This window comes from Lagopus leucura, unplaced genomic scaffold, assembly GCF_019238085.1.
Source record: "Lagopus leucura isolate 7727_CA_CO unplaced genomic scaffold, USGS_WTPT01 Super-Scaffold_1, whole genome shotgun sequence".
In the NCBI taxonomy this organism is placed as follows: domain Eukaryota; kingdom Metazoa; phylum Chordata; class Aves; order Galliformes; family Phasianidae; genus Lagopus; species Lagopus leucura.
Window position 1 is genome coordinate 5,785,021 of NW_024962250.1, and position 286,967 is coordinate 6,071,987.

Sequence of the window (286,967 nt, forward strand, 5' to 3'; positions counted from 1 at the left end):
TGTGCTGCTGGAATGGGTGGAGCCTGGCTCCACCCCTCCTACACCTATTTAAGAGCTGGCTACCAGAGGGGAAGGATCTCTTCTGGAGATCCCCTCTTTTGGTGTCTTTTGGTGAGCTCAACTGAAGGGTAAGCTCTTCCACTTATTCTCTTTTTGTGATCGTTGTCTGCTTTGCCTTACTCTCTTGACTATATTGCAATTATAACATCTTGATATCTATTGATTATACACAATTATATTGTGATTATAACATCTTGGTTATACACAACCATTGACGTAAAAATATGTGCAGGATCAGTTCCATTTTTACTCTCATTCATACTATTTTAAAACGTAACTGATGCACTCAGTAGATTCGGATCCTTTTCTAAAATACAACACGTGCTATCAAATATAAACTATTGCACCAGGACCTACCATATTCCATTGTTACCACTAAAAGTATGCAGAAGTGAAAGAATTCTGATTTTTCTCTTAATGGGTGCCTAGATATGTGAATGTTTCAGACAGAAGCGAAGCCAGTGTGAGGAAATTGTTTGTATTTAAGTATGACACCATGTGGGGAAAGGAGCTGTGCCTAAGAGTAGGATGATGATGATGACTAGTATGGCTGTGCAGATATTTCTACTAAAATGGAGAACGGTGAGGGCATGTGAATAATTTAGCAGCATGCAAGAGTCAGTATCAGTACCATTCAGTACTGCCTCAGCAGTTAAACGGGGCCATATGATTTACAAAAGCACCAGTTTCTTTACCATATCCACAGGTAATCATTCAGCCCCAATGTTTTTATTTATTAGTACAGTAAGTAAAACAAAACTGCCACTGGGCATTCACAGAACTATTGAATGTTGAGCTAAAGGAGCCTCTGTCTTCTGCATATGCCTTTCAGATGTGTACACGTTACGCTCTGAAGTACAGCATCATCAATTTATGCGATGTAGTTGCTGTCAGTTCAGATCATCTTTTCAAATTGCTTACTGTAAACTTAATGGGACAAATGAGTGAATGCAGTCTGAGGAGATGGGGATTATGTATCATCAAAGCAACACATGAACTGTTTTGATGTTATTCTTTCTGGGCTTTGTGGTTTTTTTGTGGTTTTGTTTTTTTTTGCTTTCTGTTTGCTTGTTTTGGAGTGAACAGAAGTTTTAGTTGTATGTTGCTGTGAGATTCCACTGAATTTTCTGGACAAATCCTGCAATAAGTTCTATTTAATGCTTTCAGAAAATATCATTCAGATAACAGGAGTATAGGTGCTCCTTTCTTTTACCTTATCCTTTAATCATATTCAGCTGTCTTCTCAAATGCTCTTCCTTGCGTAGCTCTCCACAGGAACAAAGCAAATACAAATCTGTGTGCCACCACAGCAGAATTAGAAGTGTGCTCTTGTTTTTGCTTTCTCAGGTCATCTGTGTTCATTTGTATCTAGACAGCGTAATATTAATAGCTCTGTGCTAGATGGATGTCTGATACTTACTTAAAACCTTATTGCTTGCGTCAAGTGTTGGAAACCCTTAGGTTGCTCTGGTTGTTGGAGTCTGAAATATTTGAAACTAGAATTCCTGTATGATTACCATTAGGTGATAATTAATCTCCGAGTTCTGCAGTTTATGTTCATCAGTGCTTTTGAAACTATGTAACGGCTCCCTAGCTGGTGGCGTCTGCTCTGAGCTTTGTTATAACCAGAGAGAGCCACTGCCGTGTGGCAACACAGTCTGTGTGCTGCAAATTGCAAGACAAGCAGAGTGACTACTTGTGGCACCATTATAAACTACTCGTTCTTGGCTGTAATAAAATGCAAGTAGCAGCTCAAATACTTGATTAAAAATAAACCCTACAGTGCTAGGGACTTGCAGTTAAAGCTTGCTTTGTCCAGTGGGAGCAGTCAAATAGAGAACTAAATGTATTGTTTCCTATTTTTTTACTGCTATAGGATGCCTGTTTAAGAGGAATCTAGTATGGAAAACTGTAGTAGAACCCATTTTTGGCAACTTATGGTGTAAGTGCGCCTCTGTAATGCTACCTCAGGGGCAATAGCATATCTTGGGCTTGCACGCTTTTTTCTTGGCTTTTATGTAGATACCACTGAAAACTGGTTTCTGTTTAACCCTTAGCCTATTTTGAGTTCTACCCAAATACTTTTGTGGCTCTCCAGCATAGCTAACTCCTTTACTGGTGCCATTCCTTCATGAGTAATTTCTCTCTACTTGGTCATTCTTTCACTTTGTGTTTTTCTCCCCTGCTTCCCCCTTCTGTTTGCAAGGCTTTGTGAAGTCCTACCGAAACGGATGCTGAGATGCCTTACTTGCTTATCAGAAAAATCTGTAGTCCCAGCTCTTCTTCTCTGTGTGTCATTGATATGCACACAGTTGTTTTGCTTTGCATCTGGTTTCTGAGGCAGACGTTTAATCTCTCTTAAGTAAACAGCATCTACAAAAATGGAGAAGCTCAGCCTTAGCACTTTTAGGAATTGCTCTTTCAAATCCCTCTACGGAGAAGGGGGAGAAATCAGTAAGTTTACTCAAATGGAAAACACTGTACATAATCTTGCAGAATCCTATAAACCACTGATGCCAAGATGATTCTCTGGATATCACCTGTGCTCTGCAGTAAAGACAGGCCACAAGAGTGGCCAGATTAATTTCCAAGTAAATAATCCCAGAGTCAAGAAGTGGATGAATTTCTATCTTTTTTCACCTGAAGTTAATAATTTGCAGGCAGAAACAGTGAACTTGCTGAGTTGTAACAACATGCTGTATCACAAATACACAGCAACAGTCTGGTCAAAGACTGCTGTTGAGGTCATGTGGCCCAAACCTTGACAGGTATTTCCATAATGAAGAAGGGCTCTACAACCTTATTTGACCTGTAAGAGTGTATTCTTCTCAGTGTAATCCTTAACTGTATTTGCTGTAGCATTGTTCCCCTTAGAGTATTGCATTAGCCTATGCACACAGATATCTAATACAGGGATGGATTGGGAGTGTAATAAATGCTGGTTGCTATAGCAAACAAGCAGAGTATATATAGTAATAAGTTTGTTCAGAAACTGTTCTGGGCAACTACCAGGGCATTCAGCTGCAATCTCTGTGTCATACAAAGCCTTTCAGTTAGACCACGCTTTTCAGAGGTAATTCTGAGTGCATTTCAGGCATCAAGAAAATCACGAACCCGAGGGTCTGACTTGCAAAAGTACCAACTATGTAGAGATGTATCTAGAGTCTAAGAGAACGATATGCAGATAAATAATTATAGAGTTGGGGGAAGGCGAGATAAAATCTTTTCTGTATTATGCCATGTGGTAGCACTGACTGTGCCTTTATCAGCCATGGAGATGTTTGTCTAATTTGTTCCCCAGATCCTCCAAGCACCATAAGCAATCTATTGCAGTGTTTATTTGTTTGTTTTGGTTTTTGTTTGTTTGTCTGTTTGAAGAAGTCAAGTTTTGTACCTGGTTCACTCTTCTTGCAGTAATGGATAGGACAAGACAAACAGGATTAAGCTAATATTGGGAACATATTTTTGATAACAACAAAAAAGGCTATCTTATACGTATTTAGAGAATTTTCACTTCCCTTCCCAGTCTCTTAGGGCTGTATGGTTCTAATCTGTCCAATCTGCTTTTTTGCAAGTGATGTGTTTTAACTCTCATTTTCATTTCTCTCTACTGGCTATTCTTTGACTAGATTTTATCATGCCTAAAGTGCCTTCCCCAGACTGCTGGTGATATTGCGGGTGAGGCTTTATCAGTAGTGCTCAGTGCAACAAAAATACAGCTTCATGTGTCTTGCTGGCTGTTTCCAGTGTGATAGAGAAAAGCAGGAATTTGCACTTCTATCTCACCTTGGATTTTAACAAGCACAGAACAGCTTTTTTCAGTGGTCTTTTTTTCAGAAATGGGTGAAATAATCTGGTTGTAACTTTCCAAAATAATTCGGTTTGAGAGGGGGAAAAAGTGTTTCAAGCCAAGAAACTGGAATCTGGTGATTAGAGGCAACAGGAAAAAATTAGCTAGACTCAACCTTACCTATAATAAAGTTGTATGTAGTGCAAGTGTTTTTGCAAAGGTTGAGGCAGGTTTTTCAGTCAGGATAAAATCATTATTATTCCAGGTAAAGCCTAAATGTCTTTTCTGAATAAAAAAGGTCAGAAACTGGGCACAATGACATGAATTTTAGCAGCCAGTAACTTCCATGGGAATCCACTTTTAGTGTTCAAGGAAAATAGCTTGCTTGGTGAACTGCCATCCCCATGTCTTGCACTATAGGGGTCTGTGCGTATGTGGGCTTTATTCTTTTGAGATCTTTCATGTAAGTTGACTACATCCTTATCAGCATTGAAATCAATATGAGGAGAATTTTGACTTACTCTATTTCAGTTCTTTTCAAAATGCTTAAGATTTTTTGATAGAGTTCATTGAGTAGAAAATAAATTTTGTGTACTAGATGGTCAGTATAAACACATAAAATATATCCAATATCTGCTTCCGGTATTTTGAAACGCATTTTACTATGATAGAAATCAATCTTTGCCTAGGACGCTCGGTAATTTTAATGAATATTTTATGTACAACTGGCTGCCCAGGGAGGTGGTGGAGTCTCCTTCTCTGGAGATGTTCAAGACCTGCCTGGATGCCTACCTGTGCGACCTGCTGTAGGGAACCTGCTTTGGCAGGGGGGTTGGATTTGGACTCCATTCATCTCTGGAAGTCCCTTCCAACCCCTACAATTCTGTGGTTCTGTGATAAGTTTTGGGTATGTATTGACAGGCCATGCATGAGGTGCACTATGGTTCTCAACTCCTCATCAAGAATTTACAAGAATTCTTGTAATACTTTGCTCTGTGGTAAAACCTTCTGGTGTCTACTTCTAAGTGATTACATACTGAAAGGTGGCAGAGGAAATGGACTTCTACAAAATGTTTTCTGAAAGTTGTGATGTTCAATTTGTATTGCACCTCATTAAGTGAAACAGACCATTATTAATTCGAGGTTCTGGACAGTTCTCAAATGTGGTCAGGCACTCAGACAAGAAGCCTTGCTGCTGTCAGACTCATTAGTGAGAGAGCAATAAGCTGCTAGAGAAAGACATTGCTTTATTATTATGTCATGATCAGTGTCAAGAGGAATAAGATTTAAGTTTTGAAAATGTTGGTAGGGAAATATGAAGGATAGTTTAAAAGTTGTCTTACAGCCTCATTCATGGTTTTTCTCAGATTTCAAGCCTGACTGGATTCAGATAACATAAAGATTAACATTTTCTCTGATAAATGTGTAAGACTTCTCAGCGATGCTTCTGCCATCCAGAAACACAAATGTTATAGTGAGGGGCTGAGAATAACACTCAAGTGTTTCATCCAGAAGATCAGATCTGTGCTCAGTAGTGCTGAATTCTTGCCAGTAGAAGACTTAGAATCATAGAATCACTAAGGTTGGAAAAGACCACTAAGACCATGTATTACAACCATCAGCCCATCCTCACTGACCACGTCCCTCAGAGCCACATCACGTTAGTTGAACACCTCCAGGGACACCTCCAGACTTCATCACCTCCCCGGGCAGCCTGTTCTGATGCATTACCACTTCTTCTAGGAGTTTTTTTGCTAATATCTAACCTGAATTTCCCCTGGCACAATTAAGGCCATTACCACATTTGCAGGCCATTACCTTCATCTTGCTAGGTAAATGGAACATTTTTCTTCTTCATTAATTATCTTCCATCCCTCTTTGGCTATTGTCATTGATGTGACTGAACAGAAACAATTTATCATAATTCTTAATGATTCTTCGTTAACTAATTAAGTCAGTGAAGTTCAGAAAGAGCTTCAAGATATCCCCTGTACTGAAGGAAGGCATGCTGGATCTCTTGTAAGATAAAGAATAATTTTACTTTGTGACAAGTACTGGTATTCTCTTTGCTGCTGGGAAACTACTGCTTCAGACCATATTTGGTTGCCTACATCTGCTAGACCTGATCCTACCTGAAAATTCCTATGAAGATTTGCTTAGCTCTGGATGCCTTTGTTGTTTTCATAATTGATCCAATTAGGAAACAGTGGAGTGAGGAGCATCAGCATTTCTACCATGTCTGGATTACTTTGATAAAAACATGTAATGCTTTCAAGTTATCTGCTTTATGAAAGCATGAGTGAACTGGACTGTTCTGATATTCTCTTAACCTGTTGAACGAAGAGATACTTTGTAATAGATGATCTTTCTTTAGTAAAACTTCTTGTTATAAGCCTTCGTGTATTCATGTCTGCTCAACCTGCTTTTGGTAGGGCTGGTCTTAGCCTTGGCCTGTGGTGCACTGAGGGAAATGTGTTCAGCCTTAGCAGAAGTATTCAAATCTGAGTTTTGTGAAAACAGCTAACAGCAGATCTACAGGATTTTTTTGGCTGCTTTAAGTGTCCTCCAAACACTTTCATCTTGTATTTTATATTCAAAAGACAAAGCCGTATTTTAGGGCTTGCCCCTACCTAGTTCTTCAGTTGTGTCATTGTTGCAGTTGCAGGCTCAAAATTGCAACCAGCCTGATAGCCTCTTCTCTGCTAATTAATAATAAATACCTCTGCATATCTGAGGAAAAAACAAACAACCCCCTCCTCCCCCCAAAAAACAAACAAACAAACAAGAAAAACCCCCAACAATCTCCGCCTCCCCTCCCTCCCCCCCAAAAAAAACAAACACAAAAAACCAACAACAAAAAGAAATGACTAAAGAAACTTTAAAAGACAGAACTCTGCTAAACTCTCCATAGAAATAACATTAATTCCTGTCTTCTTTCCTTTTGCCCTCTGCAGCAGCAACAGCAGCTCAGTCCTGGTACGAGTGAGAAGTCTGATCTGTGAGGGTTACACAGGTATGTAGTTTGGACTCTAAACAGAGGACTCAAGCACACGAAGCCAGGATATATTATGTTTTTTGGAAACTGTAGTCTTAAGCTAACAGGCTGGAGAAGTCCAAAGGGAATAATATCAACATAAAGAGGTTAAAGAGGTTACATTTGGAAAATAAAGAACAAAAAACTTTCTAATCAGATTGAAAGAATCTTTGGAGCCTGTGCTGCACATTTAGTGAGATAATGCTATGCTTTGCTGCATTGCCTACATTTGTTGTACAGTGCAGGGGTTGCTATTGTTAAGAGCAGAGTGAGAAGAAACAAAAAAAACCCCTCTGATCTTTGGCAATAAGTCACAGAGGTCACCCTCAGAAAGGAGAACAGACCAGGCATGACAGCTTCTCCACTGTCTCTCAAAATTGTAGATCAAAGCAGTTCTGTTGCTGAGGTAAAGACAACAAAACAACTTTCTTGTGCGCTCATGCTCTCTAGAGGTATAACGGTGCCTACCTTCATGCTGACACCAGCAATGAAGACTTTTATTCAGATTAAAGGATTATTGAGTGGTGTGCAGTTTGGTTCAGAATCTTGAGAATGAAACATGTCTTGAAGTTCCTTAGTAAGTTGTGAACAAATGAGCTTCTTCCTGTTATTGATCGTGCTGACTGATCTCCTTTTCAAGGATAATCTGGTCCTGTTTACATAGATGGCAACTAGATTTCAGTGAAGAAAGACTTTACAAGTTGAGAGGCTGTGATGTATTAATGGCATAAGTGACAATAATGTTTTGTGGTGAGTGAGATCCTGTAGCTTTGTTGTTATTAAATGAAACTAGTTTAAAATTGACTTGCTTTCCTGGGAGGCAGTAAAATTAAAAAATCTGTAAATACAATTTATGACTTTTTAAAAAAATATAACTCTTTTTTAAACTTGGTATTTTAAGTCCACAATTCAAGAGTTTGGTATTCAGTAGATAGAGCTCAGCTCTTAAGAAAGTGCCTCATGACAGTGGAATCCCCCTTCTGTCTTGCCCTTGCTCAGAAGGGAAGGGGAATAGCAGCTACTGTGCACAGTGTCTGTGCAGCAAAGGAGAAACAGGACTCTGATGGCCAAGGTCATTTGTCACTGAGGCAATGTGTTCAAACAAGTTTAGATTAATGTTGAACTTGTTTAAAACTTAATAGCTGAATCTACTTAAAAAAAAAAATTAAAGTGCTTTCATTTTGCATCATCTTGGCTCAGATCATGGTATTTTGTTTAGGCTTTACAGAAGAAAAGTTGTAGATCTGTGTACCTTTCAAAGTGTTTCCCCAGAAGATTTCCCTGAAGTAATAGGATTTTCTACTGAAAAATGTTTCTGTCACTCAAGGCTGGCATCTTTCAGGGCCCTGTAAAAAATATACCAGTTGCACAAATCCCTGGCCAAAGAGCTACACTGTCTGAACATTTTTAGTCCTAAGCTCTAAACATACAAATAGAATATGTAGAAAATATTAATTAGGGCTAGAGACTACAAGTACCACTTACACTGAAATGAATCTGGTAGTTGTCTGGCATATCTTTGTCAGATAAATTACATTTCTTTGAAGTTTCAGGTTGCGTTGGCAAGCTTCTACATTGGATACCAAAACTTCTGGGGCTTGAACCAAAACCTGAACTCTCTAAGAGTTGCCTATGAGTATCAGAGATGACAATCACAGAGGCTGAGCTAGTCCGAGTGGCTCTAATATGAGATTCTAGAGTGACAAACAATATAAAAAGGTCTGTGCCTGAAGCTATGGGTTGGGATGTCTTATCCAAGGGCTAGTTCCTAGCTTTGTCATAGGCAAACATGTCCATAAAGTAGAATTAAGGCTGAAGGGCATCATACAGAAACAAGCTGAGTTGCTCTTCTGGTGTTGGAATGAACTGGTCTTACGGGGACCTGTAAACGGTAATGCTGCCTAGAAGGTTGAAACTGTAACTATTTTATTGTAATGTGGCTGAGTAAACAGATCATAGAAGGCATCTGCTGTGGAAGTGCATTTGGCACAATAAATAATATGTACACAATTCTTCAGTAAATATCGTGGTGACATTTGCTGGGGTTTGTTTGTTTGTTGGCTTTTTAAAACCTGTATCCTTACCTAACCTTGAGAGTGGAAGATCACCTGGTTTAAAGAGAGAGCTTGTATTCTCCTCCTCTGAGCACCGATTTTCTTATTATTCCAACAGTGCTACAGAGGTGTATGGCATTTTGCAGATGTTTCCAGATCTTTACTCAGAGGGTTTTATAACTCAAACCCTGATTGTACTTCAGACTTTCCAAGAACCGTTCTTTGGGTCTTGAAGATCCATGACAAAGTGGGGAAAGTGCCCAAAGGATTTGGGGTTTAAGTACAATATGAGAGTATAGCAAATGTAGTACAGCATGAAAAAGGAGAGAAGATGAAACCCTCCCACCCTTCTTTCTGATTTGTTCCCTGCCTTGCAAAAACAGACCAGGGCAAAGAAGGCAGCAGTGAATGAGTATGAAATGCTTGATGTTACCTTTGCATCTTGTTGTTCCTTCATATAAAAAGAACACATACACAACACAAATGAATTAATCTGGAGGGTAGAAACTAGAACTAGTGGAATAAAAAGCTAGGTGAAGAGGAATGATAGAAAGCAAATCCAAAGAAGAAAATAGAGGAATGAGAACCCAAAGTTTATATTGTTTATTATATGGAGATACAATCCAAAAATCTAAATTCTCATAAATTTTAGTTTTGTTTTTCATAATAATATTTTGATAATGACCCTAAATTTTTGAATTACATAAATATTTACTAGTCTTAAATGCTTTTTCTCTTTAATGCAGCAAGTATTTTACTAATTGTGACCTCTCCATGAAAGGATGTAGAGATGAAATTAACTTACCAATAATAAATATGGAAATCATGGAAAAGAGCATTGCAATGGAAGAAACCAGTGGGAAAAAACGCTCGTGGGTGTGGATGGAGACTTCCTGATAGGTGCATGAGAGGGTGGGTGTATGATCAATGGATATTAAGATGTTATAATCACAAAAAGAACAAGAGAGTTAGGCAAAGTAGACTAAGATAATATGAGAGAATAAATGGAAGGCTTACCCGTATGCTAGGCTCACCTACAAAAAAACACCAGTGTGGCTCAGTAGAGTTTGAGGTGGGTGCGGGGCCTGGGTGGGGGAGGAAAGCTAGATGAGGACAGGACGTACAGAGGTAGGAGGTTCCAGCAGTCTGTTAGTGTTTAGCAAAGTTATTCATAAATCAAGATATTTAATAATAATAGCTAGTCTTGGATGGTGATGAAGAGGAGTTGTGCAGATTTGGAGAAGGTATGTGAAGTTCATGGGGCCTCTCTCCTCCTACCCACTTTATCCCCCACTGCTCTCTCCAAAAAGGAGTGATTATGTGAAGCAACGGAGCAGTGAGGAAGTTCTGCAGTAGGGTCCCAGAGAATTGAACTTTCTTCTATTTGTGCTCTGGATGGGGCTGCAATTGGAGATGGAAGCAGCTATGGCTGTTGTGGGACTACCTTAAAACATCCCTTGGCAGACTGCAGGCGAGATGCCACTGGAGTGGTCAGAGAAGCCTCAACAGCCATATGGGAGGCAAAATAGTGTGATTTGCCGCCCTACTCTGCTTTGTACCTTTGTCGTCTCTGAATGAGACATTAAAAGTTTGCCTGTGTTCTGAAAATAAAATAGAAAGACTTTGAAGTTTCCATGTCTGTTGTTTCTCAAATAAATGTGCTCAGTTTAGAAGTAAAATAAGGCTGCTATTCTTGCTGGGTTTTTTGAATGTTCAAGCTGAAGTTTTTCTTTGGCTTTCACCTGTTACTAAGGCATACTGCCCTAGATTCCAGACCCTTTAAAGCTAATTCTACCTGGCTGAACAGGAATTGTGGGATTTTTTTTTTCTTTTTCTATATTTCTTTATTTATTTTCTTTTATTTATCTCCCAGCTTCACCCAACATTTGTTTGCTAAAACCTTAAAGCAGGCGTGGGGATTTTGCAAGGTTGATAAAAGATTATAGTTTTCTAATTTCCTGATGCTGAAACTGAGGCATAGACATTACAAGATACTGTGTAAACTAAGACTTCTGGAATTCCTGTTTTTACTTTCTCTTAACTTCGTGTTCCAGAAGGCCTGAAATGAGCACTGTATGTGCTGCCTGCATGTGCTTTGTGTGTATGTCTCTATGCACTCCCAGTAAAATCTGTACTGAGAGTAGATGGGGAAAAATTTTCAGCAAAGCTACTTTTTGGAAATCCTATGTGACCTATGACATATTTTTTTACTAATTCATTCACTGATTTTAATTCTACCACCCATTTAAGGCAGGAATTTTATGCAGCCAAATGGCACAACTGGAAGTCCCAGTGTGAGTCACCAGAATGAATTGGTGGATGGAGCCTGTGTGCCTGCTCTGTGCAGGAATCAATCACCTAAAATACCTGCGAGGTGAATGGCCCACTGTAGAAAATTAAGTACTTCTGTCATGCTGGGTATTGTGAATCAGGTGAATGTCAGTTGCTAAGTGGGTCTGGGACCAACTGTTCTTCCCTGGGACTAAGGACCTGGGTATATTTAGGCCCGATGTTGGGTCTTAGCCATAGCTGTCTTCATGCTCATAAACCAGTTTCACCATATTCCTATCCCTTCAAATCCATTCACTCCCATATCAGATTTTTCACTGTCAGCGTTGAGTGTTTCTCTTAGGCTCTCCTGAAAAGCACATGAATTCATTAACTTTAATAATGAATGAATCTGCCCTAATGGACCTGTTGTGACCGATGTATTCATGTTTGCTTCAAGCAATCTCGGTTCTGTTTAAATTATTACTCTTTTGGTAATTACTGTCTTTGTCTCCTTACTTTGTTCTCTCCTCATTTTGCTGATCTAAGATTTTGAAGAGAGGTTTGCAATTTCATCAGATAAAGTTCTTCAACTCCTTGATGACTTGCATTTTCTCTTCTATGCTATGAAGGAAAACAAGAAAACTTCATACTTTGTATTACAGCAGAATTGTCCGGTAGTTCACAGCAAGGAGAATTCATTGCTTCTATTTACAGAAGTTAGGCCTCTATCGCTTTGATAGGGGGCAATAAGAAGGGACAGAGAACAGTAAGATCTCAGAAGTCTATCCTCAAAATCAAAGTCTAACTGACATGAAAGAATGTCTCTTACATTTTGTAGATACTTATACTTTAATCCTTAAAAAACCCGCTAACAAACAGCAAAAAAAACCCTGTGCAGACATCTTGCCATCTGCCAAAACATTATATACTGGTTGTATGAGGAAATTTTGATTAAAATTTATTCTAACAAGACTGGGTAAATGTTTGAAATTGTTGTATAACCTGTCAAAAACGGGGGAGAAAATAATCTAGATTCCATAAATAATCTTACCCAATCTTCTGTTAGTGTGTGAATTATATATTTAAAAAATATTTTTATATACTGTGCTTCTAAGAGCTAATGGTGTAGCCAGAGCATTTTCTAGTCCTGCATGCTACTTGGGGCATTTTCATGGGCAAGGAGAGAGAAATTATTTATTGTTGTATGAAGGTTGTAGTCAAAATGGATGAACACCTGCAGGTACTGCCTTTATGTGATTTGTGTGGAGGATGCTGACGATATTTTCAGAGCCATGCAGATGTGGAGCATGGACAATTGTGATAATAGAGGGAAATGTCTTTTTTGATCTGTATGTGTTTGATGACAGTATGATCTGCAACCTTCATTTACTGTTTGTTGTAGGAACAAATAAAAAAGGATTCAGTTCAAGAAAGTTTTAAGGTTTAACTGAAAATAAAAGCGTAGTTGGGAGTAGGGTGAAGGCAAAATACTTTGATTCCTACTGAAGTCTCTACTGCTGTCATTAGTAGTTGGCAACCAGTGAGATGCTGCAGTGAGTCAAAAAATAATCATATCTTAGGAAGTAGGCTGAGATTTGTATCAGAGATGGGTAACGTTACGGCTGCCTACTAAGACCAGAATTATCTTATCTTCCTTTAAGTATTTGGCATTTCTGTGTCTCGGGTACATTCTACTGGGCTAGATAAACTAAAATTCGATCAGGTATAGCAGATAATAACTAGTCAGTCATGTTATTTCTTGATCAGTATTGGTCTCCACTTCATATTACTTTATGTAATAGCATTCATTTCACGTTCTTTAGCCTCTACACAGAGTCTGTCTTCATCTTATTCTGTAAGAGTTTGCTCTTTATTTTTTTTATTCAGCCTTAAATTTCTGTTTAAATATGTTTAATGGTAGTGCTGCAAGGACTTTTTTTCAATTTGTGCAGGTTTTTGCTCTGATTAATAATTTTATATCTTTATCTAGTGTCATGCACGTAGTAGATGCCAGCAGCCACTATGATTGCATTAAGAGTATTTCCACTCCTTTCTGTGCTATGTCCCATTTAAAGACTAGCCTTTTCTGTGAGTTATACCATTTCAGATTTTAGTGCTGAAGTATTTGTGCTGTTTCTTTTATTTATTTATTTATTTTTTTCCTAAAGCCTTGTTGTAGTCTTGCTCACTCCTGCATAAAGGCTGTTATTTGCCAATTTTTTCAAAAGCTAATCATTTCTCTAGCATGGAATGCACAGGTTATTTGCTCTTTCTTTGATTCTTCAATACTGCATCTGTTTACAGGCATACTATCTCTAGAGGGCTAGCAGCTGAGCCAGACTTTCTGAAGGAGCAGGTTAGATGGTTTTGCCCATTTAACTTCCAGCTTTTTGGAAATCAAGAAATGTTACAGTGAGTGATATTTTCCCTGGTGTGGGTTTGTTTGGAAATGTTTCTAGATTTTTCCATGTTTTTTGTTGATGTTGTCAATAATTGCATATCATGATCATTCTCTTTAATAGTTCCTTTTTCTGATTCTTTCAGTAATGGAAGTTCACCTGTAATTGCTCTGCCACAAGCAATCGCTCAAGTGCCTGGATACAGTTTCTATTGAAACACCTATGGCACACAGTATAAAGCCAGTCCTGTTTATAAGCTCAGATGCCTGCTAAATGAGAATGTAAATAACCACTGTTTATAATACACACTGAAATCCATTTAGCTGCTCCTTATTAGCAGCTCCAACTGAAAGAATGTGGAGTTCTGTTAATCTTGCCTAAGTAACATCTCATTGATTTGATCTAACAGTATTATTGGAATGACTATTTTGATGTGCTTCACAAGTAGTAGCTTAAATCTACTGGGTTTGTTGGTTTGTCCTTTTTTTTTTTTTTTTAATATTCCGTTCTACTGGTGGTCATTTTGTACGTTGCCACCTACGGCTTTTGACCTCTATAGGGAAATAGTTGTGTGCACTTAAAAAGAGCCACACTGTGCATCTGCTTCCCTTTGAGTTGTCTACTTTATGTATGCAGCATGCAGGTTCTCATTCATTGCTGCTGAAAATACACAGCTAATGGTTGTGGCGGCTATGTTGAAAAATAGCATCTTGTAGCTGAGCATTTGCTCTATCACTGTTTTTTTGCTCTTTGTACCTGTTGTAGTTTCCATGGAAATAAATAGGAGGCATTATTTTTGGAGTGACCTGCCTAAAAATAACTGCAGTGTCTTGATCTGCTCCTGTGCTTTTCACAGCATGCTAGATGTCTGTCCTAAAAACAAGGTTCTTGTGTTTAGTTGGACGTGTCTGGGTTGTTGAGATGTTCTTGTTTGTTTTGTTTTTAATGCAGAATGAGTTTTGTAACATTTAGTAGGCATAGCTCCATAGGTCTTGTGTCGCAAATTTGTTATGTCTATGAATAGTTCAAAATGTACAAATGTTTCCTAGTATTCATTAATTTTTCCTGGCTACTGCTCCATTGAGAATAATTTAATCCTTTTTATTGTTTCCTTCATCTGCAGTTACAGAATTAATCAAATATTACAGTAGTCTCATCTGCACTTGTCTGTTATGCTGCTTTCCCACATTATGAATACTTGAATGCACAGTGATCTTGGTTTTAACCAGAGAACAAAAAAATTAATGCTTTTCTTTGTGTTTTCTGACTTATTTCATTCAATGTAGAAATAGTTGTCTTATTTTGTATGACAGAAAACTCTATTGCTACTGTACAGCAGTCATGATGAAGTGTATGGGCTTTTTCTTGATTTAAAATTTCCAGTTTTTGAGAAAAACATCCATCTGCTCCCTTCTGATATCAGAGGACAGCCAGTGTCACAGAACAAAGAAGGCTGAGTCCTGGTGAGGCAAAGTGCTTTGAACAGACGTCAGCAGGCTTCCCACCTCTGCAGAATTTAGAAAGCAAAAATCATTTCCAGTGCTGCAACCATGGACCCAAGAGCTGCATTTGTTGAATTAGCAGCTAGGGCCAGTTATAAAAGGATTCATTTTCTCAGTAAATTAAATGCTTTTGTGCACGAACATGTATATTTAAAGCTTGGTTAAGAAGCTTCCATATAGTAGTTTGAGTAATTTCCCCTTGTCCTGCCCCTGTTGTCATTAATATCTATAAATCTTAACTGAAGTTACAGAGCTGATGAACTGTGCTGGTCTGTAGTCTGTGGGGATGAGCAGTAACTCTGGTACTGGCCCAGAGAATGAACTGACATTATTTAGGCAGCCCCAAGTGCACAGGGTCAGCACTTTCAGATTTGATACAAGATGGTCACACCTCAGCATTAGTTATCCACACAAGGAAGGGAGAGGGAAGGGTGGTGGAGTCCAATGCTCAGAACGATTTACACTGTGTGTGTCCATATATGTGCCCGTCATAACATGCTTTTCATTTAAATACTCATTTCTTCTGGCTGCATGTTAATACTCGGAGTTAACTTTTGGAGATAGGAGGATCTGGGAATTTAACCACTGAATGAACAATGTCAAAGTAGATGCCAGGGAGCTGAAGAAAATACTTGCTATCTATTGAAACACAGTAGTTTTCTGATGTAGGGTTAATGCTACATTTAATTTTTTGTTCACAAACTGTGTGACTGAGGTGCTTGACTGAGGACAAGATAAGGAGTAAAACATGGGACCAAGACTTTGTGCAGGAACTCAACTTCTACTTAAGTTCTGAAGGAAAACCACTGGATGAACTTTCTGGAATTCTGACTTGATAATAGTTCCAACTGTGCCTGTGTGGCTCCCTCTCTCTTGTCCCTACTGTGCCATTACAGTGAGGACAGCCATCTGTCTCAGCTGGAGTGTAGGACCTTCTAACCATTCTAACCATTCTTCTACCCTTCCAACTCTCCCTTTCCTAGTTCTGAAATACTCCTCTAACTTTTCTTTGGAGTGTGGCTGTCCTGTGAAGAATATCCCACCTTGACTTGTTGTTTTAGCTAACATTTTCATCTGTCCTCTGAAGCTCAATTCAACTTTTATAGCAAATGCTACCTCTGCTGTACCTCCTGCTCTGAGATGTTTACAGTTGATAATACAGCCAGAAATCTCAGCAGATCTGAAAAAATGTGAAGTATTGCTTCTTGTTTTTCCCATTTGAACTCTTATTTGAACACTTTGCAGGCTCTACTGACAGCAAATGCCCTCTCCTGCCCCTGGTTTTGTCACGCACAGGGTATTTTTAATCTCCCATCTCCCTGATGTGGTTTGAGGGCTTTTGCAAGCTGCTGCCATCTTCCTGGGGAGAAAGAGCTCTAGGGAGAGATATGCCAGACTGACGGGAAGAGAAAAAGGAGGCTTTAAGATATGTTGTATACTCTGTCAAAGAAGAAAAACAAGGAGATAGAATAAGCAGGAAAAGTCTCCACGGACATGACAGCTGAACTTTTGAATGAGCTGTGAAATGCTTTTCAGCTCTTCTGTGTATTGGTGTTTAAGATGGCAGCTCCTTGTGAAGATGAGTACTCTCTCTGCCTTCCTGTGTCTACTAGTGTTCACCCAGAATGCTGGAAGGTATAAGGAGAATAAGCAGTACTCTTAACTTCAATAAATTAAGGCACTCAAGCTTAATCAGCTCAGGCCTACTACTTCACATAGAGAATGCTATTCGTATGCAAACACACAAAAAAAAACTGTCAGTCATCTACTTAGGATCAGACAGACTTGAACCAAATTCTGGAATTCAAACGCTACGTTTCAAGGGCTCTTAGAAAAAAAATCACCACATTTAGGATGTCTCAGTGAATGGAGAAGTCTGTAAGTTCAATGAACTTTTTGTTTTTTTTCCTCTGCCTTCTGATTAACAATAAAATAATTCCCATCTATTTTGCAAATATACTTTTGCGGCCATGCGGCATGCCTTCTCTGTCATTTTAGTCAAGATATATATTTTTAGTACTTTGTTTTGCAGTATGTTCTATGCTTTATCTGAACAGGCTTTCCTTTTTTACTAGGAAAGGGACTTTTACCAAATACAGACCTGAATTCCGCTCTGTTAAGAATTTGTCTGATGCTTTCAGGAGATAATCTTCCACACATCAGTTCTGCAGAAGTGAGTACAGCTATTATGAAGCGTACAGATTATTCTGTTTAGCCACAAGGGAAAGGAGAAGGTTTGGGAGGGGGTGGGATTTGTTTACTTCTTTGTTTTCCATCAGCATTAACTGTAATCTTTCTCCCCACCTGCTTCTATCATTCAGCTCTGTTTCAGAAAAGTATAGTCCCTTGCATAGCAAAGTTTCTTCCAGTAGCAATATAAATCCCACTAAAAACATGGACTGTAGTAGTGTAAAGATACTAATGTTTTTAACTGGATTGGTTTTCCCACTTGTTTGTTTCATTTCAGTGCTTTGTTTACTAGCACAATAGTATTCACTTTTAGTATTGCTTTACCCATCCTAACCAAAACAAAATTAGTTCATTGTGAAACACTCTCTGTGATCAGATCAAAGCATACCACTGAAATGTGGGGGTATGGAATATGATTTGTGCTTAAAATTTCAGTGGGGTTTGATATATATATTTTTTTTCATTGAACTGTCCTAGATGAAATTTAGTGAGATGTATTATTTCATAATTTTTGCATCCTAAGTGAGGAGTTACTCATGCTGAGATTTGAAACTTTTAATCTCATGGTAAATGTGATAGTACATAGATTCAGCCAGTGATATTGCAAATGTTTCAAGTCTTCCTGGAATAAGAACTTTGAAGCTGAGAGTGGCAGTTGAATTACACAGATTCAATGAGAAAAAACTGACTCCTTTCTTGTAAGTGATTTTGTAAAGAGAACTCTTTCCTTTGCTGTTGCAAGATAGATAGATCTGTTGTAAGAGTTTTATCAAAACTGCCGCAGCTCCTATGACCTGTAGAAGGAGGACCGTTGGACTTTAACTGCAATAGCTGTGTAATTTCAGAACTTCTCTTCCCTTGTTCACCTACTCTCTAACCTTTGTGTCAGCTTCTAATTTCCTTTCGTAATTGACTCTTTCTCATAGTGCAGTGGCTGCATCTTCCTAATGCGGTAAAAGAGCCGAATAGCGTGGTGTTGCATGTTTAGCAGATTTGCTTGTATCTATTCAACAATCAGGTGCCTGAAGGGAAAAAATATAGATATAAAATATTACTTGTTGTAGCAAATTTCAACTGAAAAAAATGGAATGAGTTTCCCTACATCTTCAGATTTTGGTTGTACTTTTGTTGTTGGTTTGTTTTTAATTAGAAACCTCAATAAAGACTTTAGCCTAAATTTGATGATAATTAGAATTTTAAGACAGCTGTTAGGCTCAAGAATTGCTCATTTCAGCCATGAGAAAAAGCTAATAAATTGAGACAGGGCCTGAAGACAGGTGCTGGAATAGACTGAGTGCATTGTGTTAGAAAATTGAGATGTATTGTGTATTATTATCCAAAGTTCGTATCCAGTATGTCTCAGGGATTTTTACGTTCAGGCACTTAAACATCCTCTACATGAGCCCTCTCTCAGTTTTGCTGTAGAACTATTGGCAAATCTGTACATTTTTTAAAATTGATTTTTATATTCTAAAAATAGGTGGAAAAACAATTCGCTTTTTCTTCAGGTTCCATTTAGTTTACTTGTTAAATGTATGCATGCAAGGACCAGAAGTCACACTTCATAATACTTGTTTGTTCTTTGTACTTTTTCTATCTGACTGATAAAATCAAGAATGTTGTACTTAGAGTTAAACCATGTCTCTTCCAAACTATAGATTATTTAACAGTGGTATCTTTTTCAAGCAGGTGTATCTTATTTTCTAAGATTTCTATGTCAGATCAAAATTTACTAGGCTGTGATGCTGGAGAGGATCAGCAGTCCTGAGAAACATCCCACTAGTTAGATATGAAAGGACTGAAAATCTGAGCATGAGGATGAATTTTAAAGCAAAAACTGCTTAGATTTTTTTTTTTTTTAAAAAAAAAAAAAAAAAAAGAGGATTCTGTTCCAGCAGTGCTTTTCCCAGCTTTTCCTACATACTGCTGTACTTATTTGACTGATAGAAAGAGGGAAAAAAAAGTAGTATTGATTTTTTGGGTATGCCCTGATTGCACATTACAGCAGTGGTAACCAACATCACAGAGTCAGTAACTGTAAACATGTATTTTAAAAAAAAAAAATTAGTTCTAGAGTATTCCAGTTGTGATATTAACATAAGTCACAGTATCAGACAATGCTGCTGGCAACCGGAAAAACTGGGTTCCTGGAAGTGACTTTTAATTTTTGTACATATGTAGCAGCTACAAAATTAGAAAATAAGGACAGGTTTGTTCTTGCTGAACTTCACCCAACCAGGTCCACTTCCAGTTTAGAGACGGGAGAAAAGCATGCTATCAGGTTAAAAAAAAAATTGTAAACTTGTGTCCTATTTATGCCTGGCTTTAGGGAAATAACACTAATATTTGCTTTAGACATTGTACTGCTTTGTAGTCCACAAAATTTCTCTGCTGGCCCTGCCTCCTACACTTGTTATTAAGACATTTAGGACTCTGGGAAGAAGAGGGGCAAGACTAGATCATTCCTTGGGTGTTTGAATCATGAAACTGATGTGATTGTATAGCCCATCCATAACTCAAGAATAAAATTAATACTATAACTTTTGTTATTATGTACAGATATCAATAGTGGCTAAGTAGTCTGCACAGCAAAAATGAATAAATCCCACTAATCTCAGATCATGTGTTTAATGCTGTCTGCCCAACACCACTCCAAAAAGTTAGACTTGTTCCTCTGTAGCCACAGAAAACCTATATGGTGTTCTGCATGTTTAGTGAAAAGCAGGAACCTTCATGTAGTATGTAGTTTTATAGCACCTACTGCATACAACTTTTTTTCTTGATTCTCCTTATTTTTGTTTTGAAATATAACCTTATGGATTTAGCTGAGGACTACCAATATAGTCATGGGACTCTACTTTCTATCTTACATTATTATATTATCCAAACAGGATAGTGGTATACATCCATTTAAGAAACACACGTACCAACCTTCCTTTCTCTATCTTGATTTCCTTTCAGGGGGTTAGAGGTCAGCTAATACCATCCTTTATCAAAACAGCTATAACTTGAACAACAGCAACGGCTGGAGGTCAAGCAGCTATCATCTCTGAAATAGTTGCCTTCTCACTAGTCATCAGCTAGATCACTTCAGAACATTCCCTGAACTGTGAAGGATATGTACCCAGAATTTCCTAAAACGTGAGTAGTCAGGGAACAAAGCATTCTAATAATTCAAAACGAATGTGCTAGTTGGACTGTATTCAAACTTTTCTAGAAATCGGCAACACTATCCACCCCACCAAGGTTGGAAAAGACCTTCAAGATCACCTGGTCCAACCAGTCACCTATCACCAATGCTACTCACTAAACCACGTCCCTCAACACAGAATCCAAATGTTCCTTGAACACCTCCAGGGTCGGTGACTCCACCACCTCCCTGGGCATCCATTGCAGTGCCTGACCACTCTTTCAGAAAAGCAGTATTTCCTAACGTCCAGCCTAAATCTCCCCTGGCACAGCTTGAAGCCATTCCCACTAGCTCTATCACCAGTTACACAAGAGGAGAGGCCAACCCCCAGCTCACTACAACTTTCCTTCAGGTAGTTATAGAGAGCAACCAGGTCTCCTCTGAGCCTCCTCTTCTCCACACTGAACAACCCCAGCTCCTTCAGCCACTCCTCATCAGGCCTGTGCTCCAGACCCCTCACCAGCTTTGTCTCCCTTCTTTGAACCTGATCCAGGGCCTCAGTGTCTTTCTTGCAGCGAGAGGCCCAAAACTGAACACAATACTCAAGGTATATTATATTTTGTGGGTGGGTGGCATACTTCTATATCTAGAATTGCTCATTCTTTGATATCATCTTAAAAACATGTAAGCATTTAGGACTACAGTCCATAGCTATGCCACTTAGCATATGTGCAGAGTGGTCTGAGTCTGTACAGATTGAGATGGCAACCTCTCCTGCAACAAGCGTTTCATTGCCTAGCGGTGTTTACCTCTCTTCAGGGATTCAGAGCTTAGCATGGACAGACATTCAGCTTAAGGAACTGAAACTGCACAAGGTAACTTTGGAGGTAGGAGCATTAATTAAGGCTGATTTTGCCTAGCATCAAAACGTCTCTTGGTACTTATGGCATTAAGTGCTATTGTTGAAATAATTATTTGGAAGCATAATGAAGACTTTACAAAAATTCATCTGAAAAGAGCGGAATCTAAAATCATAAACTAGATATAAAGATGCAGCTTCATACTGCATTTTTGATCCTTGCTTCCAATCCTTTGTGTACCTAAGGCAAGATAGAGCTCTCTCTCCCTCCTTTTTTTTTTTTTTTTTAAATGCATTATAGATCAGCCTTCCAGTAGTAAGTCAGAGCAGAATTCTTACAGTGCCAGTGGCTCTTTTGAATCATACAATGGTTTTCAGTTCCTGTTTCCTCTTGGTCCTCATTGGCTTTTCTACAGCTATAACTATTAAAAGACAATATGGAGAGCACTTCAAGAATTCTAAAGGAAAAGAGTAATTAATAGGCATTCCTTTTCAAATGCAATGACAGAGCTTTATACGCCTGTCTTTTATGTGAGATGTCTCAGATCTGTCCACTTCAAATCCAGGGTGCTGAACCAGGCAGCACAGAGAGTTATTCAAAGCAGTCAACATGCATAGGTTGTCCTCTCTGATCTATATATTCCACTCATAATGTCATATTGTCATAATGTCATTCATCATAATGAAATAACAGTAAGTCAGTAAGGAGCCCTACACTGTGTTGTTTTTTGTACACTTTCCCAAACACAAAAGCTATCCCGGTCTTGCATATTTGAAAGCTAAGGTTTTGCAAAGAGAAATAGTTTTAACAGAGATATACTTGGAGAAATACTTTCCATTATGCTTCAGAGTGCAAAATATGCATTTCCCATTTTGTAAATCTATTGTCTACATCTACTCAAGTCACACTTGAATAGCATGGTTCTGAGAGAAATGGATAAGACCAAGTTTTGATGCCTAAGGTGTTTCCATCCCGGAGATAGGTGGAAATAAAAACGCATAGGAAAGGTAGCAAGAAAATAATAGAACCATAAATAATAAATGTATTCTGCAAGTGTCATAAGAAAACATCAGAAGCCTCTTTAGTGAGCTAGAAATGTGCATGCAGATGCAAAGCTGTGAATGAAGCGAGACGTAGCTGAAGAAATAGGCCTGGTAAGAGCTCAGGCAGAAGGGGAAAAGTAATATCCTATCAATAATGCAGAAATAGGATAGATGTTTTGTCTGATATAATTGTGCCTCTTTGGTACAACTGAAAGGTAGAAATGGTAATCAGACATGGCTTGAGACATGCTGGGTAAGCTGAGCAATGGGAAGTAGCACGAGAAATCATTTTCTCCAGAGAACACACGATGTACATTGGTCTAGGTATACAGCCTTGCTTTTGCACTTTCCTTGCTTGTAATGCTGCTGTTCCCAGCTATCAAAGAAACTCTGCATGATAATCTCTAGGTATATCACTATTGTTGCTTTGTATTTTAGTGAGGCAAAAATGAACTGACAATTAGGGAGTAGATCAAAGTTTCTTAATCAGACAAGAAAACATTTCATATTCAGCCTAAAAAAGTGTTTTTGCTATAGCAACTAGTGTCCAGTCCAGAAATAGAATACTGATAGAGACTAAACTGCATTATCTCTGCCTGTAAAAAACAAACAAACAAACATTTGCTGCATTATATTATCTGAAGATAAGCAGTGATCCAGGTTGCTGCAGAGAAGAAATAAGCATTATAGGCTATAGCTGCATTTACAGGCTGAACTTTGAATCTATCTCTTTTGTAACAATGGAAAGTCACTGATATCTAAGGATGGAAAAAATATTAATCCAATATCTTATGGCAGTTACAGTGATTTTGTGTTTGTTACCATTTTACACTGCAGATTTTAGAAAAGATTATGGAAAAAAGACAAGCTCTTAATTTAGTTTGCTACATGTAGGTTTTCATTGTTTTGGCTAAGTATTTCATTCCCCTTAGGGTTTCTTGAGATTGTTTTATTCCTAACAATCACTATTATAATTGTCAAGGGCTGACCACTGTGATAGACTGTGATAGTTAAATCTACATAATCTAGTGAGCTCCTGCAGAAAACTGAAAGTTTGGGACACAAAACTGCAAGAGAAGCCTTGTTTCAAGGGAGAACAGGTAGAGAACTTTCAATTCAGAGATTACAACTTATTTTTTTCTTCTGGGTGCTAACTTTGAATAGAAAATTTCTTTAAACTCTCAACCTCTTGTTCTTCTTCCCTTCATTATTTCCTTAAAAATGTTTTAAGAACTCTATTGGGATTATAATATTTGAACCCTTTTTAGATTAATAGCTTTTGTTTAAACAAACTTTCACCTTTTCATTAAAATCACTTTGCTCTTGTTAATTAAAACCAACCTTTGGAGTATAATAGTGATTACAACCTGATTGTCTTCTCTGCATACTGAACTGGGACACCAACAGTAGTTCAAAGTATTATAAAGAATGTTAAAATTTAACTACAGTTGAAATGTGGGGAGAACAATTTAAGCTCAATTTGCCACCATTTTGCAGCAACTTCTGTGAAACAGGCAGTAACTAAGATGGTAGAAACTCATTTTCTCAACTCTTGAGATATCATGCTCCAAAGAACTTGTCTTACTTTCGAATTTCACATTTCATTCAGGTAGCCCTGAAGGAAAGTTTCTGTTAATACATGTGGCTGCCGTATAAATACATTAATTTTTCCTGTTAAGAAATACACTTTCTAGGCAATATTATTCTGTGCAAAACCAAGCTGTACAATCCTTACTCCTGGTTAGAAAAAAAAAAAAAAGCCAATTCTTGTTTTATGTAACACACAGCACTTAAAACATTTCCCTGTCTAGGAAGCCTAGGACAGCTGCTTTCTGGAACACAGAAGCAAGATGACTCATGATTGTAACTCATGCTTTAACACAAAACTTTGTTGCTAACTGTTATTGAGTGAGTAAGTGCATGGCTTACAAGCTATGGAGGGGAGTGGGGGGTGTGAAAGAACAAACCAAACTAGGAAAGCTTACCATCAAGTTCTTATGCTGAACCAGATTACAGAAACGCCTCTGGATTTAGCTGTATTTTGGGACTCACCCTACATATAGTCAGACTCAACCTGAGTTGAAGTCTAAGCATCCCAAGCAGCAGGAGTAAAATGTTAAAAATGGAAACTTGATTTTTATACACTTAAGACACTTTCTTGTCTTAGAGGTGTGGCTGGAAATCAGCATATTTCTGGTTAGGACGGACCATTAGCAGACAGTACAAGTCTAGCCAGTGGAGCAGCTGCAGATAAGTTAAAGATTCCATCTGTCCTGTACAGATTTCTTTAGGGAGGTTTACCATCTGGAAAACAAAAAGGGAGACTAAAGGGGATTTTCTGATTCCTCCTCCTTTCTCCCTCCTAGATATAGTTAACTGTGTATCCACTTCCACTCTGATAGGCAGTATGGCCTAGAGCCAGATATACGGAGGACTTTGGATAGATAGTACTTCTCGTTCCTTGTTGATGTATTTCTGCATTTTCTCCTTCCCTTGTCTTTCTGGAGTGTCTGGAGCAATTGTTTGTTCTGGCACTTAGAACTGTGAGGTTTATGTACTGTATCTCACTGACAAACTGCATAGCCATGGGTAAATGCCCTGGGGTACTTTCTACGATGGCATCCTATTGTGCTTTTAATAAGCGATAAGCAGGTGGGATAGGCACAAAGCACTTCATAGCATCAAAGTTCGGAAAAAAACATTGCCAAATGAGCTGAGCAGTTGTCTGCAAGTGTCTTTAATCCACTATATTTTAAGGTGAATGACAGATTTGTGTTCTTTTCTATTTTCTTTGCAAGGAGTTTTAGTCAAATATTAAAGATTTAATTAAAGATTGTCAGAAGGAAAACAAGTGATGGATATAAAGAGGGTAGAAGCAATCTAAGCTGAAGAGCCCAAACACCAAACTAAAAACTACCTCTCCACCCCAAACCCACACACCTTACTCATGTAGCACTTGGCAGCTGCATTGCTCTGATTTAGGAGATGCTTACCAGATGCTACTGGGTGCAAATTGGATCAACCTTTGTGCTGTACTCATGTTTATAATAGACACCAAATACTGCACGAGTATCAGAATTGTTTTCCAGGTGTCACAGCACCTGAAAGAGTAGGAAACATTACTTACTATTCTTCAATACTGATTTAGTGACTGATTTAGGAATCATGGATTCTGAATGATGGGAACTGGCCCTTGGCTGCCGTTGTTACCCTGCTGGGGCTGAAGCAGGCTTCTTACAGAAATTCTTCAAACATCAGGCTAGTACTATATGACTCATTTTAAAAGCCTAAATAGCGTTGTTATTTTTTTTTTAATTCAACTTACTTTCTACCTCATTTTAATTAGCTACATTTTTGAAGATACCTGTGAGTAAGACTCAAATTCATCATTTTTTAATGTAAGAATGAACAGATACAGTGAAATGGTAGATTGCAAAATAATCAGATTCTTCCCCAAGACTTGCTAGAAAGTGCAAATATAGACTCATTTATCACAATCATAAATTCCAGTTGTTTCTTTAAATGCTGATTTTTGCAGAGGCTTTAATTCTCCATATGGCGGCACTAAGCACCAGCTCATTTTGTTCCTGGCAAAAATGGGGGAAAGCTTATTTCAAATTTCTAATTAAAATTTTTTCTTGCCGCATAAGGAGCCGTGATGGGATTCCTCAGGGTAGTTGGATGGGTTTTTGATTGAATTACAACTGGCCTGATTGTGTGAATATTTCATTAAAATGTTCTGAACTGAAAACAGCAATTAATGACAAGCTGAATAATAAAAAGCACTACTTTACCTTCAATCCTCTCTTCTCCCACAGTTGATTCAAATTAGATGCTTAGTCACTGGAGAAAATAAACAAACGAACAAACCTAGAAACAAATGAAAAAAAGATGAAGCAGGAGTCAGTGCAGGGGAAGAGGAGATTAGAGCCATCACCCTTGAAGTCAGAAGTGCTGTGGTTGGAGGTAATGATTGTATATGCGACTCTGTGACAGAGCTGCCATCGTGAAGGGTAACTGTGCTCCTGATGTGTCATTTCTTCCACTGTTCTATGCTAACTTTGGTTTTGGTCCAATCTCACCTAGGGTAATTTCAGTCTACGTTCTCTTGTATTTATCACTATCACTGTTGAGTTTTTTCCACTACAGAACCACACTGTCCAGTAGGACAAATTTGGTTTAAAAATTCCAAAATAAATAAATTGGCCAAACCAAGTTTTATGGTGAATTGCCTACACTTAAAAATGGATATTTTGGCTGGGGCAATTAGATAGATGTGAACCAGCTGCATATTTTGGCCTGGTTGGATTATAGATGTCTCTTAAAGCTTACAATCACCTGTTGACAACTTTGACAGGTGCTGTATGCACCTTGCCTTCTGAGAGAATTAGCTGAGCTTAAGTCCAGGTTTAGATTATCTCAAATATGTTCGTTCTTAGTAGCTGATGATTGATATGGGCCTTTACAAATGGAAGAAAACAATACTGCTAATGATAACCTTTACCATAAGATATTGGTGATCCAGTCTTAATCACAAGTTTAAATTGCCTATTTAATCATCATAATTTTAGCAGCACAGTGACTGAATTTGGTTCTTAGAGGAAACATGTTCCTATTACAGAATTTTCAATGATTTTTTCAATACCCTCAGAATAAAATCTTTCCTTGTTCTCATACATCAGAAACACCTCAAATTAAGCTAGTAGAGTTATATTGGCACACACACACACAAAAGAAAAAAGCTTGAGAAAGACAGCCAGTGAACCCACAAATTATTTAGACTTCTGCAACATGAGGAATGGAGTCAGCACAAGGTATCACACAAGGATCAATGCTCTGGTGCAAATATATGGTGTATTATGGCATTGTAAACCATTCTTGCCCTGTCTGGCCCATGTTAGCCTGAGATTATCTTTTACTTGTGTTTATTGTATGCTACTCCCTCACAGACAGATTTTTGAACATCAAAGTGAGCTGTTTTCTTATTTCAAGAGTGTTAGTATTGATTTTAAGATAGAAATGCACCAACATTGTAGTATTTAAACATACCATTCTTTTAGGGCTTTTGTCTCAGTTTCAAAATTCTACAGATCATACCAACAATTTATTAAATACAATTTGAAATATATTCTACATATCTTATTAAATTTGTAAATGCGTTCATTGTTCTTCTTCTGCAGAATAAGCTTCACACTTAAGGTGTGTTTATGAAAGTACCTGTACAGCTTTTTGAGACCCTATCCTCACAGACGGAACAGTTTCCTTTAACATATTCTGCCTCAATTTCTCATTCTAGCTTAGTTTCCCAACAAATTCAAGTCTGTAAGTAAAACACACCTGTTGCAGAAAGAGGCTGAGAAAGCTGGTACTAGTTATGCTGAAAGATGAAGCATCACACTGCAGCATGTCCCAGCCCCACAGAAACCACTCTGTGCCAGAAACACTGCATATGTTGCTGCATAACATCTTTGCAACCACTGCAGAGACGTGTTTTACCTCTCCCAGAACTTCCAAGCAAGCTTTCCTGAACTTCCCAAAAAGAAATATGTGACTCCCTATACATCTGAATGATGTATTTTCTCACATTTACATTTTGTGATGCTCACTGCTCCCATACAAAATAGACGTGAAGTTTTTGAGAGACCTGTGCACAGTGTTCTTTGACAATGACTCAGTGCAGCTCCACAGGGATGCACATCTTTTCCCGCATGCTTCACATACAATTTAAAAGTGAAAGATCTAGAGAGTAAACAGGGACAGCAGAAGGAGATTCTCATTCTTGAAGGATTTGTTGATTTAATCTTACGTTCTCCAATTCTAGATGCTTAGCTTTGCAACTCCGAAATTATTTTCCATGGAAAGCTGACGTAAAAATAAAGATTGCATGTGCACAGATCTCACTGTGAAGCTGTAACAAAGCATGATGGGAGGGGACAGAGATAAATTAAAGGGACCAAAACCAAACTGTGATGTTAAAATAGACGACCAAAATCTTGAGGCAAAGGAACCTCACAAAAAAACAAAACTGATTATAGGTCTGCAGAAGTCAAACCCATAACCTCCCCTCTAGCACAAACTGGAGGATTTCTCAGTGCCCTTCAAGATGACTGCCGTCTCAGCTTCTGGCAAACTTCTCATTGTCAGCTCAGACACAATGCAGCTATTTCACTGGTTTCTCAGCCTCCTCAGCCAACTTCTGGTTTCTTTTTTTTCCATCATTTTTTAAGATACTTAAACAAATGAAAAAGCAATAACTTTTTCAAGTCATAAAGGTCATATATAGGTCAAATAGCAAGAATAATTCAATTTGAAGTGTAACCAAACCGAAAAAAATCAATGAGAGGGAGTCCTAGTCACTAGTAATCTCCCTCAGTTTTTGCATTGCTTTTAGCACTGAGTGAAAGCATTCAGGTAGAATTTTATACCCAAATGTCCTTTCAGTAGGAAACCCCAGATCACTTTGCTTCCGCACAGCACTGAAAAAGGCTAATGAGTTCTCAGCAGTTCCTCCACTTTTATACCTGAGGTGCACACAGAAAACTCTGATGCACTACAGAGGAGCTCCTGGTATCTCCCTGCTGTATCTCCCAGCAGCAGCAGCAGCACATCGCTGGCAAAGCACTGCACAGACGCTTGCACTCAAGTTCCTTATTCCATAAATTCCTCCTGGAGCACTTGCCAGCATGTTCTCTGCACTACCAAAATGTTACATACAGCTTTGAAACATCTGTTAAGGACTCTCCCTGACAGGTACCTACACATCTTTGTTTTTAGCTGCAGGCAACTGCTTGTTGTCCTTCCCAGTTTAGGAACTGAGTGCAACTCCCTTGCATCTGTTATTGTGCCTTACCATACACGTCACCATAAGAATACATGATAGCTTACAGAAAATAAATGCTACCCTTTTTCCAGAGATACAGAGTACACGTGACATTCTCTTTCTGAGGAACAAAGGCAGCAGCATGGCCTTGGCCTTCAGGAAAAGCTTTAAGGAACAAGAGAAAAGGACATCCCATCAGATTTATCTGAGATTGCTATATGGATATGGGTAGATAAAGACGTGCACACGCATCCAGCTTACAGAACAGGGAGCTCTGGGGCAGGGAGAACTGCAGCACAAAGGCTGTGTGGAAGAGACATGGGTGCAGCTGGGGCAAGGCTGGCACAAGCAGCACGTGGGCCTGTGGGCAGAGCTCTGCTGCCTTGAGGAAATTCAATGTGGATTTGCACATGAATTTGATGTGGATTTGCACAAGGATAGATTGAGATTTATTTATTTGTACAGTTGTACAGTTCCTTGGCTAATGCACTGGTTTATTCCACACTCTGACGCCTCCAGAGCTCAGGGTCAGCACCGGCCAGCACAGCGCGGGCACAGAGATGCAAGACCGCCAGGAGCAGCCACGACTGCTGCTGTTAACAGACAACGCCGTGGGCAGACACTTTCCTTGGGACGTCAGTCAGTCCTGATGACCTCAGATCTGCGCACCGCGTTGTTTCTGTCGGAAGAGTGAAAGACGCTCGGAAATGAGAACGAGCCGGCCGTTTGCCGCGCTTACCTTAAAGAAAGCACCCGCTGCGAGATGACTCCCTCCGGCCGCGCTGGGGCGGGCAGCCGGCAGCAACCTTCCAGCACCGCCTCCCCGCCGCCCGGCCCGCGCGCGGCGCCCCGCTGCCCCTGCCGCCATACGGCCCGCCCTCGGGCTGTGGGCTGCGCTGAGGCACCACAGTAGGTCCGAAAACACAAAAGCACAAATACAGGTTAGACAGTGAATTGAGCTTGTGTTGAAACTTGGAGGGGATGGAAACATGGGCGGCTTTGGAACTGCAGGCAGAGCTGCAGCTTGCTCCTGAGAGGACTGTGGTAGCGGCTGCCAAAATGCTTTCTGTATAAAGAGTCTTCACGCAGCGAATGTCTGGGCAGCAATATCATGACCAGCTCCTTAAGCCTGGCCTGGGAGGCAGAATGGGGCAGTCCGAGAGAAGATTGCATTGTACAGTGCTTCCAGCTCCCGCAGGGCCACAGGAGGGGTAGCACAGCATTTACTTGTATCTAAACACAGCAGAAGGCCACCTCTGCCCACACCACCATCAGCAGCACAGGAATATGGGAATTGCGATTGCGGCCTTCTAGGCACAGGAGGAGCTGCAGGGGCCTACATTTTGCTCCACAGCTGCCATGTGGCAGAACTTCCTTTAGAGACAAGAAATCAATTCGCTTTCCACAGTGCCTTGCAGACTTTGCACTTTTTGAGATACTTTTAAAACTGGACTAAACTGTTACATCTGTGAGATGTGAGCATCCATCAACTAAGACTCACATGCTGTTATGACCTACTTGTGTTTGTTCTTCAGAGATGCTTTATGTTCACAAGTGCTGAAACACACGAGTTCTAAAGTTTTTTAACAGAAGAGAACATTTCAGCTACCAGCTTGTTTGATTATCTTCAATTCTTCCATTTATTCACCAAAATAATTAAATAGCTGCCGTCAGCCAGGTTGATAGGAGGGCTTAACCCAAGGGCAAATGTACAGGAAACACCTCCTCATGCCATAATGTGGGACACGTGTCCTTACCCAAGGGGTTCTCAGGAAGAAAACGTGAGCATGAGGTGGCAAGCCAAGTAAATTGTGCTCAGGAGGCTGAGTCTGGATTGTAAGTCATTAATTGCATATCCTTTGCCAATACAGCGCTGAACATGTTTTTCTTTGCCTATGCCAATCAGCTGCACAAAGCTTGCTATCAACCGCTCAACTAGATCTAGAAATGTTTTTTTGCTTTGTACCATAACACTGCCATGTTTTCCTCTCTGTAGGAAAGCAGCAGCAAACAGATGACAATTACTTTTTTTGTAGAAACTCATTTACTAAGAAGCAGCAGCTACTTCTAATCTCATTTTATTTGGAACTACTCTCTTGCTGTGCCTGGTTTGATCAGCAGATTTGCAATAGCCTAACCAAGTCCATTTCAAAATACCTACCCACTCTTGAATCTTCAAAGAGTTTCTTTCTTAGCTTGAATTATTAAAGTACACCTGTGTAGTGTCTCTCAAAATATCCTTCTATTTTCCTCATAGATGGGAAAGTAGCCCTCAACACCGAACCAGCCGAGCTCATTTAATTCTGGCCCAGCACGCTCAATAGGCAGGAGAGCAGAGCTGCTTCAATCCAACGTCACTCACCAGCTACAAGGGCAGCAAGAACAGCGGCGTTATTTCAGTCGCTTTGTTGCAGGGTAGGCAATGAAAAGACACTTCCTTGCTATCTGCGGAGTGAAAATCCTGTGCGCAGAAGTAATCTTCAAGCCACTCAGTAGGGCAGGGGGCAGCCAGTCGCATCTCATTTGAGGCGTTTTTCAAAGAGACCTACTTCAACACCAGCACAAAGAGGGAAAAAACAACAATGAAACTTCATCTGCAGCTGCAATGAAGTCTGCCCCTACTTTCTCTGCACATTTTTTCTGGAAGACACTGAGAATTTTGTGAAGCAAAGGAGTGGTTTCAGAAGAGGTGAGTGCAGGAGGCTCAATGAGGCAGTGGTCTGACCCTTCCCACAGGGAGCTTGCCCTGCTGCAATTCTGTCTTTAGGACCCCACTCCCCAGCACAAGTCAGGTGGAGGAAATGCATTCCAACCAGAGCTGTGAGGGCAGGTGAGTGGAACTGGTTGTGTTGTTCGGAGGTTGATGCAGTGGCAGTGCAGCATAACCTAAATGAAATTGGAGAGCTGACAGGACTGTGAAGGGTCCACCATGAGGCGCTGCCATTTGGAGTTTGACATTACTTGGTCTCAGGTGGGTTCTTATCCGGGGTTGACATTATGAAGTTACTATGCTCTTCTGAGAATGGCACCCTGCCACCCTGATCCCATCACGTGGGACACCCTGAGTGTCCAAGAGCTTCCACAGGTGCCCTGCCTCACATTATTTTTCCCTATGGGTTGGCTTTCCTGATTTATCTGTATGTGGATTTTGTGCTGAACTGGTCACTGGAATACAAAGGTGACACTGCTTTGCAGGAGAGGATGCCTGCTCTTTATTTCACCAAAGAAGCATGGGTTAAACTTTCAAAATCAGATCCCAGACATATTTCAGTGTCAGGCTCAGCTACAACAGAATGCTTCAGTGTTCATGCATGGAGAGTTTTCAGCACAAAAACACGTGATAGTAATACTTGATCTCTATTTGCAATTTATGTTGGTTTTGCTTTTTAAGCTGTGTAGATATTTTCCCTGGGTGAGGAATTGCAGTTTCAGACTCTGAGAGGAATGGTGTCTTTCATTTCTCATTTCTGTCCCATTTTCTATCATCCAGACACCCATAGCTATGTCACTTCACCTTTCTTCCTCCTGTCCAAACTTAGGGAGCTTCAAATTGATTTTATATTTCATTCTGCAGTGTATGTGGGTACATTACTCTATTTTCTGATATTATACAGTTTGAAATCTCATTTTTTCTACTCTCTTTTTTTTTTTTTCTTCCTTCTTTTTTTTTTTTCAGGGACTTACAATTCCTTTTTAAAAGAAGAGAATGAGAAATATCCCCTGCACCACTTAACTGATTTTCAGTGCAGTTTGCATTCATTGTGTATAATGTAAGGTCAACTGTTTCCTATTCCATGATGGCTGTCATCTTTACTTCTCTCTGAAGAGAGAGAATGATTTACTAACACCTGTACAATTGCAATGTCAAATTCCAGCTCTTGAAATAAAAGGCTTAGCTCTGTGATGTACAGCAAAACATCTAGAAGTGCATACATCATCTCTACAAAATCTACCTGGAGTCCCAGGTACTCATCAAATCAGGATTCAGAGATCTTTATAAATACGAACTACCAGTGGCTGAAACAGATTGCTCTCCATTGTATAATATTAACCAGTCATGAACTTCCTTTATTCTAGTGGGGGACTCATCTGGTAAGTCTTGGATCTTTTTATTTTTTGGGTAATTCAGGAATAACAGAAGAGCCTTCTGCAGTTAAGCATTCTTAAAGAAACTGTGTCAACTGTCAGAAAGAAAAAAAAAAAAAACAAGAGAGAGAGAATAATGGCTTGTGGGCACTAGAATGGTAATTTATTAACGTGGTATTTGGTGTCCTGAAAGTTCCTGTAAGTTGCAACAGTCCTTAGTGTAGCTGGAAGATAAGCAGCATAAAGTCTTATTGGAACAAGTTCTTGGTCAGTCAAGAATGTTATGAAAGGGTGATAGGATGATGTATGCATCCCACTACAAAATTCCTTAAATTTCTGTAGGAGTAACAGTCGGGGCATCAACAGCTTGTATTAAACTCTTTCTTTCCTACTCTGCCTGTTCCTCTAAACAGTAGCTGTAGAGACTTAACATTCACAGTCAGCCTTTTTCAAGTAATGTCCTTGGAGTGAAAAATGATCTTTGGCAAGAATGTGAAAAGCCAAACACAAACTGTTGGCACTTATTATGGCTTTCCATATACTTATGCAGTTATATAGTAAGCATTTTCACTGCTGTTCCTACAGTCTGTTCCAAGAATCCAGGAATTTGCAAAATAGGCTATTGTTTCTCTTTCTTCAGTCAGGAATCTGCAGAATCAATTCCTATTCCCCATGTTCCTAATAATCTTTTGCATTCTTAATTAACAGGAGGAATGCAGGCTGATATTAAAATATTTAGGACGAACCAATGTTGTTTTCATCCCCTTCCTTAAGCTGTTTGTTTGTGTATTAATTCATCTCCCATCAATTATTGTCTAAGCAGGAAGCAGATCTGGTATCATTGGTATTAAAAGTATGGTGGATGTCTCAAATATAATTATATATCTATATGTCATGTGCTTGGCAGGAGAAACCCAAGGGAAAGACAGGAGAAATTGAACCACTGCATATTCTGTTTGTCAGCAAGTATCTTGGAGCCAGCTGGTTTCTGGACCAAACACAGAGCTCAGGAACAATTAGGGCTATTGCTGAGGGGCATGCAGGAGTACAAAATAAATGAACCCACTGTAAAACAGACTTTATTCTGCAGTGCTTGGAAAAGCTTATCTCAATAGTGTGATGTACGAAGAGGTTTGGTGTGTCTGCCAGGAGGAGATTTCCGTCTTCTTTTTCCTGCATTTTTGCGTGTACATCTAGTATTTGGAGGTCTCTTGCAAAGTAAAACTCATATTCATCTTTCAGGTCTACACGGTAGTAAATCTGAATTTTGGATTGTTTTATTTCAATGATGTTACTCTCTTCATCTTTCTCACTTCTCTGATACCTTGACAAGGAAATGCTATGCTTGAATCAGAAGATCTCACTGCATATCTGCAGCTCTGCCTGAATATCGGTGATCCCCATCCATCCCCAGAACTCTCTGGCTTTCCTGCCTTGCAGGCTGTGATTTAATGTCAGAAATCAGCATTCTTAGAATGTTTTGGCAGCCTTGTGACTTTAGAATATAATTCAGTTACCCATAAATACATTTATCTGTCATATTCAGAGAAAGCTCCCCTCTCCAGATTTTGCTATGATTTGTGCAGGGATTCATTGCTATGTATCAGATCTTTGTTTATTCTTTTTGGAAGCAGATATGTGTATCATATTGAACTGCCCTGTATCTTATCTGAATGATTCTTCCAAGTGGTATAAAATACCACTTCTCACTTGATTACATCTTTCTTTTACTGGATGGCTAGCTTACGTGTCAGCAGTTCCTCCCTTTCTCTGTGCTGCTGAGATAACTACTCTTTCTTCTTTTAGTAAAATGCCCACCTTAATTTCTTCCTCAAAGTGCTGACATGGTACCAGCTTCCACTGTATATCTCTGTCTTCTTCTGACCATCATTGTGAAATTTCAGTGCAGGCTAAATAAAATCTCTGTATGTAAGTTCCAGTGTGAAATTGTCTTAATTTTGAAATTATAAAAGGAGTATGCTTCACTACATAAATTTCATACCCATCGATATCTCTTTCATGTTGTATTGATCTGTTTATCACTCTACTGAAGAAATCCATATTTCCTCCCTTATTTATATTCCACAGAGAAGTCATGTCCCTGTAGCTTTGGGGACAGCCGCACATGTATAACTTTAGCTAATGATAAACTAAAAAGTTTCTTCAGCTTGAGAACAACTGGAATTCTCACAGGCTTAGTAGGTATACTCCAGATTTTCTATCTTGAACCAGTTCTTACTAATTCCTTTTCAAAGTGGAGATCGTTTCACAGCAGAAGGGATCTCAGGAAATGTACAACTGATTATTCTTAGTCTCACAACACTCAGTCCTGAATTTCTGGAAGATCCTACTGGTATGAGTATACCTGACATGGGCAAATCTTTGTATATGCTGTTTGCCAGTATGATAAACCACTCTTTCATCTATCTTCCCAATGTCAGTAACACTCCTAATACACTTTATGAAGCCTTCATTCTATGTACAGATGTGAAATTAATTTATTAAACATGCTTATGAATATATAGTTCAGAAGACGGATCAGATAAGCGAAGCTTAATCTTTTGGTAGACTCACATGGAAGTGAACATACATGTTCTCACCAGAAAAAAACAGTGTTTCAGCACTTCTGTCACTGGTGCACATTCCATGTGAGATTGTCACTCTTACTAAAATTAAAGACTGCCAATTCACAGACAAATCCATTTCTAGATTATTTTTCACGAGTGTATTGTTATTTTTATTTTCACAAACAAAACCATTAGAGTGCCAGGGTGCTTGCTTTCTGCTCAATCACACATAAACTTCAAAAGTTACTTTGTCTCCTTAGATTCCATTATCAGAACAACACTCAGAGCAGTTTCTGTGGTCTGTGGTGCTGTCCTTGTGGTGGGAACCAACTCAGTTGCAAAGACATCAAGGCCAGCTGCAGGGCAGACAAAGAAGAAAGTGAAAAGCTGTGCTAAACCAATTAAACAGGAGGAAAAGATTTCAAATGTAATCACCTCCTCTTACCTTCAACTCTCTATTACTTTTCCTTCACAGCATGCAGAGAGCAGCCAGCAGACCTGAGAGAACAGTCTCTCAGGCTATCTCAGACATAGTTAATTTTAGATCAAACCTGTGTCTGCATCACCAGCCGATGCTTGTCTTTTTCTCAAGATCAGATCTGTATTTCAACACAAACAGAGATTTGATGAGCTGTTTGTCAAATCCCAAAAGTCACAGATATTGCTGTCATTTTGGTTTACTTGGCTGGATGCGTCCATCCTACACAGCCATATTACTATCTCAAGTTTAGCATTTGCAATCCGGACTGAAACAACCTCAATAGCAACCTGAATAGATGCATATATTATTCTGAATGAAGTACAAAGCTGAGAAGTGAAATTTCTCATGTAGACACTTAATCTCACAACCTAGATACTTATAAGAAGTCAGAGAGAATTTTAAAATACATTTTACAACGTTATTTTCTTTCATCTAGTACAACAAAATAGTGAGGAGCATCTGGCAGGAACTTTTGGGCAATAATTTAAAACTGTGTGCTCTGGTAGAATGTCAAGTCTTCGATCTTGTAAAGTCCATAATACACAGACCAGCCTTTGGGTACTAGCTCTTACTCTATAATTTCATTGAGAAGTTAATGTGAGTATAATTTTCAGTATTTTTCAGCTGTGTTTGAGTCCTATTCAAAGTGTCTTTGCTCAATACAGAAGAATAAAAAACTGAAGTCTTAAGGAGAAGTGAACTTACTGGTCTATTTTCAGAAGGCATACCCCAAGATGAGTGAAAAACCAAATGCTGCTAATGATGAAAAGCAAATCATTTCATTTTTCCCGCGCTAGCTGATTTTTATGATGATGGCATCCCCTTAAAATAAAATAATAGCTTAATTAAGAGAGGAAATGTGTCCATAAATATGTGCATTAAAAAATTAAATGACCCCATATTTCTGTGTGAGTAGGAGGTAGGAAGTGGAAAAATGTATATCAAGAAGTTGGTCTATACTATTTCAATAAGTTGCTACAAGGTGGAGGAAGAGGAAGGGGAACAGCGTCTATTATGTGTGCAGTTATATTGAGACCATTGGAGAAATAGCTGAGTGAAACAGTTTGTTAAACCAGATGCTCACAGAGCTGAGGTTTGTGTCTTTAGTGAAAATAAATGCATTCATCTGTCATGAGAGGAACGTTTGATGAGGGTGGAAAGAATGCAATGGCTTTCTGAGTAATTAGGGTTTAAGCTTACAGGAAATAAATATTGGCTTGATAGAGGTCACTTCATATGATAGGCATTCATCAGCCTAAGTTGTGGAAAGTGAATGTTGTAAAGGAACAGAGGGTTCCTTGCTCTAACCGGAACCCCAAAAGTGATCCAGGTGCTAATGCACAGCTTCATATCAGCGTGCAAACAGAGGCTGCTGGCGTACAACTGTGCACCTAAAAGTTTTGCGTGAAATCACTTAAGGCGTGGAACTGGAAATAAAACACAAGCGAAAGTAAACCTGCACCATCAACTTGCATGAGCAGTCTGATGGGGAGAATAGAGAGCAGTGTGCAGGAGAAGAAATCCTGGGAAACAAATGGGACAGTTCTAGAGGTGGAGAGAAAACAATCTGCCCACACAGCACGCAAAGCTTTTAAGCACTGACTGCTTGATCTTCCCTACACTGACATAAATAAATTTAATAGGAAAACACACATTTAGAATACATTGAGAGGCTGTGGACCCAGACTAGACAACAGCTGAGTCGCAGGCCCAGATATAGTACTTAGCATCCCTGTTAGATTTCTAAACATAAATCCCAATGATTTCAAGACTGTCCCATTTAGACTGAAGCTGGCTGCAGCTTGAAAGCTCTCAAATTTGTTTTTGTGTTGGGTTTTTTCTTCCAGGTATCTACAGTGTAAGTACAAGGCAAGAAGTGTCACAGCATGCTTCCCTCTATCAGAGATGTGAAGCTGCTCATGAGCTATATTTAGTCTGAATAGCCTTGAATACACAACATGCACAGACACAAAAGCCCCCTTTACTGACCTGAGATCTCTCAGATGCCCCACGACACTCTCTTGCCCTGATATACACATCAGCTCTTCGGCGCACTTTGCTGCCCTTGTGTAGCTATGAAGGCAATTTGCAGAAAAGTATCTTCTGCAGACCATGTTCATGTTCTGCTGCTCTCCTCTGGCTACCCACCACAGACAATGACGAAAGTGTCTCAGGAGTTTTAAAAGGACAGAAAAGGTATCTCCAATATGCCCCACAGGTGAGAAAGAGGCTGTCTCTGAAGTAGAGAGTAAAATTTTTGAGCTGCTGCCCCTCTGCATACTCCCTGCAAGGTAGGGAGGACTTGCTCTCTGCTAAAGGTAGAGAAACAACCATGTGGTTTGTGTCTCACAGCATCAAAACAGCACGTAAGACTCTTAAGAAAGGGAACTAATGTTTTCTGGATCCTCAGTGCTGCCTGGGGTTTGAGAAGGATGTCTAATGTCTTCTGAGTTCAGAGCAAGACACAGCATAGAGAACATTTAAGCAAATACCTCCCGCATCCCTATAATTATTCTTGGCCATTCCTTCAGCTGCTCTCAAGGAATCCAGATTGGGTCTCAACTTGGTGTGCATGGCTTCACCTGCCTACCCTGCTCTCCCCCTCTGTCCATCAGAATGGCAAGGGCTCTCCACGTGTCCAGTCTTCTTTAGCCTTTGCTGAATGCAACTTCATGCAACCTTGATCTGCAGAGACCTCCTTCAACAGTATGAAAAAATTTGGTCTCCAAGACCTGTTTAACTTTTGGCCTCTGCCAGGAGCTGATACACAACTAATTAATACCAATTTTGATGATAGATTTCAATTCAGAAATTGGGCGGTCACTTGTCAGAGCACTGAGGTGTGAAAATGTAACAAAAAATTCTCAGTCCTTTTTCTCTGAACATTTGACTGTAAATACGGCCTTTGCAGTCTCCTTGAGGAAGGTGGGCTGATTTGCCACAGTCTGTAATTATTGCTAAAGGAAGAGCAGACAGCTTTGTGAAACCTCTAAAAGTTAAGGGAATAATTTAAATCACGAACAGATTCAGTTACACTCTGGCATATGAACTTGAAAACAAAAAACTTTCTGTAATACACAGTCATTATCTTCCTCTGATGGCAATGTTAAATTGTGCACAATGGCAAGGAAAGCAAGGATCCCAAACCTATCAACAGCTGTGATAAGAGGGAAAATCCTGAAGTGAACAGGACTGCAGCAGGGCTGTGACATTTTAATGATAGTTTAGAAATACAAAAATGTCTGAAGTGGAGATAGTCAGTCTTCTATCCGTTCTCTTTCTGTGTGAATAGCAGTCCTGATGGAAGCATAAGGCAAAATACCACTTTTGAGATCTGCCATCAGTTCTACTCCACTGTATCATGTTGTTCTTGACTGTCTCTCAGGCCATTCTCTCCTCTTCCATGAGCTTATATATTTTCTTTCTAAAGCTATTAATGCTAATAGTCCATTGAGGCTCTAATAATTTATTATGCGAGATTTAAACAAAATGCCCAATTCCCTCCCTTCCCCTGAAAAGTTTGGAAGAGTGACCATGGTTCTAAACATTGACCTTTTGCTCCTCTTTGCCTAGATGTTACAGCTTCTTTATTGCATATGAATGAGAACAGGTACCTTCCTACACCACAGAAATGGAAATGAAACACATTCCTGTCTTCAGCAGTTGAACAACTAAATAAGCAAACAAGTAGTGGGATCCTCTTAGAAAACAACGTGTTCCAGGATTCTTCATCTTGTCATGGGGGTCTAGCAGACTTAGAAACATAGAATCACAGAATGATTTGGGTTGCAAGGGACCTTTAAGATCATCTAGTTCTAACCCCCTCCTATAGGCAGGGAAATCTCCCTCTAGACCAAGTTGCTCAAAGTCCCATCCAGCCTGCCTTTGAATGCTTCCAGGGAGGGGGCATTTACAGCCTCACAGGACAACCAGTTCCAGTGTCTCACCACCTTCACAGTAAAGAATTTCTTCCTAAGATGTAGTCTAAACCTACCCTCTTCCAGTTTAAAACCACTTCTCCTTGTCCTCTTGCTACCTGCCCTTATAAAAAGTCCCTCTCCAGCCTTCCTGTAGATCTCCTTCAGCTGCTGCAAGGCCGGTCTGCTCAGAGCCTTCTCTTCTCCAGGCTGAAGAGCCCCAGCTGAGCACTGCTCTGGTGTATACATAGTCAGAAGGTATGATTGAGAGGGATTGCTTATCTACAAGGATGTGTACATGTTGTCAAGGAATCTGTTTTAGAATTTTGTACTTAAAGGTACAAATTATTTCTTTTGAACTCCTCATTCATGTTAAACCAGATTTGTCAGTTAGGCTTGCATTGGCAAATTTACAGTAACAGGTAAATCAATCCCCTCCCTGTGATAGTGTTCACACTAAATAGGGGTGGTGATAGCTCTTCCTTTCAGCCAGAAGTTGATGTGAGTCACACCTGAGATAATTGATAACCCTGGTGGTGATAATAGCCAGGTAGCCAGAAATAATGGCTTTACAGGAGTCCCATATTCAGTTAAGGTAACATTCACATTAATCCTTGCTTGATTCCACATTTAATCATCTGTTCTCTGATATCTTAAATCAGCACAGTCCTGTTCCTTCAGCCTCTAAGGACAGATGGCAGGTTCAGATACCGATGGGGCCTGTAAGTGCTGGGCCATGTTCCTGCATCAAAGGATCTCTCCTACCATGGAAATTCAGTCCATGGAAGCCCCTGACTTCTGCAAATACAAGTTGAGATTTTGGCCTTTGGACAAACAGTGCACACAGTCAAACACTCACTTGTCTTCTCTTAGGTAGTAGAGATGGGCTGAGCGTAGTGCACAGTCCCTGGACTGCCAGCTGGACTGTACTATATTCACAGAATAAATCTCTACTAGATCCCTTTAGGTTGGAAGACTAATTCTGAAAATAGATCATTATGTTCCTCATAGTTATAAGTTTGCTTATCACTTTTTAAAACTTGCACACACTTCATCTTATCTCCCCTATAGAAATCAATGAAATCTTGAGAACACTCTATAATGTTTCAGTTGATGTTCAAAAGCTTGAAAAATAACATTAAATATTTTATTAGGAATCTGGACTGATGGTCAGAAAGTAAAATATTTTATTTTTTATTAAGCTTTAAAGTGGGGATTCACTTAGTGTTTTTCAGGCTTTGAAACTGAATATTTGGAACTGTGCTTGCCAAACTATAATCAGTTCTGATATGTTTTTTACTTCTCTTTTTTATGCTTTATGTGTCTCTCTTCTGCTGTTTCTAGTATGACTAATGGAATCAAATGCAAGTAGCATGGAAGTAGATATTTCATATGTTATCGCACCAAAACTTTAAGTGTAGTTTAAGTTAAGTAATTTATTACACTTATCCTGTAAATCTCAGCACTCATCAAAAAATCTGTAATATCAACACAATTTTGAAAGATTAATCTTTTAATAATCCAAGTTATTAGAAAGAAATAAACCTTGCAACAAGAGAAATATTATGAACATTAAGAATGTCCAAAAACATTAAAAGGTTGCTGTAAAATTATTTTAAATTAAACATGAGAATCTCAACAAAGATAAATGTGATCAACTTTCCTTTTGCAAAAACGGCAGTGACATTTTTTTATTGGCTTCTGCCATCTACTGTGTGGTATCAGAAATGCAGCACAGAGATGTGAAAACCACGCGAAATCTACTTGATAGCAGTTCAACATAGAAATAGTTCCTATTTCATAACACTTCCAAGCTTAAATACCTTGCACTAAATGTGTAATCCATCTCTGTAATTTCAGGGGACAGTTTTGCTGTGTCTCATCCATCCCGTGTGTCAGTTACTCTGAAATCATGATGTGAAGCCGTGTGAAAGCTGAGAAAAGGTAGGAAACTGTGCAGTATAAGGCTGCACAAGTCTGGGGGAGAACAGTAATCTCAGTATGTGCTTGAAGCAAAGAACTTTTCAAACTGCCTGCATCCAATCTGTTTGCCACTGTGAGTTAGCAGTGTAGTCTGGACTGATTTGTCTGGAGGGCAGAACTTGGAGAACCTTTGATGTAGCCAGGCTGGTTCGAGCTATGTTTGTTCTTTCAGATTTGGAGTCAGAGCACGTAGTAGAAAAAAAGCCCACTTTTTTTTTTTGCTCACCAAGTTAATAGTTTGATTTCAGAGATCTTGTTCTAAGCAATCTCTCATGCTGCATGCTGTCTGCCTCAGAAATGCATCAACTGTTCAGAGAAGCATCTTTAACATCAGTTAACTTTATATTATTATTATTCAGAAAACCATTGTCCCTGTTAATTCTGTTTTTAGGGAAAAAGGAAACATCTGTGTGCTGTTTGGAACAACACTATCAAAAGAAATGGTGTTCTCCCTGAGCATCAAGGGAGATGACTTTAATTTTTTTTTTCAATCTAACTGATAATTATCCAGTCAAATTCCCTGCCCCTCAGCACTTTTTCATATTCCTGTAAGCAGCCTTTCTAGAACTGTCCTTACATGACAGCAGTGACAGCCACTCACCCCCAAATGCCCTTAACTGATAATCATTGTGAAAGACAGAGGTTTCCAAGGCTAATTAACTGATTACCACCACTCAGACGAACAAGCAGAAGGATGCAACAGGACCTCTGTTGCCTGTATGCAATGTGCTGATGAAAGGACATCTGCTTCCAGAGAAATATCCAGTATGAACGAGGTGTCTCCTGTGCTAATCAGGTGACTTGTTGTCTGCCATGGCAGATTTGTTAATGGGCTTAATGATATCACCTAGTAGCATTAGCCATTTAGCTGTAGTTGCCTTCTCTGAGAAAGTGCTGCAAGTCTTTGGATGAAAATTCCAAATATTTATAGTGACTATGTCCCTTTGCTTACTGATTCAGTTAGAAAGAGCTACAATCTGGACACAACTATAGCTTCAGTTTCTTAAGACTGAGATTAGACTGTTGAAGGCTTCCGGCTTAAGGCTTCTGGCCAAATTACACTTCTACAGAGAATAAAAAAGGATTTAATTGGTCATCAAGTCTTTGCTATTATGTAAAGCTTGGTCAGAAAATCCTATGAATAAACTCCTGAAACTCTCTCAAGAAATCAGAATTTCTTAATGCCTCCTGATTTCCTCTTTTTTTTTTTTTTTTAATTCCCTTTGCCATGAAATGGTACTTCAGACTAAATTTTAAATAATTTTTAATAGCTCACTTTTTATAGCTAAAGAAGTTTCTAAATGAGAAATCCAATTGTGAATTATTTCTAACATCCAAATTTGCAAGGCCATCTCCAAATTAAAATTCGTTAGATGAAATTTTGCTAATTATATGACCCCTTTAAGTACTATTCCTAAAATGTCAGCATTTCAAGTTTTTAATCAGACTGTAAGCATTGCAAATTCTGTAAGTGCATGAAATTAATAGCAATTCAAGGGCCATTGGTGGAGTTATTAACTAGGGTTTATGTGACTGGAAACTGGTCACTACTTTGAAAATCAATTTAAAACCCACTACCATGATAAAAATGGAATATAACTCAGAACTTAGATACTGCTTGCTTGGATTCACTGTATGAAATTCGAACAAGAACAACTTGAAAATGGTATGCATGTATTAGCATTGCAATGGTGTGCCATTGCATACATCTGCCAGTATGAGTGCACAGCTGACCTCTAATGACAGGAACATGTTAGATCAGGTCAAGTCTCATAAATTTGCAACTCCTTTACCCAAGAAACTTGAGAACTGAAAAGAAGAAAAAAACAGTTGTTTGGTTTTTTTGTTGAGATAGTAAAGCAAGTTCTCATTACCTGTCCTGATGTTCAACTGGTGATCTTTGGGTTTGTTTTGTGAATTCTAGTTTTTGAATGTCACTAAAGGCCCTCCATTAAGCATGAAACAGCTTTGCATTTTTATTCTTTCTTCTGCAACAAAGGACTCTAAAATGTAAGAGAAGACCGAAGAAAAGCCCTTGGCTTGCTGCCATTTTAGCAAAGTTGTTCTGCTAGCAGCAAAAATAATGGACCCCTGTGACCTACAGAATTGTGTCCCCAGATTTTTTTTTTCCTTTCTTTCACTCCCTGAGTACACCTAGATTGGTCCCTAGTTTTCTGATTGCTTCACAGTTTGAGAGACAGCCTGACTTATTGAGTTAGTAGTTAGTGCTTGTGCTGCCTCTGCTCAGTAGCTTCAGCCTGACTCCCTTGCATGCCAACGCCTCTGAGATGGACAAGGAGCTGCCTTTTTCCTCACCGCAAAATTACGTTTCTTGCGTTAGAAAACCAGATCAAAGAGTCCAGAACATTCACTAATTTGGAGGCTTCTACCTGAACTTCACCATGGTGGAATTTGCTGCCTTGGTGCCAAATAGAGAAACCTAACTACGTACTCTGTTGCCTCCCTATCTGGTTACTTCCAGGGAAGCTCACCATGCTGCTTCAAATCGAGGATGTGTTGCTGAGGAAAATTCTTTTTTTCTGGCTTTTATAGGATGCAGCTTTGGAAATGTTATTACATGAACTAGTATTTGCACAAAGCAGGATCTCTCCCTCAACGTCAGCCCAATTATAAAATAAAACGGAAGAAAGCAGATCCATCAGTTCAATAATTCTGTCGAGAAACTTCCTTTTCTTGTACAGCACAGTGTGTGTCATCTGGCCACATACTTTGACAAGGAATGTTAATTGAAGAGACATTTTAATATGTGGGAGTGACTGCAACAATTTTGTGTCTGCACAGGGTAGAAAGAAGGCACAGATTATGAGCATTTGTGAGAATCTTAGCCTTTTAATTACAGTACTATGACATATTAACATCTGACATGTTTCTCCAATTTCCTTATGTTTTATTATGACTGAAAGTTTAACCCCAGGATCTCTGCCAGGTAGTGCTGAACAGGTCATGCAGCATCTACTGTAGGTGTGGGAGGAATTTGGAGTTTATAATTTCAGCCTGCAACTCTTCATCCACAGCTTTTCATCCTGCAACATTAATGGATGATTCTCATTTACAACTTTGGAAAGATGAATTTAAACGTAAGACTTTCCCTCACTTTTTAGGAACCTGAATCCAGTGCTCATTTTAGACTTCTGTGTTAAAGAGATGTTACTCAGACTTTATTGCAAGGAAGCAGCATACGTGTAGGTGCTGGAACAATAAGCTTTTGTATATCGGCTGCTCAAGGGTAACTGAACTTTCTTTGAGAGTAGCTGTGAGGATACTTGAGATCATTTACCCTAAACTGACTTGTGTAAATATGGACAGAGAGAGACTTGCAAATATTGAAGATATGAAATATTTTTTCCTAAACCAATACTGCAAATGAATTTAGTGATTCAGAGCTGACCTACTTATGAGTATATACCATAATTTTCCTTTGATAGAGCTCATATTTGCATAAACCTCTTGCTCAGAACTTTTGATATCTTTCCCTTTTAAACCTTTCCAGTGTTTTATGAATTTTTGTAACTTATCACAGATATCAGTCAGTCTCTGATGAGGCTCCTATTCTCCATAGACTTATAAAGATCCATCAGACTTATAAAGCTACAACTGTACACCTCTGTGGTGATACTAAATTCCTTCACTGAAAGAAGCACTCACATAGAGAATCTTTCAGGGGGTATTGTCCATATATTTTGTAAGCTTCCTGTTTTATTGCACAAGATTTGACTCCTGCCATGTTTTCCCTCATTATACTCATTTCTGGTACATATTTATATGCTTATTTATTAAAGAGAAAATATCTGTTCACATGCAGAGAACTTACTGATTTCCTCTTCACTAACCAGAGTGAGGGAGCAGGGGCAAAAGTAAAGGAGAATTGGTATTACAGACCCATTTTGCAGATGAAACATGACAGCCTATGATTTAAGCAGAAGGCCTTTGAAAGCCTGACATAGCAATGAGAATCAAGTTTTTGTTGCCCAGAATAAGTTTATGTGGAGGACTGAGTCATATTTTAAGAGGTTAATAGCTTTGACTTCAAAGGCCCTTTGTACCAGAAGCTCTGCCTTCAGCTCCATTTTCAACATTTTTTCTTCTCAAAGCAAAAGAAATTACATACCCATTATACATCCCTTTTGCATTTCAGCATATGCCAGGGGCAAGCATGAGAGTTTCTTTCTGCATCTGATGACTCATAAGGTCGCTTCTTTGACCAGTCAGCCTTTGGCTTAACACACTCAAGAATCAAGCCAAGCAGTAACTTCCTGGTTCTACACCTAGTTTTTTCCTCTAACAAGGAGGTTTTTCAGTTGCCACAGAAGTTCTCCCATAAACAGTTTAAACTTTCCACAAGTATGTGAATAGTGCCTCTAGATGTCCACAATCACCCCCATTACTCTTCTTTAAAGAAAAGAATGAAAGGCATTTGGTTTTTATGTTCTAAAGAACTATGTCACACAGACAAAGTGATCATCAGTCTATTGCCAAAATCTAAAAGATGGGCTGGTTCTGACCATCATGGTTTTGTGACTCATTGGCCAGAGAATGTTATTTGGCTCATCAGTGTGCACTTTTGCCAGAAGGATGCCAATCTGTTGAAGCTGATTCCACTTTTGGACAGAAGAGGCCAACACTATTGCTCTGCAAGCATAGCGTTGCCTGTGTTTCATTGTGTGTCATCAACAAGGTATCAAATGCTATAGTGAGCTTAACTAACAAATTTTTACAAGATCTTATAGTCAGATAATCACTGTGGCACCACACATTACATATGTTAGTTTCCTGAAATTTCCACGAGGTAAAAGAGGAAAAGTTACCTTTATCAGAATCTGAAGTTCTGTTCCTTGAAGCACACATCCATGAAGTGAATGCAGCTCTGCAATATGAGAAAGAAGCAGATGAATCCATTCACTAAGTCTCTTTTTAGTTTCTACTAAACTAGTCTTAGTTTGGGGATTGCTATCAGGATTGAAAGCTGTTAGTTTTGGAAAACAGTGAAGGGCAAAGATGTGGAGTGCTTTTTCTTGCTCCCTCTCATGCTTTTTTTCACTTTCTTTATTCATGAAATGCAATGCTGTACCACTGATGAGCTGGACTTTTCTATGAAATTGAATGAGAAAAACAACCCAAAAAGCAGCTGTAAGTAATACCTCTTTTTCCAACTGAGGATTGCACTTCACTGAATTGGGTATTGAGTCAGAATCCTAACAGATTGTGCAAAACCCACCAGAAGTCCATTTGCACCTTTGACAAAAGATGCCTCTGAAAACTCTTTCTTAAAGGACATTTCTCTTAGAAAGAAGAATAAAAGGGCTGGGAGAGAATTTGCAAAGAAGAAATAGAAGGATGCAGTGTGGGTTCTCAGTGTTATTCTTTATTTTTTATTAAACTTCATTTTGAAACCAAACTGAAAATTGGCAAAGCTTCCAGGAAAATTTAGCAAAGAAACAGCTTGCAGTAATCTAGCAACGAGGGTTACTATGGCAATAGCAGTACACTGTGAGATTTAGTAGATACAATTTTCCATGATTCACAGTATATTTTTAGCTATTTTTCTTTTTGTTCTGTGATGCAAATTGCCTTTCTAAAGAAAGGGAAGGACAGAATATCTGGATCTTGCCCTCAGAAAAGATAGAGAGGTGTCAGTTTGTGCTTAAGGGAAGTCTTTGTGCACCTAGCTTCAATTGATCAAGTCTCCTAAAGAAATCTTGAGTCTCTGTTCCCCTTTCATCTTGTCTTGAGCCTTTAACACCACTGCTTGTTCCTTGCTTCTAGGAATCCTTCCATCCTTTGTTCCCCTTAATTTTTTTCTCTAATTCGTGCCCGTTTCACAATCCAAACCCTAGGAGTTTCCTTCTTTTCCAGCTATTGTCCAGCATAATTCTTTTCCATACCACTCTTTTCTTTGTGGCATTGTTTGAGCCCAGACATCCAAAAATCTAACCCGTGTCTCCTGACCTCCCTCCCTCTGTGCAGTCCTCTCTTTGGTCTCTCTGTGGCTTGCTCATAGCCTGAGCTGATAAAGACTTTAATGTTCTACTACTCTCAATCACACTAATTCTATCACTCTCCTAGCCATTTTATAGGGCTCTGACATGCAAGCTGTTATTCTCTGTTTTCCCTCATATATCTCAAAGAACTGCCCTTCTATTCTTTGACCACATGCCATACCTTGTCGTTTGGGTCCTCTTCTTCCATCACAACTAGAGTCTCTGCTCCTGGGATACGCACAGAGTCATTCAAAATGTGGATTGCTTCATTTTTTTAAATTTTATTATTATTATTATATTTTATTGATTTTTATTTGCTTTCTCGACTGCTAATCTCTTCCTCCTCTGCTATGCCAGGTTCTACTTTGGTTCCTCAACTGCATGAACTAAAAAGTTAACTAAGTGCCTTTACTCTGTGTTGGTGCTCTTGATCATCCCCTTCACTTTACCACTGTCTCCAATTTCTGTTATTGTATTCCAGAAGTGTACAAGCACTGTGTTACATTGGCTTTAATATATGATAGATGGCTCATGAAAGAAGTAAAAATAGCTCCTTTTATCTCCCATTTGTAATTCACCTCTGCCTCTTTATGTGTAACAGTGGCATCTTAGTACTGGTTAAGCAACCAGGAAACAGCACAGAATCACAAGCAATCATCAGAACACGCTCATGCTATTATTCTTTGACCATCCTTACTCTTCTTCTTTGTTGTTGAATTCACTGCAGTATTGTCACTAATTAGGCTCAAAATGTCTGCCTCTTACACTCTTATGTACACAGTTCAAAAGAAATGAGGCTCTGTGAAGCCTCTCTAAACTTTGGAAGGAGTGGAAAAAATGCTGAAAAGAAGCAGTTCTTTAAGTCAGTCAGGGCTGAAGAATCTAATGAGGTTCTCTGGAAGGCTTAATAAAAGACCTGAACTTGGATACCCACCGTTCACAACTCCTACTGGTTTTAGTACTAGCTGCAAATATCAGCATACATAAATGCAAATAAGCAATACAAAATAAGAACTAAATCCTAAAAAAAAAAAAAATTAAAGATAAAAAAATACAGAAAGGTCATTTTATCAAAGCATAATATAATTTCATAGTCAATCTTCCTGCTACAAGATACAAGAAAAAGCTGACTGTTTATGTGTATTCATAAGCATTTAGACACAGCTGATCAGTAGCTGGGGCTGTGGTGCAGTGTTACATAATGCAAGTTTATGACTTTGTGTTTTCCTTTCCAGCATTTCTGGATTTGTTTGTTGAATTTTTTTTTCCCTATGATAAGAAAGTAAAGTATTTCAAATAAGTACTCTGTACATTTTTTACACCACATGGGGCATGTTAAATGCACTAATGGTATAAATACAACAATACGATGATTCTTCTGTCACAGAGGACATTAGACAAAGATGTCCTAATCTTTTCTGTGATAACATTCCTATATTGCTCAGATTAAGCTTTTCTCCTCTGAATCATCATAAAGCATGGAGGTATTTCTCAGGATAGGTGATGGATGCAAAACCCAAGGAATGAGATTTCCTCTCACAAGATTCAGCAGTACTGGGGCTCCATCATCTCCTCTGTAGTGCCATCAGTCTCTCTTGTTGCAGCCGACTTAGCTGGGCAGAGGCTCTGCTGTGCTCTGGAGTGGCAGGTGGCACTGCAGGACAGGAGCTCTCATCAAGTTCCCAGCTTGACTGTGAGCAACCATTACAGCTAAGAGTCTCAAGACTTCTAGTTCCCACTGGGCCGTGTGTTTTTCTGACACTACCTGATCTCCTTTGTCCTTTTTGGTGGCTGGCAGTGCTGTTTTCTGACTGTAAATTGTTTTCCTCAGGTTTTCTTCTTAAAGGTACTCAAAGACCTTTGGTTATTATTGCAGGAGTTTACAAATAATCATTAATTATATTGCTATTGTTCCACATCTAAAGTAATTAAATACCTGTAAGTAAACGTTGTATTTCCAATTAAATGCCCATATTATATTTTCAGAAATGTCTCCTGTGCCCACAACTATCACATAGCATTTTCCACTACTAGAAACTAGGATTTCTTAGGTTGAAATCTCTTTTACAGTCTTTACTACACTTTTTACCACAGATGCATCAACATTCACAAAAAGCAAACTAATATAATATGGTTTTGGTGGGGTTTTTTTTAAGTGTTTGAAATCTTCAGTGTGTTCTGGGTGTTTGCTAAATAAATACAATATTGCTATATGTTGTATTTAGTATTCCAGTTTCCAAAATGTATTCCCTGCACTGTCCAGTAGATGATGCTAATGCATTACAAACTATTCTTTAAGTTTAGTCCAAGGAAAGCTGTGTGTCTCAAATGCGTATTATCGGCACATCCAAATTGCTCTCTCTGATTCCAGTATTTTCTCGCGTGTGCAATTTATAGTTTCAGAACGTGTTGTTTTTCTGCTGCAGTTTTGTTACTTCCTTTGTGTTCCTATATATCAATCTTCCATAACTCTCTGATGCTCCAGTCAGTCTGACATGAGTTTGGCCAGTTTCAGAAGTCCCTTGGGTATGTTTGCCATCTATTTACTCATGATTTGTGATGTATGGCATGAGGCTTTTTGCTATGTCAACATTTCTTCCTGTTTCCTGTCTGCAGTATGTGAAGCTAAATCCTAAAAAGGTGAAATGAGTTTCCACAAATCTTCCAGGATACTCAGCTGTTCTAATCTCTTTCCCTAGCAAAAGCGTACCTTAATTATAGACTTCAGGAAGAAGCATTATAATTCTCCTTTGCAATTGATTCTGATTTTCTTACACTGAGAGACTTGCTGCTAATTTCACACGAAGCTTTCTTCATGATCCTGAAATTACTTGCAGCATGCTCCCAATCATATGTATCAGAGCCCAAGATTTTTCAGAGAGAGTGTGTCTGTATGGCATTTATAGACACTATTTACATTTTGCTACTGAAGAAAAAGCATGTAATAAAAAATGTTTGCCAAGGTGAAGGCATAAATAACTTGAGATCTTTCTGCCTGCTTCAGTCTCAACCTCATCCTCTGAAGTGGTGGAATTCCTACCAGACTCTTCCAGAGGCTAAATAGCTAGTTAATATTCCTCCTAAGCTGGCAAACTAGCACTTGTGGTCCTTCCAGCTGTTGGATCTTGTCATAGCTGTTACCTGCTTGCTTAATAGACTCACCACCAGAAGGACACAAGGCAAGAGAACCAAATCTTCTAAGGAAGAAAGAAAGAGGGAACTGAGCTACCACTCTTTGATCTTTCTTTCTTTTTTTTTTTTTTATTTTTTATTTTTAACTTTACTCCCTTGGAAAGAGTACGAGCACCTGAGAAGATGAAGAACTTCCTTGTTTCTTGCAGCAAGCAGATCTGATGTCTGTCCTTGCTAGACTGTGATGCTGAAGCTAACTAGACCATTTGACTTTTCTTACACTTTTTCATCCAAGAAGGATTAGTTGTATGAGAAAGTTCAGGCTTCTCAGGTCACTCTTCAACAGGCTCAAAGACAGGCAAAAACCATTACGGGTAATTGCATTGCAAGAGTTGGCAGCACAGATGAGATCTAAGAATAAGCCACCCAACCAGCAGCTAGGGCATGAAGCTGGTTTAGAAAATGCATGATTCAAGGTGTAGGTGTTAGAGCTTATGTGCCTTAATCTAACACCTGGGCAAAAAATTCCAGAATGTATGAGTAACCCAGGAAGAAACACTTCAGCAGAAGCATATCTAATTGTGCAAGGCATACAGGCAGATGTGCATGACTGGTTGTTGTGTGGTCATTCAAGCAAAGAAAGAAAGAATGGGCAAACTGTTTGAATAAAGAATACAAAGCAGTCATCTTTTACTATTTCCCTGGCATAAATCAGCAACAAATACGCATTTGTCACCATGTTCAAGGAGAAAGAGATAGTGACAGAGAGAAAGAAAAGAGACAGAAAGAGAAAGCACAGCACTACAGCCAACAGTACGTCCTATCCCTTGGATTGGAACCACCTGCCTGGCCAGTGGTCTGCCTCAGACCTGGTTTTGTGATGTGTGCCCCTTTGGATGTAAGCTTCATACAGTATCAGAAGACACTGTATTAAAGTGTCAGAGAGAAATCATTTGAGTACAAAATAATAATACGTATGTGTAGATACTGATTCATCTCTAACTATCCAGGTAAGGTTCTAACATGGAAAATGGCCAAATCAGCAGTCCAATTAAAAATATCTGCTTTTTTTTCCACAGAGTCCTGTTATATTTGAGATCTGGAGGGCAAAGCAGAATTACCTGACTTGTTCTGCACAGTAATTGCTTCTGTGAAGGAATAAAAAGCGAAAATTTCATAGAAATTTAAAAGAAAGGGCAATGATTGAGAAAACATAGACTTTAGAGAGAGATTGCTTTCAGCCCTGGCAGGCAAAAGAGCCATTGAACAGGAGAAAGAAGTACTGAAGAACTGGATCAGTTTTGTTTTATCTTGAACTTTGATGCGCCCTGGAGAGGGGCAGACTTTTTGTGTAATTGACAGGAATTTTAACACGCCGGTACAGCTGGGCGATGAGAAAGAAGCTGCTGGTCGCTGTAGCTTAACTTGATAGAATTTGTCAGGAATGGCTTTGCTTGCTGTGATGAGTAAGCACGGGAGACATTTCATTGCTACTGTGAGGCTGTTTTTAATTCACTGTAGACATTTGGGTTAGGAAGCTGAGCTTTATGGGCCATTGTGTTTAAGTAATTTGAAACAACAGTTTGGGTTATTTTAGGGAAAGCTGGGCTTCCATTATGTTGGTAATCAGGAAGAAACGTTTAAGTCAGCTTTAGCTGGACTAATTTGCTTAGTTTTGCCTTTGAGTTTCAATGTATACATTGAGGTTGGTATTTTTTAGTTTAATATAACAGATTCACCTCAAAATGGTTTTTAAGTCATAGAAACGTGGACTTGGGTGTGGAAAGCCTTTATATACAGTAAAGATACAATCAAAGAAGATAAATAGTGGTCAATGAAATAAATTTCTGGAAGATTAACAGTGGCACAGACATTCATGAGGCATCATCTAGAATGGGCGTAATGGAAAAGACATTTCTCTCAAGGTATTACTGATTTCTTTAAGAGAAACTGAATTTTTGTTGAGAAAAACTCATGCAGTAAATGCCCAGGGCATGTATTGTTAAGCATTTAGATGCTGAAGGAACACTGAGTTCTTTGTCGTAGCAAGGTGTGCACACTGAAAGTACGCACACTATAATTTCTACCACTTCTTTGTATGTGATCTCCACAATAAGTTACATAGAAAATTGTATAGCTAACATTCTGAGACTGCATGATTCACATGTGAGATTTCAGTGGGTTGGAGCATACTGGGTAAGGAAAGAAACATTAAAATATGAAGGGCTAGATTTTTAGAATTGTGAATGTTCTAAGCAGCCTAATACAAGTAAAATATGATTTCCAACAGTATTAGAAACTGCCAAATAGGAGCAATCTGATCAGCTTCCTTTTCCTACAGAGAATAAAATTTAAAACACTGTTCTCCTTTTGTGGGCAAGGGGAAGGGGCAGGGGCAGAATTGCAAAGAAAGTAGGTCATGATGACAGCTTCTGTCCAGTTAGGCAGGATATTTGGAAGAAAATGGAATACAGTTTGTACTTCAGTATTTTTGCTTCAATGAGCAACAAGAAAAGAAAGTTTTTCATAAATTATAATGAATGGAATGTGTGTTAAGTTCATCCTATGCTTTCAATTAGAGATCTGAAAATCAGGAAAGTGTTTTGATTCAAATTCTGAAGCCCTTTGTTTGAGGACAAAGGAACTGGCACATAAAAAAGACAAAAGTACTCTTTTTTGCCTCTTGAGTTAACTAAGTAGAACTTAGTGCTGGTAGCCATTGTATAGGAAAACTGGCAGTGTTAGTTAATGGAAAAACATGAAAAAATAGGGGCATAGGAGCAGTTCAGAAAACTAACAAGACTTATATTTTGGAAGGAAAGCTTCTTTTTGAGTGATAAAACTGACTTGGAGCCATCTTTCATAGCGCCTAAGTCTCAAGAATGAGAGAGGAGGTGGTTCCCAGATGCAGGGGATGTCTTTGAGCAATATGCTGTTTGTTTTTTCATGGCAAAGGTGTAGATGGGCAAAACACTGAGCAGATGCAGTAAAGAGGAAGTTTCCTGCAACATGTGAGAAGAATTTGGCAACATGGAACTTCTTTGATCTCGTTCTTTTTTCAAAGTTTGCAGAACATTCCTCAGTATGGCCAAGCAATGTATGCAGTTCCATGATGTAACGCTTACAAAAAGCAATGCGATACAAATTCACAGTACCAGCTGATTCCAGCTGATAATAATCTCCAGCAGTTATATGGCATGTGTCTATTAGCTCAATGTACTTATAACTGTAGGCACATTTTTAACACAGTCATACTCCGTGAAGATGATTTTGAAGAAAGACTGTTGGTTTTTCTTCAGTGTTTTGTCAGGGTGCATAGAACCATTTTACTGAGGCTGTTTTTCAGTTTCACTGAAGCAATGTATTACAAAGTCTTGAGGTTGGAAAAAAAAAAAAGTACACATTTTCAACGAGTGTTATGTGTATGTGAATTTTCAAATAAAAATAAAGATAAAAGCATGTGAAGTTAGCACCACTGTAACTTGAGGGCATTCTTGCTGGGACGACAGGGGCATAGGGAAAGAAGACCAAACAGAAAACCAGGTTAACAGCAGAAAGTAGAACCAAAGGGAGCTGAACTAAAATTCTTACTGCAGTTTAATTTCACAATTTCAGAGTTTCAGTTTTCAGTTTTTCATTAGTCAGTATATTTCTGTGGGACCTAATCCTTAGTAATATGCATGGCACCAAGAAACGTGTGCATAGAGTACATTACAGGTAATCTTCTATAGTATTTCAGGCTTTCACAAAGGTTTCCCTGGTATATCTGGAAAACACTTGCAGCCCCATGTTGCAATTGCCAAGTGAATCAAAAGCTAATCAGAAAATACAGAAACAGAATCAGAGATAAACTGTCTTTATTTCATTTGTATCACAAATTGGATTTTCACCAAAGATTTCACTGAATGGGACGAGTTTTTGAGGAACTCCTCTGGGTAAAGTGGAAAATAAGTCTTCAAAGTGCTGTACCCATACACTCCTAAATTTCTCTGGTGACAGCAATTATACTCACCTTTTATTGCTGGGTCTGTAATGTCCATAAAGTAATGCAGTTGAGGATGCTGCTGCTGTCTGATGACTCGTCCTTTTCAGGAACATACATGCATTGAGTGGCTTGGACTTTGTTATGGTGGTACGGGGTTCAATCAAAGACAACTTTAACAGAGAAAGGAAGGGTCTGCTATTTCACAGCAAATGTAGTAAATATATATATATGTAAAATAAAAATATATAGTACAGAAATAATTGTCCAGAAATGAGACTTTGTAGCTGTGTTCTGTTGAGTGGGCAGGGTAGCATAGAAGAGTAATTTATTGCAGACGATTCTGTTGTGTCATTATTCATCCAAAATAATGTGACTTAATACACTTGCAAACTAGTAGGTCATTTCCATAGATACAGTTAAGTGCTAAATTGAGAACTCTGGAAGTGAAAAGAGCTATCCTGAAAAGCTGTAGTGTGTATGATGCTGATCATTTGGCTTGGGATTTCAGATTTAGAGGAGTTTTGCAGCCATGTAAAATTACTGGAAACTGCTACCTAAGCATATCCAGAAGGCTTATTTAAGCCTAAAATGATATCTGTGGGAGGCTGTGTGTGTTTGAGGCTGTCAGCTGACAAACATTTCTTCTAATGACAGTTGTGCCTCCGGCTGTCCTTGACCATGCCCAATTTCTGACACATGCTGGGACAACTGCACAATGAGCAGAGGCAGGGAACTTTTCCAGATGATGAATCACCTTCTTTTTTACCTTTGACTATTTTTCAGACAAATCTTTCTCCTAATGCAAGTCATCATCTAACAGCTTAAATACTCAATCTGAAACATTTGAGGTCCAATTTGAGGACCAATAAATTGTCAAGAGTTAGAGGTTACTTCTTGGAGCAGCACTGCTTATCTTTGTTCAGCAATATTTGCAGAGGTTCAGAATTTCCCAGGTGCATCGTTATCAGGAAAGACAGCTTTGCAGGATGTTTGTTTTATTATTTCAGCTTATAAGGAAAAATTCTGAATCCAAAGCATGCTAAAGGGAGAGTTGATAGTAAGAAAAAATTGTTAATTTGAAAAAGATTTTAAAATGTGAACAAACAAATCTTAAACCCGCATAGCTGTGAGCAATATGAGGAGATTTCTGACAATATGCAGATTGTCAAATAAAAATAATGAAAAACTGAGTAACTGAAAGGTTGACCGATCCTGCAAAATTTCTTTCAGTGTTTTTGAGTCATTTTCTATTCCAGTTTTAACCTTTGAGTGAGTATGAAGAGCTTAATGCTCATATTTTCAGGTAAACAGACTTGAAATGTAATTTTAGTTATTGTGGGAAAATGCCCAAGAAATTCAGAAGTTAATTCAAGAAACTTGTAGCAAAATCGTAAGTACACCTAAATAGGTATGCACTGAGCACAGGATGGCTTAAATATGGTTCCATAGTGTGCATAAGATATAGAAGTATATTATTTTCATTTGGACAGGGAAGATTATTTGGTAGAAAGCTCTATGTGTTCTTAACTTCAGGCAAATTTTAGTAACACTGAAAAAAAAAATCTGAATTTATTTATCACTGGATACAGTTTTAGTTAATAATTTGTGCATTAAGGAAGTAATTGCATCTCTGCTTATGTAGTTATCATTCACTAATTGTGGAATTTTGTTTGGACTTTTGCATGGATACAAGAACAGTGGTACTGTTAATCTTTCCTGCCTGTATATGCTAATAATTCTCTTCTTTAGAAATTGAAACTGGAGCTTTATTATAGAATATAAGCATTCCAGACTTGATTAAGTTTTAAACTTGTATCCTAGGATTAAATGTGAAAGAGTTGAATCTTCCAGAATAGGGAAAAGAGACAAAGACTAAGGAAAAAGAGACAAGAAAACATAAGGTGTTGTTTTCTTTTTCAGTTTTCAGATAGGATTTAGTTCTTAGGAAAACTGTTTTAAAGCAATTGGTTGGTTGGTTGCTTTCTAGCTGAGTTAGATAGATTTGACTGTGAAATCCATTAACCCAAGGCCTGTGTATGCGTCTGCAGGTGTCCCAGAGGAATTCAGAGCTGTACATTTCTCTGATGTCTGTTAACTACTTCAAATATAAGGGAAGATGCTTAGTTTTTCTTCAGGAGAATTTTTGACATTTTCTTCCCCTTTGGTCATAGAGAAATGATTGGTAGAATTTTAAGTTTCTTGAAATTATAACCTTCTTTCCTACTTAGGTTATGTGAGCCTTCAGTATTCCAGTCATGAGAATTGTCCTGACACTTCAGTCTTGCCAGTCATATCACATTTCTTTTTAAAGTGGAAAACTGTCATTTTTTATCCGGGTTCCTCAAACTTTAGCATTAGAAGATGAACAAGCAAAATGTTTCTTCCCTTTAAATTCTTTTGACAGCTTATGTGTGCCATACACTGAGTTCAAACAATATTTTTTCTATCTTCCTCTTCTGTTGTCAATGTTACATCCTTCTGGACGCTTTTCTAGTGAATAAGATGAGCATTCATGTCTGTCAAGTGCAGTAAAATTGCAGCACGCTGCCCTGTTATCACTGTGCTGTTGGCTTTATCTGCCCTTTTTGTCATGGAGTCACCAGCAGCTATTGCTCACCTTTTTCCAAGAACTCCTGTCAGGTACCTCCTAAAATTTTCTGTTCCACTTTGGCAGACAAGTTCCTCAGCAGGTGACTTGCTGAGTGTCTAACACCATTTCATAAATTGAGCATTTTCTGTTTATCTTTTCCCTTTTTGTTTTAAGTTGCCAGTCTGCTACAAGGGTTTCTGCTTTTTTGTGTTTTCTGACTGTTGAGCCTTTTTCTGATGATCCTTGCCAATGGTTTCTGAATCTTGTCATTTAAAGAATATTAATTTGCTCCTACCATATCCAGGGTCACACTTCAATCCCAAGAGTATATTTCACACTGCATTTCTGCTGGCTTGCTCCAGGTGCACCTCTTTCAGTTGACAAAAAGGGTACACAGCATATCCAGTACTGGTCACAATTGCTGTTCCCTCATCATTCGTGCATATGGCAGAGAACAACTTTTTTGTAAAAGGAATCATGCTTTCTTCTGACCTGCCTTCCTAGGTGGACCTACTCCAAATTTCAACAAAATGATATACCCCGAATCTCTCTCCTCTTAACTTTCTGCCCTTACAGTACAGACTCCAGACATCTGATGTGATCAGTGAGTCCAAGACACAAGTTTTACATTCTTCTAAAGTAAAAAATACGCAAGTAGACCTCTCAGAATCACCAAGTTCCAGACTATGAAAAGATATAAGCCAAGCAAAGGCTCATCTAATACCATAATTTCCAAGAACAGGATTTGCAGGTGGGCTCTCAAAAAATCCTGTTATCTATTTACCTACTATAATCACTGTGTCTTTTATTTGCTGTTGAGAGACTTCAGTGTACTATCTGCTGATCATGCAATTTCCAGGTCAGTAATAAATATACACTCCACCAGCAGTCTAATAAAGAACTTTAAGAGTTATCGTTGTTAACTGTTGCAACATCAAAAAGCTGACCATGTAGGTTTATTTCTCTTATCCTCAGAATAATACAGAACCCCTGTAGGTTAGTTTACTTATTAGTGAGTCTTTACACGTTCTCAGGACTTTTTTTTTTAATCTTTAGGTTTGTTTGAATCATAACTGACTGTGGTGTTTCTCATCATGAAAGTTGTATTATTAGTGGCTGTAAACTCAATTTGGAAATTTCAAGATTAATTCTTCAAGTTATTCCTCCTTAATTTACTGTTTTCTTAGTTGAACTTCATATCAAGTTACTTTTCAAACAGACAGAATTTTACAAGTTGGGCATATGTATCTGTATGGGAAGTGCTGAGTCACGGCCTGAACCTCTGATTGATCACCTGAGGTGAGCCTTGAGTCAGCTACAGGAGCACAGCTGAAGGCAATTCACCTGTGCTGCTGGAAGGGGTGGAGCCAGGCTGCACCCCTCCTACACCTATTTAAGAGCTGGCTACCAGAGGGGAAGGATCTCTTCTGGAGATCACCTCTTTTGGTATCTTTTGGTGAGCTCAACCCAAGGGTAAGCTCTTCCACTTATTCTCTTTTTGTGATTGTTGTCTGCTTTGCCTTACTCTCTTGATTATATTGCAATTATAACATCTTGATATCTATTGATTATACACAATTATATTGTGATTATAACATCTTGATTATACAGTATCAGACACCAAAAATTCACAAGTCAATTGTCTTTCTAATACTTTAGAAAATTAAGTATCCATTTTTATTTACAACAGAGCAAGGTTGCTTCTGTAGAGAACAGAATGCTAACATTAATAGTGAATGAAGCATGAAGGGCAATGCCTCTGCATATGAAGACACCAGAAGTAACAATATAGTTCAGGAATTAAAAATATGGCACATAATGATTACTGAGGGTGCTATCAACAGCAATAAAAATGATTATAAGGAGTACATATACATCAGGACCAGAAAGCCTGAACTCCAGCTAAGACCATGTCAAGATTACTTAGCAGCAGAACACCTGGGTTCTGCTAACAGATTGTCACACAAGCTATACCTGATATCTCAACAGAAAGGCAGCAATAAACACTAACAAAAAGAGAAAAGAAAGACAATGGGAAGCAGCCTTGATTTAGGATTATAGAAGATGAAGAGAGCTAAACTGGAAAAGCACTTCTAAGATTGCCATTTAGTAATACCATAAGAATTTTCACAACACTAACACACAAACAAAAAGGCATCACAATACTCCCATGGGACTTCAAGAGATATATCCCCAATGGGAGGACTTCCATCTGCAGTGAAGCCAGAGATGTCACTGGAAGATCTAGCACATTTCCTTCTTCCCTTCTCTATTTTTGCCTACCTAAACCTTCTTCTGCCTCCTTCCTAGGGATCCACAGTTAAGGCAGCTCAGCTCTGTTTCAACACTTTTCCAAGGAAAAGGAGGAAATCCCCTGGTTGCTCTGAGTGGAACACAGCCCGTTTCTCAGCCCTCTTCCTCCCCTCAGCTGAAGCAGAGAAGGCATGAAGCAGTGTTGCCCTAATGAGAAGAAAAAACTGCTGGAGGCAGAAGCACAGCCAACAGAAGCAGAGAAGAAGGTAAAACCATGGATTGCACAGGACAGTGCTAAGTATGTGGCTAACTTATAATACTGTAGTATCTTGGTGTTCAATCATTTTGACCACAATGGCAACATATACATTTAGAAAAACATTACTATCATACTGTTGATAAATTACTCATCATGGCTATCACTGCTAGATGATTAAAGGAATGCATTTGTCTGGGCTGTGTTCAAGATGAGCATTTTCATCTCCTGCAAGTCAGTGGTCCATTCATTCTTCCAGGAGCAGTAAATTAGATGTTGAGTAATCTGCCCTATGAAATGTGTAAAGAAGCTGTTAAGAGAGCAGAAAATATGTTTAGCCAGCAGTACCAGCTGGATGTGAGCCCGTGCAGGATACTTTGTTCAGCTGTCAGCTGCTAGCAGAACCACATGAGGATTAGTCTTTAACTCCCATCCCTCATCCCGCTTTTCATCTTCCCCTTTGCTTTGCTGTGTAGGGAAGAAAGATAAGGATGTAACAGAGAGGAAGAAGCAGCCACTGGTGCATAAATGGCTGGGGAGGATAGGCACAGCGGCATGCATGTAACGTTGTGCACACTGCTTTAGATCTGTTATTGGGGAAAATACACCATAAATAGCATGAAATGACATTCCGCTCATCTCACCTGCCAGTCCTCTTTATCTGAGGAAGGCCACTCCCTTGTTGTTTGTTTCCATTCTGCCACTGTGAATGGTGGGGATCGGCCTTGTTCCTGGTACCATGGTGCAGCTGAGCTATGACACCAAGGGAAGGAAGGAGTGGGGTGGAAACAGGTACTGGGAGAAAGGTTCTCGTGCTACAACCGGTGAAAGCAGCTCTAGAGCAAGAAAGGCTGTAGCAACACCAGCTCCCTCGGGACTGTGTACATTGACATCTCTCTCCAAATACAAGGTACAGCAGAGAGAAAGAACCCTGGTATTGAAAAGCTGGAACTTTTTTTAACCATTCCCATCTTCACATGTTCTTCCTGAAAGCCAACATAAGATGGTTTTACTGGGCTAACGGTAAACGTGCTTTACAAATCCCCAAATTTGCTCTTCAGGGTAGAGCGGCAGTGCGCAAAGCCTGCTATTTTGCCGTCAGCAAAAATCAATACAGACCTCCAAAGGAACGAGCAGCAGTCTCACTGTTATGTGATGACCTAAGCAAGGCGAGCTTTCTAGGGATAGATAAGAGCTTTTGTTGAACCAAATAATGCAGCCGCTCCATTGTGGATCTGTTTGGATCCACAAATCTTCAGAGTAGGAGATCGGACAAGAGCACGATCTCACCAAAAGCCGCTCTCTTCCCCCAGCTGTACCGTTCCGTCAGCTCTCCGCCAGACGCCCACCCGAGCACGGTGCTTCTCGCTCACCCGCCGAGGCTCGCGGCCAGCACACTCGCCTGGCCCGCTCCCCGGCGCCTGTCCTCCGAGCAGGGCAGCGGGACCCCTGCCCGCCCCTCATGGCGCCGCGCCGCCCCGCCGCCCGTTGGCGCCGCGCTCTCCCTCCTTCCCCGCCCCGGGCCCGCGGGCTGCGCCGCCTCCCGAGGCCGATCCGCCACCGCGGTGACAGCGACTCCGCACCCCTCGCCCCGCCGCCGCCGTTCCCTCCCCTCTGCCGCCCGCCCCCGGGCCCTCCTCCCGCCACTGATTCGGCGCCGGAGCCGCGGGTGCCCGAGCCCCCTCCCCGCCCCGGCCCCCGCGCTGCCGCCGCGGCTCCCGAGCTGTCAGTGTGCAGGCAGCGCCGCGGCCCCGCGCCCATCCCCGCGCTGCCCACCGCCGCCAGCGGCCGCAGGTATGGAGCCGGGCTGCGGCTGGAGAGGAAGGGGCTGGGGCCGGGACTCCTCGGCCGGACGGGGCGACGGGAGGGGGCCTGCTCCGCGGAGGAGCCTGCGGGGGCCGCCGGCACGCGGAGCGGTGGCAGCGGGGCCGTCCGTCCCGCGAGGGCGGGCGCTCGGGACGCACTGCCGGGTCTGAGCCATGGGGTAGCTGGGCGCGGAGGGACGCTAGGGTGGGCTGCGGTCCCTCTCCGTCCCCACGGAGAGGCTGGACCGGCCAACGGAATAGCGGGGAATGCCTAAATTAGTCCCTTCTCTTTTCCCTCTTTTTATTTTTATTTTTCTAATTTCCACTCTTATTAAATGGGTGGAGTTTATGGGGACGGGCGTGAAATCGTGGCCCCGCTTGGAGCCGAGGTTGAAGAACCTCCCGAAGGCCGGCCACAGGGAAGGGAATCCTTAAAAATGTCCCGAGGGGCAGTTTCTCAGATGGTAAATAACGCTTTAGCTTCCTAGGGGAACTAAGTCCCATGGGTTTTCCCAAAACTGGCGTATGGAGCTGATTCTGTTATATACAGTACTTTACCAAATAATTTAGCTCAGTCGTTCTCTGTACTCGACAATCCCAATGTCATCTCCTCAACCCACTCCCACAAAGCTCCTGGGGAAGTGGGTCAGCATCCCCAGATGATGTATCTACCAGGCATTCGGTGAGTTTCTGCTCTGCCAGCTGGCTGGGAGGCAGCATTGTGACCCTTCATTATGCACATACTGAATGAGCCTTGCTTCAATTATTCATTCTGATGCTATTGCAACCTTCTGCAGTTTCTCTTCTCCAGGGAGATGATGTGTAACAAGACTTTGAAATACTTTGCCATTGAGTCTGTGATCTGATCTGAGCACACAGCAGCTGTTTGCTCATGTAGCCATTCTTAAGGGTTAATTTATAGCAGTAAAATGTATGTCAGGGAAGAGTGAGGATTCCCAGTAGGGCGCATTACCCTCTGCATTCCCTCTGTTCACCTCTAGAAAGCTGCAATAAAGCTGAAGCCAGAGTACTTGAATGGCTATTGGACAAGGATCTGGAAATATGTTTTGTATTTTGTCTCAAAGAGTTAATGCCACAAAAGTACTTTTGGTCTCCTTAAGGGAGAACCTGTGGCTTCAGCATGGCATTGGTTTAAATCAGATAAGTTGTCCATATGGTTGACATTTGCTATTTTGTTGATGAAGAAACAGGTTCAGAAATTAAATACATTGGAAACAGAGATTTGGCAACAAAACGTGGAATCTCATTTGTGGTTATTCATGTTTTACTAATGTGATCATCTGTTCATTTTGCCATGTTCTCCAGATAATACTCATTGATAAATGGAGAACCATTCATATTTTCTAAGTACAGGAGGCTGGATTGACCCACAGAGGCCAGTAGCCTTATTTGTTGAAATATAGCTGTGACCCGCAATCAAGCAGTGCTTACATTCTCTCTTTCAATAGTAGACAAATTTTCAAATAGCAGCGAGGCCAATTGTAGATTTCTGGTTCTCGGAATTCTCATCTGTATACCAGACAGTAGTCTGGTTGGACACAGACACAAAGAGAAATGCTGTATGCCGGAGCTGTAAAGAGCTGAGGTAACTTTGCGTACATAGCACCCAAGAATGTGAAGACCAAAAGAGGCTAGTGCTAATACAAGAGTGAACATGCAGTGATTTCTAGTCATTCTGCTAAAATTTTACATTCTTGTGGTTAATTATAGGCAGAGAGCACTGAAATAAACAAATCTGATAGCAATGATACATTTCCAAGATGGGAAGTACCCCTGAGAATATTCTCAGCTGAGAAACCTTCATCGCTACTTTGACTCTAAGGCATGAGATTAGAATGAGATTAGATTGAAAATGTTAGAATCTTTAAAAATGCTGAAGTGTGGGGCTCTGTTACCAACATTTGAAGTCAGATATTAGGATCTGGTAGGTTTTACTCTAGAACTCTTCCATTCACCCATTCTTTTTCACTGCCCAAAGCATGAAGTGTACATTTTACTCAAAGATGCGTAGTTAAAGTGAATGAAATTCAACTTGCATTAGAATTGCATCTTACTGACTAGTTTGTAGCATTGCATCTTTATACTGCCTTGGAAGACATTAAGGCTTGGTATTTGACAGTTCGTCATGCTTTACTAAAAGAATCTGCCTGATTCAATCCAGGTTTCACTCAGCAGAGCTGAAAAGCTTTAGCTCTTTCTTTCTGATTTGATAGATCCCATTGCCCAGGATATCCAAGCACAGATAAATGAGGACTTAAATTTTCCTTTCAGCTTTCCTAAATCTTTACCTTTGCCAAGAAATGGAATTTTCCCGATGTTCAAATGAGACAAGTCAGTAATCTGCAAATGCTGTGCTGCTGTCTCTGTTTCAATCACCTTTATCCCCCTGAGTGATTTCTTGTTTTGGTAAAGCCTCTGTCTAGAAGCATACATCCTTCACCAGACAGGTTAGAGAGCAAAGGAGGAATTCCTGCTGTCTCTAATCAAAGGTCTGAGGTTTCCAGCAGAGGTAGCCCAGTCAGAATCAGGAGCTGATCACAGATTAGAGCTGTAAATGGCCACTCCTGAGGCTAATAATTGATTACTAGAGCTCCATTGGCAAACAATACAGATTCATAAAGTCCTGTTTCTTCTTCTTCAGCCTTCAGCTGGTTAATCCGTTTCATGTATATTTTTTGTTGTCAGAGATTCAGCAACATTGTCAGGAAAACTGTTATATTGGGTACAAGAATCTGGGGAACCTATGGAAGCAGATACTGAAATGAGAGCCGGAACCAGTTGAGAGATTTGAGCCACTGTTGTCAGGAGGAAAACCAGGTCCTCTTTATGCCCATGTAACTAAGGTTTATGATCTATCATGTGCCTATTCATGAGTTGTGATTGGTGTTTGAGCTCTGAAGAAGCACCTGCAGTGCTTTGGTTAAGGGCAGGTGCAAAGAAAATATTTAGCTGATGAAAATCTTCTAAATGCCTCAATGCATCCCTTCCCTTGTGAACTGCTAGTTTAACTCAAAGTAAATGCAGTAAATTATGACATTTTGAATACATCCTTAAATCAGTGAAGAGAACTGGCTACATCTTTCCCATTCATTCTTTCCAGCAGATTCTAACAGAGTTGTCTTTTACTTTTGTTTTCGTTTCTTTTACACATGAGAACATTTTTTGTGGCATGGATGAGAGATTTAATTTTAAGTTAAATTTGAGGTTCTGGATCATTAATTTAAATATTTCCTTCAGTGGGGTTCAGAGGGTAGCAGGTGAAGGCTATAAATAGGGTAAACATTATTTTCTGAACAGGAAAATATTCCTTAAGTAATATTCAAAGATTCAGAGCTCATGCTGTTTGCTTTTAGTCTGTGCCAATCCTTCAGTCGGGCCACGGGCTGCTTAAAACAGATATGATAGCTGTGTCAGTGTGTTCTGGATCTGCTTTTCTTCCGTGTTTTCTTAGTTGGCCTGGACATGAATAAAAAGAATAAGCAAATGCCATTTAGCTAAGACAAGAAACTGTGACACCTGACATGCCCTGGAGGAAAAGATCAGAATTCAAAATTATTCCAGTAAGCTGGAAGAAGTACTTAGAAAAAGAATGGGATGAAATTTGGTAGGGATAGCAGCAAGGTGCTGCACCAGGGCAGAATTAACCAACTGTATAAGCGCAAGAGAGAAGCAAATGACTGCTGCATCTGCAGAAAAGAACTGCAGAAAAAGAAAGTGTTGTGACAGATCACAAGCTGAACATGAGTCAGTGTCGTGCTGTTGCAAAAGAAGGCAAACTTCTTGCTAGGAAATATAAAAGACATATAGCCTGAAAGAAATGAAGCCAATTCTGCTCTTTCCAGTGTTGCTAAAACCTCACTTTGAAGACTTGGTGAAGTTTTGATTATTACACGTAGAGACAGGTGCAATTCAATTGGAAACTGCAGACAAGGGCAGCAGAACTCTTCAGAGGTCTGGAAAAATGTAAATTGCAAGAAGATTTGAAAAAACTGGAATTATTTAGCCCAAAGACCAGTGAGCTGCCAGGGGAGCATCTTCAGATATAAAATAGAAGAGAATGGTGCATGGTGGATTGAATAGGAAGCACAAAGTAGCAGGAAAAAAATATATTGTTTTAGACAGTAGAGATAATTTTGTAGGACCTGGCATAAGAGAACTGATGAATATTTAGTCTGGGGAAGTTGTTCAGTTATTTTATGAACAAAGTAGAAAATTATCTCTGGAGAATGTGCTTTGACTAGGTCCTCCCTTAGGAGCGTACGTTGGACTATATAACTTCTTTAGTTCACTTCTATATATATTCTTCTAATGTTTTTTGAAAGTAGCACATTTCATTTCATGCAAGGGAAATAAAAACTGCCTGGGAATATTTTGCTAACATTTGTAAAATAACCAAAGGTAACGCAGCACCTGGAATACAGTGTTGCTCTTTCTGAAAAGAACCAGGAAGAAAAATAAGAGTACACTAGAAAATGGTTTAAAGAGCTTGTTTTAGAGAAATTGTACAGAACAAGGCATTCTGATTTCACTGAAAAAGATGCTTACCTGAATTTGAATGCTGAAATCAGTGACATGGAAGAAGAAAAATCAGTGAGGATTAGCAGTTATCAGAATGATGAGAACTGGAAGTACAAGCTCTTCTAGTGTATTACTCCTTGAATGCTATACCCTCATCCAAAAATGATTTTTTTTTAGCGATGAAATAAAATATTAGAATTTAGAACAGGAATAAAGTAAAACAAAGTTCTACATTTGATCTTAGATGTCTCTTTGGGGAGATAAAATCTAGGTCCTGTAATATTCATAGTTTAACGTACACTGTTTAATATAAATGGAACAGACAGTCCCTTGTGCATGATGAAAAATACTCTATGAGGAGACAGGTGGAAAGAGAGAAGAGAGCAATGAGTGTCTCTTTTGGATGCTGTAGTGATGAGCTACTGCACATAATATCCTGAATAGAAACTTGTTTTGAGACCAACTAAAGAGTTTTTTAATCCTCTAAGGGGAGAAGGATTTTTCCTTTCCTTATATGTCTCCTCTCAGAGGAAGGAAAAGCTCTGAGAGGAGTTAAAGCCGTGCTGCAAGGAGTTGCATTTAGACCCAACAATCAATAGGGAATCTTTTCCACAAAAACAGGGACTCTTTGGGATTAAAAGGCTGCAGAGCAACTGCTGGAAGGATTCCATGCTGAACGAACAAGACCAGGCACAAATGAAGAATTAGGATGAGATTTTAGAAAGCTGTTCCTCAGTGAACTTTAACATATTAGCATTAGAATCTGGTGTCATTTAAACACTCTTACACTGGAATGATCCATAATGTTTTTTAAATTCTCATGTTTTGATTTACAATGGGACATGTGACCACAAACAAAATGTTCTGATTGCTCTCCCTGCCCCTATCTTTCATAGCTGCTTGAAAAATTAGGAAAAATGGGTTACCTAGAAAGCTGATCACTTGGTGCCCCAGATATTTCAAAGTAAATTCATGTCCTGTCCACTTAAGGACTGACCAGTGATTCCCATTACTTTGCCTGGGTCTTCTCCCATAATTCCCTCTGTTTTCTTCTCTCTCTCTTTTTTTTTTTTAATGAGTAAAAATGATTTCCCAACACAGTCTTTACTTAGGAGACAGAAGGAGTGTTCAAAAGAACGCTTGCAGTGATCTAATTCTAAAGTCTCAGTTTTCTGACAGTTTTCTAACCAGGTGATTCTGGAAGGAAATGAAGCAAAGGATAGCTAATGTAAAAAATAATAATAATAAAAAAAAACCTTTTAACTTGTAGAAGTAAGGAACAAGATGGAAGGACTGTTCTCAATGAAACTTGGGAGGAAATGCGAGAGGCTGTTCAGAATACAATTGAACATGCTGGTGGGAGTTCTGCAGGTGGTAGGCTGCTGTTGGAAGCTGTTGATAATTGTCATGAAAAGGCAGAACTTTAGGCAGAGGTCTCTTAGAAGGAGCCCATTGACACTGATGCTTACCAAACATTTATGGATCTAAACAATGGATATGAGCACAGTGAGGCAGTGGGTAGTGTGTTTCAGCAACACAGTGATGTGAAAGACGAGTCACATTCTGAACAGCCATGAACAACTGTCGCACCATGAAATGAAGAGAGTCTTGATGAGCTCGTCAGTGTGAATCAGAGGATTATGACCAGGGAAATGCGTGCAGAGCTGAGTACCAGCTTCAATGTGTTGGAAATGATGGTGGCAATATTGGAATATTGCAAAGGTTGTTCCTGGTGGGTTCCATGAATGCTCAAATAGGAATAGAAAGAACACCATGTGCAAGTTTGTCAGGACCTGTTGAACCAGTGTGAGGCTGAAGGTGACAGTTTCCTAAATCACATCATTATCTGTGATGAGATATGGTGTCACCACTAGGAGCCAGAGTCAAACCAACAGTCCATGGAGCGATGACACATGAATTCTATATCAAACAATAAGTTCAAGGCACAGCTTTTAGTGGGTAAAGTGATACACACTTTCTTTTGGGACAGGAAAGGAGTAGTCCATCTGGATTTCCTGGAACCTGGACAAATCAGCTCCAACCATTACATTACAACACTGTCTAAGGTGAAGGCTCAAACTTCCAGAGTCAGGCTATTGAGAAGACAACCTTTCTCTTGCAACAAAACAACAAGCCCCACATCAGTCTGAAGGCTGTGGAGCACATTGCCTGTCTTGGCCAGGCTGTCCATCCACATGCAAACATTGTATAGTCTGGATTTGGTGCTTTTTGGCTCTCATCTGTTGAGGCTGATGAAAGACGGACTGCATGGGCAATGATTTCCTAGCAGTGTTGCTATTATAGGAGAAACAGAGGTCACGTCCCTCTGGTGCAGATTTTTACAAGTGCAGTATGCAGGCTCTTGTTCATTGCTGATGAAAATGCGTGACTAATGGTGGTGACTGTGTTAAAAAATAGTGTTTTGTAGCTGACCATTTGCACTATCAAACAGCATTATTATGCTTTTCGTATCTGTTGTAGTTTCCATGGAAATAAATAGGAGACATTACTTTTGGAGCAACCTGTGTACTTACAGTGTGCTGCTGCAGTCATTTCTTCAGTATTTTAGCAAAATTCATTTCCTATAAGCAAGAATCAAGGGCAATAACTTCAAGCTGGCAAGGGCAATTTTGCCTAAGAAGAAACAGGCTGGTTGCACAAATGAGGCTGGAATCTGTGAGCACTTGACAGGCACTGAGTGCTTTCTCTGTGTGAATGAGGAACTGATGAGTGAACAGCAGTGTCCAGCAGCGCTTTTTCATGGTAATGCCAAAGCCTTTTACTAGCAGTTTCCTTGTACAGATGGACTTCTACAGAAATAGTCAGACATTTCTGCTGCCATTAAGAGCTGATGGGCTCTCTTTAAATACTGGAAACAGTGCAAAGCCAGAAAGCAGGTAAGGAGAAAGCTTTGCGAAATTACATACATGCTGGGGATATTGCACAGTAAATCCTTCTTTCTGATCCAACATCCAGGGCAGTACACTCTGCCTTTTGGTCAGCAACACTTCTGTGTCATATTTTCACAGAAAAAATCCAATTTCAAAGGCACATTTGAGAAAATTTAAATTGTAAATAGTTTAAGGGAGGAACTTAGTAGCTTCCTGCTGAACAAGATGAGAAACTGGTTAAATCCATGGGCTAAAATATGCTCAATGTTTTAAAGGGGGAAGCAAGAACTTGTGTTTTCCTGAAGATATCAGTGATTAATACATAGTCCTGTAGGGTCTCATTTGCATCAGATAAAACATTCTGAGAGGTAGTTTTTAGTAAAATGGTGTCTTTCAGCAGGGGTGGAATCATTTTCTCCAGAGTGTCTGGCACGATGCTATGTTTTTGGTTCTAGAAGAGAAACAATATTGATAGCACACGGATGTTTATAGTTGCTGCTAAGCTGTTGTTGACAGGCCACTGTCAGCAAAGGACTCAAGGAGCTGTTGGGAAACAGGATTAGGACATGTGACTTAAACTGGCCAAAGCAATATTCCATACATATATGTAATACATCATGCAGAAAGAGTTTTGAAGGAGGTGGGAGTTCATCTTGTGCTCCAGCACTGCTCGAGGGGCTAGCTGGGCTTTGGTTGGGAGATGGTGAGCAATTGCTTGTGTATCACTTGTTATATATGTTCATATATATATATATATATATATATGTACATATATATTATATATAGTCATAACTATTATCCTTTTCTCTATCTTAGTAAATTATTTTATCTCAACCCATGTGTTCTGCATTTTCTCCCATTCTCTTCCCCATCTCACACCCCAATGGAGGGGTGTGAATGAACAACTGTGTGATGCCAGCCACATGCTGGGTTAAATGGATAAAAAGTTGAAAGGGCTCAGGTTCCAGCTATCTATAGGCATTCCCCAGAGAGATGTCATTGCAAGGGATTTGTCAGGAACACCCACTGGAAGTGGGAAACTACACGCTTCTGATTGTGAGGAGGTCAGCATTAACAGATGTGACTAACTATGCTACTTTTTACTGTGTCTCCATGGACATGAATGCTACTGTACCTAGAGCATGATAAGTCTTATTCAACAAAGCAACTAATATTAAGGGGCATTATGCATACTGCAGGACTTCATTGACAGGGCAGAATTTTCATCTTTGAGTAATACTGGGCTTTGCTTATTGCTGAATGCATAATGATTGTTTCTTCTGAGCTCTCTAGCTCAGCCCTGTCTTGACCCAGGAAAAGCAGGAGCAGAAAATAAAGTGTCAGAGCAGAGATAGAAGTAATGTTCATGGAGATACATAGATCTTAATGGAGATACATAGATCTTAATGGAGATACATAGATCTTAGTGCCTTCGATCACCTTCACTAAACCAGAGCTCAGTGAATTTCCAAATTGAGATGTTGCAGAATGTTGGCAGCAAAGAGCAGCACTGCAGTGCAATTCACAGTGTTCTCTGAGTAGCTTCACAGTAATAAAACAGCAGGGCATGAAAAGAAATGAAGGTGATTTCTTTGGATGAGTGTAAAGGCAGATGTTAAAAGACAGCATGCTTTTCTACCTTACCTGTCAAGAAAAGAAAAAGAAAAAAAAAAAAACAACAAACCTCTCAGGGAAAGCATCATTCTTGTAGACAAATATGCCAGTGTATGATTTTTTTTTTTTCAGATAGATTTGTGAAGCCTACTGTCAGAAAATACTAGTCAATAGTACGTGATGTTTTCCCAAAGTGTGCTACAGTGCAGCCTCTGATGGATAAAAGACCGAAGCAATTATGTTTGCATAGATGAAATATAGTGTTACAAGTTGATCTATCAAGCAGAAGGAACTGAATCTTACCCAGTCTGAAAGTTTTTTCTTAACTGTGAATAATCAAGAGGGGGACCCAGCTTGTTAACATCTTCTGTCGCATTGCTGAATAAACTATTAGCAGTCGGTGAGCTGAGACATGACTAGGATACCAAAGCACATTTCATTGTCTTTGCACGTAATGCCAGCTGACATTCAGCTATCCGTTAGTGTCCTTAGGGGATAATTATTGGACTCTACAAGCTCATCCTAACTTCTAATGCGATGATCAACCAGCAGGAACCAACATATCCCCTCTTACTTTTACCCAGTGTTAGATCTTAGAGCAGTGACTAGACAGCAACATTCTGTTGAGTAGGGAAGTTGGAAGAGAGTAATGTAGGCACAGAGTTCAAGGAGAAATGAGATTTATGTGCCCACAGAAGCAAGAGAGAGAAAGAGAAGAAAAACTCAAGACTTGTTCCTTTTTTTTTTTTTTTTTTTTTTTTTTAATTTATTTGTTTAATAGGACCTTACTTGGCTGGTAATTATACTGAAACCTAGCTGATAGGAGGTATAAGAGCACGGAGTCACAGAAAGTAAATCAAGAACATAAAACCATTACGGAGAGGACAGAGAAGAAGCTTTGAGATGGCACCATAGTTCCCAGTATCTCATTCTCATATCTCCATGGTCTCTTGTACAACAGTTTTCAATAGGAAAGAGTAACACAAAATATGTGTAAAGTACAGAAAGTCAAAATGGCATTCCTATTTACTGCACCTTTGTATGTGATGCTTTTCTACAGAGTCCAGCAAAGTGCAGTTTAGCAGGCTCTCAGCTTGTTCTACTACTGTGATTTAAACATCTTAATTTTAAAAAAGTAAGAAGTTTAATGTAAAATTATCACAAAGCCATTGGGTTGATGCTGTCAAAGCCTTTTGGTAGATGCTGTCAAAGTGAGTTACATTTTTTCACCTATGAAAACGTTCCTGGTATTCCAGGCAGACCTGTCTTGATTAATCCTTGATGTTAGTGTGATCTTACTGATGCAGGAGTCTGGCTCCTCCCTGAGTAACGGGTTGCTTCAACAAAGCCTTATTCTACAGGCCCAGCATCTCTGGTGCATGCATAAACCAGGCTAAAAATGGAAACTAGGTTTGGGGGTGGATAGAGAGGTGGTTTAACTTTGACGTTACTGTAACTGTAACTGGATCCACGCAGAAATTCCTGTTGTTGAAATGCTCTCAGTGTTTTATACCTAAAGGTAGTAGTGTTATATAAACATTGTACAGCAACAGAATCTTCTGGATTTCTCAGGCAGTGGTTTTCAATCTTCTCTGGCCTGTGTTTTCACATAAACCTTTTCTCTCTGAGCTCATTCTCAGCAATATCTATTTTTTTTACTACTAACTGTTGATGTGTTTTCAGTGGCAGTTTAGTAACAGTCTGTTTAACTGCAAGTGCAGAGCAACTTCATAGAATTCAACACATTTTATGAACCACAGATTAAACTCAAATGTTCTAACAGTGTTTCCTTTTCCTACTTCAGATCAGTGTTGAAGTATGTTTCTTTGCTTTATGTTTTGGTTTTTGTTTTTTTTTTTAATCTTGTTTGCTTGAGGATAATGTATGTGGTAAAGGGCTGGACTTGTGTAATTTGTTCATTAAAAAAAGTATGTAACCAATCTGTATTACATTTTAAAGTGTTGGTTAGTTAAGCATAAGTGCTGGCTTCCACTTAGGGTATATTCAGCTTTCTATACTGAAACACCACTTCGCCTGTCTAAATTAATATGTTCTTACATATGCATAGTAGTCAATGAATATGCCACCTTGGCACTGTAAATTTCCCTGCAAGTTGTTACAGGAATAAAAAAATTAATATCGTAAATACCATGTTTCTATTTCGATCATATATATCATCTTATATATCATCGTTTTAGCTTAAACAGAGTTATTGGGGCGTCAGCTGAAATTTAGCAGGTTTAATTAATATTCTAAAATGTAGGCTAATATTAGAAGATTCTGCCAAAAAACAGTCTCTCCATTTTGTTTTCCTGAGTACGGCTGGAGTTGAGGCATTTCAAAAGAATTTTTGTCTCTCCACAGATCTTTCAGTGCACAGAAGCTGTGTTACTATGCTGACAGACTCCACCGACTCAAGGAAACATGTAAAATGAAATGCTTTCTGTATTAGTGCCATACAGTTCTGTGATTCAGAGAGCGGTTTGTAATTTCCAAAAAGCATCCCAACATGCTTCAGTGCTTCACCTCTGGATTGATCCAGAGTTCAAAAAACACATTCATCAAAAGCAGAGAAAGCTGAAAGCCAAAAGTTGAATCCCTGGGTTTGTCATACAGTACTCTTTATACTTACTTTGCATTTGAGGATCTGCTACGTATAATTTCTCCTTGATGTTGGAAGAAGTGATGCTCTTAAACTGTGTCCAATGAGTGGAGCAGACAGTATGTGGTATCTGGGGAAAAAATCTTGCTAACAGTAGTCCAAGAAGGCTGTTCATTACACAAGCTTTCACTGATTGAAATAATTCAAACATTTGTAACTGTCCTTTTCTATTAGAGCAAGAGCTAAGAAGAGCAGGGCTTTGCTCTTGCTGCTCACAGGATTTTATGATCTTTTACTAACAGTGAATCCAAGTACATCACTTTGTTTTTGTAACTCATTCTTCAGTGATATTATGATCTTATGAAATTAAAGGACTCTTGCCAAAGGTAGGTGTAGGGAATCTGGCTCATTAATGTTTTGCAATAAAAAGAAAACCCACTGGAGTTTGCAAGAAGACCTGGTGTACCAGACTAGAAATGGGGTGACCTTTCTATTATTGAAAGTACTTTTCTAAAATCCCTGGATTTCATCAGAAGAATAAAGGTAATTGTCTTTCCTCTCGTGGATTGATTCAGTTACAGGACAGAAAAATCACCTCTAGCTATCACAAAGCTATTAATGTTTCCTGGGTCATGCAAATTTTGAATTCTGTCTCTTTACTTTCAAAAAAAGATTTGCAACTCCCGTCTTGCTATGTGAGTCACTACCATTTTAATCCCTTCTTTTCAGGTCATTAATTTAATGTCAGTGCCTTTGAGAACATCGTATGTTTTGTGCCTTCTATTCCAAAATTAGTTTCTTGTCTTCTTCCCAGCAGGCTGCTGTCCCCTGTTGGTGCTCCCTGATGCAAAGGCATATCTTGCTATCTCTTGGACCTGCTTAGCTTCATTGTGTACTTCTGTGCTAACACTGTAGGTACTATCTTAAAAAGGAATGGTAGGGCAGCAGACAAAGTACCCTGATTCGTACATAAATGTAATGAGAATAACGCAGCTCCTGTGTATGCCACGTATGTGATCCACTTTCTGCTTCTGGCCTGGGTCTCTTACTTCACTCTGCAGTTTCAAAATCTATGCAATAGCAAGAATACAAGGCTCCACTGCAGTGCCCGTGACCAGCCTTATATCCCTAATGGTATCTCAAAGCTACCACAGGAAAAGATTTGTGTCTCTTTTTCCTTTGCTAGAGAAGCAACAGAGCATTTTGGAAGGTTTATCTTGCAGATTTAATATGCTAATACTCAAGTCCAAGAATTTTGCAAGTTGCCTTTGTTTATGACAGCCTTGTAGCTAACCGAGCCTTCTTAATGACTGGCAAATTATTCTTAGATTGGTTTAATGTCAGAGGCAGTTATTTGATACTTTCTAAATTATTTTAAATAGATAAAGAATCTAAGTAGTCCTGAAAATGGTGAGCGGGAGCTGTCAAGGAAACAATTTGCTGTTGGAAACAGAGCATAATTAACTACCTTATTTAAATGACTTGACAGTAAGTTATTGGGAAGAGCTAAAAACAGGGAACTCTGCAGCAGCAGAGAGTCTATGCAATTGTAAGCGAGTGAGCTGTCTGCTTTCAGAGTGACCTTAATACAGAGAAATCAGCTTTGGGATAGAAACAAGAATAGTGGTCATTTGAAGGAAAATAAGGTCAGATTCACTATAGAGTTCATTAAACTGTTATGTCTTTTTGAATTTGGCCGGCAGCATCCTGCCTGTGGTATATTCCCTAACTAAAAACATCTATGTTAAATTCTTTACTGTCAATTCTTGCCTCAAGAGCATGCAGCAATGTCACAGTCTGCCTGCTTCTCCATGTGGCCACACCAGGGTGATCATTGGAATAATAGTGAATGAGCATGACTCAGAAACATCTAACAGCCCTTACAAGCTTGCCCTTAGGGACTGGCTTACTAAGCTGAAAGCTGAAATCAGCCTGCCCTGCTAGATGTAGCGCTGCACTCTACAGAAACAATTCTGCAGAACCAGGGGCTAAGTTCACAGTGTGACTGTTTGGCATTTAGTTATTGGTGAGATGTTAGGGCCTATTAGTATTGTTTAAACTCCAGTAGTGATCAAATGCAGTGCAGACATGGGAAGAGAGTCACAAGCTGGGCTCACAAACTAAAAGACAAAGTGAGGAAAAATAAAGACAGCATGGAAGCGTATACTTGGCAGTTAAATTCATCTGCTGGATATGAGATTATCTCAGACACACAGCTGGTTAGTTCCTTCTAAGTGTCACGGGTAAGGTTAGTCATTTTATGGCAGAAAGTAATCAGTGTGATTAAGCATGAGCTACCTCTGATCAATCCATGCTGAGCATTCCCAGTCACATCCTTTGTCTTTCCAGCACCTGTTCATATGAGACGTGCTCTGTGATTTTTCCAGGAAGCAAAGTGAGGAGCTGACAAAAAGCTTGTAGATCCTCCGGTTGTCTCTCTTGCCCTTTGTGAAGATGAGTGCAACATTTGCCTTTCTCTCGTCACCAGGAACCACGTTTAATCTCCATGACCTTTCAAAGATGATGGAGTGTCCTTGATACAAAAGTGATCTCTTTCAATACTCTTCAGTGCTGCACAGAGTGTTCCATGGGTGTGATGTGTTCAGGAGAAGCAGCTGAAGTTGGTAAAATCATTCAGAGTATGGGGGCATGGAGGACAGCATCTACTAGGGCTGCAATTCAGATTTCAGTTTTATTCTCTAGTATGAAGGAGCAGGAGCTGTAAGTCAAACTGAATTCCCATTTGTGAGAGATATAAGTATTACATCTTGCCAGAAAAGGATCCCATTACCACCTCACAGTCTACGTGGATTCCATCTGCTTTACTTCTATTACTATTACTATGTCATCCCTTAGTTTTTTCAAATGTTTACCTCTATATCCTTTATAATTCAGGATTTGTTTCCACCCCTCCCCCTATGAGTGGCATGTTTTGCTCCTCTTCTGCCAGTCTGTGAATTCATTGTTTGCTGGCTGGCAAGGCACCAGTTCTAGGGTGACAGATGGGGGCAGACTGCAAACCAGGCAGTTGCTTCCCAGCCCGAATGATATTTTAATAAGTACAGAGAGGTGACAGAGGGAGAAGCTTCTCACTGGAATGACTGGCAGTTTTGTTTTCAGCCTGAAAGCGCTAATAGATGACTTTTGGCATCAATCCAAAAATACAAAACCAAAGAAACTAGAGGCAGAAAATCCCATTAGCTCCTAACTTACCCTCTTTTTTAAGGGTTGGAGAACATTTTTCTCTCTGGTCTATTCTCCAGATAGTGAATTGTTTCCTTGTTTCTTGTATTTAAGTTCTCTCTGAGGAATTCTATAATTTGGGAGACTTGCCTTTCCTTCTCTTTTTTCATTTTATTCACTTTCTCACTGTCTTCCTTCCTCCCTAAGCAACCCTTCTTCTTCTAGTTTCTTTACATTCTTCACAGATCCACAATGAAGTCTGCCTGAATAACAGGCCTTACCATCTTGGCTTCCAGCTTCTGCATCCTGTGAAACAGCTGCTGCAGTGCCAGGCAATAAGATCTGCATGGCAACCTCTAGAATGAATGTCCCCTCCTCCTTGCCCTTCAGCTGTATCTCAGTTGCATAATACAAGACCTGCGTAGGGCTTGCTTTCATCCTTGGTTTTAGGAATAAAAGTGCTACTGAATAGAGCTCTGGCAAAATCCCACCAAAATCTGAGATCCCTCTGCAGTGTGAGCAGCACAGTGTTCTGCAAACAAACTGTAAGATAGTGAGGCTTTCAGAGAAGAAGATTCTTTTTCTTCCTACAAGTACAGGAAAAAAAGGTCCAGCTATCCCTGGGAAAATATCAAAATGGTGCTGGGGTACGACTGAGATCCCATACACTGATCAGAGAACACCTTGAAAACTTCTTAGTATTTATTTGGTGCCTACTTAGCAGGATTCAGATCTGTTTCAGATGAAGTACGAACTGGAAATTAATATGATTCCTGCTAAAATGTGGTTCTTCTTCTTTTCAGATACAATGATGGCACTGAAGGTTCAGATTCTGTTTGGCTTCCTCTGGTGTGTGATTTTAATGCCTATAGATGGCTTCCCAGTAGACAGCAATACTGAATTTCGCTCTGCTTTCTCAGTGGCCAGAACCAGCAGCATGGAAGGGAGCTCTGAGATGGTCATTACCTTTGACAAAGTGTATGTGAACATTGGCAATGACTTTGATCCCAAGACCGGGTTGTTTCGGTGTCGTATTCCTGGAGCCTACTACTTCTCATTCACAGTTGGGAAATACCCAAAGAAAAACTTGTCTGTCATGCTGATGAGAAACAAGAATGAGGTGCAAGTGATTGTGTATGATGAACATCACCGAAAGGAACGGAAGGTAGCCAGCCAGAGTGCCATGCTGCAGCTTGACTATGGTGACACAGTCTGGCTGCGTTTACACGGAGACCCCAAGTATGCTCTTTACAGCAATGTAGGCCCCTATACAACTTTCAATGGCTATCTAATCTATCCAGACACTTCTGCCTTCTTCCAGAACGCTCTCAGCTCTCAAGAACTGGGGCCTCACCGTCACAACGTTCAGAAACTTCCAGGAGAGCAGAATGCAGCTTCACAGCGACATATGTTATCCGATCAGCCCAAGAAGGAACAAGACCCTCGCTCTGCATTTTCTGTCGCCCGCTCACAAAGTCTCCTGGGCACAGATGGCAAGCAAACCCAGCACGAGCCAATCACATTTGACACGGAGTTTGTGAATATTGGGAAAGATTTCAATTCCTCCACTGGCATCTTCTCATGCCGTATACCTGGTGCGTACTATTTCTCCTTCACCATTGGCAAAATGCCCTTTAAGACCATGTCAGTGAAACTTATGAAGAACCACAATGAGGTGCAGGCCATGATCTATGATGACAACCACTCCAAGAGGCGGGAGATGCAGAGCCAGAGCATCATGCTGCCTCTGCAGTACGGGGACACCGTCTGGCTCTACAGCCATCAGCATGATGGCTATGGTGCCTACAGCAACCATGGCAAGTACATCACCTTCACAGGCTTCCTGATCTATTCGGAGCCTCAGCCAAAGCGGCTCCCAGGTGCCAGCTCACTCCAAGGGTCAGAAAATTAAATGTGGATGTGAAAGGAGCATAAGAAAAGCCAGGGTGCCACGAACTTGGGTATAGCTCCTCTTTGGATATAGTCCTCTACTTTGAGCATGCTATCATGTGTACAGTGCTTTCTTTATGCTGCACGATTGTGCTCTGACTGCAGGGCCATTGCTGTGTCTGTCATTCATCCATAGAAAAGTCTGTACAGGAATGTATGTGTGTGTCCTGTGTTGGTGTTTGACTTAAGCATAAAGCATGAGGTAGTTTTGGGGCAGGGGTGGGGCGATGTAGTGAAATGCTGAGGATCAGGGAAACACTGCAGTCGTGTTACTGCAGATCTCTAGCATCCAGAAGGCAAAGGATGTGGTGACTTTCCTTGCATATGTGGGAAGGAAATAAATGTAATAAAAAATACAAAAGGTGTAAAATTTCCTCAGGTTTGAATTTGTTGTTGCCTGTGAAGCTTGTGTTCTTGTCACTGCCTGAAGTGTCAGCTCAAGAGAAAAAGCAGCACAGTGTACAAGCTGCAGTATTGTACATTCATGTGTGCAAAGTGTTGGTACCTTTTAAGGTTTTATTGGAAGTGTCATAGTATTTGATGCTTTTCTGAATCTGAACCTCCTGAATCAAGAAGAATGCACAAGTGTTTAGGAATCTCATCTTCCATTTAATGAAAGCAATACATTTAAGAAAAGAAAAGTCTACTTCTGTTTCTTGTGGTAAAGGATGAGGTCTCAAATCTAGGAATGACCCAACCTCTGAAACAAGATTGCTTAGAAACAAGGTAAGTAATAGGAATTTTAGAAGTACTTTTAAAAATCTAATATTTAGGTCATGACTTACATGTGAATAGTATTGTGCCATGCCTTGACATTAACTTCTTCAGAAAGTAACTCCTTGAACATAAGGATATGGCTGAGGTTTATGTCGCACTGGTAACCTAGCACAAATGGGATCGAAGTTACCTCTAAGTGACACGTTCAGCAGTTGTGTTCCAGTGGTTTCCTACAGGCTGTGTTCCGTCGAGCCGTATTGCTGCTGCAGTGGGACTGCTGTGGCTGTAGAGGGCACTGGTATGTTCCTAAAAGGCAGCAGTTGGGATTTAGGAAACCAGCAGGCTGGAAGCTTCAGCGCAGTGCGGTGAAGTGCTGCTGCAGTTGAGCACAGTTAAACCCTGGTTTGTCTCCTAAAATACACGGCAGAAATGCACCATCTTAAGCATGCCTGGAACTGTGTGACGTCCCTTGAGTTTAACTTGTAGGCTGCGCTCAACAAGTAGCAAAGCCCTTAAATTGACCTTAACAGCATCCTGAATTCAAAAGAGTACACTTGCATCTGCATCACCAAGCCAATCCCCTGGATCTTTACATACAGCTCTGACTTTGCATTTTGCAGCAAGGCAGTATTTCCAGGCACTGCTACCATCCCAGCTCAGCCTTTTAATGCTGTTCTGTGCTCAAACTGGATGTGTTTGCAACCACTCCCTAGCTTTATCACACTGTATGCATCACAGACATTAAAGACTAAAGGTATGTTTGGGAAAAGGATGACTGGAAGTACACTAAAAAAAAAAAAAAAAAAAAAAAAAAAAAAGGCCAAAGAACACGGAGATAGGACACTATAGGACACTAGCATCCTAGCTTCCTAGAAGCTATACTTCAAATATAATGATAATCTTAGTCCCTATGCCTACATCCTTGGGGGGGGGGGGGGGGGGGGGAAGGGAAGCTTTATGAATGGTGTAAATCTGTTCTGTAGCCTTTTGTAGCCCTAACCTGACCTCTAAAACCACTCTCTGTGTCTTCTTGCTTCCAGGCTTACTCCTGTCTCAGAAATACTATTTTGTCTCTCCATCTGCTGGGCAGCAGTGGCTTGGAGAAAAATAAACTAGGTCAAGAGCTAGCAGTTCCCTCCTTGAATGTCATACACCTCCTTTTTCAGCATGGAAAATTAAGAATGTATTGATAGAAAAGAAATTACAGATCCCACCATCTGCATGTGCAATGAATACTCAAAATTAATGTGGCAGCAGGAAACCCAATAGAAACAAACAAAAAATCAAAACCCTCCTGTGTAGATGATCATATTTATTTAATTCCACACAGCAATGTGTAAGATAAAGTTAAGAATCTCATTCTATAAAATAATTACGTTTCTGATTTTGAGTATAAAGATTGTGTGTTTGTTATGTTTGTCTTGTAAAGTGCCATAGCAGTACGGAAAAGAACTTCAGAAGAGATAAAATCTGCTGTAGAAATAACTAGGTCACTATACTTGGGAATTTAAATGAGATATAAAAAGTATATTCCAAACTGCTGGCTGACACAAAGCAGTATACATATGTAAATATAATATACAAATACAGGGAAGCTTTGTAGAATACATACAGTTTTGGTTGATCTTTTAAAAAAAAATGAACACATTATGTGGAAAATTACTTTGGGCACATAAAATGCGAATTGCATAACCAGGAAGCTGAAATTAAATGCACTACCTGTATTGTGAAACACAGCAGCATCTGCTTAGCTGATTACTGGAGAGGAGAAAAAAGACTGCATTTGGCTGAAACCACAGAAGGAATAGAGGACGCCAAGCTGAATTATTCAAGATAAATTCTGCTAAGACACCAGTGTAACATCCTGGAAAAAACCTGCCAGGACAACTCCCTAGAAAGCATCAGTGATCAAGATAGATAACACTTCTAAATAGCACTGCCTACATCAGCCCAACCCCCTTAAAAAAAAAAAAAAAAAAAAAAAGGAAAAAAAAAGGAAAGTGTGAGATGCAATTTTGAGATATGTCCTGTTCTATCTAAAAATAAAATGTTGTGTATAAATACAGAGAGCTGGATGAGAGAGAGATGTGGCATATTTCTGCAAAGTCCAGAATAATGTGGAAGGATTGCCAGCATTTGAAACAGCCCAGATTGCAGCTGAGGTCAGATGCACACCTTCCCATGGTTGTTTCCCTTATTAAGTGTCTCTCTTGGTCCTGGCCAGGTTAGAGTGATAAAAATGTTTCAGAGATGCTAAATGTGAAGGCTTTTCCTTCGAGGGCCAGGAAGCCAGGAGGAGGGTGGAATTTGCAGGGCAGAGCCCCTTGCACAGATCACGAAAGATTTCATCAGCTAACTGAGAGAAAAAATGGATCCAGAGATTTTTATCCAGACCCTGAACTGAGCGGATCTGATAGGCGCAGTAAACACTGGTGAAAAGCAGGCGGTCAAACTCTGTTAGAGGCAAAGAGCTATCAGTCTGTGAGTAATATCTCAGTTGCTGCTCAATCTCCATCGGTGTTTTGGGAACTTCACGCTCTAAGATCTGCATGAACCACCGTGCTGTGCGCAGGGAGGCCAGCTCTTCGTCCCGCAGCTGGATTGTCCCGTTGGCCTGAATGTCCAGCCTGCCCCAGAGCATCTGGAAGAGAAGAGCAGCACACGCATTGCAAAGCTGCCTGCTCGACCTCCGTCACTGCCAGCACCACACCCTTTCTCTGCCTGGCTCCATGCCTCGGCTTCCCCACGGAGCCCCATCCAGCCCTCACCTCCCACCTGCATCTCCCAACACCGGCCCACCCCACAGAGGTGTTTTCCAGGCGTTCCCAAAATACAATGAGAACAGCGCACAACACGAGAGTTTTTAGGTGCAGGCCGATGGGAGCACAGGCACTGCAGTGCCCTGGAGACCTCTAACATGACGTCGGCGTCCTCTGGGCCGCGGTGGGGTGCGTTGGTGCTGACATCGTCCCTGCTGTAAGGATGTTCATCTGCAAGACATCAGGCAGAGTTGGGCACCACAAGATCATGGCCCTTCCCATTTATTTCTATCATTTGGTTGTCAATAAAGCCTTCAGTATTTCTGAGCTGGCACTTGCAGCTTGACAATTATGACAGATGCTGACCTCAGGATTTCAATGAACAACGCAAGCATCATGAAAGAAGCAGAAGGGGTTAAGGGAGGAAAATTTGAGGTCTGGATATGATGACCTCCAGTCCTGCCATCATGGAGCTAAAGCAGCCAGGGGATTTGCTTTAGAAGACATCAAGGAAGCCCCTCACACTGAGCTGGGTGCAGCAGGAGTTGAGCAGATGGGTTGTGGCAATGGGTTTCTTTGTAGCTTTTGCAGGGAGAAAGAAATGCTGCCCAATGGGAAGAGTGCGTGAGAAGGCTCCTAGAACTTCTGGTGGAAATAGTACTTGATGCTCACCCTGTTTTTTCATTTGTTCCCTGAGCATCTGCCAGTGGCAGATGCAGATTATGAGGCTGTTCTCACATCCAGCTAGTTCCTTGCTGGGTCACCTAACCTCATTTATATGAGGATATTACTAATAACCTCAATTATTAATATGAGAGTCACATTAATTCTAATATTTATTAAATCTTCTGATGATTTAAAGTTCTGCATTTATTTTACCTTTTCTTTTACTTTCTTTGTGAAAAAAATAAAAGAGGAGCCACGTGTTTCTTCAGCCCAGGATTGTGGGATGGAGGCTGCAGCTCCTCCCTTCTCCATGTTGATCTGTGTAGTCACGAGCCAGGACTCCCTTCTATGGATCCTTCGCTCCAGGAAAGATGAAATATAAACTGGTATAAACTAGTAAGCTCTCTGACACTTATTTTTTTTTTCTCCACTTTTATATGGAGGAAGGCTTTTCTATATTAAGAAAGAGGGAGAATATATACTGAGTACTCCAGAGTTAAGGTCAGCAGGTGCTTATGAAAAGCAGAGAAATGATTTCATATTGCATGTGCGTGATGACTACTCCCAAGCCCCACTTCCAACTTTCCATATTTTCTAAAGCTTTTCAGAGAGATGTACAAGCTGCCTGTGCACGCTGTCTCCACAGGCTGAGATATGTTTCTCTGCACAGCTGCAGGCTCCCTGATCTGAGCCACTTGAAGCTTTGGAATGTGAGCAGAGATGTAACTGCTCTTTCCTCTTCCTCCATAGACGTGCCAGCAAAGCTTTTACACCATCTGAAAATTACTTTGTTGGGCTTCCCCTCTCAGCTAACTGATACACTAAATTCACAGAAACCTCTAATAAGAAACATCTGGCTGGCTTGTAAAGTCGGTGATAGCCGCAAAACTACTGTTGTTAATAAACATAACCAAAGCATAACAAATAATGTATTGAAATAGATAAATGTAATTTGAAGATGGAAAAAAATGATCCCTTATTTACTTCTATCATTTCACAGTAGTTCTTTTTCCCAAAAAGCATCTAGAAAACCTGCAGACATCATTGCAGGAGCAGATTTTTTCAGTAGAGACCAAGAAAACCCTCCTCCTGTCATAAAAAATAGCAGCAGGTCTTCATCCTGCAGGTAGGCATTAATGTCTCTCTGCTGTACAAAAGCCAGCTAGGACTCCAGCTAATACACCCTCTCCTACATCAGCACAGCTAGCTGATGCATTTGATCATATCTGAAGAAGCAGGCCAAGTGTAGTACTGCTGGAATGACACAAATATTTGCCAAGCCAAGAAGCTACAGCAACAAACAAACAGGTGCACTTCCTACCTGTTAGCCTCTGGGATCCAGCAAAGATGCACAGGATCAGCCAGGTGCTGAGCTGCACCTGGGCCATAGCAGCCATGCCCAGTAATGGTTCACATCCCCTCTGCAGACTGTGCCGAGTCTGAAGTGAAAGCTGTTTGCTGTGGTGTCTCTCCCGGCTGCTTCTGATCCAACAGCCTCTGCTAGAATAGATCCGCCTTTCTGTGTTTATGACTGCAGCCCTGGGAAGGGCCTTGCAGCTGAACTTGCTAACCCCAAAGGATATTTTTCATCGTATTTTGGAAACTTGGAAGACTTTGATGTGAAGGTTTTGGCAGAATTATTTAAGCTTCTCTTCCAAAAACTGATTTTCCACTGCAATTAATTATACACAGCTATTTGTTTTAAGAACTTTCATTACGCATGATTGCCTCTGAAGAAGGGGGGACCTCTTGGTCCCTTTCTCCTCTGCACAGTGCCATCCCATCTCCATGGAACTTCTCCACTCCTTGGCTTCATGTTCAGTTTTCCCTTTTACAGAGTTTGAAAATCTGCACACAGTCCAGAAGTGTCACAAACAGATAAGGCCAGCAATCTGGGCAGATTCATTCTAGGGCTGTAGCAGCCAAAGTATACAAGCAGGCAGAAGAAATGTTACTTGTTCAGCCCTGTAGCAAACCTTCAGGAAAGGATACTCAGTATACAGCAAGGATTGGAGTCAGTTAGGCTTTAGCACCTCATCATCCTCTCCTGTGACTTCTGGGTTACAATGAGCAAGGTCTGCTTTAGGTGTTGAGAATTACCCAGGTGAAACTTCATCTGATTCCCTTTGCAGAAGATAGCTGTGCTGTACACATCTTTGCACTTCTGTTACTGCCTCACTCAGGATGTTGTGTATTGCTACTCTGTATGGCACAGTATTGTTCCAGGATCACCAACAGGTTCTTGCATAGTTAGGGTCGTACGAATCAGTCATAAGTATAATTAAGTAATAGTGCCATCTCACTCAAGTTAAATATGTCCTTTGGGGAAATATGTCTACCTAAAAAAGAAAAGAAGTGAAGCTGAAGTGCATACTTTTCTCAGCAAGTTGGAGAATATCAGTTTGTAGTGGCTTTGGTCACCAGGTAGTTTATGAGATGACCTTCCACTTTATAAATTGACAATTAAGACAAATTGTGCAAACCATGCAGCCCGACTTTTGAAATTTCCAGTGTCTGCAGCTAGACCAATCAATATGTGGGCTTACAGCAACTATGAAAAAAAGCACAGATTTATTAAGAGAGTAGGGGACCTCAATATCCAGGGCCATTTTCCCCCCATTTGCATCAAAGTAAAACCTGTATTTCTGTCACAGCCCTGGCTGTCTTACAGCTAAACAATGCTTCTTTCAGTTTTCATTATTTTCTGCTTCTTCCTCTTTAGCATTCCTTTATTCTGGCATGAGATATCTTTTACTAAACTGTAAATAGCACTGCTACTCAAGAGATAGACTCTGATGTCCCATTTGTGCAGTGAGGTTGATGTGCCGTCTGAATCCTTTAAAATCCACTGTGTTCACATAACTGTCTAGAAGTTACTTTGCCAAAACAAATAAACAAAACAAAACAAAACAAAACAAAAAAACCAACAACGCTGCATCTTTTGGGACATGAAATAACCTCTTTTCAGCATGCATCTGTGGTGTTTTGCAATACCTGACAAAGCAGTCATCCAGAACTTTGGCCAACATCTGCATAAGTTATATTTGATCTCGTCAACAGGAATATGTCCTAGGAACTGCATGCAGCTGAAGTATCTACAAAAAGATAGTCATATTGGTGGGAGGAAGGAGAGAGAAGGCCCATAGACTGCGTTCAGATGACTGATCCAGCAGCAGGTAGGAGGTGGTAGCATAGGTAGTGTTTGTTGCCTTCAGCTGGTGGAGTTTTGCAGAATTGCCTCACTATCCCACAGGGAAAGACAACTGCAGTTACGATAAACATGTGCCTTAGGTGTTTGTAAACCAGCGGTAGTTATATGGGATGTGCTCCGAAGCAAGCAGGTGATCCTGACAGTTGAACATAGTCCCTGCCTGTGCAAATGCAATGTTAGGTGGTGCATCTGCTCCTCCTGAGGGGTTGTGTCCTTGCCAGCTATTCACAGCTGAATGTGCACAGTGCTGCTCCTCCACATGCCCTCTGGTCAGGCCATCTGTCACAGGAGCAGTATCAGAATGTCAGATTACTTCAGGGGCACCTTGGCTGACTGTGGCATTTACACAATGATCTTCTCAATCTGGGAGGTGGGAAAGGGAAAAAGGATATAGTCATAGAACCATGGAATTTCCTGAGTTGGAAGAGTCCCACAATGATTATTGAGTCCTACTCCTCACTGCACAGGACCACCCAAAATTCAAGCTCTATGACTGAGAGCATTGTCCAAACTCTTCTTGAACTCCAACTTAGGGCCATTACCACTGCCCTGTGGTACTTTTTCAGTGCCCAACCACCCTCTGGTGAAGAACCTTTCCTAATACCCAACCTGATCTCCCGACACAGGTCTTGGGTCCTGTCACAGTCACCAAAAAGATCAGTGCTGCTCATTTTCTCTCTTTGTGAGAGCTGCCATGAGGCCTCCACTCAGCCTCCACTTCTCTAAGCCAGACAAGCCAAATAACCTCAGATAATCCTTATACATATTACCCTCAAGACCCTTCACCTTTATAGCAAAAACACTAAGTAATAGCCTGAAGCAGTGATTGAGCACCTGGTGGGGAGGCAGGACCAACCCAGGGGAGCTCAGCTGCATGCAATGCCCCTGCGTGACTGGAAAAGCTGGAGCCAGGATCCACCCCTTCCAGACCTCATTTAAGGGTTGGCAATGGAGGTGAGGGTATCTTGCAGGAGCTCCCTATGTCCTTGAGGCTTTCTGAAGGTAAGCAGCTTCTTTTCTGTATATTTGTGTCTACAGCTGTTGTATTTCAGGAACCCTTGCTTGCTGTAGCCTACAATCTTGCTGCTCTGCTATTATTGCTGTGCTTTTTGTTGTATTACAACCATCTTTGTGTACAGACCAAAGTTTGTAGGAGCTGGCTGTATGTTGAGCCAAACTTTGTTCCAAGCAGCAGAAGGTTGGCCCATCACCAGGTGATGGTGCAGCAGAGGGAGGAACTGTCAAAGGAAGATACAAGTGAGGTAGCAGCCATTCAAACCTAGTTTTCCAAAGTTACAAATGATGGTACCTGTTGGGAAGAATTCCTCTGCATCTTGCGTTATACAGACTCCTGCAAGCCTTCAAACCTTGTATCTGTTCATTGGTGCACTTACTGTCTCCATCCACAATTAGTGTTCATACAGGCCTTTTCTTTTGCACTGTGTTGGGTCTTTGTGATTTTTTTTTTTCTTTTTTTTTTTTTTTCTCCCTTTTTCTTCAGTTGTGAACACAAACATAGCAGTGCTTGTACAGCTGAAGCTACTCATCCTCTTAGCGCTATGGATTTCTGTTGCTGCTTTTTCCCATTGCAGATTACATCTGTATGGTGGGGCAAGCATCTTGTTGCATAGGTTGTACTTTGATACGTATGTGGTGTAGAGAAGCATCAGAAGGCTTAAGGTCTGCTTAATGCAGCACCAGAAGAGCCTCTTTGGAAGGGAGGTTTCTTTGAGATGAGACTGTAAAGAGTTAGGTAGCATCTTGAAAGCAAAACTTTGCTTAGAAACCGGAGGAATCTCTTGCTTCATGTCTCACCCACAACTTGGGGAGATCTCAGAATCAGAGGAACACCAAGGTTGGAGAAGACCTGCAAGATCATCCAGTCCAACAATACACCCATCACCAATGGTTCTCACTAAACTGTGTCCCTCAACACAACGTCCAAATGTTCTTCCTTGAACATCTCTAGGGTTGGTGACTCCACCACCCCCCTGGGCAGCCCATTCCAGTACCTGACTACTCTTTTGGAGAAGTAGTATTTCCTAACATCCAGCCCAAATCTCCCCTGGTGCAGCTTGAAGGCATTCCTCCTAGTCCTAGTTTCAGCTCTTGCCTCAGGCCTATCCAGCAGGTGCTCGGGAAGAAGATGAGGAGAAAGAGAAAGCTAAGAATGAAAGGGAGGAGATATGTGGCTTGTGGGTAGGTGATACTGTGAGTCACAGGAAGGAAGAAGCGTAACAAGGTTGAGTAAAGCATTGTCTATAATCAGGTGCAGCCTATACAAAAGAGATGGAATGGGGCCCTCACATAACATGAGGCAGATGTGATAGGGTGCAGTAATGTGAGGTGTGATGTCACCTAGCCAGTCCTTCAGTAGTCCTGTAATTTCTGCTCTGAAAGACTCCAAGGCCCAGCTGAAATCCCTGCCTTGTTTTTGTTTTTTTTTCTGCCTGAATATCAATCACCAGGACCCATACAGACTGTGTGGCTGTGGTGGAGGTGGATGCCCTAATGCATCAACAGTCCCATCAGCAGTGAGGAGAGACTGCTTGCATGGCTATAGGGAGAAATGCCAAAGTTCTGGAAAACACCAATAAAACATACTCAGCTGAGGAAGCTCAAGATGGTGACTGTGAATCATCACCTAAACTCTATTCAGCTCTGTTACAAGAAAATGTCTCCTCTGATTAGGACATCTCTCTGTCAGCTACTGCACATATGTCTCATCCAACATCCTCCTACGTTTGGAATATCCTGTGCAGGCAAATGAGCTGGCAGCCTCATCGAGGCAGTGACAGAGGATTTAGAAGACAACATTGTGTCTGACCGTGCTGACAACAGCCTTGCCCAGTGTGAAGCAAGCGCCCACCAGCCACAAGGACCCCGGAGCAAGCAGGTTCCTATGAAAGCATGGCCCCTGGGGCTCAGAAACAGTGTAGGTGGTGTGCCAACATTGGCAGTACTTTGTGAGGTTGTGTAACCTCCTGTCTCCTGGGACAATGTGTCTGGGTGAGTAAACTGCACTCTTTATGAGCTCCAAGACTTCTCTAATTAGAAGATATTTGGGTCCATTAGCAAATATTTCACATATTAAAGACCTGCTGGAGCCAATGCTTGTCCCTACAGGGCTGGCTGCTTGGACTCTGTGTATTCGTTAGCAAATGCTGCATTTTGTCTAACTTGACAGTGCACTGTGTGATGCTGTCAATCAAATTCTCCCTCTGCACAAGCATCTTCAGTGGCTTTTCCTTCTGTTTTAGTTACTGTCACTCTTCTGACCTATCATACTGGGAAATAGTATTTTTGTGAATACATCATAAGTCATGTTATGGTGCTTCAAGCATCTTGAGATGGGTAATAAAGACCATAGTGGGGGGAAAAATGCTCTTCATTAATATCTTTCACAGTGGCAGAAGTAGTGTTATACACTTCTGTCTTGGGCAATGAGCATCACAATGCAAAAGAGCTGGTGCAACAGAAAATAGAACCAGCTGTGGAATATATTGTAGAAATGATTAAAAGTACATTTCCTATTTAATCAATTCAAACACTGGCAGATCCTAAGGGGACCCAGAAGTTATTTAAAACACAAAGTTCTGCTGACTTCTGTTTCTTTCTCCATTTTTCTGCCTATAAAGATGTCTAATTTTTAATAATAATGGCAAATGCTACCAGTCTTAATTAGAGAATGCTGTTCTGAGTCATATCCCAAACACTGCTGGCCACAACAGCCTGAAACAAATTAAGGAAGAAAAAAGAACTTAAGAAATCCATTCTTACAAAGCTAGGGTGTAAACAAATTTGGAACCTGATTCTTACCATACAGCCCAGCTCTTCTTGCAAACAGGCCACATTCTAGTTGTGTTACTATCTTTTTTTTTTTTTCCCTTAAGTGAATTTATCATTTCTATTCCTGTCTCTGTCCCATACTCTGACTTTCCCAGCTCCTGTTTTGTTTATGGAATTGGAGCATCCTTAGAGTTGGAGGGGACCTCTGAAGGCCATCTAGACCAACTCCCCTGCAATCAAAAGGGCACCACAGCTAGATTAGGTTGCCCAGGGCCTTATCTAGCCTCACCTTGTTTAGTGATCTAAGAATTTAAAAAGCCCTGAAGTGGTACTGGGATGATTCAGATAATCTCTACAAACAGTTTGTGAATTACTTTATGAAATTCTTACACAATATATTTGAGAGCTTAATGAGGTCAGTCAGCTTTCTGGTGCAGAAATGTTATGTATTTTCTGGACTATGAACAACAGACATTATTAATTGATGACTGCTGTGATGTAATACCAACAGCTGGTGGGTGGACAAAAGCTACAATAATTTTTTTTTTTTTTTTTGGAGAGCTGAGATTTTCCACAACAGTAAAGATAGTGGTAATGCTATTATGTCACAGAGCTGAGAATAATTGGAAAGGTGACAAAGATGCACACACTTTCTTCTACAAGAGAAGGGACGAGAAATATTTCAGCTGCAGGGAAAACCACAGTCTGAAGAAGCCAGAAAAAGTAAAGGCTGCTGAACCCTGAAGGAAAAGCTGGTATGCAGAAGCACATGAGAGGTTACCTGCCAGCAGAACACAGACCAAGTTCCAGAGACAGTGCAGCTATTTCCAGTCTTTATAGTCTGAATTCAAGTGCTTCTTGTGTTGTCCTAATAACAGTTGGTTTAGAATCATGACCATACACTAGCTCTCTGTGTTTGCTGCATCTATGGTCTTCCCAGAGCCCATTGTAGAGCTGAGACATTCCTCTTATTGAAGCTGCACAGCCATCTCAGAAGTCTCCTGAAGTTTGCACTAGTAAGTGCTCAGGTTATGACTTACACTTCCAGGGACAGCAACAAAAGTAGCGTATCTAAAGCAACTCCATTCAATTTCCAAGCAAAAAAGACAAACCTAGGATCTTAGAGCTCAAAGTTAGAGCATCAGGACTGTAAATTAACATACTTCATCCTTAGTTTTTCATCTGGGTTGAAAACAACAATTTATGTGATCGTGACAGGCAAGAGTCTCATAACAACTTTTATTACTATAAATATTACATTCGAACAGAAAGGATGGTGCCATGCACCCGCTCCATTCTGCTGCTATTTTGCATCTTCCTTCTTGGCTCCAGGTTCTATTTTCAGGGGTTCTGGAGGTGCACGATAAGCAGGAAATGCCTCCCAAGGGCTATTCAGATCAAACTTGCGGAATTCCTGAGACAGTTCCACAGGTTCTGCCACTACTCGTTTCACTTCATCGTCATACCGCACCTAGAGCACAGCAAAGGACAATCATTTTCATACAGCCCCCACTGTCGCCTCTGCCACTGGATGTAAATGGTTATGACCAAGATCAGCCTCCAGTACAAGTAGCCCTTGGTTTTTATGCCATGGATGGGATAAAGCACAGGCCTCTGCCCCAGCTTCAGTTCTCCTAAATCCCAAAGAGGAGACCTCCAAATGAGACTGGGACCTCTGTACTCTCCAAAAATACCCTCCTTTCTGCTACCACGCACCTAAGGTGTGTGGCCACTCTGAATTAGGAGTACCTAGCCTGCAGTCCACACAAAGTTTACATAGAACAATGTGTTTAGTTTGCCATATGGCAAAGGAAGTTCTCCTGAGTCATTGCAGTAAGGTGGTCTATCCACACCACTGTATGCGGGTACTACTCTCATGAGTATCTGTGAATTGCCATCATGTCAGCTTGTTTGGTTTCAGTTGTGCTTCTTAGCATAATATTTGGAACACAGGGCAAGGGTAGGTGAATACTAGACTGGACTGATTTATCCTTACTATGTCAATCCAGATCTCCAAATCTGCTGCCTGCTCATCACTTACAGGACTGTGCTATTTCTATTTTCTTAAAACCACCTGTTGCCTGCAGAACCTCACTGTCTCTTCTTGAGACTCAGCTCAGCCTCAGAACTGCACCAAATACAAATGCTTCTGCGAAAACAGATACTTTGAAACTAAGCAGATAACCAGATACACTCATTTCACTCGTGATTTAGCACACAATAGTAAATGCTTGATGAATGAAGTCAGTTGAACTCTAGTTCTGTAACTTAAATTTAAAACTAAAACTCCACAAAGCAGAGTTCCAGGTGCAGAAATATCTGTTTTGTCATTTACTTCCATAGGCATAAATAGCTTTTCAGTAGAAAGTTTCATGCTAAAAGCAGAAGCACTTTCTCTGTCCAAGAAGTGTCTGTGGCACACTGCACATTAAAATTGCTCAGTGTTCCTATCTTTAGGCTGCCTTATTGCAGATGATATATATGATGACTTCAAATGCTGGAGATATGTACAGCTTGCTAGAATGCACACCAGTTAAATGTCTTTAGCTCCCTTTTAGATGAAAGATTATAAAGCAATTGCATTTCCGCATTGAAACTCAGATAAGAATATTAGAGAGATTTTATAACTGCAGACACAAATGCATCTCCTACCTCTACATAACCAGAGAGTGGAAAGTCCTTCCGGAAAGGATGGCCTTCAAACCCGTAGTCTGTGAGGATTCTCCTTAGATCAGGATGGTTGGCAAAGAAAACACCATACATGTCCCAAACCTAAATGAAAGGGAGACAAGTTGAATTAGACAGTCTGTCTCCATTCTAACCTCTCTAGCACGTCCACGATTCCCCACCTCACCTGGAAAGGTCAATCCAACCATGAAAACAAACAAGTCCTGCTAACAAAGGCTCCTCTTACTTTGAACAAATACTTCGTTATTATATCCACAGAATTTCAGTTACTTGCCTGGTTTTGTGTACTACCAGTGCAAGTCATAAAAGAACTAAACAAAAACAAACCAAACACCTTTTTTTTCCCCCTATTCAAGTTTTATCAGGAAAACACAGCCCCCCTCAAAAGAGACTGCTCCCAAGTATGCTGGCACTCACCTCTCTTTCATACCAGTTTGCTGCTTTGTGCACAGACACTGCTGAATCAATAGGTGTCAGCTCATCAGTGTATGTTTTCACACGGATCCGACTGTTGAATCGCAGAGACAGGAGATTGTAAACAATCTGAAGCAGAATACAAGAAGGCATTGGGCTTGTATGGACTTTGAAGGTCTCTAAGCAATACAAGACAGGCTGAGCAAAGATACATTAAGCCTATTTCAAATATTCCTTTTCAGCAAAATCACGTTCAGCTCTTAGGAGCTGTGCACTGAAAGGCACTGTAACTGAGGCTCCAATACATTATCTCTTTCTTAGAAGTGTAACAAAAAGCATGTGGGATTTATAAAATGTCAGTTGTTGAAAAACAGTTGAAGAGGAACACTAAATCTTAAAGAAAGAGAATACTGGAGGAATGAAAACATATGACAATAGACTGTCACAAAGAAAATGGCTACCAATTACTCTCAGTATTCAGTGATCCAATTGGAACATAAATTTGTTACCACAAGATAAACAAAAGAGGAAAAATAAATTAGCTACTTTTCCTTTTCCTTGTAACTTGCTGGGAATTAAACCACATCGCTTCTCCCATTTGAAGGATGATCTGCCCAAATTGGACAAAGGAAGAAGGACATCTTCATCAATAAGGAGGCAGCCTCCTACAACCAGTGACCCAGAATTTTTTGCTTTTATACTGTACCTTTTCCTAGGGTAAACTACAATAAATTGAACAGAGCTTTCTAGTACTAGGTGAGAAGGCAATATGCTGAGTATCTAAACTCCTTCAAATAGGTCCTGATGTCAGAAGATGTTTTTAAAACTATTGAAGTTTGTCCTTTTTTAGAAAATTGTTAAGGAGAAGAAGACTGGTGGAATTTTAGGGCAAATCATGATTGGCTGTGTCAACAGCAGCAGATGGATCCAGGCAGAATAAGGAAGAGTACCAGTATGTATTTAGCAGAAAGAAGGCTCTGGACATTTTTGTAAAAACAAAGCAAAACAAACAAGCAGAAAACCAACCACTACTACCACACCCTGCAAAAAGACTTCTAGCTTGTTCTAGAACAGAACAGGAAAGCCAAGCTAGGAATTCATGCAGTATCAGTTCTACTACTACTTCCATAATCAACAGGTTAAACAAACCCTGCACTTCAGAATGGATTTTTATTTTTGTGAAGTAAAAAATGCAGTTCTAGCTGCAACAGCACCCACAACCATTAGCACCTGTGAAACTCTGTGAGTTTGATGTCTTAGAGCAGTTCTTACCTCGAAGCGGTACTGCCGAGATGGGACATCAACAGCAGTCAAGTCAGCCAAGGACTTGAACTGAGCATTAGTATGATCTCGAAGGAAGGTCAGAACTGGAATAATCCCATCTGGATGGATCAGAAGCTCCAACTCATTGAAACAGGTCACCTGATGAAAAGGATGGAAAGGGAACTAGCACACATGCTAGTAAAAGTGAACACTGCACAGAATCCAGCAGGACATCATACAAAGAGAGCATATGGTACAGCAGACACAATGACATCAGAGAAAGTGGCTCAATAGTAGTTGTAATTTTTGTGTAATTCTGACAAGCTCCCTCCCACACAACAACTTTTGACATCTAACAAGAAGCAGTGTGTTCATGCAGTCCCTTGCCTCCCAGCAAGAACAATTTCTTGAGCAGCACCTACCTGTGCTTGCTGGATATACTTGGGCAGGATCTCAGCCACATACTCCCCAAATGCACAGAGCTGCTTCTGTTCTACTTCATTTTTTGGTCTGACAGTAGCTATGGAGAACAACAGATTATACAGCAGGGCAAGCCACAGAAAGAGTAGCAACATTCATCACGTCCTTAAAAATCCCTTTAATCACTCTCAATCTCTGAGCAGCTCTTTCAGAAGCCAGGCAGATTCAGGCATCCTACAGAGCTTACTTATGGTAAACCTGAAGCTAAATATACAATACGTGCATAGCGGAGTGCAGAGTTCACTGTCACAAAAATAACATCTGGGGAACAAACGGCTGAGGGGAGACCTCCTCTGAGCTACCTGAGAGGAACGTTGGCGATCACCTTTCTTGTGTGATAAGTAATAAGATGTGAGAAAAGAGCCTCAAGTTGCAGCAGAGGAGGTTTAGATTAGGTACGAGGACAAACTTGCTCATGGAAGGGGGGGTTGGGCATTGGAGCGGGCTGCCAGGGAGGCAGTGGAGACCTCATCCCTGGGGGCATCTCAGACATGTGCAGATGTGGCAGTGCAGGACGTGGCTTAGTGGTGGGGGTCAAAAGGCCAGATAGATAGTCGGGCTTGGTGGTTTCGTAGTTCTTTTCCAGCCTAGACGAGGAGCCACAAGCACGTTAGCGTGGCCAGAAAGAAGAGGCAGGAGGGCACCCTCACCTTCCTGCCCAACATCTCGGTTCCCGGGAAGCCGCTAACTGCGCTCGGATCCGGGACAACGCGAACGAAGCCCTCCGAAAACAAAAGGCCCCTCCCGCCGCACTTCCCGCTTCACTTACGGCGCGTCTCCGCGGCTGAGCCCCCCGCCAGCCGGGTCTGCGCCGCCGCCGCCGCTGCCGGGCCCGCACCAGCTGAGGACAGAATGAACACGCGTGAGGGTCGCGGCGCCCCGAGCTGCCACCGAACACCGCCCGCCCATCCTCACCTCGCCGCGCGGCCCGCACCAGGCCCCGCGCCGCCGCCGCCAACATCCCGCCGCCGCCGCACGGACGGGCAAGGGCACGGACCGGAAGCGGAAGAACTCGCCGCCACCGAGCTTCCCCCGGGAGCCGGAAGCGCGCAGGGACTTCTCAGCGGCGCTTCCGGGTGGAGGCCGGAAGTGGCGAGTGCCTGGCGGCGCCTGGCGCAGGGTGAGGGGCGCGGGGGAGCCGCTGGGGCACCCCGGGGCGGCGAAGGCGAAGGTGGAGGGAGGCTCCGGGGCGGCGGCATGAAGGGAGGCGCCGCAGGTGGGTGTCGCGCCGGGCGGAGTGGGGCTGGGGCCTGCTGCGCTGCGCGGAGGGGAAGGCGGGGGGGCTCGGGTGCGGAGTGCCGCAGCGCCGCGCTCACCGCCCGGAGGCCGTCCTGTGCGCTGCGTGCCCATCAGCTTTCCGAGGATCGGCCTTTCCGTTTGCTTTCTGAGGCGTCTGCTGTAAATCCCACGTCCTTCGTCGTGGTCTGTAGCCGTTGCTGACGCTTCCCCGTGACGCGGCCCCAGCCCTCGGGAGCTGCGTGGGCTGTGGGCAGCCGCTCGTGACGTGGGTTTTGGGGCTGCGGCTTTTGGGTGCCGGACTAGGAGCTCTGCGGGACGGGCTCGTACCTGCTAAAGCTGGGAGCTTGGGGCTGAGGGGTTCTGGGTCGTTTCCTCGGTCTCGAACAGCATAATGGATGGTGATTCAGTCCGAGAATGCCGTGGAACAAAGAGGTCGTACTTAAGACGGACCGTTCGGGATGGCGGGACCTGTCCAGCCCGTGAGGTGGAGGAACTGCCACCAGTGAGCAAAGCCTGAGTGAGGAATTAGGAGCTGTCCTGCACCAGCAGAGCTGCTGCAGGAACATGCGTGTTTGAAGGCATGGGAAAGTAACCATTAACCTCCTGCAGAGAAGTCACATATTTGAGAAACTATGTATTGGAAATCATGTTCAGTATTAATCAGTTCAGTTTTGCTTTCAGTCACCATAGTTGGATAGTTGAGGTGTAGAACTAGAGGGAATGCAAGCAGGCCTCTGTTCTTAATGCTGCCAGGAGCTGTGTTAAAGAAAAGCCTCTTTCCCACAGCAATCCTTAGCTGGGTCTGAAGCTTCTTCAACCCACAACACTCCCAGTTGTCTCCGTTGCCTACTCAGCAGTATTGCAGACTGAGTTCTCCTTGTCACTTGGGAAACGGTGACTAAAAGCATGTAGCAAGTTATTTTGCATGCTGAAAATCTGTGGCCACACAACGTGGCCATCAGTTACCTCATGTAGTTAGCTTGAAGGACTGGTAGTTGTGTCTGGCAGACTTTTTGGTGAAAACAAAATCACATTACGTGGTGCACTGCAAAAATTTCGTCACATTGTTTTTGGATGCTAATTAACTCTGCTCTTTGCAGTACAATACTTTAACCCCTTTCTGTCCCACCTAGCCCAGCTGCAGTAGTGTCACTTTCCCTGGCTTTGCAAGTATTTCTTTGTGTCAGTGAAATGAGTTGTGGAAAGATATGCAAATTTTCTGATTCTGCTGGGATGCTGTGCTCACTGGAAGTTTGGTCTATATTACAATTTTAATCGTGCCAACTTCTAATTTGTTTCAGTTGTTTTAGTTTCTGAAACTCCAGCAGAAGCTTCTGGCTGTGCTATTTATGTTCGGTCTCTGAAATATGCTGGCTGCTTACCAACACGCTTGGTTTTCCCTGTATCCCGAAAGATTGCATAATCTTGTTAGTGGAGGGAGAAAGCCTTATAATAATTGTGATTTCACAGATTGCTGGAGGTCTGATCTGTGTGGCACCATGGACTCATCGGAAGAGACTGGAGGCTCCTCTGCTGAAGAGAACTACTTTGTTAACTACACCTTCACTGACCGCTCGCACTCAGGCCGTGTGGCCCAGGGAATTATGAAATTATGTTTGGAGGATGAGCTTTTTGCTGACGTTACAATATCAGTGGAAGGCAAAGAATTCCAGCTGCACCGTTTGGTCCTCTCAGCTCAGAGCTGCTTTTTTCGTTCCATGTTCACTTCTAACCTGAAGGAGGCTCACAACCGGGTGATAGAGCTGCAGGACGTTAGCGAGAGTGTCTTTCAGCTCCTTGTGGACTATATTTACCATGGGACTGTAAAGCTGAGGGCCGAGGAGTTGCAGGAAACCTATGAAGTGGCAGATATGTACCAGCTGACTGCCCTTTTTGAAGAATGTTCCCGTTTTCTGGCCCGTACGGTGCAGGTCAGGAACTGTCTGCAGGTGATGTGGCTGGCAGACCAGCACAGTGACATGGAGCTCTACACGGCTGCCAAACACTGTGCAAAGTCACATTTGTCTCAGCTGCAAGACACGGAAGAGTTCCTGCACCTACCTCTTCGCCTACTGACAGACATCCTTACAGGTAAGGAGTTCTGGAGGCCAGCCATGACCTGCATATGGGAAGAGGCTTTGAGTCTGAGAGTCTAGCGGGGATAAAACAGATGGAAAGATACAAGCTTTCATAATCACTGCCTATTCAGAGGCTTAGCTAAGCAATGCAAAACAGTCTGGATAATTTAATCAGAAAAAAATTCCACCATAAACTGTCAGTGGAAATGAAGGATCTACGCTATAAAAAAAGTCAACAGCCTGAAAGTATTCCAGGTTTTTAAACATCACTTAGTAACGTTCAACATCGTTTATTTTTGTTTGCGTTAAAAATAAAACCAATAAGCCTTACAAAATAAACATCTTATGAGCATGTTTTTGTTTTAATTCTTCGTCATTTAACATTACAGTGCAACAAGTCAACATTTGTAAGGCTTGAACACACAGGCCATGTTTGTAGATTCTGTTAGTGTTATTAACAATTTTATATAATTACTAGGATTATTAAGGCTAGACACTCAGCTGACTGACACAGAGGCATTGTAACATCTTAGGTAATACAGTAATTACCTGTAATGTAAATGTAATGGATGCAGTGACCTAGTGTTGTGAAGGGTGTGTCAGCACAGTAACAACTTACTTCATTCGACACCAGTCCTTAAAGATTCTCTGCTGCCCTCATAGGTACAGGCAGTACATTAAAGCTTTTTCCTGATGCTTCAGTCACAACTCAATTTTTGTACAGTTGCATATCACTGTTAGAGGAAGCAGGAACAGAAAAGAAGCTCATACATTCAAATGTGTTGGACTTGGATCCTCAGAGATTCTCTTTCTTGCTTTATTTAGAAAATAACTCTGTAAACAAGTAAAATAATATACTTTGTGTGTCAATGTTTTGTGTGCTGATATAACAATACACCTACCATGATTGGCTTCTTTGAAATACTAACAAATCTGTGTGGTAAGACTTAAAGTATCCTCTAACGTTGAGTCTTTACACATGTTGCAATGCAGTACTGCAGTATTTATTTTGCAGTTAAAGGAATTCAGAGTCAAAGACCAGTTCAGAAAATGTACTGAGAGCTCAAAAACGATGATAAAAGTAGGGCAGTTTTGGTAACTATCCCTAGCTACAATTTTTAGACTTAAGTTGTGACTTCATTAAAAACAAAATACTAAAGTTCTGAAGTAAAGCTATAGAGGTCGATCACCCTTTAACCCTTCCTTATAATGATTTCACATAGTAATCGTAGTTCAAAGGACTATGACCTTTAGTGTTTGTGGTCCTGAAGTAAAATAATTGCTTAAGAATTTTTTTTCCATGTCATTTATTTTCATATATAGATTCATGTCACTCAGTTTTCATGGTTAAACTTAGCTCATGAAAATGGATTAAGAGCTGAAATACACTTTCACTGCTGGTAGGGAAGAACTTTTGCAATTGCTGCTTCTTTGTGTAGTCAGTGTGCAATTAAATATTAGTTATTACTAGCAAGGATTAAAAAAAAAGTCATTAGATAGTAAGTTGTTAAGCTTACCTTTTATCGTGTCCCATGATCAGTTTTAAAATCCAAGTTTTTCCATTTAACCACTACATCCAACAGATAGCTCACAGAAATGCTTTTTTTACTGTTGAATAGAGAAAAATTACCTGCTTTTCTTCCTCCCTTTTCCTCAATCCTTTCAGTGGGGAGAAAAAGATTTAGTTGGAATTTGTAGGATGCCTTCAGCATGGCTGAATTCAGGGTTTGTTGTGAGAGCAAATTGCAAAGTGAGAGGAGCCTTTAAAAGGGAATCCTCTTGATGAACGCAGACTTAATAGTGAGTGTTAGAGCAGCTAGCTGACTTTCAGACTACAAGGAGATACTTTCTAAGTACTGTATTGATGGTAATGATGCAGTAGTCCGCAGCGTAACAAACTTTTAGTTATGCCTGGAAACTGGTAGAAATCTGATGCAGTCTGTTACGCTCAGTGTCACACTGCTAAAGAAAGCTATAGCAGCTCACAGGGGATTTCCAAATGTTAACAGGATAGCAATGACAGAGATGTTCTCTGTACGCTGTCAGAGAGCTGACCCTCAAGACTGAACAGTTCCTGCAGATGACCTTTGCTTGATGAGTTTCTAGGACCAGTCAGTGATTCAAGAAATGCAAATGCTGAGAATTTTAAATAAGAGAATTTTTATGCCTAAATGCTTAATTAAGATAATGCTTTTCACAGTCACAAAACAACATAGAGCCTCTTCCCTGCTCTCTTCCTCTTAGACATAAGTTCTTGTCCAAATCTATGTAAAATGCTTTAGATTTGCCAGCTCTATCTCCTGCTACTTGAACAAGGAAACTTCATTGTAGTTGCTAGGCTGGCATTACTGATCATACCTGCCCAAATGTATAAACTTCTGTATTTTTTTTTCCTTTTCCTTTCTCTAGAAGGTAGGGCTTGTTGTGGGAGGGGGTGAAGGAGTTGCAGGAAAAGATGTTCTTTGGTACCTATGTCTAGATACCATAAATTTCTTTCTGTCCCCAAACCACAGATGGTGTTCCATGTTCTCAGAATCCAACAGCTGCCATAGAAACCTGGATCAACTTCAACAAGGAGGAGCGTGCAGGCTTTTCAGAGACTCTGCGATCAAGTCTGAAGGTATAAAAAGGCCTTTTTTTCTAGGCTGTTTAGTAATTCTGCACTTCTCAAGGCAGGGTATATTCTGCCCACAGGTGCGATTGAAAGTTACAACACAAATGCCATTGAAGTTCATTGTGTTTGCATGAGGAATACTTTCATTGTTATAACTAGCAGCCCCACTGACTGCTTTTTTTTTTTATTAATTTTAACCTGAGGTAGCTTTCACTGATGGTTAGAGCATTGTCATAAGTAACTCCCTTTAGCAGATGCTCAGTTGTTTGAAAGACCATTGAGAAATTTTAGTTTGGCATTCTCTTTGTAATAGTTACTCCATCAGCGATGGCACCATCCCTTCACTCGACTGCAGCCACAAAGATTCCAGTGAAGTCTGTTGATAACTTTACTATGTCAGATATGAGTGCATGCTCTAGGGTAGCATGGCTTGGCAACCAGAGTGCATGCCTCAGGCTCGTAGGTGGGTTCGGAAATGCTGATAAAAATCAGTCTCAGGCATCACTGATGTTCATGTAAACAGGCCAAGTTCTACTAAGACTGACAAATTCCTCGTTTCTTAGGTGATTGGAGAAAATGTTCACATCTACCTGATTGGAAAGGAGTCATCGCGAACACATTCACTCGCTGTCTCTCTGCATTGTGCTGATGATGACTCCATCAGTGTGAGTGGCCAGAACAGCTTGTGTCACCAGATCACAGCAGCCTGCAAGCATGGTAGTGACCTATACGTTGTTGGTGGCTCCATTCCACGCCGCATGTGGAAATGCAACAATGCAACTATAGACTGGGAATGGTGTGCCCCTCTGCCCCGTGACCGGCTCCAGCACACTCTTGTCTCCGTGCCAAGCAAGGATGCAATATACTCCCTGGGGGGCAAAACTCTGCAAGACACTCTCTCTAATGCTGTCATATATTACAGAGTACGAGACAATGTCTGGACAGAGACCAGCCAGTTGGAAGTGGCTGTCTCTGGGGCTGCAGGTGTAAATCTTAATGGTGTCATTTACCTGCTGGGCGGGGAGGAAAATGATTTGGACTTCTTCACCAAGCCGTCTCGGCTTATTCAGTGCTACGATACCAACACAGAGAAATGCCACGTGAAGCCATACGTACTGCCTTTTGCAGGGCGCATGCATGCTGCTGTACACAAGGATGTGGTGTTCATTGTAGCTGAGGGGGATTCGCTGCTTTGCTATAATCCCTTACTGGATAGCTTCACCCGGCTGTGCTTGCCAGATGCCTGGAGCTCAGTACCATCCCTCTGGAAGATTGCCAGCTGCAATGGCAGCATCTACGTTTTTCGAGACCGCTATAAAAAGGGCGATGCAAATACTTTTAAACTTAACCCAGCCACCTCTGTTGTAACAGTCACAAGTGGCATCAAAGTGCTGCTCACTAACCTGCAGTTTGTCCTGGCCTAATGGGGAAGAACAGCCCCAGTAATAGGACAGGCAGTGATGGTGTTCTGCTGCGCAGCTCAGAGGTACCCACCACCCTCAGCACCAGTCCCAATTACTACAAGCTCACAACATCCAGTAAAGAGCCCATCTGCACAGAGGAAGTACAGGCCTGGTCTTTTAGATAGCACTATTAAAGCTGAACTGATGCATCTTAGATTTCAGATGGACTAAATGCTATTACTGTGATCCCCTTGATGATAAGCTGCTTGTGTTTGAGGCCCAAACCACAGCAAGTGGCTTTTTTAGCTTGGAACCCGTCCACAAATCCTATAGCAGATGGAGGACACCCTCCTTGGCACAGACGGTAAGTTTTAACTGCCTGGGAGACTACGTGTTACTGCCACTGTCAGTCACAGAGTTAGATTTGCGCTGTCTGTCCTCCAGGGATGTCCCCACTTAAACGTTCCTGTGTTGCTACTGCTGGAGAGGCTGGGAGAAATATTTACAGCAGACAGATTCCAGAGCTGACCCCAAGTAGGTTGCGTTATTCGGCACTTCTCCTAGAGGAGTGGTAACAATCTGGGAGTTTGCTTATTGCTGTGTCATCACCAAGCATAAAGAAGGAGATTGTTCTTATGAGCATTGGCTTCCTTTACTGTACAGGAAATCCCCACCTGTAACCATAACATACTATTGGTAAAAGATGGAATTAAGACCACTTCCTCCTACCCCTCTCTGTTGGCACTGTAATCCCTTGGGTAAGAATCTGAATAAAGTCTCTGCTGAGACAAAGTTTTCTTTTATTGGCTGCAAATATTACAAAGACTTCCATGGATTGCGGTTCAGCCCAACATTCATGTGCGGGTGAGAATGATAGCACTCAAAAAAAAAAGTGGCCATATGGAGAAAAAGTTATAATGAAACAGCCCAAACTCTCTTTTACCATAATTTATATAAAAATTTCTTTATTGAGGGTCAAGAAGTACAATACTTAAAATAGCTGAGTCTGAGATTTTGGTAGTTCTCACTGACACTCTGCAGTTGTCCCAGCAGTAACATCCTTGTGAAAACTCTCCAGGACCTGGACTTGTTTACGCCGAATAAGGATGTGGGGACGGATCTTGGCAATAGCCTCTATTGCTTCCTGAGGGCTCCAGTGATGCAGCTGAAAAGGCAGAAACCCTGGAAGTGAAAATCCATTCCATCCTTGCACCAGTTAAGGGAGCCCCCTTTGGATGTTACAGGCAATGTTAGCACTGTTAAAGAACTGGTATCTTTATCCCTTCTATTTACTTAAACTTCCTCAGAAGGGCCTGAATCTCACTGCAGTTTCATGATATGAGTTCCTCAGTTAAGGAGGGATGGATGGTGCTGCCTAGGACCTTCACTGTCTATCTCACTCAGAATTCCTACATGTTGTGAATAGTTTCATGTCCCAGTCCCACCAGACAGAAAGGGTAGTGTTTTATTAAAACATTACTATTACCCTGGTACTTAAGGAGTTAGTGCATCACTACAGAAAGATTTTCCAAGGAGCGTTCAGCAGCACCATCAGTAGGATCCATATGTGGGATTTTGTTTTCAGTGCCAACCCACTTAGCTCTGCAGAGAACTCAGAAAGCCAGCCCTACTTCCCTTGATCCTGAGTTGTATTTACCAAGAAGCGTAGAAAGGCTCGCCATTTCAGACAGCCAAGGAAAAGGTCTGAACAACAGAAACAGACCATTATCTGCTCAGTGAACCTAGAATCGATTAAGAATCTCAGAATCTCTCAAAACCTGCTCAGAACTTGCTATATTAATGGCCCAGCAGTCCGAAGAGCTTCTTGAAGTATGACTACTTTGCCAGAGCCACTACAGATAGCATCATATCACACATTTCAGAGCTCTGGCACAACAGCAGTTTCTCTTTCCAGTAAAATCAGGCCATCTTTGTCAGCGTTAATAACTTGTGCCATAAGTGCAGGCAAGTGAGGGATACAAATATAAATGAGATCATCAAAGAAAGCTTCAACCGCTGTTCAGCAAATCTAAGCTGATTGTTCGTTTACCCTACATTTGCCAGGTTCTACAAAGCAGACAACAGCGTGAGTTTGGGGCCTCACTATTTACCTCTTTTGAAATGAGTGTCTATTCCAAACTCTAAAATCATGGAATACGAATGCAGCAGCGCTTGCTCAGGTGTTTCTCGAGCAAACGCTGGTAGCAGCGGTCGGCTGTGCTTGCACACAGTCGATGAAAACAAACCCCGTTCAGCAGAGAGCTCTCCTTACTCGGATCAAATAGGCCGCTACCACGGTGGCGCTGCGGGAGCGCCCCGCCTTGCAGTGCACGTAGACGCTGTTACCGCGCTCGCGGTGCTTCAGGATGAACTCGACGCCCTCGTGCAGGTTTTCCAACGTGGGGACTCCAGTCAGATCCACGGTGCCGAGGCGCAGCTGCTCTACTCCCAGCGCCTCCCACTCCTGCAACAAGTGGCACGTTCACCCGCTCGAACTCCGGTTCGTGCCCTCGAGGAAGAACACCCGGAGCCTACCAAGACACCGACAGGGAGACGCGGCGGTGCCGTGACCGCGGCGAGGCGGAGAGAGGAGAGGCGAGGGGTCCCCCCGCCCGCCGTCCCGTTCCCACCTCCCGCTCCCCGGTCCGCCACGAGGCCGAGCGGAGCCCACCTGCGCGGAGCAGCAGAGGAAGCGGGTCTCGTACTCCTCGTTCAGGGTGAGGACGGCGCGCACGTTCTCCTCGGCCACCAGCTGCGGGCACAGCCACCGTCAGGCGCTGCCGGGCTCCTCCGGCCCGCCCCGCCGCGCCCCCTTACCCTACGGCTGCGGCCCCGCAGCGGCAGCGCTCCCAGCAGCACGGCGCGGTCGATGCGGTGGAACCAGGGCCGGCGGGAGGCGGGCAGCTGCGCCCGCAGCGCCGTGTATAGCAGCGTCGGGTAAAAAAGCAACCGCGCCGCCCCAGCGCCCAGAGCCGCCGCCACCCCCATCGCGGCTGGGCGGGCGGGTGGTTGGGCGCACCGCCGGGGAGCGCGCGGGGGAGCGCGGCGGTGGCTGCACGGAGCACGGAAGGTCCGTCCCAAGGCTGAGGGAAGCGGCCGGCTCTAGCTTCCCCCCGCCTCGCGCCCGGCGTGGTCTCTCCCGGAAGCGCCGCCATCTTGCGAAGCCGGCCCGAGGCGGCGCAGGGAGCCGAGCGGCTGCGGGTGGGTCTCCGGGGGCAGGTGAGGGCGGCGGCCGGCAGGAGGAGCTCGGGCCGGGCCGGGCAGGAGCGGCGCAGAGCCCGCGGAGAGCGCGACCCGCCTCGCGCAGGTAACGGCCGCCTTCCCGCCCCGCTCCCCTGGCGCTCGGTCCCCAGCCCACCTGGGCCGCGGCGGCGGCCTCCGCGGCGCGCCTTCCTCCCCCCCGCGCGCTTTCCCGCACCGCACGGAGGATTGGGGCCGCGGGGGCCGCCCGCCGCCTCCTTCCGCGCGGCGCCCCGGGGTTCTGGCTGCCTCGCCGCGCTCCGGGCCTGGGGAGGCCGTCGGCCGCGATCCGAGCGGTGACAGCGCCTCGGGCCGCGGGGCGGCGGCGGCGGGGGGCGCTGCGGCTGCGAGTGCGGTTGCCGAGTGCGGCCCGGGGCGGCGCCGCCGGTGGGGGGCGGGAGAGCGGCGGCGCGACCGGGCGGCGGCGTGGGGCCCTGCCGAGCGGGGCCGGAGCTGTGCCGGGAGCGGGCTCGTGCTCTGGGGCTGGTGAGGGGGGGAGGCTGGTTAGGTGGGGGTGAGTACGGGGCTGGAGGTTATCGCCGTGCGAGTTGTGCAGCCTCAGGCGTTGGGAGTGGTGGTGGACGCCGTTGGAGCAAAACATAAAAAGCAGGAGAAGCCGAACGTAAACTGGATGGTAAACGCGTGTTCGAGCAATAAAGGTTATTAAGAGCGTGAGATTTTTATAGGACTGTTTATGAGGAGGAAGTAGGGAGGCTGCGTTATAATAAAGCATGGAACCTTTACTCCTTCGAATTCCCGAGGAGTCGTGGCTCGGACGTGCTCACCTTCAAGGCACGGACATTCTTTCTGCCAGAAGTCGTGGGTGCATTTTTCAAACGCTGCAGCTTTCTCCCGTCATACCGCTTCAGTGTGCTCCTGGGGTGTGTTTCGACAGGAGCTCACTTGATCTAGAAAAAACTTGACGGGGATATTCACCTTAAAACATGCTTTGCGAGAGCTTGGCCTTCCTGAGCATCTTGATTTGTTTTATTTTTTGTTTTTTGCTTGTATTTGTCTGTTACTTCAGGCTTAGATCTTTGAACTAGCAGTCACAATAATTGCTGAATAACCTCCTAGTGCCTTTAGCTGTCTTTTTTATTGCTTTTTTTTATAGCATAGCTCATCAGCTAGATTAAAACACTGCAGTGACTTGGCACCACGTGTCCACAATCAACTTTTTTTCTGCTTCATTCCCCTTGGCTGTATTCTTGGGAGCTCTGTAATGTGAGTTATCTGTATGCAGGTCTGTAAGAGGCAGCTTTACTGGAAATAACATTGCTGTGGCACACATTTAAAAATCCTTACACCTTTACTTTGTTATAGGACATGGGAAGGTGGGTGCAGCATACATCCAGCAGCTTTATGTCCTGTTGCATCGCTGCTGATGAGGAGACCTCTGGGTACAGGCAGAATTTATATATCTGCTCCAGGACCTGCCTGCACCTCTACGTACCAGCAGAAGCATTAAGTAGGGATAATGTGAGATTTGCTATTGAAGCAGCTGCAATAGTCCAGTGTTCTCAGATATGGTTCAGCATTCTTGCTTATCAGACTTGACCTGAGTTTCTTAATGCTTTACTACAATCTGGGCATTTTCAATATTGCTTCTTGTCTTTTAGTTTACCATTCCCCAGGAGTTTTGCAAATATTTGTTGCCTTGGTAATTGCCCTTATGTGAGAAGTACCATTTTAATCCATTGGTCAGATATTCGGTGAGGAAAAAAAAAACCCCACAAAACACAACAGTATAAATCAAAGCAAAATAAAATACTGAATTGTTTATTGGAATGGGAGTTGTAAATTAAGAAAAGTTGTGTGGGCCCTCTAATGATATTTCTCTTGAGGGTTTGCAACACAGTATCTTGAATTGTTATCCTATTGCCTTTTTTTTTTTTTTGAGACAGGAGAGAGGTTTTGATGGAAGAAGTATCTAGCAGTCTTAATGTACTTCATCTTGATACAGGACTGCCTGTGTTACATGGAAAAATGCCAGATAGCACCTCTTCTGTCTCCACTTGGTTGTCCTGCCAAGATGCTTTATGTTTGGGGCATAACAGTGAAAAAAGAGCCTTTCAGCATTTGCACTTCCAGGAATTCCCGGGTGTCATTTAAACATCATCTTGTTCACACTCGATCCAAGCATGTAAAGCTGAAATATACATTAGGTGCAGGAGGTCTGGGGAGGACAAAGGAGAAAATGTGAACTGCTTTAAAGCCATAGGGCAGATAAATCTGCAAAGACTTGCTGTAGCATTGAATAGCTCACAGCTCTGGACTGTGATAGACAGAGCAGGTGTGTTTGTTTATGACAGCAATGTAATGAGGCATGGTTGTCATCTCAGGTAAAGGAAGTCTTTCTGGCATCTTGATAAGCGTGGAACTTTCAGCCATTTTAGCTCCATGTGTTGCAGAAGAAAGAACGTTACTCTCCATCCACCCTGAATTCAGCCAGCAACAGTGAGGAGCAAGTAATGAAGACCCCAAGCTGAGCAGGAGACTTCATTAAGCTCAGAAAAGAATTTCTGTTTTGTAGGTAGTTTGTGTGAGTTTATTTACTTTATGAAAGCTTTATCTCAGAACTAGAATCATGGTCCATGAGCTGTCTTCTCTGTCCCGTGTGCACACGTTGTCATACAGTCTTCAGTCTTCTCAGTATGTTGTGGTCTGTTTTTTAATTTGCACTGGCCATTTTACTGGCTATCCTGCTAGAGGCAGAGTGCTAGTGGCAACCTGCACATTTTGGTTGCCAGTACTGTTGTAGACTTAGAACTAATTTAACAAATTGACTTGATGTGATATCTTTAGACTAGATGATACAAAGTGCTCTTAGAATTACCTGTTAGATTACACATGTTGGTTATAATTAGTTGTAAATGTAATTTGGAATAGCTGGTTTAGATGTTGTAGGCAAATGAGTCGGCACTCTGGGCTCTTTGTCCTTTCAGCAGCACATCTTGAGGAGGTCTTAAATGAGGATGTGAATGAGAGGGTGAGTGGTTGCTGAGTGGGCACTGTGTCATGCTGGTACATAGCAGGCTTCCCTTTGCAGATAAATGTTTCTCTGCAGTTGCATGCTGTGTGTTCTCTCAGAACCAATTTCTTTCTTGATTATTAGAAAAACTCAGCTGAAGTTCCAGAATGGGTTATATTGTTTTTGCTTGAAATTAATTCAAGTTTTTCAGAAAATAGGTCTTTGCAGTAGCTTTCACTTCTGTCTGCAGGCGGTTTTGTACTATGCCTTTCATAATAATAATGTGGTTCTTATTTGCTAGATTTCAGCATTACACATGTCAAAGTAAATCCATCATTCTTCAAACATCTGATTTAAAATTCAGTTTTTCACTGCATCCATAAATATTGTTTGCTACTTTTTACTCAAACCGTGGTTCAAGAGCGATTGCAGCATATATATATCTGTGATATCCACAGATCCTTCAGAATCAGTTGGCTTTCCAACTGAAGATTCGTGCCTGTTTTCCCAAACCAGAGGATATGGTTATTTATGAAGTCTGTAACTGAAGTATCTGGCATTGTCCAAGGCTACGTACAAAAGTGATAGCATCTTGCTTAACTTACTATAGAGATTTGCAGGATGGATGCCAAGCATCCTAATGCCTGCAAACATTTTACAAGGTAAAGCTTTGAATGCTTCTTCCTGTGGGAAAGCAACGAAGTAATGATCTTTCAGGAACAGAAATTTGTTGAATGTCTCTGGGTCTTGCAGTTCCTGTAGGTAAAACAGTGTGAAGGAAACTCTTCTCTCATTATAGTGCTAGATTCCCTTCTAGATCACTGTCTTAAAATCTTCCTGCCACTTCAGCTGTACCTGCTCATTATTTACCATCCACAAATTCCTGTTTTCTATTTAAGCTTCTAAATAATAATTAAAAAAAAAAAAAAAAAAAAAAGTCTTGTGAAAACTTGACTAAGCAAATATTTCTTCTTGTATTGTCTTGCCTGTCTTTGTGTTATGACTGCAGAGTGCTTAGCATGATTCCTGAGTGGAACAGTGAAGAATCCTTGCACAGTCAAAAGAGCTGTTAGGATTTGCTGGTGGGAATGATCCATGTGTAAGGTCTTTGGAGAAGGGATTGCATATTTACTTCAGGGGTTTTGGCTGCACGGAAGTTTGTGTGAGTGCATTTCTGGTTCTGTGGTACTACGTTCCTAGTGTAGGTGAAAGTTATAGCTTACACTTACTCAGATGAGAAAACTTTTCTGCTAGAATTTCTAACTTAGTTACTTACCACCATGTGAAATATGTGATATGCTAAATAGAAGAAACGGGCAGCAGCACAGGGAGAAAAGGTTCAAAAAAACTGCTGTAGTTAGGTTTTGGGTGAAAAATGCCATGCGTGTGTGTGCTTCCAAAACCAACAAGGCAGACCTGGCCAGTTTAGCAGTCCTTGAAATGCTGGTAAACGTGGGGATTCCCTGGAAGGGAGGTTTTTGTCTCTCTTCCAAGTTGCTGCCAAATTCTATCGGGTGGAGAAGAGCATTGGTAGTTTCTGTGTTGCCGAGGTGGACTTTCAGCAAAATGAACTTGGACTCATTTCTAAACAGTGACGACTCCTTTAAGTTTGTACACTTCAATCTTTTCTTCCCCTACACAGCATGATGGTGAATGAGAGTGTGCGTGTGTGGAGGAGCTTGTCTTAGCTACGGGCTCTGTCAGAGACCATGTATGGGTAAAGCGCTTGGGCCAGTTCAGCTCCCTGCTCCTCCCTCCTGGAGAGCTGAGCAGAATCCCTTCTGCTGAAATGCTTGTTCCACTTTCTATATTTGTACAGCAGCAGCAGCTAGCTAGGCGGTGTGGCCGGCCTTGTGTGTGTGTGCGGCATTTGCTGAGCGGAATTGAGAGCCAGGGTCACAGTCTGTCGTTACGTCTGTCTGTCTGTCTGCGTCTGGGGAGGACTGGCATTCGGAGTGAAAGGTGATCTGTTTGTGGATGCTTTGTTTTTCTTTAATGTAAAATGCAATTTGTCCAAGCTGGAATGTAGTTGACTGGGAGTGGAGGAGGGAAAGCAGTTGTCTTATAGGAAGAGTACAACGTCACTGCGAGCTGCTGTCTTCTGGGGGGGGGGGGGGGGGTTAATATCCTTGCCTGCTTTGGGGAGTGGTCAGCCACGGTCTGATTGTTGCCTTTGAAGGTCTGTTGTCCCTGTCTGCCATGAAGATTAATGAAAACATGATCCTGCCTTTGCTTGTTAAGGGCAGGAGGGATTAATGAAGAGCCAGACCTTGGCCGGCCCAGCGTAGAATAAGGAGTTGGTGTTGAGGGGATGGAGTTGTAGGAAATACCTTATTAGGAAGAGCTGGAAGCTTGTTCTTGGTACTTCCTTGGCTGTTGATTTGCATAAACTTTGTTTTAAGGCTCTGCAGGCAGTGGGAGGGCTATTCACAAGTGGTTTTCTTAAGCAGTAGATCAGGTGAACAAATAGTGAGGGCAGTCTATTGGCTGCTTGAACTGTAGTAAACTGTTGATACAGTAGTGGAAGGGTGCTCAAAATAGTGGCAGTAACTGGATCCGCCGTTAACATTGGCAAGAAATCAAGAAGGGGGGAATGGGAAATAGGATACAAGTACTTTTTTTTCTGTCTTTTAGGGGATGCTGTCCACTTCCAGTTTTTCATGCCCTTTGATTATCTATGCAAAGTGAAATCTGCTTTTGGAGTATGAGTGAAGAAAACATTGTTTTACTTGTAAAGTAGAAGTATCATCTTAAAATCTTTTTTGAGAACAGTGCTTCAGAAAATCAACCGGAATTATTTTTTCTTTCCTACCACTGCGTTGTCTTCAGCATATTTCCTGCTGAGAAAGCTGTGTGTACCTCGAATTTGGAATGAGGAAATCCTGGAGATGAATGGTGGGTTCTCAGCTGTCTGGCAATGCCTGAGTCCCACAGTGCGTGCAGGCAGGGAGCTGTGGTTGATGTGTGGCAGAGGGATGTGTCATGCATGAGCTCAAGCATCTATATGCTATATGACTGCTTTTGGATCATTCTTTGTGTAATAGTGATACACCGTGGTAGTTTCCTCAACTTCATCAGGCGAACCTGTGGAATTTGTGAACGTTTGGATTTCTAGGATATTAAGCATGCTTTCTTAAGCATTCTTATATGTTTCAGCATTGTCACATCCTCTTAAAGCTCTCTACCTCTTTTCCTGCTTCTCTTCCTGACTCCCCAGCTGACATCCTCTGGTTTGTGCTAGCCAGAACAAAGTGGCACAAGCAGTATAAACTGTTTCTAAGTTTACAGTAACAATCAAAAGCAAATGTTGGTACTACTCAATGCCAACAATCAAGATTGTGCAATTCTTCTATTTTGAAGTGTTCTCCAATAACCATACTTAATTTTTGCCTGTAGTCTTGTAGCAGGCATGTGATTAGGCAGTTTCAACCAACACTTGGAAGTAGGCTATTGCAGACTCAAAAACTGTTTATCTGTTCTGTGAAAGACGTAATGACAAATGGATAGAACACCGTAGAAATGCATGTTTGCCAAGTGCATTGAGTAGATACAGCCAGGCTTTAGAATGGCATTAAGTCTCCATTTTGTGAAAATCTTCTTAACGATGCTTAAGACAGTGACATTGTTTAGTCCAAACAAAGCAGTCAGTTGTGTTTCTTGGAAGGCAGATGCTTTGAGCTGTGTAACAAATTTATTGTGTACCTGTTGCCAGCCAGTGCAAAAAGAGAGACTTTGCACACTGCCCATTTCCAGGAATTCCAGTGGTTCGTGGAGCAAAATATGATGGTTCAGATGCGTAAGGGCAGGAAATCCTACTTGGTGTATATACTGGAGTTTAGGGGATAATACCTGTTAATCCATTCTGGATTGACTGCGTTGTTATGCTGTTTGTAAAAACAGTTACATCAGGGTTGGAGACAAGTAAGAAATTAACTTTTATCTGACATTCTTTGTAGGTCCAGAAATTCTATAGCAGGAGGGTTTTGTTTTTCTTTTTAATTTCTTTTAAATGTTTATTGCTTTCATTCTGTGCTAACTTTTTTTTTGGCATCATAATTGTGCAGTTGAAGAATAATGTTATGTCAGGGGTGGATATGTGGGAAGATTGTGGGAATTTGGAATTCAGCCCAGAATGAAGTTAGCTATATTTGTAAAGGCTGTTGAAACAGAGGCGTTAAACTTGAAGAGAAGAGGTAAGGTTGATAAGTAATTTAAGCAAAAACTGATAAGACAAGGTTGCTAAGGATTTACTTTTGATTTAAAAAGCTGAATTATACTGTTAAGGAAGGGGCAGACATCTTTAAATAATGGAAATGGTTCATGGGTGCAGAGCTGGAAAGTGAAGGTAATTGTATAAGAACATGCACAAACCTTAGTGTGTTAGTAATGGAAATAGTGGAACCCTCATCATTTGGGACCTTTAAAACTAAAAATGGTTTATGAGAAGAGAATTAATTCTGACAAACTCAGCACCTAAGTCTGATAGTGCAAATCCGTGAGTCATCTGAATGAGCACATGCTGGTATTGCTCTGGAAAGAAGCTTATTCCATCTTTCAAATGTTTCCCCTTTCCTTTATGCTGCCTGGAGCTTTTGTGAGGTTGTGCAGTGAGTTGAAGCTGGAAAGATGGCTGGGTTAAAACTGCTGGTTTCCTGTTGTTGGTAGGCTAGATCAGACCTGGATCACTTCCTTCCCTGGGCTCATTATACACAGGTAGGGAAAGATAGCTGGGGAGGGAAAAGTTATGCTCTGTTCTAATGTCAAAAGGAATGGCTTACATTGGATCTGCAGTAGGATTATCTTGAATGGTACATGTGCATTTTCTCCACGTTTTTATCTCATCTTTTTGGAGACCTTATAGGTAGACTTCTCTGGAAACACAGCCTGAAAAGTTTAATTAAGAATTGTTTGCATATAGCAAATATATTTGGTCCTAGGCAGAGAGGTACTAGGTGTTCTCCAAACACACGTCATTATGCATGCATATCTGATACATGCCGTGTTTGGTGTTGATATGCAGAGAATCCTGCTCTTCTTTTTGGGGAAGAAATGGGTAACTTCTAATGTAAGGATAAAGAGAAGACAGTGTGCCGTGTTGTTTGCTTTGTGTGGTTTTGATTCTGGAAGTATGAAGTACCTGTAGAATCTAAATGTGAGGCAGAGAAATTCAGAGAACCTGGCAAGATATTAGTGGGGTTTGTGTCTGTTTGGTGGCCTCATGCAGCCAGAACGGTATTTGTAGCACTTACTGTGTCACAAAGTTCCTGTTAGCAGTGGAAAGCAGCTGATGTCATGCTGTGCCTTCCAGGAAAAGTGAATGGAAAAAATGGATGGAGATATAAGTGAAGAATGTCTGAAAATATGTGCGTGAAACTACAAGCAAGGGCTGAGTCTTTCCAATTCTTGGCAAAGCACATGGGCAGCCTTGATCCTTGGAACTTCTTCCTTCCCAGCCCTTCATAAAGGTCTGGCAACGACTGATCCAGCCTTTGCAGCAGGGAGTGTTTCTGGGGCCTTGAGTAGAGAGGAGCAAATGAAGCTGCCTTGGCACAGGTGTCCTTGAGCGTTAAACACAAAGGTTAGCAGTCAGGGTGGGGTATTTCAGGGTCCCCAAAAAAGCTACAGGCATGCTTTGTGCAGTAGAAGGCTACTGAAATCAGCAGGAAAGAAGTCTCTTGATCTACTTACGTAACTTTAGCTAAGAACGGACACTGCGGTGCCTTAGGCAGAGAGAAGTTCAGTTTAAGCGTAGTGCTGCATTTGTGAGTGATACTCAGAAAAATGTTCCATGATGCCCTGCAAATTTATTGATGTGTTTGGGGGTGATTTTGGCAGTGTTAGGCTGTGAATTAATGCAGAAGAACTCGCGTTTCTCAATTATTTACAGTGGTTTTTATACTTGACATGCTATATGAAGATATTGAAATGCTGTAGAAAAAGAAGAAACCAAAGTATATCAAATGAAGACAAATGTGAAACTTTCAGAGAGCCTGAGTGGAGGCTTAGGAAGAACTCCTTTGCGATGGAATGCTTAGATTTGTTCAAAAACTCAAATGAAATCAGAAATCAAAATATTCCCAAGTTAATGTTCCCACAGCAACGCCAGTGGTTTCCTGTGAAGAAGAAATAGTATGAAATGTTTTTGAGAGTTACAGCTTCATGTGGCTAGTAGTAAAATTTCTTCAAGTTAATAAAAATTAAGTTAATAAAAAATTACCTGCTTTTGAAACTGATTTGAATCAGTTTTCATCCTTTAAAATGGAGTGTTGGCCTCAGTTCTTTACAGATGTAAGGTAAGAGTTTATCCACTCAATTCTTCAAAGAGCTCGGCTGTGCCTGTTGCCAAACATATAATATAAATATGTTGCAAACGTGGGATTTCAAGCTTAGTCAACTTCTCGATCAGTTACATTCTGAACTTTAGGAGTTAGGACACATCAAAATTGTTTTCACTCTGAAGCTGGCAGTAAATGGTGAAAATGTATTCCCTCTTTGTAGTGGGTGCATTAGTGCAGAATGCTGATGGCTTTAGTTAGAAACTTACCATATATTTTTTCCCCCTCTGAATTCAAATCTATTTGATTCCATGAAATCAAAGAAAGGCTTACTTTACTGTGGAGCTATGCAGGCTGTGTGTATAGACATTACACAGGGAGGCTTTTCCCCAAGGTTTTTGCTTCTGGGTCTAATGATAGAGAATTCAAAGTGTTTCATTTTCTTGGCTGAAATGGATGAGGCTGTTGAGATGCAGCATGGCTTCCAAAAGCAGGCACACACAGTGTTTTAGCTGAGAATTTTGCTTCTGTTCAGTATACCTCAGTCTTTTACCCAAATAAGCTGTTAAGCTATGGCTGATTAGTCTTCCCTTGGCATGTGTGGTACCATAAAGCAATTGGGAATTTTCTCGTCTCCTTTTTTGTTCTAAACTGCACTGATTCCAAAATGAGCACCTCTCTTACTCTTTAATCTGTTCTTCCTATTATACCTGTTAATGGATAAACTCAGGTTCTGGTAGTTGAGCAAACTGTTGAGCAGGCGGTTCAGTTTGCGTGCTAACTGGCTGTGCAGACTGTCTGGTAACCTGCGTGCGGCTGAGTCCTCTGACCTGTAAGACTGGAGAAAACAGTATCTGACAGCTCTGCCTGCAGAAATGAACGGGCACAGTGGCTAGTAGTAGCTGTTGCCTTGTGTGGCTCCAGGTGCTGAGAGGTACAAGGGCGTCCAGGTTGCAGGAGAAGATGGCAGATTCTCAGATTAGAAAGTATGGTTGTGTTGGTAAGTTTCTGGCAATGTAGGAGCCTCTAGTTCCTGACAGGTTTCTCGTTGCTCTCTCTGTTGTCTTTTTGTCTTGTACGTGATGTTGATTGGGAAGTGGTGTGCCTTCTGTGGGTTGTGATCTGAACTGCCGCATTAAAACTCGATCTACTTTGTTCAGGCCTCTCTATTTGTAATCTCACTTATGCAGTCTTTGCTCCTTTACTCTCAGATGTGTAATTGCTCTCCTCCTTAATTTCTTCCCTGGAATAGATATTTTTACATTTCAAAATTTTTAATATTGGCTGTACTAAATGAGTATGCATCCATCGTGAGTCCATACTTAACATTGATTTACATGAGAGAACGTTGACACCATGATGTCTGTTTTACCTGTTTTCTTTTTAATTGCAAGCGGTAGGCTTGATGTCCGTGGATGTTAAATTCCAGGAAGGTGCAGTCGGAAATCAGAGCTAACTGGTCTAGGCGGGTGCTGACTGTGGCAGTAATTTCATCGATCGGAACCCATTAATTGATCCAGTAACCTCTTATAGATAGTCCTGGGTGCTGGGGAGACAGAAGCTTTGCCACTAAGTAACAAAGTGGTATCACAAGATTTATTGGGCTCATCTCCATCCTCCAGTACTTAGCGGCCAGAGCCATTTGTTTTCATTACCAGCTGCAGTTCTATTTGTACTATGTGGCATACTGGAAGTTACAGCTCTGCTCATCAGTGGGTATATTTTGTCTCTCTTGGGTGCGGCAGGGCCAAGCGTTAAAGCTTCATTTTCCTACCTGGGGGTGTCAGGTGGTGTCATGGTTCCTGCCAGCTGCCAGAAATTAGAAGTGACATTGGTGCTCAGATACAGCGTTTAAGTAAAGAAGGAGAACTGCAGGAAAAGCCTTAGTGAAAGATATGATGTCCTAGTTTACACCTATTAGTTGTTTTTTTTGTCCTCACGAAGAACCCGTGCTCAAGCAACTGTGAAAACAGCTGGCTATTGGCCTCTGGTGCTCAACTGGAGTGAATCTGCATGCAGGAGCATGCCAGCTTGTGTACCTTCATCTGAAGTATACAAGTTCTGATTTCTTCTGAGAAGGAAAAAAGTTGTCAGATTCCTTGGCCTTTGGGCTATGTCTGTCTGGTGCGTGAACTTGAATCAAGTATTCAGTGTATTTATGTTGTGCATGCAATTATATGAGCCATATTGAAACAATTTTGATTTGAGAAACAGTTATGATTTAAGACCATTCTCCCAGGCTTTCTACAGGTGGTTGTCAGATTTGCTGCTCGCTTTCATGCAGCTTTTATTGTGTTAGATTTTGTCTTTGATTCAGTGAGGTGTATTTTTGTTTTTTTCTTAAAAGGATCCAAGAATTCTGGTTTCCTCTGGCTATGTTAGCTGTACTTCATCTCCTTTGAAGTTGTTAAATTAATTCTCTAGTTTAACATAGTTATATGTGCTCAGGGAAGGTTTTCTTTTTACCATTTAAAAAGTTGCTTATTGGTGTATTCATAGGCATTTACGTGATCAACAAGCTGTATGTTTCAGATTTTACTGAAAGTTGATTATCACAGAAATGTAACTCAGCATTTATGACGTTTCAATTTGGATTAAATACTTTCTAAAGTTTGAGAGTAAGTGGAAGACAAAGTAACATTTCTATTACGTGTTGTGAAGCCAGGGCTGTTAGCAGGAATCAAAGACCACGTTTGGGCCGTAAACAGATACTATTTAATTAAACATCAAAAAAGCAAAGGAATGCGGGTGAGGTGGAATTAGGTGTAGTCAGGTAAAATATTTGCTAGGATCATGAGTAGAAGTTAGTGTCTGAAATGGTACGTTTGTTTCTTCTGAAGTAATTATTCCAAGTGTTATTCTGAAACAAAACAAAAATGTGTCACCAATAGCCAGTTCTAGAAAATATAAGGGAATCCATAATTTTGAAAATAGGCATTTTAGGTAACCAAGTTACATTCCTCAGGATTCCTGGATTGGTTTTTATTTTTCTTAATTAGTATTTATAAGAAAACTCAATTTTTTGTTTAAGCTTCTGTACTCATTTAGAGGGTATAATATTTTATTAATATTATTGAACAAGGATGTAAAATTTCCAAGAGGTCTCCCTGTGGAAAAGAGGGTGTGAGTACATGTGATAAATATCCAAGTATATGGAAGAGAATAAAGATCACTTATTCACACTTCTATTGTATTGTATTCTTCAGAATACAGAACAAAGGTTATGAAGAGGCCTGCAAAACAAGGAAGATGTGCACACTCAAATAGCCTTTTAAAACTCTTCTTGTAGATGAATGATGGTTTTGGTTGCTTGCCTGTAAACAGATAAAAGAACTTGTATTTCCTGTAAAGTATTTCAAGGCAGCCATAAGCTTAGTATACAACCTAAGCAGAAGCATAGAAGAAGTTGAAAAATAAAATGAAATTTAAGTCTTGTATTTCAATGTAGAGTAGCTTGTGTTGTGATCAATTATTGAGCAGTCTAATGAGGATTGTTACCACCTTATGAAAACTTGCATTACTAGAAGTGGGCTTTAGTCTCAAAGGTCTCATACTTCCTGCAAGATGCGGTTCATGTTGTAATTATTGCTATTAGCTGATTCTAACTGGAGTACTCAATGTCTGTTTTTCTTTTTCTTTTAGAGTGAAGACTGGAAGTGCTAGAGAAGTGCATAGCTGCAGGTATGAACCAACTACAGTTTGTGGCCCACAGTTGCTTATTGGTGTTTCATTTCAAAGGTTCAGAGAGAAGTTGTCTTTACTTTCAGTGGTGAAAACAGCCACTCTCTACTCCAGCGAGCAGCATTCCCTCAACCTTCAGCTCTTTGGAGTTTGCTGCCCTTGTGCTGCTGGAGGGTTTTGGGAGTGTAAACAATTTAGGACTGCTAGTATCTAGCTAATAAGCTCCTTTAGCTTCGTCTGTAACTTAATAGTTTTATAAATGTAAGTAACTATGAAGTAGGATTGCGTGTCGTGATGGTAATTTATTTGCTGGAATAAATCTCAAGTATTCTATAGTAAAGATATTAGTGGAAAAACTCTGTACAGGCTGTGACATTCTGTTAATTGCAGCATAAAAGGAAAATATTTGTGTGGAAATGCTTGGAGCTAAATGTGAGGATTTTCTGGTGCAGTTCTGCTGATGCCTGAGGTCCAGTAAGAGTGTAGTTTCATGAGCCAATTCCTCCTTCCTGCTTTATTTGATCTCCAGGTGTTTGTTTTCTGGTTGTTTTTTTTTTTTTTTTTTTTTTTTTTAAAAACATGGTTCTGGTGATAATTTGACTTTGCTAACCTGGTTAAAAGCTATTTCACAATCAAGTGGTTATTTCTCTGGTTTAGCAAATTGGATTGTGTGAAACTCTCATGACTGCACAACAGCAGCAAAAAAAATAGATCAGATGGTAACTGTGCAGCTTAAAGGCTTGTTGCTGCTATATTAAGTAACACTTCCATGCTCAGATTGCAGTGGCTCTGCTCTTCTGATAATCACCTGTACTGTGGCAGAAATACTTTATGCTTTAGTCCATCGGCAAAGCAAGGAGGCTCTTTTGAGAAGGAAACAGTACACCAGCCATGGCACCTCCCAACTTTTATACAGAATGCTGGTGGTAGCTTTACCAAAGCTCTTGAGAGATGAAAAATATGTGCTTTTTTTTTATTTCAGTAAGAGTCAATCTTATTCCTGCCACAGTCTTAAACATAAGGCTTTCTAAAGAAGAGCGTATCACATCGTTACCAGCTTTGGAGATAATTGAAGTGATTTGCTGACAACGTGGATGCTTGTTAACAGATTTGACTAAGCTTGGAGGTGAAATGTGATACAGAGATCCAGATTACAGTAATTGTCCCTTTTCAGGAGATTTGAGAAATAAAGCCATGTTATGATTTTACAAATTCTTGTGAATGCTGAAAGGACAAAATTGAGTTTGTCCCATTGTACGAAACTGCTGTATTGTTCTTTGCCTGGCTTTGAATTTTCCATAGTTTAATCAGGTTTCTCAGTTGCAAGAAGAATGATGGTACTGGAAACTTCCTCACACTTTGTTTTCACCTCTTTGTAGCTAGAGGTTCAGCTGGGAGCCAGTGGCATTGATTCTGTCACCTGTTAGATACAAAGCGGCTAGAGGTGCTGCAGGAAAGCATGAGTGACTAGGAAGGATTCCTTCCTTCTGTGGTACTTCCTTAACTCGGAACTTAGAAGCTCGACTGGCTCTGTGGACAGAGAGAAATGCCCCCTTCCCAGCTTTGGTACACTGACTTTCTTGTCCTGTTAAAGACAGAGAAAGAGCCAGGAAGAACTGTGGAAAAAATGTCTGGATCAAACATTGCTGAAGAAAGTAGAACAAAATAAGATCTACAGTCAGTGGAAAATCATGCATGATATGGTGGCTTATAGATGATGCCAGTCCTGCTGGCTAGTCTAGTTGCAGTCCAGGAATTCCATAATTTTTGAGTGATGTTTAGAAACTGGTGATTGTTTGGAAGTACCAATTGGAAGGCATTGGTCTCCAGGCACTGCAGGTATTGCACAGCATACAGCTCCTTTCCTAAGCAACTAGCACTCTGTCGCTTACCCTTCCCTCTCCTTTGCTGCTCCTTTAGGACCATAAAGAACATATGGAAGAGGGGTTACTGTGTTTGTGCGTGAGACATTTCTACCTTACCAGACAGTCTAATCTGTGATTAGACCTCGTTCTTCAGACTTAAAGATTCTACCAATTACAAAATGCAGTTCCAGAATCGGTTTGGATTATGGAAATAACAAAACATTCACATTATTTAAATGAATTAGTCCTGTTTATGATTGCTGAAACCAAGTTATGGAAAGGAAAACCTCACCTGTGTGCAAGATATATAGTTTCTCATCCTTAAAAGAAACAACCCTAAATTCATTTGTCTTAATGTGATGGTAGAGAGGTGTCCAAATAAAAGAGGAGTAATTCTCCAACATCTAAGGTTATATAAAACTGTTTATATGCATCCCACTATAAAATACCTCTTATGATGACGTAAATAAATTGACAGTACAGAAATGGATTGGGGTAGAATTGTGATGGAATTCTGATTCTAGTCTGGTACACTGTATGACACTGAGGAACAGTCAGCTTTGCTTTGAGATGAGGAATCAATGAGCCTTTGTTTCTTGCTTTTATGGTAATTGCTGTCTCCAAGTTTTTGAAATGGAGACTTTATTCTGAGACTTGAGTTTCTTCCTTCTATTCAGAAACTTGCATGCCATGCTTTGTCAAGGCAAATTACAGTTATTCTTGTCAAGAATTAATGCTGTGTGAGTGCTGACACTTTCAGGAGTGAGGAACTTGTGCCTGCTGGATTGTCACTTGTCAAATCCACATTCACTGTGCTGATGTTCCTCTGGGCAAACAAATTTACCTTTACGCTGTTTGAACCTTGTGAACAGTCAGCGTTCTTGTCCTGCTCCTCCCTTAGGATGGTCCTTTTTTTAGTTTTCCTGAAGGTGAAAACAATTATCTGCTTGGCATCCCTGTACCACAAGCCAGAGGAAATCATGCCTTGTCATGGTGTGACAAGGAAAATAGAAAGGATTATTGCAGTGTGATAGGAAAGATTATTGCAGTGTTTCATATTTCAAAGGTGGATTGTACTCTTCTGGAACTGTCTGTGCTGTTTGTAAACTCTTCAGATAACATGCAAAGGAGCACTTGGATAAAATGAAATTGGAGAGAAACAGTACTTTATTCTTTTTATTTTTTTACTACAGTATAATTTTAACTGTTCCTGTTTTGTATCTGGTACTATCAGAAGAAATAATTTGAGATTAGATCTGCCTGGTTGTTCTGATTGCTGCAAAGGACAGGGAAACTTGAGACTTGTTGCTTTGTTTAGTCCAAAAGGTCCCTTGACACCTAAAGAGGAAAGGGGGGAATCTTAAAGAATGTATCGTTCTTCAAGAAGATTTTTAAGCAGATCTGACTACTGTTCTAAGACCTATCAGAAAGCAGAGATTTAAAATGTATTTGGTAATACAAAGTTTGTTCCTTGGAGTTTAGGTCATGCATTCCTTTTCTGAAGTTTAAAAAACAGAACACGCAAACTGGTCAGTTTTTAATTTTCTTTAAATTCTTTATGCAAACTGGGGTGCACTGCTTGTGACAAACCTTAGCCAAAGGTATTTCTCATTACTGTAGTTCCCCTGTGGAGTGACAGAACAATCTTCGTGTCCTGGAATGGTACAGCTGGTTCTGCAGCCTCTCCTGGAAATGTGGTTAGGTGGCTCGCCCACTCCAGTGCTCTGTGTGTCTTTTTGACTAAGTACAGGGCTGCACGTTCCTGTAATATAGGAAATGACAGCAAAGTTCAGGCCTCTTTGAAACCAGGTTCTTAGGTCTTGTTTGTACTCATAAATTAAAGCTGAAGATGATCTAAAATACCATGTTCTATAGAATTAATTGCTTGCAGGGTTGTTTCTTAGATAAAAGGCTGAAATACCTTACGGTAAACTCTTGGCTGTTAGTAGTGACCTTTTCTAACCTTAAAAATTAAAATCGTTCTTGTAAGCTCAGAAACAATGTTTGGGAGAGAGAGAAAGAGAAGAAAGGCAGTATAAATGCAGCTGTACCTCTGCTTTCAGGACAGGAGGGCTCACAAACATTGATCTGAGGAAGGTTGGGCGTTGTTTACCATCCAGACTTCCTATGTGTGTCATGGTCTGAATTCAGTTAATAAAAAGCAAGAAGAACAAAAAATAACAAAACAACCAAATCCTCCTGCTGCCTTAAGTATTCCATCCTGCCTCCTTTTAAAAGCTCTGTCATTCCACAGGGCAAAGATGCACATCCTCACTTCTTGTACTCTCATTTCCTGCCTTGACTCCTGCTCTGTCGTATTGCTGCTTTTATTTCCTCTTTCTATTGTATTGACCAAGCCTTTTTTCCTATTTTCTCAAGATTTTTTTCCTGTCTACGTTGCCAAAGTATCCACAGATCTTTCAGATCTCTTTGGTATTTAATTTTCCATAGTTTGCCTCTGGCAAAGTATGAGCGTTGTTATGTCCTAGCACGATAATGATAAGAACTCTAAATGCTTCCCAAACTGCTGGGATTGTTGCAGGTGTTTAAAATGAGGATAACAGGATTAAATCCTTTAGTTTTTTTTTTTTTTTAATGGCTGTATGCCTTCATAAACAGTAAGTCAATAACGAGAGGAAGAAACTTGTGAACTTCTGCTTCAAAAACATTAGCCCTAGGATACGTGCATCAGTGCTGCTTCTTTGTATCAATTATTAATTGTGAAGTGTCTCGCAAGCAAGGATAAACATGCAGTGATTACTCCTTGTCTTTGCTTTGACAAAGTTAATTATTATGGGGTGCCTGCATTAAGGCTTGCCATTATCTGTTCTACAAGTACAGCTGCTTTAATATGTTGTCATGCATTAATTGCTCCAGATTCATGATTTGGCCTTGGAGCCATTTGTTCATCTGCGTATGAGCCTCATGTCAGTTATCTTTCGTACTGTTCCTTCTCAGATCTTTGCTATCTCCTTTGCATCAAATGAGTTTTGCTGATTTTTTTTTTTTTTTTTTTTTTTTTTTCCTAGCCATTGTTTTTTTAACCCACTGCTACCACCACCAAGAAGTAGCTGATAAAGATGGTTTTGTTTCCCTCTTAGTTCCTTTGGTCTGAAAAAAAAAAAAAAAAAAAAAAAAAAAAAAAAAGGAGGAAATATGCCAAATTTTAATGAGGAAACGTATCTGGGAAAGACAGAAATTCAATACACATTTTAGGTCCCAGTTGTGACCTTAAGAACAGCAAACTTCAGCTACAAAACTGAAATCTAAAGCTAGCAACAAGAAAATGCCTTGCATTAATTAAGGACAGATGACAATCGAGGCACCTCTCCTGTTATATTTGTATGATGATTAACATATATGTTTAATGTGTCACTGGGGAGCAGGTATAAGAAGGAAAACAAACATGAAAGAAAAGGTGGAGTTCATTGGAAAATGTTTCAATGTGAAAATTTTCCTGACATAGACGTCTCTTATTTATTTCACTGTACCAGTATAGCAGACTATTAACTGATGTTGCATAGGTACTGTCCTTGAGAACAAGGTGGTCGGATACTGACTGCCCTTGGAAAAATCCCAGTAAATCCTAACCAAAGCTGTCTGTTGCAGTACATGGCACTATTGTGGGCTGTGATAGTTGAAGTTCTTATATCAAGTATTTGCACTTTATTTTGAGTAACCTCAAACCAGAGAACTGCGGAGGTGATCAGCTTACTTATTCTTCATTACTGTAGGATTACAGGAAATGTTATGGTTGGAGATGGGTGTTCGAGGCTGTTGTGAGGAGGTGGTTTCCTCCCAGTTTCCTCCCAGTGGGCCAGTCGATTCCCATTTCTTCTTTATTTTTGTGCTGCTTGCGTGAGCATTTGTAGTGTGGCCACTGAAGCAGCAGACACAGCTGCAGCAGGTCAAGCACTGGGTTGGCAGCCCTACGCTGCTGTTAGCTGCTGGCTGTGTGCTAAGAAAGCAGAAGTCAGGGCAGCGTGGTGCAGCTGTTCTGCCCTAGAGAAGCAGGGCATTGTCTGCAGTGCTGCGAGTTGTGCTTGCACTGCCAGTCTGATAGCACAGCCCCACTGTTTTGGTCACAGCCTGCTTGTGCTTTCCCTCTCCTGCAAGCAGGTAAAGACTATGAGAGGAAAATGTACCAATTTGGGGGGCCGCAATCTTGAAGTCTGTAAACTTCATTTATGTACCATAAGTTGGTACTGAGACTGATGATTCAACTTCTGAGTTTGTTAGGTGCCTTGGTACTTGCAAGTATTGGCAGAGCAGTTCCTTGTGGAGGGAGAGGGTTTGGCTTTGAGGATTTGAACAGATGTTGTAACCTGTTTCTGGTAGATAAGTTCTCATGTTGCAGGGCTGCCATCTCCCATTTGGTGTATGTTGTTTGAAGGAGTGGGCCAGATATTGAGCATACCACAGATTGAATTGCAATTGCAAGGCATTTTAAAAAGAAAAGTGCATACGCTGGTAACTGTGCTGTTATGTTCCCTTAAGGCTAAAAGTGCAATTTACTTACTTATTTTTGCTGCTTATGAAAGCATTTGAATAAATTGTTGGTAATAACTTAGCATTTTTAATTAGTGTTTACACAGTTCACGTGTAGGTTGGTTTAGCTCTAACAAGACAACTCTTCCTTTTATTCAGTCATTCTCTTTGCCCTTCTTTTCTCCCAGCACGCATATATGGGATCTTTGGCAAATTCCAGACTTCTGCCGTCTGTATTCATGGAGTAGCAATATCTACGGTTTGTTTTCACCTTTTGACTGCAAAATGGACTCAGTAATCCTCCATGTTTTTAGCTGCTAAGAACCTGCTGTGGTTTGTCTGGTAGCCTGTGGTCATTTTCTTCTGAGTACTTGTCCAGTCTGCCCTTGCTCTCATGAATGTTTCTTGTCTCTGCAGTATCCTGCCAACAAGGAGTTACACAAATCTGACCTCCTTTGCCCAAAAAACCATCTCTGGTGAGAGAAGGAATGCTGTCTCAGCTACTAAGATTTTACTTTCTTATCTGTGATTTGAAAAGCCACCTTAGAGATGTTAGTTACTTGAGAAAACAATAGCCAGGCGCAACCTATTTCAGTTGATGCAAGGATTCATTTCAGTGTTTGTTTAAAATAGAAGTGAGAAGGGTGAGATGCCTAGACTTGTCAGTCACATGAATGTGTGGCAATTGATGCAGAACTGTTTGCCTTCACAATGACATGTGATAATACTGTATATACAAAACTTTCCTATCTGGTTTTACCATTTTTACTGTTACGTTAAGGTCAAAGAGGGTTCTGTTAGAGCATTACTCAATTCATGGACTTTGCAGTTTGTTCTTCCACCAAAACAGAGGCTTGAAGTCCCCAGCCTGTCAGACAACCCAGCGTTGCGTCTTTGCTTCTGCCCTCTGTATTGCCTGGACACATGCAGCACAGGGAACAAACAGGAGCAATTGGATGTCTGTGTGTGGTCTGTGCTTCAATTCGTTTGAATTTATTGACCAAAAATAATAAATTTCTGCCACGGAGAACTCAGCTCTTCAGTTGCTTCCTTTTAAAGGAAACAATGCACAAGGTTTACGCCATCATTCTTTCCTGAAAACTTTTGAATCCACTGTTCATTTTCTAAAAATGGCAGAGCAATAAATGCCTCAAGGCACTGAGTTCATAATAAATCCACTTTAAATGAATGTAATATTGCTTTGAGTAAGTAAAAATAAACATTCAGCTCCTCTTTCCAAACAGTGTGTCAATAGCTCTGAAGTAGTCTTGTCATTAGCTGTGGTCTGCACAGGTAAGCAGGAAGAGGACATTGAAGGCTCTTGAAATTCATTGGATTTATTGTAAGGCAGTAAGATACATCTGTAGGAGCAGCTTTTTCTTTTAGTTCTGCTTGTGGAATGTCTTGCCGTATTTATAGTAAGGGTTAACTCCATAGTGCTTAGGTTTATTGTCTAGCAGGCAATATTTTCAGTTCTTTATGTCCTAGGAAAGCATGGCTGCATCCTGATTGGCTTGTCTGACATCTGGAAATGGAGCTAAGGGCAGTCTCTTGAATTTTTACATTAGGTCTGTACAGAGCTGAGAAAATGGAGCCTTCTCTTTTATCACGGTTTGCAATCCCCAGTGCTTCTCTGAAAAAGCATCTTCAAGTGATAGGACCTTTCTGGCCAGCCTGATTCAGCACTCCTTTGTACAACAGATTTCTACAGATGTTCTGTTTTACTGTATCAGGCTTGTAATCACAGCTGCCATAGAGGGGCAGTAACTTGGAGATTTTTAACCTGAGCAGTATTGTCTATATCTATTTTCATGCTAGGGATCTGTAGTGTGTATGTTAATCATAGAATCATAGAGTGGCCTGGGTTGAAAGGTACCATCTTGATCATCTAGTTTCAACCTCCGTGCTGTGTGCAGGGTTGCCAACCACTGGTTCAGGCTGCACAGAGCCACGTCCAGCCTGGATTAATTAAGGTAAAAAATTGTGTGCAAGGAACTTGAGAATTGCCGCACTGAACTGCAGCAGAGCACAGTCTGGTTTGATATTTTGGTTCTGATAATGCTTAGTACCAGGTGCCTTAGACAAATGGGTCTAAAATCTCTGTGGTGATTTGATTAATCTGTCACTAAAAGTGAGGTTACTAAAAGTGAGGTTACTTAGTTGTTCTTTCCTAATGATAGCTATAAGATGATAGTTCTTATGTGTAGTGTTTTAATGCATGTAACCTAATGGTGATCAGTTTAAAAACAAAACAAATGAAACCAACAAAAAACCAACCCAGCACAACCAAATAAAAATGGCAGCTAAGCTTGTTTTTTTTTGTTTTTTTTTTGTTTTTTTTTTCATGAGTAGAGAGAGCATCTTCCTGTAAGACAGAGCAATAGGTGGCTTGTTGCTGTCTGCTGGCAGAGCTGGGAGTCCTGGGGGTTTGTCAGGCAAAAGCTCAGAAACCATTCGTTTTGATTGTTTGTAGAATTAATTGGAGTAGAAGCTACAGGTAAATAGGGTTTCATTCACATGCCAGGGAAGTAAATCAGGAATATGTTTCTTCACCTCAAATAGATTTTTCTTGAAAAAATGTTGATATATTACAGATATTTGATACGGTACAAGCTATTTTTAGAGTAGATGTTACTTAATATGTGAAAATGCTGCTGGGTGTGGAAGAATTATGTGCTCTGATGAAACTGCTGCTTTCTCAGATAAAAGCAGTTGTCTTCCCTTCCTATCCTTTTCTTCATATACTAATTTCTATGAAAATATTAGAACATGACTTTCAGTTAATTTACATTGTAGGCAACCCAAAGCTTCATGTATTTTAATGGTAAATTCAACATTCTCAATGTTTAAAATTTCAATACTTGCAGTGAATAACTGTTGTGGAGATTGGCAGAAGCAGAACTGCAGTTTTGGCAATACCTATTGAGGTATGGGGAGACATTTCATTTTCACGTAAGCAGAAAATATTTGATCACTGCTTACATGTTCAACAATGAAACAGGAAAATATTGACAAGCAGTTACTATATTTTGATGTATATAACCTAGGGTTTATCTGTAGAAAAGCAAAACTGCAATTCAGCAGCACTGTAGGGATCTGGATATGCACAGATAATACAAGGGGAAGTTTATTCTAGGACCTGTCTCCTTCAAAGCTTCACAGTGTCTGATTTCCCTATAGCCTGTGTCCTTTCCCATAGTTTGCTCTCACCATCGCCATCGTCCCTCAGCTTCAGAGCTGTATGTGTTGTTTGAGGTTTAGAGTGTGTAAAATAAAAGATGGTATTATCTTTAGCTTTCAGAGTTAATTGCTCATTGAAGTGGATGAGGCTTTCTTAGCGAAAGAAATTACTACATGGAGCTTTGTTTTTTTGTTTTAAGTTTTTTTGCCTAAAGATGTGACAGTAGTTCTGCAAGCATAAAAACAAAAGCAAAATGTTTGGCATGTATGCCTTGTGGTCTGAGGAGTCTATACAGTGATATCTTTTACAGTATAGTCTGGGGCTTCAGAAATGCAAAAAAGTGAGATGTAGAACAAACAGAACTTTTGTGTTCATACTGTCAGGTTAGCACCACATTTAAATGTGCAGCTACAGTCCATAGAGCTTGGAATTTCAGACATTGTTCCTATTATCCTTTGAATAGAAACAGTGAAAGAATGGGCCTGGAAGCCAGCAGGAATTTGACATCTGAGCAAAAAGTATGTGCATTTAGCTCTGTACATTTTCTTTCTTTATGAGCAATGGCTGGGATAACTTTCATGTTTTTGTAATTCCAAAGAAACAGCTTCATTTAATTCTTCCAGTTTCTATTCAGTAGTGAAATAAGATTTTTTTGTACTCTTTCTGATACTTTTACAAGCAAAGTCCAAAGGACTTCTAATCTCATCAAGTCCATGCCTTCAACTAAATAATGTTTGAACAAATCTGTTCTCTGTACTGCTGCTTTTTCACTGAAACCACCAGTTACTGCAGAATTGTGCTATTTTGAGGCATGGGTATTTGACTAATGCACCTTCAGGTATTTATCCACCATTCTAGTATTGATTTTTCCTTTTCTGCAAATTGTGCATAACAGCATTTGAAATATTCTTGGCACCGTTGTTTATTAACCGAAGTGAGCATATCACAGGAGAAATGAGAGTAAGTATAACAAGAATAAGAAATTAAAGTATAGCAGGATAATGGCACAAAATCAATGTTTTAGTTCTCAAAGCCAGTAGATTGAACTTGACATGGTCTGTAACAGTGTGACAGTGAAGGGTTTGGGAGCTTCTCTGCCTGTAACTTTTTCTGTGTTTTTAATCTTAATGGAGGAGGCAAAAAAAAGCTCTCAATTTTGAGGAGCAGAGAGATGAGGAAAATGGTGAGGGTAGAAGCAAGTCATAATGACTTAGTGATTCTCTTCAGTAAACTAATCAATCTCAGTAACATTTTCGAAACCCATTTTCTAGAGTATGTCTTACCAGCATCATCTCTTATTGAACCTGTGGTGAACACGGCTGCTGGAGTATTTTACTGACTGCTTGAAAAAGCAAAGGATGACAGGAGGTGTTCCTTGGTAAGGCTAGAATTTGTAGTGTTGAGCTACAGAATTACATGAACAGTGGAGAGAACCCCAGTACATCTTCTGCTGTTCTTAAAATGTAAATCTGAAATGTTTCTCTTTATAGACTTTTTTTCAAACAGTCTCACAGATTGGACTCCAGGCTGAATCCAGCTTTTGAAAGTAATGCATTTTATACTGTATGGCATTTTTCTAGAAGGAGGCCTGTGAGATGTGTCTGAAGGAAGATGCCAGCTGCTTACTGAAGGCTAATAAATTGACCCATGTTCCACAGTGCCTGCTTACCTATGTGTAGGAGCAGTGCAGTTACCATGTAGCAAGAGCACGTGTGAAGTAGTTGCTGCTGAACATCTACCACGTGTGATAAATTCACACAATCTTTTATTTTGCAGTAATGTGCTTATGCCTTTGTATTAAAAGGTCCAGCTCTTTTTAATAGAGATTTTAAATAAATCTCTCTGCAGGCAGAAGATGAAAAATAGTCTTTTTCCAGAGACTAGAAATAGTTATTAATGTAAAAATAATAATAATAATAATTATAGGCACACTCTAATTTTGCAGGCATGAAGAAAGCTGTGTAAACTGGCCATTCTTAAATAACTACAGGTATATGTTGCAGTCCTTAACAGATGAGAAAAATGATCACAGCTGCCCCAGAATGTGTTCTGCGATGCTCTAAGAGTTTATTATGTGGTTGTATTGAATGTATACATAAGGCTTATCTGGATTCATACTGGACTTGAGCTAATGGTCTGGTGCTCAGACACACCCAGCTGGCTTTGTAGCACGCTCTGCAATCAAATATTCCTCACATATCTCACAATGCATCCAGTATTATCGAGGTTATCTCCCCATTAGTTGAAATACTGGACGCTTAACTACTGGAGGTCTGTGTTACATGTACAAATACACCTCACAGTGAGTCGATGAACACGTTACGCCTGTTTTATCGATGAAGAAGCTGTGGAGTTAACATCAATGTTTTCAAAGATTATACAACAGTTTTCAACAAATTACTACCAGGATCAGTACAAAAGCAAAAATGGTATAACCAGCAGTTGCATATTTTTCCCTTTCTTGATCTTCTGTAGGCTCTGTATGTCTCTGGAATTAAAGAGGCATGGTGCAAAATGCTCTTTACAAAACAACGTATGTTTTGCTTCTCTAAAGAGGATTAAGTAGCCGTTGATGTGATTGTAATGGATTTTTTTGAGCAACCAAATTTCCTCAGTTCTAATTTTTTTAATAGGTTCAGATTTGTCTCCCTGTAAGTTAGGAGTGTGTCAAAAATGGCACAAGGTGGAAAGAGTGAGTTTGTTAATCAGACACTGAAAAGGTTTGTGCTGAAGGAACCTTTTGACTACACATAACAAATTGTCTGCCTTAATACTGGTGATGTGGGGAACTGTCTGTGTTTCAGGGTCTTGGACTGCCATTTTGGGATGCAAGGAGTTAGTTGGGAGTGGAAAAACTGGAGTTTGTATTCTTTCTGCTCTGTTACCCACTGCTATCTTCATGGATCTGACACTCTGTTTATCTGACAGTGCGCTCAGTACTGCTTCGCCAGGGAAAATTGCACAAAACAAGCCCAGTGCATCAGCATTTTCATTGTGTATTGAGCTGAGCCTCCCTTCACATGGTCACATCCCCTTTTTAATCTGGGATTCCATGTCCCTTTCCCAGTCCAGCTTGTTTCTGTGGTGTCTATTGCTGGTCTCCCTGAGCTTCTGTTTCTGTGGTTTGAGTGTTTTGTGTGGCCGAGTGTTAAGACCTGCAGGACTTTTGGAAGTGGTGTTGTTGAGGGGTTAGGCAATACACTGAGTTAGTGTTAGCAGTTTGTGACAGACCAAGGTGATGGCTGCGTTCAAGTTGGATTTTCTTCCAGAGATGATGGTGGACCATTGCTCCTTGAATGCTAGCCCTGTGTAAGTATTGTGTGTTCATGTCTAAGCTTGTAACAAAAGTGGTAGTTGGAATTGCTGTCTTTGGAGCCTCTGCTGTCTAATACATTCCCTTTGTGATGGTGGAAAAAGAGGGATAGGAGGATCTGGAGGTCTGAAGTTTGTGGAGAAACCGTACTGGGCATTAAGAGTCGATACTGGGTTCTGGATGAGGGGGGAAGGATTAAAAAAAGCCAAACCACAAAACACAACAACTTGTTTTTTAGGATAAGGGGTGAGGAGTTGTACTGTTTACAGTCTGAAAAAGGTGCTGATATTATAGAATCAGTTATTAAAATGTATTGTTGGGTGAACATTTCCATTTCTCTCCCGTTGATGACTCCAGACTCTACCTTTTAATTGGGAATGAAAGATTCCTTGAAATACTGTTCAAGTCTCATGAAAGTTGCTCAGTTAACAGGAGGTGGGCTGTGCTCTTGAAACTGTTCATGGGAAAGAATGCGGGGCTGAAAATTATTACTTAAGGAGGTTAAGTGATTTCCAGTTCTCAATCTGATTCAAAAAGCATGGAATCTACGTCTTTATATATGGTATTCTTTATCTTGGACATTTGAAGAGATGCTGGCCCTTTGAGTGGAAAGGTTTGGTAATATAGGAATTTGTGATTATTCCCATCCCTCCTGGTAAGAAGTTCATGAGGTCTGTTGATACTGTTGGGAAATTATGGCAGGAGTTCTTTCTCAGGCTCTGTGCAGCAGAATATGGAGAGGAAAAAATAACTAAACATTGCCTGCTTTTGAATTTTTTTTTGAAGTCTGTTGAGGGAGGAATCTGCAGATGAGCAATGGAACACTGTTTAATGTACCGTTAATAAACCACTGAAAAATAATCTTTAAGAGGAGAAAAAGGCAGAAGTGAAGGGATCTGAGTACCCTGGAAGATGGACGCTTGTATCCTTCAACAAAGGGTTTGAGGCCAGCAGGAAATCACTGCACGGTTATTGTTGTCCTCCTCATGTCCTTTCTAGATTTTGCTGGAGTTGGTCAGCAATTTTAGCCTGCTAATCACTATAGCTGCAGTAGAATAGCTGCCATTACAGGCAGTCTTCCACAGAGGTAGATCCTGTGGTATATCAGACTGACTACCAAAAACAAGACCTCACATTGTATTCAACAGGCAATGGGGAGTCGATACTGAAAGCTGTGTATGGCTTGCAACTAGCTGAACAGGGTACAGTGCAGTTTATTAACATGCCATAAATAATATTCATATGGCTAGCAGTACCTTATTCATACATGTATTGCCTCGGAGCCTTTTGTGGAAACCCACAGAATGGCCAGGGTTGGAAGGGACCTCATGATCATGAATCTCCAACCCCCCTGCCACGTGCAGGGAACCCCATACTCAAAACTTCTGTGTTATAGTCTAATAAATGTCTCTTTTGCTGTGTTAGCAGCCTACTGTTAGTCCGCTTGATTTACTCTGAAACTAAGATTATCAAGGGCCAACCTGTTCATCAGCACTGTCAGCCTGTTTGGTTTTTTTTTTTCTTTTTTTTTTTTTTTTTTTGCTAAGTGTTGTTCAAAGCTGCCTAGTTCCACAAAGCTGCTGTGTTGAAAACCTTTAATGAGACTTCTCATCAGTTCAGTTGTATTTTTTTCTGTTTTAAGGTATTATTCACTCCGAGAAACAGTTACAGATAGTCATGCTTAAGCATACAAAAAATGTCCTCTTATTTTCCTTAGTTATTAATAACTACAGCAGCTTGTGGTTCAGCTGAGTTTAGTTTTTTTTCTTTTATGGTGTCTTCTGTAAAATGTTACAGAATTGAACTAATGTTTTTCCAGACATCTCTACAGACGTGAAAATCGTGTGAAAAGTAGATGTTGACTACATTATAAGAGCAAACACTAGGTGAAGTTTTAAACAACCATGTAAAGAGAGTACTTGGTTTCCAAATATATTGCTTGCCAGTGAATGCGAGTAATAATAATTTTTCTGAATGTAATTGTGTGTATATGTATTATTATTTGCATTCACTGGCAAGCAGTGTACATATCTATGTATATGGCATATATCTGTAAATGCATGCATATTGATGTAACAAATGTTTTTTGCTGTAGCCTACTTGCTGTAGGCATACTGCTTCTAACTGCGATAACATCTAGAATTTGTGGCAACCTAAGTAACCGAAATTCCTTATTGAATTTTTGTAGCTCAAAGAAAATGAATGGTACACTGGATCACCCAGATCAACCTGATCTAGATGCTATCAAGATGTTTGTGGGTCAGGTCCCACGGAGCTGGTGTGAGAAAGATTTAAGAGAACTTTTTGAACAGTATGGTGCTGTCTATGAAATCAATGTCTTGCGAGACAGGAGCCAGAACCCTCCTCAAAGCAAAGGTGAGAACTATACTTCTCATATTAGACTTGAGCCCTCTGCTGTTTTTACACTGTTCCAGTCTTACATGTTTGTTTGGGGATGTATGAAAAGTATAGATTATGAGTGCTGAGCAGAGCAGCTAATAAACAAATATTGTGTTGCTCCAGAGCATTGCTATAATGTTATGATATGGCCAGAATGTTGCTGGAAATGTCACTGTTTCAAATAATATACAAAATTCAGAAATATGCAGTATTGTATTGCCACTGAAACTAGGTGGAAGTTCTGGATACAACCAAGTAATTGAGTTTAGAAATGGAAGTAGCCAAGAGTTGTTTGCTGGATGTGTCTAAGTGATTGTTTTAGTGGTGTGCTGGTAGTATTGACTCGGTTCAGAATATTTTAATTACACTTAGTAACTGTTGAGAAAAACATAATCCTATCAGTGATACCTACCTATTTCATTATTTAACTTCTTTTGGTTGTCATTGGATGAGTATAAGTGGGACATGTAATTTCTCTACAGCACGTCAAGATTCATAGAGTTCTTCTTTGGTTAGCATTTTGTTTCAATTGCAGGGTGCTGTTTTGTTACATTTTATACCCGTAAAGCTGCACTAGAAGCACAGAATGCTCTTCACAACATGAAGATTCTCCCAGGGGTAAGAGAAGAGACATGCTCCCTTCACAGCTCTATCTTGTCTTTCTGATCTCTGATGCCACTGATACAAAAACAGACATTATCTTTCTCTGAAGTCTTGTTTTAAGGGAACTGTTAGAATGAGAAAAATCACAAAATTGGAACGATAATAGATTTGGTAGTAGAGTGGGTGGATGTGTCTTCTGTAATAATGCTTTCTTGGGAGGAATGATGGTATATAATTAGGAGAAGATTTTTCTTCCAGATGCTTGTATATTGTTATTAATGCCTTTCTGTAGTGGCAGTATAGGCTACAAACTTATACATTCACCGTTGTTGTGGGAATGTATTTCATCTAGCATAAAGTGAATGCATTTATGATTAAATAATCTGTTTGCATTTCAGATGCACCATCCTATCCAGATGAAACCAGCTGACAGTGAAAAGAATAATGGTAAGCTTTACTAAAATCTGAATTTTGTGGCATCATTTATTCCAAGTGGGAAACTTCAAGATTTTCCTTGTGTTGAACAGCTTCTGACAAAGTCATCTTGCACTGGGGTTTGGGTTTAATTATTTTTTTAAACAAATGTTTTCAGTACACCAGGCAGTTTAAGTGAGGTCTCTAGAATTTCATGACTAAGTATCTACCACTGTTGCTGTTTGCTAGAAAAACCGTGGTGTGGTTAGGGAAACATCCAGTGAGTTCTTCGTTGAACTAAGGTGGCTGAAATCTGGAAACGCTTTTCAGGTCTTGACTAATTTGTAGGCCTTTTGTGACTAGAGTGGGAGTCAACACTTCATCTCCAGCAGAGAAAATACTGTGAATGTAGTTCTGCACATTGACCATTTCAGACATTTACATCTAGCATTGAATAAAATGATCATTTATCCACGTATGTATATATGAGTTTATTTATGCACATACATACACATGTACACACGCATAGATACGTGTGTTTCCTGGGAAAATAATGGAAAGGAGGAGGCAGAAAGGACTTAGAAGTGTTCTAGGATGGCAGATCTGAGGCTATTAAATGAATATTAGTAAAAAAAAAAATGTAGATGAAAATATAAACGTGAAAGCATTGGTTAAAAAAATATTTTAACTTGCCATTAATAAAAGGAATTCTGGTTCTCTTGAGCTAAAATTGACTACAGTAAGGTTTTTAAACAGCTTTATGCTCCAAGAGTTTGACAGTGAATTGAGCGCAACTTTTAAGATTTAATGGTCAGTTGAAGCCCTGCCAGCTGGAATGGCTTGGGATTTTTCCCTCCAACTCCAAGGAAGGCTCAGCAAATAAATTGCCTCTTGCTGTGACACTAAATAGAAGACTTTTTTTTTTTTTTTTGTCTTGAAGCTTCAAATTGTGCTGCAGCAGTTGTCACGTTATAGCGTTGAATGTTTTATTTGTGAACTGCTTTATATGTCCAAGTGGCATTCAGAGTATAATTTTCTCATTCACTTAGAAGTATTTAACAGGTGACTAGCATTTTCAAATCCATAGATTGAGAGGTATAAAGTTCTAAAGTTAGTAGCCACAAACTGGCAGATGAAGATAAATGTTTGTCTCTGCACCATTTATCTTAAAATAGTCCACACTGAAAGCTTTCCTTCAATTTTAATATATCTTTGCATTGGCATTTGGAGGTAATATGTGGTAAAAGACAGCTCAGATTTGAGGTGTCATTTTCATGCTTTTGGTAAAGATCTGAATGGGTCAATATGAAACAACTAAAAAGCTTTTGCTTCCACTGTTGGCAAGAACATAAGGAAATAGGCAGAACTTAATTCACATGATTGACATGGTAGAGGGTAATCTAATAGTCTAGAAAGAGGTCTTCTGCCACTAAAATGCTTGTTTACATGCAGTTGAGGTGCGTTGGCTGTCTAGAATGAAGAGGTGAGAAACGATGGAAATAGTCCAGTAAAATACACACAACTCTTCCTCACCAGGAAATGAATGTGGGAGGTACAGGGAAGAGCTGAATGCAATATTTATTTATTTTCACTTCCTGCAGCTCAGTAGAATGTAAAACAAGGATCCGTGTGAGATGTCTAATATGAATCTTCTTAAAACAAAAATATTCCATTGTTAGGAATCTGGTTTTGACAAGCAGCTGGAATTCCCCGGATTAGAGGAGAAGTAATTCTACAGTTGATGGAGAAAATTTGACAAAATAAGATGTAGTAAGTGCATACTTGCTGGTAATACTCTTATCTTTTGATTTCTTAGCAGTAGAAGATAGGAAGTTGTTTATTGGAATGATATCGAAGAAGTGCAATGAGAATGATATCCGAGTGATGTTCTCCCCCTTTGGGCAGATAGAGGAATGCAGGATATTACGGGGCCCAGATGGGCTGAGCCGAGGTAAGCAGGAACCTTTCTGGCTGTTCTCTGCTGGATGCTGCTTTTTGCACCTCAGGGTGGCGTTTCAGCTATTCCTGTGATTTTTCCAATAGGCATTTCATTTCTTTATTTGTTCTAGAAATGTGTATATAGTGATGACTTGGTTCCTTTTTGTGTTCTTTTTCCAGGTTGTGCATTTGTGACTTTTACAACAAGAGCCATGGCGCAAACAGCAATCAAAGCAATGCACCAAGCGCAAACCATGGAGGTAAGACAAGGTGGTGGATGTCAAGAGATGATGCAATTTGTCAGGCAGTCACTGTGGAGTTTGGGGAACTAGAGAGTGGAGAGAAGTATATAAATACTACTTCTGGGCTGTTGTGTTTGCTTTGCTTGTACTATTAGGATTCAAGATAGAAACCTCATCTGCAGAGAAAATATGAAAGTACAAAGTAGAATAAAAAGCAAATGAGATTTTGAATCTTTAATTAAATGCATTGTTTGATTACATATGTTTGGGGAGGGTATCAGAAATGTTTCCAATGGCTGGTCTTAATGCAGTAGTTTTGTGATGAAGTGTGTAATTGTTTCAATTGCTATTTGCAGGGTTGCTCTTCTCCCATTGTGGTAAAATTTGCAGACACGCAGAAGGACAAAGAGCAGAAACGAATTGCTCAGCAACTCCAGCAACAAATGCAGCAGATCAGTGCTGCCTCTGTATGGGGAAACCTGGCTGGTCTCAACACGCTTGGACCGCAATACTTAGCAGTGAGTTTCTGACCTGGTTTCTTTTCATCTCTTCATAGCTTGGTGTCTGATTGTCTTTTGTCGTTTGATGGATTCTGAAGGCTCCTTATAGACAGGAGTAGGGCTGTTATCTTCCAGTTGGTGGATGAGGAATCTGAATTACAAGGAAATTATCATTTCCTAAGAGCTAGTCAGGAGGCATTTAAGTGAGTATTTCAGCCCCAGTTTCTGAAGTAGTAAGCACTGAAACTTTTTTCCTATTGTATGTAAAATAACTTTGTAGAGGGAAGGTTTTCCTCATATGTTATGGGCTCTGTGTTTATTCATCTAAATATATACCCTTTCACGTCTTTTGTGACATAATGATAACATAATTATTGTATTCTTCCATTGTTCCTCATCCAGTATTTATTTCTCTCGTCCTCTTCCGGTGAAACATAGAATAGCGCTTGGTGCTGTACAAAGAGAAAAGCTGATCAGGTGAAAGCATCAAGCAGCTCACAGTGCACAATAAAAAAAAAAACACACAATTATTCACCAGTGAATAGAGAGACTCTGCTCTCTCTCGCAACAGTGATACAACAGAGTGCAGTCTGCTGTTTGTTTTCATAAACTAATGTGCTGTAGGTTGTTAGAGTAGTTATGAGAACTGTTTTCATGCAATGTTAAGATCTAGAAAGCAGAAAAGGAAAGCTTCATCTCATTCTTGGTATGGTGTACTATTATTGCACTGGGGGCATTCTCTTACTTCTGCTTAAGCTGATGGATTGGAATTTTTTTAAACAATACATAAGTAATGAAGAAAGGAATAGGAAATCTTCCTGAATAGCTTCCTAGCCAGGACTTGAAATTTCTTTAACGGGTGCTATGCTTAGGGAAAGTGAAAGAGATCCCCTCTCACATTGGCTCTTTGACTTTTGGCATGCCATTTGTCCCATATGGGTGATGTCAGTTGTGAAGTCTAACTTGAGGTAGTATATCCTTGCAGGTGGCAGATCTTCCTGAGGTACTTTGAAAGGGAATTCTCTCTTATTACTGAGTCTCAGTGCTGATTTGTCTTTGTGCATCAGATAGAAACTTTGCCTCGGCTAGTATATTGACTATGCTGAGTGTGAAAAGCGTTTTGCTATTGCTTTGGCTGCAATGTAGTGCATGGGCAACACTGATTTTCACTGTGATGGTGTTCTGGCTGTGCTTTATAAGAGGAATTTTTGATGTGCTTTGCTGTGATGTGGTGTGTAAGCAGTGGGAATTCCCTTTGTGACGGCACTCTGGCTGTGGTGTGATGCAGTTTCTCCCAGAAGCGGAGCCAGCCCTCACTCTCACTCTTGTTTTGTTTTTTGGTGTAATGTCTAGCTTTATTTGCAGCTCCTTCAGCAAACAGCAGCAGCCTCATCTGGGAACCTGAACACGTTGAGCAGCCTCCACCCAATGGGAGGTGAGTTTTTTCATCAGAGGATAAATTTGATACCAAAGTGAAGAGGAGGGGGGTAGAGAAAGTAGCCAGAAGGCTGTAAACATATTGGATTGTAGTAAATAGTATTGAGTTTGCTGATCTTGTGGAATAATAGGAATACTCTGCTGCGAGTGTGGAAGTTCCCTCTTAATCTTAGTTAACCATTGTCCTGAAGGTAAGTTGTGGTATGCTGTTTACCTCTCTTACCTCTGGCATTTGAAATCTATAATCTCTTACAGATACAAAAAAAAAAAAAAAAAAAAAAAAAAAAAAAAAAAACCTGTATAAATTCATTTTCATCGAAACAGATGCATATTTGAAACACTGTATTTTCAAATAAGCACTAGTGCATGAGTTTCAGTTACAATGAATTTTTTAAGTCTCCTGTTTCAAATTCTTTGTTTTTAAGTACTTCAGAGTTGCAAATGCAGTGTTGATAGCACTTTAAACCAGGGCTTCATTCTGTTTCTTTATTTTCTGCATTTGAGCTAGTTGATTACAATATTTTTATGATGGAGAAATACCAACTTAATAGATAGGAGCCAGATTCCTAGCTGTAGAGTACTGATCAAAATTTACACCAAATATAGATGTATATTTTATAAGCAAGTATATTTGAAGTAGCTTTAACTTATTTCTTCTAGAGCTATGGAGATATTCTTAAATTTCTGATATTGGGCAGCAAATTAATTTTCCCTTTCCATCCTCATCAGGTTGGGAATAATAAGACCCCTGTTAGTAACTCCCATTTCCACATTCTCTAAATGCTTTTGCTGGTAGAAAAAAACCAACAGCAACGTGGTTTTGGTTTTAGTAGTGAACATTTAAAGCTTTTAAAATTGCTTCTTTGAGTTGTCTGGTAGTTAGCAATTGTCCATGCCCTGTCTGTGCGGACACTGAACATGAGCTGTTAAGAAAGAAATGTCTCTTTGTGCATCTGACTTGTGTTGCTACACCCTACAGCTTTGTGATGGTGATGTATACAGATTTTGTTGTGAGCATGATGCCAGTTTTTCCCACTTGCTTATGTATGAAGGCACAAAGTAGTAAAGGAGGAAAGCTAAAACCAGTTCATGTTTGTTGTTACCATAGGGCTGCTGAGGGGGGCCTAGCTAAATGAAACTGCATGTGGAGTTTTCAGGGTAATTCTGTCTTCACTGTATAAAAAGCACCTTAAAAACTGAGAACCTAGGCATGTAAGTAGCATGTCGCATGGTGTTTTGAATTTTCCAAGGCTGCTGTTCTACACAGGGAGAATTTTATTTTATTTTCAAAGCTCCATTAATATCTCAATTGCATTTCTTGACTTTGATAGAAAAATTAGCAGGTAATTAGATTCCAGTCTGCATTGGGCTTCATAGACAAAATTTAGTCTTGACCCTATTGGAAAGCAGAAGGAAAAACAATGTGATGGCAGGAGAACAGGTGCAGCGTGTACATGCCAAACTGCTTCAGAAAGGAAGCAAGCTGCTCTGTTCTTCACTAGCTCTAGCACTTGCAATTTCAACCCTCTGTAGCACAGTAACAATGACAACAAAACTTAGGTTTTAACTTAATATTTTTGTTAGAATTGCATCTTAGAGAATATAAACAAAATCAGGATCCTCTTGTTTTGAGCGCTAAATAGAATTAAAGATACGGACCCAGTCAGAAAGTTAAAACAGTTTGAGGTTTAAAAAATAAAAGAGCTAAAGGTAGTATAAGCTACTAAGAAGACGAACAGTTTATTCTGCATTGCCATTCACATCCTTGTGTTGTCTGTTTGCATCCTTATTTGTAAAGCTGAGATTTTGACACGTGTGCTTTGTCACCACGTACTTACGAAGCATCTGAAAGACAAAGAACCACATCAACAAAGTCATGGGAAAAGAGGAGAAATTTAAGATACACAAATGAGGAGATGTGAAAGGGAAGAAGAAGAAATGGAAGAATTGAGCTAGCTAACTGAAGGATGGTTGAAATACAGGAGTCTTTAGAACAGAATCAGAATGAATGATAATAGAGTGACAAGGAAAGATGGCAAATTAGTGTCAATACTGACTGAATCATTTAATTCATAAATTATAAATCAAAATGAAGGTGAGTCATATATGTAAATGACCGATAAAAAAGTTCATCAACACATCTTCCTCTCACTTGAGTATTCCTGGCTTATTACCCACAACATGTTTAATGTTTTCTATTTTCTTTACCACTTTTGTTTGACCGGCTGACTGATCTGTGCATATAGTGGTTGATCTCATGGTTAGGAGTTGCCACTTAACCTTGTCTCACAGTTGACTGTTGCTTCCTGGCTGCCAAGGAGGCCAGACAAAACAAGTTAATGTTCAGCTGATGACAGGTTAAAGGTATGACATTGGCTACTGTGTTATATAGATCTTCTTAAAAGAATTCTGCAGTTGTTACTGTTCCCATGTAAAGAGAGTAGAGGCATATAAGATGAGAAGAGGTTATTAGCCTGATGTCTAGACAAGTTCTCTGGCTTGCAGATCAACTCCATCAAACCGTGGCTTAACTCTCCATAGCAGTTAAAATCTCTATGCTTTTGTGACTGGACATAACACTGCTTGAAAATGCCTGTGCTCTGGAATCTGCATCTGAGATCATGGTCTTTTAAGGAGAATCATCATTATGTGCGACATATGTTCCCTTTTAGTTCTGACAAAGAATCACAGAGTTGAATAGATTCAGTAACTAGTACTGAAATCTGATGTTCTTAAACTCCTTCCCATTACTGCCTACCCTATTATGAGGTGCAGAGGCTGGTGGATCTTAGGCTTGGATGATGGTGCCTACCGTAGGAGAAACTGTGCATTCTTCAATGTGTTGCAGGACTGAATGCGATGCAGTTACAGAACCTAGCTGCGTTAGCAGCTGCAGCCAGTGCAGCTCAGAATACACCAAGTGGCACCGCTGCACTCACCTCCTCCAGCAGTCCCCTGAGTGTGCTCACCAGCTCAGGTAAGAGACTGACTATGCCATAGTGTGTTATGACATGGGTTGCCTTGGGGAGTCATTTCAGGTTAGATGTAATCTATTTTGTCCATTTCTGTCACTGTTGTGTTGATAGAGACTTTTAATTGATGTCTTTAATGTCTTCAATAGATACGAGTTCTACCTGCACATTCATTGCCATTTGCTTAGGGTAGATATATCTTTGCCACCAGCAAAGGCTTTTTTTTTCCTTTACCTGCTGTGTTTCTTCTTCCAAATGGCCAGTGTAATGTTAAAAAGAGTTTTGAAATGGTCGTGAAGCAGAAAGGTAGGTGGCCTCTTTCCAGTCATTGTACTACAGTCTCATATTTAATGTAGCTGTGAATTTAGGCAGATATTGCAGCAAATGTGCCCTGTTCCTTTGGACATGAAGATAGAAGATGCTTTAAACATAGAGTAATGCACTAGAAATGTCCACTTTATATTTCTCTGGCATTGGTGAAGAAAATACTACAACTGCCTCATAGAAGCAGAATACACAAATCTCTAGCACATGGAGGCATATTCTGAACTGCCCCAGGTGGCTTTTTGTATTGCATAGCAGTGCCAAAGAGCTAGACTAACAGATTATAAGAAACAGCTGTTGAGAAAACCATATGTCACTTGATTAGGAGTTAAACTGTGGGTGCTTTGCAGATTTCTACTTACAGAAATTCCTGAGGGAGAACTCGGCTCAGAGTATTCTGTTATAACAATTTTACATAAAAACTTTGTGGTCTGAAGTCCTTCAAGGTAAAACCTCAACGTTTATCTTGACTACCAGTTGTGGTATCCTATTCTATAATATTTCAGAACAAACAAAATTCCCACAGAGCTGAGGCTATAGAAGAAGTACAGTTACAATCCATTATTACTGCTTTGACATTGAGAAAGAATGGAAGTAAATGTGACTGAGAATTTCTACCATATTTCTTCGTGCAGTGGCAGAGCAGGAATTGTGAGGTTAATTGGTGCTTAGGTGTAAGCTTTTGTTGTTTGCTTTGTCATCTACTAACTGGAGCTGGCTTTTTCTATCTGTTGAGGTGGGGAACAAGAGTGACAGGTTGTGAAGTTAAAATGCTGTACATGTTAGAAGAGGCAGAACCAGCTTCTTAGAAGTATAAAGCAAAAAGAACAAGAGCAGTGGACACAATAGCAGAAAATTCTGACTGGCTGTAAAAGGGGAAAAGAAAAAAACTTGTGGTGAAAGTGATTAAGCACAGGAATCAGGTGCCAGAGGGGCTGTGGAATCTCCATCATTTTAGAGATTCAGAATTGTGTTGAAAAAGGCTGTGAATAGATCTCTCTAACTCAGGGACCAGACCTGCTTTGGGCTGTTCCCTTCCAACTGAAATTATGCTATGATTCTGTGACTCTTTGAGATTACTTACTCCTCTATGTATTTTAGCTATCCCACAGCTCTCCCCAGATGCCATTTCCTGAAGCAGAGGGTGAGGAACAGCAGTCCAATTTCAATCACCAGCTGTCCTAAGCCTGAACAAGTTTTTGATGGCCAATCACATTCTTAAATTATTGTGCATCTACAATCAAGTAATCATAGAGTGTCATTTGAATTAATATTCTATACAGATAGATTAGTTTATTCTTCACAAGCTTCTAACATGTAGCAGTCAGTAAGCTCTTAAAACAGAATTTCAAGTATAATTTAAGAGTGGAGGTTATCTTTCTTAAAAAAAAAAAATAAAATCTAAAAATAATTCCGGAGGGTATAATGGTTTATATGTAGTCACTTACCAATTAAAATCAGTTTAAGAGTTTTTCCTTATGCGCTTTGCATTTAAAGCTGTACTTAAAAGGAAAAGAAAACCTTGATGTGCATATATACAGCATTCAGTCTGATGATATTTCTCATCATTGCAAAGCGTGCTGGCTCTTCACTCTGAACTATTGTCGCTTTTAAAACCAAACTTGGAATTGCCTTTTGATTAATACTTATATGTGCATGCACACTGTTTGTATTTTCATAGAGCACTGTTAGACACAGCATTCAGAACATACTTTCTGGACCATGCCTAGACCTTAAAAACTCTAAATATAGCTGTTCAGTGCCATGTAAATGACATAGTAAATGTCTTCCTTGTCTGTGTGGGACATATGGCAACATCTATTGTGATAACCTCTTAAACCTAACTGCAGATGAGATGACTACCAGCTTGACTCCTGTCCATCTGTCATCCAAATGTCCACCTAATGCTTATTTGGCTATCTTTCCTGGATTGTCTTCAGATTGCATAAGTGGTGGAAAAATCCAGACAGCAATTATGAGGTGTTTCCTTTTGGTTTTCTTTTATCTGCACTCATACCTTTTGTGTGTTGGAGAAGTTGGAAGTCTTAAATGGTGCAATATCTTGACTAAATGCAGGTTCTATGTCACTGTGGTTGAACTCAGAAGTGTTAAGAATTCTTGTTCTGTGTTCAAATTTGCAATAAAGCAGCTTCCAAAGCTACCCTTTGAAACTGAATGTACTGCTACTGCATCCACCTATGGGTAGTCCATATTAAAGAGGCTGAAGTCTTAGATTAAAAACTGCTGGTTTGTGAAAAGTATGCTAGATGACTGAGCTAGAACAGACTTGCTCTTCTCTGGAAAGCATCAGGAAAATCTATTTGTTTACATTCTGCAAGCTGATTGTCCTAATTCTGTTATCTTTGCTAGCTATTCTCTACTACCTCTTAAAACTTGCTGAAAAACCCTCAGTCCTTTCAGTTAGTAAGCTTACGGCTAGCTGTTTTAGCTAGGTGTAATTCAGTACATTGATCCAAGAATATTTAACTTCAGTAGCATTGCAAGAAGGAAGAAATGCTACGAGAGGAAGAAACGAAAGATGTTAAGAATTAGGAATGGACTAAAACACATGTATAAACTTACATTGCTTTTCCATCCCTTTTACTGTGGTCTATTTTTCCAATCTGACATGATATATGAAAACTAGAAAAACAGAAGAAGAGAGAGTATGAGGAGAGATGAAACTCCTTTCCCATTCAAAGCAACTAGAAAGTCTGTAAAATAGAGGTCTGGTGTTGGAGGAGAAGCCCAACAAATACATAGGTGGCATGAAATAGATGAATAGGGAAATGAATAAAGAGGCTGGTCACTAGATGTTCTAAGGCAAGAATTGCAGGATATCAGGTGAAGTTTTGAGCTGCTTTGATTTCTTTGTGTGACACATGCTTAAATGGCAGAACTCAGTGCCTTACAACACAAGGGGAAAAAAAAAAAGTGTTCAAAATGCAATGTAATTAATGAATGAAAATCATAACTTAAATACAAAGACATTGCCCTCAGCTGAACAGGTCTTAATGCTGCACACTGCTGGAACTGTGCTTAGGAAGCATTGTTTTGTAATTGCTTTGTATTTGCTCTATTATTCATCAATATGCCTTTAGTCACCATTACAGCCAGAGTGCTGACTCACTACAGCAATTCTTGTATATACATGATAAAGAAAATACATTGTGTTTTCTTGTTCTTATTTTCAGCAATGTTCATGTCTTAAAGCGCTTCATGCTTGCATAAGCAGATGTTTGTTAAGCCAGCTGAACTAAAAATAAATGCATTCATCTTTTTGCAGTGATTTAAATGAATGTATTTAAAATTACAACCTTTTTAAAGTTGCAAAGGATCCATTCTGTCTTTTACTTTGCTCTCAAGCCTTGGCTTCATTTTTTCTTTCCCGTACCACCACTTTTTTCTTTCTCTTGAAATGGTGTTCTCATCTGTCAAATGAAGTGTCTGCTTGAGTTATGGAGATTAGCAATGAAGTGCTGCAAAAAAACAAGTGATACTCTAAAATCAAGGCAGCTGTATTATTTGTACATTGGCTTTTATTCAGCTAGCTGTGCTGTTTTTCTACCAACTTGAAAATTACTGTAACCTGTTCTCTGTATTTTTTATAGCATTTAAAATGTTACTGATAGTAAGATGGAAAGTGTCTCCTCTTTGGAGTAAGCATCTTGACATATTGTTTGGGACACTTCGATTTCTGATACTAAGAATGTTTGTCTAGAACTTTTCCCAGAGCAAGCTTGTCCCTTCCTCTGTTAGTACAAAAGCTCAACTGCATACAGAGTGCAGCTCCCTGGGTATTTTTGCAGCTTTTGTTAGGTACTAGAGCACACTTTTGGCCTGGCTTGTTAGATGAGTTTGCTGCATTCTGTTCAGTTACCATGTTCCATACCAGTAGAGATGTGATGCCACCTATCTAACATGATGAATATGAAATGTAGGTAAATCCACTTGACAGATGTGAACAATTTTTTTCAAAGCTTTAATGGATGCAGCACAGTGAGAATTACAAAAATGAGAAGGAAAGTAAAGATGGCTGAATTTCATTTCTTCTGTTGCCCACTTGATGTGATGTAAATTCCTCTTGGAAGACCACGAGATGCCTCTACAGCACCAGCTTTCACTTTTAACTCTTACCTGTTACAGAATGTGGCAGGACATTTCAGCTATCAGTCTGCTTGGGACTGTATCTGTAGTCATTACTTGCTGAGGTGAAAACAGTTGAAGGTGTTAGTGGTGCTGCAGTCAATAGAGGACAGACTGTATTTTAGATTTTTGTTCCAGTCCTTTTCTTGGCCATAGTCCGAGCTGCTGCAGTGTGATTTTTAATGGAAAATTATTTCATGTGTCTGGGCATCTGCTGTTCCTGCTTTGGCTGTATTGGAAAGCCATATGTTCAATTTGACTGGAGCTTTCTTTGATGTTGCTCATATCTGTGTTTTTGGTCATCTTCACCTTGTGTGGTGTTTCAAGGATTCATGTTAATATGTAGCAAATCGTAGTCACTTCTGGTTGCAATAATAGATATTGCTGCTAGTCACTTTGATTGAGATACAAAGGGTAGATGTCACTCATAAATTGGTTGAATCTCAGATGTCTTACATGTCATTACATTGTTACTGCTGCAGAAAATAGATGTTATAATGTAGAAAGTTTTAAAAACACACAGAGTTTTGGTATGAGATCAATCAAGTTTTATGTGCTTGAAGTGTTTTTGACAGTTGCCTTGACACTTGACTTTTGACTGTTGCCTTGGTTTGTTCTGTACTAGCTGTTCCTACAAAAATGATTTAATGGAGAAGCTGAATTATCACAATAAAAAGGTATTGTTTGAAATTTAATTATCTTATTTTAATAGCAGGTTCCTCACCTAGCTCCAGTAGCAGCTCCTCTGTTAATCCCATGGCTTCTCTTGGAGCATTGCAGACACTGGCAGGGGCTACAGCAGGCCTGAATGTTAGCTCTCTAGCAGGTAAGCTGTGTGTTGTGGTGGATTGGGGGAATACCACATTATCATTCCTCAAGCTGTGCTAATTTTGTTTTTCCTGCTCCTTGCTTTTTTATAGTAGTGCAGAGTCATGAAAGATGTTTGATTCAACTTAATGGCAGTACTCAGTCATCTTTACTTTTTCTTTCTTACACAGGCATGGCAGCTTTAAATGGAGGACTTGGCAGTGGTGGTCTTTCAAATGGGACAGGTAGCACAATGGAAGCTCTCACACAGGCTTATTCTGGAATCCAGCAATACGCTGCTGCTGCATTGCCCACACTCTATAACCAGAGTCTTTTAACACAGCAGAGTATTGGTGCAGCAGGAAGTCAAAAAGAAGGTAGGCAGAAATTTGCAAGCAACTTCAGAGGAGTTTTCTAAAGGGCAAGCCTAGCCCTTGCAGCTACCTTGTGTTGCAAAGCTTTAATTTGCAGGCATTGTTTAGAATAAATATTATTGAATAAACCGAAGGAAAGCCTTTGAGGTATCTCTACTAATGACTTTGTAAAGTTATTTTTATATAAATATTTTCTCCCAGTATTTAACTTGTCTCAAGTGCTTAGTAGTAGTACTCCTCCAGTTTCTTGGAGGAGTAGAGTGTATGGGTCTTCAGCCAAATATATCATATTGCTAAAGAATCAATTGTGGTATAGGGTATTGTTTTCTTTGTTTTGTTTTCTAATTTTGGTTTCTCGGTATTTCCAAATGTGAAGTTCTTTGTCTTCCACCTCATTGTGCAGATCCTCAATGCTCATTTCTTCAGTGTCTCTTCAGTTCTCCACTCTGCAATTTCTGAATCAATGTAACGTGGTATAAAATGAAGAATAGAAGAGTAAACTTTCAGCAGAGTGTAGGGTGGTGTTTAGAAAATAATCTGTCAAATTACTTGTAATCTTATTTCTTACAGCTTCAGTTGAGATTTACCTTGTTTCGTTTGGCCAAATGAAACAACATCAAGCTTATCGTTCAGTTTTTCTTGCATCTAAGATGTGTGAAGCAATCTTAGTACAGTGTGGGAATTGCAAGCAAAGATGGTGGAGAAAGAGCTAGAATTATGCAAATGATCAATCCTAGCAAATGATCAAGTAGACTCATTCTGGAATCAAATACTCTGCAGAAGTGCATACAACAGATTTCATTGTTTTCTCTAGAAGATCCAGCTAGAATGGTCTTTCAACTCTTATTTTTTTCTATAACGTAGGCTTATGTTATCTGTTCTTTCTCTGAACTTATATTCTTGTTTTGAAGGTCCAGAGGGAGCCAATCTGTTTATCTACCATCTCCCCCAGGAGTTTGGGGATCAGGATCTGCTGCAGATGTTTATGCCATTTGGAAATGTTGTCTCTGCCAAGGTTTTCATTGACAAGCAGACCAATCTAAGCAAGTGTTTTGGTACGTTGGGTCTAACTGTTACTTGTAGATGCACCACTTCTTTCTAGTAATCTCTTTTTCCAGTATATAGTTTAGCTTTTAGATCAAGTGATTTTTCCGTATCTGTAAACTTGAACCTCAACTCTTCCAGCTGTGAACTGAATTTTCCTATTTTCTTTGTGACTTCTTGTGGTTTCAAGCTAATATGCCTCAAAATATACCATTAGGACCCAAGATAATTGACCATTGGTGTTTACCATGATTAGAATTTGAACAGCTCCTCCTCTCCTTCTTGTCTGCTTCTTCAAGAACTCTTTACATTGCTATATATATTGCTTAATACATTATCATTATGAATTATTTCCAGTAATATTTTTATTGCTACTATTAAGGCTACAGTACATTATAAAAGGTTTGGACTCTTGTGCCCTGTAAATGCTCTGAAGGCCATTTGTAAAGCTTCCTGCTAATTCTGAGATCTTTACAATTGGAGAGCTATTTCAGCCATTATCACTACCTAATTTTGGTTGCATTCGTTAGCCTAATTTTGTTCTGCCTATTGTGTGTTTAGATTGGAGATGCATTGGGGCAGGAATTTTATTTAAAAAAAAAAAATGAAGTAAATCAACACATCATGTTATTGTTGCTATTCAAATAAATTATTTCACGTTAACTGCTGATGTCTGCATTGCCACAGGAGCAAAACACATTCTCCTTTAGCTTACCTAGCAGAATACTGCATGTGTGGACTGAAAGATTCATAGCTTCATTTTCTTCATAAAACAGCAGTGGGAGCAATTTTAGCATTTTTGTTGTACTGTAAACTCTCATGTCTGTGATGGTATAAGAGAGATTAACTTTTCTCTATGGTTTTCAAAGCATTGTACTAGCATAATGCCCTGTGGCTTTTTAGTATTTAGTGGTCCAAAGGTTGCGGATAAGCTGGTGCCTTCTGAAAGTACAAAAAAAAAAAAAAGTATGGCAATCATCAGACTGTAAAACATGCATATGGAGTGATCTGCCCAGGTAGTAATGTCAACCACTGACTGGGGTTAGAAACAGGTTTTTTCAAAACCCTGAGAAAGTTCATTTTGAGTATGTTTTTTCTCTGGAATGTTATACAGTGTGTCAGAAGCTAGAAGTACCAGAAGTAATACTGGTACAAGTATCACACAACTGTGACAGCCTCTTCGCTGATTTAATCCCATAATGCCAACGTCATATAAATAGGGAATCATTCAGGTTGGAAAAGACGTTTAAGATCATCAAGTCCACCCATCACCTAACACAATCAAGTCCACCACTAAATCATGTCCCTAAGCACCGTATTCTTCAGTTTTGTCTCTTTATTGAACTTAACATTTTCTGGGTTTGATTTTCTTCTAGGTGGAAGTTTTTATTAAAAAAAAAAAGTGTTGATACTTCTTTTCGTGTTGGAATTCTAGAAAATAATTGATTTAAATTTCCTGAGTTTTGTATAGCTTTTACCCAAAGTTCAGTATGTCAGAAAACAAAACATTGTCAGAGAGCTCTTAGTAAGAGATTTTTATGAATATTCTAAGCAGTTATCAGTTCTTGAAAATCGTATTTCATGAAAGCCTCTCTCACCTTGTGAGCGTGTTGTGAGTAGCTGTTCTGGACAACTTTGGCACATTGTAACTGCATGTTTCCTTCTTCCTCAGGTTTTGTAAGTTATGACAATCCTGTCTCTGCACAGGCTGCCATTCAGTCAATGAACGGCTTTCAGATCGGCATGAAGCGTCTGAAAGTACAGCTCAAGCGCTCTAAGAATGACAGCAAGCCATACTGAGCGCCCCTCCCCTCCGGGACTGGAGTGAGAAGGATCTTTTGGTAAGTTGGAGAGGAGCGCACTTAGTGATTCGAAGCCCTAAGGCTGTGTTTTTACAGTCCTGGAAGCTGATCCATGCCGTTCTATCTGGCACGTCTTCCCCTGAAGACTCGGCTGCAGCCTCTACTGAGAATCCTGCTTCGAATGAAGGACAAGTTTGTGCTTTTGTTTCCAGTGTTTTACTTTGGAGTTTAGGTGCCATATCGCTGAGGTTGTTGTTTTTTTTTTTGTTGTTTTTTTTTTTCCCTTATTTAAGTTTGCTGTGTTTGTAACCAGTGTGTGTTGAGAAGGACCAATGCCAGCTCCTTAGGGGTGGGGAGGTAAGGTCAAAGGGAGCCGCAGAAACTGAAACCACACTGCCTTGGGGTAGAGAAAAGAAGGGGAAGCAGAACTGACACCACACTGCCATGGGGAGAGGAGAAGGGAAAGCAGAAATAACACTGAGCAGCTGATGGAGACAAAGATGGGGAAGGAAAACTGAGTTTATCTAAGTTTGGGTGAGCAAAGAACCAACACAAAATAGCCTTTGTCATGCCACACCCACTCTTTGATGCTTCCTTAACTGTATGCCATGGTGAGGAATTAATAAATCATCTCTAAAGCAGAAGATAGGCTGGAAGGGTGAGCACATTAACGAGCCAAAGGAAAACTGCAGTGTTTTTTTGTTTGCTGTATATGAAATAGTGTGTATGTAGCACTGTGAATGTACACAGCACTTTACAAAATTAGATAATGTCTGCCCAGAAAATTTCACTATTTACTGCTGAATGTTAATGAGATGCAGTGGATTTCACCATTTTTAAGAGAACTTATCCTTTAACTTGGTTTAGAGAGACATAGCTTAGAGTCTGGATGAATATGTCTGAGGCTGGAAACAGGAAATTTTCAATCTCTGATAACCTGCAGAATTTTTCGCCAGTTTTTTTTTTCCCTAACAATTCATTACATTCTCCATTTCTATGGAGTAATGTCCTTTTCACAGAGTAGTACTTTGAATTCATTCTGATAAGCGTAATATGTACTGTTTGTTTCTCTGTTAACTGTTAAATTGAGATACAGAGCATGGAGTTGCCCTAAAACAGTTCTTGAAGCTCCTGCTTTATACTTGTTTTTATAGGACTTCCTTTCTTGGTCTTTCTGTTCCAAAGATAATTACCTATTCAAAAAAATAATAATCTAATTTGTGCAGTGATATAGTCTAGTAGATAGGTATTTCTTTATACTGCAGTTTTCCTTTAAGGTGGTGTGTACCAGTGCATAGCAGGGCTAACACACAGAGCATTGAGCCATTCAGTCTTATTCCACGTTTTGGTCCGTTATCTTTTATACTGAAGGAAAAATAAACACAACCCTTCAATCAGCACACTTTTTTTTTTTTTATGCATACATGTGAAATTGCTAGTGCATTGCTATAAGGGCCTTCTACCCTGGTTTTAGGGGCTCAAAGGACTTTTGACACTCTGGCCTGAGTTGTTCTAAGAAATCAGAGTAGAGTCCTGTGTCATAACCACCAAAACCCACCTCTTTCGGAAGAGAAAGTTTACAATTTCTGTATGTCTTTAACAAAAATTCCATTTACCTCATATTTTCTCCTTGTCCCTATTTCCTTGGTATTTCCGGTTGTTGCTGTTTCCCAGGGCGTGAGCTATCGCTGCAGCTTGGGATTCAGCTTCTAAATAATGAATGTGTGGAGTCAGACGTAGGGCTTGGACTTTCTATTCTGCTCCAGCAGGAGGAGCACTAAACCCATCAAAACATCATGTTCAATCTGTGTGCCCACGAGCAGTGAACTGTTGGGAATCTCGTGCATTCCCATTCTCAAACCTCAGAAGTACAAGGCCTGACCCATAGCAGAAGAGCCCTTTTCATTGTTAAATTGAAAATCAGTGAGTTGATGCCTGTAGATATTGATGGCATATAGGCAAACCTATCAGTATTTTTCAAATTATTTTGTGATGGCAAACGTTCAAAGGCCAGATTGCCAAATTTCCCAGTTATGCTGGCATGTGGTACCCTTCAATGTTATTTATTTGGATCTCTCTAAAAACGTAAACATTTAAGTGAGCCATGTACACTTGAATCCTACACGATGGGAAAGTTGTGTCCTGGTTTTTTGAGAAGAGAGTGTTGGAGTGTGAAGGCCTCCAGGGTGATAATGGGATTTTTTATAAATAATATACTTTTAAGAAAAAAAAAAAAAAAGAAAAAAAAAAAAAGAAAAAAAAAATAGTTGGGAGCAGCTGCTCCAGGTGCAACCTGCTGTAACCAAGAATGTTGTTTCTATTTTTATAGAAGTTTTATACCGCTCCAGGGTGGAGAGTATTTATTACCTAAATTATTTCACTGGAAAAAAAAAAAAAAAGGCCAGGGTTTTGTAGAATCCTGAATGTGATTGTTTTACACTCATAATGATGTGCACAATTGAAACTACTGAGTGGCCTGTTTGCAGCCCAACAACTGCCAAATGGGAGAGATGAATGCTGTGAACCAGTGGAGGAGAGCACTGTGCTCTGGGGTCTCTACAGTCACTCTTACCTTCTTTGCACCCTACCCCACTGTGCTATCTGAGAACTTTGTCTCGTTTTTCTTTTAATCTGATGCTCTGGCCTCTTTAGTAGTCATTTCAGCTGCCCAAAATTAGACATTTTAGCTTTCACATCCTACAGCTCGTCCTCAGTGCTGTGACTTACAGATCAAGCTGGGCATTGTTGCAGATAGGTGCTTAGGAGATTAACCTTTATACTGTTTGTTCAGTGACTCCTCCCAGACGTAACCACCTTAGACAGGTAACTTGGGCTAGTTCTTGTGCCTTACTGGCATAACTACATTGTAAGTATTGCCAAAAAGGAAGAAAACAAAACAAAAAACTATGCAGGTTAAATTCTAAAATATGTGATCTTCAGTTGGTTTGAATGAATGTAGTTCTGCTTTCTTCAGTAGAGCTGCATCAATTTTCACCAGCTGAAGATGTTGCCCTTTTTCTGTATATGTTGGAGATTTCCCTTTTTTGGTGTATCAGTGTATATGTTGCCAAAGTTAATAAATGTATCAAGTTTGTGACTTTAGCAGATTTTTCTTCTGATAACAGAACTGGTCAGATAAAGTTAACATTCCTGTGTCTTTCTGGTTGCTGCTGCTCAATCTAGAGACTTAGGTTCTTGCCTTCCAGTTCTAAGTCAGTTTTCTTCCTCACTGTCTGTCAGGAAGGAAAGTCTAAGACTGCTGGGAAGGAAGCTCGAGGTTTATTTTATCTTATTTCTAATTCCTACCATGCTCTATTCAAGCACAAAACAGATCAGTCAGCTCTTGGGACTTGATGGGAGCAAACTGCCCAAAACAAAGAATTAGATTCTGATTAGTATCTGTTTTGAAAAAATATATTAAAATATTTTAGAAATAAGGAAATTATCTGCAGAACAACAATTAAGTAATAGTAATTTAAAAAGCATGCTTGTATAGGCCAGGGACAGTGAGATTGGAAGGAATGTTAAAAAGGCATATGAAACAGCAGTAGCAAAACCATTTGGGGGCAAACTTGACTCTTGATTTTATAATATGGGAAACTATCATCAGATGTTTCTTGATTATAATCTGTTCTTGTGTCAAACACTTTACTCCTGGATAGCTCAATAAGGACCAGATGAGTTCAAATAAGCTCCAGAGGGATTGGCTTAATTAGCCACACCGGCAAAATTTTCTTTTAATTCAAGCCAAAGAATCTGAAAGTTTTTAAAACAAAGCCTCATGAGACTTCTCATGAAATAGAATTGCACATTACCTGTGTCACCAGGAAATACTTACGTACTTTCTAGAAGCAAGATGGAAATGTGTCTACTTTATACATTTGTCTCAGAATATATTTGATTTTACTAGATATATTGTAATAATATGAAAATATTATGAATGATTTAAGTCTTAGTCTGATGCTATTTAGTATGTAGTACCGTTGCAAATGAACTCATAGATCCTTCTGTCTCACAGATAACCAACAGTTCAAAATTAGAAACCTCCCTATAAATTATTCTTTTCCCTTCTGCAGTACAGGCCTTGCACTGTTAGGAAATGCCTTTGATACATAGTCCTTAAATTTGAAATCTAAGCAGAAGAGAATTGGAACTTCTCAAAAGTATGAGACAATGACAGTGAATTTCTTTTCATATTTCAATGATAAAATAGAATCTGCAGCTAGTAAAGTATTTTCTGGAAAATATGTGCCTCGGAAAATTTCTGACCACATAAAATCAATAAAGGAAAAAGCTTTAAATCTGAATAACAAGTTACACATTGTAATAGTTTTTGTTTGTATCATACAGTCGGCTGAAGTATTTCTTGTTAATAGTTGTGAGGTAGGGAAGGGCAACTGGGCAGAATCCATCAAGTTATGAAGTTGTTTCTAAGTGTTTTATTTGGAAGCATCTTAAAAACAAACAAAAACTTGAATAAAGCAAGCTGCTAATGGGAGTGCTGCTATGAACAAGCAAAATACTTCGAAAGGTTTTTGTTGCAGACATTTAAACATAAGGGTGTTATACATCCCTGAGCATACTTACTACAAAGTATAAGCTACAGAATGCAGAACAGTTGCATTACAATATCATAGTCATGGGAATAAAACAAGGACAAGCTGAAATGATTTTCTCCAAGCAATTGAGTTCTCATTCAGTTTCTCATGGCTGCTTCCTAATGGCTTTATTGGAACTTAGCGACTTGAGTGGTAATTCTAAGTGAAACATTTGAAAAACCTGTTCAAAAAGCCTAAACAAATCACACTCTCAGTTCCGAATGGTGCATGCTAGGCACCACTTGATTTCATGCCATGTATTCAGTCTCATGTCTCAGATCATGAGAAGTTTCTGGTTAGAACTTAAAACCTCGCAGCTAGAGCATTTCTAGAACTGTGGAAATAATTGCAAGAGTTCCATTGTACTCTGCTGGGGTTTGTTTCTACTCCATGCGAAGTCCTTTCTCTAAACTGGAAAGCATGAAGAGCAAAGTAATCTTAGCATTTTTTTTAAGTAGTCTCACAGTTTTAATGGGCAATGTATTGCCTTTTGCTTTGGGGCTAGAATACAATCCTTTGTATTTCTGAACAAACCATGAATGCTGTAATATAGTATGAAAGTCTCATCCTGCACTAGTCACCAGCATTGAGAGGTGCGGAGAAAATAAGGCAGCATACAGGAAATAAAACGGAGTTCAGGAGAGTTGAGAAAAGCCTTGTTTGCTCTCTCCTGCTTTCCTCACTCTTCCCAAAACATTTCTTCTCTTTTGCAGTTCCAGAGGTTGAGGGGAGAAAACAAAGGTATATCAAAATTTAAGAATTAACATATTTATAAACCTTATGAATGGTTCAGGACACATATTTTTCTATTCATCAGACTGGCAACAGTGACTGTAGAGCTACTCAGAGCCCAGAATCCCCTCCTTGCAAAGCCAGGGAGCTGGGGGCTGTTTATGTTAAAGGCTGGGAAAGGAAAATCCCTGTGCAGGTCGAATGGTATGGAAAGTACTCAGCTAGGACAAGTCTTAACTAGCAGTCAAGTCTTAAGGAGTTCTTCTCTAATGTGTAGGGTTTTTGGTTCCACTTACTTGTCTTGTATAATCTTTTTATTTTCCTGTTCCAAACTACCCAACTCCACAGTTTCATGAGCTACTAGGGAATGAAAAGGGGCTGTAGCTGAAGGAAAGAACACGGATTTCCTGGGCTACCACTGCCTATGAAATTCCCATGTTAGGATGCTAAAAAAGTGTCAGCTGTCAAACCACCTGTGAATCCCATTGAGTCCTCTGTCTTGTCTCTCACAGTGTCAATCTCTGTGGTTGACTGAGCACTGGAGCCCTATTTTTTTTTGAATCAGTCTCCTGAGGAGGGTGCTTGCTCTGTTCTTCTCTTAAGCAGAGCTAGTGGAGACCCTAGACAACAGGACAGGGTGAACCATAGTAGTCAGTGTGGCACTAGGCCATGGCATGCTCCACAGAGTGGATGCTGAGGAAAATGGAGGCCTGTGTTTCCATTTAGTTTCTGGCAGTTTGATGTTTACTTGGTGTCCTTCATGTACTTTGACTTTTACTTGTCCATCGTTGGCATGTGCTGCCCTTCCCTGTCAACTCCCTTCCCCAGGAGGTCTCATTGTACAGTGCCCATTCTTGTTCTCTCTCTCCTTGTTTGGATGTACTGCTCTGTGTAACTCAGTGGGTCTCCCTCTTTCTGGTTTGTTTTTTTTCTAGATTCCTGCCGTTTGTTCATCGTTGTGCCTAAAGCATGTCGATGTGGCGTTCAAGTACATCGTCCAAATCCTTGTCTCTTCAGCTTCTCTGATGCTTGAACTCTCACCTTTGACCTTGTGTTGACCTTTGATGCTGATGTGTATTTTTATTATGTTTGTTTCTTTCTTTGTTTTTTTTTTTTGTGCTGCCAAATTGGTTTTGCTAGAAAGACTGCTGAAGGGGGAATATTTAAACTTGCATTTGAATATAAAAGAATTTCTATTTTTCTAGACCTTCGTAAGATAACCACTTGATTTTGTGAATCTGATTCTTTGTAATTGTCTTCAGAGCAGCCTTGCTAGCATACCTTGTGGAGTGTTTGTATTTCTGTGAACATACAGCCAATCACTTTCTAGGCTTAGTTTTTTCTGTGTGCTTAGTTTTAAAAACACAGTTTTGAAGAAAAAGTCGATTATGTCGTGTGATTCGATTTTTGAGGAGACTTCCTAGTCACATTTTGCTGATCTGGTTTCTGTGCTTGAGGAGACAGCATGTGTTTTTGAGTTCGAACTTGTGACTTGAGTGGCATCAGCAGAAAACACTTGAACTACATTTTCTTCCGATTGTAGCTACATTTTTGCCCTTGCATTCATTGATTTTTTTTTTTTCTTAATATTACTTTTTCCCCTGCTTCCCTGTGTGATTATCAGTCTGCAGTGAAAATTTGATCAAAGTTGATGTTGTACTTTGTTAAGCCCCAGCATGCCTGGTTTTTTTCGTAACTACAATCTCCTCAGCAAAATGTGATGTTTTTGTTTTATTCTTTCAAACTGAGATCATGCCCAGAAGTGTTTTGCATGTTTCCTGCTGTTTTCTTCACACCCTCGTATATATCACCTTCACCTCTCTGTTTTCTATAGTTTGTGCAAAAACTGAGCAATTTAATGGGTTTCAAAGGTATCCTTTTAAATTGGTGTTTTTGGTATGAGAAATATCTGATCAGAAGCCACCTGAGGGCATCTACCTGTGCACTTAGACTGTCTGCCTGACAGAACACCTGGACCTTGTTCCATTTCCAGCACTGTCAGAGGCTCCTGGGGGCTGGGCTTCGCTATTCCTGTAGTAGGAGTCTTGGTGGAAAGGGATAGCTGGGAAGCAGGAAGATGGGGGAACTTTGTAGTATTTCTGTTTCTAAAGTTCTCTGAAGCTAGGGCTCCTCTGAAACGTTCTTTACTAGTACTTTATATAATTCAGGGCACACTTTTATGAAGTCTAGCCTCAGCTTAATACTATCAGTCAGACTCTGGTGGTGGCAGGATCCTGGAAAGATCTAGGGTAGCTCTTGAAATAAAGTATTTGAAATATTCTAGAGAAAGCATTTGTAAACCTAGTCATACAACTGCTGGCTCTTTTCCCAAGTGACAAGCACAATACGACAGCCTCTGAAGCTGTTACCTGAACAGGGTACCATCCCCAGCTGTCTTCTCAAGGGGCTTAGCTGGGGAATCTCTACGGAGATTTTTTAGTTTTTGTTTAGTTTTTAATTGGGTAATGAGCTGAGCAGTTTTTCTGGCTTGCAGAATGATTGAGAACGAATCACTGCTTTCTGCATGGCAGGCTTCCCCCAACCCTACTTAAGATCTGCACAGGTAGAAAGTGAGAGGTAGCTTCTAGATGAAGGCGCCTGAAGGGTGTTGTGCTGTGATGAAGTTTCAGTCAAAAAGAGCAGAGAGATAGCATAGATATCTTAACAATATAAAATGATATGACATGAAATCCCAGGAGGAAGGAGTTTACTAATTATGTTTGATTGGGTAGAAATCATACTTTTGTCCAGTGTTTGGGATAATGAAAATGCAGTGAAGATTCCATCCCAATCCTGAGTTGGCTGAGGATACTATACCATTGACATACTAGTTAGATCTGCGTAGACAGTCTTTAGGCAGCTGAAGAGACAGAACATTTTTGGGATATGGTACATATACCTGGGAATGAAGTGTGAGGCTGGATGAGAAAAGGATAGAGACTTGTTTATTTCGAAGGTAGGGTTGTGGGCTGGCTGCTGTTAGTCCCACAGTCTGAATGCACAGGGCTGGGTGTCAGTGGGGACACTGATACCCTGCAGTGTATTGAGTAACTGCCAATACATTTCTGTACGTGCGCATTTGGTTCCGTAAGGAACTCTGGGGAAACCTGTGGAAAAATATCTGAAGAAAACCAAAATGCCAAACGTTGGATGTTTCTTTCCTTTCTTATTTCCTTTCCTTCCTTTGGTTGTTTTAATTGTTCTATGGTGGTTTTAATGGATTTGAGATAGTGGAGCAGCAGCTGCCTTTCTGATTTTTGGCTGCTTTTTGTGAATAATTTAAAAAGAAAATTTACATTTTGGAGACAAACCTGTGGGCTTTTTTATTGGTACAAACATTGTATTTAACACTAGGGGTTTTGTACAGTTTTTTGCCTTTTCTACTAGAAAACAATGTAAAGTGATTCACAATGTGACAAGAAAACAAATTGCCACTATGACCAAATGTAGAGTCTGTTCTGCAGTAATGGGATTTAATCAACTCGAAGTCGTGGTTCAGTCATAGAAATGCTTTTCTTTACCTTGTTTGAGCTGTTCCTTTATTTTTCTTGTTTTGATTTGCAAAACAAAATGTCTTTTTGTGTGAAATTGTGTTGTACTCTGTAGAGAATTATGGATTTTACTTCAATGGTTTAAGAAGCAGAGGAGCACATTTTGCTTTTCTGATGGCAGTTTGTGTAGTGGATTTAAAAATGAAAAGATTTGTTACAAGTTTGGATCAAGCGAGTATGTGTTAAAGGAATTTTCCTTTTGTGTGTGTGTTGTTTTTTTTTTTTTTTTTTTTTTTTGTCCCAAAGGGCAACTAAAAGCTGTTTTAATTGCACAGACACACCGACAATAAGTCATTTTGTATATGCCAAGTGTGGTACCTTCCTTTGTTTATTTGCTATTAAACTGTTTGAGAAGAGTCCCTGTGTGTTGTGTTTGTGTCTTAAACTTGAGGTTCTTTTTGGATCCAGGTATGGGATGCTGAGGAGAGATGAGAATTATCTTTCAGTTTCTTACTTGTGAACTACAAAAATTTTCATGATCCAGTGTCACTTGTTCTGGATGCACAGACTTGCTTTCCATGCTGATCGGCTACTTGGAGTGCAATTGAAAATGTTTTTATGGTTATTTAGCTTTTGTTTGTGTCATTTCCTGCTCAAATTCTAAACACCTTGGATAATGCTAGTATGTGGTTCACCGAGGAATGAGTTGTAGACATACCCAGCCTCACACCTGCCCATGCATTATGCTTTCTGGTGTTTGAAGGACTGATTAACTCCAGCACAACACCAGACCTGAGCTATCAACAGAATGTGTGCATCGTGGTATGTAGCATTGGATAAGCACTTCTGGACAAGTCATCTCATTCTACTCCTACGAGCCCCATACCTTCCACTCCCTCAGCCTCTTCACCCCAGACAAGACTAAGCTTGCAGAACTTGTCCTGAATCTGCAATGTGGAAGTGCCTCTAGCCCTCGTGCTCTTGTCCCTGGAAATACTATTCTGGGAAATCCAAGCAGGTTGGGATTTTCATAAAACCTCTTGGAATTTTATAACACCTCAGGACTTAGTAGCGTAAAAGTAGAAACTTTTACAATAGGCAAAAATTTGTGATAAGCAAAGCCTGCTTTGCTTTTAGAACTGAAGTACAATAACTACTTGTAATGTGTTGTCTAAAGGTTAATATTTGTCATAGGCAGAATATAATTCATTCAGAAACTTGACACTAGTTTGATGTTAGTATTGCCCCTCTCAGAGGAGAAAGTACCACAATGACCATGAACTCTGTTATGTTTGTGAACAATTCTACAGTTCAGTAGGATATTTCCTTCTGCTGGCTTCCATCTCAGAGTGCAAGCACACCCAGGGGAAGCTATATTCCTCTCTCATGTTCTTTTCTTCTGTTAAATGGCATACTTGGTTTCACCCCATTACTTCCTACATGACTGTAAATCTGAGAGCACTTGCAAGCACCAGGATTCACTGCTGCATTCCTTCCTTTGCAGTACCCCATTGCAGAGTGAGGCGCCAAGCCACCTGTTGCATAGTGTGCTGGGATCATTGCAGTTAATTTGCAGCTGTTGAGAAGGAAGGCTGGAGATATTTCAGTTCAAATATGTCTGAGGTGAAAGATGGAGAGAAACAGTTGAATCAGAGAAGTAGCTTGCTTACTTGGGATGGAAGATTCCCTCTTGTACCACAAAGACGGCAAGCCCTATCTTACCCAATTGGTTAATAGCAGCTTTGCCCATTGTAACTTATGGAACTGATGGTAGATCCCTCTGGGTAGATAGCATTCTTCTTTAAATATTTTGTTTGTTTATTTATTTATTTTGGGACGGTATTTTGTTTTGTTTTAGCCTTTGGAAGTCCACCACCAATCAATAGACTATTAAGCTATAAATAAGAGCCAGTGTATTAATCTCTGAAAATTAGCAGCATTTTACATAGGTTCTTAAGTTCATCAATATCAACAGGAAAACACAAATCTATGGATTAAATCCTGATATTGAATGCTTTAGGATATATTATCTTTCTCTCACATTCTCCTCTAGCTCTCACTGCTTGTTTTGACTCCAGGCTCCAATATTCCTGATTTTTTACCACTATGTTCTGCTGTCTTCATGTGCCCAGGAGCCACAGGGGATACATTATGAAAAGTAATGGGCAAGGAGATTAACAGCTCAGCATGATCACTGTTAGAAAGTCAATATGTGTATGACTATAGCTTCACAGTATAACAGGTGAGATTTCGTGATTTCCACGCATCTTGCAAGTTTATTTGCAGTTCCATTGATAACAATTGATGGTTTAATATAGAAGCTGTATTGTATTTGTATACAGTACACAAGCTGTAATGTATTTGTTTCTCACGTGATCTAGAGCAGTCTTGAGTTGCAGACTGATCATCCTGCCACTAAATTCTCAGGTACACGTAGTCAGTGTCTAGGTGATGCTATCCACTTACCTCTCAGTATTTAGACAGGTTTATTGGGCTCAGGGTGGCTACTGTTCATATCACAGTATGTTTCTGTTTATTGAGGATGATTAGTTCGAGCTTGGTGGTTCTCTAAACTCTAAGTTAAAGTTTTCATCTTGGCAGATTATTGGACTCTTAGGAGACTAAGCACTGTTTCATTGGAGAATAACATGCAACACAAAAGCAAGGAAGTACACTGTGATCAGCAAAATGCAGGACAGATCATTTCCCTGGTAGAATGGCTTTTTCAGCCTGCAAGGTATCCTTCTTCATGGGATGTAAAAGCAGTGTTACAGTAAAGTGGCCCAAAAATATTAGAATGAATTTAAGTTACAGACAGGTATGAAAATAAAGTGAAGTAGTCTGCTCCAGCAAAGAGTTATGTGACTTTTTTTGTTTCCCCTTTTTGAGTCCTGACTGGCTTAATTCTTTTATGGCTGCTGTCTCTGGGTCTCTAAGTTTCTACAAGTCCAGAAATCTGATGGCCGCATCATTATTATTGCTTTCCACAGGGATCTCTTCATCATGTGTCCATCCCATAACCCACCTCTGGAGAGGCATATAAAAATCACTGCAGGAAGGAGAGTTTTTTATATTCTGAATCTGGCTTTTAAAGAAACCCTGAAATCTAAGGGAACTAGATAATTTTAAGTGTTGGCTTTGTGCATTAACCAGCTCTTTGTTAGCTTTTCTTTCCTTCAGTTGTCTGTAGGTTTTTTTTTTTTTCCATAGTTTATTTCCATAGTTGGGGTATACAGAGGCTCTGCTGAAACACTTCCTAGCACATCACCTCTCTAAAAAACAATGCTAAATTAAATAATGAGATTACCATAGAGTTTACAAGCTCACTAAAGAAAATAAGCCTGATGGTATCAAGATTTCTACCATTAAGAAATACGTATTTTCAATTGTTTTCTGATAGAATTTTGGATAAAGGCATGGATGGAATCTCCAGCCTCTGATTCCTTATTCTTGTGTGTCCTGATTTCTTTAAGAGTATTACGTCAGGAAGGCTCTTTTGGGTTTGTGTTTCCTTAGGCAGCTATGACCCAGACCAGGATGATCCAACCAGCATTCCATCAGTTATCACAGAATGGCCCAGGTGGGAAGGGACCTCAAGAATCATGAATCTCCAACCCCCCCCCCCGCCAGGGTCACCAACCTTCCCATTGAATACTAGACCTGGTTGCCCAGGGTCCCAGGCATCATATTCATATAGAAGCATGGACCTAACTGGAGATATGCCTGCTTCTGTATTTGGGTCTGTTGAAAATCTGAATTGCCATTTCCAATTGGCCAGTAGAAGACTCACAAAACTGCATCGGGGATTTCTGTATCTGAAAAACTTCGTATATCCCTGATGCATCTTCATACCTCCCACAGTTAGGTATTTCTTCTGAAGGGCAGAGTAAGTCTATAGACGGTTCAAAGGCTGGGTCCCTTAAAAATGCATACCAGATCAGTAGAGGTATGAAACTTGCTTCCTAGAGTAAACAGTCTAACTTTACTCTTTCAAAGATAGGAGAATTAAAAGCTATCTTCAAATTGGGCTGAGAATCTTATGTAAAGCAGGTGGCACAGAAATGTATTGCCTCAATTCATTGTAATTCCTCATTAACGTTCAGAAAAGTCTGGATGTAGAACTTCAAAAATGCGTTTAACAAATTCTGTTGAAGACTCTTGGACTGTCACAGGTATCTGATGGCAGTGAGCAATCAGTCAGTCACAGACAAAGTTTTTCAGGGTGGTTATCATCTTGAGAAGTGAAGCCATTGGTGGCATATTGGCAGTGAATTGATGACAGAGCTGATCCTTGAGCACAGGAACAGTCCCCATTGCCAGCTGAGGTCCTCAGAAAGGAGGCAGAATTTTGTGCCTGGCAAAGTATAGAATTATAGAATCCTTAGAGTTGGAAGGGACTTTTAAAGGTCATCCAGTCCAACTCCCCTGCAATGAACCAGGGCATACGCAGCTAGATTATGTTGCCCAGGCCCTGATCCAGTTTTGCCTTGAAAGTCTCCAGGAATGGGACATCTAACACATTTCTGGGCAACACGTTCCAGTGCTTCACCACCCTCAATGTGTAAAAGTTTTTCCTTCTATCCAACCTAAATCTACCCTCTTTAAGCTTGAAACCATTTCCCCTTGTTCTGTCACAACTGACCCCGCTAAAGAGTCTGTCCTCCTCTTTCTTGCAGCTCGCCTTTATGCAGTGAAAGGCCACTATTAGGTCTCCCTGGAGCCTTCTCCAGGCTGATCAGCCCCAGCTCTTTCATGCTGTCTTGTACGAGAAGTGTTCTGTCTTTTGGATCATTTTTATGGCCCTCTCTGGATACGCTCTACTATCAGGCACATTGTTGCAAGCAGAGTGTACGTACTGGAATTTTTGAATTCCTTTTTAAAACATAACCTACTTCTTAGAGTATGTATTGTTCCTAAAGATACAACGCTAGCTGAGTCTACTACCTCCCAGACTACCCCATCACCACAGTGATTTTGCGAAAGAAAAGGGCAAGTGAGAAAAGAGAGGCAAACATAACATCCCTGTGACTGCAGCTGATTGTCTGTCTCTCCATGAGGTATTTATAAGCTGCATTCTGGCAGGCTGGGGTGGGCAGTTGGCTCACCCTGACCTTGGAGGCTGGAAGCCTGACCAGCATTCCTGGGAGCCACGTGAGCCAGATTGGCAGGAACAGCTGCAACCAATGGAGATGCCTAGCAGTGGCTGCACAGATTGAGTTTCACTCCAGTCACTTGAGATTTTTCTCTTTCTCCCCCTGTTGTGCTTTTCGTCTTTGTTGATGGCGTTGGACAGGCGAATGCACTGATGTAGTCTTAGCAAGCAAGATATTCGTTTAGTGGATTTGGGATTCTACCTTCATTGCCAAACAACCATTTCTTGCCGTTGCCTTCCACAGCTCCAGCTGCCTGGCATGGCTGGGTTTTTATAGCTCCAAGCTTTCTGAGCACACAACCTGCCCTCCTGTATTAGGGCATTTTATGTTGTGTTCTCTCAGGCTCTTCATTTTTGCTGCATTTAGAGATTAGTACATGAGGCTTTTTAATGCATGGGAGATGGGTCAGGACCAGACAAAGCAACAGATAGAAAAAGGACTCCATCTCTACCAGTCTAATCAGACTGAAAAGGCTCTGCAAGTCTGGATGAGGGTTTTGGAGAAGTCTGCGGATCCTGCTGGCAGGTTTCGCGTTTTGGGTTGCCTCATCACTGCTCATGCAGAGATGGGCAGATACAAAGATATGCTGAAGGTAAGGCAAACTGGAGATGAATGCATGCCATTGTGTTACACCCACTACGGAGTGTGGCTGGAGATTAGAATGTAAAATCAGGGCTTTTATGTTGCATATAGTAACATGTACTAGCTATTGGGAGCATGTTGTGAGCTGCCTTAATCGCTGTGTTGATAGCTCCAGCTTACAAGATACACAAATTCTTATTGGGCCTCATCCTTTAGGATTCCTAGGTTAATGAGGTTCTCTAGGTAATCATGGGGACCTTTCTTATTTATTCCTCATACAAGCACGCCATGTGATGAAGCTTCAGAGAAAGGTATGAAAACAGAACATTTACTACAGCAAAAACTGTTTTCAGCATGTACCTCAGAGTAAATAGAGATCTTCAAGTAGATTCTATAGAATAAGCAGCAGTCTTGTGAGGAAATGTCTGTTATCTTGTTCAACTGCTTGGTATCTGTCACAGATCTGACATTTTTATTACAATTGTTTGCAAGGGGACTGATTAAGAAGGGAACAGAGATTCTTTTTTGGGAGTAGGGGGTGGATGTTGAAAGATGTTCAAGGAGGAGTCTGACAGTTGAGGTCAGAGAGAGGCTCCCAGTTGTGAGGACAGCATTGGAGAAAGGATATAGGGCTTGATCAAAGAGTGGCAAAAAGAAGCTGAAGCTGCATACAGAAATGCATGAGGATAAACACATTGATGAAGTGAATAAGAAGAAGCTGATGAATGGATCTGAGAAGTCACAGGATGCATACATATAGTAGCAGACAGTGTCTGGGAGAGTGACTGAGGAATCTGGAAGACAGGACAGTGTTTTAACAGTCTTAAGTAGCTATCCCAGCCTAAAATAGGGTCTTACTAAAGGGCCTTGGTGCTCTAATGTTTTTGACCGGCTCTTACTAGACTAGTAATCATTCAGCACATAGCACAAAAGGTGAAGGGGGTGCCACATCTCATTGAAAAATTCCTGGTAGCTCTGTTTAGAAGTGGTGGGGTCATCTTATGAGTGAACCTGTGCACATGTCAAAACCTCATCTACAAAGCAGATAATTAGCATGAATGAAAAAAGGGTATTAACACACATGGAAAACATCTGAAGACAAGAAGTTCTGAGAAACGCTGTGGGATAGGTGGTGGCAGAAACAACAGATTGATTAGGGAAGAGAGAATCCAAAAAGGTAAGGTATAGCTACCTGGGAAGCAGGCAAATGAGTGAACCCAAGATACTCAAACCATAATTTGTTACCCCTGAAGAGAACAGAAAGAAGAGCTCGGACTAGATGAATTTTAGTTCCTCTTAGTATTAGGAAAAACAAATAGCTTCATTCAAACTGAGTATTTTACTGCAAGTTATCAAAGATAGAGGATGGAAAACATTAATATTAATCACTGAGAGAGGAAATAATGGGGAAAAAGGGGTCTTTGAATTAAACACACGAAATTAACTGTGATTTAAGAAGAGTTGTTACGCTCAGTCTCTTGGAGAGAAAAATTGCTTCACACCATGGAATCAGGCTGTGGCAATCGAGAAGTAATGAAGAACTTACATAAAGGTAAGGGAATGCAGGAAAGAATAAGCTAACACATGCTAATGAGTCCACATGGCAGCTTTCTTGAAATGCTAAGGAGAGGGTGGACATATACACCCAAGCATAAGCAGCTGTATTGGTTTCTACTTTGTGGAATATATAACACGTTCTAGCGGATTAAATCATTATGTATTGCCAATGTGCAAAAATGAAGCAGATAGTGCCTTTAGGAATTGTTATCTGTGAATCTGACTGCTTTAATGAAAACGCATATGGAGAAAATTGCTGAATATTTACCTTTGTTATGAATGTTAATTCAAGGCAGCAGTGTGCTTGGTTCATCACCGAGCACAGAAGAGAATCTCTGCTCAGAAGAGCGTGAGGTCTAAAAGAAAATAGACTTAAAATTTACTAGAACTGGAAGCAGGGAATCATAGAAGAAAAAAAACAATACTAGACTATAATTTTTAGTATAAAATTGATGAAATAGCTTACTTAGTTTCTTTGAGTACTTCAATATCTTAAGCCTTCTAGAGAAAGCAGAATTAATTATGTGAGCAGAAGAAAGTGGAGCTGCCAGAGGTTTTCTGCCTCTCCTGCTTCTCTTTAGGGTCACTTAACATTTTTCTTCCACTAACTGCCAGCTCAATGTCCATGTCCAAGAGGCTGAGAAAGAGGTTTCTTCAGACTGTTCACATGCATAGACTGCTTACGTGTAAACCTTCAGATAATTAATTGCTTGTTGTATACAGTGCCATGTGATCCATGCTGCCCTACTCAGGGATGTGCCACTTCTCCAGTGCAGGGTGCTACTCTGTGAGTGTTTGAGCTGTATTTAAGTAAATTACATGCCTTTTATAAACACGGTCTTTTCTACTTGAAGTTCGCAGTGGTACAGATTGACACAGCACGGGAGCTGGAAGACCCAAATTACCTTACAGAGGGCTATCTAAACCTGGCTCGCAGCAATGAGAAACTCTGTGAATTCCAGAAAACAATATCTTACTGTAAGACATGCTTGAACATGCAGGGTACTACTGTGAGCCCGCAGCTGAATGGCCAGGTGAGCCTCAGCATGGGCAATGCCTTCCTGGGCCTCAGCATTTTCCAGAAGGCTTTGGAGTGCTTTGAAAAAGCTTTACGCTATGCACACAACAATGACGACAAGATGCTGGAGTGTCGAGTCTGCTGTAGCCTTGGGAACTTCTATGCCCAGATAAAGGTGCAGTAATCCAAGGGGGGGGAGGATGGGAGGGCAATTGTCTCATAATGGAAAGCACTGTGAATTTCAACTTATATCTGCTGTAGGAAGTGAAGTGCTGGCAGAATGTTCCAAATTTAAATATCTACACTGTAAAATCATCAGAGAATACTCCTCTTTGTAGTAAGGATTGGTGGAATGCTTATGTAGTACAGCAGAAGCAGCTGTGAATTGAAAAGATTAAACTTAGCTTCAAAGATCACATCAGAGGAGGCAGTATCTGCAAGCAGGCAGAACTCAAAGGGTTCTAGTTCAACTACTGTTGCAGGCAAATTGTTATTTGTATTTACAAAACCAGGCAGGAATTGAGGGTAAAGTGATTTGCAGTTCTAACTTCCATTATAAATGCAACAAATCATCTCCCTTCTTGAAAAAGTCTTGATTTTTGTCACTAATGGAAGACTCGCTAACTGAAGTATCTCACTTAGATATCTTTAATACTTTTATGTACTTATCATAAAACAAGGTTTATTTCCAAACTTTTTTAATGCAGAAAGATGTGTAGATTTTTTTTTTTTTTTTGCATGTGTGTTTTAACTAGTTACTGTGGATTTGCTGAGGCCATTGTTATTTTGTTCCTGCTTCCTGCAGTGCTGAATAACCAGCCTCTGAGAGATCCTGACTTTCCACATGAAAAACATGAGGGCTCCATGTATATGCTGAAAGCAAAGATAACATAAAACCAGAGACAGTTTTCAGGCTTCAGCTATAGAAGAGAACAAATGATTCTGGCAGCATATGGCTGTTGGCGTACTATATAAAATTCATATGCTGTGTCATTTCTCACGTGTCCTGAAAATAGAGAGCAATATGAATTCAACACATGGCAATTCCACCTTTCACAGTTTGATATTCACATCAATAGAGGAAGCAGGGCACATGGAAGAGGACAGGCAGGGGAAGAAAGGCGTACAAAAATCTGCTAGCTGTTGCAGCATTAGTAAATCAAAAATAGTTGCTTTTGTCCCTTCTTTTTTTTTTCTTTTTCAGTCTTTTGCTGTCACTACTGTCTGTCTGCCTTACAGGACTATGAGAAAGCTTTGTTCTTCCCATGTAAAGCAGCAGAGCTGGTGAATGACTATGGAGCAGGCTGGAGCTTGAAGTACCGTGCAATGAGCCAGTATCACATGGCAGTGGCCTACCGGAAGCTGGGGCGCTTGGCAGACGCTATGGACTGCTGTGAGGTACAAGGGTGCAAGCACACAGAGCTGGCAGAGGTCTCTGCAGTGGGATCTTACCTACAGGACAGGGCTGGGAGGAAAGGGAAGCCATGACTTTCACACCTGACTCTAGATATTCCCACTGTCTCCCAGCCTTAGAGCTCTGGTTTTAGTAGTAGTGTGTGCCTCAAAATTTGAGCCTATGAATGTCCTCTAGTTAGGAACATGAACAAGACTGTACTTTAAACTAACTAAAAATGCTGCGCCATTTCTCCAGAGTTGACCCTTCAGTGTCTGGAGCATACAGCCCCGCTCCGTTTGTTCTCCCTTACTGACCAAAGACCTAATTTCTTTCAGGAGTCCATGAAGATTGCCCTTCAGCATGGTGACCGGCCTCTGCAGGCACTGTGTCTGCTGTGCTTTGCTGATATCCATCGCAGTCGCAGAGATGTGCAGGTACAGCTACCATGAAAGACAGAGGGGATGGGAAGAGGGTGTGAAAAGCGGGTCATAGCAAAACATGTGTTTTCCTTCCTGCCACTGCAGACAGCCTTTCCCCGGTATGATTCTGCCATGAGCATCATGACAGAGATTGGAAACCGCCTGGGTCAGATCCAGGTGCTGCTAGGAGTGGCTAAGTGCTGGATGATCCAGAAGGAGCTGGACAAGGTCAGTAACAAACGTGTTTCTGCATAAGTCTTTCAGATGAGATGAGAGCTGTCATTTTCTGAGCTGAATGCCCATCAGATGCATAGAGAACTGTCCCCCTTTTTCTACCAGCAATCTCCTGCTTGTGTAATCGTATTTCTCCAGATGGTTCCTCTAAGCCAGGAATTAGTTGCTAACAATATGAACATCCATTCTGAGTCAGGCTGGTGACCTACAGAACTGTCTCATTAGTCAGTCCTGATGACTTTAAACAGTACACTGAGAAACCAGCATTGAGGAAAGGAAGTCTGCTTCTGCCACTGAAGGCAATCAGCTTATTCGCTAAAATAGATTCCGCTGCCTACTCTCTAGCAGTATGACTAAGCTTATTACTGTGATCATTTTTAGACAGCCCTACAGCTCCACCATGTGCTTTGCAGACAAATATGACCATAAATTCCTGGAGAAACTAGAGGTGTATAAATCATGACGTGAAGCAGAGGAATGAGCAGAAAAGGATTTGAGAACAGACAGCGGGTCAATATAGTATAAGAGGATGAAGTTCACTGTTTTGAAAGTGCTTAGGTGGTGTATATGTCTTAAAATCCAGACTGTACTAGATGCAGCAGATCCCACTGTTAGTGGGCTGGAGAAGAAAATGCTCAAAAGTTAGTCTTCAGTGCTGAAGGACCTGGAATGTCTACATAGTGACACGCTGGGGTGCCATTTTGGGTGTAGATACCTGAAGTTTCACTCTTATCAATAACGAGAGAGACAAAGTATATGAGGTAAAATGAAGCTTCTCAGAAGGAAAACAAGCATGTACCTGTCAGAAAAAACACGCTCAAAGTGCAATCAGCATCTGAGTTCCCTACAGTGGGAAATCAATTGGGTAAAACACACATTGCAATCTTACTAAGTAAAAACTGTTTGCATTGGAAGAAACTGGACTTAAAAACTTTGCCTAATGAAACCTCATATATCATGTATCTTTCATATATCATATTCAAAAATATGGGACAGGATGCAGGTAGACTGCTAAACAAAAAAATATTCAGAGCACTCATCTAATCCCTACTCTCCCTCATCCCACCTTCAGCCACTGCCATCCTCTGATATTACAGGCAGATCTCTGTGAAACCCTGGCAAGGACTTTGCAGAGAGCCCTAATCTCATCGGTATCCGTAAAAGAAGGGAATGTGTTTTGGTTTCTGCACTAAGTGTTAGAGGCAAATCTGTCCTAATGGTCAGGGCCCATCACCCCAAACATGACCTCCTCAAATGTCAAAGCACTGAACGATTGCCCACTGCTATTCCTCAGTTTACCCGTCCCAGTTTCCATTTCTCATGCTGCTCCATCCCAGTATCAGTTACTTAAGAAAGCTTTCCACTTGCAGATTCCCTATTCTTATCCTGGCCTTCTTGGGGCAATTTCCTCAGACAGTTAGTCCCACTTTCCTTTCATTGCATGTAGTTAATACTGTGTCTATCCCAATTCCTTCCAGCTGCTGTCACAGCCTATTTGCCCAAACTCTCGTGCAGTCTCGTGTTCCTCTCTTAGAAAGACTGTCCCCTGAACTTCTCAAGCATCTCTTCCTTCCACTTTATATACTTCACTTTCTTAATCCTAGTAATTACTTTCAAGTTTTCCAGTATACAGTCACACTTCCTAGGCACACCCCTCAGTAATATGTTACCTGCTGCCCATTGATTCCTGCCTACTTCCTCTGCAAGTCCCTTATCCTAGGCTGTTGCTGCTACAGATTTAATGCCTTCTCCTCTGTATTCAGAGTGCATTCTTTCACCTCAGATGGTTCTCAACTCCTATAACTTGGCATCACCTACTATTCCAGTGTGGAAATTTGATAATGTTCCTCATCAATATTGTGGTTAAGGGCAAATGTCTTCTTCCCCCTCAACAAACCTGAAGTGGGTCTTAGTCTCCATTTCCCAGAACTACAGAGTATCAGAACAGCGTGGAACGCTCTGACATGTAGGGGAAAGTAGAGATTCATTTGATATAACAGTTGCCATACTAAACACTTTCCTTCAAACTGAAAAGATTACTCGCAGTACACTTCTACAGTGTGCTATATGTAAGTAGGACAAAGTGGATGCATGAAGAGCAAGAAAATGGAAAAGCCCGTTGGTAGTGCTGATCTCTTCCTCTTGTAAAAATGGTGGGATATATCTACCAGACAGCCATGTGTTCATGGTTGCAGGGATGTTTGTTCATTGAGATTTCACACTGTATCTCTTCTTTCAGTTCCTGTCAGAGTATTCATATGTGTACATTTTTGTTACATCAGACTGAGAATTGGTAATATATGCTCTCCATTTACAGGCTCTGGAAAGCATTGAAAAGGCACAGGAACTGGCAGAGGGACTAGGGAACAAGGTAGGACCCTATAGCTTCTCTTCATTACTTTCTCTAGTCTTCTGTCAAGCTATTTAATATTCCAAGCATTACAGCATCCAGACTTGTTATTGCTTACTGATGAGTCTGTATTAACCAACTGATGATGCTTTGTTGTGTTTAGTTATAAGCATCAACTTGCATGTCTGAAAAGTGAGGAAGGGGTTACAGTGGGATAAACAGGGAGAAATGGGGAGCATTAAAAACGCAGTGTGAAGCAACTGCAGAGCTGAAGGATTAGGGGTCTCCTCTTGAAGAATACTTCTGGCCTGTGCCACAGCTGAACTGAGTGCTGGTTGCAGGCAGAGGGAACCAAATGTCCTTATGACCGATCCTATCCCTTGGGCACCCTTTTATGCTGTCACTTCTCTAGCTGACTAATTGGGGCCGTAGTGGTCCTGTCCCTTTGCTAGTGCTCTATCTTCACCTTGTTCATTTTTATTGTTTCTGCCTCTCATGTGCAGCTTGGTCTGCTGAAGCTCCACTGTCTGTGTGAAAGGATCTATCGCACAAAGGGGCAGCAGCGAGAATTGCGTGACCATGTAGTGAAGTTCCATGAATGCGTGGAGGAGATGGAGCTGTACTGTGGCATGTGTGGAGAATCTATTGGGGAGAAGAACAACCAGCTGCAGGCGCTGCCTTGCTCCCACTTCTTCCACTTAAAGTAATGAGCTGGAAATACCGGAGATCTTTGCCCTTATGTTAGAGTAAGGAGCAGTTCATGCTCAGAACAGGACAGCTGTGTATGCTTTTCCCCAGGTGTTCTACACGATTTCATTAGCCATAGCCTTTAGAAGGTGAGATTTAGTTGTAACGTCCACTTCACTCCCTTGCCTTGTAGGCACTTAGCTCAGTTCACAGATTATCTGTTACTACCTTTTGGGAGATCTATGCTCCCACAGGCGGTTTGGCTTTTTTCCCTGAACCCCTCCATTTCACTCTGGTAGGTGAGGCGTACAAAGCTGAGTAAGGCGTTCAGTCCGTTACTGTGCTACTGTCACGATGGACATCGTCTGATTTTTAGTTCCAAAACTTAAGTATTTAAGAACATATCACTGATGTAGATGACACTACACCACTACGCGACTGCCCCCAGAGTCCAGGGGGGCTGCTGTCCCTAGCAGGAAAGGAGAGCAACGCGGCTTCCTCTTGTGGAGGAACGCGCTGCAGCGCTTCCACCAAACCCCTGTATGACAGATCTCGTGGGTGGCCGGGCCGGCTGCGTGCCCGCCCGTGTGGCCCGTGCTCCGAGGCAGTACTGACACCGGGGGCGGCGGAACCCCCTGCCACCCGCCCGCCTTCTTTTGCAGGTGCCTGCAGACCAACGGGACGCGGGGCTGCCCCAACTGCCGCCGGCTGTCGGTGAAACCCGGATACGTGTGACCGCGGACGCCGCCGGGCACGGGAACCGCGGAGCCTCCTACTGGAGGCGGCGGGGCGGGTCCTCGGGGCGCCCTCGGTGTCGCCGCATCGGGGCGCCTCTCTTCGCGCACCTCTGTACGCGCGCTGACCGGAATAAACGCTGCCGCCGCCACCAGCCCGTCTGCCGCGCGTGAGGGCGGGCGCGGGGAGGGGGGGAGCGGCGCTCGCGATGGCACCGCCCCCACCAAGATGGCGGCGGAGCCATAACGCAGCAGATTTGGCCGGAGCACGTGACCAGCGCGGCGGCCGCTGCCTTCCTGACCGCAGATTCGGCACGGGAGGGGCCGCGCAGCGGGGCGCCGAGGGCCGGAGTCGCGGCGGGAACGGGGTGGGGCGCGAGCCCCCTACGGCCGCTGCTGCTCTGCTGTGCGCCCCGCGTCCGGCGGCGGGAGAGCCGGATCCGCCGTGAGGAATCGGCCGCGCGTCGCTCTCTCGCTGAGAGAAAGATGGCGTCGGTGTGGGATGAGTCGGAGGTGCGGGCCGGGCAGGGCCGGGGGGAGCGGGGCCGGGCTGGGGGTCGGGGCTGACGGTGCCGTTGTGCCCCGCAGGATGGCGTTGGCGAGGAGGTGCTGAAGATGTCTACGGAGGAGATCGTGCAGCGCACCCGCCTGCTCGACAGCGAGATCAAGGTAGCGCGGCCGGCCCGGGGGGAGCAGGGGATAGCGCCTATCGAGGGGGGGGGGAGAGCCGGGGGCCGTTAGCGCATCGGGAGCCGAGACAGCGAACGGCGGGCCTGAGAGCTGAGGGGAAGTGTGGGAGAACGGTACGGCCCGGGGAAGCCGACGGACGGTTCTACGGAGCTTCGGCGCGGTCAGGCAACGCGGGTCGGCTGGGGCCTCAGGAGGGCCGTGCCGGGCTGCCGCCCCGCCTGGGCCTGAGTCTGTGCGATTGCAAGGATCTCTGTGGGCGGAGGTCGTGCCGCTTCTCGGGGAGGCCTGTAGCAGTGCGGGACCGTCCTCGTGAGGATACGAACAGCCTTACGTGCAGTCTGAACCTCTCTTGTTTAAGTCTTTGTTGCCTCTTATCTCTCTCTTTGGTTCTCGAGCCGAGCAAGCCCCATTCCTGCAGTTACCTCTCACAGCAGCTGTGCTCCTTCCAGGCCAGCCTGCTGGTCTTGGGCTGAATTCAGGCAGGGTTATCGGTGTGTTCTGTGTGGGGGGTCCAAATCTGGGTGCCATGTTCCAGATAGAATCTAACAGGTGCTGAGTAAAGAGGGATGATCACTTTCCTCCATTTGCTGGCTGCCCTCCTGCTGTTACATCATTAGGGTCCCTTTGAGTAGCAGCCCCTCCACCTCTGCGCACACAGACTGTTGCACTGTGTTGGTGTCATCTGCATATGTCCCCTCATCTTGGTCACTGAGGAAGTGGTTACATGGAACAAGGCCTAGACCTGACCCAAGATGGGCCCATTCCACCTGGAAGACAACTTTATCTTAGTCTTGTCCTGCCTCTTGAGGTTAGCAAGATAGAGATAAGTTATTTCATAAGCTGTGCAAGGCCGCTTCATCCTGCTGCTTAAAGCTCTACACGCGTTGATGACTTTGGAGCATACCCTTTTATGTGTTAAAAGGCAGCAAAAATAAATTTGTCTTATTTTTAAGTAGCAGAATAGAGTAAGCATAAGCAGCTTTTCCCATTTAATAGTAAGAGCATCATACTCAAAATAGCAGCAATATTTATGGGCACAATCCCTTTATGCAAGCTTGGAAACATTCAATGAATGTTCCTTGAATGTTTCCAAGAGTATGTAGAATAAAATTTCTAAATTTTTTGCATTTTTATATCACGGATTCTTTAACAATTATTGTAATACTTCTGTCCTGTGAATAATTATGTGCTAAGTACATTATTGTGCTTAACATCAAGAGTTTTAAACTTAGAGAAGAATGGATTTTCCATTACATAGAACCATGTAAGCTAGTTCAGGTGCAGTGAGTTCAGAGATCGTGTGGTTTTGCTGTCCATGGGGCTCAGACACAGAGCTGTCAGGCTGTGACAGCAGCTAGGAGCAGAAGTAGAAAGTGTGTGGTTGTCTCAGACAATGCCAAGAACCACCTGTGTCAGCTGTGGTAATTTGGGATATAAATGTGCTTGTTGGGTAGGGATTACAGAACTTTCTTATCTTCTATTTGATTTTCTTTCCAGTTAGTAGAAAAATTCACAGAAAAGTTTGTAAAATTACGTGATGATGAGATGTATGAAATTAAGTTATCTACCATGTGCCCAACATATTTTGGTTTGACTTTCTGTTTTTTTGGTGGGGTTTCTTTTTTTGTTATTTGTATGGGAACTGCTGAATCACAGCCTGAACCTCTGATTGATCACCTGAGGTGAGCTGTGAGTCAGCCCTGGGAGCACAGGTGAAGGCAATTCAACAATTCACCTGTGCTGCTGGAAGGAGTGGAGCCTGGCTGCACCTCTCCTAGACCCATTTAAGGGCTGACTACCAGTGGGAAGGGATCACTTCTGGAGATCTCTCCTCTGAGTTTTGTAGTGAGCCCAGGATAGGGGTAAGCGTTCTATCTATTTTCTTTTTGTTATTGTAATCTGCTTTGCCAAACTCTCTTGTTTATTTCATAATTATAACATCTTTATATTCATTGACTGTACATTATTAGAAAGGTTTTCTATCATATTGAGGTCCAGGTTAAGGTTACCTTGGGACAAAAAGGGCAGATCATAAATTGAAAAAAGGAGAGGTTCCTTGGGGCAGCGGGAACCTTCTTGTAAGGGCAGTCAGACAGTACAGTGGATTGTCCAGAGAAGCTCTCCTGCCCGTTGTGCAGTCCTGTCCTTAGGAGCTTTGAAGATTCAGTTGGGTAGAGTCCTGAGCAATACGGTGTGAACACAGCTGGCCCTGCTCTTAGAAGGTGGAGGTAGAGGTCCCCAGAGGTCTCTCTCAGCCTAAGTTGGCCTATGAGCCCAAGTTTTGCTTTGCTTTGCTTTGCTGTCCTACTGTTGGGAGATAAGTAATGGATGTTACTCTAGAGCTGGGTAATATGCTTTTTATGGAGAACAAGTGTTTTTCTCTATAGAAGCAAGTGGTAAGTTTGTTTCTTATGTGTAGGTCTTGATGTGAGTGGTATTGTAGATAAAGACAGCACCTGCATTTCTGTTTGTTCCACTGGAAGCAGTGGTGGTGCATCCCATTGCAAAGGTGCTGCTAGTCCCGCTGCTTCCCACTGATCTCAGTAGACACAAGCCCCAATTCTGCCATTCCCCATTCATGTTCTGTTTATTTTTATGTGTTGTTGTGGTACTTCCAGTTGCTGATCACTCCAGTGCGCAATTCCTTAAACTCAGCAACAAATAATTTCCAAGTGGATGCATATAGATGTGCACGTGTGTATGTTTATTTAGCTGAGTATCTATATATATGTATGTATGTGTATATCTAGGATGGTGCCATCAGGGTTTTGTTGGCTTTTTTTGTTGTTGTTGTTGTTTTTTTTTAAATCATAGGTTAGTTTATTCAGAACCAGGCCTACTGATAATAGATGGGGTCTACTTGAATCAAAGGGGAAAAAGGATCCTAGCCCAGCAGTTAGTGTGGCTCACTGAGAGGGCTTTAAACTAGGTTTGAAGGGGAAAGGGGATAAAATCAGGCTTGCTAGAGATGAACCTAGGGGCAGCATGCCAGGACTAGGGTGAGACTGACAGCCCAGCTGAAGTGCATCTACACCAGTGCACACGGCATGGATAACAAACAAATGAAGCTAGAAGCCACTGTGCAGCAGGAAAAGTATGACTTAGTCACCATCACTGAAACATGATGGGAACATTGTTGGGACTGGAGTGCTGCAGTGGAGGGTTGTAAGCTCTGTAGGAGGGATAGGCAAGGAAGGAGGTGCAGTGGATTGGATTTTTGTGTTCAGGAGTGTTTTGATGTTGTAGAACTTAATGCTGGGAATAATATCAAGTCCTTGTGTGTAAGGATTGGGGGAAGGGCAACAAGGCTGACATCCCAGTGAGCATCTGTTACAGAGACAGCTGGCAGACGCAATTGCTAGTGCTTGTTCTTGCAGAGGACTTCAACTTACTTAATATTTGCTGGAAATGTGGTACGGCCCAGTGGAAGCAGTTTAGGAGGATCGTGAACTGTGTAAAAAATACTTCCTGACACGGCTGGTAAGAAAGCCTATCAGGGAAGTGCCCTGTGAGACCTGCTGTTTACAAAGAAGGACGAGTGGGAGGTGTGATCAGAAGCTGCCCTAGGCATAATGAGCACAATATGATTGAGTTCTCTTCTTGGTGAGTCAAAAGGCGGGGGGGGGGTCACCAAAGCTGCTGCTTGGGGCTTCGGGAGGGCAGACTTTAAACTCTTCAGGATGCTGGTTGGGAGAATCCCTTGGGAGTTGGTCCTGAAGGGCAGAGATGTCCAGAAAGACTGGACATTCTTCAGGAAGGAAATCTTAAAGGCGCAGTAATGGGCCTGTCCCCCTGTGCCATAAGCTGAGCCAGCATAGAGGAAAATTGTCCTGGCTGAATGGGAAGCATTTGCTGAGAGTCTGGGAAAAAAAGACATCTTTGAAAGAAGGGTCAGGCATCTCAAGAAGAACACTATGTTGTTGCTAGGGTATGTGGAGTGAAAATCAGAAAAGCTGAAGCCCAGCAAGAGCTTAATCTGACCACCATTGTTAAAGACGATAAAAGAATGTTTCACGAGAAATATATTAACAGCAGGAGGAGGGCCAAGGAGAATTTTATGGGTGTTGTTTTTTTTTTTTGTTTTGTTTTTTTTTTTTTTTATGTGGTGGAGAATGTTGTTCCTGAGGATGAGAAAAAGGCTGAGATTCTCCATGCCTTCTTCACATCTGTCTTTAATAGTCAGGCCTGTTATCCTCAGGGTGCTCAGCCCCCTGATCTGGAAGACGGGAATGGGGAGCAGGATAAACTCCCCAGAATTCAGGAGGAAACAGCAACTTGCTGCTTCACCTGGACTGTCACAAGGCTGTGGGGCTGGAGGGGATGCACCCATGGGTGCAAAGGGAGCTAGCGTGACTACTCAGCTACCTTCCATTACTTATCAGCAGTCCAGGTCAAACAGGGAGGTCCCATACAGGTGGAGACCTACTAATGTCCATCTACAGGAAGGGTTGGAAGGAGGATCTAGGAACTGTAGACCTGTTGGCTTGACCTCAGTATTGGGAAAGCTCATGGAGCAGATCTTGAGTGTGGTCATGTGGTATGTGCAGGACAAGCAGGGGATCATTCCTAGCCAATAAGTGGTACTGCTTGACCAACGTGATCATCTTCTATGATCCACCTGGTGGGTGAGGGAAATGCTGAGCATGTAATCTACCTAGACTTCAGTAAAGCCTTTGACTGCTCCCACGGTGTTCTCCTGGAGGAGCTGGCAGCCCATGGCTTGGACAAACGTGCTTTTCACTGGATAAAAATCTGTGAGGATGGCTAGGTTCAGAGTGTGGTGGTGGTGAATGGAGTTAAATTCAACTGACAAGTGGTCACTAGTGGTGTTCCTCAGGGGTCAGTACCGGGGCTGGTCCTGTGCTGTATATTGTTGATACAGACAAGGGAATTGAGTGCACCCTCACTGAGCTGTTGTGTATGACACCAAACTGGGAGGAAGTGTTCATCTCTTGAGTGTGGGAAGGCCCTTCAGAGGGGTGTGGGCAGGCTGGATCAGTGGACTGAGACCAATTGTATGAGCTTTATCAAGACTAATTGCTGATTCCTGCTCTTTGGTCACAGCAACCCCATGCATCACCACAGGCTTGGGGCACAATGGCTGGCAAGCTGTGTGGCAAAAAAGGATCTGGGGGTTAGCTGACAGCTGGCTGAACAAGAGCCAGCAGTGTGCTCAAGTGGCCAAGAAGGCCAAAGGCATCCTGGCCTGTATCAGAAATAGTGTTGCCAGCAAGAGCAGGGAGGTGACTGTCTCTCTGTACTCAGCACTGGCATCCAAAGCATGTCCAGAGAAAGGCAGTGAAACTGGTGAAGGGTTAGAACATCTTATGAGGAGCAGCTAAGGGAACTGGGGCTCAGGGGAGACCTCATTGCTCTCTAAACTACCTGGAAGGAAGGAGGTTGTAGCAAGTCAGGGTTAGCTTCTTCCCAGGTAATGGTGATGAGAGGTAATGGCCTTAAATTGTGCCAGAGGAGGTTAAGGTTGAATATTAGGGAAAGTTTCTTAGAAACAGCGGTGGGGCAGTGGAACAGGCTGCCCAGGGAGGTGGTGGAGTCACCATCCATGGTGGCTTTCAAGAATGCGGATGTGACACTCAGGGATGTGTTTAGTGGACATGGTGGGAATGGGCTGATGGTTGGACTTGATGATCTTAGTGGTCTGTCTGTACTGTAATGTACTGTAATGATTCTGCAATGCTATGTATGTTTGTGTGTGTATATGTAGATCTATATGATGTACGTGTATTAAAAAAAACACAAGCATTTCCTTTATCTAGGCGACATTGCAACCCTGTGAGCTGATGTCTCAGTCAGGGTAAATGTATCCAGTGACACGGGGAAGAAATTAGTGGTAGATATTACTTAGGCTAATTTAGTGACTTTTTCTATTTTTATATTACTCTTTATTTCCATTGTCTCCCCAGCCTTACATTTTGAAAATCATTTTACTCCCAGAATAATATAAATTATATGTTGCCACACTGTTCTGATTTCTCCCCCTTTCTTCTGTGAACTGATTCCAGATCATGAAGAGCGAAGTGCTGAGAGTGACCCATGAGCTTCAGGCCATGAAAGATAAGATCAAAGAGAACAGTGAGAAGATCAAAGTGAACAAAACTCTGCCGTACCTTGTCTCAAATGTTATTGAGGTGAGTGCTTTTCTGGAGGAAGGAGAGAAACGTACACCATTTGTGTCAGGAGGGAGAAGGGACAGGGAGCCCATTGGTAATTGGAGACATGGTGTGTTGTCAGACTGTTTATGATCCTGAAGTCAAGACTTCCACATCTTTCTGATGGCTTTATTTGTGACCTGGAAGTGCTTATCACTTGCCCACTTCATGTCAGGGTCATTTCCTGGGGAGGTATTAGCTGGGTTTCTGTCCTTAACACAACTATTGGAGGTGACGTAGCCTCACTTAGTTAGACCTGAGTATGTGAAATATAGCAGAGTGGTTGAAAAGCAATGAGTCTGCTACTTGTACATCTGTACACTACTGCCAGCTTTGCAAGAAGACAAGTTCTGCAGTCAAAATAACAGTAACAAGGAGACTTTAATCAAAAAGATTTTTAAGAGTTACACAAGTAACTCTTGAAGAGAATGGACTGGAATTAATTAATTAACGAATTCTCAAGTGCTTTCTTCATAACTAATACACATTTAGGGAGCAGTCCCTGCAAGCTCAGGGACTTGCTAGCCATATTGCAACTTCTGTCCCTTAGCTGCGTTGGTATTTTAAGGTAAGAGGTGATTTGTGCCAGGGCTCAGGTTGGATATTAGGAAAAACTTTTAATCAGAAAGAGTGGTGAGGCACTTCAATGGGCTGCCCAGGGAGGTGGTAGAGTCACCGTCCATGGTGGTTTTCAAGAAGTGTGTTGTGTGAGAACTGCTGAATTACAGCCTGAACCTCTGATCGATCACCTGATGTGAGCAATGAGTCAGCCATGGGAGCACAGGTGAAGGCAATTCACCTGTGCTACTGGAAGGGCTGGAGCCTGGCTGCACCTCTCCCAGACCCATTTAAGAGCTGGCTACCAGTGAGGAAGGATCTCTTCTAGAGATCCACTCTGCTGGAGTTTCATAAGCGAGCCCAGGATACGAATAAGCGTCCTATCTATTCTCTTTTTGTTATTATAATCTGCTTTGCCTAACTCTGTTGTTTATTTCATAATTATAACATCTTAATATTCACTGATTATACATGTGTGGATCACAGAATTGTAGGGGTTGGAAGGGACCAGAGATCATCGAGTCCAACCCCCCTGCCAAAGCAGGTTCCCTACACAAGTAGGTGTCCAGGTGGGTCTTGAACATCTCCAGAGAAGGAGACTCCACAACCCCCCTGGGCAGCCTGTTCCAGAGCTCCATCACCCTCACAGTAAAGAGGTTCTTGGGTACATTTTTGTGGAACTTCCTATGCTGCAGTTTCCAGCTGTTTCCCCTTGTCCTGTCTCCACACACTGCTGAAAACAATCTGGCCTCACCACTCTGCCCCCCACATCTTAGATATTTATAGACCTGGATCACGTCCCCTCTCAGTCTTCTTTTCTCAAGGCTGAACAAACCCAGTTCACTCAGCCTTTCCTCATAGGAGAGATGCTCCAGGCCCTTCACGTGGCCCTCCGATGGACTCTTTCCAAGAGATCCCTGTCTTTTTTGTACTGGGGAGCCCAGAACCGGATGCAGTACTCCAGATGAGGCCTTACCAGGGCAGAGTAGAGGGGGAGGATCACCTCCCTCGACCTGCTGGCCACACTCTTTTTAATGCACTCCAGAATGCCATTGGCCTTTTTGGCTACGAGGGCATGCTGCTGGCTCCTGGCCAACCTGTCATCCACCAGGACACCCAGGTCCCTTTCTGCAGAGCTCCTCTCCAGTAGGTCGTCCTCCAATCTGTACCAGTGCATGCAATTATTCCTCCTTTTTTATGATCCTTTATCACCTTTGCCAGATTCAATTCCAGGGGGCCTTTAGCCTTCCTTATCATGTCCCTGCAGGCCCTGACAACATTTCTATATTCTTCCCAAGTGATCAGACCCTTTTTCCACATTTCATGGACCTTCTTCCCTTTGAGTTTGTGCATGAGCTCCTTGCTCATTCACATAGGTCTCCTGCCACTTTCTTGATTTCTTGCTCACAGGGACGCACTGATCCTGAGCTTGGAAGAAAAGCTGTTTAAATGCCGACCAGCTCTCACAGGCCCCCTTACCTTCTAACACCGTAGCCCATGGGATAGCTCCAAGTAGGTCTCGGAAGAGATCAAAGTTGGCTCTCCTAAAGTCCAGGGTAGCAATCCTACTTTTCAGTTTGCTTCTTCCACTCAAGATCTTGAACTCCACTGTCTCATGGTCACTACAACACAAGTTGCCCCCAACCTTTACTTCCTTGACAAGCCCTTCCTTATCAGTGAGAATAAGGTCCAGCAACACCCCTCCCCTCATTGTTTCCTCCACCATCTGCATCAGAAAGTTGTCTTCAACGCATTGCAGGAACTATCTGGACTGTGCGTGCCTGCCCATGTTTCTTATCCAGCAAATGTCTGGATAATTGAAGTCCCCTATAAGCACCAGTGCCTGGAATTGTGATACTACTTCCAGTTGCTTATGGAAGGCTTCATCAACCTCCTCTTACCTAGTTTAAACACCTTTCAATGACGCCTGCCAGTTTCTGGGCTAAGATCCTTTTACTCCTTGCAGACGGGTGAGTTCTGTCAGCAGCTGTCATGGCAGGTGCTGAGTAAATTGCCCCATGATCAAAAAAAAAACAAAATTCTTGTATTTGGACCAACCTCTGAGCCATTTATTTATGAGGAGGGTCTTTTTGATCCTCTCAGTATCCTTCCCTGCCACTGAAGGGATAGAATAGAAAACCACCTGCATAGCCACTCCATCAGGTACCCTCCCCAGTCCCTTGAGGTCATTTTTTATAGTCCTCAGGCTTCTCTCCACAGCATCATCGCTGCCAACCTGAACTACCAATAAGGGATAGTAATCAGATGGGTGAATAAGACCAGGAAAGCTTTCCAGAGATATCCCTGCCCTGTGCTCTAGGGAGGCGGCACACTTCCCTGTGGGTGGGTCAGGCCGACATATAGGGCCCTCCGTCCTGCTCAGAAGGCAGTCGCCTATGACAACCAACCTTATTTCCTTCCACATGGAGGCAGTCTTGAGGCATGGGGTCAACTGTTTCACCGGACACAACCTTGCAGGTGGACCTCCCACCACTCCCTCATCCACCCCACCCTCACTCACCTCACCCTCAAGTTCCAGAGCTTCAAACCTATTTTGCAAAGGCCTCAGGGGAGCTGAGCATGGTCAGGATGAGGGTTTCCTACATCTCCGAGCTGTTACCTGCTTCCACTCTTCCTCTTCTCTCAAACTGCCTCTCTCTGTTCAGCAGTGGCTGGGCAGGCAATCCACCACCGCCTGGTAGGTGTTGCTAAACTCCATGCAATTCCAGCCCAGCTAACAGCACCTCATTAACGCCCTCCCGTCTGCACCCTTACCTGGCACAGGGACACGAGAGATGCACACCATAGGGTGTATCTCAAGTGCAGAATTATTGCTGCGCAACAACTGCCTATATACTGTGACACGTGACCGCCCTGTGAACCTGTGATCTGTTGAGCACCACCCAGAACCACCCCCTGTAACTACCACCCACCACACCGAGTACTGCCCACAGTAGGTATCACCCCGGTGTCTCTCTTACAGTGAGTTACTCCACCAGTCTGTCTCCTGCTCACACTCGGATGGTTTGTAACCTCTCAACCTCCTCCTTGAGTTCCACCACTGTACTGAGCAGGTCGTCTGCCTGCTTGCACCTTGCACAGCTGGAGTCCTTGCCCCCCCATTCAGTGGCACCATCTGACTCAGGCACTTGCTGCACCCAGAGACTTGAACTGCCACATCCTTAGGCAGGGACTCAGTCTGAGTCGCCACCATCTTTCTCACTTGACTTCTCTGCCTAGTGAAGACCATGTTGGAGTATGTTGACCCAAAGGCAGCCAATAGGTGCCCACTAGTGAGCTGAGATACTGTGCCCTGCTCGCCTGCCCTGTGCTGAGACCCTGAGTCGCTGCACCCCCACAGGTTTTAAGGAGCTGCCACTGCTCCTAGCTCCGCCCCCTGGGTGTCAGAGGGTTGCTGCCATGTGGAAAGCAATGGCACCTGGCAGCTGCTCCCTGACAGAGCTAGCCTAGCCCTCAAGCAGCCAAACCAAATTTGCTGCCGCACTGCACTATGCCTCTCTGTGCCAAGTCCCACGCCAAAACAAAAGCATGTGATTAGTGGACGTGGTAGGGATGAACTGATGGTTGGACATGGTGATCTTGGTGTATTTTCCAGCCTTTACGATTCTGTGATTCTATTCACAGCATTTTCTTATACCTGCTTTGGTTGTTTTAAGAGTTCAGTTGAGATAGCTTTGCAAATGTCTTTAGAAAGTCCAGATATTACATGATGTCCTTTTTGTGAATCAATCTATTTATCTGATTTTTTTTAAATCGTAGCCAATTTTCAGTTTTAGAAAACAAGGATTGGTTGGTATTAGTGTTTTAAAACTTAATGTAAGATGCTGTAAGGAGGAAAGAAATCAGTGCCATTAGCTACTGCTTTGTTCTGGGCTGCATAGTGTCTTTTTCTATGCTGTTGTGTGTTGCTGCATGAGGAAAGGAAAAGGTAAATTTTTATAAGGTACTTAGTGCTTTCAAGATGGAAATGGAAATTTTTATTTTTTATACTCCGTGTTATTTGGAAGCTGCTAGTCTGGTTACATTATAGGGAAGATTTTCACTCTGGTTTTCAGCTATTGGATGTCGACCCCAACGACCAGGAGGAGGATGGAGCGAATATTGACCTGGATTCCCAGAGAAAGGGCAAGTGTGCTGTCATCAAGACCTCTACACGCCAGGTAAGAGCCATGTGTCCAGTTAGGTGTGAGGAGCAGCCAGAAGCTGGTTGGTCACCTGGCAAATAGGGATGTAAATAAAGCAGGGATGTTTAATGCCTTCTTTGCCTCTGTGTTTAACACTGATGATGGGGCCTCCAGAGCCCTGAGTGTGGGACAATGACTAAGGGGAACAGTCAGCTCCCAGCCAACTCTGAACTTGTTTGAGATTTGCTGCTCCAGCTGAATGAACATAAGTCTATGGGGCCCAGTGGGATTCATCCCAGGGTACTCCGAGAGCTAGCTGATGTCATCATGAGACCTTCATGAGTATTTTTTCAGTGATCCTGGGAATCTGCAGAGATCACATTTGGCTAGAAGCTGGCAAATATTATCCTAATTTTCAGGGAGGACAACAAAGAAGGGCTTGGTATTTATAGGCCTGTCACTGCCTGGTAAAATCATGGAAAAGATTATTCTGGAAATTACTGAGAAACACTTGAAAGACAATGCAGTCATTGGTTACAACCAGCACAGGTTCACAGATTCTTTGATTCCGTGAGTGCTGGAAAGGTCCTTGTCCTAGTACAGCTGGCTTTGCTCACTTTAATTCCTGTCCTGTAGACGTATTTCCTGCCTGTTATCGGGTTGGTTGACGCTGAGAAGTTGAAGCCTGGAGATCTAGTGGTGAGTAATGTTGTGACTGTTAGCTGTGATGTTGGCCAGAAAACTGCATGTGCATTTTCCTTTAGAAAGGATACAGTCTGCTCAGATCCTTCTGAGATCATTTTTGTACGAAAATTTTTATTTTTATTTATTTATTTATTTTTTTAAGAAACTATGGCTTCAATAATATTTGTAGTATAGAAAAGTAGTGTTGGAGAGCCTATTTATGCAGACATTTAAGTGCCCCAAATTTAGCTATCTACCTGGTGGTATATTGGGCACCTTCCTTCTAAAATGTGCCAGATCAGTTGTTGTGTTGTCCACCTTGCCAAGCTGTTGCAATCTGGTGAATGATAGTGTTAGAGCTGGTCATACCTGTATCCTAATGGCCTGGTGGATCACCTCTGATTGTGTGTGCTTTGATTGCTATCTGAAAGGCCTGTTAAAAGCAAAGAATTTGTGTTTGCAGGGTGTGAACAAGGACTCTTACTTGATCTTGGAGACTCTGCCAACTGAATATGATTCACGGGTGAAAGCCATGGAAGTGGATGAGAGACCCACAGAGCAGTACAGCGACATCGGGGGGCTTGATAAACAAATCCAAGAGGTGATACCAGTGTGAATGAGGACAGCAGGCTTTGAACTTCCTAAAACGGGCAGCCTGGATTTGTGAAGTTTGGTTTTGACTTAACAGTTTTCTCTTGCTGTAGCTTGTGGAGGCCATCGTCCTGCCCATGAATCATAAGGAGAAATTTGAAAACTTGGGTATACAGCCTCCTAAAGGAGTCCTTATGTATGGGCCTCCAGGAACAGGGAAGACGCTTCTAGCTCGAGCATGTGCTGCCCAGACCAAGGTAAAAGGAACCTTTGAATACTTATGCTGTGGTAGAATAGTATCTGAAGATGAGAGAGACAACATGTCCAAGGGGAAAGGGGATTTTACCTATAAGCTGGTGTTATGAGGGTTGGGATTTTTTTGTTTACTTGGTTGTTTTAATTAAGGCTTTTCTGTAGTGTTCAGGTCTGGCACTACTGAAAAAAAAAAACCAACAAAAAGTATAGACATAGGATTGTCTTTCACTTTCCAGGCTACATTCCTGAAACTTGCAGGGCCGCAACTTGTGCAGATGTTCATCGGTGATGGAGCCAAGCTGGTACGAGATGCTTTTGCTCTAGCCAAGGAAAAAGCTCCTTCCATCATCTTTATTGATGAACTGGATGCCATTGGCACTAAAAGGTGAGATACAGGCCCTGTTGCAGAGCTCTTAGGAGCTGCCTAGCTGTCCCCTCTGCCTTGAGTACATGAGGGAAGTCGAGCTTAATGCATGGCCTACATAGAAAGAGGGTAAATCACAGATACTGCACTCACCACAATCCTTGGGCTCGAAGTACGTGTGTTTGAGTGGAATGTGTGAGCCTGGAGATCCATCCAATTGTCTGATGTAACACAAAGCTGTTTACTGGTAAGTGCACCAGGCATAGGAGATGTTCACTCTCATTTACTGCTTAGGCCTGGACAACGTTAGCTCCATTCAGCTCTAAGGACATAACGAGACTTGAATGCTGCTGACTGTTCTAGTTGCAGTGTTCAAGGTACCAAGGAGGAATTTGGAAGAGCTTAACCAAGGAGTGTGAAATGCGGTCATTTTAGTTTTCTGTGTGATTAAAAACATAAGGGTGGGTGGTCAGGGTCCAGCTGATCATTTTGTTTTACCCTCATTTCCTCCTCAGGTTTGATAGTGAAAAGGCTGGTGATCGGGAAGTGCAGAGGACCATGCTGGAGCTGCTTAATCAACTTGATGGTTTCCAGCCCAATACACAAGTCAAGGTTGGGATCTAGCAGAGTGCTGCTGAGGGCCAGGGCATTTTAGTAGGGGATTAAAAGGGAAGAACCTTGGTGGATCCCTGGGGACGAGAGAGACCTGTCCTCCAGGTGCCTCAGACTGATAACAGTACTTGTATTTAGGTGATTGCTGCAACCAACCGCGTTGATATCTTGGACCCCGCTTTGCTCCGCTCTGGACGATTGGATCGCAAGATTGAGTTCCCAATGCCTAACGAGGAGGCCAGAGCCAGAATCATGCAGATCCATTCACGCAAAATGAATGTCAGGTATGCGACAGGTGGGACCTGGGGCTGTTTGTCACTAATGCCGATGGTATTTCAGAGCTGTGGAGTGGTGGGAGCTCTGTTGGGTTTAAGGAAGCTCTGTACCCTGCTTATGTTTGGCACATGTTCTCAGACTTCTTTCTCTCCCCACTCTGATTAGCCCTGATGTAAACTACGAGGAACTGGCTCGTTGCACAGATGATTTCAATGGTGCCCAGTGCAAAGCTGTATGCGTTGAAGCGGTAAGTAATCCTTTAGAGCAGCCAGCAGCAGCCACCTCCACCTAGGAGGGAGGTAAAGCTAGCATGGAGTTCATTACCATGAACTGATATGGCACTCACTTGCCCTTGCTAAAATGTGTCTTGTTGGGCAGGGGATGATTGCCCTCCGCCGTGGAGCAACAGAGCTCACCCATGAGGATTACATGGAAGGAATCTTAGAAGTTCAAGCAAAGAAAAAAGCCAACCTACAGTACTATGCCTGATCTCTGCCCAGGCAAGGCAGCTGCCATGGCAGAGGACAGGACTAGTCCGGACTGTACCACTTACTTTCTGTCTGGAAAAAATAAAGCATTTTTTTGCTCTAAAACGGTAATGTGTTGGGGCTGCTGCTCTCGTCCAGTGGTTCTACGTCTACAGCAGGGAAGGTAAGAACCTCCTGTCCTCAAAGCCCATCATGCTGCCCTTGGATTAAATCCTGCTCCGCTACTTCACGAGGACCACAAGGTAATAGTGTAATAAGTGTACTTTGAAGTCTGTGATCTGCAGCTCAAAGGATGCTAAAAGCATCCCCTGGTTTTGCAGGTGCAGTCAGCAAACAGGCTGTACACATTTGTCAGAGTCTTTAAAAAATTTTCAGCAAACACTTAGCTCTGTGATGGAGAGTGAACAGGACTCACACATGAATGATGTTTTAACTTTTTCTTTTAAGCTTAAACTAAATGTTGGAAGCTTTGACACCACAGGAGTGCGCTGGTGAATCAGTCTGATAATCGGTAAGAAAGAATTCACAGTTACATCCACTGAGCAAGTCTTTCAGTAGTTTTAATGCCAGTTGAGAATTACAACTTCCATTTAAAAATTACACTTTTCATAAATACACTGACTTTAGCATTAAGTATCTTACATGCCACTGTATTGTATTTGAAATACAATGTAAACATCTCCAAATGCTGGCCATCTCATCCTTGCCTGTGCAGTTTTTGGACACTTGGGAGAGGGGCGGGGGATGTGAGGGAAGAAAGAATAGATGAATGAAAGAAAAATGCACCCAGAGTACTTTGGCGGGTGTTCCTGAGTTAGCCATAGTACTTGCACTGGTTCCAAGATCCCTGCTGCTCACTCTAGAGAGGGAACTTGTTCCAGCAGAGCACGTGTGTTCTTGCTGTGCTGTGCTCGGGGTGTTTGGCATTGTAAAGGGGTGAGTGGTGAAGTGAAGCCACATGTTCCTGAGGAAAACACACTGCAGTTCCTTTGGACATGAATATTAGAGGGGGCTGTACATTCTGGGATACTAGCAGTACTGCTGTTTGAGCTCAGGGAGAATAACTCATCTCCTTTTACAGAACGGGAACTGTACCCACAAGTTACTTGGGTGAAGAAGGCTGATCCCAGCAGCTTTAACTTTATTATCCTGGCCTCTACTAGGACAGTTATAGGCTGCATGTTACATGCATCTCTTCATTGAAACAAGGTGTTGTTTGTTAGCCAAATGAGTAACCTGACCTGTGCAAGAAGCTGAGGAAAAAACTTACCCGCCTTTTCCTAAAGCCAGGAAGAGATTTTTCAGTCTTGCTGCTCAGTTACACCAGGCTCCTTTTGGAAACAGCTTTAGTGGTGAGTAAAAACTGATACTACAGCATAGAATATCACAGATTTCTGCTTTAGATGAATTAATACTAATGATGGGCTAATTCTTTGGCCTAAACCCCGGCTTTAAATCACGGTTCTTTTGGGAAATAAGGGCCTGAGCCAACACTGGACCAGCCTGTTGCAAAAGTGTTCAAGCCAACTTCACATAGCTTCTCTTCCTAATTTGGGTCTGCGTTACACAGACCTGCAGCAATAGAGTTGGTGCGTAAACATCCCTTACAACTGGACAGTAACAGGACCATGGAGGTACAGTTCAAAAAACAACACAAAAGAAGACACAGCCTTGGACTTAATCCCTTGTAAACAGAAGAAAAACAAAATAGAACTGTCCCCCTTTAAACCATCAATGAGCAAATCGGCAATAATTCAAACCTGGAGTTACTTGCAATATCCGTGGCTGGAGTCTGTAGCAGCAGCCCCCAGGCCGGTATTTCCACAGCTATGGCACCTCTCCTCACACCGACACGCCGCCTCTTCTGGTGTTAACCCACAGCTCTGCCCAGGCTGCGCTTTCCAGAGTCTCTCCTCGCCCCCGCTGAGGTCACACAGCCCCGTTCTCTTGTCTGGGTTTTTGTACGGATGCCCGCGAAGTGTTGAGGGACGGGGCCAAAGTGCAGAGGAACCCAGCCAGCAGGGTGAGGCCCAGGCCTCCCCAGGCACAGAACATGGACCAGCCATAGCCGTGACTGATGTCCTCTGGCAGCCCGTAGACGTAGCGAGGGTAGCGTGACAACTCAAAATTGATCCCAGCTACGCACGTGCAGAGAGAGATGATGCAACAGGTACCTGCAGGAGAAAAGCAAGAGGGTTCTGCAGTGCCCTCAGATTTATTAATCTGATTGTTTCTGGGTTGTTTTTTTTTTTTTTTCATTTGTTTAGTTCCCCTCCTCCAGCCCAGGTATTTCAAAAGCTGCACATTTTCAAAAATACAAGTTACACCTTTTCCCTTCCAGCCCATCTCTTTTAAAAGGCGGAAAAAGAAATGAAAAAGAATGGCAAATACACGTGACTAGAGCGTATCTCACACACCAAATAATCAATACTGTCTTAGCTCCCTCTGTTACTGCCTAAATGTCAGTCATCTGTAGCTTGTTATGCAACAGATCTCCAAAGGCTCTATGTCCAATGATGAATGTCTCCTGTGGAAAATAAGCAGCTAAAAACCAGTTCTGCAATGCTCACTCACTGCTTGCTTTCCTCTGGGAACTTCCACACTGCTGCCAGCTGTGGTGCCAGGGGCACAGACTCAATGGTACTGCCTTGTGCTTTTTCATCAAAGTTTTGCTACAGCATTAACTAACTGCAGTGTGTTATCTCTGTGAAACCATAGGAAAGTTAAAGGCAACTCTTCTGGAGACAGGACAGCTGAGGCAGGGCTCAAGTTCTTCAGAATGCTTTTTAGTCACTAAGAACCTTGTCTAATTATCTTATTAACGGGGAAAAAAAATCACATCTTTTATGGAGTTACTACTAAAGTACTTTCATACTGACCTTGCCTAAGTACAGCTGATCCAGGCTGATGTCTACTCTCCAAAGTATCCACGTTAACAAAAAGGATCCTGTCAAACTGAGACAGTAATAGACCCAAGGCTAGGGTGATTTTTTGTCCCTGGCTGTGGGTCTAAATACTAATGACATCTTACTGCTGACAGCATGCCCATCACAGCAAAGCTTAAGTGCAGAAGCACACAGAGGGTTCCCAGTCTACTCATTCCACTTTGTTCCATCACTGCTGTGCATTAAAACGTGCAGCTAAGCAACATGTAGAAGTGATCAGGGACAGCACAAGGCTAACTTCAGCCTTACTGGCTTCACACCACAGCAGCAAGCTGGCTTCCTGTGCATCTTCCCACAACACTTCTGGAGAAGATTCTCGTACAGCAGGGGAAGATTCCCCATTTGCAACGTGGCAACTAACTACTATCACAACTGTTTGGTTAATGGACAGAAACACTCTTAGGCCATTGTGTTCCTCACTTGCCTCCATTACAGATGCTGACACCTGACCTCTTAGGTAGCAGCTTTGCCTTTCAATTAAGAAAAAGATGAGCAGCTTCTGAGAAGTTGCCTATTTATTGCTTGCAATTTAAGAATCTGTATCCTTGCAACATCTCAATAGCTTTTTGGTGCATTTCTTGCTGCTGTGCTCCTTTCAAGAAAAGAAACAAACTCTCCTTGTTTTTCAGCTGGACAAGCAAAAGTACAGATGTTGTTACCAAAAGATGTGAGCATCTTTGAGCAGCAGAAAGGTGCTGTACTTACTTTGTTTTTAAGATTCCCTAGAGAAATCTATGAACTGAGTTGTCTGACAGGAGCAGCAAGCTGTATGCAGAGCAGGCAAGAGGACTGTGGGCACACACCAGCTTTCCAGAGCAGAAAGCTCATGTGCACATACAGCAGGGTCCTGCCAGGTGCCAGAAGTGGCACCAGGAGCCGAAGACAAGCAAAAGGCTCTCACCTCCCATTAGGAAGAGCAGTCCAGCCACGTACTGCATGAGTTCCTGCTGTTTGCAGCACCCCAGCACACCGATGATCCACCCAAACAGGATGATGGAGACTGCCATGCCAATGAAGCCAGCTGTCATCCTCCGAAGATCTAAGACAAAACAGAAAAGCAAGAATAAAATGAAGATGGTGGCACCCAAACAGGACTTGCTCTTGCTAACATTTTTACTTGCATGTGCTCCTCCTGTAGCTTCCTTGATAGGCATCTTGCACAGCATACTGAAACTACTGGTGCTCAACCAGCCAGCCTCCCTTCAGCTGGGCACCATGCAACTAGATGGCATTCCTTTGCTGACCAAGAGCAATTCTAGTAAACACATGCAGTGCAGCCAAATAGTACTGGACAGAAGGGGCACATTATGAACTCTGCAATGATTTGCAAACGTTATCACTGCAAGAACTGGTGTGCACGTGGTTTTTATGCATTTTGGGGTGAGTGCTGAAAATAGAATTAAAAGAAAACACTGAAAATAAGAGGGCAGGTGGCATGAGGTGAAGATAGGAATGATGGGAAGACAAGCAGACAGAAGATCAATACAATATGAAGGGTAGAATTACAGTAACAAGTTCTTAAAAAAAATGCTGATACAAACGGTACTCATCCATAACACAAGGGCTGTTTTTCTCCCCTCCTAGTTCTGTCTATAGATTTCCCTCAGCACTGCAGCTCACATAACTAAGGCCATAAAGAATTATGGGAGCCACTGCAACCAAAGAAATACATGGAAATACAGGAATAGGAAAGCCTGACTAAATCATGGTCATCAACAGGCTACAGGTCAGTCATCTGTGTGGAAAAGACCAGGGCACAAGGCAGCCTGTGGGTTGGGACAAACAGAGCTGTTCCCTAAAAGAGAGTTCCCTTGTGTCAGAGAGCTGTGCCAGATCACCTGTGTGCATGCAGAAGAACCACAAGCTCTTTACAGGTTATATGGTGCCACAGTGCCTTGGCTTCAAGCCAGCTAGAAACAGTCTAACCTCAAGAGATCCAGAATACAATTTTGTCTAATGACACACTGCAGTTTGGTATTCCTGAATTCCCCTGCATAAACCCTTCCACATCTTAAGGCCTCTTCTAATTATACTCTCGTCTGCTTTCTCATTCTCACTAATAAGTTAGGGACCAGTGACAGATAGGTTTAAACACCTCACATGGTAAGACATTTAAGGCAACGAGTCACCCAGCCTCGTACTCTGCTTTGAGTTACTTACGGAGAGCATGCCACTCATCCTGCCGGATGGTGTTGGTGATGTTGATGGGTAAGTTGCGTGGCAGAGAGCTGGAGGTGTAGTGATACTTTACAGCAGTGCAGCGCTGAATAACTCCTGTAAAAGAGACACCAGTGTGAAACAGAGCAAAAGCCTCATGCCTCGAGCTTGCTACTGAGGTGGCTGGCCCAGCAGAGCTCACATAGGGGAGTACCAGAACAAATGCCATCAAAAAAAGAACAGCTTACTTCTAAGTCTTTGGGGACCTGGAGCAGAGGTAGTCCTGCTACAAAGAACAATTGGAAAAGGGGAACCCAGATAACACAGGCAGGCTGCAGGAAGAAAAGCCTGAGGGTCAACAGTAATTATAGTCAACAGTAATTATAACCACTAAAGGACCCATTAGCTTCCTAGGGGAACTGGTATGACATCTTTGGGATAGCTGGGGAGTCACGAACATGTCAGAACACCAACACGACTTTTCTGTCTCTTAAGAATACAGTCGAATCATTTTTTGAAATTTCTGAATAAAAGTTGGAAAGTGAACTGAGGTGGGGGGGGGAATTTCAATTCACTCCAGTAGTCATTTGCTCTTCACTTTACCTCTAATGACCAGTAGCACCCTGTAGGCTTGTTGTCAATATAGCTTTAATGAAAGTGTATCCCTGCTACAAATATGGACCTGTATACACTCTCCTCTTGAAAGGGCTTTTTACTTCAGAAAACAACCCAAACCAGTGAAGATACTGGGGGTGTGAGGGAGGGAAAGAACAGCCAGAAAGGTAATAAAGTTGAAGAGTACAAAGAGCTCCCAAACAGTGGTTACAGGTCATCACCACCACTACTTGAATTCTGGAGCAGAAGAATCATTCAGAAACAGCTGACCAACAAGCTGGTGGACAGTCACTAACGGGGAGCTGCAGTCTCCAAAGTTCACAGAAGATGCTAGAAAGCCCAAGAGAAGAAGAAATTAGTTTTGAGTTGCTCCTTCAGCCATGGGAAGTAGGACTTTGTTCTTTAACACCAGTCACTGGGACAGCACCCAGCTATTCCTGCAGAGCCCTGCGAGGAGGAAGCTCCTGCTTCCCAAGAGTGGGAGTTACACACACACTGCTCACGCAACTCCAGTGAGCAAGCTGAGCCTCCAGGTGGGAAGGGGACCTGAATCCCCGCATGCTAACAGAACAATGACATTTATTACTTAAAGCAGAACAAGCAGATATGTAAAGAACACACCCCAAAAAAGCCCAAAGCTAGATTTCCCAAAGCCTCTGAGCACCAATACATTGAAAGTAGGCTCCTCAGCTGTACTGCCACTGCCTGGTCTGCGTTCTTACAATAGCTTACATGTAGAACAAAGTAAGCCGCCTCCACTTTCTTACACAAATTTGCTTATTCAGAGGTTTTAAAATAACAATTCATTCTGCCTCTGGTTTAAAAACTTTCTTCCTCCCTGTTCTCCAGAATTCAAAGTGCCGATCTTACAGATGTAGCACATAAGCCTATATTAAGCATGGCTGCAAAGTGAAGCGCTCAGACATTGGAGAATCCCCAGGTTTACACTGCTCACAAAGCTCAGCTGTGACCTCTAATCTACAGGCTTAAAGACAGCTTTGGGTTCTGCCACTAGAAACCATTTTTTCCTGTAAGATTCCCACTTCTCTGAGAGTGCAGAATGGTCCTGCCCAGGTGTGAGCCAGGTGGCCTCTCACTGGGGTCCCTTTTCCAACTTTTTCAGAGCTGACACATGTAAGAGTTAAGATCAGGTGAGCAGTGAGGGTGATCTCTCAGCTGAGCATAACCCACTTTCTCCCACAAAATTACTGCATGCATCCAGGCAATCCTCAGTAGCCAAATTTTGCATCGCCTGTGACTAATTCATGCTTCCAGTTTGCTGAGTAAGGCTTAAGCCTAATGCAGAGACAATATGCACCCAGATGCACACAGGTACCCCACGGACTGCATTCAGTGCATTTTTCAATCTCGAAGTTATCACAAACTCAAACATATTTCAAAGGTGTCCTTCAACATAAACCTTCATATACCTTAAATCAAAGGCTACCAGACAGGGACAGCATCCTGCTCTCCATTTCAGAAATCTCAGAAACCTGCCACCAAAGTAACTCTGCTTCTCTGCTTTTCCCCCTCCTTGCCTTTATTTATTTATTTTTTCTAGTAACAGACCGTCAGCACAATAAGAAAACCTGCCAAAATTGAAGTTTACCTTCAGGCAAGAGCTTGAATAGCATGGAGTACTGTGGTGATCAAGGGCAACAATTAAGGGGAACTTTGGGTTTTTTGGCACACAAATAAGTTGAAAAAGCAGGACAGAAGGGAGCTGTGCTCAAGAGATTACATTATCATACTGCATATGCAGAAGAAAAAGGTTGCATGGCATCCTAATCCTAGCATTCCTTAGAGGCATTGTAAGAACATTCTGAAAGTTGTACCGTCTGTGCTATTTTCTTGATTAAAAAATAAATACAAGAAGCAACGAGCTGCTGACACCTTATCATGGTTCTATGTTTGTTTTTTTGTTTGTTTGTTTGTTTTTATTTTGGGTTTCAGTATTCCACATCAAAACATCATGTAGTGTACAGGGCATTAAAGTGTCACTGCCCCAACTCCAAGTACCTATCCCTGTACATTACAGCAGTCACGGGATCTGACCCTTCCGGGTGGGGGGGGCGCTCTCTTGCTGCCTTGCAGTGGGTGCTGGAGGGTGCTTTCCTAGCCATTCCAAGCTGTTCAGGTTTGACTCGGTCCCGGGAACTCTCTCTCTCATCTTGTCTGATTTATTAATCCCAATTTCAATTAAATTATATATATTATCTTGTATTCCGTGTTATCTTGTATTCCAATATTATAGTAAGATAAGTTTTCCTCCATAGACTGTTGCCGCTGTTCTTCTCCTCCCTTCCTTCTTTCCCACTTTTGTGGGACTGGGGTGGAGGGGGGGGAGGGCAGAGGCCTGTTGCCCCTGTCACAGACATTGATCTGGTCAACTCCATGACACACCTCCATGGCAGACTGTCATTCCTTTAACTCTTCCAGTTTCTCATCAGCTGGGAGGACTGGGAGCACAGACACCAGAACGATGCCATTTTCCCTTAAGGGCCTCGTTACTGCCACAAGCTGCCATGTTCCTGCACTTACACATCCTTTGGTTCTTACCTTCTCAGCTACATGAGGCTACTGAGGAGTTATTTCTGCCCAACACATGAGATGCACCATTCCCATCCCAGGGCTTTTCCAGAACAAGCTACGAGGAGCTGTAAACCCTTTCAGATGATCAGTAGTGACCAAGAATTCCTTCTATTTACTGTTGTTAAAATGCACGATGTTCAAATGAACCCGCCAAGTAAAGCAAGGCACCCTATCAGAACAGAGCTTTCCTAACTAATCATTTGCTACTGCCATCATTTTGCAAACGGTGTGCTTTTCATTTAATAGACAAGACGCTAAACAGCACCTAACAAATCCCCACAGGATCTCCCTCCCTACAAGTTCTCCAAGCAAAATGTTTTGGTTGCAGTCCCACATGTGACCCACACACAGCACAGGCCCTGCACACCAACACTCTGAACTCAGGTTCCATACTCACCGATCCCCCTGCACACACCTGGCTTCCCTGCCACACAGCAGCTCCCTGGCTGTTATCTGCTGCTAATTGCTAACCTCTGCTTTCCCTTTGTCCACTATTTCTTCCTTTGCATTTTAAAGAAACACCCACACATTTCTCCCTTCCTAGATTTAAACACTTCCCACCTCCCAGTTTTGCTCTGTGTTTCTTTAACTCACAGAATGGGCAGGGTTGGAAGGGACCTCAAGGATCATCAAGCTCCAACCCCCCTGCCACAAGCAGGGCCACCAACCTCCCCATTTAATAGCAGACCAGGCTGCCCAGGGCCCCATCCACTCTGGCCTTGAACACCTCCAGGGATGGGGCATCCACAACCTCTCTGGGCAGCACCTCACCTCTCATAGTAAAGAACTTCCCCCTGACATCCAACCTAAATCTTCCCTCCCTCAACTTAAAACCACTTCCTCTTGTCCTGTTGTTATCTACCCTTTCAAAGAGTTGATTCCCCTCCTGTTTAGAGGCTCCCTTTAGGTACTGAAAGGTTGCAATTAGGTCACCCTGCAGCTTCTTTGCTTCTAGTCCTGTCCCTTCTTATTTCTTTTTTTTTTTCTTTTTTTTTTCTGTTTCTAACTTCAGGGAAAAACAAGGCTCAGGCACGCACATATCTGACCCTTTGGCACAGCCCATCTCCTTCACACATCTACTGAAAGTTGAAATGTGCAAAGACTGAAGGATCAGAATCCAAAGCTGGAAACTCTGTGTAGTAGTAACTCCTGCTTTTCCCCTTTAAAAATATAAAGCAAAGACAGACACATATATAAAAGTATACATGCCACTAAAATGCTTAAGTTTTAAACTTTCCATAGAACTTGCTTTGCATTTTGGCAGCACATCAGTACTGGGCGACAAATCCATGGAGTTATCTAAAGGGGTAAGGGCACTTATTAACTTATTAATGGATTTAAGTAATTTATTCCAGACTCAAGAGATACCCAGAAAAGAAACCTTATTCCAGAAATATTAGACAATAAAGAGTAGAAGCCTTCATCAGAATTACCACTGGACTCTCACAACATTGTTTATCCCTGCCACTAAAAGCCTACAAAAATCTCCAGTTCCAAGAATAGAAGGCAGCACCACACATCACCAGAGAGCGAGCTGCAACCTGACAGCTAATCAAAGAGAAAGTAGGACTGCAGAGGTGCAGAGCAGAGAGCTTCAGCTCACACTCGGGAGAAAAGCCCATTTGGAAGGCACAGATCCAGCAGCACTCCTGAACCAACAGCAGCAGCCACACCTGAGCACCAGCTGGAAAAGGCTGCTTAATAAGAGCTGCCTGAGAAAAGAAACTACAGCCAGAAGAAGGAAAGGCTGCCAGTGAAGCAGGTCAGGGGAAGGGATAAGAAGAATCTCATATCTATTTAAAGAACCGACTCATAAGAACTATTATTAATAATTTTCCCCTATATGTAAATCTTTAAAGTAGCAACGCAGGCAAAGAATAGAAGGGAAGTGAGGTGTGCAGACAGAGGTGATGTCTATTATTAGCACAGCTGAAAAAAAAGAAAGTAGAAGGAAAACCTTTTGCATTCAGAGCCCCCCCAGTCAAACACAGCAGACCTAAAGGCAGATCAGTGCCCTCACACGTGCAGAACGCTGCCCCTCAGTCTGACTGCAGCGGAGTAGGGAAAATCCCTCAAAAGCAAAAGTACTGAGGACCAACCAAAATGGTATCCTTCCATCCCTTCCACTCCTTTCTTCATTCCAATGGGAGCTGGAAGCATTTGGTTTGTGGTGAAGCAGAAAAACATTTTACATTACAGGGACAACTGGGAGAATGAAATTAATAAGCTGCCCTTTAGCAAAACGAGATCAACATGGAAATGAAAATGCTTAAAATTGATGCTAGGAAATTGAATAGAGGAAGCAGGTAATCACACAGCACTAGGGCACGGGTATCCAACATTTTGGCTTGCCTGGGCCATGTATATGTAGGCTGCTCCAAAAGTAATGCCTGCTGCTTACTTCATGGAAATGACAACAGATACAACAAGCATGGTAACACTGTCTGATAGAGCAAGTTCTCAGCTACAAAACTCTATGTTTTTAAACATAGGCACGACTATTAGCTCAGCATTTCTGCCAGTGATGAACAGAAGCCTGCATGCCACGCTCATAAAAATCTACACCAGCAGATGTGACTGACTGTTCCTGTCACCACTACTGAAATGCACCACCCACTGCCTCACTGTGCTTACATCTGCTGTTTGGTCTCCAGAAACGTTCAACAGCAAGCATCAGTGAATGTCAATGGGTGAAATGTCGTCCTCATGGAGGAATCCAATGACACACCTTTGCTTTAAACGCACTTTCATGTCAGACTGCATTCTGTCAGACTGCCCCTCTGCTGCCAGCTGTCACACAGCAACAAAATGTAACAGAATACTGGCTGCAAGGTTCAACCTGTACTGCCATACTGCCAACATGCATGTGTTGTGGCCCAATAAAATAAAATAGGAGGCATTACTTCTGGAGCAGCCCTCATAATATATATAAGTTAACTATGCTATACGTAAGTAACAAAACATTTTTAATAAAAAAATACTAAAACCTAAAAAAAAAAAAAAAAAAAAAAAAGGACAGCAGCAGAACTGAACTGTAAAACTAGTGGGCTATTGCCTAGTTTTTGTGAAACAAACTAACACATCAGGCTAATCTGATTGCAGTAGCTGCAACTCCTAGGGAGTTTTCCAGGTTCTCAAAAAATACTTCTCATGAGATTTTATTTTTCTTGTGCTTTATCCTTGAAAACAGTTGTTTACAATTTGTATGTAATACCAAGGAGTGAGGACACGAATAGGACACGACTGTGAAGTGAGGGGTATTTCTCTCTGCTAAGGTATGGCCTACAGAAGTCCAGGAGAGAGGCATGATCACATTTTTTAGTTGAATATCTGAGTACAAATCTATACCTTCCATTTAAAATTTTGTGGGTTGCGTATTTATACTGACTGAAAATAGAGTTACAAATACACAAAAAAATTGCTTTTTTTTTTTTTTGCAATCTTAAAACTAGTTCTCAAATTCCTTTCTCACAATGGAAAGCATGGCTACATATGTTTTGCTTTTCACAGGACTGTGAAAAGTCCCGTGCATCAAAATACATAAAATTATCAGTCATGATTTCAGTTTCACATTGCACTGTGCCCCATGTCTTGCTTTCAGCCCAGACAGGATTAATAGTACAATGAAGTTTGCTTGGTGCTGAGTGACAGCTGCGTGCCCAGGGCCAGACCACTTAGCAGGGCAGAGCCACTGCCATTTGGTGCAGAGCAGAGGCTGGGCTGCATCGTGAGCTGTGCTGGGCTGCAGGCTGGACGTGCCTGCAATAGGGTTTCTAGAAGTACCAGTCACCGCTGTGCACTGGAAAGAACTGACAATGACAAGCTGTGCTGCACAGTGCTGGTCTATTCCTCCTCTGCTGCACTGGGTTGGCGTCACAGTTGGAAGCCACTGAAGAACTGCTCATGTTTTCTTAAGATAGCATTTCCATTTTGTGCTTCAGTGGAGGCACTTCTCCCAACTCCTACTCTCCCTGTGCCAGCAGGTACCTGCTGGAACAGTAGCTCCTGTTATTTGCCATTAATCACCTACAGCATTTTTTATCCTAAGCCTTATTTACAAATCATCTATTGACCTGTATCATCGTACCATCCATCCCTGGAATTTCATTCACACACCACAAAACACCTGGCTTTGTGCTGTACCACACCAGCATTGGATTCACAGCTTTCCTTTCCATCAGCCCCGGAGCCCTGCGTGACACAGACACGCACATCGGTCACAACGGCGGCCTGCTCATCCCTCATCCTGCATCACTGCAGTGACACCAAGACCCCCACACCACAACACCTCCTTTTTCCCTTGCCACAAACGAGACCGTACGTTTCCCTGCACCGACGACAAGACAGGGTCAGGGTTAGGAGAACGCCGCGGCCCGAGCACCAGGCCCAGCAGAGGCCTACGGAAGGGGCTCCCGAGGCCGCGGTCCCACCCGGCACTGCAGCACTTAGAGCGGACGGGGAGGCACAAAGCGGGCCGCAGCAGAGGGGCAGGGCCGCCCGGAGCCGCACCCGCACGGCGCCCGTACCGCGGCAGCGCTCAGCACCACGGACAGCACCTCTCCCGCTCCCCCGCCCCGCACCTTTCCGGATGAGCTCCTCGCTGTCCGGCTCGTAGCCCGCGCGGTGGCAGCGCCTCCAGAGCCCCGAGACGGTGGAGTTGAAGCGGCGGCCGCAGTGCGAGTCCAGCGCGGCGGCGGCGGCAGCCGGAGCGGGGGCCGGGGGCCTGCCGGGCAGCAGAGCCCGCGGGGGCCGAGCGCGGAGCGGCAGGTGCGAGCCGGGCGCCGACATGGAACCGGGCGGGTCGCTGCGCTTGTGGCCGAAGCCGCGGCAGCGCTCGCGGTGCCGCCTCGCGTCCGTCTCGTACCAGGAGTCGGTGCCGATGGCCACGGCCAGCAGCGCCAGGGCGGCGGCGGCCAGGAGCAACCCCGCGCCGCTCAGCGCCTGAGCCGCGGCCGCCATCTTACCGCGCCGGGGGCGGCGGGGGCGGGCGCTTCATCCGCAGCGCGGTCGGGGACCTCGCCCGCCGCGCCGCCCCGAAAAGGAATCGGGGCCGGAGCCCCTCGCTGGCGGCGGCGCGGTTCGGTGCGGGCTTCGAGAGCCGCGAGGGCGCGGCCGTCCGGGAGCTTCCGGCGGCCCGCCTGGGCGCTTCGCCTCACCTCGCCTCACAGCGGGGCGCGAGGCCGCTTGCGCGGGGCGATGGGCAACGGCCCGTGAGCGTGCAGCGCCCCGGGGAGGTGCGGGCGCGAGCGGCGGGGGAAGGGAGGGGGGAGGAGACCGGCACCGCAGCACACGGCGTGCTTAGCGGGTGGCGAAACGCAAACCGGCGCCGCCGCCAGCCGGCATCTTCGTTATCGCCGCACGGAAAATAAAGTTCCAAGTGCCGAAAATCTTATTTCATGCGGCGAGAAGCAGACCAAAAGGGAAAGGCAGCGTTTCTCCAGCTGCATCTCTCAGCCCCCATTTTAGGGCATCACCTTTTCACATCGGGCCTGCAGCTACGGTTAGAGCACCTCACAGGAGTTCCCCCCCCCCCCCCGTCTCCTCGTTGCACTCCCGCTGTCCCGCACACAGCTGACCGCACAACAGGGCTCCCAGGACCCCGCAGGCAGAGCTCGCTCCTCTCCCCGCAGCGCTGCGCCCACAGGAGCACGGGGCGACCCAACCTGCACAGCGCTGCCATCCGCCGCGCTGCAGCAGCTCGTTCTGGACGGATGGGATTACCATCCATGCGGCTGCACATTTGTGCCCCGAAGGCAGACAAAATGAAGGGAACTGATAGGGCTGCTCTCGAATTTTCTCACGCGTGCCAGCTAAATTACAAGCCTTCCACAGCAAGAGTGAAAAATCACTTACAGACACTCACTGCCTTTAAATAACGCAATCTTTCAACAAAGCTAGCCTAGAAAATATTCAGAATCCTTACAATATTCACATTCCCTAAATCCACAGCCCAATTATCATACTCACAGAATCGTTGGAGCTGGAAGGGACCTCCTGCCATCCACCAGTATCCCAAATCCTTTTCAGCAGGGCTGTGCCATCTCCTTTTATGCCCCAGCTTGCACTGATTGCCACAACCCAGGTGCAAGACCTTGCAATTGGATTTGTTGAACTAACAAGGTACACCTGGGTCCACTGCTCCAGCTTGCCGCTCCACACCAGTTCCTCAGGCTCTAAGTTTCAGAAGGGGCTCCAGCAAAACCACACCAAGTTGCAATTGTTACTGCTGCAGTTATGCAAAAGCCACTCTGTGTGGAGACACTATGCAGCTCTGCCTTCTGAGGGAGAAAGGATTGAGGAAGGAGCACACAGCACAGACCCACAACCAACCAAAGAAGGCAGCACGGTGAAGCCAGGGAGAGGAAAGCCCAGAAGTACCACCTCAACCAAAGCCCTCACACACCACCAGGTCATGGCCTCCACCACTTACTTGTGTTTACTTTCTTCCAACTCCCTGGTTATCATTCTCCTTCTTCGTAAAGAAGTCTTCAGCTGACAGTCACTTGTTACCATTCAGTATTTATAGCCTGAAAACCTTTCAAATGAAGAGTGGGAGAGACATGCTTTGAACCTGTGTTTTTGAAGAGTAAAGAAAATCCCTTTATTCCTCTCCAGGCTCTTCCTACATATGGTGAATAAGTGTATTTGTCCCAGCTGGCAGGTAACCAGCTTTGTGTCAAGTGCTGATGAACTTAACTACCAGGTAGGTAGTAGCTTTGTGAATTTTAGATGGGAAAAAAAAATAAAATCACTATCATTACCCAAAAAAAAAAAAAAAAAAAAAAAAAATTTGCAGAACTCTCTGGATACTGTTACTATGCAAATTCTCCTCTCAAAGAGGAGTAACTCACCTGGTGGTTCCAGGGGACTGAGATTGGCAATCAAGAAATATGATCAGACCACTGCACTCCTAACCCAAAGTGCCACAGCAGCAGGAACAGCAAACTGGGTTAGAAACTTTCCCTTCTGTTGTGAAGTTCAGATAAAACAGTCCAGACTTGTTTTTAGACTAACCCAGAGATACACTTCCAATACAAATGAAATTTGAATGTGTAATTTGAATTCCAACAAAAAACACAAACCCACATTGAAAACTATTTATTTCATCTCTATTGTCTCCATGCAGAGCAGACCAATACAGATGAAGGGGGAAAATGCATAAGAGCAGCTGAAAAAATAGAGCTTAGAAAATACTAGTCTCTCTGCATTTCCAAAAGTGACAAATGTGATGGAGTGATGCTCCATTTCCTCCCAAGGCTCTGCATCCTTAGCCCCAGGGCTGACATTGCACATAGAGGAAAACTAACCAGCCCCTCCCATAAGCCCTCTGCTACCTCCTACAGGGTGTCTTCCCAAGAACTACAGACTCTCAGGCCTCTGGTATCAGCCAAGGAAAACAACTCAGAAATTCTTTTTTCAGCATCAACCACTTGACATTCCTGAATGCTGAGCATGAATTCCTGACTGTGGTTTAGTCTTGGCAAGACTCAGTTCTGATGCAATAACGCCAACTCACAGGCTCTCACCTGGCAACCCTTCAACTTAAATTAAATGCCATTCTAATTTTAAGAAAGACATCTTGGGAAACAGCAGTCACATCTTCCTCTGCAAACTCTTCCTCTAGAGCCCTACTACTACAGGGTCCAGTTAGCTTCAGACCCCAGAGAGAGCAGGGGAAACTACAGAACGAGGGGATTAATATAGTCCCCCAGTTCCTGCAGAATAATCAGATTAATCCTTATCCCCAGAAAAGTGGATGCTACATTCAGACTTTAAACAACTGAATGACAGAGGGATAAGCTGGCAAAGAATAGCAACTTTTAAAGATAATAATAATAATAATAATAATAATAATAATAATAATTGCACTAAGCTTCCCTCTTTGTGAAACTAGTTATTTTGTGAGCCTAGAGTAAGGAAAATTTTAGATAGCAGTTCCCGGGCAGAGAGAGCTGCAAGCATAAGCTCTCCAGATTTCTCTGAAAAGTAGGACAGGAGCTGTCATAAGAAAATAAGAGTGCCTACAGTTCAGGAATCTCTCAGAGAAGTAAATACCTCTGCTGTGGGCAGCATACCTGTCTCACTGCTCTGACCCAAATGACCCTTTCAAAGGATGAGCCCTCTCAGTGAGGGTTTGTGCAGACAAAGTTTTTGAGTCATATTGATTTACAAAAGCTATTTAAAAACAGAACTGAATCGGTGCAATTTACATTGTGGCACCTGTTTTGTGTCCAATGATTCTGCTAGTTCAATCAGACCAGTTTCTAAACAGATTTATGCAAAGAGAAGATAAACTCTGCAGAAGGCAACTGTGCACACCTCTGTGGTACTAACGCATCCCTGGGGAACGAGGGCATGCTCAGCCCTGCAAGCTTTGCCAAGACAGGCAAAGCACTAGAAATATAATTCATTTTTGTTGGTCTAAAACTGCCAAAAAATTTAATCCCAAGCATTGTACAACAGAAAAACTTTAAAGCATGCTTATTGCATTTTCTCTCCTTACTTACCACACAGCTTTTCCAGACCCATTCTTTCCACCAGCAGTTTCACCCTTTCCATTTCACCCTCTCTCCAGTATTCCCTGCTGCTGAGCCAGCAGTATTATCTCTTATGCGTTCATCTCCAGCAGACTAACTCCACCATGAGGTATGAAGCCCACAAATCAACCATTTGGTTATAACACACCCTTAAATAACAAAGACCACCCAAGATGAACAAAAGAAAAACTAACCTGGAATATATGCTGTTAACCAGGCTGTACTGTGTTCAATCACTGTCCAAACTGCCCAGACAGACCTTAGTCATGGCAGTCCCAGACTGCAGTAGCATGCCAGATAACCATTCCATCTAAGGAAGACTCTGAGACCAGTGTGGGGCAAATGGCTGGGTGAATTGGGTCTTGAGAGCAGGCTCAGAGCCATGTTCAGATAGTGGTTATGAGGAGAGAGACGCCAGTAGCAGAAGCTATATGGCATTCTTTTCAGATGTAGGTAAGCTTATAGTTTGGCAATAGAACATTTATGACCATTTTTCAGAAAAAAAAAAAAAAGCAGGCTGTGCTGACTTTTGGAGTGGTAAAGGCTGAGGCAAGTTATCTCCAAACTGAGCCATTTAACTGTAGTAACCTATTCTGAAATGCCTCAAGTTCTTGGCTTGTTTTCAACATCAGTACAAAACAGACAAAAGTGGACTGCCTAAGCTAATACTACCTTTAGAAAAAAGTGATGTCAATGAAAAGCCAGAGAAGTTGACAAGGAGCCTTTCCTCTCTATCTACAAAGCAGGTTTTCTTAGCACTGTAACTCCTCATGGGTAAGGAGTTACCCAAGGCTAAAGCTGTTGGGTTACTGTTGCTTTGCCATCCCTGTTCTGTCTCCAGCCCTTAGAGTGGCAGAATAAGTTCTTCTTCATCAGCTGCAAGAACCACCTTTGTTGTTTTCACAGAAGACCTTGGGAGGTGCGGTTCCATCAGAATGAACCAAATGAAACATCATCCATTCTCAGTGAAGCATCTGTTCAGTTCATTCTTCGCACTGTATGCTCCATTAAAAATATAATGAAGCCCCAGTGTGTGGGATTTTAGCAGAACAGGGATGGGAGAGACAGGTCTTACACACCCAGACCTCCTCTCTCACCTGCTTCTCACACTAGCAGCCAGATCTGCACACACACATAGGAAGTAACACTAGTGTTCCTTATTGCTTTGTAACATCTCAGAGTCTCTGTGGTAGCTCTGGGAGGCATCATGAGGTCTGTGAAGAAGTCAGTCAGTTGTGAGCAAGTAGCACCATGACTGTAATGCCTGTACACAGGAGCAGAACTTGCTGCAGGGAGTTCCTGGGGAAAGAAACAGCAAAATTAGGAGACAGCATAGACCAACTAGTTTCAATAAGCAGCAGCCTACTGGCTCATGACTGATCTGTTCTGTGCCTTCCAAATCTATCATGGCAGTTGCATGACACCATTAACACAGCTGAGAAGACTCCTTCCCAGCACCCCAAACTAAGATGCTGTTCAAACTAAGATGCTGTGCTAAGATCTGGCACACAATTGATCTCTCAGCTGCAAGGTTCAACTTTAGGTTTCAAAATCAATTTAAGCTGATTCAGTCATTCAGCTACTCAAGTGTAGACTCCTGCGCCTTTTCTCATAAGAGAACCAGCACTTGTGCAGCAAGGATTAGGGACCTCATTCAACTTAACAAATGGTCACAATTTAAAAGGAAAAGCTGATGAATTTTACCCCTCCTTAACCAAGCATAAATTTAAGTTGGTGCTAAAAGTGATTATGTACCTACTACCTCTCCATATTCTGCAAACATCTGTACCAGCACAAGAGGTTACCAACCCAAAAGAAAGCTTCCAGCTGGCAATTACCATATTTCTACCAAAGCTTCCTGCCTCCTCAGATTGCTACCACAGCGCTGTTTTGGAGCACTTCCTGATTGGTTTCAGTGAAAATGAACTAGATTAGGGAAGGTCTCTTAGACAAACTATTGGAATTAACCTGTCATTACAGCTAAAAGTATATGGGAGCATTCAGGGAGTACTCTGCCAGAAGATCCAAGAGGAGATTTACTGTGGTACAGCTCCCACAGTCTCATTCAGGCTCTAAGAAACTAGAATAACACAAATGAAGAAAGGCTGCATATACTAGAATTCATATTCTGAGTTATACATAATAATGTAGATAAGGAAACTTACCATTTAGTCACACAGCAACACAGTGACATCTAATCAGAATTAATAATTAGAGATAATAATGAGACTAAAAAAAACAAATAATAGGAAGCATCATTTCATGCAGTGCAGTGAAACTACAGAAGACTGCAGAAAGCCCAGAGTAATACACAGGGTCTAAAAGAGATGTAAGAAGCATGTGAAGGATAGGTTGGATAGGTTCACGTGAGGTCATCAGACACAAAAACCTACATGGGGCCCTGGTTCTTACAGCTCCTAAGCCACCAGATGCCAAGAGAAGACAGACAGAAAAGGGTCACCTTACTGGACATATTCCTCAACACCCTGCTTTAGCTGGTTGGGCTACTTACTACACTAGTACAACCTTTGGGACTGACCCATTGGAAGGTTTTCATGTTTTGTAGAGTCTTCGTAGTTCCATAAGTTCAGCAGCTAGAACAGTGCCTTTGTCAATGGGATTTGGGAAGCTGGCATTCATGTGCTCCCAGAACAGGCGTGGGGACCATCAGAATGCTGCTCCATAGCAGTCAGAAGTGCTGCAGTACAACAGGAAGAAGCACTTACCATGGGTTCTTTTCCTCCAGAAGATCAGGCACAACATTTACCAAGGCAATATACAGAAATCCTCCAGAAGTGAAAGGGAGGATCCAGGCTACAGTTTCCCCTGCATAAGTACAGAAAGCTATCACTATTATGGAGACAAAGCCATAGGAGAGAACAGATAAAGGAATGAAAACATATACAAGGAGATCATTGACCCCCCACATTCCTACAGAAGTCTTGGGAAGCCTTACCTGCTCCTTTTGGTGACTGTGCACATATTGCAAAGCAGGCTCCTACAATTCCCCCCAGAGCTGTAGAAAGCTGCATCTTCGCTGCACTCCAGCGGTCAAACCCAGCCCGCAGCAGGATTGCAAAGTCCCCAACCTACATAAATCAAGAGCCAACAGTAAACAAACATTCTCAGTCAGAGGATATCCTTAACAAAACAAGTACTTGTAGACTGTTTTTAACTTTCCGCACTTCAAGTTTCCCAGAGGAGAGCTTTCAAAGGAACAAGGAAACGCAGATTCAGCTCTCCTCACCTAGGCAATAAAACACCCTTGTAATGCCCTCCCCAGTGGCAAGACACAAAGCCCTCTCACCTCATGTGGTATTTCATGCAGGAGAATGGCCATCGTGGTTAGGAACCCAACCTACAGCAGAGGAGAAAAGGTGTTTTGGAAACAGTCCCTCAGATTTCTTCTAGCAAGTGCACAGATTCTTTATCCAGGATTCTTATTTACAAGGGCAGATGAGCTAACCCCTCCCCAGACATCTGGGCAAAGGACAAACATGGTTTGAAGGAGCTCTGCAACAAAGGGTCAGATTGGTCCTTTTTTCTCAGAAACTTTCAGAAAATAGGAAATAATTCTTCAAATCTTTGTTGTTGTTTTTTTTTTTTTAATACAAACTTGAGAACAATCAATATTTCAGTATAAAGCTGGTGACAGAAACCTTACCTTTCTGCTAACCAGGAAGCTGGCTGCTACTGCCAGGCCATGCGTAAAGTTGTCAATAGTGTTGGCCAGCAAATTGAGGTACCCGCTGATCTGCAAAGAGAAGGAAGAGCTCCTGATAAAGAGATATAAGACAAAACGAAGCACCAGACAAGGCACAGGTTACAAAGTCATGTTCAGATGGCAACAATAAGGACACAGCAGTTCTGGCGACAAACTACATCAGTGCTCAAGTACAAATTAAATACTTAAGCAAAACTCAGTTTTGGGGCAGGCAAGTGTTGTCTGAGATTAGGAAAGTCATCTCACTGGAGGAGTAATGGAGACAGAATGCAAATGACAAAGGTGCAGACGCGACACAGACGCAAAATGAAAAAGGAAAAACAATGAAGTCAAAATATCCAATTCAAAATGAGCCAGATTTTAACACTTCACTTTCTTACACAGGTGACTGGCTATAAATGTGACCTGACTTATCTTCTAGTCATGTATTTTAATACCTGGCTGTTAAATATCTCCTTCAAAAGTTGGCAACAATGCAACAGAACAAATGCTGCTGAAATTGCTTTTTAAAAATAAATCAATCTTGAAATGTTGTACTAAAAAAAAGCTTCTGCGTGTGGGTTTGCTTTCCCTTAACAAAGAATAAAGAGAAGAAAGTGATGACAGTCCCCCCACAAAAACACCTGCTGGGAGGCTGGAGAGCATGTGTATCAGTGTACAAATGCAGATACACTTCAGAACATCAAAAGCCTATACCAGCTTCCTTTCTCAAAAGTCCATCTCTATGTTAGACTTCCCCATCATGTTAAGTATGTTCATCTTCAGAAAGATTACATACCTGATGTAAAGTGATACGAGGGTACCACCCAAGATGATCTGCTCACAGGCTTTTGTGCTTCCTCCCCACCTTCTTTAACAATTAAAAAAACAGCGTGTAGGTCCTGAGACACTGCAGCTCACTGAAGTTTATTATCAATCCAGGCTCTCTGGATTGTAAGAACGAATCTGGCATACATCAGCTGCAGACACAGGGCAGCAGCCAATGAGTACCAAGGAAAGACCCTCTAGCTCTTACTTTACCACAAGGTGCCAAAGTTTAGCTGGAGAAACACACATGCCAATGGGTTTCAGAGGCCCTTTTCAGTCTCCTGCTCTTCCCTGCTTCTATCACCTCTCCTTGGGGAATCTTCCTGCCATCTGTATGACACAGCTCAGGAGGAAATTTCTGTGAAGTATCTCTTCCAAAAGCATCACCTGTCTGCAGAGTACTTTCCACTACACAATCTCTGAACATCTTCAAAGGCTTTACACTTTTCAAAGTGCATACGAACGTGAAATATGAAAACAAGGAATTAAGCAAAGCCTGCCTAAGGATCATGTTTAAGTCAAGATTTAAGTTACATCTCCACAATGGATGCAGAGGTTCCCTGCATGTATTTCTAACTACAGAAAACACAAAGTATTAACGTGTGCAGACAGATTCACAAACTTTTTCTTATCATTCCTTATTTTCAGTTAAATATGACTGCCTACAATTTCTTCTTCCCACGCTGGGATTTTATGTGATTGCATTTTCCCCATGGGCTAGTAATAATTATTCACAGACGTTTTACACAAAAATGATTTCCCATACCACTGTAAAGGCAAAAAATAGACTTCATGATTAAAACATTACGACTTCTGCTTGTCAGCAGCTTGGGCAAAAGCTGTCACTGAAAGAAGCAAAGCCTTGGAGTGTTCAGAAATAAATTGGGTTGATTTGACAGTTATGAGCCTCTGACATTTGCATTCTGTGAATATCTAATAGGATGCTCTCATCGTTCATAAAGAGCACAGCAAGATGAAGCGTTTATGTTCATGAGTCAGAATTAATGTCACTGTGCAATAAAACATACTTCTACAAATCTGCAAGGATCTCTGCTACAGGGAAAATGAATGATAAGCAAGGAAAATGTACTCTACAGTGTTTTTACTTTTTGAATGAATAAAGGCTGTGATGTAGAATAGAAGCAATCTATGTTTGAGAGCAAAGGATGCCAGGTATATTAGAACCTTTACTCTCTTGCTGCTGCTGTAACAACTTGTCCTAGCTTGAATACTGCAGGTGGGAAGCATTATTTGCACTCAAAGAGGATCACCAATTGCAGCTTACTAATTACTGGAGCACTGAAGGGCGATTTTTCTTTAAATTGTATCTTTTTGTTTTTTGAAAATAAGCATTACTGAATGCATAGTAGAACCAAAGAAAGGCTTCCTATGGATTTTTTTCTTTGAAGGCACCTACCTTGCTTCCAGCAAGGCTTTATCTGTATGTTCCTTTTCACCCAGTGTAGCCCATCACAGCCACCTCCCCACCAGACAATGGCAATGAGACTCACCTGCTGATTTGCCAACCAGGCAGATCTGCCAAGCAGCATGCAACACCTAATTTCTACCAGAGTTTTCAACAGCACATTAGTGTGCATTCCTCCTCTAGCACCATGCTGATTTTTATGGAACTCAAAATCTGATTACCCTTGAGACAATCACCCCTCTTGAACTTGGGTAAGCTTAAGTACAGATTCAGAAGTTACTGAAAAATGAAAGGCAGAACAGATGGACAGACAAATGGAATGACTGCTAACATCGTTTCCTAACAAAATAAGGTAACAAAGCAGGAGCATCTTGGTAGTTTTAGTAATCTCTCCCCTACCAGAAAGGTTATTAAAATATTAAGATTATATGCGCAGAAGGTAGAAAGTTAAAACTACCCCTTAACTCATTATCTTCTATTTCATGTGTATTCAGAATAGTCTGCAAGACTGAAAACAGACATACTAGGATTTCAAAGTCAGAAAGCCTCTCTACGATCATCTAGACATACATAACGCAACTGAAAGAGCCTCCTTTCATTTCCGCATAAAGCCCACTGTTTCTTAAGCTATAGCATATTTTGTAGAAATCATTTTGAATCACAGCTTAAAAACCCACAAGCGACACAGATTCTACGACTAGGTAGAACTGGTGCACTGTCAAGTTACTCTCTGTTACAGAATTGCCTTCAATTTCTAATCTGTTCCTATTCAGTACAACTTTAGCTCTTCAGTCATGTCTCTATCACAGCTATAGGTATAGTTCAAGTCAGGCCTGATTTATCGCATCTGTAAAACTAAAGGCTAAAACACTTTCTTCCACATTTTGCAAACCAGAAGCGATTACTTCAGGTACTTCCTGATCACACTGCGATTTTTGGTACCATTTTGGATATAATGAATAATGCTACAGAAAAATTCAGGTATGCTGCTATGTAGAAAGTATAGCTACATGGGCAGAAACACTTGCTTTCTGTCTTACATACTATTTCCTACTCACCCACTCATCCTCCTGACTTTATCATAATGGAAGGAATGCATTCAAACAACTTCCTATCATTATTCCTGCACTTTTTTCCATGGCATTGACTTCCTGGAAACTGTCCCTGTCTTGCAAGCATGATCTGCATTCTTTCTTAACCTACGGCTTAATATCTGCTTGTAATAAGACAAATTAAAAACTTAGCTCAACTTTCTCAGTTTTGCCATATGAATTAGCATTAATCACATCATCATTTCTTTCATTAGGAAAAGGCCCTGAACATTTGTGTCCCTCATCAGCATTTCATTCCTACTTGAAATCAGTGGTGGACTCAAAGCCCATAGCTCCAGGTATACAACTTTCTAAAGTCATGGCACAGTGTTTCATCATCCAAAAATACTGATTTCTGCACTGCTATCACCTCCAGAAACACCAGTGCAGCACCTTGCAGATTGTGCAGTGTTGTGTACCAATTGCATGAACGTGATGGGTACTGAAACACCCAGTGATCACAGCACATCTTTCATATAGTGTTAAAAGAAAAACAAAGTTATAGCAAAACTGACTTACGAAAACCAAGAAGAGCTTCTGACTGACCACACATCCAGTTTGGGGCTAGACTGTGCAACCACACCTTCTGTTCATAGTTATCTTCCTACAAACTTTCATATTCTTAAGGGCTTTCAAACTCAAAATACAGGTCTTCTCTCAGCCAAAACTTGTCTTTTACTCTCGTTTGTACTATTCAGTCAGAGTTTTCCACAGTGAAAAGATAGTAACAAAATTGAAAGCAAAGTCAGTCTAAAGACTAGTCTCTGCCCAATGACACGGTCCTCCTTTTCCATTCTTCATATCTTATCCTATGAACTTGTTGATCTACCTTACCCCAGCACTACAAATTAACATGGAAAGCTGATTTAAGAAGCTGAATTAGGAGAGAAACCTACAGGGGAAAAACAAACAAACAAATCTTAACCTTTTTAATTCCCAGAGTAGGCTCACTGTAAGAGTCAGATGATATATAGCAAAAAGGAATGATGGGAAATGCAGGTTTGGAGATAGAAGCAGAAAACAGGCTCACTCCTTTGGGAACAGATAGTTGCTAATCAGAAACAAACACTCTGTGCATCTCTTACCTTGATTCTGTTGTCTGTTCGACAAGATTGCAGAGAAGAGCCGTTACACAGAGTTGAATTTGTTTCTGCTCTTTGCGATTTGCCTGCCACCTTTGATAGAGGGTAGCCACTTCCATTGGGAATCTTTCCAGAAGGGGTCTTGTAATCACAGCCCTAAATCAGCAGAAAACAGCTTGTTACTGCTCTTTTGTCCCCAGCAAAGTGTGCAAATCTGTGTCAGAAATCCAACCCTTCAGCCTTAATGGTTTTGTCCTTTCAACACCCATCAGTAGCCCAGTCTAACCACGACAACTGCTAGAAACAAGACAGATTTCAGAGAGTCACATCTCTATTGTCAAACAAGAGCAAGGAGTTCCTCAAGGATCAGGAAAAGAAAAGCAGAAAGAGAGAGAGGAAATCAGTAATGCTTTGACATGAGTAAGGTTCCACTGGAGAGATGAGGGGGTCAATCTGTCAGTCCTGCTGGCAGCTGCTGCCCATAGAAACTCAACTCCACTGGGGCAGGGGGCAGAGGAAAAAAAGTTCTGTTTTTCCTAGTGTGCTAGGATAATTTAGTCAATAGAATTTTTCTATATATGGGACTGTCAGCTTCCAAATAAACTGTGCATCTTAGAATTCAGTCTCAAAAGAAGTCGCAGTTTATTTCAGAATTCTTGTGTCCAGTCAAAGCATTACCTAATTCCTATTGTCCAGTGTCTGACCTGCACTTTTATCTCTCAAAAGGCATGGCACAGCAAGTACTGAACAGCTGCTGTTAGGAACTGCGAGATGGCTTAAGATTAGCCACTCTCCTCTATCTTGGCATTACCTCCTGGTCCCTCTTTGTTGGTGCTTCCCTTCTACTGCTGGGTGACTCATGCGTGAACCACCACATAGTATGACTTGGCCAACTATAAATCCCTACTACCACGTTAATTCCATGGAATAAATGCCTGGACCAGACCATACTCAGGTCTTCCAAAGAATGCTGGTCTTTGTCCTGACTGAGGATCCAGGAGGAGAGCGAGTCACAATTGCTCAGTGGAACACATCAGCAACACTGTCATCCCTCAAAGCTTATCTGAGTAAGTGTCTTAACCACAGAACACTCCAGCTCCCAGTCTGTACAGGAGGGGAGCTCTCTTTCATATATACCACACCAAGAACAAAACCAGCCCAGAGTGAGAAATCTCAGCTAAAAACCACAAAACCAAAGCCCAGAGATGAAAACAACTTCTAGTACTCAGTGTCAAAACAGCAGTAAGAAGATTCATTGACAAGCTACTTGCAGCTCCAAGATCATTTGCTGAGTCTGTCAGATAGAGCAGATGAGGTGCTCAGTACAGTGCCCACATGTCTGACTCATGATCCAAACAGAACAGCACACCTTCCCCTCTGGCTGCTCACTTACCACACCAGGGCATCCCTCCTCTTCTTTCTCTAGGAAGATCTTCTCTAATGCCAGGAAAGTCAAGAAACCAATGATCACCCAGAGACCCAGAAGCTTCTGCTGCTGAAAGCTCTGCCCTTCTCCTGAGGAATGAGAGAAAAATCTTCACGTTACTATCAAGAACAGCATCTTCCCATACGGGGAAAAAAAAACAACAACAAAACAACCTGTCCCTGCGAGAAGTAGGGACTAAGCATATCTCATAGCAAGTAACTTTATAATCTGTTCATTCTTGATCTAAGAGATATCATCTCAGAACTCCCAGAGTGAGAGCCCCCACCCCTTTTACTTCAATAGTGCAATCCAGATCATTTCTTGATAACATTAGCAACTTCCCTGTCCCCCTGAGGCAAGAGAAGATTACATCAACAAAAAATCCTGCACCTCTGTCTACTGAAAAAGCAAGCCCTAACATGAAGTCTGCCATTAGTAGAGCTATGGACTCACCTTCGCCTTTCTGCCACACCTGGGCAAGTTTTTATAGCTTTGGGCTTAATCTTTCTTTTCAAACACTGCCAAGTGTGTGAGATAATCAACCATTCAGCCTGGCTGCAGAAATTGAGATTGCAGTGCAGTGGAAGAACAGAACAATTCTGCAGTGGGGCATATATGGGTCATGGAAACCTTCATGCTTCAGAACAATGTCAGATGCAAACAAGCTAGTGCAGGAAGACATTTGGGAGCCACTGTAGGAAGGGAGTAAAAAAGGACAGCAGGTTCTGCTAACAGTACCAGAGCCATGAACAGGAAGCGGACCAAAGAGCCAACAGATTTGTGGAGGATCTGAAGTCCCAAGAGATAGACGTAACGAAGTTTGGAAAAACCAAAACATCTTTTCCCCTGCTTTTTCACTTTTAGCAGAGAATTTCTTGGTTCCTCAACTGACCGGACACAGTAATACTTGCCTTCTCGTTACATGTTTGCCAAAGAAGAAAGATACAATCCCTGTAGGTTTTAACAAGCCAGACTATCCAAGAAAAGAAAGAGATACATGGACACCACAAGTCCCATCCAAATCCCAACATTTCAGCTTGCTTATCAACACAGGTCTCCATCACCTGTACTTGTTTCCTTCCCCACCTTTCCAGCCACCATCTTAATCAATTGGTCTACTGACAGTAAATTTTCTATGGCTTCTCCTGGAGCAAAAACTAGGAGGGCAATGCATTTGGGCTCAAACTGACTAAATACCAATGGAATGGCCTCAGTTCCAAGTAAAAGGCTCTAAGAGTAGCACTGTGATAAGGGTAGATTTATAGGCAAGGTGGCTCTGACAGGGCAAAACGTCTACCATCTGAGATGGTAAACACATTCATGTAGTTCATGTAATCCATTACAAGTTACTAAAAAACAAACAAACAACAACAAAAAAAAAAACAACAACAAAAACCCCTATATCTAGCTCAGGAAGTTTCCAATCTTGAAATCTTTGGAGGATTGCACATACAAAGGGAACATATTACATCTTTTTATTCTTGTATACTCTTCTCTAGGCATTTGCTTTCACACATTATTCAAAGCAGAATACCAGACCTGTCTTTGGTCCAGGCCTGACCCAGCCTAGTTGGCCTTGTGTTTTCAAAACTCAAAAAATGTAGCAGTAAGCACAACATGGACAGCTTCTAGGAATATAAAACTTTCATACCTGCTGTTGCACTGCATGTATAGGCCCAGGCTTCAGGAAGCAGGTGGAGAAACACATTCCCCAGTAGTCCACCAATTGCAAAGCTCAACAACTGCTTCAAACGACGCGATCCAGCTAAAAGAATAAACAAAACCCAATTATGACTCAGCTAGAAGTCAAAATATTTCCAGCTGAGCTTTTGCACAAAAAGACCTCAATTAGAAGCATCTGCAAGCCAAGCTTTCAAAACAGAGAGCATGAAAGAAATAGCTGGAGTGCAAGAAGCCTTTGTCCCACCTGGCTAGGACAGCTGTGTGTGGGAAGTTCTGGACTAGGCAGCTCCCTAGGGTGTACAACAAGTGATACTCTTTGTACAGCCTCCTTCCAGGACTTGCATTTGTGAGAGAACTCCCCATCAAATTGACAGGTATGGCCTAAAGTAAATGTAGTGCCTATACTGGAGGACTGTATATCTGTGACACTGGCACGATCCAAGGTCCTGTTTGTCACAATCATAACCCAGGACCTATGGCTTCAGGAAGGTTAATGCAGGTAGCAGGCTGACCTTCTGACCGTAGAGCAGCTCCTGTCTCAAAGGGGAATACCAGCAAAGGGAAGATTCCGCTCAGCCCCACCATGAACGAGCCAATGAGGGAACAGATCCAGGCATCCAGCCGCTCACTGCTTAACAGGTTTCCCCAGGACTCTGCCTCTTTCTCACACAGAGGGCCAGAACTGGTGGCAGCATGATTCCTCGGAAGTTGCTGAGCTTCACAGGCCACGATCAGAATCAAGGAGAATGTCCCATTAAGCAGAAGCTTTCGTTTTGTCATCGCTAAGCGGTCTCAACCAGGCTGGCCAATCTCTGAAAAGAACAGATGAGAGCAGTTCTGAGAGCATGCAAGAGGCTCCTTCCCACCACCCAGGAGGAACAGCCAGGGTCATGACTCTGTCCCTCAACATCTTATATTCCCCCTCCCCCCCAAAGAAATGCAAAATTCTGCCATCAACATATCAGTAACGAACATTGTTTATCATCAGGCATCTGAAACTGTGCATGAGACATCTTGTGAAGGAGTCTGCCTTCTACCATCTCTGTTGTAGTGCTTTGGACGGGGACTCCACAAGGCCTGGACCCCCAGGTCCCCATCTTTGCCCTTCAATTTTCCAAGGTCTCAGAGAAAGATCTTCACCAGAGGTGCTAGAAGGATTAGTCTTCTCTCTGCCTTTTGGTACCAGTTTTCTCTCTGGTACTTTTTATCATGGAATTAGTACATTAGAATTACAAAAACCGAGAGACGTGTGGTTGTGGGATTACTGTATAGAAAAGACAACCAAAAATGTGACAAAACAAGCATGTGACAAAACAGGCAACTAAAAGGTACAGGTTAAAAAGCAGAGGTTCATAAAGTTATGAGTGGTGAAAAGAGCAGGAATAGTGATAGATAATTAATGATTGTCTCTTCAAATGTAAGTCCTAACAGCCATCACACAATGACAACGTCAGCTACAAAATAAAAGCAGATTTAACTCTTCACTAACAGGTAACTTTTGTGCAGGCACTTCTCAAAAAAAAGAAAAGAAAATTTTAGGTGGATGTAACACAGGACAGGACACAAACAATAGCAAAATAAATCTATTGACTGTATATGGTTAGACGGCTCACGCTAGGCTCAGAAAAATCCCTGTCTGAAAGGAGCCAGAGGCTGAAAAGTATCAATTATATGTGCCCCATTTTTAATGTTTCCAAAAAGGATATTGGGTTAGATGGAGTCTTAATCAAAGTCTGCACAGCTGTTACTAAGCACTCTTCAGTCACAAGAAAATTTGAAAGAAAAAGGGCTGTTAGAAGAGGAAAATAAAGATAATTACTCATAAGCAAACAGGAAAGGAAAGCAAATGATACAAAGACTGAAGTACAAATGCCTCCTTCAGTCTCCAGAAGAAAAAGTGAAATGTGACAAGAGAAATTAGTTTGCAAACAGGAGAAAAGACTGGGTTAGAAAAGAACAGCATGACAACTGTTCACATGGCAGCTGTAGACTGAGAGGAAATAATGGCATTCACCTGAAAGCATTCAAGAAACCAGTCATGGTAATCTCTGAAGCATCTTTGAAAATTTACAGGAATATGCAAAGGCCACAGAAGGCTGGAGAAGCATCATGCCTCATCTACCTTTATAAAAAGAAGAAATAAAGAGAGATGGAGGAGAGACTTAAGAAGTTACAGACCAGTAACTTCAGTCCTCTGAAAGATCCTTGATCAAGTTAAGTGATCAGTTTGTAGTTACCTGCAAGATAAGAAAGGAATAAAGATAGCAAGGCATTAAATAACAGCCAAACAGAAAGGGGCCTGAAATAATCAAGACAAAAATCAAGATGTCAAAAACAAATCTCAGGGCTCACACCACTGCAGAGCTGCCCCTCGTCCCACATCCCCTCAGTCAGTATCCCCTGCCCATGTTCACACCTGACACCATAAGTGAGTCGGTTCAAAACAAATGAATATATATATATTTTTTTTTTAAACCCAAGAGGTTTGTCCAGTTTCAGTCCCTGAACTAGATCACTGCTGGAGGAAGGCCCAGCTGCAGCGAGCAATGGAAATGAACATTAAAGGGACAGGGTCCTGCAGCTCTGTGAAGGAGGATACTGACCTACCTATTACATACTGCTAAACCAATCTCAGCAAAGATGAGTACAAAATGGTAGACAAATAAATCAAATGGGCATGACAAGAGATTAACTCCAACATGCCAAAGAAAAAATAAAATAAAAAAAAGAGGCATACATGGATTACACTGATTCAGAAATTAATTCCAAGCCAGCAAGATAAGCCTGCTACAAAGCAGGCAAATGACATCCTGGAACACATTAATAGCTATATTGTTTGTGTGACACAGAGGCAGTGATTTTATTTTTCTCCCGACACGGGACACGTTAGCCAAAAGACTGCACCTACTCCACATACTGTGCTTCATAAAGCAGATGTAAAAAAATCAGAGACATTCCGAAGGATAGAAACAAAAACTGGAGTTTAGAAAGCATGATCTGGACAAGAAGACCAAAGAAGCCAGGCACGTTTAGTCTTGAAAAGATAACACTGGAAGGAACAGAACAGTCTGCTTATATCAAAAGTCACAAGGAAAGAGGAAAATGCTCAGCTCTTCCACATGGTGGAATCAGCTCAATTAGTTAGAACTGTGTGGCTTGGACATGAAGAAACAAATTTAAATAGTGCCAAAATTGTGATATACTGAAACAGGTTATGCAGAATCTCTTATACTGGACTTTTTCTCCTTTTTTTTTTGGGGGGGGGGGGAAGGAGTAAGCACTCGATTCAGATTCTTTTATTGCACAGACCAGATCTGATCTTGAAGTCCGTTCCTCCCACCCCTACATCTAAGATCCTTCTTCTACTGGCAGGTCCCTACCAAAGGCTGAAGATCTTCAGGTCCAAGTCTTTTAGAATTGAGAATGGTGAATGACAGAAGCAAGGGGCATTTTCATCTCACAGCTCCCCATGTACCAACTCACGTCCACCAGTACAGTGAGCCAGGACTGGGCTGATGGTGGCACTGAGAGTAACAATGCCAGAGATGCTGTCCTCTGCCCAGCTCTGCTGTGCAAACCCCTTGTCACTGGAACATACAGGTATATTCCATCCCAGGGGATGCTGTCAGCTCCTTCAGTTTCTCTCCCCAAGATTCAGGTCCCCTGCACAGCTACGCACTCAAACCCTTAGAGCTACACTAAAACAAAGTACTGGATCCCCCAAATTTCCCTTTGGAAAACAAAAGAACAAGATAAGATGCTCTGCAAACATCAGCCATCCCATAACCAAAGTCTTTTTCCTGTCCCAAACATCACACAGACCAAAGCCACCCAGTCAGAGGCATTTGCCCAGGGAGTTGCAGGGATTCAACAGGCAGATCACACCAGGCTCAGCCTTCTCTCCACTTACCAGCTACCTGCTTAACAACCTGCATTTAGATAATCTCCTGCTTTAAAAATGACAGGCATCCCTTTCAACCCCAGACTGTGTTCATGACAGGATTAGACCTTGAAAATGACTGAGAACAGCTCCCCTGCAAGGAGCAAAGCCAATGCAACACGTCAGGACTTGTACCACCACCATATATACGTGAAGATGCAAAGAATACACATAGCACAACAACTGCTCTCCACGGCTCAGCAATGACAGAAAGCAGCACAAACCAGCCTCTTCTGTGATATGGCTGCCAAAAAGTTAGCAGCTTTTTGAAATCAATCTGGAAAAGAAAAAACAACTGATGTAACAGGTCCACTTCTTCCATTTAGTCTTCCCTGCAGAGCCCATATCTGCCCCAAGGAACACTTGGGAGGGTCTCTGAGACGGATAGATCTCAGCTTGAGGCAACAACATATGACAAATGGCACATCCAGGCCTCTGAAAACAAGCTGCAAATACGGGTTCATCTTTTTCATAAAGGACATAGAGGATCTCCAGAGAGAGATGATGGCGGACAACCATGGGTCATAAGTGATTGAAAACCAACTGCCCTGTCTCATCTTTGTGTCAGCTGACCTCCTGTGACCCACAGGTTTTTTTCCCCTTGTTATTCACAACAGGGAAAAACAGTACATTTCTCCACACCTGCACCAGCTGACCAGCATCACCCAGTGGCTCAGCACCACCTCATATCTCAGCCAATAAATTCCTGTTCACAAAGTATCTATGAGAACAGCGCATCGCCCTGCACTGATCTTTGCACTTGGCTAATTATTCAGAGCACATTTCCAGCATTCGCTTCTTCCTGACACATCATAACTGCCTGCCCTACAAAAGGCAGTTTTTACCCCTTAACCCCTTTGCTTTTCAGCCTCATTGCTGCACACTCCTCAGGAGACATTAAGTTTACTTACTGTTTCTAAAGTCTCTGAATTCAAACTGTCTGCTCTTGAGATGTATTTAAGGGGAAGGAAGGGAGCAATCAAGATGTAGTTCTAGGACAAAAAAAGCTCAAGGAGAAAATAATACCCTGCCACTATAGCTGCAGAAGATGGACAAGGTCTTTACCTACCCCTAATTTAAGGCATCAGCATCCGCTTCAGGAACCCAGCTAGAGAAGCCTAGAGAAATTTCTAGAGAAAGCAGTTTTGGGTTCTCAGAGATCAGCAGCCACTATGAGGCAGAGAGATAAACCAATATAATAAGAGATGTGCTTTTTCTCATGGAGGGTAAATGGGTCATTAAAAAAAGATGCGTAAGAGAAGAACAGGTAACATTTGCTCATCAGTTTTGCCAGAGCCCCATCAGGATCCCCTCTCCCACCCATGCTGAGATCAGAACCTGTTCACCACTACCAGCAACAGCACCTTGTGTCCTGAGCCGGTCTGTGAGCTGACCGTGCACTCTGACCATGATTCAGAGCTGCAGTACCAGTGAGGTCCTCCCTTCTCTGGAAGAACAAATTCACAGGAATCTGCCATTCATATGCATCTGAGTGGGTGGAAGGGAGACCAAACAGCAAGCAAAGAGTCCAGCCGCCACAACCTCTCATGGACACTGCCTTTTCGGACCACACAGATGCAGTCCTGTCTCAGTACAACTGCTCACTGTGACACAATGACATTTCAGATGTCGGCAGGAGAAAAAGCTCTTTCTAACAACTCTTATAAACAACTGTTCTCCCTGGAAGCCGGTTGCCTAGTCTTAGAGTTGCAAAAGAGTATTGCATGGAAAAAAAAAAAAAAAAAGTTATTTTCCAGGGAGGGAACATAACTTTTAGCCAAAAAAAAAAAAAATAAAAACCCCAACAAAAATCTCCACACAGCACCTCCCTGCATCAGCCCCGTGGAGAGTTCTGAACTGCTGGAAGCCCTGACCCCGCTGTCCAGAGCACTCCCTTCCCTCCCAGTCACTGGCAGCCCACAGCCAGCCCTGCTCTGACAGGCTTGTGCCCCTCCAAAAGGGCACAAAGACTTACTTCTGCAAATCAGACACACATCAGAGCACGTGCAGCTAAAATCTGGAGGTGCACAGGCCTCGGAACGATGGCGTACCGCAGCACGGGGAGGACGTGACACCTAGCAAACACCTCGCCCGTCCTACGGGCGATTAAAACACGGATTTAACGCTCCTTCTCCACCTCACCGCTACCGGCCCGTAAGGAGGTGCAGGCGGAGGAGCAGGCAGAGGCGCAGCCCCGCTCACCGCTCAGGTTGGGACAGGAGCTCTGCCCCTCGCCTCTCCCCGCCGGGCGGTGAGCCCGCCCCACTCTCGCCGCCGTTCCCATCGACATCGCGCCGGCTCCCGGGGGGGCGGGCTCTGTTTTTCCATCAGAGGAATGCTGACAAACGCAGAACGAGACAGAGCTGCGGGGGGGCAGCCAGCCGTCTCCGGGTACTCATCGGCCGGGCCCCTCGGGCTCCCCAGGGCCGCGCAAAGCCCCCGGCCGCCCCGAGCGGCGCTCCCCGCGGAGCCGAGCGCGCCGCAGCGCAGACTCGCGACCGGAGTTACTTCCCAAACTTTGTCCGCCTCATCCCGCCGGGGGCTGGACTCCCGGCTCCGGGCACCGCGGCGGCCACACACGTGACAAAGCCGAGTCGAACCGGAGCGATACCGGGACCGGACCGGAGCTGACGGCGGCGCGGAACCCGGGCCCGGCCGGGCGCTACCCACCACCCGTGCCCAGCGGTCGGGCCCCGCCGGTACCAAACGCGGTGCCGCCGCCCCCGCTCATCCCATCCCACCGTCGCTCGTAACTACACTCCCCCTCCCGCCGCCCACCCCGCGCCCGCGGTTACCGAGCGCCGCCGTGCCCCGTGCGGACGCTGCCATCCAGCCGCCGCTCGGCACGGGCCTGCCCCGCCCGGCGGCCCCTCGGCCCCGCCTCCCCCGGCCGGCCACGTCGGTCCCGGCCTCCTCGGCACCAGCGCAGCCGCCCCGGCGGGGACACGCCGCGCGCGCTTCCGGCCACCACCGAAGGGGGCGGTGTCGGGAGCGTTTCCTGCCGCCTGCGTGCCGGCACCGGGGCGGCCCGGCGGGGAGGGAAGGGTCTGCGGCTCCCTGTCGGACCCGGTGTAAAGGCCCTGCCGAGGGACCCTCGCAGCACCGTCTCGGGGGGATAGCGGAGCTGCGGGGGTTTTTACTGTTATAGGGGAAAACGCAAGGAAGGAATGGCACCGGCGTGCTGCCAGCTGGTCGGAAAAGAACCGCGTGGTGCGGCAGAGCTGGCGTTTGGGAATGTGCCCGTAGGGATTTGATTTGTTTAAACGGATTATAAATTCTTTGGGCTGCAGATGTTTAACAGTGAGCACGGTGGGAACTTGGGTTTGGGCAGAGCTTCTGGATAACACCACAGTGGAGAAAAGTATGGCAGCCCCTCTAGGACTTACTCACTAAAAGCTTCTAACAAATACAACATTCCTGACTCTTAGCAGGTTTCTAAGCAGGTGACTGCCTGACAGCCTTTCTGTGGCCCGGTAACACCAGGGCTCTGCAAGCACAGCTGCCTACTATTAATGACAAAGAATATCTGTGTTTATTACACTGACCTGCAGAAGCTGCAAGTGCTCCAGAAACTAGGTCAGCAGAGAACAAAGATTTACTTTTCTACAAGGCTGAGCTAGCTTGGAGCTATGGTTTCCAATACGCCATCCAAAATACACTAACATACCTTTCTGTTCCATCCCTTACCATTTTCCCTGAGAAGCTGTATTCTCACTGTATTCCAGAGCAAATCCCATTCCTCACAGAGACACTGTGGATGCTGCTGCTCCCGTCTGCAGTCCCGCCCGAGTCCATTACATCACCCCAATATCATGCTGTAGAACAGCACTTGGGAATGAAGGCAGCCATCAGCAGCCTGTGCCAATTGAGCTGCTCTCTGCAGTCATGCATGGGGAACACAGCTATACACAGATGTGTTGAAAAGGCAGCTTGAGAAGTTTTATCTCTTTCACTTGCAAGCAGAATGTTTATAGTGGGCACTGAACTCTGAAAGCAAATTTTCATTGGAAAAAGAGTTGGCATTTGGTTCTGCAGTTGTGATTCCTGTGTTTCACAGATGCTTCCCATTGCCTCAACAACTGCCTCCCAAAACACAGCTTCCTGTGCTGCTGGATCATATCTGTGATGGTCACCATTGCTTTCCTAGGTGAACTGAGCCACATTGAGAATTTGGGGCTATTGGGATCCATTGTGAATGCTATTCTGGATTCAGTGAAGCAAATGGGTTTGCTTTGACTTCGGGAATGCAGGATTTCAGTTTCAGTTCGTATCCTGCCGTAAGCCAACACGGGGAGCACAGTGGATGAAATGTGCACTCAGTAGCTCATGCCACTAAGCGGCAGCAGCTACCATACTGTGCATCGAATGAAGCTCTTCCACAGCTGGTGGCTGAATTCTCAGCTGCAGTGACGTTTTGGGAGCAGGCAGAGAGCAGTGTGGCTCAGCCAGAGTCCTATGGGCTGGGGCCAAGAGCTGGGATTTTGTTACAACAGCGATGAGGCAGCAGGAGCCAAGCACAGGGACCTCCTCTCACCTTCCCCGTGCCGCAGAACCTCTTCATCCTCCTTTCTCCAAAAGTGACTTTAGGTTTCTGTATTCCTAATTGATCGGTGTTCCCATCTGAGAAGAAAAAAACACAAGTCATTTATAATGGCAGACTACAGAACAAGCCAGCATGCACCCAGTTCTCCTCCTTTCTGACCTGTGACCTGTTCTTGCCTCTCTGACATTTATACCTGGGGGTCCCCAGCACTTACTTGTGCTTAAGTCTATGGCTGCTTGTGGCTTTTTGCAGGAATGGGGCACTGTATTGGTGGAACGAAAGTAACTATCCAGAAAAAAAAAGCTGTGAAGCTCCCTGCAGCTCACTGGCATGAAGTGAAGGCAGAGGCACCTCTTGCAGAGTCTCCAGAGGCTAGCATAGTGTGCATCAAAAAAGCCATGAGATGTCAGTAGAGCTAGTCCTGTACATTGGGCAAGTGTATTTTATAATGAAAAATTATTTACTGAAAAATTGCTGCAAACAACGTGATTATCAAAGTCTAATGAAAAACACAACTACTTGATGTCTTATTGCACAATCAAAGCTAAATATTAGAATTAGTAATGCGTGTCAGGTCAATAATGAGTTTAATTCAATCAAATATATATCTAATTAACTGGGTCACTAATCAGAGAGAGAAAAAAAAGTCTACTGCACTCAGGGTGAAAGACTGATGGAATAAATATGAAAGGAGAAATGCAGAATCGGTTACTCTCGCACGTCTGCTTGGTTCTTGAGACTTCTGGAGTCTAGCAGCTCGAAATTACTCGGGAGCAGCTTGATACCGTATTGGGGAAAGTGGCGATCTTGTGAAAGCTGTAATTCTGCAGAGACACCGCACGGAGGTGCCACCCGCCTTCAGAATGAGGCGGCCGACCCCGCACCAACTCCCCGTTTTACTTTCAGAGTTTGAAACGAAACGCCTTTCAGCGGGGAAATCAGGATTTCACCATCATCGGGGCAGAGAAGATGTACAGCATCTGATCTATTACAGAGATACTGAGCATAAGCAATTACACCCAAGGATAATAACGCACGAGTGGCCTTCATAAAATCTCCAAATGCAGCAGGGAGTGACACGGCGTCCCACCGCGATGCCTGGTAACAGCCCGGCGCTGCCATTGCAGTTCACTGCTCAGAGCATGCCGTCGCCAGGGCTTCGTGCACAGCCTGGGCGAGGGAGAGAGGCTGATATGGCTGTACCGTGGTTGCCTCACACGACAGAGAGCAGTTGTGTAAGCCCCATCCTTAAGCAGATCAAGCCCGGGGAAGGTGTCAGCCTCCCCCCTCCCCACCTCCAAAGCTCTGGGGCTGTGGGAGAATGTCAGGAACAGCCTCAGAGGGAACAAGGCCCTGGTGTCTCATGAAAACCTTGCAAACTCTCAGTTAAGGAGAGCTCAAAGACAGTCTGGCTCCCCAGCCAGCACAGGAGATGGCCTCTCCGTGGAAGACATTTTGCACAGCTGATTTTTCATCACAGAACTTGCTGACAAAGGGATTGGAGTGGCTTACTAAACTCATGGTTCCTTACACCTAAGTGTGCTCTCTACACTCTGTTCCCAGGACATTTTTAAACATTTTTTTTTCTCATTGTTCTCTTTGAAAAAGGGTGGAACATGAATGGTGTGTTCTAACTGCAAGGAAGGTACCACAGCCCAGCAAAAGTATGTGGAGAGAGCACATAAAATACCTGATAGGAGCATAAGAGTAGATGCTAAACAGTGACAAATGGGACATGGACAAGCAGAAAAACTTGGAGAGATTATGAACGTGAATAGGGCAGAAAGAATTTTAAAGGTCCTTCCCAGTAGGATGGTCAGGCCCTGGAAGAGATGGTCAGGGTTGCTGTGGTGTCTCCTGGAGATATGACCTTGAGTGACCTGATCTACTTGTGAAGCTCTGATCGGAACAGGACAATGCACTAAGTGACCTCTGGAGACCCCTTCCAAACTCATATCTTCAACAGTCCCCTGCTTCAGAAAAAAAAGAGTATCAGGGAGAAACAGGCAAATGAGAAGGAGATCCCTCCGAATATGTGGAAGGCCCTAGCTGAAGGCATTTTTGATGGGAGCCAAATGCAGTAATGCTACTGCCTGGAAGTCCTGCTCTGACTCATCCCAGGACACATTTCTGCAAGGCACAGCAAAAAGGAGAAGTGACTGCTGATGCCTGAATGGTGGGGGAGGGGAGTTGGCCCCATGGAAGCTCAGAACAGGGAATTTTAGTCTTACTCATCATATTATTTTTACATTTGGTTTTTCAGATGTAAACCTCAGTGTTTCTGTCAGCATGTTAACTCTGTGTGCACCACAAATTTGTCTGCTAGCCCCTGTGTCTCCTTTATGCTCATTCCCATGCACAGACACAAAACGTCCAGCTGGGAGTTCACTCTGACTCACTGCAGTTTATTAATGCTTGCAAGAAATAAAGGGAATACCACAGGAGCGCTGGTTAATCTGGGCAGGTTTCAGTGTAGTGCTGGAGAAAGGAGAAAAATGGGCCTGGTCTAGGAAAGACATAGCCAGAGCCTGATTACTTAAATGAAGCAGATAAAAAGAATTTACACAAGTTCATTGACAGTCCTCCTGAAAAGGTGCCCTACGTAGTCTTAACAAATGTAAGCAAGAAAAGGAAGGGAAACTGTGTATACGGCAACGAACAAAGCTCTAGAAGATCTAGCAGAAGGTAGACTTAAGTAGAAGACCGGCATGGGTTTGTTCCTTGCTAAGGCTTCAGACTTAAATAATGAGGCCACAGTCTAGTGTATCAGTATGTGTGTGATACACACTCTTTATGTAATATCTAAAAGTAATTAATGCTGTGTTCTAAAAATGAAGGATATTTTTCTGATGTCCTTCAGTGTTCAGAAATGAAAATCACTGTACCATGATTTTTCAGTCTAACACATTCTTCATGTATACAGGATACAGCTCAAGAGACTGTAGCTCAATGTGGATGTTTCAGTATTAGTGTTGCAGACATAAATATCAAGACTCACGCTTTTTTTCTCCTCATAGTGTGAGGTCTGCATCCTTCCACAGTGAGATTCATATTCTGAATTCTAGTGCCAAGATTCACACTCTCAGCTACTGCAGTAGTGAGACCTGTGCTGTCAGCTCCAAACTACACAGTGGTACATATCCTTTAAGTGGCCCAGCAATCACTTGTCAGGGCTGTAAGATTTGTGTTTACATTCTAAGATGTGGCATGGAAAAGGTGTTAAATTTCAAGGCCGCATAATGAAAGGATGCATGGAGTGCAGAGGGATCCCCAAAGCAGTAATGGTGTGATTTTGGACAATACCTGCTACAAAGCCAGAAGAGCTGGAATTAAATTGTCTATCTTGTTAAATACAGGAGGATCCATTATTAACATGCCCCACTCAAATTCTAGATCCAGGCATTCTTTTCCACTCTTTTTATAAGGACTATGTAGTTTTGAAGTCAGTCTTATCCCAGATTCTTGGTGAAGTCATGCAATCTCCCTTTGGGTAAAATACAAAACTTCACAGTAGGCAGGTACAAACAATTCTCTAAGAAGACCAAGGAGAACATCTCCTGCTATGTTTGAATTTGACATGCTGCATTACAGATTCTCTAAGGTATACTTTAGATGAGGTATCATGATAGTTTAGATACTTTAAGATGAGGGTTTTTCCATTTTTGTTTGTCTACAGTGACAGAGGCTGTATGAAGCTGGCATTAAAGCAGGTGCCACTGATATCAAAGGTCATCTGAGGTACTTAAAAGTAGGTGGGGGAAGCCCTTTTTTCCCTCCTCTAGCTGGCAAAGAAGCCCAGGACTAGAACAATAGTGGGAGTGCCACTGGCAGACATTATTATGGAGGAGGGAAACATTACACTGAATTACATACGCTGACAATTACACTGAAGCTCAGCTGACATTCACTGTTTCACAGTCATCTGAGAAGCTTAAAGTTTTGATCAAACAGAGCAATTTACAAGCAATACTCATTGTATCAGCGATCCAGTGTTTTCCTGTGGCTATGGGTCAGTGATGAGTTGCACACAGAAGTACATTTAGCAGAGACCTCATGAGAAATGATTAGAAGAAAGAACCAAGCAGCACAGGGGCAAGAAAGGCTTTGTAGGGATGGAGTCAAACTAAGTCTTAGGAGGAAACAATAGGGAGTCAGGCATCACATCTCAAAGATAGTAGTAGTTAGTATCAAAGTTAGTAGTAGATAGTATCACAGTGATAGAGAAAATATAGCTGAGAAAAATTGTGAGATACAGTCCTGCTAGACCTTTTTATTTCCTCCAGAACTTCATGCTAAGCACTTCATCTTTTGTTCTGCGTTCTGAGAAGCCATACCTTCTGGCATAATGAATTCCTGTGGAATTTCAGTATCTTTTTCCTTCAGAAGCTTTCTGTCATCATGGTAGGGCAGCTTGAAGAATCTGAAAACACGGAAGTAATGTAATTGAAAAGCTGGAATACAAAGCAAGAAACCCAAATTAATATTATAAGGATCTAAAAATACTTTAATGAACTTTACATTTTTAGTTCTGTTTTGTATTTTTAAGCTTAACACATTTTGCACCATCAGAAATGGAGGATGCTCTAAACAGTGCACAGCGCAGTTTTTCCAGCCCAGGCTTTTACTTAGACTAAGCAAATTAATCTGCTGGCTGGCAGAGCCAGCAGCCCAGCAAGGATCATAGATCTTGAGTTTGAAAGCTTATCAATCAATTTCTTGCCATTGCCACAGGCCGGTTCTCAGCAATCTTGGACTTTGCTCCCCTAAAGCTGGGCTTGTTCTACACAGCTGCCCACCTCTGATAACACAGCTGAGGAGCCCAGAGGAAGTTGTACAAGATGCTTTTGTCAACACTTCTTCCCACACATAGCATCTCTCATTTCTTTTGTTACTGTAATTTGACATCAGAGCTGCTGAATTGTGATATGGAAGTCACAAAAATGTTATTTATGCTGAAGAAACAAGGCCACTCCCTTTCACTGTTACCTGCTTGGGTCAAAATGAAGTCACTTATTTTTGTCCTAGCTCTTCCTTTAGAGGTGCTTCAGGTGAAGCAGGCTGAGTTCTCCACATTCAGGCTAGGATGAAATACATCAAATGCTGTACATACATCAACACATTTGATTGCATTGTACTCGTCTGCTAAAAGACAGCTGAGCAGATGCTGTCTCGACAGATCACCGTGAAAAGTCACTTAGACATATTACCAGTGTCTAAGACATCTGTCTACAAGGTTAGAGCCCCAAGGGAATTTTAAAATGATACACTGCACATTTAAAAAGTTGGCCTCCCACACAGAGGACTTATTTGCACTGCAAAAATGTTTTGTTAGGGTGCTTAGCTACAACAGGCTTTATTCCCAAGCCTGTATATGGAGCTGAACTATGCTTTGGCTTTCCAGTGCTGTAACCAGACTCCCCACAAACCAATTTTGAGCAGGTACATGGTAAAGGAGGCATGGGCTAGGGTTTGGAAAGCATTTGACAACACGGAAAAACAGGAGAACACAGGTGAGAACAAAAAGAGGCGGGGGGGGGGGCAAGCTTAGAGGCAGGGAGACACTGATGGCCAGAGACAAGGAACTGCAGAGGAATGAAATATTGTGAATATAGAGGACTCCTGGATTTCAGATGACACAGCGAGGATAAGCTATGTCAGGGAGGAAGTCTGAGAGGCCTGGAAAAACACAAGAAAAGGAAGAGATTAAGCTAGCCAAAAGCTTCAGTATTATCAGCATTTTCTCTGTATCAAGTCATAGACATTTAATGTTTTTATATGGAAATATGTGCTTTATGTACTCCTATTTTCATGGACCATTGAGGTATAACTTCCCTACTGTAAACTAATGCATAGACTCCCTATAGAATTGCTAGATCTGAAATGAAGATTTCCCAATGTTGAGTTTTTAAATGAATTTATCAAGAAAAACACCTATAGATCTTTTACACAAATTCAATTTAAAACTGTGACATCAGTTAGAAAAATCTAGGAAAAATCACAGATGAAAACATCTTTCTTGCAGTGGAATACTGTTCTGCTATTCTCTCCAAATTCTAATTTTACAACTTGCCAACAAAACAGACAAAGCCACAGTCAAAAAGAAAATGTGGAATAGCATAAAGATTTCAGTTCTTCATCAACTGACAGCCTTCCCTACTATGACTCACCCTGGGGTTATCAAAATACATAATAAATTCAAAATAACAAACGACTCCAAAATTATGAAATGCTGTTTTTGACACGACATTGAGTTTCAGCACATTACAAAATTGTTACTGTTGCTATTGTTATTTTGGCTGTAGGTGAGCACAACTTTAGGATGAAGTGATGCCTATGCCAGGGGAGATTTTAACTTAACTTGAAATCAAACGTGACAGTGGAAGAATAGAAATTATTGAAAAAATTACTGTTGAGAAAAAGAAGATAACTTTTAAAAATACAGCAAGTGACTTCCATTAATCATGTGACTTAGGTAATGTGAAAAATTTATTTTTGAACAACAAATGAAGTCATCTCTCTTGTTCGGTTTGACTGTCATTATTTGGCTCATAGCACACTAAAATACAGCACAAAATTAAAATACTTATTCATCACTACCAGTTTAGTTAAAACCACACTTTTGAAATCTTTAGCATATGCTTAGTAAAGACAACAGTGGTTTTGCACCATATTTCCATTAAACGTTGGGCAGATTCAAGGAGTGGGTGATTCATGTCCTCTAGCTGATAGACGCTGAGTGACAGAGAGACAGCTGGAGGAAATCCTTCCCCGCTTATTTTTCCAGACCTGTATGGATTTTAAGCTCTGTAGCACAGTTGTAGCTGACTCTTTGCTTTGAGGTGGTAGCATTTAGTGCTTATATCATATTTTTTATCAACTGATAACATTTTACTCTTTTTTAGATGCATTATATTATTTCAAACAAGGCATTGAATGTGCATTTCCCCATCCCTACCCCAGTCTGACAGGGGAAATAAAGGCATAGGGAATGCAAATAATCAGTCAATCAGCTGAGGAACTAGTAAATTAAACCAGTACCCTGGATTACAAAGAAGACCTTAAGCACTGGATCACACTCTCCAAAGCTAGCATTTACAATTACATTCTCTTTTATGAAATCTACATTTCCACAAAGACAATGGACATGTTAATTAATTCAATTAGTATTTGAGGATTGAAAGAGCAAAAAGTAGCATGAGATCTCTAAAGAGAAGAGTGCCACAGTGTGGCTTCAGCACAAAGATAGGTAAATGTAAAGAAAATTTGGGGATTTTGGAGATTGGGGGGTGATATTATTGGAAGCAGCAGATTAGTCACCTTTCGTGTTGAGGAGTTATTTATAGCCTCTTGTTTTCCACATGGTTTGCTGTGGGACTCTGACAGAAAACACATGGTTTTCTGCGTTTGGCAAGATGTGGAAGATGACAGACTGTGCTTAAGAGCCAGACAATACTTCAGATCTTTTATTCTGTCCGTGCAAAAAGAGTTTTCCAGCTAATGCTCTTTGAAAAAAAAAAAAAAAAAAAAAAAAAGTCCTATAAAAACAAACAACCGAGAAAGCCACATTCCATCAACTATCTTTAATAGTTTGTAATAACATAAATGTTTTTAATTTTGGATAGATTAATTTAATAATTTTGGACATTGTGTGGCCATGAGATATACTACACAACTACAACTACAACTACACATGGAACATTTATTTTGGATGTTATCACTGGAAATTATTTGAAATTGGTCAGCTTATCAGTGGGAAATCAGGATGACCACAGTGCAGTCTTGCCATGCAATCTCTAAAATTTGAGCTTGTGTTTATCATCTGTGTAATACTCTCTGTTCCTAAGGAGCTGAAAGGATAAGCATATGGTGTGCAAAATAAATCTATAATATTTGAGGCTTAATGGGAGATGAGTTCTCTGACCAAAAGGCACATACAGTCTTGCCAGCTATTTATTTTCTCTAACATTCAAGACACACGTCAATCATTCAACAGATTGGTTGCAAAATAGCTGTCCTCAGTCATCATGTACCTATCCTACTATGGGCTTTGTCGTGCAATTGAATCTGCTGTAGAACAACAAAAGAACATCATTATTTGGATAGTACAGCACAAAATAGTAGTCTGAATAGTTTCTTAAATACAGATAATAGGCCTGTGTCTGTTGCACACGGGACACAAGAAAAGGCAAGGCAGAAACTGATCTCTAAAAAGGCTTTTTCCTTGAGAGTCTACTAAAGAAGCACAAAATCTGAGAGACACTTATATAATATCTGACATGAACTAGCTGCTTTTGCAAAGTCTGCTAGAAGGGGGCTGGCCCTGCTAACAGGAGAGGAGATGGTCTCAATGCACTAATGGTTCTTTCCATCCAAATTTCCTGTGTGTGTCACAGCTGTTGGTCTGTGCAGCTGTCTCAGTATTGTTGGCTTTTTTTTTTGTTTTGTTTTTTTGTTTTTTTGCCTACTGCATATCATGTTTTTAAACAGTTCATCATTTTATGTTGCAGATCAGGGAGATGAAGAGTGAGAAACACTGCTTTGATTTCTGTAGCACACTGAGTGTGAAACACTTGAAAAGTAAGTACCTGCCATGTCTACAAGTAATTCAAAGCAAACACCAATGCATTCTCACTCAGGCAGACGTATGGCCTTGGGCTTTAGGTCTTCCCTTGTTTTCTCTTTATTTTCCAGGCACATCAAGGATCAAGGACTTATCTCCTGCCAAAGGCTTTAGAAGGCCTTACTCTTCATGAACTGCAGTAAGCACCACTCTTCCCCTTATAGAGATGATTTTCAGGAAGTGCGTAAAAGTGTATAATCAGTTTCCCTACATATCTGCAGGGTTAAGCAAATTTCAGATAAGGAGGGGAGTGACCTTTTAGTGAGGGAGCTGCTACCACTCTCCAGGTACTGCAAATATATCCTCCTGGGGCATAGGGTGGCACTGGTTTTAGCCATGAGTACCCTCTGGCAGACTGAACCAGGTGCTAACACCCCCTGATTTCTTCAGCTTTCTCTCATTTCATTCAGTAGTTCTCAGTCGTATTCACTTCTCATCACCTAAATGAGACAAAAAGAGGGGACTGATGAAAAGCCCAAACCCACCATCCCAAAGCTCAGAGAAGGCCACACGTAGCAGTTAAGTGCTGGTTTGTAGGCACATTGCTCCATAATTGTTAGTCCTCACGTTGCCCACACATCTGGTGTTCCTGTCATCTGACTTTTCCCTTTCCATTCCATGGACAAACAGACCTCAGTTGCTGAGTGTTGCCTCGGTGTAAAATAACACGTGGTGCTTGTGGTGTGGGAAGGAAGCTGGCTGTGAGAGATAAAAGTTGAGGTTAAAAGCAGACCTGCTGTTATGCTCCTGGGGTTTTGCTGCTCTTTGTATAACCTTGGTGTGGCTGAGCGATACAGATCAGCACTACCTATTCTGATAAAATCCACCCACCAGAGGCAAGAAGCAGCCCTACCTCCACTTCTTTTTGGAGTTATTGCTGCCCTGGCATTCCAAAGGATGGCTCAAAGGTTAGTTTTCCATTATGTTTCCTAAAGAGAGTGACCAAGTTTGGTTACTCAGAGACTTAGCAAGGAAACTGAAGAAGGAATATATTAGAGGAGCTGTAAGAAAGAAAAGCCTGCTGGGAAATTCCAAGATTGCCACAAAAAAAAAAAAAAAAAAAAAAAGAACAGTCACTGAGAATGTTTGTGCAAAACCACCTTCTCCTTCCTTCCCACAAGGACTACTGCAACTCACTTTGAAAGAGAAAGAAAGATTCAGACAGCAGGAAGCAGTTCACCCAGCTGTCCTTCTCTGCAAAGCCCCACTGCTTTACTTCACCCAAACCAGTAGGCAGGCAGAAATGCAAAATCATACCACTTGCAACCTACAGAAACAAAGCTCAGTGTTTGCATAGGTGGGGGAGAGACATAGGCAAGCTTGTCACCAATTGAAACAAATGCAGGGTAGAAATGGTCTGATTATTTTATCTTTTTCCTTTCTCTTCCACACAAGCCTTCTATAATTCTAATTGCTTTTCTTTGTAGGAAATGTAAATTATAAATGAAACCCATCTTTATTGTGCATAGTCACAGAGACTGAGACTGATGGTTTTGAAGGCTAGAGGCTGTGACTAATGGTTCTGAAGAATGTTGCAGCAAAAATCAAACTCCAGTTCTTCAGCAGACAATAATATTTCAAATACACAGGACAGGAAGCACTGAAAATAAAAAATATTTATATATGTGCTGATCTCCTCAAAGAAGTCCTTAGCTCACCTTGAGGAAGATTGTCTGAAGTTTTACACAGTAAGAAAGGCTTTTTTATGCTCCAGAGGCTACAAAAGAATCAAGTGTGGGTTTAACACTCAGGTTTACAGCAGCTGCAGCCTCTCCCTTAGCAACATCCAGAGCAGAACAAACATTGTCCAGTCATTCTGTCATCTGATTCAGACTCAAGCTGTCTCCTCAAAGGCAGAAAGTAGTGTAAACAACTGCACAATTGAAACGTGGGAAAAAAACCATAATTTTAAAAAAGGCTAAAACTCCTAACAATTTCACAAAGGGAAACAAAAATCTGTTTATTCTCCGAGTTCAGCTCTGTCCATAACTTATGTCCATAAATATGACATAAGGAAATTAACCCCTCTAAGAAAAATTGAAGGAACCCAAATGGAGTTGGCATGTAGAAACCCTCTGTCATTCAAAAGACACAATTGGCATATTGTAGATACTGGTTTTGTTAAGGCAAAAGAAAAGCATTTGCTCTGAGCAATAAATAAAGCAATGTTTGTTTTTTTCTTTTGTGTTCTGATTACATCATGAAAAGCTGGAAGTATTTTTCTGCGCTGGTTTAGCTTTGAAAGTACTGATAATCCTATAAAATACTTTATGTATCACATGCAGCTCTGAGGAGGATTAGATTATTTATTGGTAGAATACTTAGTAGCCTTAATGTCCAACTGATCGCATTTGAAACCAAGAGAGCTCAGGATGTATGAAAATTAAAGGTCTAAGAGGTGAACAATTTGCTTTCCCTACACATTGTAAAAGCCATGAAAAAAGGTAAGCATTTAAATTTCCTATCAAGTCCTACTACTGAAGTTATCACAGATATAACCATCCTTGCATATCTCATGGGATTCTTTGTTTCTTTTCCTCTCTCTCTTTTTTTTTTTTAATGAAACAAAATTAAGTTTCAATTAATAATTTGGCCTAAAGTTGAACTGAAAAATTGATAGACTAAAAATATGCTAGTATGAAAGTGATTAAACTGCATTTTGAACTTCCAATCCTCATTTCTTTCTTCCCTTTCTCCATTGCTCTAAAAAAAATAAAATTTGTTTGTTTGTTTTTCTTGGTCCATTAATTAACAGTACCAGCCAACACAATAAGCAAATAAACCTGAGCCATATTTCACAAAACAAGTTCTGAGTAGTTGCAGCCTGGGAAAGTTAGGTTACAAGGTACTAGAAAGAAGTTATTGACTATTGGAAGCAAAGCATAGATGCAAAACAACCACAGTGATTACCTTGCTACTTAAATTGAGATACAGAAACTGCAGAATAATTTAAAAAACAGATGAAGAAAGAAAAAGGGGGAAAAAAGAGATTATAAAGTAAGAAACGTGTGATATGGAATGGCTACCAGAGAAATGATGCTTACTGTTGCTATGCATTTCTGATCCTTAGCTGAGGCCTTTGTAGTCTTATTAGCAAGAGTGTAAAGAAAAGTAGAGGAGCAAGCTCAGCGACTGCACAGGCAGAGTCATAGGCAGGAGAGATCATAGTAGCTTGTCACATTGACAAAATTCACCCTAAAGAAATAGTAAGAAAAAAATTGAATGAAGTGTAATCAAATGTAACTAACTTAGCCTGTTTTAGAGCACATTTGGGTCTTAAAGAATACTGATTATATTCACATAATAAAGACTGTTTTCCATTTTCAAATTTGCACCCATATTAACACAACTTATGCCTTCATTCACAGGTGGAAATTTTACTAGCCTTAAGGGCAATTTTCTAACTACTTGAGTTGTAAATTGCTGTGTTAAGTAAATGCTTTCTCCAGTGAGAGGCCCCCAAAGGCTTTCTCACTACAGCGGTCTCACAGTTTCCTAAGCACTTAGAAGTCACCAGTCCTGAAAACCTATTGAGTACATTTGCATAAAATGTACCCTTTCCCTTCTATTTCTTGCCTCACACTTTACATCTTTTTCATACTGCATATTAGACCACTAATAAAGTACAATTTTCAGAAAGCATGATCAGATCTAACAAGCACATGAAATATATGAGGACTTAAATCCATGGTTTCCCTGTTCATCTACACTAGCTTTGAATATTTAAGTAATGTAAATTTGTAATGTAATTTGTGATGTTTTCCTTTCAGGACTTACGAAGTTCTTAATAAGTGCCAAAGTTATTAATACTAATGTTGAATGGGCTAAAAGCAGAAAAGCAGTCTCCATAAATGCTCAGTTAGAAAGAGGTGAGGATGAATATCACACCTCTGGAAAACATCTGGAAGGCTGTGAGTTGTAGTCAAAGCTGAATAAAATAACTGAGAAAAAAGAGGCGGAATGATTTATTTCTGAACCTTTGGTTTCTGGTATGGAATGTCACATGAACAGATATTTTAAGGATCTCCTCTGTGCTCAGGACAGGTTATTTTTCACATTTACATGGGCGTAATAAGAGTCCCAGAAGGCCAATTTTAAATATGAGAGCAGCTCTGAAAGTAATGCCTCCTACTTTATTATGTTGGCCCACAACATCTGAGGCGGATGTTGGTGGTATGGCAGTAGAGGTTGAACCTTCCCACCAATACTCCATTACATTTTGTTGCTGTGTGACAATGATAGCAGAGGGATAGCCTGACAAAATGCTGTCTGCCACAGAAGTGTGTCTGAAGAAAGGTATGTCACTGAATTTCTCCATGCAGAAAAAATTGCACCCACTGACATTCACTGACGGTTGCTGAACATTTATGGGAACCAAACAGTGGATGTTATCCCAGTGAGACCGCTGGTGGTGTGTTTCAGCGGTGGCAACAGCAATGTGAAAGACAAGCCATGTTCCAAATGGCCATGCAGACCTTTACCAGTGCAACATGTAGACTCTTGTTCATTGCTGGTAAAAATGCATCACTAACAGCAGTGACCATCTTGAAAAACAGTGTTTTGTAGCTGAGAATTTGCTCTAGCAAACAGTGGTACTGTACTCTTTGTTGCAGTTTCCATGGACATTACTAGAAGGCATTACTTTTGGAGCAACCTACATATATGCACAACATTCCCACAGGTACACAGTTTGATTCAGAATCCAGGTCTTATGAGAGCTAGTTACTTTTCTGTATAGATGCAGTATAGTCAGACATGTCTTGGAGTTAAAGGATATGGTAATTTGTCCACATAAAAATACTGAATTAAGACCTCCACAGAAAATCTGTAACAAGTGTGTGAACTGGGAAATTATGCTGGAAACAAACAGAAAGCCAGTAATACTAGACAGGAAAAGACACACATTTTGCCTAGTTTACCACCGAGAGAAAAGAATAACTATATCCTAGTTATGAGGAAAAAAAGAGCAGAGCAGTACTCTGTCCAGTAAACTTAATGATTTTACTAATGTTTTTAGAACTTTCAAAATATCCAGCAGGAAGGGAGAGCTGTTATATCCAAATGAAGAGAAATTGGATGTACTAGTATTGAAACAAGTCATGTTGCATTCCATATGAACACATGGAATGAAAATGTATTTTATTGCAAGAAAAAACACAGAATATTTTTTTTTAAAGTAATTAAAAGCTTTAGAAAAATTCCAGTGTGCACTGTTAAGAGAGTTAACGTAATGAGGGGAGTTACAGCTGCCTGCTGAATGACTCTGCAAAATGGAAGTGATCTATATATGCTGAGTTACTTCAAAATGAAGTTTTCATCCCAGATTAAGTATTTTCAAAAGTAAGCTGGGTTGAAAGTCATGAATTCCTTACTAAAGCAGTATGGAGAACAGAAACCAGGACTGAAATTCTCCAGAGTAACAGTAGCCAGTAAAATATTCAGTTTATTTTTGGTAGAACTGTATTTCCATTACCATAGAATAAGACCAGTTGAAACAAAGCAGACAATGAAGACACTTAGGACATTACACTAACAGCCAAAGAGATGTACATAGCATTTATCCATGCTGCCTGTCTTATCTGTTGGCAATTCACATCCAGGCAAGATTGCTTAAAGATACTGCATGTAACTTTGATGCTTGAGTAAATCCTAGCTAACGTCCTACAAATTTTTCTAATGTTCTGATGACACTGTCTTCATCCATTTATTCACTTTCTGTGTAGGACTCTCATCACTCTTGCAAAATAGCTATTAATATTCCTTGTTTTCCCATACTTGTGAAGACCAGATTTCAGGAATCTGAACTTTTAATTTCTGTTTGGTTACAGTTGTAGGAATGATTTGACTGTTAATGGCTGATTTTTTAAAAAGAATTTTTAAAACAAACCAAACAAACAAAACCAAAAAAAAAAAAAAAAAAAAAAACAAAAAAAAACCACCAAAAAAAAAAAAACCACCAAAAAAAAAAAACAACCCAGGAAGGTTAGATAATTCATCTTTACCCTAAATCATTTTCACTTTTTTCTTACTAAAGTGGATATCCTCCAAGATGAATTGAATGAAATATTACTTTCAAATAAAAGTTAAAAACTTTCTCTCTTCAAATTTTGATAAATTCTGAAACAAAACAAAAAAAAAATCCGGCTTTCAACAGCCTCTACTGCTCAACCTAAATAGTTCAGAGAACTTAACAAGAATTTGCAAATGATTTCTTTCCATTTGGAGCAAATCCCAAACTCCCCATTTATTGGATAAATGAAACATCTAGCAGAAAAACAGTGCCTAGATCTGGTTTAAATAGCAAGCATTACTTTCCATTTCTGATCCTCTCCTTCCACCTATTACTGCACTTCTTTCACAGCTTTTTCAATTCACAAATTTATTTAATTTGAAAACTCCTATTAAAATTTGACTTGCCCAGCAACCAGCACTTAATGAGGATTTTCTCCTCTTCGAATTTGGAGAAGAAATTTCTAAGATCATTTATTGTACCGAAGCACAACAGAAAACCTCAAACTGCAGGTCTTTTTGTGCACTGTACCTCTCATCTCTTCTGCCTCTTGTGTTGAATACCCTGTTCTACTCTTTGTCATGTCCATGTCCCACAGCACCTTCAAGGAGTGGTGTTTCCAACTCAGAGCAATTCCTCCTTAACATACATAGGATAATTCTCTGCAATGTTATGGTTCAGTCTTCTCTTTGCAAGCAAGAGAGTGAGAAACAAGTTATCTTACTTAATAAGAAAAACATCCGAATCACAAGGTCTACATACATATCTCCACCCTAAAAACACCAATTTCTGCCACGTTACCAAGGAAATGAGTACACAGTTAATCATGATGAATAAAACATAGTCCTCTCCATCTTTCCTATCTCTATCTTTGTCTGTCAGTCCTACAGACAAGAAGCTTCTGACTGCACTTCTGTACAAGTTTTTGGGATGAAACAAAATAATTGAGCAGAAATATTCATTCTGACAACAGTGTCCAACTGAAGGGGATTTAAGTTGCTGTAATTGAAAAGCACAGGACATGTTGACTGAGTTAATCTCTAGGCCTCAGAAACTGAAGATTACAATTGCAGGCACCCAGAGGTCAGCAGATTCCTCGTGTCTTTCTCTGTGTACCCTACAGTGTTCTGTTAACATTTTGCAATAGGTTCAGCAGCTAAGTTTTCTGGGGTGTGTGTAAGAGCGCACCGCTTCCTGTGGTGACCGTTGTGTTTCCTGTTTTCTCAAGGCTGATGGAGACGAACTGGCGCGGCTGCTGATTTTGAAACAGGGGCAGCTGCATGATAGTCTTGTGAGGGCTCAGAATGAATCACCATCCCATCCTTACAGAAAAATCCCGAATCTTTCCAGAGTTGGAACTCTACCTCTGGTGGTGTTGGGCTACCTACTTACGCACTGCAAAGAGTCTGGGGAATGTTCAGAACGCCGAATAGTCAGAAGTCAAGAGACAGACCACAGTGGGTCATGAGACCGGTCCAAAAATCATAAAACTTTTGGAAAAGATTTTTTTCTGTTCACTGAAATACAGTCCATTCTCTGCAATAACATTTTTTTTTTTTAATACGAGAATCACGATGCATCACAAGACTTTGAAAAACAACCACAAGCCAGTAAAAGTGGATGGACAGGAAGGCTGTTACTGAAACAGAGAAATACCTTTACACAGACATTTGGTCAAAAAATATTCAAACCATTGGAGGGTTCAAGGATACACTAAATTCAGTTTGTTGATAGAAGAACATATTTTGGTAAAAGACAGGAAAGGAATATAAATTGACCAAAAAAAAAAAAATCCTCTGATGTAACATAAAGGATGCAGAACAAATCTATCCTGTTACAACTTTCCTCGACTGGTATTATTAAAACTTTCATATCAATATCAGACATTCTTCATACCTATTTACAATATAAGCAAGATCATTGTGAAGGCTTCCCTGAACAGAACACTCTTAAAACTGAAATGAATAGTTGAAGCACCTGCTTAATAGACACAAACAAAAAAAAAACAACAAAAGAAACAAACAAACAAAAAAACATTTAAATTCATACTGTACTTTGAGATCCAGACTCACATTGGCCCCTAGATTGTCTGGAAATTTGAGGCTAACACCTGTTCGCTTAACATATGCTTGAGAAATCTTGCAGAGACAAGATGATGTGCATTTTACCATGCACTGAGCTCACTAAATTAAACAGTAGACTTTCCTCTGTGATTTAACTCATCTGTCACAGCATCAGGCTTTTTTGACAAAGTAACCTAACTTTTTTTTTAACCTTTTTCAGTTCAGATTCAAGCTTCCCTGCCTGCTCCAGACAGTTTCACAATTACAACCTCAATTGACTGCTGTTGTCTTCACCACCATGCCCCAAAGCAGACCAGGTCTACCTTGTGGAAACAATAATTACACCAAATGAAAAGGAGACAGTGAGAAAATGCAAGCCTAGAAAACCTCTCTTAATTCTGAAAAGAGCAACATCAGAAGGCAGGGTTGGTGGGCCCCTTCTGGAGAGCTATGTATGGTCCTGACATTTGGGGCTAGACCAGAGAGGAACAGAGACTTCTTTTCAAACAAATATCTTTGTTACTCCTTGAACTTGCTGTAAATCTCCTGCCTCAAAGCGATCATATGCTTAATTCAACTGATTTCCAAATGTTTATATCGCACTGGATGCTTTTAATAGACTTAAGAGAGAATGCCTTTTTATATTCCATTACCTATAGGCTAAAACCCTTGCAGTTAATTACAGATCTTCTTTGACCACACACTACACTGTCTAAAACATTCCAAAATACTTTCCACTTCCTGGACCTTTCCCCTTTCCTGCTCTTGCCTGCTCCTCTGTTACCTTTAACTGTGTTTTACACAAATATTTAATGGAGATTAATGTCCTCTTGCTTTATGAACTCTTGCCAGGGGCCTGCCCTGAGTCCTTTCACAGAGAAGTGAATATGAAAGAGCTTGGGTTCCTCTCTCTGCACGGCATTTGTTTCACTTTCACCTGTTTTCACTGACGGGGTTAATCTGAAGCTATTTGAGCTCAAGTATAGTGTTCCTGAGTTCCCAGCTCATACGACAAAAACATTCACTCTGCTGGAGAATGCAAGAAATAAGGACAAACCGCTAGATATCTTCCTGTTGTGGCTCAGTGTCTCTACTCTCATGTGATGGTTTCTCCAACTCCATTCTTTTCTGAAAATCTCACCAACCTTGTTTAGCAGTATCTATGCAGGGTTTTGTGAAGAAAACGCTAGAATAAGAAATGGCAAATCCTAGTCTTCTCTACCATACCATTAAGCAAAACTCTTCTGTGAATAATTTTGAATTATTAGATGACATTTATTTTTTCCTTCCTGGCTTAAAACCAGAATTACTACAGTTCTCAATCACATACATCATTAAATGCCTGTCACAATGCTCATTTTTTAGCTACTATTGCTCTCGCAGCGCAATTCCTTTTAACCTCATCTGAGGTAATCACAAACTATGGAAGCAGTATGGAGAGACAGTTCTCAGGGGAGGAAATCCAATGCTAAAAGACATGGAGGGTGGCAAAATAGAACACACACCAGTTTTGGATGACATGATGAATTATGCTAACTTTTGAAAAAAAAAATAATAGCATTTTTTGGAACTGAATAGGAGGGATGAAATCACATCATTTTGTAGTTATTCATGTCCAGCACTGGCTCAAAAACTTCTTCATGAGGAAATAGGCCTTCACAGACCTATATTATAAGCCTGCCCTGTTCTTTAGAACTGCATTCCATGAATGGCAGAGTTCATATTGAGCAGAGAGGCTAGGCTGCTATGTGGAAACTGGCTATCCAAGACTGCTATGAGTCCATGGCTAACCATCAAGTCAACTGTCAGTCTGGTAGGAGGAGTGGGGGAGGAGGGTTGCAGTTCTGTTGTGAAAGTTGTTTATCCACTGATTATCAGCAGGATGAACATACGTGAAATAACAGCAGGTTTTTACAGAAGGAGCCTCAAAATTGTATTATAGTTAAAGATGATGTACTGTGTCCACATTTGGAGCTTCAGTAGAGTGAATAAATTAACTAGAAACAATCCTCCTCTTCTCATCTTCAAGGCTTGATAAATGTAGACTGATGAACACCAGTGTGGACAGTATTAGCAAAGTGTGGGATGTAGGACTTCTAAGGATATCATGCACTTACACTGTAGGACACCCTGGAAACTCACTGTTTCTCACAGAGATAGGCATCAAAAGAGTCCACTCTGGACACTGTTAGTCTGCAGTCTTGTTCTTTCACATAGTGTTAGAGTTTTTGCTTCAGATGGTCAAGTTGCATGTGCATGAATACAAGTGCAAGTTTGTAGCTATCAGTTAGATATATCTTCAGTCTGTTAAAGAGGAAAAGTTGCGGTGACAGAATTTCCTCGAATTAACAAATTCATATTACTGAACAAAAGGAATAGCAAAATTCAGCTGTAAAGTGTTGCAAAGGCTATTTCTGATTATTTTATGAATAGTTTTACTTGCAATTGAAGGGAAATTAACAAAGGGAAAAATGACTGAATAAATACTTTCCTGAAATTCCTTTCATTTTCAATCAAGTCCAATGTCAGTGAACTTACTCCCCTGACACACATACACAAAATATAGGGGTATGCCTTCTCTGGATTTACCAGAAATTTACCAGCACCCACAGAAGGTGAGGCTCTGCTGTAAGAAAGACAGTTCCTCACCTCTGCTATAGATCCTGCCTGTGGTGCATGTGTATGTGTCAGAGGCCTAATGTTTTTTGTTTAGTAGTTGGTGTTGGGCAGAAAGTGTGCCCTTTATCCCTATACAACTGAAAGAAAATTAAAGAAAGGTAGAACTGCATCCTAACAGCCACTTTTTTCCATAAAAAGACCAAAACTTAGTTGGTAAAGAGCATATAGCAGGGAGAAAGTGGCTTGGAGATACTTGCACACAAAGACTGAAGAATCAAAACTGCAGAATTACAGTCGCTTTGAAACCACTTTAGATGTGTTGTTGATATTGATTCTGAGTAGATTCCCAAAGATAAATTAGCAATTCTACAAAAATGACCAATGTAGTCCTCACTACAGATTCTAGAAGATGTTTCCCAAATCTGGCACTCCATCTGTCTGTCAGGTTACAAAGTAAGGTAATGCAAATGCAATAGCCTGAGAAAACATTTTAGCCTCTGTAGAGTGTGCTAAAACAAGAGGATAGCCCTGCTAACTGACAGGATTTGTCAGAAAACTATCCTAGGACAATTCTCCAGGGGATGTGTTTCTTTCTATGCTATGAGCTGTCACAAAGCACATCTATCCTGAGTAATGTATCATTGCGCAGAGATCTCTAAGCTGATGCCTGAAGTAGGTATGTGGTAGACAGTGGCATGGCTAGAATCACAGTTGAGCTTAGTTGAGCTAAGTTTTTTCTTAGTTCCTTACTACATGACTACACCAGTTTGTCCAAAGGATTTTGAAGATGCTGCTGTAATCTGGGCCCTGGGTAACTCAACAATGGACCTATAAAGTATTTAGTTTTATTTTGAGGATTGAAGGTCCCCATGATATCTAAGGTGTGCATTCAGAATTGTAACATGTAGAAGTACAGCTCAGGAAAAAGACCCTGAGAAACTACAAATGCATTGGCATTTATGTTAGTAGCTATTATAGTTAATCTTGTATGAGGGTTTATTGCTGCAAGATCACACCATAAGGAGAATCTGCTGGAAGAGCTTGCTTTCAAACAAATTTGCTTTTCTGAAATGATAATAACAATACTTTTTGATGAAAAGGTGGTAAAAAAAGAGGCTATCATAGATCTGACAAAATTTGACTTATCTTTGACTCACCTTTGGATTTCCAAAATGGAGGTGGATCACTGTAAGAAAATAAACACAAATTAAATTTACGAATACACATATTGTACAGTCACAATGAGGACTACAGGCTAACATATCTAATTTCAAAAGGTAAGTTTTGTCTAAAAAATATAAAGAACACAGATTTCTGAAAATAAATCTGAGATGGGCTAAGACTTTGTTTGGAACCTCACACAGAAAATGATTTTCATTTAATTTTGTAGAAACAGAATGATAATGATTACTTGATTTATATTTTATATTCCAGTCAAGCATAAGGGATTTTTCCAGCACTGCTTTGGCATCAAGTGAAAAAATTTTCCTTGTGTCTTTGAAAGCATACCTAGACCATTTCATGGCACCTAACTAAACAATGTAACAAAAAATGCAGCTAATCTGTGGAATCCTAAAGGTCTTCTCCTCTGCAATATTTTCTTTTTCTGACATTCTTCTGACTGGACCTACAAAAAGTTAATCCATCTCAATTAAAATACAAAGAACCAAAGCTGTGACACAACATAAAGGAGTGTATAATCCATCTAATTTTTCTGATCAGCCTCTCCCATTATTTTTCTCTCTGCTTCCTGAGTTTGGCTATCCAGTTGCACTTCTCTTTTGGTGTGGTGTATCTTCTGTCACCTGGCTTAACATTTGTAATAGGGCCCAACATACAACTTAACAGGAGGCTTGTCTTCTGGCCAGAGAGCATTTGGCCAGCTAGACCTCTTTTCCGAAGTGAAAGGAGTCAATCTGTGCCTCTATCCCCAGTTAAACTCTTCAAGAGCACATTTTCATAGTCCTAACGTCCAGTAGAAGATGATTAGGTCAATATTGCCTCAATTTGCTGATACTACCATTTGAAAATGAGAAACAATATTTCACTTTCCAGAGGACAAGAGGAATAAAGTGCGATCCGGAGCACGAAGTAGAAGAGATCACCAGCAAACAAGCTCAGGAAGCTAGCTCATCATACTGTGCAAAGGAGGAGTAAAGCAGCAAAAGCTGTTCTAGTAAACTTCTATTTACTGGCATGCTGTTGAGCAATGGGTTTGGCAATATTCAGACACACACAAATTCTCACATGTATGTACAAAAACACAGAGAAGTCCCTTAGAACTGAAAGGCAACTGCAGGTGGTGCTCAGAAAAGGAAAAATATTGTTGGTCTCTCAATTTGTGAGGTTATCGTTGTTCTGCACAGCACCACCAACAGCAACTTAGAGCCAAATCTATTTAAAAACAGTAAAGGCAGAGAAGTGAAGTTGCCTTTGGTTGTGCTTTTTTTTCTCTTTCCCGTTGTAGCTTCCTCTTTCTCTTCACCAGCTCAGCACTGCTGGCAGCTTTTTATAAACCACGATTCCTACTGCTGTCAGCTTGTTTGGAAACTACATGGTGAGCTCAGTCCAGCAGCCACTGCTGTGGGTTTCTGTTTAATTGCAGACCAAATTTGCTTTAAACTCTGTACCCCTCCTCACCATTTTCATTCCAAAACATTCAAAGAGATCTGCATATTCCTAAATACTCATTGCAAAGCAGAATTTTGCAGTAAACATATACAGTTAGCATCGACTACAAGTGGGAATGCATTCCCATAAACAAGTAGTAAAAAAGTTCTATCCAATGCACATAGGAACAGTGGCCTCTGGAAGGTTAAACAGTGGCAGGGTGATCAGTAATGCAGTTATTCTAGTTGACTGTAAACTGCAGTGATCTTACAACGTGATATAATGATGAGAACATATTGCTGTGAAGCAACAAGAAATATTGAGATCCTCATTTGTAAAAGAACCTTCTACAATACCTCAGACATCTTTAAAACTGGAGACAGTGTGGATGGGTCAGTAGAGCACAGTCCAGAAACAGTCTAGAAACATCACAGTTGTACAAAAAAGGAATTAAAAAGCTTCAAGTCATAGGATCAAGGAGAGTCTACTAGGAAAGAAGATAGAAGCAACGACAGTAAACAATAGGAGCAGGGCTGAGGAAACACTACAGGGTTGGGAAAATGAGATACACAGCACCAGCACTTCTGAGGTCTTCACTTCTGCCTGCTGCAGAAGTAAAATAAACAATGACAAAAGTAAATTTTGTCATTGTTCTTGTGGAGAAAAATGTGGGTACTAACTTGGGACAGATGCTTCTTAAGAAAGCAGAAATCCTACATTGAAGGATGCTGACAGTATCTTGGCTAGTGGAAAATGGTTCTCAAAAGAAAAGCTTTGCATAGAAAAGAAAATCAGTAAGTTCCCCCAGGTCAGAAAGTTCAAAAGCTCTTTCACTTGCAGAGCTCGCAAATGCTCCAATGTAGATACAAACATACACAGAACCTGCATTTTAAATTTAAGCTCATTGATCTGTTATTTTTCTCAGATCCTTCAGAAATGCTCCATGGACTTGCAGAGGCCTCTGCATGAGCTGAAAAGTCAGTAAATCATGGCTGGAAAGTACAGATCTAAATATAGTACTAGTTAAGCTAAATTTAACATATGTATTAGTGAGTTAAACAAAAACATCAAAATTAGTAATAATATGCTGCAACTATTAACTATGTTAAATTTAAATACACAATCCAGTATTTGAATTAAATTTAAAACAAAAGATTAAAGCTTTATATGTAGGTGAGGTCTGTGACTGAAGAGGCAAAAAAATTGAGTAAACCAAGCGTTATAGCAGTGGGAATAAGGTAACTGTGGAAAAGATGAAACTCCATTAATCAGCAGAATGCTTTTTGTAAGTAATTTAAGTTGTATGTGCTCACGCTGTAAATAACTGTGCATAATATTGCAACTGAATTGTAACTATCTCAGTCCATTGTGTTAGCAGTCAGACATTGCTAACAAGACCTTTCTCAACAGACATAGCACTAGGAAAGTCTGTCCCCTTCTCAGCTGGCAGGAATCCTGCAATCTGGGGACAGTCAGCTGAGTTATAAATACTCAGCTGTGGCTCTGTTTTGGTGTCTACTCCTCTGTCTCCTACCATCTCCTACTCAGAAAAGAACCATTTCCCTTTTCTTAATGACCACTGAAATAATTTAGGGAATTTCCAGCACACCGTGTGCAGATTCTGATTCACTTTAACCCCAGAAAATGTTTAACTCCTTCTGGGAATTATTGTGAATTGATCCAGTTCTACATGGTGAGATTCCCAAAGTTCCTCTTTCCCTTTTTCCCCTTCAGCCGCAAACATGCATTTAGCATCCAGATCATCTGCCCCTCTGCACTTCTATAATGCATGTCTTGCTCTGAAATGACATCTTCCTACCTATGCAGCCTTAAACTCTCCACACTGTTAATTTGATGTGATCTATGGAGGTTTCTTCTCCTAAAAGGGGAAAACAGGTTAATTTTCTGAAATGTGTCTATACCTGTTGGCATGTACTTCTGTAACATTCCTTAAAATGCTACAATGCTTCCACTAAAACAAACAAAGGTCAAAACAAATTCCTCTCTATTTTTGCTTTTCTTCAACCTCCTTCTTCTAGCACAGGTATTTTTACTCTCACTATAATTTGGGTCTTGTCTCTATGTTGTCTATTGTTGACACTATGCCAATATAAACAAGCAGGTTCTATCAAGGATGTGCAGCTTCCTCTTGCAGGACACCTGTAAGCTTCTTTACTTTCCTTTCATTACATACACTCTCATCCATCAGTGGTTTGAACTGTGGCAGCCTGTTCTCTCTGGACTTTCTAGCTTCAGATGAATTTTTTCATTTTCCATTTTTTCTTCTTCTTTCAGCAGAAGGGGGAATCAAAATACTGATCAAATGTGCTTTTTTTTTTTTTTAATTTCATTTTACACTAAATTTGTCTGAATTACCACATTAAAAAAAAAAAAAAAAAAAAGTTTTGAAGTCCTTTTAAGACTCTTCACAAATCTGGACCTCCCTAGTCTTTGTTCAATTCCTATTTTTACATTATACTTCTGGCACAACAAGGAGAAGAGTTAAACACAGTTCAGTACAGTTAAATACTGAACTGGAAGTACAGAAAATTGTTTGCATTAAATTAAAAAAAAAAAAATTCAAGTTAAAAGACCAGTAGTTGAATCAGGGGGAATAAAAGGAGGGAGTTACTACTTCTGTAAGAAAAAAGTCACTGCAGATAATATGCTACAGAGTCTGCTATACACAAATTGTACAGACCTGTCCTAGTCATATACACATAAAGCTGCAGCATGGGGTTTGCACATATGCTCCACCTCCTATAAAGCCAAATGTCTCCTGGGAGGATGTACACGGAGTATTGGCTTTACATGCTTCAATTTTTCTGTTTAAACAAAATTCCAAACACAGAGTCCTTATGAAAGTGGTGGCAGAGAACAGGAACCCCAGCTGTAACCCAGAATCTACCTAAAGAGTTGGTTATTTGTGAATAGTGCTTTTCTTTTTTGATTTCTGGGAGATGAATAATTGATACAAACCCAATAAGATGCAAGTGCAAAATGACAAATTCATAGATACAGCTGCACTCTCAAAACAGAACTAAACAATTACCTAAATATCCAAATCAAAGTTCCCAAAGCAAAGATATCTCTGCCACAGCTGAAGAGGGTCCCTATGGACCCAGGAATAGAATACCAGTGGTGGGTCTAGATCAGTGACTTATTATAACTGCAGTTCTAAAATGTGTTTTTTTCTGTCTCTACAGGTAAGGCCTGTTGAATCATATTGCAACTCATCTTTATAGTTTAATTTTTACTATTAAAATATCTGATTTGAAAGGAACATCTCAGGGAAACTGACAGATGAATGTACATGGAAATGAGATATTGGGCATTAGTTTCAAGACATAACTCTATGAGGGGATATTAAACATAAGTGCTTGCATCTTACTAATGCAATCTGAATCTGGAACACAGACTTCAAGATTAGATGGCATTAAAGCACTCTTCCATGTTAATTCCTTGAATTCATACAGAAGTGTCCAGATTATAAATGAGTAGGAATGTGAATTGAAAATCTGCTGCCTGTAAATGAAGAAAACAGTTAAACGCTAATATCAAATCTTTAATCTGTTTGAATGTGCCTTAAAGTCAAAACAAAGTCATACACAGTAAGAAATCAAATATAGCTGAGTTGTAAGCAGATCTTGAATTATGAATTGGATATTTTCTACCTTGCTGAATTCTGCTTTATGGACAGTTTAAAAGTTACTAATAATAAGATAAATGAAATGCTTTTCAATATTTCAAATGATTGTGTGCTGTAATATGGTTCCAAGAAAAGTGAATCTTTTGAATTAATACACACCCAAATGATTCCTCTTTCTTTCAAAGAAGATGATTATCTTCATTCTGATTTGGATTTAGTCCATTCTACATGTGAAATTTTTTGCCAATATTGTGAAGTTACTTAAGATTGTGATATTTTCATGACATTTTTATGACATTTCCCACTGGAAAAGTCTTCGTACAGTTATATACAAGCATTCATGAAAGCTGGACTGTCAAAAGCACTTTTTTGGCACTAAAAACTGCATCAGTTCTAGGAGGGGATGCCCATATAGCAAGGAAAAAAAGCTACGTCACCTCTAGACACAGTAAGTTCAATGGAAAATACACCTCTGGGAAGAATATGGATGATAGAAGGGATTTGCTTGTTTAGAGATCTTGTCTTACTGTTAGAAGCAAACTCAGCATCAGAATCTATGTAGAGAACTACTTCTATTAAAGGGCTTCAGGATGAGTGATGTATATGGTTTCAGTAGGGAGAAAAATTACTTTCTGAGCACCAGGCAAGGTTTGAGGTAAAGGGACTTCTCTGTGATGTGGCTTCAAGATGAAATCCTTTTGCTTTGGTAGACTGTGGTTAGAAAAAGCTTGATGATTAAATGGGTAGTGGTATAGGAGGAACTGCTTCAAAAAGCTGCACAAGGCTGAGGTGGTGCTAGCAGGAAAAATAATTCAACTTGATATGATTATTAAGTGTTTTCAAAAACTTAATCTTCCAGTTAGGCAGGATTATTCTCCAGTCCTCCAAATTCCTGTCATGGAGAAATATCTCTACCCTACTACAAAAGCTCTTTTGAAGCAGTTCAAGTCATATGGAAATCTGTTGTTCTGGATGCAAATAATCTAATGAAAAAATGCAAGGATCTAGGTCAAAAGACCTTCCATTAAGAGCAGAAGTATTCTGTGGTGACAAATATAGGACAAAATGTCAGTTATATTCAACAGTGAGGAAGTCCATTGTTTATTTTAGTAAGAATGTCACTGGTAATGTTTCCATACAGCTATAAAAGTGTAAACAAGCATTTTCTTTAACTTTTAGCATTTCCATTTATGGAGATTCTCTCCTTCCTAGGAAGTTTATTCGACTTCTGGACTTTCTGCTGCTCCCCAAGCTTTCTGGCCTATTGTTTTGCTCTAATTCATCATACAGATAATCAAGTTGATTATTAATGTAGATAAGCTTAATGTGTTTATGACTGCTCATATATTAAACACAGTTGTTAACGCTGATAAGGTTGGTAATCTAGCTTTCCCTAAATGCAGTAAGGCTGCCGCAAACTATGTATCCTTATTAGGTAACTTCCTGTGCTAAAATGTCCTTTAGCAGTGCTGAAATATCCTCCAGTGTATTAAATATAGTTACATTCTACCTTAATAGAAAACCCCTTGTGCAAAGCATGACACTTTAAAACCTTCCAGTAGCTGCTTAATGTATCTTTCATCATACTGAGAATCAGATAGCTTATTTCTCTGTTCTAAATAGCCTTTTAAACGCACATACAGTTTCCACAATTCCTTTCATTACCCTATATGCAATGAATATGTATGCTACTGTATACTCCTTTCTTTTCTGTATTCACTAAACTTTATCATTAGGATTGTAATGTTGTCACCTTCCTGTTTCCCTAGATAGATCTGATCACTTCTAAGCTTTTATCCAAAAGGAGACTTGACAATAATCTCTGAAGCAGAAATTGACCATTTAGGAACTTGCTTATTTCAAGGTTAATGTCAAGATTTCATGGTACAAGCAATGTAAGAATGAAATGGCTATGTATCAACTGATGCCAGTGAAATTCAGACTTGGGCATCAAGAGTTAATCTCCCATTGTGTTTTGATCTTATCCCATTGCTAACATGGTTTGCTTATTTGGTTCCTTAGGGTGGGGAATGAGAGGAACTTGTGAGTAGCCTCTGGTTTTACCAATGTATGAGGGAGGAAGTTTGAAGTGGCTAAAACTCCCCCTCATACATACAGCCAGGTGAGTGGTGAACAGGCTACTTTCAAAAGCAGAACCTGTGGCACACGGGCATACTCTGAAGGGGAACAACCCAGAGAAAGCAACTTCACTTTTCCAAGATATTAGTAACTAATTGCAAAGCAAGAAGACATTTTGCAGAATGAAAGAGTTCTCCCATTGCAGCAATCATCCTTTACACCCTGCACTGTGACCCACTCACCCCTGCCCCTGATTGAATCTTGGCGAGAAGGGCACGTGTTCAGTGTAGACAAAGCAGTACTGACTGAGGTAGAGAAAGGGGAAAGAAATTGCTCATAGAACTTAAGTAAAACTTTTACATGCAATTTCAACATCTGGCTGTTCAGATACCAGTCTATAAACCTTGTTCTCTAGTTCTCACTATCAAAGGCACTCTTCTATGATAAGTAAAGCCATTATGTGAGGCATTTAATGCTTTCTCCTTTCCAAATTATTTTATCCTTGCAGTGCCTAGAAAGAAATCACAAGAAACAAGTAAGTAGACTTAATATTTTTCTCCATATAATTTTGTTCTGCAGCATATTTTATGGAGAAAGTCTCACAGGTTCAGTTTGGTTTTGTAGAAAATGATATTTTAACATTAAAAACTGGTTTAAAAAAATAAAAAAGATATATATTTTTTAAATATTTGAGAATGTGTACTTGAAACTGCATACTTTTTTCTTTCCTTTCTCTTAATTCCAATCAGGGCTATTATTAAATCAAGTCTATGCCACTGCACTATCTTCACAGAAGTTGTCAGGCTCTGTGATCACTAAACCAGAGAGCAGTACCATCATTTGTTTCCTCCACAGCTGGAAGTACATAAGCTTACCACAGCACACTGTACCCATACACTTGTTTATTGGTAGCAGGCCCAGGCGCTGGGTTGCTGATTATACAGCAAGCACCTGCCCATGGCAGATCTGGCTTGGGGCAGACTTCCTGTTAGAGCGCCACAGCTCCCTGAAATGAGATTTATGCAAACTGGCTAAGAGCTGTGATGATGTCACAGAACACTGATAGACCCAAGGGCTATTTCCCTTCTACAGACTTGGAAAGAAGTTCACCTCAGAACCTATTAGGGCAAACTATGAAAACTCGTTAGGGTTATTCTCCTATCCTGAGATCCACCACTGCAAAGGGACTTCACGAAGTCCAAGGATCTCACTTTTGTTCTTTTTTTTTCCTTTCTTTCTTTTTTCTCTTCATTGTTTTTGTTTGTTTCATGTGATTTTTCAAGTCAGTTATTCTGGATGTTTGAAAACTGAATTAAGAAAAATTCACGCTGAAATTGGCTGAATGTTGCAAGCTTGCAAAATGGAAGGATTTCCCCTCATTCCCCCTGTGAGTATACGGGCTTTATTTCTAATGTGGATCATTGGGTTCAGTAGCAAAAGACAAAGCAAAAAAAAACAGATTTTAATATTTGAGAATGTTCTCTTTTGGCTTACATTTGTAATGCTGAGAAAAAGGTTCAGGTCCTGGGTTCAGGTCAATAGATAAATCTTGGGACAACATTACAATGAATGGGAAATTAACGTTTCCTCCCTACGCTTGTATCGGATCTTGATCTCCATTTGCTTTCATAGATTAAATGCATGCTAGTTCTGTATGATATGCATATGGCAAGTCAGTACAAGTACCAGCTTTGTGATATTAGGCCAACTCTTGCTTTGAGTTGTAATTTTTCATAATCTGGAGACCTATATAATTTGTGTATTTAACTTTATATCAGTCTTAGAGTTGCTGAATACTGATTCTAACTACTGTAGATTTTTGGACTCTGTGCTCTTTGTAATGATGGTATTTTAGTCTCTACCTTCACCTTCTTCTGAATCTGAATTTTCTTGAATTCACTTCTTGTAAAAAAGTAACTGGTGAATGAGGGAAAAACTTCACTGCGCTTAATTGGGCCTTTCAATATTTTCTGTTAGACACAAATTCTTCTGTATGATAACAAGGCTACCTCTATCTTTTTTTTTTAATTTATTTTTTATTTTTTAACTCTGAAGCATTGTTATGCTGCTGTAATATATTCTACCATGAGTTTGAAGATCAGTTTTATGAAAAATGTAATGGCACTAGCCTGTTGTTGAGAATCAAACCTTCATGGGGCATTTCTAAGCAAAATGGGACAGAGGCTCTAACAAGATGTTATGAAGTTTGTGTAACCTAGAGTGATATCAGATAAAGTGTTTTAATTGTTTGGGTTTTTTTTAAATGTGGTAGATAACTTACAGTACTTGCTATATGTAGAAAAAAAGACAATGCCCAGTCAAGAGTCCTTTTAGTAAAACACACATCATGTTTGCTTTTTGTATTGTCCCACCTAATGAAGATTAAACCATATTTCCTTATCTTCAGATCTCTAGAAAAAAAAAAAAAAAAAAAAGGTAATCTGAATTTCTTTTCTGTCTGGAATCTATATTGATTGAAAAAAATACTTGCTTCTTACATTTGGGAGATTGTTTATTCTAACAGTTAATCAGTGGTGACCTTAAAATTTACTATTTACCCAAAGTGTGAGAAGACTCTAAAAATCTTTTTTAATTTTTGTAAATACGTCAGCATAAATACCCAAAAAGAAATTGAGAGCATGAAAAACAATAATTTATAGATTTTTCAATATGTTACTTGGTGAGCTTACCAAAAATCCCCTTCAAAAGCACCCAAACCTTGTCCTCAATTACCCAGCAAGCAGCATCTCAGTTTTATTATTATTGTTGATTTTCTGTCTACTCAACCACTCAAAGCCAACTTTCCTGTACTCTTTCTTAAAGTACTGAATTCCAGTTCATACATTGAATAATTTGGGGGATTGGACTCAACAATCTCTTGAGGTCCTTTCCAACTCCTGCAATTCTGTGATTCTGTGAGTAAAAATCTAACATAGTCTCGCTTATATTCTAACTTGTTTTGCAAGTAGTATTCTGGCTGAAGTCAGGTTAATGAAACAACAGGCAGTAAAAATACAATTACATCTTAAAGGAACACTCGGTAATTTGTTTCTTATTTTTGTGATTAATGCATTCAAAAGTGAGTATTTATGTGTTTTGTACTTTCAGAATTGTTTCAAGTGCACTTTGAGCAGGGTGAATTACAGCCCAAGCATGGCATCACTATAAATGTCTGTGCCTCTTGGGACTTTTTCTGAGAAGAGACATTACCCTGTTTCTGCACAGGGGTTCCTGTGAAGCAACGTTTTCCTCCTCTGTCCCTCCCCTTTCAGTTGAGGGTGGGTCAACAACTGCCTTCTTCTCAACTCTGCTGGGAAACTTGTAACCTTCCTTTGGAAAACGCTACTCCAGAATTTTAGGAGTACGCATCTTTCTGCAAAGACTATGAATATTTGTATGGCAGAGTACTGCAAAGTGGACCCAAGCCTTCCAAGTGGGCTCTATTTATATATTTGAGTAGGGCCAAGGTGGTCACTGTAGAAATCACAGCTCTGTATGGAGGTTTGAGAGTGAAAAAAGTCTCTCCAAACTTGCTATTCCACAAAACTGCTTCACCCCAGTGGTCTGGTAAGGCTGGCCCAATGAGTGATTTTGCTAGCATTTTTACTCATCTTTTCTAAAATAGTTATACTGTGGGGTTTTTTTTGTTTTTTTTTTTCCCCCCTCAAGGAAATATAGTTAATCTTGGCCTTAAACTTGTCTCAGCAGCACGTTGTTGGAAACCATGTAGAGTATTTCTGTATCACATGCCATTGAATAGTTATGATGGAATAATAATGAAAGCATGTAGTGAATTTATGATCACCTGAAATCATCTGACCAGGACAATTTTTGGATTGTTATTCAGTTGAGTCTCCTGTATCACACTTAACCAATGCCAACCAAACTTTCTCCAATAAGTTTTGTGGCTTTTCCCATGAGTTTCCAGAGCGAAGAAGGAAGATAAAAGCAACTCTCCATTTACCATAGTCTGCGACAGATAAAATACTGTTTACTGACCTCTTTCTTTAGGTTGGAATATGGTTTTAGATAACATACTGCACTTCAGGGCATGCAGGAAAGGAGATATCAACTTCAGGCCACAGCTATGAGTTGCTAACAAATCATTCAGTCACTGTTTTGCATGAAAACAATTGATAGAACAAATGGCCATTGAAATCAGTTAAAAAGTTAATTCTAAAATAAATAATTCTTTGCTTTTTGTCTCGTGAAACAAAATAGTTCAATGTCATGGAAGTGCTATTAGTAAGAAAGATGGTGAAATATGTATGTGGGTGGGGAGGTTCCAGAGAAGGACAAAGTGGGTAATGATTACTGCAAGAGGCAGCACAGGGTGAAACCTCTTCTTTCCAACTAGAGACAAATAAGCTTTAAATAAAACCTAAAAGAAGAAAACTCAAAGAGAGATTTCAAACAGGTTCTTGGATATATTTTATCTGTTGAATAGAGGAAAATATCCCACATTTCCATAGGATAAAAATAATCATGGAAAATATGACAGACAAACTTATTTAAGTATTTAATATAAATATTCCCATATTAATTTATGTACTCTTGACGATCAGACACCAAGATGGAAAATGGTACCATTTCAAATTGTTTGTAGTGATGGATTGGTCCAGGTTGTGTAAATAAATAAGGACAGACATATACATATTCTATCCAATGGACTAGTAAGCAGGAAAAAAATCAAGAAAATTCCAACAATTCATACTAAAGAGACTAAGCCCCAGACTTTCAACACAGAGTATGTAAACACAGTGATCAGTGTAAAAGCAGACTGTTTTGAAGTTGCTGAGTATCTGCATCTGTGCACTTGATGAGAACTGTAACGACAAGGGAAATGGTTTTTTTAAGAGTCTATTTAACACACCTTCCTTTAGCTCTGGTCACTGTATACATCTGAACTTGTAAAACAAGCTTTTCATTAGTAGAAGTACTTCATTCTCAGCTTTCAAAAAAAACATTTCAAAGAAACCATTGGCTGATAAAGTATATATTAGACTGAAATACAAGAGTTTGGAAAATCTTAGGGAAGAAGAGACAGCTAAGGAAGAATGCAACTAGGCAAGTCAATTATTCTTTTCCATGCCTAAAACTTTTGAATTTTTGTCGTTTATCTTTTTTTGGACTGCTCTTTGGCCTGTAAAAGCATGACTGGTAAAGTTTTTGTTTTGTAGGAGTAGGAACTTCATATGTAGCAAATAAAGCTTAACTGACTATACACTGATTTCTTTGGAAATTTGTTTACTGTTGGAGTTACAACTTTGGATGCATTTATATATGGAAAATATGTATAATTTCAGACAGTTTAGCATATTTGAACTGAAAGGAAACAAGTATATATACTCTTCTATACACTCTTCTGTGATTTTTTTAACATCCATTTCTTCCAAGGAGAACGATACTCATTTTGCATTTGGATGTTGAAGTCTCTCTGTGTTTTCCTCTGAATTATGACAAATGATCATTTCTGAGTATGAAGGCTGATATCCCATAAAGGCAGGAATTTCATAGTGACATTCTTCAGGCTACACAGTTTTAACAGAAAGCATATATTTATGAATATGGAGTAGTAGGGTGAATTAATTTACAGAGATAAGGAAGACAATAAATTCCATTCAGAATGTCATCCTCCTGCCTGGTCTGTAAAGAAGGCAAAGCAAAGCCTCATTGCTTTTCCTTTGAAGAGATCAGAAAACACCACAGGTGTAAGAAATCAGGAAGACTGAATGCATATGATCAGTCATGGTTAGAGAGAACACAAAGAAAATGTGTAGAAAGAAAATAGTAGAAACAGAAGCATCAGAGAGGAGTTGTGTGTGCAGCTTGTCTCCTTTTATCACCCCTCTGAAATCCAAAAGTGGGTTACCCTCTTCATTAAATCTCTTCTAGTCAAAGGGAAATTTTGTTGGAATCACATTGATTTGGAAAAGGAAACTGGACCTATCATTTCTAGAGACCAGAAATAAGAGGAGTCTCTTCAGTGGTATCCCTGCTGTGGTACTAGTAAATGATAATTTACTCCCTTTCTTTAGTATTCCCTTACTGTCTATTTCCAATGTATTTTCTTACATTGTCTACTGTAAGTTATAATTTTCTCCAGATTTTCTCAGAACAGCTATTTACCATCATAGGTTATATGGGGAGCTGACAGACAGGCAATGGATTCGCTCCTGAGGCTTTGAGCATTCCATGGGTCTGATGACCAAGCAGTGTGTATATTGTGGAAGTCATGATGTTTTAAGCAATTTTGCTGCCAGATTCTAATACAATAAACTGATAAAACATGCAGCTGCCATTAAGAATATATGGAGGTCCAAATTACTTTCTAAAATTATTTTCTAACCTTTTGTGTTCTAACATCTTACTCTTCTGGGAATAAGTCCATCTTTTTCTTGATCTGCTTTCTTCAGTGTCATCATATAAATTAAATTCTTAGAAAATGGACAAATTTTTAATACTATATTTCCAACATAATGAACTGACAAATAGAAGAATTAAAGACAAGAATTAATGAGCAATAACAACTCTGATCTAGTTATATCCAGAAACAAATCCTTTTCTTTTGTCAGCTGCTTATCTACCACCTCCATCTGGATCGTAATGGCAACTAATGCCATAGGGTTCTTGTTCATGAGAATCTAAAGGAGTAATAAAAAGAGAAGCCTCGCCTGCATTTCTCGCATGCTGTCACCATAGCCTAAGCTTGCAAAAGACTGGTGAATATATGAGCATATAAACATATGCACGTTTTTCTATCAGTTATTGTATTATTTTAAATTTGTCCTATTCTTTAAAGTTTGTTATGCTAAAGGCATTAACAGAAGAAAAATGGTTCTATTAGTACCTCTCAGAAATAATCTCATTTCAGATCAAGTTGCAAGAAGGTTTTTCATTTCTACATTGCTGCTGAGATCACAGGACTTTTTTCAGATTGGAAGAAATTATTGTCATGAACTTAGCTGGTCACTGCCTTGCTAAAATTTCTTTTCCTGCTCTCCATTGACATCATTACCCCTACAAATTGTCACAATTTAGTAAGACCTGCTTAGAAAGACCCAGAATAACATGCTCAGGCAAGGCAAATTTCTTCTTTCTCTGTTGTGTATAGGAGGAAGAAGAAAAAGCATCTGTTAGTATGAAGAGAATGTTTCTCTGCTGGGCTGGTGTGGTGGTATCTTAGCTTGGGCCTCCTGTCCAAGGTAGCTGGATAGAGGTTCAAGGATGGGTTATAAAGAACTTGTGCAATACCACATAACAAGTTATGTTATACAGACAGCAGAATACTCTCACCACATCTAAGGATACGGATTTCTTTCTTTTTTTTTTTTTTTTTTTTTTTTTTCAGAACATTATTTGGTGTCAAGCATTTTACTCCTGCTGCTTTAGTAAGAACTTGAAGCCTCCCCCTTCCCTCTCTAGGCAATATAAAATGTGTTGGCATCTTCTCTTCACTAACAGATATGAATAATTTATAATTTTGAAGGAATTTGTCTAAGCTTATAGTTCTAAAAATTCCTTTTCGCTTTACAGCCCTCTGAAGATATGGTGTCCTATGAGTCAGACCTCTACCGACAGCCCCATGACTATTACCAATATCTCAACAGCGATGGAGAGAGTCATGGTGGTAAGTTAAAAAATATCTCCTTGGAACATAAGGTCTCATGGTATACCACTGGAAAAAGATTTTAGGACATTCAGGAAAAGAACAAACAAGCTGCTGCAATCTATAACGTTACAGGGAGATAATATTAGCTCAGAAATTAGCAGTATGCTGTTCTCCTTAACCTCTTCTGCTTAACAATACTGTTCCAACCCAGCAATCGCAACACTGATTTCTCTGAAAGAGAATTTAAAAAGCACTAAATGATGCAAGGTGCTTCCAGGACATTCAGTGTATTGCCAGGAAAGTGGGACCTCTTGATCTCCATTTTCATTATCTTCAGGGCATTTTTAATTTCCTCTGCAAATCAAAACCACTCTGCTTGTTTCAGAAGTCAGAGGACATGAATTTGCAATAGTATACTACACTTCTTGTACTCCCATCTCCAATTCCTTTTTGAATTAGGTCTTCAATACTCCATGCCTTTATTCTAATTCTGTTTCTCCAGCATTTGGCTTTTTCTAGCTCCATATATTTCTCTTTCTTTTGATCTCTTTCGCATGCCGCCACACCTAGCTTCAACTTTCACTCTTCCTCCAGTACAACCAAGTACTTCCTCTCTCTAAATCTATGTAAAGCTTCCTTGTTGCTGTTTGCACATAAACCTAGCTAAAAGTGAAATAAATTGTCGTTATTATTACACACAATTTCAGAGCTTTGGTATCTTCCATATTTTCAAATCTTGTGAGGACTGGACTGTAAATCAATGCAGAGGGGAGAGTCCTGCTTTGTGACTTTTGTCTACTGCACAGTACAATGGTCTGACAACACCACCCTGGAAATATCAGGGTCAATATTGACTCAAGAAGGAAAAGCACCGTTTTTCTGTATCACTTGTGGCAGTCCCTTCAGAACCTGGAATTTCCCTAAGAGACTCTTATTTATATAGCAACTACATCCATCACTACATAATTTAAGGCATCTGACAATTTCACAGCATAGCAAGTTACAGAATAGAGCATTAAACTGAAAAAGATTCCTACCTAAATTTGTTCTCTATATTGTATTCAGGAAAGACAAACAATATTCTTAAGGCCTAGAGACAAAGAATTACTTCATTTTTTTATAAGTTATCTCGTGGCCTCTGTGAAGTAACGTTCATCAAACCTAGGAATTTCCACATGGAAATTCAGGGTTTTTACAGTACAAACCAAGACTATTTACACATCCATAAAATGAGCATAACATTTATTATCTCAAAAGGCAATTATGATAATTAAACAATAAATATAAAATATGCCATGTAGGAAAAAGCACTGGGAAAGGACATTTCTCTCATTAAATATAGGTTACATAAAGCAGCAACACCTCTTCATCTTTCATAGTCTTATCATCCCACCTGTTTACTGCTCAATTTTTCTTCTGGAAGGCTGTTCCTAAGCTACACTGTTCAGATCATTAACATGATTTTACTTGTCACAATAAATACTACAAAAACACAATGTCACCTTTGTGGGTTATGGCCCAAGTAGTACCCATACGTTTTGAAAAGACTCCAAAATACCAACACCAAGAGGCAACTTTATCCCAGCCTGAACATTTCATTCCAATTTTTATTTATGACAGGATTTGCAATGTAGTTGGTTATATCCAAATACATGTCAAATGCTCTCCTGAATTAGTCACCATCTAAGAGAGCAATGAACAACAATGCATCCAGAGGGAGTGAAATATGCAAAGTGAAAAGCCAAGTAGTGGATCATGAGAAAAGCTATGTGGAAGTGCAGGGACGTTACCAACTACTAAATGCTCAGAACAATGTGGATAAAAGTGCAATGGCTGACAAATTATGGGGAAAATGAATAAATAAGGTGCTGCAGCGATAATGGTGAAGTAAAAGAGGTAAGAACATGAATAGATTGAAAAAAATAAGAAATAGGACAGAATTGTGGAGGAGGAGTTCAGCTTTGGGTACAGTGAGATCACTAAGAATATATACAATACAGATTTTATAGAATTGTAGAATGGCCTGGGCTGAAAAGGACCTCAAAGATCAGCTAGTTTCACCTCCCCTGCCATAGGCAGTCACCAACCATTAGACCAGGTTGCCCAGAGCCACATCCAGCCTGGCCTTGAATGCCTCCAGGTCTAGTGCCAGATACTAATAGATGCTACAAAACTGAATAATTATCCTGACTGTGCTGATATAGGACTGCTAACAAAATAGAAACTAAATAGAAAGTCTTGCTCAAGCATCAGACTCTCTCTCCCTCTCACTGGTAACAAATTATTTTTGTGAAGGAGATATGGCAGTGGGTTATACTGTAAATCTGTGCTGCATGCATTGCTGACACTTTTCTGAAAGACAATGCTAAAGACAACCCTTACTGTATGTCTACTTGAGTAGGTAGCATAATGCACACAGCACAGCAGTGTATGACTAATTTTAATACATAAAGGATCACTGCCATAAGTGAACACTCAATCTAACATCCGAAAACACATCATAGAAAACCCATATGTTGGATCATAACATGCACTGTTTGAATTTATTTTGCATACTATAGTTTAATTACTTTGTAAATACACCTACCTTCACAAAGGACAGAAATTACTTTGAGTGATCATGTATTAGACAATCACTCTGTCCTGAGACTGTACAGTAGTAAGTCTGTAAATGTAATATAGCATATTTTGTAACACTAATGCAATCTTAGTGATTGCATTTGTCTCTAATTTATTACTAAACAGCTTTGGTTTGATAAAAATCACCTGTTGTTTGAAGCTGAATGTTGACCATTGCTCATTTTGTTGATAGCGTCAGTGAAACTTAACAGTTTTTGGGGGCTGGAATTTTATTTTCTTCCCACCTCCTGGAGTAATGTGATCATATAGGAAACTCTAATTTGATTTTGTTAGGATTTTAGCCAGTGTAGAAGCGGAGGAAAGTCCAAACATGAGCCTTAGCCATAAATACTATATGGAAAATAGAAAGAACTCCAAACTCCATTTAAAAATCCCCTCACATTTTTAAAGACATTCTCATGACTTCCTGGGTCTGAATTAGGGATTTTCAAACATTTAATATTATAAAAATAATGAAGTTTGTCAGATTTAAAGTGAGAGTTTATATGATCCTGTTATTAGAGATAATACTGCTACACTGTTCAGGAATATGGGATTTCACTCAACGTGGAGCAGTCCTGTAGTGTAGATATTTTGCAGTGTCCTTCAATATTTTTCTCATTTCCTTATGGGTTTTTTTCTGGGTTTGTTTCTTCAGACAAGTGAAACACAATGGGAACATCTAAGCCGTACACTGTGGTAGTGTGTAAGAAATCCTCTGCCACATTTAGTGTCTGTGCAGCACAGGGCAGAACCACTCAGCCACTAGCTCACACTCATAAGCACAGACATGTCAAGAGTCATCATCTTAGATGAGGCAAAGTGCTGTGCTGACAGAGCTGTTGCATTTCCTGTTCAAGAGCTGGCTCAGGAATTTCTTGCACAGTTTTGCACTGCATGATGAAAATTTATCTTGTTATTCTATAAAAAACACTTCTCCTAAGCCTATTTCATATTTTAGCTTCTGGATCTGATGGTATCTGTTAAAACAGGAGCAAAGCAATCTACGTTGGGCAAAGGATGACCAAGAAACTACAGTTACGTTTCTCATTTTGAGATTAAGAATCTATTTCCATGGCGAATAGCAGCACAATGTTTTTAGGTCTGCTATTGCTTCCCAACAGTCTAACATCCCTTGTGCCATTAGAGGGAGTTTAGAGCTCATGACTGTCCTTCCTCTAACCTCTCACTACATGCAACACCAAAACAAACACCATCTCCATGCCTCTATAAGAGAGAATTTTTTTCACATCCTCTTTCACTTCATAAGAAATTTCTCACAATGACTCCATTGTGTAGCTATTGCTTGGCTTTTAATGACATTTTCCTTGACCAAAATAATAGACACTTTCCATTTCTAGAATCTTTTTCTCCTTTATTTTTTCTTCTCTCCACTTAAAATTTTTTGTTGTTGTTGAAAAGAATTACTATGCATCATTAAAATAACAGGAACAATAACATGGAAAGAAACAACTCTTAATACCTGCAGATGGAGATACTTAGATTTTTTTATGTATTAATTTATTTTTTATTTTATTAATGTGCAATAGCTCAGCCAAGAAGGTTAATTGCGGAGGAGTCTGAACACAGAATTTGGAATTTCATTTTCAATGCAATTAAAACAGTATCTTTTTCCTGAGTATCGCTGTGAAACTATCAATAACTAAGAAAGATACAGAGATTTTTCTCCTGCCACAATTTTCATATGCTGAAGTAATTTCTGGCAGATTTATTTTGTAACATTTTAGTATTATGTGGTCACTGATAACCTCATAATTGTATTTTTTACAACAGCACATAATTCAATATAAAAAAGAATTCAGTAATGAGCAATTAACATGAACATGCATAAATAATGTTCTACTGATATATATATATATATATTTTTTTTAAACTACAAAAGAGTATAGAACAATTCTGGAGACAGTATGAACCTTGTTATAAGCTTATGATAAGCTTCAGCAGATTAAGAAGTACCTGTAAGGACAAAAATGTCATTGCTAATAAAAACATTTAAGAAGAATCAGAGGTAGATTACCTGGAGTATGCACAAGTACTCATGGCAATGCATGTTAGAAATATACTGTCTTGACTGCTTACTACCATAGCTACTACAAGTCAGACAGCTGAAGATGTACTGTTGACGTCCTGATAGAGTTTTGTCTAGGCTTTGTCATCCTTATTATTAACTGACCTCTTTTGCTGCAGTAGATATTCAAATTCAAAGGATCTTTGAGAAGATACACTGACAGCTGACAGAGGAGCTTCTGCACAAGGAGCAGAGTGAAATCACTCTAAGAAACACAAACATAGACTAACCATGCAATATATTCACAATTCACTACAAGTTATCATATGGGTTGCTAGTGGTAGATCAGTCTCCGTGGTTGACTATAAGTAAAGAACTCTTCAGTAAATTAACCAAGTAAAAGCATGAGTTAGTATGGCTCAGACTTCCAAATAAACAAGTAAGTTTCAGATTGAAAGTGTCCAAAGCCTCCTGCAAGGACAGGTATATAATCTGTGCAGTCATACTCACGTGCTTTGGTATTCCCTGAACAGATTTGAATGTAACAAGTACCTGGGTATGCTGCATCCATAAAATCCCTTCTACAAGAGAAAATAAAATTGGTCTCTAACACTAAGCTAGGAAAAGTTGCTATTTTATAATTACGCATTAAAACTTTGGGCTAGAAAATCATGTTTAGCCCATGGAAAGCACTATACTATACAACAAAACAAAGAAATTACGAAGTAATACAGCAGCTCCCCAAGTACTTTTATGAGCAAATTTCCATCCCTTAAACATGAAGTTTGGTTTGTCCATGGTTCACCCACAATTCAAAAAGCAGGAAGGACAAAGAAAGTAATCACTAGCATAGTAAATGGTCTGCTAGAGCTTCCAAATACAGACCTGAACCATACAGGCAGCTACAAGCTACAAGTTACCAAGTACAGTTATGTTTGTAACAAACATATCACTGGGCTCCCTCTTAAGGAAGCCATGTTCAAAGTCACTATCCCCATTTTCGGATCCCCAGTGAGGCTAGACTTAATTGCTTGAAATGGAAATGGGGAAGGATGAGGAGTTCAAAGCTGAGAAAAAGAACAAAATTGATATTGAAAAAACAATATTCCTAGCACGTTAGATAATGTCATACACAATAACACCATATTGCAGAATGAAGCAATTGCTCTTCTCTTTATCGCTTCAGTACAACTACACTTGGAACAACATATTTAATTCTGCTCGTCACATTCAGAACATTGCCAAGAGCTGGGAGAGAATTTAGAAAAATGCACAGGTATAATTAGGGAGATGAATATACTGATTTTTACTGAAAGACTGAGCACTAAACACATGCAGCTGGGCAAAGTGATTATTAGGAGTAGACTGTAAGAGTACATATCAACGACTTAAAAACGTGTGAAGGGTAGGGAAGAAATTATTTATAATAATACAGAAGAAGAAAACTTGGAACAGTAAGATATGAACTGTAAGAGTTACATGAAATTATGAAGAAATTCTGGTGTTGCATAGAGCAGTGTATGAAAAGTTACAGTCTGGAAGGCTAGATCCAAGCTTAGTGAGAGCAGAGGACATGATGACTTTGATTTTAAACAAGAGTACACATAAATATGTACATAATTATGTCTGCATGTAGGAGAGAAATATGGCACGGAATGATACAAATTTCCTCTAGCAGTTTTCAATTTGGAGCAGCCAAAAAAATTATGAAAATTTTTGAGAGCTTATATTGAACAGTGATCTAAAACTGAGAATTGCATGGAAATTAATTTGATCTCAAAAGTGAATAAATTAAGAAACAGATTACAGAAATGTGTTGCTAAGTCCTGTGCCTTGTGTGTAGCACTCCTGCAATTTTTTGCTGGTTGATGAAAACAAAGAATTTTCATCTGCTTGTTTCCATGACATGAGGAAAATTGTAACTACAATCTGACAATATGTAAATTGGGATATTTTTTGAGAATGAAAAGGTAGAATTGTTACAGTCTCTTCCTAAGACAGGTGCCAGCATTAATATCTTTCGCATCTTGTGCTACATTCTCACCAAAATCCATCTCTCTTTCTAAGATTACTTTCCTATATAAAGAGGCATAAGTACTGCTTTCCAGCCATACATGTTTTGGAGATTAGGAAAAGAAACTTTACAGAAATCTATAGAAATTGTCAGCAAGGAAAGACAGGTCTACAGGAATGGCATGGAGTAGGCAGAAAGGAGAGTGGCAGAAGTAGAAACCAGTGAAAGGCACATAAATGCCATGTTTCTTACTTTTGTAACGACAGACAAACTGTTATTTTCTTTAGATCATTACTGGGAGTATCATCCACACCACATGCACAGTGAGTTTGAGACCTTTGGAGATAACCACTTTACAGAACTGCAGAGTGTACAGCCTCCCCAGCTGCAGCAGCTCTACAGGCACATGGAGATTGAACAAATGCATGTCCTGGATTCTGCAATCCCAACCACACATATTGGACTCAACCATCAGGTATGGTCACCAACCCTTATGCAGAATTATGGTGATGGTTAAGGACAAGGAACAGATTGCACCAGGGAACGCTTAATTTTATGCCAAAGAGATTGATTATGAATTATATGAATTCTTACTGCACAAGTACTTGATGTAAAACTCTTCATTCTCAGGACAAATGTGGTTTAAACTTTAGTTTTATCCGGATGATGAGAAACCACATTCCTCAAAATGCGCATAAAAAGATCATTGCACTTTGTGGAGGTTTCTGAAATTCAGATTTTTTTTAAAATTTGGAATGACAATAAACTGTTCTGAAATCCTACAGAGGAACTGGGCCTGAAAAGCTGTAATAGCAAAATTGTCCTTGACTCCTGGGCAGTATTCTGAACTCCTAAGTGTCAGGAATGTTTTAAAAATTCCAAGTGACCCCTGCAAATTTATATGACCTGCTGCAAGAAATCCAAGTAAAGACAAGTCATTGGTGATTTTATACTGTGGCCAGCCTACTTGTGTTTTCACAGAATCATAGAATCATAAAGAGGCTTGGGTTGGAAGGGACTTCAAGGGTCAAGTTCCAAACCCCCACCACAGGAGGGCCCTAAATCAGATACAAGATCAGATTGCCCGGGGCCCCATCCAACCTGGCCACAAACACCTCCAGGGCTGGGGTATCCATAACCTCCCTGGGCAACCTGTTCCAGCACTTCAATGCTCTCTCAGTTAAAAACTTTCCTATATTTAATCTAAATCTCCCTTTAGTTTAAAATGCTTTCCCCTTATCCTATCACTATCTATCCCTGTAAAAAGTTTATTTATCTCATTTATAAATTCCCTTTAAATATTGGAAGGCCGCAATGAGGTCTCCCTGCAGCCTTCTCTTTTCCAGGCTGAACAACCCCAGTTCCTTCAGCCTGTCTTCACAGGAGAGATGCTTCAGCCCATGGATCATCATGGCCCTCCTCTGGACCCTCTCCAAAAGCTCCACATCTTTCCTGCACTGGAGGCCCCAAACTTGGACACAGTACTCCAGCTGGGGCCTCATGTGGGCAGAGTAGAGGGGGACAATCACCTCCCTGACCCTGCTGGCCACCCATCTTCTGATGGAACCCAGGATACCATTGGCCTTCCAGACTGCAAGCGTGCACTGCTGTCTCATGTTAAGTTTTTCATCAGCGAGGGCCCCTAAGTCCTTCTCAGCAGAGCTACTCTCAAAGAATTCTTCTCTCTGTTTTTATCTGAATGTAGCTAAATCATGAGCCAAAACACACTTTCTCACCTCTTGCAAAAAAAAAAAAAAAATGTTCTCCAAAATACATCAGTCACCCAAGTGCCAGTGCATGCTCACTAAAGCTGAAATTTTAATGAGGTCCGTGGTATTGCAAAGATATTAGAGCAAAGTGGGTATGGAGACCACTTTTAATTCCTGATCCAACAAGAATATGCTCCATGTCATTACTGGTAGCAAGCAGAAAGCTGTGTTATCTTGTACCAAGGAGTTTCCCAGGGCAGACAAACTGCAGACACAATGTGCTCAATACAAGACAGTCTAGGGACGGGACCAGAGAAAGAACTGTTTGCCGATTACCCTTCTGCATGTAACGGTGCCAATGCTGAGGTTTTGTGAGAGAAACTGGATGCACACAATTGTTATTTTAGGGTGGTTTTTTTTAGCATTCAAACTGAAATTGCATGTAAATGCCGTATAAATTATAAACAACTTAAAAATTGAGTAAGTTAACATGATCAACAGGAAACTGACCTACTGAAAACCATCAAACTTCTTACCTATCACTGAGAAAAAAAAAAAATCAGGAACTGAATATAAGATGTAGCTGCAAATATATAATATTATATATATATATATAATTAGGACAAATAATAAAACATCAGCCTATGGGAATCATCTAGTTCTTCCAGTTGCTCAGTGCAAGAGCTAGCATGTAACAACCATTACATCCAACCAAAGGCAAAGAATAAAAATTGACTATGTTACAAATGTCTTTGGAAACACCACCAAAAAATAAGAGAGGGTACTTCTGTTTAACCCACTTTCATTTTTCTCAGTTGTCATCTTTTGTCTCAGGAGTACTGTCAGAGAATTAATTTTGCTGCACTGTGTTCCCTCTCTCCCAAGGGAGAGAAGACACTAATAGATGCCCATCACTACCCTCCTCTTCCTAACCAGCTGGGAATCTTTGTTTTGTTGGTTTGTTTTTAACTTTAACCTATAGTTGCTCACGCAGGTGGTGCTCAACATGCTCTGAAGTTCAGACTTCAGTGCATCTCAGCCGCAGTTCTAGGCAACACTTTGCTATTCAAGGCATTTCTAAGGAAATTGAAACAGGAAGGAAAATTTATTCCTCAGCTGAATTTTTCACTTAACTAACTGCACCCCTGGCTGTCGTGCAGAATTACACTTTGCAAATTAAGGAAAAACATGCAAAGAAACCTAGATCTTTCTGATAGTAATGCCTCCTATTTATTTCCACAGAAATTACAATATCACTATTCAATAGACCAAATTCTCAGCTACAAAAACGCTGTTTTTCAACATAGTCACCACCATTAACTATGCATTTTCACCAGCGATGAAGAAGAGCCTGCATGCTGTGCTCATAAAAATATGCATTGGCAGAGGTGACCCATTGTTTAACAGCTCCTATGACTGCATCATTGCTAGAAAAATGTTGCCCTTCAATGTTGCTGTCTCCAGTGCTGAAATACACCATTTACTGCCTCGCTATGTTCACATTCACTGCTTGATCTGCATAAACACTCAGCAAGCATCAGTGAAGGTCAATTAGTGCCATTTTTTGCACACAGAGGAATTCAGTGACACATCTTTGTTTCAGACACACTTCCATGTCAGACACCATTTTGTAATCGGATCCTCTGCTGCTGCCATACCACCAACATCCACCTCTGAGGTTGTGGGCCAACATAAAAAAAAATAGAAAGCATTACTTTCAGAACAGACCTTGTATTTCTCCGATCTTCAGTTGATTGAATATTATTTTGTCAAATCAAATTCAAAGCACAAACAATCTTTGGGCAACAGTACCTTCAAACAGATGGTCTCATCAAATAGAAAATGAAGAAAGGAATATTTATTCTGAAGGCAGAGTGAAAGGAATGGATGGAAAATAAGGAAAAATCTTTTATAGCGAGGGTGGTCAGGAACTGGAACAGGTTGCCTAGAGATGTGGTTGATACCCCATTCCTGGAGACTTTCAAGGTGAGGGTGGATCAAGCCCTGAGCAACCTGTTCATTGCAGGGGAGCTGGACTAGATGACCTTTAAAGGTCCCTTCCAACTCTAAGGAGTCTATAATTCTACAATTCTGTGAAAAATGTGAAAAGCTTTAGAAGGAGGAAAACTACAACTGGATGCCACAGATTCTGAGAAGGTATCAGAATACAGAAAGCAGCTAGAAGTTTTCTCTCTCCAGATTTGTATTAACAAGTTGGCTCTTCCAAACAAAATAGCAAGTCCTCTGCAACTCTGTGTAGCACACTAGGGACCTACACTGAGGCACTGCTGAACGGGGCGTAAGAAAAGTACAGCAGAAAGGAAAAGTAGAGACAGCATGGGGAAATTTTGTTTAGTGCTCAGGTTAGTCTCTGCACCTTCCTTTCCTTGTGAGATGCTGTTCATCTTCCATAGCGTGTTCCCACTTTCCCATTCCAGCTCCAGCAGAAACTGGTCCCCAGTGCACTCTAGATTTCCATAGCCTTTGTCTTTACAGAGGCAGCAGGTTCTTCTTCCTCCGTTCTAAAACACCACCCCCCCTTCTCATTCCCCCTTCCCCCTTGACATTGTTTCTTCTTTCCTTGCTACCACTGAGGCTATAGCTCTTTTAACTGTAAAAAAGCTGAAGGTGACTCTGTGGTGAGGGCTAAAGTTTCGCTCTTGGGGATCTGACAGGAAACTTACACACACTCTTACCCAATCCTGGCCTTCCTGCTGTGTTCAGCTCCAACCAATCTGCCAACTCATTAACCGCCAGCTGCTCTGCCTTGAAACCAGCACTTTGCACACTCCTTATTGGGACATTTTAAACTGGTGCAAAACTCATCTGAAAAGCACCACTTGGCCAAGCCTGACATCGGGTGGGTGGTATGACTCATGAAATGAACACCCACTCTGTGCCTCAGAATCTAAATCTGTAGAGAGGGAATCACGCTAAAAATGTCGTGTCTTGATGCAGGGAAGGAAGAGCAATTCAAAAGCAGCTCACCTCCCATGGTTAGCAATCTGGCTCATTTCATGAGAACCACATTTTATTTCCTGCTATATTTGAGGATTTTTTTATTTTTTTTTTTAATTTAGAAATTGGGTTCTTACTCCCTGCCCCTCAGACTAGTCTATTTCTTATTCTTCATCAAGGAGCTGCAATAGTTATAGGGATCTGATCATGAGCCCCAACAAACAACACTGCAACTGAGAATTTGCAGAGCTGTGGTGTATTCCATACTGTTTCTGACAAGACCTCCATGTAAGGGCAAGGGCATTCCCTAGCACAGAAGCCAGCTTGCCAGCTCTGCAGATGAGAAATCCCCATCAACAGAGAACTTTCAGATAGCCACTTAGGAAAAGAGAACACAATCCAATATGATATATCCCCAGTGGTAAACCTATTTCTCTCCTCAAGGGGGAAATTCAGGACAAGAAGTTGATAGACACGTGTAACGCTGGCCTCAGAGATAAATGCAGTCCCACAGTCATTTAGTGTTGTCAGAAGCTACTAAATCTGAGGAAGGAATTGAGCAACAGAGCCAAGGACAGACAAAGAGGCTATGGTGGGGCAAAACTGTTCAGCTTTGCCAAATCCAAAAGAGCAGCTTCAAAAAGCAGAAAGGAAGTTGATCTCAAAAGTGGTTGTAAATAGGGGATAGATAACGGAGATCAGAAACTCAACTATCTTGGTACATAATCACTATATAGCAGGAGTTTGGCTGTGTTTTGGAAGCTCTGAAGGTATACTCAAAGCAATTATTACCAATATAGCTTTTTTTTTATCCAGAAGGCTTGAGTTTCAATTTTCATTTTTAAAAAACATTCATATGATTATCAGTATATTAGGTAGGACACCAATTATAGGAATATATTGTCTTCAACCAGAAAAAAGAAAGAAAACAAAACTCAAAAAAGTTCTTAGCATATTAGAAAACCTGTTATTATGTAGAACTTTTTCCACCTTCTCTATCTATAGATATATAGATATATATCTTCTCTTATATATAAGAGATACAGCTATCTCCATTATCAGCAAGAAGAAATGTATGTAAACTAGAAAGAGAAGGTACTCAGGAGGTATGGGGAAAGGAGGACAATATCACTTGCATAGGATATAACATATGGGAAAGTACTTTCACACTATAATTTCTCCTTTTCTCTTGTAAATACTTTTTTTAAGATGCATCCTTGCATATAGATTAAGTGTCGACTGTTATGTGGAGGGTTTTTTTAGCTGCGTAGTATTTATTTTTAATGCCTCTAAGTCATTCACTGTTAACCTAAACAAACTCATATGCCTGTTGCTTTCCCCCCCTTTCTCTGTAACTCTCTCTGACATCTCACTTTTTCTCCTGAATGCCCTTACTCTCTGTTGCTACTTGCTCCCCCTACTACTCTTTTCTCTCAAAGGTTTCCTATTTGCCCCGGATGTGCCTACAGTACTCCTCTCCACCACAGCCCAGTTCTGATGAGGAGGATATTGAGAGGCAGAGCCCACCACTGGAGGTATCAGATGGGGAGACTGATGGCGCGGACCCTGGGCCTGGAATCATGCATGGCGAGACAGGTCAGTGAAAAGAGTGCTTCTTGCTGAGCAGCTGTTACATTAAAATTACAATAATGAATAAAAAAGTTGAACTACTGTGTTAGTATTTTATCCCACTGCCAAACCTCCACTTTCCCTGATTCCTTTGCACTCTCCTGTCTTCTGAATCTTCTGTCACCATAGTTGTGTCTGTTATCTCAAATACCATTTTTTCATGTACTCCTACCTCTTCCTTTTGTTTTGTATATTCAGGCTTCTCCCCAGGTTTTGCCATTTCTACTCCATTTTCCTCTAACAGAAGTGAAAAACAAGACAAGAAGCTTAAGGAACTGATTTTTAAGAATGTTGAGCTCTGATGGCTCGGTACTTGTATAGCCTGTCCAAATTAGTTTCAGATTGGTTTCAAACTAATAATGTTTTTCAAGTATTTTCAAATTATAACAAAGGTTAGGTCTTTGAAATTTCTTATTCTCAAGTTTTTCTTCTTGGCATACCAATCCACTTTATGCCTTTATGGTGCAACACTGTCTCTTCTTATAAATACAACAAATTGAAGAAATACACGACTGGCAAATTCTCCTGTTCCATCAGACCCTACACAATAATAGTAATGTTCCACTGCCCTTCTTCTCTCTTGCAGGCAGCAAGAAAAAGATTCGTCTGTATCAGTTCCTTCTGGACCTTCTTCGCAGTGGAGACATGAAGGACAGCATCTGGTGGGTAGATAAAGAAAAAGGTACTTTCCAGTTCTCCTCCAAACACAAAGAAGCATTGGCACATCGCTGGGGAATACAGAAGGGCAATCGCAAGAAAATGACCTACCAGAAGATGGCACGGGCTTTGAGAAACTACGGCAAGACAGGGGAGGTCAAAAAGGTCAAGAAGAAGCTGACCTACCAGTTTAGTGGAGAGGTGATGGGAAGGGGGGTCACTGATAGGAAGCATTATCCTCACTGAGGCCACGGGACCCTAAGCAAGAAAAATATTAAGACCTCCTGGCTGAAAATCAGCAGAGGAGATGGACGCGTCTTTCTCTTTGCTTCCTGTGCCCCCTTCTCTGCCTCTAAAGGGCCTTTACCATCAGATGTTTCTGGTACGAATTCCCTTTTTCAGCATCTGAGAATCCTAAACATGACAGAATTCTTTGCTTCCATCCTACAAATTGGACAGAGTTGGGAAATATAAGCAATGTACAAATATATTATTGTCGTGGAAGATTTTTTTGATTGTATTGTAACTAAAGAATACAGCTGATGAAGTTTTGCCTTCAAGGGTGGTGCTGTGTCACTCACAGTGACACTGCATTAGCTTACAGCTTTCAGACTAGCATTAATACAGGCTCTGCCGCAGCTCTCAAAGCTAGAGAGAAGTTTGCAGATCTGAGAATGATACTGGTTCTTTTAAATAGTAATAACATGTACATATTTAATAAAATTTGATATAATTAAGTCCTAGTGTTTGCATAATAAATGATTACTTCACAGACAAATCTCATGGTGCATTCAATCATGCAGATACAGCTCACATTTGGTACCTAAACATAAAGCACACTGGGCTACAGGGCTCTCTCCCTTTGCCCCTACTGTTACTTTAAGACGTCAACAGTGCTATCAAATTAAGAACCAAGGATAATAGGTGACATTCATTACTGTGAAAGAAGCTACAGTACTAAATTCAATTTTAGAATATATAGATATATCTTTTTTTTTCTTTTCTTTTTCCCCGTGCAAATGAAGCTCTGCCAATTGAATAACTTCTATTCACTTATACCAAGAAGGGCATTTATGGCTCTATCCGGTCTAGGACATAAGAATTAATCATGTTCTTCTGTGGTTTCAGTCATTTTCCTACTCTTGTTCTTTCCTGTTGCTTGCTTATCCACAGTGGTATCCTGACTTTGGTTTATGAACCTTTCTGGAAAATGAGATGTCTTTAATCATGTTTTTGCAGATTTCTGCCTCAAGAGGTTTTTAAGCTTTTAATTGTGGAATTTATCCCTACTGTAAAACAATAGTAACTAATAACAATTGCATTGTACAAATTACACTCAAAATGCAAAATAAATGAGAATTCAACACCTGAGATACAATGGAAAACTTACCCTGCGCAACTGAAAATGCTTAAGAAAACCTATACCAACAAACACTGAGAAAAATTATCACTTTAATGTTATTTAGCATATCCCAACTGTGATTAACAACTCAGAAATCAGGAGATGCCATAATGACTAAAATTAATGAACCTTTCTTTTTTTTCTTTTGGCCATTTCTACAAGTACGGTGTTACAATATATTTGATACACAGTTGGAAACCACTTTCAAATAAGCAAACAAAATATTCACCCCAACTCCAGTACGTATCTGAAGTTCCAGAAAAATAATTTGTGAGTAATTTGTACTCATGACTCCTGTATATGTTCTTAACCTCTGATCAAGACCAACAGAAAAAAAGTATATGTTTTGATAATGTAACAAGAAATAATAAACTGTCCAGGAGAAACTGAATTCCAAAATAGATTAGATGAAATGAGATAGGTATAAAATTAAGAAATAGGTTTTACTTAATATTAAATAATAGTAGAACTTGTCAAACACAACAGTGTTAAAGGCTTAATTTGGTAACATAGCTAACTTGGAGGTTTTCAGAACTTACTCCTCAATGAAACCAGAAAGAGTTGAAAGTGACAAACTTCTTACAGACATGAGATCTCTAAGATACATCTAAATGTAGTCGCCTTTACATACAGTAACAATCTCACAGTGGAAGTGAAAAGTCTGGTGTTATCACTGAGCTACAGTGAGAAAGCAGCTCTTACTTTACAAATTTCACAATGTATACTTCACAATTCTACTTCACAGTTCTTGAACACAAGAAATCTATCAGTCAGTGTCAGCAATTGTCTGGGAGTTAAAAATGGGTGAGGACTTCAGTACTTCATCAAAAAATAATACATTCTCCTTGTCAAATATTTTATATTCAGTTAACGTGTGATAGGTTCAAAAAACCTATGAAACCATTTAAGAATTTTTTTTTTTTCTCAGATCATACTGTAATGATTTACTTCCCATAGGACATAATGAAATACTCACTAACTAGGATTTGGATAAACTCCACCTGCATCCATATTGGAATTCTAGAATGGAAGCTCAAGACCCTGAAGTGGCCCTCAGAGGACTAGAGCAGTATTCAACCCTGACACATTTGAGGTTTCTTCATCCTGCGCTAGAGAATCAGGACTTTTCTGCTTAGTACATTTGACAACTCTGCATCATTGGCTTGCTTTTATAAAGAGATAAAAGACATTTACCCTTATCACACATGCAGGTTTTATATTCTAGAAAACTGAAGGATTAATTCTTCATTAAAATGTCCTTATCAAAAACACAGTTGAAAAGCAGAATTGATCATTTTTTGACGCTGTAATTCAGAGGAGAAGAATCATTTCCTCTAGCAGGAAAACTATGATAACTGAACAGACCTAACTAAAGAGTTAATCATGAAGATGTTTAGGATGTCACTAAATGTATTTCAAGCTTGTCAAAAAGCCTTCTTAGATCTGAGAGTCCAAATTTTCTGTTTTTCTAGCATCTGACACTGAAGACAATTACATGATGACGAAATTATACAAAATTAAAATAATCAGAAAAGATAAGAAACTTTAAACGAGTGATTTGTGACCTGTACGTTACTTTAAAATATTGTTTTAGAGCAGCTTGTGCTGGATCTGAAAAATTTGCATTTTACACTGGTTCTGTCCACAAGAAAGAATTACAATATTTATACAAACAATACTGAATATGCTTTAACAAGCAGGTTCAAAAATTCGTTAGGCTCCAAAGTTGCAAACTTTTTCTCTTCCTCTTGTTAATACTTTGCAATACTGTTTCTAAAAATATTTAATCCCCATCTGTTTCTGGTTAGGTTTTTCATCTGTGGCATAAAGAGTCTGAATAATCATGTGTAGCAGCTGTGAAGGAGACAAAATGATGTTTCTCCACCACAGTACCCTTTGTATCTCATCCAATCAAACTGGTCTGGATAGCAGGCTGTCTAATCAGACAGATTAGCACCATTTAGTTTCACATAGAAGCAAACTCTTTGGCTATTTTGGAGAAAAAATACCAAAAATAAATGTGACAGAATCATTTGTTTGGGACCAGAGAAGCATGAATACCATTTTTGTCTGAAAGAGGCCAATTGACAGACAAAAAGAGGTGCTGGAAAAATATAAATAAGTCAGATCAATCTGTACAGATGACCTACGATTATTACAAATTTATTGGAACATTTTGCAGTCCACTGCTGTTAGAAATTATCATATCTTTCAAAGCAAGCTTTCAAACTACAGAAAGTACAGTTGGATGTTCAACTAATACATAACGTTTACAACCTCCTTTAAAGAAATCTATCACCTTTATTAGCTGCTGAGCAGTTCCTAATCCATTTTCCTGAAACAATATTATTCAGAAAATCTTTACTGAGCTAAATTGAAAATACTGAGCCCTACAAAATACTTTAGGCTCCCCTTCAAGCTATAGAATATAGAGAAATTGCAATGGTTGTACAAAGGGATAGTCTGCTTAGAACAATACACAGAGAGCTACCTTTTTTAGCTCTATGCAGTCTAAGAGAATTTTAGATACGTCAACTTCTCTGTTGCTACTCAGGAAGAACTGCAGTTAAAGGTATTATTATTTATTTCCCACCTGATGATCCACATTTATCACATCTCAAAAATTTCCTGAAAAATACATATATATGCAAACCCTAATACATTTGATATTTTATTACTTTCTCCTTCATTGCCTTTTATCTCCATAGCCTCACTTTCAGATTCATATATTGCCACAGTATTATAATCTGTACTTATCCTCATTTTGTATTTCAACAGGGTTTGTGCTCTGTACCTTCTAGATTTTTTTCCCTCAGTTACCTCCTGCCCCAGCTTACTTCTTCTACCTGTATCCTTTTATCTTTTTCTTTTGCCATATCATTCTAGATTTTTATCCCCTTGTTCAAATCTCCGCACAACTAAAGTCACTTCATAATCATCAAGCTTAATTCATAATAGAGTGCCAACATCATAACAAGTACGTCTATCATATGACAACTCAGTTCAGTTTGTTTACTCCCCTGATTTTGCCTATACTTTCATCACATATTGTAAATTCATAGCAGAGAGTTCATCATACATAACAACATCATTAATCAATACTTTTCTTTAACAAACCCAGAACAGTACCTGCTCCTTGTGAATCCCACTCTTAAGTACATAAGGTGCTCCAAAAGTAATGTGTCCCTTTTGTTTCCATGGAGACTACAATGGATACAAAGAGCACAATAACACTATTCAATAGAGCACATTCTCAGCTACAAAACACATTTTTTTTTAAACATAGTTACAGCCATCATTAGGTATGCATTTTCACCAGCAATGAACAGGAGCCTGTATACCATGCACATAAAAAACTGCAGTAGTGGAGGTGACCCACTGTTCACAGCTGCTGTGACTGCACTGTTGCTAGGAAAATGTTGCCCACAGTCCAACATTTGTTGTGCTTGCCACTATCTTTGTAAAAAGTTGGTGCCCTTCCTGCTTGTAAGTTCCTTTCAAGTACTGGAAGATCGCAATGAGGTCTTCCTGGAGCCTTCTCTTCCTCAAGCTAAACAGTCCCAACTCCCTCGACTTTTATTACAGGAGAGGTGTCTGACATCTGAACACTGACATCTAAATAACTAAAACACTAAAAACGTAAAGCTTATAATAAACAAAAAATACTCCAATGAAAGTACTAGTCTTACAAACAAAGAACATTACTCTTTGAGGCAATTGTAGCATAGCTAGCACTAAGTTTCATCTTTCCTCCCCAACGAATTTGCACGTTTCAATTTCGTTGGTTCAGTTGAGCCTGTGGTATTAGGGAGGTCTGCATGCAGCTCAGGTCATCAGAGTCCAATTCCAAGAGCTGGGAGATGTAAACATCTTTCAAAGAAGATGGATACAGCAGTAGGCTGAATATATTTCATCTTTATATTGTTTCTCATAACTCATCTATGTCTCTCTTTCTCATAAGTCATCTAGCCCCATTTATTTCCCACACAACCTCGCAGATCACCGCAGAGAAGCACAGAGAACTTGTTTTGGAAGGGACCTCTGGACGTGATTTCATCCAAGCCCATACCCAAAACAGACCTATTAGATCAAGTTTCTCAGGGCAATTATCTTTCCATTCTGTCTCTTTCCACTCCCTCCATTCTTACAGCCACATCCCCCTTCTTTATGCCTTCACTTCCCCACAGTATTACTTTTTACTACTGGGGAGCCAAAGCACTACGTGAGAATAAGAAAACCACTCTATGGACAGGAGGAGAATGAGGATGTGGTAGAGCAGATAAGCTTTAGCAGGAGGTGGTAGAGCAGAAGGAAGGGTGGGAGGAGGTGCTGAGGAGACCAAGGTTATGCAAAGGATTGGGGAAGCGGCTTTGTGGTAGGAAGGAATGCAGTTTCTGTGCTTTAAGGGCTCCCTCTGAGTATTTGTTTCAGCTCCTCAGTAGCAGTGCTTTAGTGCTCGTCCTGTGAGAAGCCCTTTGACCACCAATGCCTTCGTGCAGAATACCCTGACACCTTTGCTTTATGCAAAGCAAAGAATGTCTGGATGCTGAGCTGGCCATTTGTGTATACAAATCAGTTTGGGTTTTTTAGGTTTAACTCACTAACTTTCTGAATTTTGAGCACTTACAGTTAGAAATAAAATTCTAAAATTCTTCTTTAGACATGCCATCTTTCACTTTTTCACACCCGCAACACTGTACCCTGTTCCTTTCTCAGCCATTCCAAGTTACCAAATCCCATCTGTTCTTTTAGGCTTTCTCCTTCTTTAGACCCAGCCACTGAACACCTCAATATTTATTTGCTGTTTTACTTCAATGTCCAGCTAGTCTGATTTCTTCCTCTCAGGTCAACTTTTCTCACACTTGCCACAATCATCTTCTCATTATGCAAATGGTTCTCAATTCCAATATACATAATTTGCTCCAAAATTGATTTCTCCTATTTATTTCAATTGAAACTAGAGCAGATACAAAAAGCACAATAACGCTATTCAACAGAGCAAATTCTCAGCTACGAAGCACAGTTTTTCAGCATAGTCACCACCATTAGCTATTCATTTTTGCCAGCAATCAACAAGAGCCTGCACACCACCCTCATAAAAATCTACACCAGTGGAGGTGATCCACTGTTTCACAGCTGCAGTGGTCACTTTTTTACTAGGAGAATGTTGCCCGTGCAGTTCATCTTTCATCAGCCTGATCATGTGGAAGTCAGAAGTTGTCAAGTTTGGATTATACATTGGATGTGGTAGGACAGCCCAATCAAGATTGGCAATGTGCTCCACGGTCTTCAAACTGATATGGGGCCTGGCATCATCATGTTGCAAGAGGAAAGTTGTCTTCCTCTCTGGTCTGACTCTGGAAGTCTGAGAATTCAGGTTAGTCAGCATCATGACATAGTTGGCAGAATTGATGATTTGCCCAGGTTCTAGGAAATCCAGAAGAATCATCCCTTCCCAGTCCCAAAAGACCGTGCACATCACTTCAGCTGCCAAGGACTGTCATTTGAATTCTGGCTCCTAGTGTTGACACCATTATCCCATAACTAATAATAATGTAATCCAGGGAATTGTCACTCAGCCTCATATTGGTTCAATAGGCTCTGACAAATTTGCATATGCTGTTCTTTCTGTTCTTATGTGAGCATTCATGGTGCAAACTTTGTGATATTACAATGCTGCCACCATTGTTTCCAATGCATTAAAACTGATATTCAGCACTGTATACAGCTCTCTGGTTGTAATCTGACAATTTGCACAGATGAACTCAATGAGACGATCTTCATTTCATGGTGTGACAGCTGTACATGGTTGTTGGGAAAGTGACTTGTCTTTCATTACACTGTCGCCCCTGCTGAAACAAATTCCCACCACCTCACTGTGCTCATATTCATTGCTTGGTGTTCCTAACTATTCAGCAGCATCAATGAATATCAATGGGTAAAAATTTTTTCCATAATTCAATTTCACATCTTTGTTTCATACACACTTCCATATCAGAAACCATCTTTTTCAGACTGCCCCTCTGCTTCCATCTGTCATACAACAACAAAATATGACAGAATATTGACTGAAAGTTTCAATCTCTACTGCCGTATCATCATATCACCAACGTCTATCTCCTACATCGTGGGCCAAAATAATAAAAGAGGAGGCATTATTTTCAGAGTAGCCCTTGTATTTGTTCAGATATTTATAGCTTTGCCATCCCACATCCTCTTACAGTTTCAGTCTCATCGCCTACTGACTCCCAGTTCTCCTCCCTCCAGTTTGTACTCAGTTATACTACCATTCAATATTCCTGTCTTTTGAGATCTATTTCAAACCCCTCCCACAGCCTCAAACCTCATATTTCTTCTCACAACCCACACCCTTCCATCACCTGTTTTTATTTCCTTGTCCCACTCTAGGTGGTCTGTCCCCTTCCCTTTTTGAAGGTCCAATTCTCTCCCCTTCATTCATGCGCTGGAGAGAAATGTCATCTGGAACACAAGACATACATACTGTTTGTTCTTAGTTCATATGGATCCAGCCTGAGACCCACAACAATCCAGAGATAATGCAGAGAAAATCCTTCTGAATCCTACCTGGACCATCACTGATACAGTCACAGCACTTTCAGAAGATGATTTAAGAATCTTAGCATGTGTAAATTGCATCTTTTTCTACAATCCAGAATATGGAGCAAATCAGTTCCATATTGAGTAGTATGAAGCCAGTCAAAAGTACATCCCTGAAATGACAGTTGCTTAACTGTCAAATATCCAGAAAGATTCAAAATATGGGACATAAAATGGGTGGGCAGAAGCAAGCTCAGTCAAGCAGGGTCAGCATTACCCTGACCTGGCAAAGTATTGTGGACTGTAGTTCCACCAGGGAGGTCAAGCACCCTGCACAGTGCTCCTCCGAGCTCCGCGTTCCAAAAGCACAAAGGAAATACTGGCTGGGTTGTAGCACTTCAGTGTTGGACCTGTGCTCTGCACACAGATAATTCAACTGTCCCTACAGATCTGCAGCTGCTGGAGCTGCAAGTTAATTATATCTATCTCTTCCTAAGAATCTGCTGGACAAATGAGCCGGTTATCTTCACAAAACTAAGAGGCAGATAGACAAATAAACAGAAAGAGAGATGAGAAATAATCAAAATAACAGAAACTAAAAGCAGAACAAGCCCCAAGTAGATGGGCAATATATGTATTTTCTGCCTGAATAGCTAAATATGGGCAAAGCTGTATCTATCCAAAAAAATAATCTTTCCATGGGAAATTAGGTAGTTTTACTATAAGGATGTGCTGCTAACTTTGTCTATAAACAACAAATTTTTAGTGTTTTGTGCTGCTGCTAATAAAAATCAGGAAGATAAACCACATGGTCTTTCACTACAGGCCATTTATCACTGTCATTTTTAAGCCTGATTTTGAAACGCATAAGGAAAGTCACAGTCTGAGGCGGGGAAAAATAATTTCAGCCTTGTCAGATAATCCCTTTGACAAGAAAGGACATTGTTTTCCCTCTCATTCACTTTTACAGCAAAGTTCCAAAGCAGTTTATTATATTCTGATTCGTTATGCTTTACATCAGTTTCATTTGAATACAGGAGGAAACTTCATGCACTTTCTAAAAGATCACCGAGTTTTGTGGTGCATTGATAAACACTCTTCACGATCCACCACACAAATGGATCTATTTTGGACCAGACACCACTACCAGATAATTCATTTGCATTGCAGTTTTGTTATTAAAAGTGATTACCGAAATAAATAAGTATAATGTAGAAAATGCTAGAAAGAATTATTATCACTGCAATGCTGCCACCTGGTAACCACAAGTGTAATTTCAGAGAAAACTTTATTTTGCCCTGCCTTGGACAAGCTGACACTATTTTAAAATAATATCATTTAAATCACAAACATTGCAAATATGTAACTGTGGAATAGGATTATTTCCTCATATCAGATGAACTCATTCTATGGCTCCCTTCAACCTGGAAAAAGTAAATTAACTTCTCAAGATTAACCTTGATTTTGAATCCTGAGAAGTATTTATGGAGAACAACCAGCAGCATTCGAATTAAATACGCCAGTTTTGAGCGCACAAATATTCAGAAAATAAGACCACGTTTATTAGCACTCGTGTCCTTCTGCAGTTTACTGAATTAAATCTATACCACTAAATGTTTACAAAAAGAAAAGAAAAGAATCTATAGTAAGAAGGATCTGGAACAGAAAAAAAAAAAGAAAAAAAAAGATATCCTGAGCAAAGATATCTTCAGGAAATAAAATGTCTGGCGTTTTCATAGGTGAAAAATTCACTGATAAAAGAAAATACTAATCACAATAAGTAAGAAATATTTATTTAGACATATATATATTCATATATAAAATTTGTGAAATGTGAAAAGCAATGGGAAATGGTTCCCAAGAGCTTACGAATGCCCATAGCATTATAAGTCTAAAAAATATCTACGTATCTGTGATAAATAAGAGGAGAGAGCACAAAACAGTATAAACCTATTTATGTGATCACCACTGGGATGCTGAAGGTAAAAAGTTTGGAACATCATCAGGAGAAGAAGTATCGTGAGATAAAGAGGCCCCACCATACAATAAACTACCAGAAAATGAAAAGAAGTTTTCCCTATTCACAGACGGATCGTGTCGTATTGTGGGGAAGCACTGCAGATGGAAAGCTGCTGTGTGAAGCCCCACACGACAAGTTGCAGAGGCCACTGAAGGGAAAGGCGTATCAAGCCAATTTGCAGAGGTAAAGGCTGTCCAACTGGCCTTAGATGTCGCTGAACGGGAGAGGTTTATCTTTATACTTTATCTTTATACTGACTCATGGATGGTGGCAAATGCCTTATGGGGGTGGTTACAGCAGCAGGAACAAAATAACTGACAGAGAAGGGGTAAACCTATTTGGGCTGCTGAACTGTGGAAAGACACTGCTGTCCGAATAAAGAATATGGTTGTAAAGATGCGCCATGTAGATGCTCATGTGCCCAAGAGTCGGGCTACTGAAGAACAGCAAAATAACCATCAGGTAGATCGAGCTGCCAGAATTGAGGGTTGCTTCAATAGACCTGGACTGGCAGAACAAGGGTGAATTATTTCTAGCGTGGTAGGCCCATGAGACCTCAAGCCATCAGGGAAGAGATACAGCATATATACGGGCTAGAGACCGAGGGGTGGACTTAACTATGGACACACTGCACAGGTTACTCATGACTGTGAAACATGTGCCATAATTAAACAAGCCAAGAGGATGAAAGGTTTCTGGGGGGAAGGGCAATGGCAAAAGTACAAATATGGGGAGGCATGGCAGGTTGATTTTATCACCTTGCCACGATGTTCCAGTGGTAAGTGTTATGTGCTTACCATGGTGAAGGCAACCACCAGGTTGCTTGAAACATATGCAGTACCCCATGCTACCGCCCAAAACACCATATTGGATCTTGAGAAACAAGTACTGTGGTGACATGGCACCGCAGAAAGGATTGAGCCAGATAATGGGACTCATTTCAAAAACTCTCTTGTTAGTACTTGGGCCAAAGATCATGGCATTGAGTGGATTTATCATATTCTCAACCATGTACCAGCCTCTGGTAAAATTTAATGATAAAATGGGTTGTTAAAAACTATGCTGAAAACAATGGGTGGCGGAACATTTAAGCACTGGGAGAAGCATTTGGCAGAAGCCACCTGGTTAGTCAATACCAGAGGATCTATCAATCGTGATGGTCCTACCCAGTCCAGCTCTCTACATACCGTACAGGGAGATAAAGTCCCCGTTGTACATTTAAAGAGCATGTTGGGAAAAGCTGTTTGGGTCCTTCCAGCTTCTGGAAAGGGCAAACCTCTTCGTGGTAGTTTTTGACCAGGGACCAGGGTCCACTTGGTGGGTAATGCAGAAAGATAGGGATGTTCAATGTGTACCACAAGGTACTGCAGTCAGAAATTCTATGTATATATATGTATATAGACATGTGTGTGTAATGCATTTTAATCATTGTTTATTTGTATATACGTATATATATTAAGATTTGTATATATGTATATATATTAAGCATGATGTAGTGATGTAGAATAAGGGGTGGAATATCATGGTTTTATGTTCTTTAGTTTCCAGTATTCCACATCATAACATCATATAGTGTACTGGTAGTTAAAGTGTTAATGCTCCAATTCCAGGTACCTATCCCTGTACATTACAGAAGTCGTGGGATCTGGCCCTTCCAGGTGGGGTGATTTCTTACTGCCTGGCAGTGAGTGCTGGAGGCTGCTTTCCTAGCCGTTCCAAGCTTTTCAGGTTTGACTTGTCTCAGGAACTCTCTCTCCTATCTTATTTGATTTATCAGTCTCAATCTCAATTAGATTGTATTATATTGTGTTATCTTGCATTCCAATATCATAGTTAGTAAAATAAGTTTTCCTCCATAGATCGTTGCCACTGTTTTTTTCCTTCCTTGAGCCCAGCTCCCATCTTCCTATCCCTTTTCCCTTTCTCTTCCCATTCTGTGGGGCCGGAGGGGGCCCAAGGACCTACTGCCCCCTTGTCACATGCATAGATTGATCTAGTAACTCCATGACACCTATTTATGTGATCACCACTGGGATGAAACCTCGCACATGCCACTCCCAGCATTAATAAAGAAACACTGCCTAACACAATCTAACACAGTCCATTGCCTAGCATTTCCTTCTAATGCACAGTGGGAATGCTACATAATCTGGTCATATATTTGGTAGTGACCTAACATCCAATCACATTTCATTATTCAGATTAGCATAAACTTCTTTCCACTTCCCTTGGCAATAACTGCTCATGGACAGCTACTGGGATGCTATCCGCAAATAACGCACACCTTAGAATTCAGTCTAAAGAAAGTCTTCTGGAAAGAAACACAGCACTGACCACCTCATAAACTTCCACAGAAAAATACAAACATATTTCATCTGCTGGCCATGTGGTGTCAGGATGAAGTCCCATCTGCCCTAGAGGAAGTAGGAACCTGCCATCACTGACAGGGAAGGACATGATCCTCTCTATGCCCACTGCCATCAGACACATGCCTGAGAGTTTTGCAGACAAATATCTCACAGTAAGAAAGCAGGAAAAGAAGGAAAATGTTTCTGTATCTAAAGTCAGGTACAAAAGTGTTTTGCACAGCTGTACCTCTGTAAAAGAGTAGGGGTGCTCTGACAAAAGCATGGAAAAAAGCTGTCATTCAGACATTGAATGGCAATTGCATTCTCCCAGACAAGAGGATATTCAAGTTTTGTTAGAAAATTCAGACTCAAAATGAAATTTATATTTCTGCAATGCATATTTCAACAGAGGAATTGATATTGTAAAACATCAAGTCCAAGGACTTAATGATGTCATTTTAGAAATAAATTAGTACTGAGGTGACTCAATATTACTGAGACTTCCAAGAATTTAAAAGAAATAACCAAGATATACTTATAGCCAATACCTACTTTTGTTCAGGACGAGATCTGTGTTAGATAAGAATTATCCCATATTTAATTAATCTAAGCCTCTCAGTTTTGCTTTGAAGTACCTCTTAATGGACACCCACAGATATGGTCCTAGAGAATGAGATAAATACTAGATGCCTGCATTTAAAAGGTACTCTACTGAAGTACACATTTCCTTTAAACCCATGCAAATGGGTTTATTTCCACTTACACTATTTTAGTTCACGTTAATAAAGGCCTACAGTGCTAACTGAAAAAATACTGATGATTTGAACAATATTTTGAATCCAGATTGAAGAAAACACTTCAGCCTACTACATATTTTATCAGTACAACCACTTTACAACATAACATACAGAATTTCAATAAAAATCATTATTTGCTAATATGTGATTGACAAAGGATGAAATAGTGAAACTAACTTATTGAGTCAAAGTGAATCCTAAGAAAGTTAAGCATATTCTGAAAGCAATTACAAGATGTTCATGTTTTAAGTTTTGCAGAAGTAACCGCTAATTTCCCTTGTAAACATCA

The 286,967-nt window shown here is 41.1% G+C and overlaps 11 protein-coding genes across 39 annotated transcripts; 6 read left to right on the forward strand and 5 right to left on the reverse strand.

The window, feature by feature from the left end:
• The first annotated feature begins 42,128 nt into the window (after positions 1-42,128).
• On the forward strand, positions 42,129-79,465 carry C1QTNF4 (C1q and TNF related 4). Of its 3 annotated transcripts, none has more exons than XM_042866367.1 (2): positions 42,129-42,148; positions 77,840-79,465. In XM_042866367.1, exon 2 carries the CDS (start codon positions 77,845-77,847, stop codon positions 78,946-78,948), a length of 1,104 nt encoding a protein of 367 aa, XP_042722301.1. In that variant the 5' UTR covers positions 42,129-42,148; positions 77,840-77,844; the 3' UTR covers positions 78,949-79,465. The 3 variants fall into 3 exon arrangements, with proteins under 3 accessions (XP_042722301.1, XP_042722295.1, XP_042722310.1); XM_042866361.1 differs by lacking the exon at positions 42,129-42,148 and adding an exon at positions 62,151-62,196; XM_042866376.1 differs by lacking the exon at positions 42,129-42,148 and adding an exon at positions 62,873-62,889.
• Positions 79,466-81,045: 1,580 nt separating this feature from the next.
• FAM180B (family with sequence similarity 180 member B) lies at positions 81,046-84,609 on the reverse strand. The gene is made up of 3 exons (XM_042865670.1): positions 84,450-84,609; positions 82,614-82,693; positions 81,046-82,344 (listed from the first exon to the last, which is right to left on the reverse strand). The coding sequence occupies exons 1-3, from the start codon at positions 84,523-84,525 to the stop codon at positions 81,901-81,903; spliced, it is 600 nt and encodes a 199-aa protein (XP_042721604.1). The 5' UTR covers positions 84,526-84,609; the 3' UTR covers positions 81,046-81,900.
• A 6,744-nt stretch (positions 84,610-91,353) lies between these two features.
• On the reverse strand, positions 91,354-96,172 carry NDUFS3 (NADH:ubiquinone oxidoreductase core subunit S3). Its single transcript, XM_042862357.1, has 7 exons — positions 95,971-96,172; positions 95,743-95,880; positions 94,916-95,013; positions 94,503-94,652; positions 93,234-93,359; positions 92,781-92,900; positions 91,354-91,599 (listed from the first exon to the last, which is right to left on the reverse strand). The coding sequence occupies exons 1-7, from the start codon at positions 96,170-96,172 to the stop codon at positions 91,432-91,434; spliced, it is 1,002 nt and encodes a 333-aa protein (XP_042718291.1). The 3' UTR covers positions 91,354-91,431.
• KBTBD4 (kelch repeat and BTB domain containing 4) lies at positions 96,094-103,099 on the forward strand. Of its 2 annotated transcripts, none has more exons than XM_042870840.1 (4): positions 96,094-96,189; positions 97,683-98,303; positions 100,804-100,910; positions 101,468-103,099. In XM_042870840.1, the coding sequence occupies exons 1-4, from the start codon at positions 96,171-96,173 to the stop codon at positions 102,326-102,328; spliced, it is 1,608 nt and encodes a 535-aa protein (XP_042726774.1). In that variant the 5' UTR covers positions 96,094-96,170; the 3' UTR covers positions 102,329-103,099. The 2 variants fall into 2 exon arrangements, with proteins under 2 accessions (XP_042726774.1, XP_042726781.1); XM_042870847.1 differs by lacking the exon at positions 96,094-96,189 and adding an exon at positions 96,312-96,395.
• Positions 103,100-103,255: 156 nt separating this feature from the next.
• On the reverse strand, positions 103,256-105,295 carry PTPMT1 (protein tyrosine phosphatase mitochondrial 1). Its single transcript, XM_042870857.1, has 4 exons — positions 105,125-105,295; positions 104,979-105,059; positions 104,580-104,771; positions 103,256-103,472 (listed from the first exon to the last, which is right to left on the reverse strand). Exons 1-4 carry the CDS (start codon positions 105,293-105,295, stop codon positions 103,332-103,334), a joined length of 585 nt encoding a protein of 194 aa, XP_042726791.1. The 3' UTR covers positions 103,256-103,331.
• Positions 105,296-105,507: 212 nt separating this feature from the next.
• Positions 105,508-159,561, forward strand: CELF1 (CUGBP Elav-like family member 1). 19 transcript variants are annotated; one of them, XM_042873116.1, is made up of 15 exons: positions 105,508-105,526; positions 118,436-118,474; positions 133,510-133,697; positions 134,257-134,339; positions 134,723-134,771; positions 136,555-136,689; positions 136,857-136,936; positions 137,275-137,436; positions 138,772-138,853; positions 141,704-141,832; positions 147,010-147,123; positions 147,296-147,481; positions 148,390-148,533; positions 150,195-150,363; positions 156,590-159,561. In XM_042873116.1, the coding sequence occupies exons 3-14, from the start codon at positions 133,520-133,522 to the stop codon at positions 150,320-150,322; spliced, it is 1,470 nt and encodes a 489-aa protein (XP_042729050.1). In that variant the 5' UTR covers positions 105,508-105,526; positions 118,436-118,474; positions 133,510-133,519; the 3' UTR covers positions 150,323-150,363; positions 156,590-159,561. The 19 variants fall into 19 exon arrangements, with proteins under 19 accessions (XP_042729050.1, XP_042729089.1, XP_042729073.1 ...); XM_042873155.1 differs by lacking the exon at positions 105,508-105,526 and adding an exon at positions 105,543-105,614; XM_042873139.1 differs by lacking the exon at positions 105,508-105,526 and adding an exon at positions 106,084-106,206.
• Positions 159,562-164,410: 4,849 nt separating this feature from the next.
• Positions 164,411-173,401, forward strand: RAPSN (receptor associated protein of the synapse). Of its 6 annotated transcripts, XM_042873260.1 has the most exons (9): positions 164,411-164,890; positions 167,292-167,630; positions 168,695-168,853; positions 169,187-169,285; positions 169,376-169,498; positions 171,822-171,875; positions 172,358-172,557; positions 172,653-172,690; positions 173,204-173,259. In XM_042873260.1, the coding sequence occupies exons 1-8, from the start codon at positions 164,675-164,677 to the stop codon at positions 172,672-172,674; spliced, it is 1,212 nt and encodes a 403-aa protein (XP_042729194.1). In that variant the 5' UTR covers positions 164,411-164,674; the 3' UTR covers positions 172,675-172,690; positions 173,204-173,259. The 6 variants fall into 6 exon arrangements, 5 of the variants coding, with proteins under 5 accessions (XP_042729194.1, XP_042729174.1, XP_042729207.1 ...); XR_006179313.1 differs by lacking the exon at positions 173,204-173,259 and adding an exon at positions 172,841-173,139 and having other exon boundaries at positions 172,358-172,690; XM_042873240.1 differs by lacking the exon at positions 172,653-172,690 and having other exon boundaries at positions 173,204-173,401.
• A 276-nt stretch (positions 173,402-173,677) lies between these two features.
• Positions 173,678-188,213, forward strand: PSMC3 (proteasome 26S subunit, ATPase 3). The gene is made up of 12 exons (XM_042863606.1): positions 173,678-173,788; positions 173,864-173,944; positions 179,989-180,114; positions 184,770-184,874; positions 185,475-185,537; positions 185,986-186,123; positions 186,227-186,370; positions 186,605-186,753; positions 187,248-187,344; positions 187,483-187,628; positions 187,786-187,867; positions 187,999-188,213. The coding sequence occupies exons 1-12, from the start codon at positions 173,762-173,764 to the stop codon at positions 188,107-188,109; spliced, it is 1,269 nt and encodes a 422-aa protein (XP_042719540.1). The 5' UTR covers positions 173,678-173,761; the 3' UTR covers positions 188,110-188,213.
• A 434-nt stretch (positions 188,214-188,647) lies between these two features.
• Positions 188,648-201,376, reverse strand: LOC122175731 (transmembrane protein 178B-like). The gene is made up of 4 exons (XM_042863619.1): positions 200,998-201,376; positions 193,214-193,327; positions 191,955-192,092; positions 188,648-190,282 (listed from the first exon to the last, which is right to left on the reverse strand). The coding sequence occupies exons 1-4, from the start codon at positions 201,374-201,376 to the stop codon at positions 190,038-190,040; spliced, it is 876 nt and encodes a 291-aa protein (XP_042719553.1). The 3' UTR covers positions 188,648-190,037.
• A 2,124-nt stretch (positions 201,377-203,500) lies between these two features.
• SLC39A13 (solute carrier family 39 member 13) lies at positions 203,501-223,000 on the reverse strand. Of its 3 annotated transcripts, none has more exons than XM_042886495.1 (11): positions 222,929-223,000; positions 218,372-218,430; positions 216,706-217,005; positions 216,162-216,275; positions 214,478-214,599; positions 213,088-213,240; positions 208,619-208,708; positions 208,262-208,312; positions 207,911-208,043; positions 207,681-207,780; positions 203,501-206,253 (listed from the first exon to the last, which is right to left on the reverse strand). In XM_042886495.1, exons 3-11 carry the CDS (start codon positions 216,971-216,973, stop codon positions 206,184-206,186), a joined length of 1,101 nt encoding a protein of 366 aa, XP_042742429.1. In that variant the 5' UTR covers positions 216,974-217,005; positions 218,372-218,430; positions 222,929-223,000; the 3' UTR covers positions 203,501-206,183. The 3 variants fall into 3 exon arrangements, with proteins under 3 accessions (XP_042742429.1, XP_042742510.1, XP_042742598.1); XM_042886576.1 differs by lacking the exon at positions 218,372-218,430 and adding an exon at positions 218,208-218,315 and having other exon boundaries at positions 222,929-222,998; XM_042886664.1 differs by lacking the exon at positions 218,372-218,430 and having other exon boundaries at positions 222,929-222,990.
• Positions 223,001-253,377: 30,377 nt separating this feature from the next.
• SPI1 (Spi-1 proto-oncogene) lies at positions 253,378-274,041 on the forward strand. The gene is made up of 5 exons (XM_042886787.1): positions 253,378-253,713; positions 259,863-259,956; positions 266,888-267,075; positions 272,707-272,863; positions 273,483-274,041. The coding sequence occupies exons 1-5, from the start codon at positions 253,669-253,671 to the stop codon at positions 273,797-273,799; spliced, it is 801 nt and encodes a 266-aa protein (XP_042742721.1). The 5' UTR covers positions 253,378-253,668; the 3' UTR covers positions 273,800-274,041.
• The last annotated feature ends 12,926 nt before the right edge of the window (positions 274,042-286,967 follow it).

Coding starts and splice junctions, on each gene's coding strand:
- SPI1 (XM_042886787.1), top strand. CDS start 253,669: ATGTTGCAAGCTTGCAAAATGGAAGGATTTCCCCTCATTCCCCCT. Junction 253,714..259,862: donor GATTTCCCCTCATTCCCCCT/GTGAGTATACGG, acceptor TTCGCTTTACAG/CCCTCTGAAGATATGGTGTC. Junction 267,076..272,706: donor ATATTGGACTCAACCATCAG/GTATGGTCACCA, acceptor TTTCTCTCAAAG/GTTTCCTATTTGCCCCGGAT.
- NDUFS3 (XM_042862357.1), bottom strand. CDS start 96,172: ATGCCGCCGCCCCGGAGCCTCCCTCCACCTTCGCCTTCGCCGCCCCGG. Junction 92,901..93,233: donor CAAACTGGTATGAAAGAGAG/GTGAGTGCCAGC, acceptor CCTTTCATTTAG/GTTTGGGACATGTATGGTGT. Junction 91,600..92,780: donor CACTCTCTGGTTATGTAGAG/GTAGGAGATGCA, acceptor GCTGTGCTCTAG/GTGCGGTATGACGATGAAGT.
- RAPSN (XM_042873240.1), top strand. CDS start 164,675: ATGAGGCTTTTTAATGCATGGGAGATGGGTCAGGACCAGACAAAGCAA. Junction 164,891..167,291: donor GATACAAAGATATGCTGAAG/GTAAGGCAAACT, acceptor TTCTACTTGAAG/TTCGCAGTGGTACAGATTGA. Junction 168,854..169,186: donor ACGCTATGGACTGCTGTGAG/GTACAAGGGTGC, acceptor AATTTCTTTCAG/GAGTCCATGAAGATTGCCCT.
- FAM180B (XM_042865670.1), bottom strand. CDS start 84,525: ATGGCTGCTATGGCCCAGGTGCAGCTCAGCACCTGGCTGATCCTGTGC. Junction 82,694..84,449: donor TGGATCCCAGAGGCTAACAG/GTAGGAAGTGCA, acceptor GATGTCTTGCAG/ATGAACATCCTTACAGCAGG. Junction 82,345..82,613: donor ACGCCGACGTCATGTTAGAG/GTCTCCAGGGCA, acceptor CTTCTCTTCCAG/ATGCTCTGGGGCAGGCTGGA.
- C1QTNF4 (XM_042866367.1), top strand. CDS start 77,845: ATGATGGCACTGAAGGTTCAGATTCTGTTTGGCTTCCTCTGGTGTGTG.
- PSMC3 (XM_042863606.1), top strand. CDS start 173,762: ATGGCGTCGGTGTGGGATGAGTCGGAG. Junction 186,124..186,226: donor TTGATAAACAAATCCAAGAG/GTGATACCAGTG, acceptor CTCTTGCTGTAG/CTTGTGGAGGCCATCGTCCT. Junction 186,371..186,604: donor CATGTGCTGCCCAGACCAAG/GTAAAAGGAACC, acceptor TTCACTTTCCAG/GCTACATTCCTGAAACTTGC.
- PTPMT1 (XM_042870857.1), bottom strand. CDS start 105,295: ATGGGGGTGGCGGCGGCTCTGGGCGCTGGGGCGGCGCGGTTGCTTTTT. Junction 105,060..105,124: donor TGCGGGGCCGCAGCCGTAGG/GTAAGGGGGCGC, acceptor CTGTGCCCGCAG/CTGGTGGCCGAGGAGAACGT. Junction 104,772..104,978: donor TCCTCTGCTGCTCCGCGCAG/GTGGGCTCCGCT, acceptor CACTTGTTGCAG/GAGTGGGAGGCGCTGGGAGT.
- SLC39A13 (XM_042886495.1), bottom strand. CDS start 216,973: ATGACAAAACGAAAGCTTCTGCTTAATGGGACATTCTCCTTGATTCTG. Junction 216,276..216,705: donor AGCTGCTCTACGGTCAGAAG/GTCAGCCTGCTA, acceptor TTATTCTTTTAG/CTGGATCGCGTCGTTTGAAG. Junction 208,044..208,261: donor TGCATGAAATACCACATGAG/GTGAGAGGGCTT, acceptor TGATTTATGTAG/GTTGGGGACTTTGCAATCCT.
- CELF1 (XM_042873064.1), top strand. CDS start 131,247: ATGGCTGCGTTCAAGTTGGATTTTCTTCCAGAGATGATGGTGGACCAT. Junction 136,690..136,856: donor CCCAGATGGGCTGAGCCGAG/GTAAGCAGGAAC, acceptor TTCTTTTTCCAG/GTTGTGCATTTGTGACTTTT. Junction 141,833..147,009: donor GAGTGTGCTCACCAGCTCAG/GTAAGAGACTGA, acceptor TTATTTTAATAG/CAGGTTCCTCACCTAGCTCC.
- KBTBD4 (XM_042870840.1), top strand. Junction 98,304..100,803: donor ACTGACAGACATCCTTACAG/GTAAGGAGTTCT, acceptor CCCAAACCACAG/ATGGTGTTCCATGTTCTCAG. Junction 100,911..101,467: donor CTCTGCGATCAAGTCTGAAG/GTATAAAAAGGC, acceptor CTCGTTTCTTAG/GTGATTGGAGAAAATGTTCA.
- LOC122175731 (XM_042863619.1), bottom strand. CDS start 201,376: ATGGCGGCCGCGGCTCAGGCGCTGAGCGGCGCGGGGTTGCTCCTGGCC. Junction 192,093..193,213: donor GGATGAGTGGCATGCTCTCC/GTAAGTAACTCA, acceptor GTTTTGTCTTAG/ATCTTCGGAGGATGACAGCT. Junction 190,283..191,954: donor ACTGCTCTTCCTAATGGGAG/GTGAGAGCCTTT, acceptor TTTCTCCTGCAG/GTACCTGTTGCATCATCTCT.